Genomic DNA, 288,358 nt, shown 5'->3' with positions numbered 1-288,358 from the left:
GCTTTATCAGCCAATATTTGATCTGATGTATGACATTCAGCCAAACAGTGATCTGTAGAATATGCAGTATCATATTTCTTTCACGCCTCATCCAACAGATTAATTCTCTTATTACAATTTGCTGACTCTTTTTGAAGCATCGGCCCAGGTCCACAGTAGTTATACGTTGGGTTGTGTAGTTCTATCGGTAGTTTATCTATAACACTATCGCCACTTTTGATGTGCATACTACCACTCATGTTACGCTGTTGCACGGTTTGATGTCTGCACGCCCTGTTATACTGGGTGTCTCCGTAACAGCGTGCAAAAATGTAACAGGACATAGAGAATGCTGAACTGAACAACTTGAGGGAACCTGCAGTCGGAGAAGTCAGTTTAAGGCGACATGTAATGAACTTGTCTACCGCTTTTTCTGGCATTACAGTTTTCCAGTTTGTTTGTAACTAACATGTGTACAGGTTTACACGTACTGTGCTTTTTGTTTACATGTACATTCTTCATTTCCTGCAAGAAAACGAAGAGGACGAGCCTGATTATTAGGAATTGGAATGGAAGGGGAGGTCCTCTTCCGTGGCCTGCGAGTTCACCTGACGTGAATACCCTTGATTATTTATCATGGGGACATATAAAGTCACTTATGTGTGAGACACCAGCGGATACAGAGATGGAAGTAGTTGTCAGAATTGTAGATGCCTGTGATGTGATTCGAAAGACACCAGGGATGTTTCTCAGGGTTTCGTTTTCCAGTGTTATACTTGCGTGGATGTTGATGGCCGTCACTTTCAGAACGGTTTGTAAAATACAGTGTAAATGGTACGTTCATTCTGTCAATGATAGTATTTGCAGTTAACTGTAACTGACATAAATAAAAAAGTACACAGTACTGTGATTTTATTCCTATTCTCTCCTTAAGCTGGCTTCTCCATCCCCAGCTTCCCTGCCTCAAATTGCTCAGTGGAGCATCCTCTGTATCCTGTTAAATTTTGCACGCTCTTACGGAAACACCCTGTATAGCAAATCAGAGGCATCCAGCCAACTATCGTGTAAAGATGGCAAACCAAGCCATTTAACTAAAGCCTTAACCTTTGATGTGCTATGAAAGACTCTACGAGAAACACATTTGGTTCAGTACTTTCCTCCAATTCTTCTGTGTAAGAAGTTTAGAAATTTCTTCACCTTTGCCATCTTTTAAGACACACATCCTTGCGTTTGTTCTCTGTACTTTGAAAATGCTAAATGTCTCTGTTGACCAGTTGGGAATATACGATTTCTCAAATGGAGTCTTTTACTCTGAAATGTCGGCATGTCACTGACATTAAGTATCTGATACTGTGGATCTGCCCTTTTAATACGTTTGTATAAAGTATTTAGAGTATTATCAATATTAATCGGTTTCTTTGTACTGTATGATGTGAAGTTCAGTTAGACTGTTCTGTTCAGTTCTTTGTGGGTGAATTTCTAGCCATTTATATGATACTCAAGGATTAAAATGCTTGAAAGTTTCTTTTTTTATGATCTTGTTCAAATTTTCAAAGGTATTAGATTTCAAGTGAGAGAACAAGGAGAGTTAGTGTATTCTATACTGCTACGTTACCACTTTGAAATGCCTATTGTAAATTTCACCTCCACAGTCAGTTTGAAGGTTTCAAGGCTACAGCATCAGTTGCTCAAATATCTGTGCAACATTCTTCCTCATTTATATTTTTACAGGTAATGCCCAGGAAAATTTGGAGTACATATCAATAACTATTAAGATGTACTTGTTTCCTTATTTCACTCTTAAACACTGCATTGTATCTGCATGATCAGCTTGCCACAAGTCATCCTGCCATGCATGATAATATGCACAAGAGAGCATGTTTTGTGTACTGATTTGTGTAGTTCTCGAACTATTCTCTGCAGAATTGTTCAATGATTTGCCTTTTCCTGAACTCTGAAACGACTGATACGATTGCATTCATATGAGCTGTTCTCCTGGCGGTGGCTCATGCTGTGAGCAGCCATAGCTGGGCTATTATTTCAATAGGAGTGTGATAATATATGTATTCCACAGACTAACGTTCATCCTTTTATGCTGATCGTCAATACATTTACTGGTTCTACTGCTTAACACATGTTTCATAATGTTTCTGTGCTCCCTACCGTTAGGGCTTTTGTTTTTGTATTTGTTTGTCATACATAATATTTCACCACACGTTTTTAGATCTTTGCCAGGCTTCGAAGTTTTTAAGAATATTAGATCCATTAGATCAAGCGTTCTTTCAAATTCCTTTCAACATATACGATGTGCTTGGTTAAGCTTATAGGCTGTGCAGCCTACATTATGGTTTTTCTCCACTGACCCAATGTGTAGAGTCTATTTCGCTGTCTCCATGATGGCTAAAGCAATCAGCAACAGTATATACTTCTTCTTCTTTATCTCCATTTGACATAACAGTTGGATTACATTTTTCTTCACGAAACTGAACTCATTTTGAGTGTCCTATCCTTATAAATCGTAATTTCTGTCTAATAGCCTTCTGTTCATCAATGACTTTAGGTTTTTTCAACGTGCAGTTGCATACTAAACTGATTTCGATACAATATGCAACTTTTATGGCCTCAGTAGACTTATTTTTACTGTATTTCTTAAACTCTGTTGTTATCTTCAACCTTTACATTTAATATGACGATTACCTTCAGCGGCGTTCTGACATTTACTTCTTTTCGAGCTTTTGTCCCTTTAATATCTTCAAGTTAGTTTTTTATATCTTGCAATCTTTATTCAATTAACATGGTCCTTGCAATCTGCACATTAATTATTTTCAACTTGTTCTTGATCTTCTGCAAGTTTGCACCAGTGTGCTGATTAACCATCACGGACTTCATACCCACCATTTCAGTCGATCTTCTGCTGATGTTTTCTTTCCCATTTACTTATTATGGTGTGATAGTTAGATTGAATCTGCGCATCCACGCATGAACAAATGTTCTTTGCATGCAGACCTCTCCTCTCGGATTCAACACGTGATATACATGTCAATATAATCATAATGTAATGTATATTGATGTACTCAACACCTTCACTGCTATATGTAGAGAAACTGCTGGAAGCTTTATCTTTATTATCTGTCATTGAATATTTTGTTCTATCACTTACCAAACACCTATACTGTGTGTGATACAATCAGACTCCACCTATCTGTGTTAAAGAATTACCTACATGTACTTGATTAATGTATTTTAAATTATTATTGTCTTGCTTGAAAGCGATAATAAGGTTTGCATTATCCATTTCCAACTGCTTTGGAACCATAAAACATGTCAGACTCATGCATAAGATAACAACTCCCATACGATGGCGGACATAGAAATATTTCAGTATTTGTACCTGGTGTACCACTACAACATCATCAAATTTAAGCACTGTGTTTGCCTTCAGACTGTCTGGCAGTGGCATATTGCCTCTTTCGCTGAATGTTGTGTTTGTTACACAATCGATGCTGGGCAAATCTGCTGTAATAGTTGGCATTTAGGCTGCAATAGCGTTTTCGAAAACATACATGTAGGAAGCAGATTCCATCTGGATGTGTTAGCAATGATCGATGACATTTATCCTGCCACAGTCAGACTGGAACTACAATTATTGCTCATATATTATTCAGGGAGTAGTGTTCCATTCTTCTTGTTCTTCCAGTCTTTGGCAGTACTGCAGGACGTGTCAGTCACTATGAGGTCCTGAGAAGCTGTGAATCAAGACTTTAACCCACAGTGCCATGTTACATTCCGTAAGCGCCATTTTCGCTCAGTCTTCAATGTCTCTCCTTTCCTGACAGACTGAAGTGTGGTGATGATGTAAGAATATTTTTACTGGTGATCAGTGCAGTGTTCTATGTCAAAATAACACGAAAACAGGAAATTTAAAAAAAAGTGTGTAATTCAACGACATTTTAAGACATGTTCAAACTGTTCAGTATTTTTTGCGGAAATATCTGAAATCATTGAAATATTCAGAAAAATCAATGTCCGACGTCAAAATACTGTGAAAACCGTTCCACGACAATTTTTAGTGTAGGTCGTTGCCAAACGTAGTCCCAGTGGTACATCGAAAAAATGTAACACTACGATGTTGTCGTGAAACAAATAATAATTATTCGATAGATTTGAGAATATAACATATTACAAGACTATAAACACATTCTAGCCACAAATTACTAAAAAGAAATTTACTCATATTACAATTTTATTGCTTGAAAGCATATAGACAGAGAGATAAACAGTTTTCTTCAATCACGTATTATCATTTGGTGGGAACATCCAGAGAGGAAAACAACTGAACTACAGTAAGTACATGGATTCTGCTACAATCGAGCACAGCGAGTTCAGTCTTCTCCCTGAGAAAAAACAATGATCGTGTCATTTATGCCATGTTAGCACTCAGGTGCACAGTTGTCTGAGAACGTATTTTTTGCCAATTATTAAGTGTTCTGTGCCGATATTTTTATTTTAATTAGAGTACTTATGAAATGTGATCAAATAACGGAACCTTGTCACAGTGAATACTAGTTCCTTACTCAGCAGTGATGTCAGCAGTGTTTTTTATCCAGTCGAGATAGTAGGTCATCCTGGAGAAGGCACCAGGTAAAGGCTCATCGCAATTGTGAAAAAAACTGGCAATGCCGATCTGCTTGTAGCCATCTTTGATCTTAAGAACAAGCGCTCCGCACCAATCCCCCTGCAACATAGACAGTTATTGCCTTACAAATATCTAGTAGACTTCTGCTGTAATATCAAAATCTCATGAATAATATTACAACTTGGCCTGACCACCAGGGGCAACGGACGCCTCTTCAAAATTTCTGTGTTTACCGATGACATAAGTAAGCTGATCAAAGGCACAAACACGTCCAGGAGCAAACAGTAAGAGAATAACGTAAAGGGTCTATACCCGATTCCCAACAGACAGCTTCCCTTCCTACAAAAAGCCGTGTTGTTAGAATCGAGTAATCACAGGCAGAGATCAGTGTGACCACACTTTACACTCGATAGGGCACCACGTGAGACGTTCTTTGACATCGAGGCGCATTACAGACCGATGCTCGTACCAGCACAAGGATATGGTTGGCAAATAAGATCAGGTGAAGTTGATATTTCAACATGTTGCAGAAGTCTCTTCAATGTCCTTCGCATTATTAAACTTATGCGACAATACATATACTCTCTAATCGTACTTGCAGTTATTAGCAGGAATGTATGTACAATGAACAGTGGTAATCACAACAGTGACGGGCCTATTACACTACCATTGGAGTACTCCCGATAACGTAAGTCTTTTATGTCTGTCGATATCTGCTATAAAGTCTTGAATCCAGTCACCATTCTGGGCCGATCCTCGGAAAGCTACAACTATATTCATTCGAAAATGCAAAGCTGTATCTAATGCATTAGGAAATCCAGGAAACAAGTGTAGTTCTACGCTAATAGTATCTGAATAAAAATGAACGCGGTTATACAGCCAATATTGATGTTATTTTATCGATGAAGACTGTTGTCTAAAACTGTACAATGGTCAATAACGAAAATTGTCCACCAGAGTAAAACTGAACTGGTAAGAACGTTATGAGGTTATCACAACTTTGTGGCTGTAAAAATATAAACATAGAGCAAGTCTCATATATTATCCGACAAATTTATATTTCAGCTAGTAAAAAAAATACGTTTTTAAACGAAAAACTCGTAACTGTTATACCATTTTGTTTGTTTCAAACTTATATCGTTTCTCCACAGTTATCTTTGTCCAGATTGTTGTGGGGTTTCTGTACTTTAGCTTAATCCTACTATTTTTTTCCCGCGTAGTTGTTTGTTTGTGTTCCATCCGTGGATGCAGCATGCGAAGGCTTCTTGCACATGTCTGTGAGAACTGTTGTTTGCCTCAATTTATCTTAATATAGATGTGGTGAGCTGAAGGACATTTGTACCTTTTGCCCAGAAAGACATTTCTTGACATTTTCTTACAAGTTTCTCGCAATATGTACGGTGTCTTTCTCGGAGTGTCCTCCAGTTAATATCTTCCCACATATCTCCAGTTAGTCAAATAAGTCTGGGATCATTCACACTGTCCTTCATGACCTGCTATTCGTGGTTCGTGTTGTTCAAACTCTCCATCCAAGATTCTACAAACAAACTCACAAAGTAGTGAAAAATATCTCTCAATAGCCCATATGAACGTGCTGTCGATAGTAATATGAAGTATGTTACAGAGAAAAATAACTTTTGGATGTCAAGAAACACTGCAGCTATCAGACTGCCTCGATCCATGGCTTTCAGATATTCACGTGAGATAAGACCAAATTGGTCGTCAAATGTCGATGTTTACAGGATCCGTGACGTCTTTGAACTAAGAATATGTTCCAAGATTCTACGACAAATAGCTGTCAAAGACATTGGTCGGTAAGCTTCTGGTTTAGTTCTGATGTCCGTCGTGGAGACAGGTATGACCTGTGCTTTCTTCAGACGAAACGGCATAGAGTTTCATTCAAGTGATTTCGATATATGACGGTTAAATGAGGTTCTAACTCAGTCGCAAATCTGGTATAGAATCTTCCGCAGGCTCCATCACGCCATGGAGCTTTGTTGAAATGTAACGACTTCAGCTGTTCATCAAATCCACTGACACTAATATCTGTTTCAGTCGTCTTCGCAGTGGTACGAGAATAAAATTGGGACAGTATGTGTGAATTTGTCGTTGTAAAGGAACATTTGAAACCTTGAGTTTCAGTTCCTATCTTGTCCATGTGTGTCTGAACACTAACTTTGATGCCACTAACAGCCTTTACATACAATCAGTATTTCTTCGTGTTGGGTGAAAGACCTTTCGATAACATTTTTCTGTGGTACACACTGAAGGCGTAATGTATCACCTACTTTAAAGCCAAATGGGCATCTCTCTGTCTACCTCGGTAGTCTGTGTTTTGGACCTATGATGCGGTTGTCTCTATTTCCTTAGAAATTTCTTTGTTGTGATCATATACCATTGAGTATCCCATCCATCATGAATTGTCCTGCTAGGTAAGTATCCGTCCAAACCATGGTCAACCATTCTTTTGAATCTGAGCCATAGTTGCTCTACACCCTACTGTCCTGAGCAGAAAGAAACAATTTCTTCTTCTTACTCTAGTTTACTGAATATATAAATCTATCTACATGTTGTAGTTGCCGGTTTTACACTGGTAATTGTTGTTGCTACAACTACCTCATTGTCATTGATACCAGTTTCACTTTAGACACCCTCAGATAGATTAGATATATTTGTCTCCATTAGATCCAATATACAGTATTTCCATCACGACTGGATATCCGAACTACATGATGTTGACAGTGATCAGAGAAGGGATTTAGTAACGTTTTGCAGGATGTCTTGTCACACCTACCACTAACGAAATTGTAATTATCCCAGTTGGTTGTTGAATGATTAAAGACTCCTCCATCGATTACAGTAAATTTTGAGGAACTTACCTGCTAGCGATCTAACAGTTCCCTCTCAAGTTTTCAGTAACATCACATGGTGAGTTTGGTAGTCAATACAAGAATACAATTGTACATACATGTGCATGAGTCTTATTGAGTCTTCCCAAAACAATCTTGGATGCAGCTGCAATTTCTTCTTCAAGGTCTACTACACAAAACACACAACAGTTTCTATGAGAAAATTAATTTTATTATCCTTATATTTAATAAAATTATTGTCATTAATTTGAAATGTTTGTGAAAAGTATTTCATATTGCAAAGTTATTTAGTTAGAAAATTCTGATTGTGAATATATTGTAGGCACTGGCAACTTGTTCAGTCCACATAGAACAAACTTCCATTATGTAATAAAATTTTGAGAGACAGAGTATACAGACAGAGGAAGGATAAGTAGAGGGATAGGGCAGGCACGAGAGCATTTTGTAAGTGTAGGTTGCCTTTATCAGGGGCAGATATGCACTCAGGGGCAAACCTATTGTTCAACTTTGATTGACAGTTACTTAACCTACAGTTCTCCTTTGATAGACAGGTACTTAACCATTTGTTCTGCTAAAAGGATACTTCCTTTTGATTGACAGGTCCTTAACCTATTGTTCCTCCCCTCCCATCCCCCCACCAGGAAACAGCCAACACAGCCCCCTCCCCTGTACTGCTACATGTACACTTTTGATACCAATTAGATTAAATATTTAATTAAATTGATCAATTAATTAACCTCTCCCCCTCTGCCAAACCCCCTCCCCTCCCCCAGAAAATGGTGGTAAGTTGAAATTCCAACAGGTCAATGCAGCACACGATGGCTACTTACACTAACTGTAGAAAATTGCGGGAAAATAGGTCACTTGGACAACTTCCAGTAACGTAACTCATACGACTGCCACCTCTACCAAGGAATTCGTGGGGAAAGGACTCAGCCTCTGCTGGGCTGCTGGATAGGATGGATGTAACCCTTTATTTTACATTCTGTGTTAAAACAATTTGAAACAGTGGCTCCATCCAGTAGGTTCACCACGAAATCTGGAGTCCAGCTGACATAGTACACAGTACTGTCACCAGAGGGTGCAGTCGTCCCTTCCATGATATAATCCAAGATGAGTGTCTGAAGGGGTGTTGTTTACATAGTTCCGTGTAGTCAGCACATACACAACTTTCCCACTAGAGCGCACCCCACTCAGCACAACAGTGCAGGCGCAGCGCTCGTCCGTCTCCGAACCATAAGATGGCGCTGTCATGGAGACGGACCAAATTCTGCTTCCGCCGATCTGCGTATTAATATGTAACGCAGCCAATGAGATTGCTGCTAACGTAGAACCTTTTCTCCTCCCGGATCACACTCGCGTAGTGATACCTGATTGCTCGAGGTATTATAACGAGTTTACAGACCTCTGATTCGTCAGTCTGCATTAGTCAGCATTTGTCTGTACCAGTCTATAGTCAAGTTTCAGTCTGCACCTCATAAGATTATCGTATACCTGTTCATAGCCATAAAGATAAATGTATAGACACTTTGTCAAGTATCAGAGACATGTGAGAATAAGATTAACGTATCAAGACCAAAGGAACTTCAGATTGTCAGTTGTAAACAGCATCCAAAATCAAGTTACGTAATGTCTATATTTTTTATTACTTTAATAAATGTGTGTGAAAATTAATCAAGTTCTGTTTAAAGTTGGTCACCGTCAATCTGCTACTCTAAGCATGCAAGTGGCATTTCTATCATCTGACCTAACGGCAGAAGATAAACACGCCACGATAAGACCACGAGACATATTGCTGACACTCGCCTACTTTGTTAGAGCGACAAGTCAAATAATCTGATAGTGTGTGTACCGAAGGTCTTACAGTACGCACACATTGGCGACGAGGTACTAAGGAAACAGACGATTTCAGCACACTTATGGATGACCACGTGTGAGCCAGAAATAAAATAGAATTACAGTGGACTTCAGGAAGCTACATACTTGACTGTTAACCCGCTCTCTTGCAGCTAAAATATCATTATTGCAGTAATCTAGTCGCACTTGGAATTTTCAAAAAAATGGTTCAAATGGCTCTGAGCACTATGGGACTAAACTTCTCAGGTCATCAGTCCCCTAGAACTTAGAACTACTTAAACCTAACTAACCTAAGAACATCACACACATCCATGCCCGAGGCAGGATTCGAACCTGCGACCGTAGCGGTCGTGCGGTTCCAGACTGTAGCGCCTAGAAACGCTCGGTCACCTCGGCCAGCTGGAATTTTCAGATAACCATGGACCTCACGGGGCAGATCGTACATCTCACGGCACAAACACAACAGACGCAACAGGAGTTGCTTACAAGGGTGGAACGTTTGGAGTCGCAGCCTGCCGTAGCGTCTCCGCTACAAATTAAACTTCGGCCACCACCTTTCGCTGTTTACAACAGCAAGGAAGAAGCGTGGGAGGACTATGCAGCACACCTGGAACAGCACTTCCTCACACACTAGATATGAGGTGATGTAGAAAAAAGATCTTATTTATTGGCAAATTGCGGCGCAGCTATCTAAAACTTTCTCTAAAACTGAGTCCGACTTGTGAACCGACAAATTTGTCAATCCCACCGTTAAAGACTTGCTCGAAAAATACTTCGACAACAAAACTCATGTCGCTGCTGCAGGGCATAATTTTTACTTATGCAAGAAAAAGGAACAGCAGACACACACGGAATGGATTACACAGTTGCAAGGATTAACAAGGAACTGCAAGTTTATTTGTGAAAACGAGAAGTGTAAGAAGTTCTATATAGATTCTTTAATACGTGATATGCTCATCATGCATTCACCAGAAGAGAAAATAAGGAAAGAGCTCCTTAGTTTAATCAATGCGTCCTTGCAAGATTGTTTACCAATCATTCGAGCACACGAACAAAGCCAAGCTTCTGTGAGTGTGACACTAGACGACGGCTGTGACGTGTTCGCGACACAGGCACGCGAAACGGGGTGACGCGGCCCGCGTACCCAAGGCCGTACGCTAGGTTCACGCGATCTAAGAACGGATCACACACCCGAACTAAAAGACTAAAGTTGAAATCATGTGTCAAATGTGAAATCAATCATCACAGAGACAATTGTTACTATCGCAACGCACATTGTGACTTTTGTAAACGAAAAGGGCACAAATCAGAAGTGTGTAATAAGAAAAGTGTACAGTCTAGAAATAAGTTTAGCAATAAGGAAATGCTTAGTTTTAAGAAGTATACCGCCAATGCGTGTGACGATGTGAATAGGCAAGACTATATTCAATTTTCAAAAGTTAAACATAAAGTTAATGCTATTGTACAAAACAGAAACCAGTCTTTGTATGTCACATTGCTGGTGAACAAAATACCTATCAAATTCCAGACTGACACAGGATCGTCGATCTCTATCATAAATCTGCACACGCTTAAACGACTAGGTTCTCCTAAATTGCAGCACGCCCGACCGCTACGGTCGCAGGTTCGAATACTGCCTCGGGCATGGATGTGTGTGATGTCCTTAGGTTAGTTAGGTTTAAGTAGTTCTAAGTTCTATTGGACTGATGACCTCAGATGGTAAGTCCCATAGCACTCAGAGCCATTTGAACCAAATTGCAGCATTTTGACAGCTCACTGTACAGCTACAGTAATGAACAAATTCCAGTCAAAGAGGCACTGACGACGGAAGTAACTTACAGACAGTTTACCAAGACAGCTACTTTAGCAGTAGTTAACACCCATAAGGCATCAAACTTGCTGGGTCTGGATCTCTTTAACGAATTAGGCTTCACTATCCATGAAGCGAAACAGGTGACACATGAAGTTCCGACAGGAAAATTACAAACAGTGTTGCAGAAGTACGATGATATTTTTTCCTCCGCGACAGGCAGTGTAACGGATTACCAGGCACACATTACGCTGACACCGAATGCAGTGCCGAAGTTTTGCAAAGCTATAACTGTCCCTTACGCAATGAAAGAACGCGTAAAACAAGAACTCGACCTTTGGAAGGCAATGGAATTATCGAACCAGTCACATGTAGCGCCTGGGCAACACCAATCGTTGTCATAGAAAAGCCAAATGGATCATTACGTATCTGTGGAGATTTCAAGAATACTGTCAATTCACAGTGCATTACATTATAGATACATACCCGATTCCGAAACCGGAAGAACTGGTGTATAAATTAGCAGGGGGTGTGTATTTCGCCAAACTGGATTTAAAGGAAGCATATCTGCAGATCCCTTTAGACAAAGATACACAAAAGTTTACGGTCATAAATACTCCATTTGGACTGTACAGATACAAGCGCTTACCATTTGGTATCGCAAGTGCACCAAGCATCTTTCAACGTTACTTGGAACAATTAATTAGAAACTGTCCTAACGCAGTTAACTATCTCGGGAGAAACTCCACAAGATTTACTAGATCACCTGGAAGAACTGTTCAAGGTTCTCAGAAAGGCCAATCTCAGGTGCAACAAGGACAAATGTATATTTTTTGCAAAGAAAATTCAGTATTTAGGACCTATATTGTCAAATATCGGAATCAGTCCGACACCACAGCATATAGAAGTAATACAGAAATTGCCAGCTCCGAAAGACTTAAAGCAACTAAGAGCTTTATTAGAACAAATTAATTATTACCGGAAATTCGTACCTAAAGCAGCTGAAATTTCCGAACCGTTGCACGGATTGCTTCGCAAAGGAGTTGCGTGGAATTGGTCCAAAGAATGCCAGCACGCATTCGACAAACTGAAACAAAGTTTAGTTGACGCAAAATGTCTTACGACATATGACCCGCAAAAGTTGATCAATATTGCAGCGGACTCGTCAGATTACGGGATCGGTGCAGTTATGTCCCATAAACATCAAGGAATTGAACGACCGATTGCATACGCGTCGAAAACTTAAAACTCAAGTTAACGAAACTATAGCCAAGTAAAAAAACAGGCACTAGCAATTATCTTTGCAGTGAATAAGTTTCATGACTACATACACGGACGAAAATTTATTCTGCTCACAGGCCATAAGGCATTGGTGACAATATTCGGACCACATAATGGTGTATCCACTAAGACAGCACAGCGTTTACGACGTTGGGCATTGCTGCTGTCTAATTACAACTACGAGATCTTATATAGATCGACGGCGAAACATGCCAACGCCGATGTACTTTCACGTCTACCGGCGGGTCAAGATGAACATTTTGACAAATCAGAGGACGTATGTTTTCAGATAGACGTAATCAGTGAGGACGTAGTGGAAAATTTCCCCGTTAGTGCCACCTTAGTAGCTAAGTTAGTACCCACAGATCCAGTGTTATCAAAGACAAAGCAGTATATTCTTACGGAATGGCCAACTGATAAGAACATGTTAGCTCAGCCAGAAGTGAAATGTTACTGGAACATGAGACATGCGCTCACAGTGCACAGAGGCGTCATATTAGTTCACAGTTGAAACGGGAAAAGCAAGAGTAGTTATACACAAAGCTCTCAGGAATAAAGTGTTAAAAATGTTACACCAATGTCATTGGGGCATAGTACGCATGAAACGCATGGCCAGAGGACATTGCTACTGGAAGAACATTGATAAAGATATTGAAACAATGCTTTCTAACTGTAAATTATGTCAGACGCATCAATCAGCTCCACCAAGACAATATTTTCCGTGGCCAGAGGCAACAGAACCTTGATCAAGATTGCATATCGACTGTGCAGGTCCTTTTCTTGGAACTTCTTGGTTAATTGTCATTGATGCATTTTCAAAATTCCCTTTTGTACTACAAATGCGTACAACTTCTTCAGCGACAACAATTCAAGCGTTGTCAAAGATCGTTTCCATTGAAGGATTGCCTAAAACCATAGTGACCGATAACGGCACACAATTTACGTCGCAAGAATTCCAGTCATTCTGTCAGATGAACGGAATTGCACATTACAGGACGGCACCATTTCACCCTGAGGCTAATAAACTCGCCGAACGATTCGTACGAACGTTCAAGCCACGCATGACAAAGTTGGTGCAACAGTACAGCAAAGAGACTTCCTTACTAATTTTTCTGTCACAATACAGAGCTACTCCGCACGAGGCACAGTTACCAGCAGAAAAACTGGATGGGTGACAACACAGGACTTTGATGTGTATCCTAAAACCCACAATGCATCCAGAAAATGATCGACGAACGTCGAATGGACGACGATTCCACGTAAACGACAAAGTCCTCGTAACTGTCTACAGTCGAAGAAAAAGTACTTGGACACAGGGAATCATTGTAGAATGCATTGGAGATGTCATGTATAGAATAAGAAGGCAAAGCGGCATAGTTATTCGCCATGCTAATCAATTACGGCAGCAAAGACAGCAGTCACATATAGGCAGAACTCCTAGGCTGTTTCATGTTGCAGACTCAGAAGCAGATGTCAACCCCGAGCAGCTCGCAGGACTCCAGGCGCCGTCACCGGCAGCCGACACCACAGCCGCCGCCATCGACGCAGCCGCCGCCGCCGACGCCGACGCAGCACCTTCAGGGGCAACCGACTACCCCAGCCGTCCACAGCCGACATCCCCAGAGAAGATGGACGTCGAAGAAGAACTAGATTTAAGCTATGACCAATGTACCGATGTTGAAATGCAATTATGTAACAAAATTTTTGCTTCTCCAGTTCCCTGTTCCGTAGGTTTTGAGTTGGTTTTCCTAGCGGACCGCAGGCGAATGCCACGGGGAGCAACATGTGTGCACCCACAGACATATGCACGCCGGAAAGCAAGGAAGCAGAAAAAAAAGCTTTTCCAGCAAACTTCAAAAGCTTTTTTTTCTTCCCCCGGAAGGGAGGGATGTTGTATACATAGTTCCGCGTAGTCAGCGCGTACACAACTTTCCCACTAGAGCGCGCCCCACTAAGCACAACAATGCAGGCGCAGCGCTCGTCTGTCTCCGTACTACGAGATGGCGCTGCCTTAGAGATGGACCAATTTCTGCTTCTGCTGATCTGCGTATTAATGTGTAACACAGCCAATGAGATTACTGCTAATGTAGAACATTTTCTCCTCGCGGATCACAGTCGCGCAGTGATACCTGAATGTGTGAGGTATTATAATGAGTGTACAGACCTCCAATTAGTCAGTCTGCATTTGTCTGCACCACTCTGTACTAGTCTGCATTAGTCTGTACCAGTCCATAGTCAAGTTTCAGTCGGTGCCTAATAAGATTATCATATTCCTGTACATAGCCATGAAGAGAAATGTATAGACACTTTGTCAAGTATCAGAGATATGTGAGAATAAGATTAACGTACCAAGACCAAAGGAACTTCAGATTGTCAATTGTAAACAGCATCCAGAATCAAGTTATGTAATGTCAATGCTTGTTATTATTATAATAAATGTGTGTGAAAATTAATCAAGTTCTGTTTAAAGTTGGTCACCGTCAATCTGCTACTGTAAGCATGCTAGTGGCATTTCTATCGTCTGACCTAACGGCAGAAGATAAACACGCCACGATAAGACCACGGGACATATTGCTGACACTCGCCTACTTTGTTAGAGCGACAAGTCAAATAATCTGATGGTGTGTGTGCCGAAGGTCTTACAGTACGCACACCACACCCCGGCATGTAGTGCCCAGTGTGCCTTGCAGGTAAGGAAGTGTTGATGCTGCTGTCAGCGAAATATAACATGCACAGTTGTGTCAGCTGTAATATGACACCACAGATAAAACGGCGTTGATGCTGAAATCAGCGAATTCCTAGCCACAGCCCTCATTGCACTGAGCCCTGCTACTAACTATCAATTGTTACGTTTCTCCCCGAGTAACAAGATGCTTGATTACCACCTGAAAGGCGGTTATATTGTCTGAACGAACTATCAGATTGCTTTTCCTGCGTAAACATTAAATGTGAGCAAATAGAAATTTCTATAATTACTGTAGCAACAAACTTTTATTGCAGATTTCTTTGGATTTTTAGACAAATACTGCCTACAGGAAAAACACCCCCAAAGTAAATTAGTTATTCATCAACCATCAGATATTCCGTAATGGTATATGCCACGATGTATTTGTGCCTACAAAGGACCGAATATTACAAATAGCAATCAATAGGCAGTTTCAGTCACCTCATAAACACATACACAATATATAAATATTGCGCTATACCAGTAATTGACGCAACAGTTGCACAAAATTATCAGACTGTGTTCTATTTGCCTGTAATTTTCAATGTCTTATGGTTATACTACTGGTAGCTACTGCGAAATTCAGATTTTATGCTAGATCCGTTTTACGGTTGGTTTTTGCTTATCGCATCTGATGAGTTGGTCACCCTCTACGGCTGCTTATTTCATTTGGTTTTACCGTTCACAGTGTAGTGTTTCTACGTTTGGAGCAGTATCACGATATGTGGTGCAGTAGGTTACGTAATTTATGTTGGTGCATGGCAAGTAACATTATTATAATTAGTGTTCTTTGGAAAATACTGTAATATTCTCTGTTTTTGTATTTGTTTCGTGTGGATGAAGGATCTTGTGGTGCGGTTTTAAGACTTCGAGGTGCTGGACCAGGTTAGTGCCGGTTGAACAGCATTTGCTCGCAACGAGATGGGAGTCGCTCAGTTAATATGCCACTGATCATTATTAAAATTTATAGAAGATAAGAATGGGATAAATGGTAATGTGACGATGTATCAGCTCTTTTCCAGCCTCATTTCATTACAGATGCTTGTTCGTGAATATAAGATTCTTTAATAAATGACAGAAACTAATACACAGCTAAAGCGCAATAATTTAGTATAAGATGTGTTTAAAACAAATAAGTTCGTGTATGATGAATTTAAATGGATACCTCTAACTGAAACGTTTATAATGCGCATAAAGGAGGAATTATTTTGAAAGGCACTAAAAATTTCGAGTTGGCCCAATGCGCAATACAATGATGTATTAATATAGAAGCCCGTAAGAACAGACACATTTTGATTCCACAGAGATTATGAATCAAGACACAAAGAAATGACTAATATTAGCTGCTAGTGGACATTTATTTCAATCAGCGAGGAAAGTTGAAAAATTTGCGCCTCACTGGGTTTCGAACCTGTCTCTCCTGCTTACTAGGCAGATGCACTGGGCCCAGTGATCATCGTTGCAGCGCGGCCTGCCCTAGCACACCTTCTGTCAGACCCAAATCCTCAACACACCACACACCACTGACGCAGCGCCGCTTGCTCATTATCCTCATTACTCGCGGCGTCTCGCCAATTCCCGGAAGAGTTCAACCGTGGTGTGCATCTGCACTGGAGGCATCAGTTGGTCGTTCTCGCCTTAACTGTATATGTGCTGCCTGTTCTTCCGGGCACATCTGAACTAGGAGACAACTTTTATCTGGATGTTTGTGTTCAGCACACCAAAATCCATAATAAAACCATCTACTTTGGTGTCTGTAAGAGATCCACTGTGGACCAGTGAGCTATTGAGAAATTTCAGAGAACAGGAAGTTGAAGCTGTCTGCGGAACGACTCTACTTCCACCAACGTAAATTTACCGCGAATTCTGGATGAGAGAAATTAGGAATCGTACAGAGACATATAGATACTCGTTTTACCTGCACTCCATTTGTGAGTGGAATAGCTAAGTAAATCACTTGTACACGGCAGTTCCGTCATATACCACATGGTGGGTTGTAGAATATGTATTTAGATGTAAACGAAAAGAATGTGTAAGTTGTGATCTGACCTGCAGCGTAGTTGATGACAACACATGTGTGAGAACACTTGTAAATTTTCGCATATCTTGGCTCCAGCCTAAGCGCCGACATTGGAGGACATAGTATGCTGCGGAGTCTCTGGCTTCTGTTCCTAAAATAATGCAGTGGCCACTCAATCCAATTTCTGTCGTACCATTCTCTATCTTTCAATTGTGTGTTTTTTTAATTTTTATTTATTTATTTATTTTCTTTCTGAGAACGTTGGAATTGACTGCAAATATGATTGTAATATTCCCGTGTGTGGGCACAAAGAAATATTATTTGAATACTTGTTGATTTTTATGAAGATTTTAGAACGCTACTTTTTTTAACTATTCTCCTTATCATAAGAAATATTAGATCTAACGCTGAGAAATGGCTCTCCACCATCCTAACCAACAGACCATTGCCATTAGAGTTCACGACACCAACAGCTTGTCAGGTAAATAACACTAGCAAGTGTGTCAAGAGTGACTGGGTCCGACAAGTGATTCTCGTGAGGGGTTCAGAACTAATTAACAGAGCGATACAGCACTCATTGGCACAAACACGTGAAGAGTGCATGGCTTTATGCAAGTCATTGAATGCTTTCAAGGGAAATCGACTCCGTCCGAGTAATGACGCGACGCCTGTGATGGCCCCATTCCAATGGACAGACCAGTTCCTTAAGAGTCTGGACGGGGCACCTAAGTATATAGAGAAACATTTCTCTCTTACGCCAGGGCTATTTTTATACACGAGACAAAGAGTGCTAAATCCTCCAGTTATAAAGTTTAGGAGATCCTTTACGGCATTTGTAAAGCAGAATATTACCTTTGTTATTTCTTATCCGTGTGTGCTTGTGACTGCAAGATTCCACAGTGCTATAAAAGAAACGTCCATTTAGCATCAGAATTACATATTCTTCGTATCGTGTGTACACTTTCTGAACTGATTTCATGGGCACTTTAGTGCTAGGGAATATTCACTGCTGACATGACCTCTAGAAGCTGCCGCCGGCCCGTGTGGCCGTGCGGTTAAAGGCGCTTCAGTCTGGAACGGCGTGACCGCTGCGGTCGCAGGTTCGAATCCTGCCTTGGGCATGGATGTGTGTGATGTCCTTAGGTTAGTTAGGTTTCATTAGTTCTAAGTTCTAGGCGATTGATGACCTTAGGAGTTAAGTCCCATAGTGCTCAGAGCCATTTGAACCATTTTTTTTTTAGAAGCTGCCTGTATTAGTTGGGTCGTTCAATGCAGGAGTGGCGTTGGCTCCAAAAGTTGTGGAAATCTCATGGGGCGAGATGTGGACTGCGCGGAAGATGTGCAGGGCGGCCCAGTTCAGCTGTTGCAACGTACTTGAAACAACCTTGGCAACGAGTGGAAGAGCCCGCATGGCGATCAATTTTGAAATGATACATAGTGCACATAGTTTTTTTGATCTGTCTCGTTTTCATCTGAATGCCATTCGTACATCGCATAACAGTAAAAATTTTATTTCAAAGGTTTCGAATTAAATTTTATCGTCCAATCTTGAGTACACTTCTAGGAACAAAATAAGTTTTGTTCAACCCATTTTGTTTTTATTGAAATGTCCCCTTAGGAAAATTAATGAATGACTATGCTGATAAAACTTTTACATTATTTGTTTTTCAAACAGCTGAGCAAAACTGAACGTACTCAGACATTTCGCTCTTTACCTGTTGTGATCAACACTAAACTGACACACAATATTTTTAGCGCAACATAATCTGACTTTCAATAATCCCTACAAAAGAATGGCCCTGACTAATATTAACCTATACCTTTCACAAATCACTTACCTCACAAAAATCTTCGTTACTCGAACTATTGCAATACAGCAAGCGCCACTACTGCCAGCTAAATAAAAGATTCTAACTACTGAAGGCACTAACTACTGACAGGCATAGTTAGCAAATGAAAGAATTTGATAGAGAACAAACAATGTATTTACCTTAATAGTGTTCAAAAGTCATACTATATATAGCAGTTCATGGCATCCAAATTTACTGTCTCTGATGGACACACGTCCAGATCATCTGCTCTCAAAACTCCGCCATTTCTCTCCCCACATCCACCACTGCTGGCGGCGTACCTCCAACTGACCAACGCTACGCGCTGTTAACAGCCAACTGCCCAACACTACAATAACAAATTCCAACAATGCAAACCAGCCACCGACTTCACACAGCACAGCCAGTGATTTTCATACAGAGCGCTACGTGGCGTTACCAATATAAAAACCTAAACAGCCTACTTACATAGCCCCCATGCTCCCCACAAAAAATTCACAAATTGTTTTGGGCAGTGGCCAATACAGATTCGAAGAAATTTTCCATAATTACAATAACAAAGATATCAAATGCGCACACTTATTGATACAATGTTGCTCAGAAGCTAAAATTTTCTTAGAGTCCATAACGACAGTCCTGATCAGTCGTCACAGTAAAATTGCAGTGTTAAGAAAATGCACACGGAAGTAGTGCAGTTTTGAAGAAGTAGTGTTGTCCTTCCAACGGAAAGACAGTGCTGACTTTTGACATGCAGACAGGTAATGGGCCACAACAGAGCAAACCCACAGCAGAGTCAGTCGAAGTTTTGAAGAATATTGATAGGTAGGTCATCACAGAGCAGACCCACTGTAGTCCTGGTAGAGACGGCCATCTGTTGCGACTGAGCAGGTGCACAATCACCATCTAAGAGTCTTGCGGACAATATAGCAAGTCAATAAACCACCACTTGTGCACTCACAAGGTTTTTGGAATTGTCCTTAGAACCAGTAATGCTGTTAATCAGTCCCTTGCTGAAATATTAACACACGTCCAAACACTAACAGTCCCTTTTTTTCCTCGCATATTCTGCGTGTACTATGAGCAACAGAAATGTGTGCAGTGAAATGAATGCTTACAAGTTACTTAATTTGATGAACTGGTGTCCATTACAGTTTTATAATATGAGAATACAATTACAAAGGTACAGAAAACGTCATTAAAAAACATAAAAATTCAGATAACATTTGTAGTAATACAGGCCTTACAAAAGAATCGAAATAACATATACATCAGTGTTACAGGAATTATGACATAAGTAAGTACATAAAATGACAGAATAACTTTCGAAACATCAACTTCACACATGAGCAACAAAACAGAATAAATAATGTCTAAACGTCTTTACAAAGTAAATAACACATTATTAGAAAAATTCTACAACGTAAGTCTTATCAGATAAACACATAAAGACAGGAAGAAACAAATACGCAAGGCACACAGACAAATAGTGGAATGACACAAAAGGACAGGACAGGGTTTGTTTTCATTATGACATTTGGTACTGCAGTCCAACCCAAAACTTCATTTCGTAGATGTTTCCCCTTATTTCACTTTTTTTTATACCTTGTAAATGCGTTACTTCCAATTCATCACAACTCATTCTCTTATATGGCCTACCCCTCTTAAGCTAACTGAAATCTACTGAGCTCAGATGCTAAACTAAGGGACCAGGCAATGCAGCAGCACAAAACAATTAACACAAACAGCAATGACAAAAAATGCAAATTGGCAAAGCAAGCAGCAATATATATAACTTAGCAAAGCAAATGCAACATTATCACTAATATGAGCCAATGTGCAGCAAAAAGAAAAATAAATCAGTAGTAAAACTGGCTTAACAGAGTAATACAAAGTGAAATTTAATAGCACTATGCCTGGCAAGCAGCAGCAGCAGCAAATGCTGTAACTTATACCTAAACATGGCAAAGCTCAAGCAGAAAAAATATTACAGTAAAAATGGCCGTGTTTAATACCTATGTCACATCTTAACACTAGAGATATGCATCACAATAACTTACTCTAGCAGACAAGTTACCCAGTCATTGACAAAATTATGTATGCAATTCCTGTGAAGGGAAATGACTTTTTGTGCTCCATCGTTTTTTTGGAAGTAGATCATAAAATTATTATTTACTGGATCTGTCGGCATAAAATATCTGTATTAGTACATCTATTAAATTTTATTCTAACCAATGCTGCAGTGCAGCTAGAAACTAGATATTAAAGAAATTGAGCAATCTCTCAACTAGAAAGACAATAGATGTAAAATGTTTTTCATCACTTCATTAGGCATTTTAGTAAATATCATAAATTAAGAGCTCCACAGTGTAATCATATGTTTTCAAGTTTGAGCGTGTTGTATTTGCGATGCTTTCTACAAAGAAATGTCAATAGCGAGGATAATGGCCTCTTTTTTTTTTCACCTAATGGCTGTTTCTCCACGCGCCTGGCACAGCTGGATGCCCACAACGCAATACGTCAAGGTCACTTAGCTTTCTTACCGAAATATTAACGACAGCAGTTTCCACTACAGTGTCAGTCTCATATAAAAATTTTCACAGGTCGAAAATTAACGTTACAAATGCGTAGAAACAAAATCCTATAAATATAACACTGTCCAGAAATTGGCGCCGGCATTGTGATACATTTACGCATTTACACACATTTCATAACTCTTAAAGTACGATTCTTGGTTTCCAACATCCTTTTTCACAAATCAGAGTCCCTAACCACTACTCATTATTCCTTACCTATTACACATATACACATTCGTCGACACGTCAATTTTGCGTCGACACTTCAATATTTCATCAAATAAATACGTAGCATAATCAGATTCCTCATAAAGCATCAGCTTATTGATTATAAACATACCTCAACAACATAATACACATTGTCATCGTAATAATAACATCATAAAAACTCAGCCAAATCTCAAAAACGTCGTAGATTTCTGCAATAATTTCAAAACATAAAAAAATTCTCTGCTCATTTCAATAGTGTCATCTACCTCAAATGTACTTTAAAAATCAAGATCCCATACCAAATACGTCATTCAGAGCTCTCATAGTATCAAAATGGATCCAAAAAATATGAACAGTTCACACAGTGCAGACAAAGATACAATTCATAAGTGTGAAATTATCCAACTGTGTAACTGTGTAAACATGTGTCAATGACATAGTAAAAAAAAAAGTTTGTTTCTCTGTTAAATAATCAGATAGCTGTGTAATTCTGTGTTAGAGGAATATGGTACCGATGTGTAAAGTTGTATAAGCAAATACCATATTAGCTAGGGCTCCTTGTGCTTGCCAAACACATGGTACACAAAGTAAGTGTGTACCCCCCTGAGGATTAATGTAATTATACCATCAGGTGTTACAGATTACAGCAATGGAATGAAATGTATCACAGAAACCCTTTGTAACATTGCAATTAAAAAATCTTTAAACATAAATGTTTTAAGTACAAAATCAATCACTCAAATACGTGTACTGTAGCGCTAAGCCATGAGTCTTGCTGTAAGACAATCTCTGTCATTACTTAGGGGTAAAAAATGTGCCAAGTGTCTTAATTATCGTCGTCCGTATGCAAAGTTCTATAGAAGTCAATGTACTTGTTGTTGTTGTCGTCTTCAGTCCTGAGACTGGTTTGATGCAGCTCTCCATAATACTCTATCCTGTGCAAGCTTCTTCGTTTCCCAGTACTTACTGCAGCCTACATCCTTCTGAATCTGCTTAGTGTATTCATCTCTTGGTCTCCCTCTACGATTTTTAACCTCCACACTGCCCTCCAGTACCAAATTGGTGATCCCTTGATGCCTCAGAACATGTCCTACCAACCGGCCCCTTCTTCTTGTGAAGTTGTGCCACAAACTCCTCTTCTCCCCAATTCTATTCAATACCTCCTCATTAGTTATGTGATCTACCCATCTAATCTTCAGCATTCTTCTGCAGCACCACATTTCGAAAGCTTCTATTCTCTTCTTGTCTAAGGTATTTATCGTCCATGTTTCACTTCCATACATGGCTACACTCCATACAAATACTATCAGAAACGACTTCCTGACACTTAAATCTATAGTCGATGTTAACAAATTTCTCTTCTTCAGAAACGCTTGCCTTGCCATTGCCAGTCTACATTTTATATCCTTTCTACTTCGACCATCATCAGTTATTTTGCTCCCCAAATAGTAAAACTCATTTACCACTTTAAGTGTAACATTTCCTAATATAATTCCCTCAGCATCACCCGACTTAATTCGACTACATTCCATTATCCTCATTTTGTTTTTGTTGATGTTCATCTTATATCCTCCTTTCAAGACACTGTCCATTCCGTTCAACTGCTCTTCCATGTCCTTTGCTGTCTCTGACAGCATTACAATGTCATCGGCGAACCTCAAAGTTTTTATTTCTCCTCCATAGATTTTAATATCCACTCCAAATTTTTCTTTTGTTTCCTTTACTGCTTGCTCAATGTACGGATTGACTAACATCAGGGACAGGCTACAACACTGTCTCACTCCCTTCCCAACCGCTGCTTCCCTTTCATGATCCTCAACTCTTATAACTGCCATCTCGTTTCTGTACAAATTGTAAAAAGCCTTTGGCCCCCTGTATTTTACCCCTGCCACCTTTAGAATTTGAAAGAGAGTATTCCAGTCAACATTGTCAAAAGCTTTCTCTAAGTCTACAAATGCTACAAATGTAGCTTTGCCTTTCCTCAATGTATTCTCTAAGATAAGTCATAGGCTCAGTATTGCCTCACGTGTCCCGACATTTCTGCGGAATCCAAACTGATCTGTAAAGAATTTGCGTTAGTATTTTGCAGCTCTGACTTATTAAACTGATAGTTCGGTAATTTTCACGTCTGTCAACACCTGCTTTCTTTGCGGTTGGAATTATTATATTCTTCTTGAAGTCTGGGGGTATTTCGCCTGTCTCATACATCTTGCTGACCAGATGGTAGAGTTTTGTCAGGACTGGCACTCCCAAGGCCATCAGTAGTTCCAATGGAATGTTGTCTACTCCCGGGGCCTTGTTTCGTCTCAGGTCTTTCAGGGCACTGTCAAACTCTTCACACAGTATCGTATCTCCCATTTCATCTTCATCTACATCCTCTTCCATTTCCATAATATTGTCCTCAAGTACATCGTCCTTGTATAGACCCTCTATATACTCGTTCCACCTTTCTGCTTTCCCTTCTTTGCTTAGAACTGTGTTTCGAACTGAGCTCTTAATATTCATACAAGTGGTTCTCTTTTCTCCAAAGGCGTCTTTAATTTTCCTGTAGGCAGTGTCTATCTTACCCCTAGTGAGATAAGCCTTAAATTTGTCCTCTAGCCATCCCTGCTTAGCCATTTTGCATTTCCTGTCGATCTCATTTTTGAGAACGTTTCTATTCCCTTTTGCCTGCTTCATTTACTGCGATTTTTTCTACTTTCATCAATTATATTCAATATTTCTTCTGTTACCCAAGGATTTCTAATAGCCCTCGCCTTTTTACCTACTCGATCCTCTGCTGCCTTCACTACCTCATCCCTCAGAGCTACCCATTCTTCTTCTACTGTATTTCTTTCCCCCATTCCTGTCAATTGTCCCGTAATGCTCTCCCTGAAACTCTGTACAACCTCTGGTTTAGTCAGTTTATCCAGGTCCCATCTCTTTAAATTCCCACCTTTTTGCAGTTTGTTCAGTTTTAATTTACAGTTCATAACCATAACATCTTCCCCTGGAAATGTCTTACAATTTAAAACCTGGTTCCTAAATCTCTGTCTTACTATTATATAATCTATCTGATACCTTCTAGTATCTCCAGGATTCTTCCGTGTATACAACCTTCTTTTATGATTCTTGAACCAAATGTTAGCTATGATTAAACTATGCTCTGTGCAAAATTCTACAAGACGGCTTCCTCTTTCATTTCTCTCCCCCAATCCATATTCACCCACTATGTTTCCTTCTCTCCCTTTTCCCACTCTCGAATTCCAGTCACCCATGACTATTAAATTTTCGTCTCCCCTCACTACCTGAATAATTTCTTTTATCTCATCATACATTTCATCAATTTCTTCATCATCAGCAGAGCTAGTTGGCATATAAACATGTACTACTGTAGTAGGCATGGGCTTCGTGTCTATCTTGGCCACAATAATGCGTTCACTATGCTGTTGTTAGTTGCTTACCTGCATTCCTATTTTTTATTCATTTTTAAACCTACTCCTGCATTACCCCTATTTGGTTTTGTATTTATAACCATGTATTAACCTGACCAAAAGTCTTGTTCCTCTGGCCACCGAACTTCACTAATTCCCACTATATCTGACTTCAACCTATCCATTTCCCTTTTTAAATTTTCTAACCTACCTGCGCCAGTTTTCTTTCTCCTGATAACGACGTCCTCTTGAGTAGTCCCCGCCCGGAGATCCGAATGGGGGACTATTTTACCTACGGAATATTTTACCCAAGAGGATGCCATCATCATTCAACCATACAGAAAAGCTGCATGCCCTCGGGAAAAATTACGGCTGTAGTTTCCCCTTGCTTTCAGCTGCTCGCAGTACCAGCACAGCAAAGCCGTTTTGGTTAGTGTTACAAGGCCAGATCAGTCAATCATCCAGACTGTTGCCCCTGCAACTACTGAAACAGTAGAGAGATGTTGGACATGCAGTGGAATGGGGAAGGTGTACTCATCATCAAAGCTCTGGTCTACAACAGCTGAGCACCACAAGTGAAGATCGCCGTTTGGTACACTAACCAATTCGTTACTTCAGATCTGTGCCTGTCATCCAGTGACAACATTCTGTGCATCCGGCCCCTTTGATGTTAGACTGCCATCACCTGGACTAGTGTCTTACTGTCCCACGTATAAGCCACCAACAACACCAAAAAGCTACAAAGGACTTATGAAGAAATACATCTCAACAATATGCTCTGTGATGAACCACGGATTTGCACCCTCTAGATAATTACCATCGGGAAGTATGGCCCTGCCTGGGAAGAAGTCCCACATTTCCAACGTTTTGGAGAAGCTCATCGGGCTACTCCTGGTGTCTTGCCATGAGCAGCCATCAGATGTAAGGTGGCAAGATTTTGGCACCATACATTTAATATTCTTCTACATTCATTTTTACGTTATATCACTGTTTACTAGGCATTTTAGTGGCTCATACTGGCTAGCCACCACGTACAAACAATATCTGTAGCACTGCATGTCACTGTCAGAGAATTAATTAAGGCTGAGCACTGACAGGAAATCGCAGGGAACCACATCTTCCTCAGAAGCCACTACTGGCTGAAGAAGGGCTGGGAAGAGACTTGCAGTACCCAGCAGAGGTGCGACATTTTTGCCCTCAGAGAGACCACAGCACGGCCATTTTACGACGTACAGAATGGATGGGTGGTTGCTCTCTGGTGGAATGTAAAAAAGGTCACAATAGCACACCAGGAGAAAGAGTGTTGGGGGTGGAAGAATGCGAAAGGACATCCTTTCAGTGTGAAGGAATGCTTAGGGTCACAACCGTTGGTGGTGACCTGACTTAAGAGGAATCTTCTCACAGGAAGAACTGGAACACACTTCCTGCCGAAAAGAAGAGACACGTTTTTGATTGGCGGAGTGCTAAGGATGTAGAAGAGGAAATGCAAACTTCCAGAAAACCTTTTGTGAGGTAATGTTTAGTAACGGCCAGAGGGATTCGTCGCCTGAGCGCGATGTAGACGCCACATGTCCAAGAGGGTGTCCGTACGGCAAGAGTGAGGGCTTCCCTGTGGGGACTGATCAGAGACATTCCCTGCGGGATCGATCAAAGACATTTCCCTCCACGGACTGAGCCATAGTGGAGAATCTGGTGGTTGTACTTAAAGAAGCGTCGCTTTCGACACAGTGAGCGCGTGGAATCTTTTCTCCAAGACGGAGTTGTTATTCTGTTTACTCGAGTGATGATTCTGTAACTCTGTGTGGAGTCTGACACGGTGAACTGCTCCTGTGTGGGAGAATACCTGAGTCGGATTTCTGTACCTGACGAGTGAGCAAACAGAAACCTTGACTCGTGTTCTGTCTGCTACCGAGATAACTTCATCCCTATAAGTTAGCAGACGCCGTACTGCGTCCTCTGGGTAGGCAGAGGACTGCAGCTGCGCCACGTTAGTCACGCGCACATCGGCCAACGCCCCAGTGAACCGATCATTGCTGCAGTACTGTAACAGGTGATATGTGCTCTCTGGTTTGGCGGACAGGGAAACACTCAGGGTAAATTGTCTGCGTTCCGTTTGCTTGTCTACTAAACGTTTCCTGAAAGAGCCAGTCAGGATGGAGGTGTGCTGCTTCCCACCGCTCAGAAGTATCAGCCGGTATCAACTAAAAATTTGGGGACATCGGGTGGTCTAAAGAAAGTCTATTTTAACTTCTGCCAATCTGGAAATTATATGCAAGGTAGAATCTGATATTGTGTGCTTCCTATTTGTATAATTTTTTTTCACTCTGTATGGTTTTAGAGAAATGTTTACGGTGTCCACACTGTGGTTCGTTCTAGTAGCATCTCGATAAGAATTATTGGTTTCCTGTGCTAAACTGAAGTAAAATCACAGCACAAGACATCGTTTAATGGAAATCCCTAGGTATACGCTGTCAATTGCAGCGTCATCTGAATCATTTGTGATCGTGTGAATCCCACTGCGGGGACAACGTTAGACGACCACACATCCTGCACGCCACATGTTACCTGCTCCACGGTGCTTTACACGGGTAATACTTCAGGTCACGAGTGGCAGTAATTGCGGAATGGAAACTATGATGACATAACTTTTACACCACGCTTATCCTGCGTCCTCCTGTGTTGCCTCTCTGCAAGTGTATGGTGGTAGCATTTTTTAGTAGGACAATGCTCCTACACGATTTAAACATGTTTCTATACAATGTGTGAATTATGTTGAGGTACTACTATGGGCAGCAAGACCTCCAGATCTGTCACCAACAGAACATGTGTGGGACCAGCTAGGTTGTCAACTCTGTCACATTGTCAGTACAGAGGATATCAACAACCAACTAAAACAGCTGTGGTCAGCTTGTCACTGGAGAGGACACAACAGCTTCCTAACCAAACTACTGTTTGCATCCAGGCCATAGGGGTGCAGCGTCATACAGGTAAGTGGGCTCACACTGCCACACTCTTCATACATTTGACTCAATTTTGTAATCACTGAAATATCATCCCATACCAGCAACTGTGGGCACACACAGTCCCCATCCCCACACAGCTGTCTCCACAGCACATCTTGTGTTTACCATTGCCCCAGCCCTCGCAGTGGGCAGCGTCTCTGCACGACTCTCACACCATTGCGACAGCACAGTCCGTCGTTAATTACAAGGGGAGACAGGCTGGTGCAGACGTGTTACAGCAGCTAGCAGCTTGCTAATGAATTCCTGGTGGCGCTTCGAGCACTTAACCTTGACTCAGCTAGCACCCTCGCGAAAACATATAGGTTGAACACACAGAAACTTATCGCTCCAGTGCCAACGATGGAGTGTGGATGGCTCCTGCCCCTGCCTGGCGCTAACTGGACCTTTCTGATTCACACACCTGCCGTCCATTCCCTAAACGTGCTGCAGTGCTACTAATGTTGTAAGAACAGCATTCCTTAAAATCGCACAGTAGTTACCTGTACTGCCTCTCCCACATACGGAACCTACAGTCTCCTGTCCAAACATATTAGGACCTGTCAGATCCGGTACAGACACAACAGGAAGCCAGACAAAGAACTCCCTTATCTATATATTCTCAGTGCTACAGATTTGAATACCTACGATACTCCATTCTTTTAATCCTCAGGTGTGCTTCCAATACTGTTACCCCCAACTGGACATTCCAGTCCTTATAATATTTCAGAGCACAGCAAACGAGAAAAACGTTTATTCTGACTGTGACATAATTTTCTTGACATTTCACAGCACTTGAGGTCCCATGATAAATTTACTGTGCAGGTGAGCTTCCTTTTATGTGACTGGTCAATGCACACCCCCACCACAACATTCATATACTACCAGATGCCCACACCTGTGAGCGATACTGTATATAAATATCGCAATCCTGTTACTTGAAAATCATTCCAGTTTCAGATGGTTAATTATCTGTCATTGTTGCAGTAATCATCCCTCAGATACTGGATGAGCTTGAAAAATAACTTAAAGTTTAACAGCATACAATCAATGTATGTTTCATTCCAGTGTGGTGTTAGTTTCAGTATACTGAGTCAGATGGCTGGCAGCTACAAATATTTTTTCATATTTTGCCAGTGAAGATGTGAGTACATTGATGTCTTCCCCAAAGGGCAACGATACTGAGGAATATCTTAAATAGCAAATACTCAGTCAAGGAACAGGGGGCTGGGCTGACGTGCTGGAGCCAACACCTAAGCAGACTGCTCCAAAATTTTAAAAGATGAAGCTGGTCCACAGGATACTGTTGTACACTCCCGGGATGATAGGGAGTAATATGTCTATACATTTACATGTTTCACTTTTGTGTGTATCTGCTTGGGACTGCAGTAATGATGATGATGATGATGATGATGATGATGATGATGATGATGTACCAAACTCACAACTGACATGCGACTCTGATATGCATATCTGGATAGTGGATGTGCCTGATGATCTCAAGATAATGATGTCAGACTGGCGTAATACAGACATCGATTTTGCTTTAGGTAAGAACACAACAATTCAGTATTTGCACATGTACTATAAACACCTAGTATTATAAAATGGCTCTGAGCACTATGGGACTTAACATCTGTGGTCATCAGTCCCCTAGAACATAAAACTTCTTAAACCCAACTAACCTAAGGACATCACACACATCCATGCCCGAGGCAGGATGCCAACCTGCGACCATAGCGGTCACGCAGTTCCAGACTGAAGCACCTAGAACTGCATGGCCACACTGGCCGGCTCTAGTATTATAAATATCCAATACTAATGTATCTCATTATTTGCTTCTACAGGAGCATTTAAACCATCCAGAGATGGACTTAGGATGCAATCACCATGACATGGTCTGACATCACATTTAACACCTGCAAGTCCTCCAAAACCTGTTCTGGTCCACCTTGTTCCTCACAGCCTGCCACGTCAACTTCACACTCACCACAGAATCTGTCATGATGACAGCACTGTGGGCTGTAAGGGGTGAACCGCCCCTTATGCATTGTGAACAACATATCTTTGCCTCACACAGATCACAGTATGTCAGACAAAGGGAGTAACTGCCCTGTTCGTGCTATTTAGACAAAAGATATAGATCATTAACAACAAAGTATGTACCGATTATTGATACCTGTTATTCCAGTTAGCTTTGTTGGATTTGATACGAAACAACTCCCATAGAAATACTAACTGATCAGCCTTTATCAGGTGCACATGGTCAAACTGTTTTAAACTGTTTGGGTATAATCCATTAGTCAATAACGGTGGGTTGAATTGGGAGTGTTTCAGGCCCTACCCCCTTGCATCCTGGGCCATTCCTTTTGGCACAGACTTCAACCTCCACTGCCAACAGTTGTGGTAGTACTCTGACTAGCTGCAGACCTCTGGCCTGTTCTACTAATAATATAGGCACACGCCTGGTTAGCAGCTTGCCATATTTAAATAACTCAGTGATGGCAATTCCATTTGAAGACTAGATATCATTTTCCCACATGGATATTGTGCTACTGGGTACAGAGGCACCATATGTATACTTCACTTTTGTCTATGCGTTCAAGAAAGAGAGTTTTCCAGAGTCGCTCACCATTAAGTGTAGCACACTATTATGCTGTAAACTGACACATACAAAAAACCAACTTTTCCAAGAAGCAGGAAAGAGGATCTGGTAAGGCACTAAGCCTAGAACTCCACATTGATGTCCAATCTCATGTTAAATGGCTTCCACAAGACATCACTAACAAGAATGCTATTACTAATGTCGAAAATCTGGATCAAACTCCTTTTGTATGGTCAATCCTGGCAAGTGAAGGAAATTATTGTGTCATTCAAGTAGATTCCATGTTAATAACATTGTCTGTGTGACTAGTAACTTTGATAGTACTTAAATATCAGGACACACAAAAAGTTGAGGGGCAGAATACCAATGTAATGGTTCATCTTTATGACTTGAAGAAAAGCAAGCCAGATGATAATTTTAAAGTCACAAACTAGATTCTTGGACCCCTTCATTCATCCAGTTTTGGGAGTTAGCATAAGGTGGATGTGGATTTGTTATATTCTCAGAGGGAGGAAATCAATATTACACTCTAGACTGTCCTTCAGAGAAACTGTGACATGTTGATATGCCCATTGAGGAAAATAAATTCTCAAAATTTAAGAACTCTCATCACCTAAAGGGGTTTCCCTTCGTTATGTATGCTGACTTTGCGTGACTTCTTGCACCTGCTGAAATCAGTCTGGTGTCTCATGATGATAAGCTAGTCCTTTGTGGGGATGGGCTACAAATTCTTCTGTACTCACACTATTCATTTGCGTTAATGTATTTATTTCGAAATTCTGTGTGTGCGTGTGTGTGTGTGTGTGTGTGTGTGTGACAGAGAGAGAGAGAGAGAGAGAGAGAGAGAGAGAGAGAATTTATTGCTTACAATCCGTGCTATGATGAAATGTATGCTGAGTACATCAGTGTGTCGGAGTTTATTAAGTGATTGTGCTTACGTCCGTCGTCCAAGCCTCACGTCCCTGTAGTGTGTTTACATTTTGTGGCGTGCAGTTGCAGCTGTAACGGCTATAGAGCTAAGTACTGACAAAGTTATTTGTGTACAGTTATACAGTTATTAAATTTAATAGTTTTCAGTGGTGTTTCGAGCTGTTTGTGGCGAAATAACGCTTTAATAAACTTTTGGAAACGTTCGCTCGCTGTGTTTTCAGAGTTTTCTGTTCGTTGAAGTGTTGACCAAATTTCGTGCTTTAGTTTTCAGCAGTCGTTTTTTATTGTTTCTAATGATATATTTCAGTAAAATTTTCATTCTGTGTTTTAACTTCGTTGAGTGTACAGTGGCCGCTTAAATTTTTGGCTTTAGCTAATAATTTGTGAAGTTTTGTTGGTATTGGTATTAGCTGTGGTGTAGTAGTCTTAATACAAGTCGTTGCTTTCTTAATAGACAGAAAATTTCGAGACCGCATTTGTCAGTTCTGTAATTAGTTCTACTGGTGTAACTGAACTGAGGTAACTTAGACGTATAGTTTTTTCAGTAACTGTAAAATTTTACCATGAGTGAGAAGTGTGGGCTCTGTCTGGGATATGTGAGTACTGGGTTATGGCGTGGGATTTATTCAAAGCATTTTCATTGGGGAGAATGCAGTGGGGAAGCCAGTGGGCATTCTAGCGAAATACTCTCCTGGGAATGCAGAATCCGTGGTAGAAATAATTTGATCAAGGAGCAGAAGCGTATGATCTGCGCCCTTCAGGTGCAGTTACAACGCGCAAAGGAGGAACTAGACAGGTTGAGGAGGGTGAAGGGTGGTGGGGAATGGGAACTGGCAGTTGGCAAGAAGGCAGCTAGGAGGAGGAGGTATTGAGACAGTTATACTTTGCGTATATGCAGTAGATTTGACCAACTGTCAGAGCTGAGTGGAGAGGAGACTCTTGTAGCTGTAGATCTGGGAAACATGCGGCAGTCCTCAGCATTTAGGAGGCCTAGGTTTGTTGCAAAGCCTAACAGAAAGAAGAAGGTTCTGCTGCTAGGTAGTTCACATGGTAGAGGTGTGGGCCAGTAGTTGCAAGAAGTGTAGGAGAGTGACCTCCAAGTCACCAGCGTTGTTAAGTCTAGCGCAGGGTTGGTTGGCTCAGGTGACTGACAGCATAGTGTAGTTATGTAGGAATTTTACGAAGGAGGAGCAGGTAGTGACAGTGGGTGGAGCAGGTAACAGTCTTGATAGGGACAGGGAATATGATGTAGATGGTGACCTGGTAAAGATAGCTACTCAAACTGGTGACACTAATGTGCATTTCGTGCAACTGCTTCAGTATCATGAAAGGCCACCTACTGGTGCGGTTGTTAGGCGTGTTAACATGGGGCTGAAGAGGGTGCTGATAGCAGAGGGCATCGGTCACATTTCAGCGGTGCCAGTTGGGTCTATCAGTAGACTGGGTCACTAGACGTGTCCTGTATCTCAATAGGTATGGGAAGGGGAGGCTGGCAAAGCTTATAGGTGATAGTGTAGTGAAAAAATTACTGTAGTAGTTGGTATTAGAGATGCACCTTTTTTAGACTGAAGTCAGGGGATCACCTTCAGAGGACATATTGTTTTCAAGTAGAGATGGAATTAGAATATTTCATCAAAGTATAAGAGGTATTAGAGATAAAGTTAGTGAACTGCTTATATCAGAACAGGTATATTGGAGACCTCTTAAATAATTTGACAGTTCAGAGGTTTCTTTTGTAGGATACAGACTAGCTGGCTGTTTTTCAAGGAGCTCCTTGTGGAGTGGGGGTATAGCTATGTACATAAAAACAGTATTCCATTTGAGTCCGTAGACATATCACAGCACAGCACTGAGGAGATATTTGGATGTTGTACAGGGTAGTTGCATTTAGTGTAACTAAACTTTTAACTATCGTTGTTTATAGGTCCCCCAACTCTGACTTCAGAGCATTTCTACTCAAGCTACAGAGGGTTTTTGATTCACTTTGTAGGAAGTACCAGAAATGCAGTGACTTCAATATAAATTTTTTATATGATGGTGCAAGGAAAAGAATGTTGGTAGATCTCCTGAATTCATATGATCTGATGCAGACGGTGTTTTTTCCAACTAGGGTGCAGGGGAACAGTAGCACAGCCACAGACAATATTTTTATTCATTCTTCGTTGCTAGATGGACATTCTGTTAGTAAATGGTCTTTCAGACCATATGCACAAATTTTAACACTAAAAGGATTTTGTAGTCAAACAAATGTCACATATAATTACAAACTATGTAGGAAAGGTAATCCAACAGCAATAGAAAGGTTTCTAAACCTTGTGAAGGAACAAGAGTGGCAGGATGTTTGTAATGCTGATAATATAGATGATAAATATAATGATTTCCTTAACACATTTCTCATGCTCTTTGAGAGTTGCTTTCCACTAGAAAGTTCTAAACAGGATACTGTCAGTAATAGGCAACCCAGGTGGCTGACTATTGGGATAAGGATATCATGTAGAACAAAGTGGGAGTTATATAAAAATGTTAGAAGTAGTCACAATCAAGCTACAGTAGCCCATTACAAGTGGTACTGTAAGGTGCTTAAAATATTAGGATGGCAAAGAGTATGTGGTATGCAAATAGAATAGCAAATTCACAGAATAAAATTAAAACCACATGGTCAGTTGTGAAGGATATGTCCGGTCACCAGCACAAGGTCAACAATATAAAATCAGTTTCTAGTAAAAATATTTCTGTAACTGATAAATCAGATGTATGTACAGTATTTAACAATCTTTTCTGGGCATTACTGACAAATTAAATAAAAATTTAATTTGTACAGGGAATCATATAACATTCTTGGAAAATGCCTTTTCGAGATTGATGTCTGAATACTCCTCTGTGATACAGACAAGGGGGAGTTTGCGTCAATAATTAAAGCACTGAAGGCTAAGGACGCTTATGGATATGATGGAGTCCCTCGCAGAATATTAAAGTACTGTGCTGCACATGTTAGCCCTCTATTTAACCAAATTTGTAATTTTTACTTCAGAACTGGTCAGTTTCCTGAACTATTAAAGTACTCAGTAGTAAAGCCGCTTTATAAAAAGAGAGAAAAGCATAAGGCAGACAATTTTAGAGCTATTAATGTGCCATCAGTGTTTGCTAAAGTTAGCAAAAAGGCTGTGTATATAAGGATAATTGATCATTTTATATCACACGATTTGTTTTCAAATGTACAGTTCGGCTTTAGAAGTCGTTTAATAACTAAAAATGCTATATTCTCCTTTCTCTGTGAGGTACTGGATGGGTTATATAAATGGTTTCGAACGTTAGCCATATTTTTTGTTTAACTAAGGCACGTGATTGTGTTGATCACAAAATATTGCTCAAGAAATTGGCCCATTATGGAATACAGTGAGTAGCTCACAATTGGTTCACCTCTTACTTCAGAAACAGACAGCAAAGTTCATTATTCACAATGTTGAGAATGACTGTGATGTGGGGTCTGACTGGGGTACAGTCAAGTGGGGGGTGCCCCAGGGATCAGTGTTGGGGCCACTCCTGTTCCTTATTTATATAAATGATATTCCTTGCAATGTAATAGATAACTGTAAATATTTCTTTTTGCTGATGACCTAGCTTGATAGTAAAGGATGTTGTGTGCAACGTTGACCAGGTTTAAATAATGCCATTCATGACCGAAGTTCATGGCTTGCAGAAAATAAACTAATGGTAAATCACAGCAAGACTCAGTTTTTACAGTTTCTAACACACATTTAAACTAAACCTGACATTTAATTTCACAGAATGGGCATATGGTTAGTGAAACTGAACAGTTCAAGTTTCTAGGTGTTCAGAGAGATAGTAAACTGTTGTGGAAAGTCCATGTTCAGGATCTTGTTCAAAGACTTAGTGCTGCTATTTTTACTAGTCGAACGGTATCTCAAGTGAGTGATCATTCGACACCAAAATTAGTCTAATTAGTATATTTTCATTCACTTATGTCGTACGTTATATTTTGAGGTAAGTCTTCCCATTCTAACAGGATATTCTTGGCTCAGAAATGTGTGGTTTGGGCAATAAGTGGTGTAAGTTCACGAACCTCTTGCCGACCCTTGCTCATGAGTCTGGGTATTTTGACATTGGTCTCTCAATATACATATTCCTTACTGTCATTTCTTGTTAACAATATTAGCTTATTCACAAGAATAAGCAGCTTTCACTCAGTTAATATTCAGCAGAAAGCAAAACTGCATTTGGATAGGACTTCATTAACTCTTGTGCAGAAAGGTGTGCAATATACTGCTGTATCCATTTTGAATAAGCTACCACTCGAATTAAAAAATCTTAGCAGTAATCCATGCACTTTCAAATCGAAACTGAAGAGTTTCTTCATGGGCCACTCCTTCTATTCTGTCGATGAGTTCCTTGAAAAATTAAGCTGATTTTTGTTGTATTGTTGATTGCATTTACTTAAAATTATGGATTGACTTTTTTCGGGTTCATAAATATTTTATTGTTATCTGTTATTACTTTTATGCTCTAATTCATGTACTCACATGTTCCATGACCTTGGAGATTTGCTCCTCAATTTGGTTCTATGGAACTTGACACATAAATAAATAAATAAACGAAACCATGTCTGTGCTGTCATGAAATGTGTCTGTACATTTCTACACTAGTCTTACACCTGCTGCCACCTGCCAGAGTCTCTACTTTTTAGTGTAATTTGCTTGCCATGTTAATTCAGTCTGGATTGAAGAAGTATATCAAACGATATTGCAAATTTCTCCATTGCATCAAATGACACTGGGAATGAAAAATTTTTCCATTCTGTGTCAGATGACATTGCAATAATTAAATTTTTATTTTTCTGCTATAGTAATGACTGATTTCACAGAAAAAATTGCAAAAAGTAACTTTTTACAGAGAAGTATTAACTTTTATCAGAATTCATTATCATTACTGATGCAAATTAATGGAACATATGAATGTCTGTTTTACAGTTTATTAAGCAACCAAAGAAAATACAGTATAAAATTAAATGAATAAATGATGAAGAAATTTGTTACCCTACATCTTTGTTATTACTTTCAAAAGCCTAAATCAGAATTTTGACAATGTGATTTAGATATAAAGCGTGCAAGACACTTGCTTTAGTTTTCATTTTTTAAAAAGGTGAGTGTTATTTAGAAGGTGTGGTTTACAGATGAGTACAACAGGGTTCATATACTGATCAATTGGGGTTTTACATGATGATATGCACTTGTAGGTTTTTTGGGAATAAGTAACGCCTGCTTAGAAGCTATGTGTAAATTTATATCACTTGTGCCTGAAGGAGACCATAGACATTGTATCTGGATGAAGTTGTGAGCTGAACAAAAATATATCCTCATAACATTAATTTTGTCAGCTGATGGTAGGTGAAAACAAAGTAAAATCAGGGTGAAGTCATTATTAAACAGTGAATTTGTTTTAGCTTCATTTATTTATTACCCAACTTGAAAGCAATCCAGGATTTTCTGAAGCAGATATATTATTTTGTCCATTTCCATACTTCCTCTTGAGCTGCTGAATGGATTGGCGCCGGCCACGGTGGTCTCGCGGTTCTAGGCGTGCAGTCCGGAGCCGTGCGACTGCTACGGTCGCAGGTTCGAATCCTGCCTCGGGCATGGATGTGTGTGATGTCCTTAGGTTAGTTAGGTTTAAGTAGTTCTAAGTTCTAGGGGACTGATAACCACAGCAGTTGAGTCCCATAGTGCTCAGAGCCATTTGAATGGATTGGCACCTTTATCATTCGAGGTCTCAAATAACTGCATATGTTTAGATACCATGTATCCAGATAGCCTTCTTGGAGCAATTGACATAGACGATAGTGTCTGTGAAATCGAAGATTAGAAACAGTGTCACCACAGCCTTGTAAGATATGTCTGGATCATTACAGTGAATTGCATAGAAAATGTATTTAACCGTAATCCTATCTTATATGTTTTGCCACACTTTATACTCCACATCCCTGAGAGTCTTCAGCGATGCTGTATTAGCTGAGAACGTCATTATTACACATTCACAGTTTTTGTAAAAGCAGTGAAGGCAATATGCTTAACTACAAACTGTCTGCATTCATTGGAAGAGCCTTTAACATTTACAGTGATGTTCACACTTCAAGCTGCCATCGTGAAATGGTTTGGATGTGACACAACACTTATTCATCTATATGGCTTGTTGTGCAATTCCTGTGAAAGGTGAATAGTTAATCAACCAGTCATGCAGAAGTACCTGCTGGGGGAGAAATTTAACTGTATTGTTCTCTTTTGAACAATGTATAACGATAAGTGATGCCAGCAGCTTAAATGTCTGCAGGGTTAGCAGACATCCTTCTACTTTAACGTCCTCATAGTAAAAACGGCGAAACCTTGCATACATATAAAATCTTAGATTGTGGGTATAAAGTTTCCACTCCACTCATAAATTGTGATATGGACAATAAAATGAATTCAGGTTGACTTTGGCATTAGTTAAATTACAGCAGTGAAATACGATCGAATCGTTTCCCATGTTGCCATTCCTATTGGTTTGAAATGCTCTTATAATGAATCTTGGTGTTCCTTATTGAATGGACGTTTTAACAGCCTACGTGTGGTTGGCTGCCGTCGGTAAAATAGGATAGACAAAGTGCTCCCATTAATGGAAAGTTAATGACAGATTCAAATGTTACTCATCTGTTACAGTGATATGGGACATCTTACACCTTATTTTATCAACGATAATCTCATTCACATCACCATATCCTAATCGAATGTATGAGTTAAAAACCATTGCATTTCTTACCAAAACAAGTTCCTGCTTCAAACTCATAATTATATGCTTCATGTCCTTGAAATATCCCATCAACATCTTGAGAGGCATACATTCATTAAACTGACTACTATTTTACTGCTCTATTCCACAGTTCATTTTGGAAACATCTTGAGTTTTCTAAACCATTCAAATCTCAAGTTTTAAGAGTTAATGCCTAAGAGTTAATGTTACACTCACATATCGTGTGTGGTCAGTCTTGACCATGTTCTGTTCATATCTTAATTCCTGAGGCACAAATGTTAAAGCATCAGATGTAACATTTGATCCAAATGTAGCATTACCATAACTTTTGCGAAATTTCCCATTGAAATATAGAAACTATTACTATCCTTATCCAGCACATTAAAATTATCAGAATGATACTAAACCTGAATCCTTGAGAAAGCTAGTAGTGGTCCTATTGGGAAGTCTTGGATGAAATCTATTGTCTTTTGGATTGCCCTTATTTTTGAGATAAGCTTATTCATGTTTTTCTGTAACACTCCCTTTTTCAGACCATTTAAAAACATCATTTTAAAATAAATATCATATGTACCAGGTTGTATTTCCATAACTATTCATTTCAACATACGCCACCCAGTGAGTTTCAGGTACCACAGCTACATCTAAATTCACAATCATGCATAAATTAGTTTTTCATATAGCCTTAGGCAATGTGTTCCATGCAAATTCTCTGTGACATCGAACTTTTGGGCAAATTGAAGAAGATCAGTATTTGTAAGTGGTCAGTTGTGTGGTATATCTAGGAGCTTTTCCTGTTACAGACAGCCAAAACCTTTCCTATGTTGTTTTGAATACAATCATTTCCTAATAGCCATAGATCCCACCATCCTATTAAGTCTTTTCACCTGAACAAGCTGTGCCTGGAGACTTTTAGAATTTTTAATTTTCCAGGCGATGACTGCCACATCTCTAGCTAATGAGCCAGTTGCTGAAACGTCTGCCAGTGTTGGAATTAGAAATGGAAAAATTTAACCTATGGTCTGATGTATTGGTGAGATTATAAGCAATTTTAATTCCTTCTTCTTCATCTTCATGTTCTTTACACTTCAGTGTGCTTTTTACTGCTGACACGACAAAATGGAAACAGTTTTATGAACACCCTTGGGTTGTCTTTTTATTTTTTAGTGTATGAAGAGCTGTGCTCGTAACTTATTGGAAACTTACTTCCAAACCCTGTTTATGCTAGGTGCTCATCGTTTTGTAAGCTACAAATGTCGTTATGGATTGTTTGGTAAATATATCTCTTTTTCGCACCTATTGTCTCCGCTTTATCAGCCAATATTTGATATGATGCATGACATTCTGTCAAACACTGATTTGTAGCATATGCAACATCATGATTCTCGTCCACGTCATCCAATAGATTAATTCCCATATCATCATTTTCTAACTCTTTTTGAAGTGTTACTCCAGGTATATGTTTGGCATTTGTAGTGTTCCAGCGCAATGACAAGCGCCGGCACGAAGACAAAGAAACGAAGAGCAGAGAAGGCTGTGAAATAACGTCACTCAATAGCCCACTGACAAGGACCACACCACGACAGAAGCGGCCTCTCCTCGAAGAGAATATAAGCGCAGCTCCTGCCGGCCACAGCTGCACAGCTCTAGACCAGCACTCGCAGAACTGTCATTAATGATCCACAAATTGTGTGACAAACTTCATGAACATTGTATACAGCAGAAGACTTTGAGGATTTGTGTGTCACCCATCGCTTGCGACTATTCAGTGTAATTATAATGTTAAGTATTGTATCTTCTTTAATGTAATAAGAACTATTAATGTGATTTGCTTGAATTGCTGTACAGCATTCCGAGAACGCACCCTATACGAGACGAGTGGGCAGGACCCACATTGGCAATGAGGGCTAACAAACAAACCCCCCGCCTGATGCTCACGGAATATCCCTTTTTTTTACTTGCACCTTTATTCTCTCTTGTCTTTAGTTTTTGGGGGCGTTTATTTGCTTTAATAGTTTATTGTTGTTTTTGCTAATCAGTGTTTTCCATGTGGGCGTTGCAGAGATTTTCTTGGTTCTTGTCCTTCTTTTGCTTGCTTGCTTTGTCTGTTTGCTGCACTTATCCCATCCACTGCTCAGGCGCAGCAGCCGCAAACGCCAGATGCCACGCTGTTACTGCAGATGTTTCAGTTCCAGACGCAACAGACATCTACTCCACTCAACACGGCGCAGCAGCTGCTGGCCAATGCTGCACACTCGACGGAACGAGCACCACCTACAGCAACACCTGCTGCTATAACGCCTCTTCGACAGTTTTGTGAAGAAAAAGAGGAATGGCTCGAGTGGTTGTCCTAGTTCGAGTCAAACTTACTAGCTCACAGCTTACCAGGTACTGTGAAACTTTCCTACCTGCTATCAATGGTAGAAAGTGCAGTGACTTATTCAGAAGTTGTATCCTAACGCCACTCCAAATGAACTGTCTTATGCCCAGGTAATCGCTACGCTAACTAATTATTACGACCAACGAGTGATTGTGGTCGCAGTTAGGTATGAATTCTTTCACTGCAAGAAAAGGCCAGAACAAATACATCGCATTTGCAAGGTATGACAAGGAAAAGCAAATTCGCATATGCTTGCGGTGCTTTATACTGAGACTTTATGTTACATGATGTGATCACATACAATGCGCCTGATGTCCAACGCAGAGAACAGATTCTGAAACAGCCCTATACATCATTTCAGCAGGTAGTGCAAATACTCGATCAGTACGACTCTGGCGCCCTGTCAAATGTTACCCTTGCTCGCGAGCGGCCCATTCGGTGGCGGCAGCAGCTCACCTCTCCGAATAAATAACCTTCCACACTGCGTAAGCAGTTCGCTAAACATGCTACACAGACGAACAGAATTATGTCTTGCCCTTGGTGTTATATACAGCACAAACGCCAAGATTGCCCCTCCCAACAGGCTCAGTGTTACGCTTGTAGTAGGAAAGGACATATACAAGCCATATGTTTGTGACGGAACAAACATAAGAATTCGGCCCACTCACAAAAACCTCGTCACTGGAACCATGTCATTAATGCAGTTATATTCAAAGTCTGCAGAAGGCATATCCAAACCTAACAAGTGTGCAGTTTCTTCAGTGATACGCCAGTCAAACAAATTTTTTGTTCATTTAGTTATTTGTGGGATACGTGTGAAATTTCAGTTGGACATTTGTCCCTCTATCACATTCTCAATCGTCACACATATCAACTGTTAGGCTCCATCTTGTTGTTGCCCATAAGCCTGTCTAAAACTAGCATGCAACTGACTGCTTATAATGGACAAGACCTTCCCATTCTCGGAACATATACTTTGCCTGCCATGTATTGCTAGCATAAGTGAGCAGTGAGTTTTACAGCGCTACACTCACGTGATGGTGAGAATATATTTGATCTTGATTCTTTTGATTTGTTTGACTTTACCATTCAGGACAATGTGTTATCGATGTCTGCATTCAATGCGAAAGACAGTGTACCTAGCTAGCTTACTAAAAGAATTCCCAGAACTCTCTTCTGAAGGGTTAGGCATAGCTAACAATTTTGTTGCGCATATTACTCTGAAACACAACGCTCAGCCGAAATTTTGCCGGAACAGAACTGTTGTCATTACATTACGGGACAACGTTGTTGCTGAACTTCAAGAATTACAAGATAGCGGAGTTATTGCGCCCATATCAGCTGGTCAATGGGCAATGGGCAAATCCAATGATTTTGCTCCCCAAAGCATCACATCGCATTCGCATGTGTTTACTTTAAGTCTACAGTCAAACCACAAACTGTCATTGATACTAATCCATTGCCATGGCCAGACGATCTCATGGACAGATTAACGATGGATGCTACTATTCAAAAATTGACTTGTGTGACAAGTATTTTCAAATACCGCTTGGTGAAGAATCTCAAAAAGTCTGTGTAGCAAATACCAGTAGTTGAACTAAGTTCGTTGTGGTCCATTTTGTTAGTGTGGGTTGCCTACATCAGGAGCAGATATGCACTCAGGGGCAAACTTATTGTTCTCCTTTGATTGATAGGTACTTAACCTATTGTTCTTCTTTGACTGACAGCTACTTAACCTATTGCTCTGTTAAGTAGTTTTCCATGTCACCTCCATCATTTCCTTTTAATTGACAGGCACTTATCCTATTCCAGAATGAGAACTGCAGCGGAGTGCAGCGGAGTGTATGCTGTTATGAAACTTTCTGGCAGATTAAAACTGTGTCCCAGACCGAGACTCGAACTCTGGACCTTTGCCTTACGCGGGCAAGTACTCTACCAACTGAGCTACCCAAGCACAACTCACACCCTGTACTCACAGCTTTACTTCTGCCAGTACCTCGTCTCCTACCTTCCAAACTTTACAGAAGCTCTCCTGCAAACCTGTGCTAACCCATGCCTCCACAATATCCTTTCTTTCAGGAGTGTTAGTTCTGCAAGGTTTGCAGGAGAACTTTTGTAAAATTATGGTACACTCACACCGTCTATACGTATGGGCCTAGGAAATTATCTGTGAAAGTCATCGAATCAGTGCTACATCCTGCCAGGATTCTCTCAAACAAGTGTGATGAAGGACAAGCATCCGGCACTATGTGTGATAATGAATATTGCACTGACGGACGTAATGCTTGGAAAGACATCACTGACGTCGGTTGGTGTACTGTCATCATTACTATGACAAGGAAAATACAAAGGTACGCTTAGGGGTGCTGGTAACAATCAAAAATGGTTCAAATGGATCTGAGCACTATGGGATTTAACATCTTAGGTCATCAGTCCCCTAGAACTACTTAAACCTAACTAACCTAAGGACATCACACACATCCATGCCCGAGGCAGGATTCGAACCTGCGACCGTAGCAGTTCTGCGGTTCCGGACTGCAGTGCCTAGAACTGCACGGCCACCGCAGCCGGCTCTGATAACATTCTCTCTGCTACGTAGAGACTCCCATATCCCAGCACAAATGGTGGGATATGATTATGATTGGCTCTTATAGCATTTAATCCACTGAATTACTGATGCCACCTGTGTGGAAGCACTGTCCATCTTTTTTGTTCTGCACACGAGACTTTCAGCAGCAAAAAACCGTATTACGCAGATCGCTATATTGCACCAACAATTTAACCTTGCAATGTGCCCTACATATCGTCAAACACAGAAAGACTCTCACTCAATAACACTGACCTCTCACTGAGGAAAGGAGCTTGAATAGTAGAACGTGAAAGAGATCTCCAACCGAGCAATATATCACCGCATTCTGTGTTGATGTAGTAAACATGCAATTCGTATCATGTGCCATAGACAATCACCCCTTTTATAACATTCGTACATATACCACGAAGACAGACAGCATAAAAACATGCACCATAGCTATACTCACAGCACTAGACATTTCTCGCGAGGTTGGGTGTTCATCAACTCCCAACAAATGACCAGTGTGCCTCCACAGGGTCGAAGTCACTCTCAGAACTTTTGTGCAAAGATGGGCTCATTTCCCCCATGGCACAAACGCATTACTGTCTTTGGTAAAGACCTGCTTGCTTGCTTGCATTTCGACACATATCTCGAGACTCTGGATTACAAGAACATATGTAATTTCGCATGGTTGGCTAGAATATCACACCTTTTCATGGTACTTCTCGATATCAAGCACATGTCAATATTGCTTTCATAGCAATATCACTTTCATGACAGCAGGGTGTATTTCTGATACTTCGCTCATTCTCGAATGTCGTTCAGTTGAGACTCTATGGTTTACAGTATGCTCCTCCTAGACATTTCCAGTCTATGTATTCGGAATTATGTCGTGTGCATAACCACCCAACCTTGCGGGAAATTTCTAGTGCTGTGAGTATAGCTATGGTGCATCTCTTGGTGGTAGACCTGCAACTCTACTATGAGTCATCACACCAGCAATGGAGCCTAGGTGAACATGTATTTCGACAGGAATTTCTCATGTGTCAAGTATGAAATGGATGCCGCTGCCTCAGGCTTGCGGGTCCTGAACTAACACCTGTGCATCACTGGGCACCTGAGGGCCGCATCGCCAATTTGTGAGACCCACTGAAGCATCCAGACTCCAGCATCGGGCGTCAGATAGCCAGATATGTTTTGGTGGATGCAATCGACGGAATATAGTTTAAACAAAACATAACTATATTCCATCAATTTCACCAACCAATAATATGCTGTGAATTAAGAAAAACTACCCCATACATGCGAAGAATACCGATTTAATTAATTTGCATAAATATTTTATATCAATGTGGTGTTAATGGTACAATAGTTAAGGGGAGGGGTGTGTGAGTGGGTGACATGGAGCAGAACAGCAGGTTAAATGCAGAACAATAGGTTAATTTGCATAATTTTTAATGTAAAATGCAGTGCAATAAATTAAGGGGGTGGGTTACACATAAGAATGCGCCCGTAATGGCGTTGAAAGGAATGTGAAATTCGAGAAGTGCACCAGAAAATGGTGGGAGGACATAACTAATTACTTAATTCGGTATGAAAGTTGGTACAATAGTTTAAGGAAATGGGGTGACATGGAAAACCACTTAACAGAATAATAGGTTAAATGCTGACAAAGGTCTAAACATTAGGTTAAGAGACTCAGAGTACAGTGCCGATCATTAAGATATGTAACATGTTTGCCCCATGTAATTGCTTATTACAAGACCTGATGTTTCCAAACAGCAGAGATGATGAGCAAGAGAAAACCAACCCCACGAATTGAATTTTGTATAAATAAATAATAAACTATTGAATTTCCTTTTATGAAATCCTTCCTCTCCACCACCACCAGACCACCATATTGGATTACGTCACAGAATGGACAACAGCGTGCTCTGGTGGCAGTACTGTGTACTAGATCAATTGGACTCTGGACCTTGGGGTGAACACACTTGATGGGGATACTGCCTCTAATCGATTAAATAAAGACTGAAAATAAAGACTTATGTCCAACACAGACCGAGTCATTTTCCCGCCATTCCGTAGGAGGAGGTGGCAGTTGGATGACGTAGGTTAGTGGAAGTAACCGTGCACTTTCCTTCCCGCCAGTTTTTTAGGTTAGAGGAGGTAGCCGTGGTGTGTTGCATTGTCCTGATAGAATAAAACTTACCACCACTTTTTTGGGGGGAGGGGGTTTACTAGTGGGTGAAAGGTTAATTAATTGATCTATTTAATTTAGTAGTCAGTCAAACTGATGAGAGTGAGAGGAGCTATTCCAATAACTCAGATATGAAACTGTACCTGCAGCAATGAGGGGGGAGGGGGTTGGTTGAGGGGGAGGGGTTTGATTGAGACGGGAGGGTGGGACTATAGGACAATAGTATAAGTGCCTGTCAATCAAAAGGAAATGGGGATGACATGGAAAACCACTTAACAGAACAATAGGTTAATTACCTATAAATCAAAGGAGAGTAATAAGTAAAGTACCTGTCAATCAAAGGAGAACTATAGGTTTGCCCTGAGTGCATACCTGCCCCTGATAAAGGCAACCCACACTAACAAAATGGACCACAACAAACTTAGTTCTACTACTAATACTGATGTGGGCTTGTTCCAATTTTTGCATTTGCCTTTTTGCAGTGCTTCCCCACCTGCCATTTTCCAATAGTATTTGGAGCAGCTTACTGAACAAGTGCCAAACTGTTCAAACTGTATGGATGAAATTGTCGTAGCAGGTCGTACATCTGAAGAACATGTTGCAAATTTATGTGATTTGTTTCGTGTGTTATCTGATGAAGGACTAAAGTGTGGACAGGACAAGTGTGATTTTGTAAACCTGAGTTGCAGAATCTTGGTCATGGCATAAACAGTCAGTAGACATGCTCTTCAGTCGCATTTGTTAGCTACACAAGACTTGTCAATTTCTCGCAATGTCACAGAATTGGAGTCAGTCTTAGGGAAAATGAACTTTTACATTCGGTTCATACCGAATACTGCACAAATCACCGCTCCATTGCATTGCTTGCGTCGCAAGAATGTCCCCTTTGTTTGGACAGATGAGTTGCATTTGTTAGTGATCGATGCTTAGTTCACTTTGATTCTGACAAACCAGTCGTACTACAAGTTGATACTTCCTCTTCCAACCCGCGATGCGCCCACACTCCAGGTTCCCCCACAGGGGAGGAATATTCCGGCGTAACCACAACCTCCGGCACGACGATGAAGAAAGCATGAGCAGAGGAGGCTGTGAGACGATGCCAGCCGATAGCTTGCTGACACGGACTGCACAACGACAGGAGCGGCCTCTACCTGAAGAGAATATAAGCGCTGTTCCTGCCAGTCTCGGCCGCACCCTACTTGACCGTCACTCGCGCAACAGTTAATAGTGATCCACGAACTGTGTGACAAACTCGCATGAGCACTGTATACAGCAGAGGTCTTTGAGTTTTTACGTGTTACCCATCGCTTGCGATTACTCGTTGTAATTATAAAGTTATGTATTGTCGATCTTCTTCATTGTAATAAAAACTATTAATGTGATTTGCTTGAGTTGTTGTATAGCATTCCCAGAACACAGCATCCTTTAGGCACCCTATACGAGACGAGTGGGCAGGACCCCACATGTAGTTCGATCAGTAGCTTATCTATAACGCTACCACCACCTCTGATGCACTTCCTAACACACCAGGGATATTTCTCAGGTTATGTCAAAATCTTGATCACCGAGGTTGCCCTTGCATTTAGGTTGATTGGCCGTTGGAGTGTTTTACAAGATACAGTGCAAATGGTACGTTTGTTTTGTCAGTGATGGTATTTGCAGTTAACTATAACTAATGTAAATAAAAAAAGTACATCACACTGTGATTTTTTTCCTATTATCTCCTTAAGCTGGCTTCTCCAGCCCCAGATTCCCTACCTCAAATTGTTCAATGGAGCATCCACTATCACTATGTCCTATTGGATTTTTGCATGCTCTTGCAGAAACGCACTGTATAGCAAATCACAGGCATCCAGTCAACTGTCATCTAATGATGGGAAACCAACCTACTTAACTACTGACCAAATTCTGGATATGTTATGAACCACTCCACGAGAAACACATGTGGTTCAGAGCTCTCCTCCAATTCTTCTGTGTAAAAAGCCCAGAAATTTCTTCACCTTTGCCATCTTTTAAGATATACATCCTTGTGTTTCATCTCTGCAGTTTGAAAATGGTAAATATTTCTGATGTTCAGTTCAGTACATATGATTTCTCAAATTCAGTCTTCTACTCTGAAAGACCAAATCACCTCCATTAAATGTCTGATACTATGGATCTTCCATTTTAATATGATTGAGTTAGAGTCTCATAACTGTGAATATTAAGCCGTTTCATTCATATTGTATGACATGCAGTTCAGTTAGGCTGTTCAGTTCTTTGTGGGAGAGTGTGGGAGTGTGTCTAGCCATTAGTATGATACTCAAAGATTAAAATGTATCGAAATTTGTTTTTTTTCATGCTATTCAAACGTTTCAAGGGAGAGGAGCAGAGTATTAGTATATTCTATACAACTGCATTAACGCCTTGAAATGCCTATTGTAAATTTCATCTCCATAGTCAGTTTGAAGGTTTCCAGGATACGGCATCAGTTGTTCAAACATCCACCCAACTTCACCTTATCACTGGCAATGTCGAGGAAAAATTGGAATACATATCAATAACCATTAAGATGTAATCGAATCCTCAATTATGTCTTGAATATTGCATTGTATGTACAAGTCATGCAGTCCATGTGCAATAACATGCCTATGACAAAATCTTTCATGTGCTGATTTGTGTGGTTTTCAGACTACTCTCGCCATATTTGTTTAATGATTTGCCTTTCCCTAAACTGTCGAATGACTGATGTGATTTTATTCATATGAGCTGTAATTCCAGCAGTGGCTGATGCTGTGAGCAGTCATAGCTGCCCTTTTGTTTCAATGGAAGTAACATAATATATGTAGTCCAGAGATTGATATTTATCTTTTTATGCTGAATGTCAGTACCTTTACTGGTTCTGCCGCATAACACATGTTTAATAATGTTTGTGTGCCACCTAATGTTAGGGCTTTTTGTTCGACTATTTGTGCCATCGCAATATTTCAGCACACGTTTTTAGATCTCTGGGTTCATGGATGCCAGGCATTGAAGGTTTTAGGAATATTAGATCCATTACACCAAGAATTCTTTCAGAACCCTTACTCTAAACAAATAGGGCATGCTTGGTGAAGCTTACAGGTTGCGGAGCCTACATATATGGTACTTCCCCACTACCCCAGTATGTAGAGTCTGTTTAACTGTCTCTGTGACAGCTAAAGAAATCAGGAGCAGCACATCCTAATCCTTCTTCTTTGGCCCCATGTACCTTAGCAGGAGTGTGTGTGAGTCGCTCTACAGATACAGTTGGATTAAACTTTTCTGTGAGAGAGTTAACTCATTCTGAGTGTCCTAACCTCAGGAATCGTAATTTCTGTCGAATGGCCTTTCGTGCATCAATAACTTTACGTTTTGTCAACATGCTGTTGCATACTAAACTGATTTCGACACAATATGCAACTTGTGTGGTCTCTGTAGATTTATTTTTACTGTATTTCTAAAATTCGTTCATCGTCATCATCCTTTACATTTAATATAACAAATAACTTCACTAGGGCAATGACATTTACTTCTTGTTGAACTTGTGTCCCCTTAATATCTTCAAGTTATTTTGTTCATATCTTGTAGTGTTTATTCAGTTAACATGGCCCTTGCAGTATGCAAGTTTGTGCATACACATGGACAAATGTTCTGTGTATTTATACGCCTATTCTCAGACTGGATACATGACCTACATGTGAATATAATCATAATGTATTGTATACTGAAATATTCAACTCCTTCATTGCTATACGTAGACAAGTTGCTGGAAATTCCACTTTTATTGGGTGTCATTCAATTTTCCTGTTTAATCATTACTTTGTGTAATACCAACAGACTCCACATACCTTCATAAATTCATTCCTATTTCCTACATGTACTTGATAAATGTGTTTTAAATTCATATTGTCTTGTTTGAAAGCGATAATAAGATTTGAATTATCCCTTACCAAGTACCCTAGAATATGTCAGACTCGTGTAAAAGATATCAACTCATATATGGTGATGGATATAGAAACATTCCAGTAGTTGAACCTCGTTTTCCAGTGCAACATCATTGCCTCCACTCTTTCTGTTGGTGGGATGTTGTGTAAGTTACTCCATTGATGCTGGCAAATCTACTGTACTGTTATTTAGGCTGCAATTGCGTTTTGAAAACTATATACACATGTTCGAATAGGTTCCATCTGGATGTGTTAGGAATGACATGACAATATTCATGTTGCCACGGTCAGATAGACCGACAATGCATTATCAGGAAGTAGTGTTCCTTCTTCTTCTTCATCTTCTTCTTCCTCCAGTCTTTGCAGTACTGCAGGATGTATCAGTAACTGAGTGATCCTGAAGAGCTGTGAAACAAGACTTTAGCCCTCAGTGTCACGTAACATACAGTGTCACTGTCGACCACTAAACACTCAGTCTTCAATGTCTGTCCTTTGCTGACAGACCAAAGTGTGGTGATGTAAGCTAAATACGAGTCCTGACTTAGATTTTGTGAATGAAGAATTTATACTGGTGAACGATGCAAGGTTCTACAGCAAAATAACGCGAAAACAGGAAACTTAAAAAAATAAATGACTGAAGTTCTAGGGCATGTTCAAACTGTTTAGTATTTTTGTTCGAAAATAACTGAAATCTTTGAAATATTCTGAAAAATTAATATCCAATGCAAAAAAATGTGAAAACATTTCCACTGAAATTTTTAATACAGGCCGTTACCAAATGTAGACCCAGCGGTACATGGAAAAAATATAGCACTACATTGCTGTCATGAAACAAATAACAATTATTAGATAGGTTTGACTACATTAAAATATTAAAACACTCTCTAAATACATTCTACCCGTAAATTACTAAAAAGAAACATAGTTACATATTAATTTTATTCCTTGAATCCATGTTGACACAGAGATAAACAGTTTTCTTCAGTCACATATTGTCACTTGCTGGGAACATCCAGAGAGGAAAACAACTGATCCACAGAAAGCACATGGTGTATGCTGCAATCAAGCGCAGTTCAATCTACTCCGTCACTCAGGGGGACAGTGGTCTGAGAACATCTTTTTTGGCTTATTATTAAGTGTCATGTGCTGATTTTTTTTTTAGTTTCATTGAAATACATATTGAATGTGTTCTAGTAATGGAACACTGTAACTATCAATGCCAGCTTCTCACTCAACAGTAATTGCAACAGTTTTTGTGATCCAGTCGAGGAAGTGGGTTATCCTGGAGAAGCCACCAGGTATAGGTACGTCGCACTTGTCATAGATAAAGCTGGCAACCCCGATCTGCTTGTAGCCTTCTTTGGATTTGAGAACAAGGGCTCCGCCATGGTCATTCTGCAATGTAGAAAATTATTACCTTACAATATCTAGTAGACTTCTGCTGCTGATATTAAAAGTTTATGAACGATATTACACCTTGACCTATACTAAGGATGAACCACAGGTATGAAGGCCTCTTCAGAATCTGTTTGTTTACCGATGACACAAGTAAGCTGATGGAGGGCATAAACAAACCAGTACCAGGAAGAGTCTGGGTAATAAGTAAAAGCTTTATCACTGATTCCCAACAAACAACTTCCCTTCTTACAAAAAAGCTGTATTGTTAGAATTCAAGTTTCGCACGTAGATATCAATGGGGTCCACACTGGATGGGATTCTATATGAGACGTCTTTTACATCGAGGTGCACAACAGACTGATGTTGTACCAGCATGTGGATATGTTTGGCAAGAAAGATTAAGTGAAGTTGCTATTGCAGCAAGTTGCAAAAATCTCTTCAATGACCTTGGCATTATTAAACTTAAGTAGCATTACTTATAGTCATAAGCTATTAGCAGGAAAGTATGTACAATGGACAGTGGAAATCACAACAGTGACACTGTCATTGGAGTACTCCTGAAAATATATCTGTCCATATCTGCTTTTAAGTCCTAAATCCAGTCTCGAATCTGGGCCAATACTCAGAAAGCTCGGACTATATTCTTCATTCGAAAATGTGAAACTGTATCGAATGCCTTAAGGAATCCAGGAAACAAGTACTGTTCTACACTAAAAGTATCTGAATAAAAAAGGACGCGGTTATACAGTCAATATGAATTATATTTTACCGATAGCGATTTTCATGTAAAATTGTACAATGGACAAAAACGAAATTTGTCAACCAGAGTAAAATTGCACTGGTACGAAAATTATGAGAGTAATCACAACTTTGTGGCTTTAAAAATATAAACGTACAGAAAGTCTTATATGTTAGCCAGCAAATTTATATTTCTGCTAGTAAATAATCAGGTACCTATGTCTCTAAATTAAAATCCCGTAATTCTCAGGCCATTTTGTTTGCTTCAAATTGTTACTGACTCTCCACAGTTATCTTTGTCAGCAATTTTGTGCGGTTTCTGTACTTAAGCTTAATCCTATCATTTTCTCCACGTAGAGGTTTGTTTGTGTTCCATCCATGGGTGCAGCATGCGAAGGCTTCTGGGACATGTCTGTGAGAACTGTCCTTTGCCTCAACTTATCTTTACTATAGATGTGACGATCTGAAGAATATTTTTAGCTTTTGCCCAGAAAGACAGTTCTTGACATTTTCTTACATGTTTCTCGCAATAAGTACGACGACCTCTTTCTCGGAGTGTCCCCAGTTAATATTTTCCCACATATCTCCAGGCAGTCAAATAAGCCTGTGATCATTTGTACTGCCCTTCATGGTATGCTCTTGGTGATTCGTGTAGTTCAAATTCTCCATCCAAGATTCTACGGATTTCTCTGTGTGCGTCCTACCAACAAATTCTCAATGTAAACAAAAACATGTCTTGACAGCCCATATGAACGTGCTGTCGATGATAATATTATGTATGTTGTTGAATCAAATAACTCTTGGAAGTCAAGAAACACTGCACATATCTGAGTGCCTTGATCCATGGCTTTCAGAGATTCATGTGGAAAAAGAGCGAGTTGGACGTCAGACGTCGATGTTTACAGAATCCGTGATGGCTGGCATGGAGGAGGTCTCTGAACTCAGAGTATGTTCTGAGATTCTACAACAAATAGCTGCCAATGTGGATCAGTTCTGATGTCCTTCGTGGACACCCGTATGACCCGTGCATTCTTCCCACCAAACGGCATAGAGTTCTATTCGAGTGATTTTCGATGTATAACGGTTAAAAGTGGTTCTAAATGAGCCGCAAATCTGGTATAGAAACCGACAGGGATTCCACAAAGCCTTGGAGCTTTGTTCAGTGTAACGACTTCAGCTGTTCCTCAATGCCACTGACGCTAATGTCTATATCAGTCGTCTTTGCACTGGCACGAGAATAAAACTGGGGCAGTACTTGTGAGTTTGCCTTTGTAAAGGAACACTTGAAACCCAAAGTTTCAGTTCCTGTCTTGTCCATGTGTTTCTGAGCACTAACTCGGTTGCCACTAACAGCCTTTACATACGACCTATATTTCTTCGTGTTATGTGAAACATCTTTGGATAATATTCTACTATGGTACTCACCGAAGGCGTCACGCATTGTGTACTTTAAAGCCAAATGAGCAACCCTCTATGTACATCGGTATTCCATGTTTTAGATCTAATATGCGGTTGTCTCTGTTTCCTTAGAAACTTCTTCACAGTGACCATATGCCAAGGAACGTCCCATCGACCACGAACTGTTCTGCCAGGTACATACTTATCCAGGGTATGGTCAACTATTCCCTTGAATTTGAGCCATAGTTGCTCTAAATTCTCCTGTCCTGAGCAGAAAAAAACAATTTCTTCATCTTAATCTACTTTAGTGAACTTATAAATCCATAGAATTGTTTTTGTTGCCCTTTTTACAGTGGTAATCGTTGTTGTTACAGCTACCTCATAGGTATTGATACAAGTTTCACTCTAGACATTCTCAGACAGATCAGGTGTATTTGTTTCATTAGATCCAATATACACTACTTCCGTCTTGACTGGAATTCTGAACTATATGTTGTTGGTAGTTATCAGAGAACGCATTTATTGATGTTTCGCAGGATGCCTTGTCACGTCTGCCACTAACAAAATTGTAATTATACCCACCAGTTGTTGAATTAAAGTCCCATCCAGTGATTACAATATGATTGAGAAACTTACATAATAATCATCTAATGGTTCTCTCTCAAGTTTTCAGTAACATTACAAAGTGAGTTTGGTTACCAATACAAGAATCCAATTATAATTTATGACCAGTCCTGCTATTGAGTCTTGCCCAAACAATCTTGGATGCAGCTGCAATTACTTCCTCAATGGATTTGAGTTTCTTGTGTACTACACAGAATACACAACAGTTTCTATAACCAAATTAATCATTTTGTTGTCCTCGCTTTCAATAAAATAATTGTCCTTAATTTTACACATTTGTCTAAAGTATTTCACAATGAAAAGTTATTCAGTTAGTAAAGTCTGATTGTGAATATATTGTAGCCGCTGATAAATTGATAAGTTTTGGTAGAACAAACTTGCATTATATAATTAAATTGTGAGAGACAGAGTAGGCAGACAGAGGTAGCATAGACCGCAGGGGAAGTTGGCAAGCCGTGGTGGGCATGCAGGGTGCCTACAGCTAGGAGTCAGGCAGTGGTCTGTAACTGAAGAGGATGTGTGTGGGGCTCCCAGTGCACCAAAGTACTTGCAACGAAAGTTGTGGAGTGGATCAATATTGTAACCGAACAGACCACCAGTGGGTGGAACGATGTTGCTATTATAACATGTTGGCTTTGCCAACTGTATCTGTGTGTGTGTGTGTGTATGTGTGTGTGTGTGTGTGTGCGTGCGTGCGTGAATGGCAGACGCTACAAATACATCTCGGCGTCGGAGGACACGTAGGACAGCCTGCGGCACATCACCATAGCCAACAGTACTGCGGCTTCCTTAGTTTTGTAAAAGAGCAGGAGCAGTGAACGTTATTCTGTGAGAATGTAATAATGAATTTTAATCTGTGGTAATGTAACAATTAACGGTACCTCTTCAAATCAATTTTTAACCAGAGTGGTATTACCTGTATGAGTTTTTTCTATTTGGTCCTTTAATGAACTGGCAAACTATCAAGGTGTAATGTTGTAACTACAATCGAGACAAAAACCTCAAAGCAAAGCCATCAGTCTACCACAGCACTTACAATCGAAAGCGTGTTTGTTACAACCACGAACATACAGAATCAAGACAAGTGATTCCTGAATCGATAATGCTGCCGTTTTTACAGCATCGAAAAATCCATATTATATGAACATTTCAAATTTCAGAAACTTTCCAGAAATGAAAACCACTAAATGACAAATAGATGCTGGTGGTTTGGTTTGAATGGGCGATCGGCAGTCTACATCTACATCTACATCTACATGATTACTCTGCAATTCACATTTAAGTGCTTGGCAGAGGGTTCATCAAACCACAATCATACTATCTACCATTCCACTCCCGAACAGCGCACGGGAAAAACGAACACCTAAACCTTTCTGTTCGAGCTCTGCTTTCTCTTATTTTATTTCATTCCTACCTATATAGGTTGGGTTCAACAAAATATTTTAGCATTCGGAAGAGAAAGTTGGAGACTGAAATTTCGTAAATAGATCTCGCCGCGACGAAAAACGTCTTTGCTTTAATGACTTCCATCCCAACTCGCGTATCATATCTGCCACAATCTCTCCCCTATTACGTGATAATACAAAACGAACTGCCCTTTTTTGCACCCTTTCGATGTCCTCCGTCAATCCCACCTGGTAAGGCTCCCACACCACGCAGCAGTATTCTAACAGAGGACGAAGGAGTGTAGTGTAAGCTGTCTCTTTAATGGACTTGTTGCTTCTTCTAAGTGTCCTGACAATGAAATGCAACCTTTTGCTCGCCTTCCCCACAATATTATCTATGTGGTCTTTCCAACTGAAGTTGTTCGTAATTTTGACACCCAGGTACTTAGTTGAATTGACAGCCTTGAGAATTGTACTATTTATCGAGTAATCGAACTCCAACGGATTTCTTTTGGAACTCATGTGGATCACCTCACACTTTTCGTTATTTAGCGTCAACTGCCACCTGCCACACCATACAGCAATCTTTTCTAAATCGCTTTGCAACTGATACTAGTCTTCGGATGACCTTACTAGACGGTAAATTACAGTATCATGTGCGAACAACCTAAGAGAACTGCTCAGATTGTCACCCAGGTCATTTATATAGATCAGGAACAGCAGAGGTCCCAGGACGCTTCCCTGGGAAACACCTGATATCACTTCAATTTTACTCGATGATTTGCCGTCTATTACTACGAACTGCGACCTTCCTGATAGGAAATCACGAATCCAGTCGCACAACTGAGACGATACCCCATAGGCCCGCAGCTTGATTAGAAGTCGCTTGTGAGGAACGGTGTCAAAAGCTTTCCGGAAATCTAGAAATACGGAATCAACTTGAGATTCCCTGCCGATAGCGGCCATTACTTCGTGCGAATAAAGAGCTAGTTGCGTTGCACAAGAACGATGTTTTCTGAAACCATGCTGATTACGTATCAATAGACCGTTCCCTTCGAGGTAATTAATAATGTTTGAATACAGTATATGCTCCAAAACCCTACTGCAAACCGACGTCAATGATATAGGTCTGTAGTTCGATGGATTACTCCTACTACGCTTCTTAAACACTGGTGCGACCTGCGCAATTTTTGAATCTGTAGGTACAGATCTATCGGTGAGCGAACGGTTGTACATGACTGCTAAGTGGGGAGCTATTGTATCAGCGTAATCTGAAAGGAACCTAATCGGTATAAAATCTGGACTTGAAGACTTGCCCGTATCAAGCGATTTGAGTTGCTTCGCAACTCCTAAGGTATCTACTTCTAAGAAACTCATGCTAGCAGCTGTTCGTGTTTCAAATTCTTGAATATTCCATTCGTCTTCCCTGGTGAAGGAATTTCGGAGAACTGCGTTCAATAACTCCGCTTTAGCGGCACAGTCGTCGGTAACAGTACCATCGGCACTGCGCAGCGAAGGTATTGACTGCGTCTTGCCGCTTGTGTACTGTACATACGACCAGAATTTCTTCGGATTTTCTACCAAATTTCGAGACAATGTTTCATTGTGGAACCTATTAAAAATATCTCGCATTGAAGTCCGTGCCAAATTTCGCGCGTCTGTAAATTTTAGACAATCTTCGGGATTTCGCGTTCTTCTGAACTTCGCATGCTTTTTCCGTTGCCTCTGCAACAGCGTTCGGACCTGTTTTGTGTACCATGGGGGATCAGTTCCATCTCTTACCAATTTATGAGGTATGAATCTCTCAATTGCTGTTGCTACTATATCTTTGAATTTGAGCCACATCTCGTCTACATTTGCATAGTCAGTTCGGAAGGAATGGAGTTTGTCTCTTAGGAAAGGCTTCTAGTGACACTCTATCCACTTTTTTAAACAAAATTATTTTGCCTTTGTTTCTGGTGGATTTGGAAGAAACGGTATTGAGCCTAGCTACAACGACCTTGTGATCACTAATCCCTGTATCAATCATGATACTCTCTATTAGCTCGGGATTGTTTGTGGCTAAGAGGTCAAGTGTGTTTTCGCAACCATTTACAATTCGCGTGAGTTCGTGGACTAACTGCTCGAAATAATTTTCGGAGAAAGCACCTAGAACAATCTCGGAAGATGTTTTCTGCCTACCACCGGTTTTGAACAAGTATTTTTGCCAACATATCGAGGGAAGGTTGAAGCCCCCACCAACTATAACCGTATGAGTGGGGTATTTATTTGTTACGAGACTCAAATTTTCTCTGAACTTAACTTATGCATTTCAGAACCTGTAAGAGACTTCCTCCCAGCATATGTCTAACATATGAACGCATACAGATAGAAGCGGTTGACATTGTTACATTTCTGGGATTACAACTCGATAATGAGTTCACTTGGGAAGGGCATATCACAGAATTGATAAAGCGCCTAAGCAAGTCTATATTTGCAAAGCTAATGACGTCAGATGTAGGAGATACAAATGTAAAAAAAAAAAAAAAAAAAAAAAAAAAAAAAAAAAAAAAAAAAAAAAAAAAAATGCGTACTTTGCTTACTTTCATTCTGTAATCTCATGTGTGAACATATTTTGGTATAACTCGTCAAATCGAGAAAAAGTTTTTACAGTTCAAAAGAGTATAATAAGAATCATTTGTGGAGTAAATTCAGGAACATCACGTAGAAACCTGTTCATCGAACTGGGTATCGTAAACATTGCTTCTTAGTACATTCATTTCTTAATGAAATTTGTTGCTAATAGTATGCCTCTTTTTCAACCAATAGCTCAATACGCAGTGTCAGTACTAGGAAGAGAACAATGTACATAAAGACCTAAAATGGCTCAACTAGGTGCAAAATTGATCCAATAGCCATGAACACACATTTTCAGTAAATTTCCAGCACCATTAAAAACTTTCTGATAAAACACAATTAAAGCAGAGTTTGAAACACGTTTTTTGGTAGAGAATTCCTTCTACTCTACAGATGAGTATGTTATAAGGAACTGTTAGAACAGCTTAAGTAGAAACGTTAGATTCTGTTAAGACATCACTTGGTCACAACAGTCAAGATTAGGTATTTTGTGTATGATAAATTTATTAAACGTAGTTAACTATGTCACCTTTGGACAGTGTATGAATTCTCCAAATATTATCAGTTCCAATTTACTGAGATGTAATCATATATTTTGACAAAATGATATGATCGTTTGGTATTGATGGTCAGGAGGCCCAGTTCTGGGAAGTTCGGCCACCGGGTTTCAAGTCTTATTTCAGGTGACTTCACATTGGGCAACCTGCGTGTCAATTATGACGAAATGATGATGAGGACAACACAATCCCTAGGACACGAACGGAGAAAACATCCAACTCAGCCGGGAATCAAACCCAGGCCAGCTGCATGATAAGAAAGCATGTTATCCCTCACCTAAGCAGGAAGGCACATGTTTTGACCATCTCTTGACAAATGATAGGGGAAGTGAGTTTTATATTGAAATCTTCTATGCTTTCTATGTTATAGTTTCTAACGTGTTACATACCCACGAGAATCATCTCATCCTTGGGTCTATGGAACGAAACTGGAATCTAATCTAATATAATCGGCATGCCTGTCAATGACGGCTGACCGTTACACCACATTGCATACAGTGCAGTCCACGGCATTTCTCCCTCTCCTGGAGAAACAGCGACTTGCTGTTTCTGATGTTCTCACTGGAGCCGACTGCAGCACCCTGGATCTAAACCCTGTCAGTGAAGCTCGGCATGACAATACTGGGATTCTCACGTTCCAGTCGTGTTGTCACATCCACTGCAAGATGGCAAACATTGAAGGTAGTCGCTCTGACAAAGCTTCACAGTCGTCGAGGGGGTCTTCAGTTTCCTTTAATGTGGAGCTTCCAGAGCTGATCTGCTCCTCAGGACTCTAGTACGTCGTCACATGAAGTACATGGACGACATCTCTACATATTGGTCCTCTTGATGAGGGGGTCACAATCCTCGACTTTGTAAGTGGCATCTAAGAGCCGACAAAGGATACGATACAGCACAAAGTAGATCTGCTTTAGTATCTTTTCCTGGAGACCACCTTCCCACACAGCTATAAATGTCCATACGGAATCCACCTGGCTGTATCGCACGGGATGGCCTTAGACATTGTAGTGCTCTCGCTCTTTTTCGTGGCTGTGTTTAAGGTCTGTACATGAGTCAGCTATCTTGCTTCTTTCGTCCTGATGATGTGTTTCATGCAGCTGTACTGAGTATTGTCGCGATGAAACGGGCGCTGTGAATCTGTTTTCATTTCTGTCTCACGACTGTCGTGAAGTCCCTTTTTCTGCTATGTTCAAGAATGTTACACGGGGCATTTTGTATTCCACTCCTGTTTGACATCAGTCTGCATCTCCAATAGATCTGCCAAGGTCTCATTAAAGTGTTCTGTGAGGCCAATCGTGTGTGCCTGGAGAGGAGTCGTCATCATGTGGGTGATATCGCAACATGAAATCACCTCACATTCTAACCTCAACAACGAAACCTTTCTATGACCAGTGTTGGAGCACTATACTTCAAAATGATGTATAGTACATGGATCATAGCAACATCCGAAGCTTTGAGAAGTGACACTGCCTTGGTGAAACCATAAAATGTGAGGTATTCAGCCAAAATAATTATATGTCAACTTAGGGCAGCTCCTCTAGATGTCGGTACCAGTACGGTACAGTGGTGCTGCTGCGGGCAGAATTGGTGCCAGATGTCCCGGAGGTAGCCGTGGCAGGTGCTTCCATCGCTGGCATTCCTCACAGTAGCTCAGATAGTGTCTAACAGATCGGTAGAGTCCTGCCCAAAGATAACTGAGACTAAGGCAGTATTTACGAATTCCAGGCGATGAGATTTTGGAGTTCATGGAAAAGTAGAAAAATTGCTGACTGTATATGTGTTGGGATGATAACCAAACATTTCTGCCCTATCAGGTTACAGTAATTCTAATACGATGTTCCCTTTTTTAATTGTAATCCTCCTTTGATCAGTACCTTCTTCTTCACTGTTGTTATGGTCCATCGCACTGGTGAATGGTTAGCCAAATAAATACGCCAAGAACATTTTAATGATTCAGCTAACTGAAAGACACACTTTCTCAGGTGCAGGTAGTTTATCTCGAATGTGGAGAGTACGGCGGAAGCACCTTCCTGAATATTAGAACTGAACCCACTCCACAAACGCTAGCGTCAGGGAAACGTTCTGTCTCGGCTTTCTCGTTATGAAACGTGCAGAAGTGTCAGAGACAACCTAAGGGCAAGCAAACATGTTTGTGGCTCTCGTTACAGGAAGATTTTAAGGCTCCTAGAAATACGCGCAAATGAAGTGGATTGGTACACAAAACAGGAGTTCCTTATAAATGGCAAGTAGTATGAGCACATTGTGAGAGAACTTCTCCACCGAGCGAGGTGGCGCACTGGTTAGCACACTGGACTCGCATTCAGGAGGACGACGGTTCAATCCTGCGTCCGGCCATCCTGATTTAGGTCCGCCGTGATTTTCCAAAATCGCTCCAGCCAAATGTCGGGATGGTTCCTGTGAAAGGGCACGGCCGGCTTCCTTCCCCGTCCTTCCCCAATCCGATTATACCGACGACCTCGCTGTATGATCTCGTCCCCAAAAAACAACAACCAGAACTTTTCACATCATGAATGTGTCGAGGATCGTTACGGCTATTATTTCCACTGGATCAGGAAGGACTCCTTTGGTACGAACTAAATGCTCAAAGCTTCTTGTTTTCTACGTGGTGAAGGTGCACCTTTTCGGAATCGGAAATCAGTCTGAACAGATCCCATAAAGGTTGTAGGCAGTTTAGATGTTATTCAGATGTCTTCCAAAAGCGACAGTGTCATCCCGATAGCAATAAGGCTTCGTTCATTAATGGTGACTAAGCATGTTACCCACCATACGCCAAAGGTCCGGTCATGCTCCTCAACCTCATTTTGCTAGGAGTCTGTTTGCAAATCATTACTAGAGATACACTTTGCCACTTTCATGCACTTTAGGATGTCATCACTACGTGGCAATGTGTAGACATGTTATTCAAGATTTTGTTCAGTCGATGCAAGAACTCCATATTCTGCACTTCTTCACAATTGGCCCAGGAGAGGACCAAGGACTGTCTGAAATTTGAATGACCATGCAGGATCTCCAACCAGAATTATGTGTCTTCCGACTGGCGACTGCCTAGACTCATAGAAGAGCTAGCTAATTGGTGGACGATGTCCAGTGTTGATACGGTGCTTTACTATCGACCACTTAGTCTGCTTTTCACCTCAGATACGAAAGCATCCAAATACTGTCCCAGAACGGCTAACACTCACAGCCCTCGATCCGCAGTCAGCCAGATGCGGTCAGCATTTCGCAAAAAGCTTCCTCCATTGCAGTTTCCTTAGTGGTAGTGGGGTACAATTTGTCGTTGTTGGTACTGAGCTGCCAATGCTCCACTGGTTGGGCTCTTTCTGTGCACATACCTTCAGGGATGCGTTGGTGCTGCTCGTCGTAATTAGTCAGCAAAAGATCTCTTTGTCAGCCTCTAATCCTTATGATCGTCACTAATACGTAGATTTCATTTATGAGCCCGTGTAGCGTTTGGCAATCTAAACAAACCTTCACAGTTTAATCAGCATCTAGACTGACGAATAATACTAATGGCAGGATAACAATGTTTCAACGGCGAACAACAATCCAGAGCAATATTCGTTACTCACGCATTTTTCTCAGTAGGTACTGTAAGGTTTGACACCAATGATTCGCGAAATAAAAGTCCGCAAGGTTCTGAATTGAGTCACCATGAGGAATTTCTTCTCTGCTATTTGCAGCGTGGTTGCAAGCAGAGCACCGAACATACCTGTAATAAAATTCTTTGTTCTCCCCCACAGGTACATCTTAAATTGAGAGTATTCAATGGACATTTGCTGTTTTCGATTTAAAATTTTTTAGAAACATTTCTCATTGATTTAACCATCAAACTGACGTGGAAATTCTGTGTTGTCAAAATTTTCATCACACCAACGCAGATCTATGGCCCCTGGACCTAGACCGGTGGCGGAGACCGCACTTGCAGCGGCCGGTGTAGGCGTGTAAGGAAAGGTAAGTAGAAGTGCATCATGTCGCGATGTATCGATGTATTTGTTGATATGTGCAACTTTCTCTCTCCTGCCCTGCTAGCATGACAAAGCCGTCAAACGGGCTGTGCTCGCAGACTCGAAGCCCGGTCTCCTCCAGTTGATGCCACAGCACGGCGCCAGCCAGGGAAATAAGTCAGGGCGGCGGGAGACTGTCACCCTCCCGGTGCCTCAGCGTACAGCCTGGACTTTACCTCAGAGGGAGGCGGCACAGAGATGGGAGGGGCTCTGTGACGTAGCTTATGTTACTGTCGTCCATTCCATGCAAAAGTTGCTGGTCTATTTTGCAAGCCTAGTGCCTCAACCTCCCTTTCACTTCATACTCAGAATCACTGAGCTCTAAGGCCAATCTTGTCAGCCTACTGGATAGCGGCTTCAAACCTAGTTACCATTTAAAAGCAGCATGATCTGTCACCACACTGATCTTCTTTCCAGACAGGTAACACAGGCTGTACGTTACACCATACAGTAGACCACTCATCTCTCTCTCTGCCATTGCATAATTTCTCTCCGTTACATTAAGGGGAGCAGGAACGATGAAAATGTCAAAATTAACGTTTTTTGGGGTTCTTCTTTGTAACACTATTTAGACTTTTCTGATTAAAACAAGTCAGGCTTCACTTGGCGTGTTTTCTACCATTTCAAAGTTGATGCACCGCGTCGCGCCACGTAAATGGCCATAGCGAGTTAGCATTTTATCTCTGACGTCACTGCTCGCTGTCTTTAGGCAGAGTTTAGTGGTGGCAACCGCCAGTGTTTTGTTTTCCAACGTTGTAGGCCTTTATCTCTGTGACACGTAATTGTTCATATCCGCAAACATAAATGGCAAGCCGTGTTTGTGGACTTGTGATGTTTGCTATGTGTTTGTTGTTACGTTCAGGAATTTTGAGTATTTTACGAATGTTCCTCGTATATGTTTTACATATTTTGTTTGTGGATATAAATATGTCCCATTTCAGCAATCGAATGTATAAGTAAAGACGCAATGAGTGCAACAACAAATCCTTTGTTGTTTCTAAGGGAGATGCTGCTTCACCATCCACTCTCAATCTGTGTGAGAAAACTTCTTCCAGCAAGAAACCTTTTAATAGCAGACAAAAATTTGAAAGTTACAGTAATGATGTGAATGAAATATTAACATTTCCTTGCTGTCAAATACTTTGAAACATAATGTATTATTCCAAGTTTGCAAAGAAAGAGGACGCGAATTGAAAATAATTTCACACATTGGTTTTACATGTAAAATCTTAATGAAGAGTGACAAATCTGGTGGAGAAGTTTTGTTTTATAGTTCTAATAGTATTACTAGTAGTGTTAACAAAGGAAAGAAGGTGTATGACATAAATGTTAGGCTAGTGTATGGCATGCACAGCATAGGAAAGGGCAGTGCTAGAGGAACAATGTTATGTGGAATTATGAACTTGTCAAAAGCGCCAACCAAGTTCGAATTTTATAATGAATTGGTAGGGTCTTCTGCTGAAGATGTTGCACAAACAACGATGGAGAAAGCAGCTAAAGAGGCTGTGACTGATAATGGAAATTGTGGAGAACGACTATTTCTTTGGATGGATCATGGCAAGGTAGAGGTCGTAAATGTCTAAATGGAATCGTGACAGCTACCAGTGCAGACAGTTGCAAAATTATTGATGTTGCTACTCTCTCCAAACATTGTAGATGTAAGGCCAATACCAAGGAGGAATATAAAGAACGTTCTGAGGGAAATTTTCATGGCACAGTTGAACAATGGAAGTAGAGGGCGTGAAAAGAATTTTTTTCAGATTGCACTTTGGAGTGTATGATGCAGTTGCAACATACAGTGCCGGAAACGTTATGTGCTGAAATGCTTAGGTTTCCAACCAAGCACAATAGCATTTTCGCAATGCGCCTAACGGATGAAGAAAGACTAAGAAATGCAGCAAGAAGAGACAGAAGTCTGCAACACGTAGCAAAACGGAAGCAGAGACCTGTGAAAAGAAAACTAGCACTAGAAAGAGAAGAGGATGCTGATGACCCATCATATGGAGTGTATTAAAAGACTTTGTAGCCATTTGCTGCAAGTTTCTAATTTTCTAATTTTCATATTTAGGGAACATTTTCTTAAAAACTACTAACTACAATACCATTTATTTAATTTCCTTAATTGTTATAACAAATTGTAAAAAAATTGTATAATTAAGGAGCTACAGAAGTAAAGATGCAAAACTTTAGAGAAAAAATTGGCAACATTTAAAAAAACTGCAAATCAGAAACCAATAAGTATTACTTAACATGGCGTTATAACTTTGTACTCATTGAAAATATTCTCCAAATTTTGGAGCTGTAAGTTTAATGCTTCAGCTAAAAATGTTCCTTGTATTTGCTGAAATTAACATGGAGAAGATAGAACGTTCTGGTTCCCCTTACGTTGTCTTAATACACATGTGATACGGTGTTCATCTCCATCAGCCTCAGGCACAAACTGCACACGAGGGCATGGTCTGATGCATCACATAATAATATAAATTCCTTATGAAATCTGGAAACATCAACACTGGATTCAACGTTAGTATCTCCATTAATTCGACGAACGACCTTGACAGTCTTAAAATCACAAAAACTTGATATATTTCTATAATAACTGCATAAGCAGTCGTGACATATCCACAAACCCACTTGAGAACTTTCTACAAAAATTTCTGGGTCCCAGAAAAGATTGTAGCTCCTTTCTCATTCCTGGTCTGGAAAATCTTGCAGCGCCTATATAAGACTCTGATCAGTCCTCACACCAACCTTAGTAATTATTTCACCCAAATAATCTTGCAACACAAAGTGGCATTTCTCCCTACACAATGTTAGGCATGCAGCTCGTAATCTCTTGAATATTTCTGTTACTGAACACCCAATGCAAAAACAAATATGTCATCCAGATACACTTGGCATCGACAAAACTTCAGTATTTTTAACACCTCATCTACAAACTTTGGAATGTCGCTGCTGCATTCTTGAAACCAAACAAATAATTTCTCCAAGGAAATAGCGATAATTTCCCCAAGGTGCTGAAGACAAAGTCTTCGTTCTATCCTCTGGAGCCACTTCTAACTGATGATACCCACTCTTCAATGCCACTGATGAGAAGTCCCAACACTGCCAAAGATTATCAATAGTCTCTGTGACGTTTGGAGTTGGGTAGGCATCTGTCGTAGTCTTCCTATTTAAATGGCGATAATCCCAACAGAATCGATATTGTCTCAAACCATCCATAGACTTTTTTGGTACAGTTGCAATTCCCACCTCTCTCAGGAACCGCTAATTTTTCTAATATGCTGTCAGCCAACTGCTGATGAATAACCTGTTGTAAAATCAGCTGCAGAGACTGACATATTCCATATGACCTCCAGTACGCCAGTAGTTGGTTCCCAGTCTTAGCAGCATCCTATGCCCTCTCACCCCTCATATCCTACACCTCCTATGCAGCTGACTCGTTCCCCACCAACAAAGTTCTCTTTAACAACATAACCTTCTAAGCACAAAAATTACCCACATTGATGACTTTTACTCTACCACCGTCCTTCTTCTGTGTGCTTATGATGTTTCACTTTACTAATCAAGAAGCTGCATCTAATATGTCACTATTTTTCAGTGGGTCCACTACACGAAATGTACCTGTCGGTAACTCGGGCCTAACATTCGCCCATAGCGACTTCCCGGTTCCACTCAGCACCCAATCATGTGAATTAAGGCCTAATGTCGTTGTTCACAGTTTAACTGGGTTATCTTGTACAACAGACTCCATTTGCGATGGATCGGAACTGACGACAGCTTTCCCTAGCCGTAATGTTTTCCCACGAAGCTCCACCACATGTCATCGAAGGTCAACTATGGCGTGACGCTGATACAGAAACTCTTACCCTTGGATCATGCTATAGCCATCGCTTACATCAAAGTCTACTTGCACACGCTGCCTGAACTTGGTTGCCTGCAACTGAAATTTCTTCAGCATCTACCGCAGCGTCGAACATCACTGTCCCCTACCCAACTCAGCCTAGAATGCATTGGTTCCATTGCCTCTTATCGACCTCAGTGACTGAGCTTCACTGTCCCCCACCCAACTCGACCTATAGTGCAGTTGTTTCCATTGCCTCTCACCGACTAACTCTCTCGAGGGTACCGATACATATGCCCATGTTTCGGTACCCTTCACCAGCTGTTGTACCCACTATTGCACATTCCACTACTGCATTCGTTTTTCCTGTGTTTATCTTTACCGGGAACAGCATCCGACAGATCTGGGGTTCCTTCTTACCTTCAGCGTGTGCTTGTCTAACAAAAACGTGTACCCTTTACCAGCTATTACACCCACTATTGCACACTGCGTTTCTGCATTCGTTTTTCGTTTGTTTATTTTTACTGAGGACAGCCTTCGGCGGTTCTGGGGTTCCTTCTAGTCTTTAGCAGGTGGTTATTTGTACCCATCCAACCCTACCATTACTCTTAAACTGCACGATAAAATTAAGTCATGGCTTCTTCGACAATCCGTGACTGTCTCCCATTGCGACTCGGCGACTTGGACTCGACGGCGCTTCAGGCAGCAAGATGTCGACACATGCGGGAAAAAGCCACAGCTGAGAAGTCCAAATGAGTTGCGGGGTGGATTAATGACGTCACAATGGCAGAAAATTTCACCGCAGTGTTGCCCAGTGTCACCCCGGACGTGTCACACGATAGGAACGTCGCATGTCATCCCTTCTTTTCACGCCTTTTTGATGGAGGCTAGACTACAATACCCACCATTGAAATTTCTAATGGGTTTGCAAGGAAACCATTTGACACACATCGCCGCTTACAATCGATACGAAAATTTCTCAGGGGATGGCAGAAAGGGCGTCAGTGAAACCAGCCCTTTCCTTGGGGAGTTGTTTCACACACGTTTCGTACTACTGCCGCCCCCTGGTCATTTCAATCCTACTTAGCACCTACATCTACATCTACATGATTACTCTGGAAGACACAATTACGTTTCTGACAGAGGAACATCCTTAGGCTGCAGCAACACAGAACGTGATCTCACTCCTTTTGAGTGTACTGTGATTGCAATTTTTGCTCTGGCATACAGAGTGGAACAGATAGGGACTCTGAAAACCACTTGACGAAATTTCTACGTGATCCGTAGCAGCCAAGGGGGTTTCTGCTTTTTCAGCCCTCCTTTTTTGCGCCCTCCTGTGGCATGATCATTTAGGGGTACAACGTTAACGTGTGCGTGAATGAAACAGGAAGGTACGCCCTCCCACTCCATTTCGGCAACGGTGCCACATTTGTTGAGCATTCTACAAATGTACCTGGCAGAAATCTGGAAATTTCGACACTAATTCACCATTGCAGCTACTCTAGCACCTGAGGGTTAGGAAAACCCTTCGACATATTTTAAGAGTGGTTTACTTGCCTTCAGTGTTTAGAGGACCGCCATTGGTATAGAAGTTTCTGGCAGTTACATTGGTAAAGTCCTCAACAAAGGTGTGTGGATGGCACCGAAGGTGTTGCCCAACAAGAGGAATATTAGTTTGCCTCAGCAGTTTTATTTACGCACATATTAATGATGCACCCTCCCTCCCCTGCCCTGTGACGATAACGCCGCAGGAGGGCTGAGAAATCAGTGACACCATCTGTTGCTTCGTATCAGGTTCAGATTTTGTCCACTGAGTTTCAGCGGTCCCTAGTGGTTCCACCCTGTGTACCATAGCAAAAATAGCTGTTCCAGCCCCACGATGTCCTTAGAGTAGGGCTGAAACGCCCAGAGGGTGCCTCCAGAGTCGAACGTTGTCACGCAAGTCGTCCTATTGCTCATCTCACTGCCAACTGTCGTTTTCGACTGTGGAAAATCTGTGTGTGTCAATCGACGCTCTGGGGAAAGGTTTGGTTTCATTGACGCCATTTATACCACCCCATGAGTCCTCTTGGTCCCGATTCGGAGCGGTGGTGTGTCTAAAATGTTTTCCTCGACGATCCATAAAAAAGGCTCAGTGTAGCGGTTTTAACTTCTATCGCAGAGGCGTCAATAGGAGGGCTGAAATGCGAGTTGGAGACGTGCGACGACCTCCCCGTCGAGTGACATGTCCGTGGTAGCGTTGAGCAGAGTTCTGGTGAAATTTGGCGGGTGCCAATGTGACATCATTAACCCACCTTATAACTCACATGAACTTCTGATCTGTGGCCTATGTTCCACATGTGTCTACACCTTGCTGTTTGAAGCGCCGTCGACACCGAGGGTGACGTCACAGGATGCCACGCTTTTGCTCCGTTACAGAGGAAGGTTGTAGACAGTTTTGAGTTGAATTTAAAACCTACACGTCTCAATAGTAGGCAATTAGATGGTTTCGAAAAAGTGAATTTTTAATTGTGTTGCGCAGTGTGTGACACTGTTGGTGGTCTATACCGTCTCTACAGCAACTCCCAACAAACCACTGATAGTCCATACCTCTCCTGTTATTATGTGACTAGCAGCACTACATCTGCACCTGCTCTGTATGTCCACAGTTAAAACTACGTACACTTGCTGTGAATAAACTTGGACGATCTCGTATCTCTGTCACAACATGCTCCAATGGTAACGTAACTGCTGGACAACACTACGCACTCTCCTAGAGATCTCTGGCACCAAACCCCTCAGGGAAGCAGAAAGTGCCCTTTTCTCGGCTTGCGGCAGTAACACCTTGCTTATGTCTTCATGGGTATGTACATTAAGCTTTCTAGTTTTATTTCCAAAACCCTGCACTGCTTCGTTAGGCCTCTATGGCATACCACTCAACTTTTCACGAAGTACCCACGCGCAATTTTGATTGCTATACCTCAGCACCAGTCCCTGCATTAGCTGCTCAAAAGCTTCTGCTCTGTCCAATGCCTCCGTGCAATGTACAAATGTCTTTCCTTGCTCTGGTATGTGTAATCGTGCTATCTGTAATAAATGTTTGTCAGGCCAATCTCCTATATCACCTGATGACAGGAGAGCCACTACAAATTCTAACACGTCCTCATAAGACTTAGCGAGAAAGGGAGTAACAGGATTCACTACAACTTTATCCAGCTGTAGACTCTGTGCCTTCAACAACAGCAGCTCTTCTTCCTATTCCGTTAGGTTATCAGTGATGCACTTTTCTTTGCCTTCAACTGCACCCCCTGATTAACCAATTATTGTAGAGCTTTCCCAGAAGTGACACCTTGTGTCCCTCATTTCGCCACTGCATCACCGTTACTCATTTTTACGGACTCAGCCATAACAACATTACAATAAAACAGAGGGCTCCTTAGCTAATCCCATTACCACACTTATTACTTGTGTCTAATCGTGAGCCCCTTGGACTCCCTACTTTGCCTAGGGTTCCGCAACTGTTAAGTCATATGCGTAGCCAAGTAAAATAAAGCAGATTCACCACAAGGGGCAGAATGCCCAAGTAAATTACACTACTGTTACTGCCCAGCAGTAACCTGACATATGGGTACTCTTCGGCTCCTTACACAGTATTCAAGTTCTACTAAAATTAGGTAGTGACACTAAAGTTTGTATGCCATATCTACAGACCTCCATTCATCATCAAAGATTTGTGAACTGCAATGTTCACACAGGCTCCAGCCTTCCATCCCTAGAATTACGTTTAAACTGAGATATTCCCACTGCTTCTTCAATCCTTACAAAAACAGCTCTACAGTTACTACTACATTTAATTCGTGACCCATGATCGTTACCGCTTACAAAAACAACAGTCTCGCCAACCCCAGAGCGAAGACATCATAGGCTGTGGTTTGGACAATGCCCTGTGCAGGGTAGTACACCATCCACTGTTCGATGCAGTCGCACCAACTCTCTGGAGACCACTTACAACTTCGACAAGCACTGTAGGGTGAGTGTTGCGGTCATAGACTGGCTGGGATCAGCAGACATACTGGCGACTGAGACACAATACTTTATTAGTTTCAGATACACATCACATCATTAGCAACGTGACACAGACATAGCTCACTACAGCGACCTAGGTCAGCAAAGGCTTACATTTGTTGGCTTCCACCCTGATGAAAAGGAACAGCCTAACAATGGGCCTCGGCCTTGACGTCAGTGGCGCTCCAAGTTGTGCTGTGACAGCATTCTGTAGTGGCATGGTGGCATCCACCACGATGGCGAATGACACCTGCCATGCATGGGACACGACCCACTGCCCTGTGGCAGGTGTTGACGGCAGGTTGGTGTTGCTGTGGCACTAAGTCCAACAAGGAGACTCAAGTGTTGGAGGCAGCAGGGCTGACCCAGTCTCGAGTCTGCAGCTGCGGCTGGTGATGTCCAGTCGTCTCGCCGTATAGGTTGGCACTGATGTCATGTTGGTACTGCTGGACTCCAACAGTGTCTGTTCTGAGATGCATTCTTTACACTATAACACCTCACCAAGCACGCAGATCATAACAATAGTCTTGCCCTGGTGCATTTGTGTGGCTAGGCCAGGAGCCCCACCTGCAGGCAGCATAATAGCCTGGTGCAAGTCTTGTTTGTTGAGGCCCCTTTGGTGACTAGCATGTCGATGGGGATTAAATGATGATGAGGAAAACACAACACCCAAACCCCAGGTGAAGAAAAATCTCCAACCAGGCTGGGAATCAAACCCAGGCCCTTTGCATCACAACCTGCTGCACTGGCTGCTCAGCTATATTGGTGGACGCCCTGATATGATGACACCGTGCCACCTGCTCCTACTATTACCACTGGAGGGTCCAGCCCCATTTGATGCCACATTATATACACTACCCAGCTGTAGCTTGACACCGTGGCACACTGCAGCTCCTTACAAATTATTCACATTCTACCAAAACTAGCTAGTGACGCCACAATATGTATATCTGTCCAGTTTCTATGACTACCATATCTACAGACCTCTGTCTTCAACTGGTCTGCATATTGTGTTATTCGTTAACAAGGACCCTTCATCCTTAACGTTTCAAATGCTTCTCATCATACTTCAGCATACCACTTCTTTCCACATTTTATGTTTGTACATAGTGATCAGAGCCATTTGAATTTGAGCAGGCCAGGGCTGTGTTGTCGGTGCTGCAGTACTGGCTATTCTTCTTGTTTTACTAATCTTGTTGACACATATCGATCAAACGAGTATCACACTAGACTCATTTGCAACTGGTCTGTCGAAAGTTCCACTTTAAATACAATTATTTTTTGTAATGAAAAAGAAACCGACGCTTTCCGTCAACGCTGGGCGTCTCATGAAAGACGTGATGTGCACTATTTGTGTGGACTGACTCCAGCTACAAGTTTCAAAAACTAAATTGCAAATACCTGTCGACACACCAGAGAAAAAACGCCTGACGGCTCTTAGGAGAGACACCATGTGTATACAGTGTGGCGCCTCTTTATGAACCACTTAGTATTTTAAGAAAGAGTTCGGTTTTTTAAGTAATTATATGTGCATACCATGCAAATGGATCCAGATACGATTTATGTACAGTGTCAATAACACCATAAGGGGCAGCACTATCATTTTGCTTCATTTTTCATGTTTCATATAACTAGTTATGTTGTTGCTTTTGTTCTGGTTGAGATTACATATGATGTTCTAATTGGATTACATATGACATTCTAATTGGAAAAAATTATTGTCGAAAGAGAATCATTTAAGTTTCTTTATGGAATTTCCTACCCTTTTAGTAATTTAAAGAATTAAAGTTAAATGTGGCCACTGTAATTGTTTTAGTGAAGGACACCCAAGACATCGGCTCACAGGCCGTGCCTGGGCCCGAGTGCCAAAGCGGTCAGCCTCATTTCGCAGTTCCCCCACCGCCACGCCGCGCGGTCTGAGTTGTGACGATGGTGAAGAGGTGAAAACAGCGAACACACCATATACTAATGTCAGTACATTCGTACTGCACACGACATACAGATATATTTTACATTTCTCAACAACGTAGATCACAAACAAAACAAATTTTCAGTACTAAATAATTATATTTGGTACAATCTCCGGTACAAACTGTTGGCATACGGAGAAAACTTCACCGAGTTTCACACTCAACTTGCCATGTAATCGTGACTTGTTCTTTCTTTAACACTAGTGAGCTTACGGAACTAAATTGCCTTTGTCAGAATGTGACCCTTCTACAACGCGAAATTCTTTTTAAATGTAACCTGTCATATCAGAGTGAAGTTAACTCGCAAAGTCGTACTGTTGGCAGCGTGCAGTCAAGTGCACTTAAAATGTGCAGCCTACAATCCGTCGCAAATGCTCTATCTTTCTTTCCCACACTCCTTTTCCTTCACAAATTCAACAAGAGTGAGACTTAAATCGAAAAACCGTTCCAGGCTTGCATCCTAACTGAATAAACTAACTTTGCAGTAATGTAAGACGTCCCCACACTCTCTGTTCATTTCCACTGAAAACTGTTGCAGTGACAATGGAATAATGGGAGGAACCACCAAAATTTCGCTATTCATATCACCAGTTTCAAGTGCCCCACACTTGTAAATTTAACGCAAAGTGTTTCTTGATGTATAAAATAATGAATACAGTGTGTTGATCGTTGTAATTTTTCGCTGTTTCATTGTTATCTACAAGTTTAAATTCTTTCTGCATGGCACTATAATGTAGTTTCACAGCGAGTAAACAATGCCCGTCGCTTATCCAAATTGAGAATTCTCATCCTTCTCTTTTCCCATTCACATTCATTTTAAAGGACTGTGACGATAGATCTGTAGACTGCCTCTTTCTGTGCGAACAGCCACTGTATCTGTGAACGTCCTTCACACCGCAAACAAACAGTGAAGGGGAAACAGCACTGACACCACAGTTTTGCTGAGCTCAGAGAGTTGTGCCGACCACAAAATGGCGCACCTTCCGAGAAGGACCGAACAAAGCCGAGTGACAAGCTGGGCCTTGACTCACACGCGGCCCACACACGCTGCACATATAAAGTTTGGCACACCTTGGCTCTCTCTGTGCTACTGGAAGCTAGAGTGGATTTGCGTGTTACAGTGAAATTATTTCCATTCTTAATGTCAATTTCTTGTATCTACCATTTACCAGAACCTGCACATAGTTTTGTCGGTTTGTAGTATGACGCTTTCCTTAGGTCACATGGCCTACATTGAGTTTTAATAAATATATGCAACCACTTAAGCCAAAGCTACTTAGTAACTTTGGGTTGAGCTGAAAATCAGTGCCTGTTAAGACAGAGAGAGATTAAATCGATACAAGCGAAAAAGAGTTTCTTACAAGAAATCTTTTCTCATAATTCAGTCGTTAAGTCAGAGATATCACTTAATTCAGATAATCATTTTCTCGCGTGCGACGAATTTTTAAGTGATCTTTAGTAAATATTACGGCAACAAAATAAAACATAGATTCCAGTAGCTTCTTGTATTAAGACTCAATAGAGGTCAGTTGTAATACATAAAACTGAACGTGCTATGCACAAGGCTACAAAGGCAGTAGATTGAAAACTTTCAGCCTTGACATTGCAAATGTATGTCACGTCACATTAGTATCCACACAGTGCACTGGGTGGTAGCCATTATGCCTGAGCCATTTTATAGAGAAGTTGAAATGCCGTACCACTCTTGCAAACAATTTGAATCGACCATTGATAAACTCTCGTCATTTTCTACAATAAACAAACATCGTTTTTCTGTGTGGGCTTCTATCAAGCAAACCGAAGTTGTTAGGCAGTGAAATAACTATAACAGCTAACGTTACGAGGAAACAAAGAAAATGTTATTGAATAGGTACTAAGGTAGCAGTTGCATTATACAGATGCACCCTCAATTGTTTCGGATACCCTGTACAGTCAGCAGCGTCATGAACAGTACACTCCCGGAATGTAACCGTCGTATTCAAGCACTGCATGCCCTAGGAGAAGACGACGTAGCACGTTGTAAAAAATCTCACTCCGAAAATTCTCTGATCGTTTCGTGCTGAAATAGATTATTCATGACAGAAGAAGTGGAATATCAGAACCAGATTTTTCAAGTTACTGAACTTCCTGGAAGGAGGAGTTCATGGTGCTCTTACTGCACAAAAATTCGTTCAGAATATCTTGTCATCTAACTTCACATACACTGCAGTGATACTTCACATAGATTCAAAGGAAGCTAAAAACTCGCTAAAACCTAATCGAAAAGTACGACTATATCGTGTATTTTGTTAGTTACTTCACATAGATTCAAGGCAAGCTAAAAACTCGCTAAAACCTAATCGAAAAGTACGACTATATCGTGTATTTTGTTAGTTCTGACTCATTTGGCGCAAGACTGCAAGTTAGTGAATGACAGCCAACAAAATTAAATAAATTAAATCTACATAACCATTTTTTTATGTGTCTAAACCCGTGTTATAATGCTATAAACAGCAGTAAAACAGCAAATTCTCGTGCTGTGGGTGTAGTGAACACCATCACAAAGCTGTCTCTACTGACACCTTTTCAGCTACTTCTGTGGGGAAAATCGACGTAAGTTCAGCAGATTTTACTTGTCTCTAGACAGCTCGAGTTTGAATCAGTGAGCCCAGAAGATTAAGCAGATTTACTCACTGCGTTCTGGGTAGTGGTAGTGAGCCAAGATTCATTTCCAAGTTTCTCATTGATAAGCTGTGTTTAAGAACTACAGAACATATTGAAATATGTATCAACACCTCTGACGCGATAGCTGCTACTTCAAAGAGTTGCAGGACTCTCCCTGAAGGGGATCTGGAGAAATTCCATGAAGTCTGTGATGCATTTGGAAGCACATACTCATTTTCCAGGGTCCCGATTGTATCTTCCAATATTGAGAGTACAGTTAGTGGTCCCAAGGGAAGCTCGAGACCCTTGTCGGAGGAAATTATTATCGGAAATTAAAATTTCTCTCCCCATCCCTCTCTCCCGATTGGACTAACATTGTTCTGGTACCTTCAACTATAGGCTAGATTCTTAGCTAGAGCAAATGAAGCACTATGCGAAACCTTGTGATGCCAAACGACGGCGAGAAGTAATGGGGATCGCAGGGCAACAAACAAGAAATTCGAATCCGGAATCTGAAGGACTTGGCCTCAGACTTTTGAAAACCCTACTGCGTCGAAGACAAAAGAAAAATGGTTTCTTTCTCCAGAAAACCCAGGATCATGGTGCCTAGTATTATTCAGGAAGCAGGGAAAACATTTATTTCACTGGAGGAAAAATTTACAAAGGACATTAACCAAAAAGAGATTTTTGAGGCGGAAACAATACACTGCGACAAAGTGGCGTGTGTGGAAGTTTCCCATTCGGGACAGATTACGTGATACACCTTATATGCCACATCATGAAGTAAAAAAAGAAAATCTGTGTGTCATCAAATGGAGAATTGTATTCGGCAGTTTGTCATACAAGAAGAACTATTCATTGAATTACCCTTTAGAAATGCGCCCTACTACTCCTTGGAATCCATTCATTATTACTGAGATTCTATGTCCTGCAGCCTTAATTACCAATATCAAACAAGCATTTCTACAGTCAGTTCTTCATAGGAAGGACAGAGATCACATGAGGTTTGTCCGGTTCAGAGTAATTATAGATCAATGAGGAAACTACTGGGTGATCAAAAAGTCAGTATAAATTTGAAAACTGAATAAATCACGGAGTAATGTAGATAGAGAGGTACAAATTGACACACATGCTTAGAATGACGTGGGGTTTTATTAGAAGAAAAAAAAATAGAAAAGTTCAAAAAATGTCCGACAGATGGCTCTTCATCTGATCAGAATAGCAATAATTAGCATAACAAAGTAAGACAAAGCAAAGATGATGTTCTCTACAGGAAATGCTCAATATGTCCACCATCATTCCTCAACAATAGCTGTAGTCGAGGAATAATGTTGTGAACAGCACTGTAAAGCATGTCCGGAGTTATGGTGAGGCATTGGCGTCGGATGTTGTCTTGCAGCATCCCTAGGGATGTGGGTCGATCACGATACATTTGCGACTTCAGGTAACCCCAAAGCCAATAATCGCACGGACTGAGGTCTGGGGACCTGGGAGGCCAAGCATGACGAAAGTGGCGGCTGAGAACACGATCATCGCCAAACGAAGCGCGCAAGAGATCTTTCAAGCGTCTAGCAATATGGGGTGGAGCGCCATCCTGCATAAACATCGTACATTACAGCATATGTCTATCAGCCAGGCTGGGGATGATGCGATCACAGAAAAAATGCCCGATAACGGTAGATGTGGTAAATCCAACCCATACCATCACTTTCCCGTCGTACAATGGAGTTTCCACGACAGTTCTATGAGTTTTGGTAGCCCAAATTCTGCAGTTGTGGGCGTAGACAGACCCTCGGAGCGTGAAATGAACTTCTCGATCCACAACACGTTACTCAACCAATCGTCATCTTCCGCCATCTTTTGAAACGCCCACACCGCAAATGCCCTCCGTGTGGTGTCACCGCCAGACACCACACTTGCTAGGTGGTAGCCTTTAAATCGGCTGCGGTCCGTTAGTATATGTCGGACCCGCGTGTCACCACTATCGGTGATTGCAGACCGAGCGCCGCCACACGGCAGGTCTAGAGAGACTTCCTAGCACTCGCGCCAGTTGTTCAACCGACTTTGCTAGCGATGGTTCACTGACAAAATACGCTCTCATTTGCCGAGACGATAGTTAGTATAGCCTTCAGCTACGTCATTCGCTACGACCTAGCAAGGCGCCATTACCAGTTACTATTGAGATTATGAATAATGTACCATCAAGAGCGATGTTCACCATTTATGGATCAAAGTTAAGTGTTCCACAGCTACGTCCTTTTTTGCTAGTCTAATTTCCATGACCTGTTCCAGACCTGACGCCAGCCTGCGTGAGCTAAATCGCGTGCCTTTCGGCTTCCTCTCAAAACCGGGTTGGCTCTCTTGCCAATCCACAACACTCCGCTTCACTAAGTCGCCAGGTGTTCATGACGCCGATGGATTTTGTACGGATAGCATCGGAGGATATGCCTAAGTGCCAACCAAACAGCAGTGTAATGAAATGCCGGTGCGACGTGCGACAGCACGAGCGCTGACTTCCCCGCGCATAGACGAACCTGCTACAGTCTCCATTTCTTCCTGGACTGTCTCAGTAGCATTACGCCTTGTGCTCGGTCGGCCCGTTCGAATCCCCTTCCTAAGGCGATAGGATCGTAACACTAAAATAGCACATTCCCCATTCTGATAATACAGCTTCACTAAAAGCGCCTTTTCAGGTAACATCAACATGCTGCGACTGCTGGCGCATCTGATTCTCTCTCTCATTACAGTTCCTTTTAAACACGATTGTCATGCGCAGTTACTGACGTTTTGCTGTCCAGCGCCATCTGTCGGACATTTTGTGAACTTTGTTCATTCCAAGAATGTGTGTCAATTTTTAGGTCTCTGTCTACATTATTCCGTGGTTTATTAAGTTTTCAAATTTATACTGACTTTTTGATCACCCGGTGTATTACATGTGGCGAAATAGTTACATATCGCTTCATCCAGCTACCTTTGGTAATTAGCTGTAGCCCATTTCTTCTAGCAGCCACCTGTAAGAACTTGCTAAGACGCACAAAACGAATTTTTGTCGAGCTGCTTCACATATTGAAGTTAAAGTATATATAGATGATTTTTAGGCAGACGCTGAACATGACAACGTTGTGATTAACATAAACGCATCAAGAAAAGGTTTGCATCACCCCAGTTCCTACAAGTCCTGAAGATAGACATTGACTGGATGTTGTACCACACATGCAGTCCCTTTGACTGTTCAGAGATGTCATTAACCCGTCCAAAGATGTAAACAACCACGCATGACCAGTGCCTACTAGACGGAGGGGATCAGTTCCAGTCATTCCACCAGAAAGGAGGTACATGGCTCGTGTTATCTGTAGGTCAACCATGCCTAGACTGTCAATACAGCGGTTCGATCGCGACCGCATTGTTACTTTGTGCCAGGAAAGCCTCTCAAAAAGGGAAGTGTCCAGGTGTCTCGGAGTGAACCAAAACAATGTTGATTGGGCATGGAGGAGATACAGAGAGACATGAACTGTCGATGACATGCCTCACTCAGGCAGTCCAAGGGTTACTACTGCAGTGGATGACCGCTACCTACGGATTATGGCTCGGAGGAACCCTGACAGCAACGCCACCATGTTGAACGATCCTTTTTGTGGAGCCACAGGACGTCGTGTTACGACTCAAATTGTGCACAGTAGGCTGCATGATGCACAACTTCACTCCCGACGTCCATGGCGAGGCTCAACTTTATAACCACGACACCACGCAGCGTGGTACAGATGGGCCCAACAACATGCCGAATGGACCGCTCAAGATTGGCATCACGTTCTCTTCACTGATGTGGGTCGCGTATGTCTTAACCAGACAATACTCGGACACGTGTTTGCAACCCGATCGGGCTGAACGCCTTAGACACACAGTCCAGCGAGTGCAGCAAGGTGGAGATTCCCTGATGTTTTGCAGTTGCATTATGTGGGGCTGTCGTACACCACTGGTGTTCATGAAAGGCGCTGTGACGGCTTCACTATACGTGAATGCGATTCTCGAACTGATAGTGCAACCATATCGGCAGCATACTGGTGAGGCATTCGTCTTCATGGATGACAATTCGCACCCCCTCGTGCACATCTTGTGGATCACTTCCTTCAGGATAACGACATCGCTCGACTAGAGTGGCCAGCATGTTCTCCAGACATAAACACTATCGAACATACGTGGGATAAATTGAAAACAGCTGTTTATGGACGACGTGACCCACCAAAAGCTCTAAGGGATGTACGCCGAATCGCAGTTGAGGAGTGAGACAATCTGGACCAACAGTGCCTTGATGAAATTGAGGATAGTATGCCACGACGAATACAGGCATGCATCAGTGGAGGAGGACGTGCTACTGGGTATTAGATGTACCGGTGTGTACAGCAATCTGGACCACCGCCTCTGAAGGTCTCACTTTTTCTAATGTGTGTGTATTACGAGCTTACAGCACCCATGTGGCAGATCAGCCTACTACTGGTGATGTGGACCATAAATGGAAGCCAATGGACAGAAATATGGCAGGAAGAAGATGTCGTAAACAGCTCAGATGTTGAGGTACTAGCGGTCAACTGGAACATGTGGTATCATGTATCAATACCATCCTAATGGCGCAATTAAATTGGCAATGGAAGTGTATAGGCAACAGATAAATCAGCAAGCTAGCGAAGACTAGTTTGCACCAGAAATAGAGCAAGACACTGAAGTGGATAACCTAAGTGGACATACTGAAGACGATATTCGTCAAGGAACCCGAATAATTCGCGAACTGGGTGCACCTTGTTTTACAGAAAACACTATGATGGAAGGTACAGGTGGTGAGACACCGGAAAGACAAGATGTGGAAAGTGATATCGATGGGTTACAGAATAGGCCTATCTGTTTGCCTATAACAGACCCATTCGCTTTACTTCTACGTGAGTTAGAAAATTGTGACAGAGAACACGATCACATATAAGGAGAATGTGGGAAGGAAAGCGACGGCTTGCAAGCAGAATGCGAGAGAGAACGTAATAGGAAATAGTCGCTGAAGCGAAATAAAGGATGGAACTCCAGAATTGAACAGGTCATGGAAAAGTTCACCGGAACTGGATACAGTCATTGTCCATGCCACTAGAAACTTTAGAAGCTGGGTGCTTGGCTGTAAAGGAAGATGTAGCGTCACTAACTGAATGCTTTGATAATCTTGCAGTAGAAACAAATAAAAATGTAGAGCAAAACTTTATTGAAAAAGCAGAAAACAGAGAATCTGAATTCAGTAAATGGTTAGATAGCGAAGATAATGATATTGCCGACTGGGTAGTGTATAGGTACACAAAGAAAAGCCCCAACAAGCTAGAACAAAAATTTAAAACCGATGCTAATAATCACTAGCGCGACCGCTGTAAGCGTTGGAAAAGATGTATTTTGCTACGCCGGAAGGCGAATGACAAATGATGGACACTCCATTCAATTTTTATGTCAGTAATTTAGAAGACTGTGTCTTTAGTTCTCATAGGGAGAAGACGTATTCTTGTGAGAAGCGTGTAGTATACATTGTGTTACCTGAATAATATTTTTTATGAAAGTATGAAGTGTGAGAGTTCTTTTTAGTGCAAAACCACGAAAGTTTTCTTTTCTTCCGCGCACTATGCTAATGTCATGTCACTGTAGTTGCCTGCATCTGAAGAGGAAGTCCGATAAAAATCAGTATTTTATTCATGGTCAGAAATGAGAAACAGTCATGGTGGAAGAAATTCCGTAAATCTCTATGGCGTAAAGCAAGCAAAATCGACGTAAGTTTACGCCACCACTGACCGACAACTAACAAGATCTTAAGGCTTCGTAATTAATTCGATTAATATTAATAATAAGAACATTTACTGTGTTAATAATTATATATTTGCACAGCAGAAACTCAAGTAAGGTGTCCAATACAGTGCCTCACGAGGGAAATACACAGCAACAAAGTTAGCACGAGTGTTTTTAATGTACAATATCTTTTGACGAATTAATAAAGAAATTGAGGGTAGCTACTGTTAACTTGTTTACTAATTCGTCAAAAAGGTTGTGCATTAAAAACACGCCTAGTGCACTCAACATACCCAATTGTTACTTAAATCTCTTTTGTCTGGGTACATTTTACTTGTAGCCAACTAATCTGCATTGCTAATGTTGTTGAGCTTCTTCAGAAAGGCTTCCATTTACACAGAATAAAAATTTATTAATAATTTTAAGAACTGTATGGTATTGTATCATAACTTCCTAGAAAAGTTCTCTTGTGATACTGAAATTAAAATCTTTTTTACGTTATTTGTTGACTAAGTTTTTAGTATTTACATCACTACTCATTTGATTGTACTCCAGTTGTATTTTATTCTTTACTTGATAATCAATTAATCCTATCATAGATTCGCCATTCAATTTTTTAATATTTATATAGTTTAAAGTGAACCCCACTGCCTTACAATGTGTTTTCCCATCATTATCCACAAAATAATAACTTTTTGGTCCAACTGAAGTCAGTTTGTAATCATTTTATTTCTTCCTAATTAATCGGCCCACTTACCTAACATGCAGCCTATTCCACAGTATTTTCGCGATTATCAATATATACTGTACTGTCCATAGCAAAATATACAACAGCATCTCCTAGTTTATCTAACAAATACTGTACTGTCCATAATAAAATATACAAAGCATGTCCTAGTTTGTCTTACATATCATATAACCTGAGTCTTGCATTTGATTTAGTGAATGCTGCTACAAAAGTATTGTTTTCCACAGAATTATCTTTGAAATGCTAGATCATCTGCACAATATTTTAATTAATAACATTTATATCTATCTTATCTAATCAATCATCCAGTAGTATTTCATAAAATCTTGTACATCTGTGACATACTCTGTTTTACTCATATTTTGACATTGTCCAAATTATCCACATAATGAATTTAGACATTTTAGCAACAACATGTTTTCCAGCATTTTCTACATTATTAGAATCCTAATCAATATCCAACTTTCCATTGAGTGCTACTATATATAATTTTTAAATCACAGTTCCTGGTTTTTAATTTTATTTTTATAAAATCTTTTATGTAATTTTTAAACATCATGTTGCTTTTTTCCTCAAAATTCCACATTTCTTATACATCTAAAATTTCATATTCTATTTCAATGGGTTTATTTACTTTATCAATTATCCAAGTTTCAATAAAGCTTCTTTCATTATTGTTATGATTAGGTTTTTATTTCTCTTATGCACATTTGACACAAAAAGGAAGCATCAGTTTTTAATTTTTATGAATCTTTATTCATTCTGGTCAACAATTCCTGGTAATTGTTTTAAATTTTTAAGTATCTCACATATTGTTGAGTTAATCCAATTACATTCCCACATTTCTACTAATCACATTCAGCTTTCCATATTCTGTATTTCTCATTTATGTTTTCTCATATAAATCACCCATCAATCCATTATTGTTATTGTTAATCGTTTCAGTTTTAAAACATTTTATACAACCGTGCCACAAACAGTCATAGCATTCATAAAAGCTATTTGTCGCTTTTTGAAATATGTCAACTTTTGCTCCTGCTATTTTTAATTTACTAATATAATCACCATTAAAATTTATTTTATAGTCAACAGATCAACCTTTAAATTTTTGGTTAAATTTAAATCTTATGTCTTTAATCTCAAATAAATCATTTTTCAATGGCATGTTCTCTTTTTCTTCTTCAAAATATTTATTACTGAATGGATAAAGCTGATCAAGTCTCACTGTTTTTTCCTCTTTCCATAGCTGAGTTTTTTCAATAATGTCATCATTATATATGTAAAAATAATTTATATCGAGTACAGGGTTTGATCTTGGAGTAGCCCTTTGGATTAATTCTGGATGATATGGAAAATATTGCAAAACAGTCGAATTAGTTAAATCTGATTTCTTTAATTTACTGTAGCCACAAATACCAAGATTCTTAGCTCTAGGTCTGAGTTCAGCTACTCTCATATTACTGAGAATCCTTGGAGGGATAGACAGATTTTTTGATATAACTAATTAATTAATTATTTCATCTTTTAATTTGTTGAAATTACTTATATTATTCCTTTACAATACTCACAAAGTCGGGCAATTGTGAATTGCTCAATTTGATAGAAATAAAATTTAATAGTTTTTCCAAAAACTAAATTTGGCCAATGCTCAGATTACTTACTTTTGGCAAGCAGTTTTCCGATCAACTCATAAACATGGTAAATATGAGATTAAAGATTAAGTGAAAGAAATATATAAAGGTCAAATAACTAACTTTGAAAATTTAAATGAAATTCTAGAAGATCACATTTGAAACTTAAATGGATTACTCGATAATGCTTTAGAAAAAATACAAGCAAGTAACACAGAAATAGATAAATTATTACTGCACATCCAACCTCAGGCAGTTAATAAGAATTTAAGGCCTGCTTTGATTCCTTTGAAATTATTTCATGAAAACTGTGAATATAATTATTATGTCATTAGAGAAGAATGAAAAAATTTACAAAAGCAATTATACAGATAGAAAATAGACATCTAAATTGTGAAGAAATGTTGACTTAATTACAAACATAAGTCAGTGCATTTATACCAAAGAATGGATCAGACTTCAAGAATTGTTCGATGCCACAGTCATTTTAATGTTTTGGATGACTATACACAAGTGAAATTGGTTAGTCATATATTCGATCTGAGTCAGTAAATTTTTAATTACATTCCAGAATGAGATTTTCACTCTGCAGCGGAGTGTGTGCCAATATGAAACTTCCTGGCAGATTAAAACTGTGTGCCCGACCGAGACTCGAACTCAGGACCTTTGCCTTTCGTGGGCAAGTGCTCTACCATCTGAGCTACCGGAGCACGACTCACGCCCAGTACTCACAGCTTTACTTCTGCCAGTAACTCGTCTCCTACCTTCCAAATTTTACAGAAAGGCAAAGGTCCCGAGTTTGAGTCTCGGTCGGGCACACAGTTTTAATCTGCCAGGAAGTTTAATATCAGTGCACACTCTGCTGCAGAGTGAAGATCTCATTCTGGAAACATCCCCCAGGCTGTGGCTAAGCCATGTCTCCGCAATATCCTTTCTTTCAGGAGTGCTAGTTCTGCAAGGTTCGCAGGAGAGCTTCTGTAAAGTTTGGAAGGTAGGAGACGAGGTACTGGCAGAAGTAAAGCTGTGAGTACCGGGCGTGAGTCGTGCTCCAGTGGCTCAGATGGTAGAGCACTTGCCTGCAAAAGGCAAAGGTCCCGAGTTTGAGTCTCGGTCAGGCACACAGTTTTAATTACATTGTTTTAGTAACTTTTCTACACACTGGACAAGGTACATGACCTGCTAACTATTTATCAACACATCCTTTGTGAAAAATATGATTACATTTAGCTTTCACAAATTGATAATTATGCTCTCTTAAACATAAGGAACAGGCATATGCTTCAGCAGCTTGCTAGCTGTGTCATTCACTACATTCTGAAGAATCTGTTGCTTCTTAAGGTTTTATCTTTTTTGTGTTAATGATTCAGATAATATTTGAGAGCTTAAAATATTTTCCCTGTTATCTTTAAATCCTATTACAAAACTTGCACATTTGATATACTATCCAAATCTATTTTGTCTTGAAATTCTTGTTCAATGAACAGTTAATGAGGCCTGAGCAACAGACAACACATGCAGTGATCAAAAATGATAGTGCATTGAAAATGGCTAGTTTCTAACTGAAATCTACATCTGCCTATAAAATTTAAAAAGGACGACTGAGGGCTGAAATCTATTATTAACAAGTCGATATAACAGTTGCTGCATGCAACAGCCTTCTGAATGGAAGGTAACCCAACAAAAGATAAATGTTCTGAAATTAATTTATCTTGAGATTCTCGCATAAAATCTTCACATAATTATTCATATGTTGATATGTTACACCTATCTACTTTATTCTGATATCGTCTTATAATTTTTACCGATAATTTTGGCTGTGCTGATATATATCTCTTATTTTATCTCAGAATTCTCCAATAAAGTCTTCTCATCTACATGGTATACTATCCCAGTCAATTTTACTGTGAAATTCTCTTATGAAATTTTAACTCAGGTTCAAAATACTGATGTATTTTCCCAATTTGTTTTAATTTTAGATTTTTCTAATAACATATTTAGATAATTTTTGATACAGTGATATATTATCCCTATCTTCTTTATCTTGAAATACTCTAATAAAACATCAGATAAATTTTATGTTCTTAGTATACAATCAAAATCTAATTTTCTTTAAATTCTCATATGATGTTCCGAGAAATGTTACAATATTTTGTTATACTTTGCCAATTTAATTTACACTAAAATTCTCTAATAGGATCTTCAGATAGTTCTGACTAATATGATAGATAATTAAATTCAGATTCATTGTGTGGGTATTCCTTTTTAATCTAATCAATAATTATATCATCATATGTATCATTTGTAAATAACTCATAATATAATTGTCTCAGATTTAAATTTTGAAACATAGGGCGAATAATTTGAATATTTTGTAGTCCTTTTAGCTCACTGGTCTCATTATTATTGTTAATACTATTCCTAATTAGATCAACATAATCCTGTTTCTGCACTTTGAATATGGCTTTATTTCTAGTTGTTTTGCTCTATCTTTTTATTTGTTGGGTTTCAGGCCTTGCAGGGTAATCATTTATAATAATTACTTTTTATAAGAAAAATAAAAACTGACTATTTCCAGATGCCTATAATAAGAAACATCTTATGCTTTATTCATTATGGAACTTATGGGTTTTGTGAAATTAAAAGATGCAGGGTTACTGAATGTCAAACCTGGAAAACTAAGCAGAATAAATAGTTTATGTCGAATTTCTTAAAGACAATAACTATAAAAAATTAATTTTTTGATAAAAATTATTTTCATTAAATGTCAGCTCTCGCATGTAGATATAATGCTGTTTACAATTCAGAATTACCTACGATGAATGCTTTAGAATTTATGCAGAAAAACGATTATCAACTATGTTTAGGAAATTAATTTAAGGATATTTCGTTTCCATTATTTGAAAAGAAAGAAGTACTGATCACAAATGGTATTTTGTGTTTTTTATATGATATACCCGAATCCCAGAATTTTGATGCAACAGCTTTAAGGACAGGTAAAGGTCATTATCTCGAAATCCCCAAACATAATTAAATTTCTTTCAAAGGAATACTTTATGATAACCCAGTAGCTTTAGGACATGAACATATTCGAAATGAAATGAAAAATTTAAAACCTACTAATGTAGTTCAAAAGAAATGATGTCTAATAAAAGCTGAGAGACTGCAGGGCACTCTCACTTTTAATTTGGTGATAGCTGTATCATGTTTTTAGTAAATCTGATCTTTATTGCGATTTTAACTTCATACATCATGATGAAATGGTAGGCACTAGTTAATGCTCCTGCTTGCATGCTCTAGGGAAGGAATGACAGTAAGCTCTACCTGTATTCAAAGGAATAGGGTGCCGATTTAAACGACTGCAGTAAAAGAATACGGCGACTGTGGGCCGAGGGAAGCACGTTTATCCTGCGGAACCAGGGGGAGACATTTCCGGAAAGCCGAGTTCCGCAGTCTCACTGTGCAGGCACGTTGATTGGTGGGGAGGCTTGCGTGCCTCGGCGATGGAGATAGCCGTACCGTAGGTGCAACCACAATGGAGGGGTATCAGTGGAGAGGAAAGACAAACGTGTGGTTCCTGAATAGGGGCAGCAGCCTTTTCAGTAGTTGCAGGGACAACAGTCTGGATGATTGACTCATCTGGCCTTGTAACGCTAATCAAAACGGCCTTGCTGTGCTGGTACTGCAAATGGCTGAAAGCAAGGGGAAACTACGGCCGTAATTTTCCCCGAGGGCATGCAGCTTTCCTGTATGGTTAAATGATGATGGCATCTTCTTCATTCCGGAGGTAAAATAGTCCCCCCTTCGGATCTCCGGGTGGGGACTACTCAGGAGGATGTTATCAGGAGAAAGAAAACTGGCGTTCTACGGATAGGAGTGTGGACTGTCAGATCCCTTAATCGGGCAGGTCGGTTAGAAAATTTAAAAAGGGAAATGGATAGGTTAAAGTTAGATATAGTGGGAATTAGTGAAGTTTGGTGGCAGAAGGAACTAGACTTTGGTTAGGTGACTACAGGGTTATAAACATAAAATGAAATAGGGGTAATGCAGGAGTAGGTTTAATAATGAATAGGAAAATAGGAATGTGGGTAAGCTACTACAAACAGCATAGTGAACGCATTATTGTGGGCAAGATAGATACGAAGTCCACGCCTACCACAGTAGTACAAGTTTATATGCCTACTAGCTCCGCAGATGACGAAGAAATTGAAAAAATATATGATGAAATAAAAGAAATTATTCAGATAGTGAAGGGAGACAAAAATTTAATAGTCATGGGTGACTGGAATTCGACAGTAGGAAAAAGGACAGAAGGAAACGTAGTACATGAATACGGATTGGGGGTAAGAAACGAAAGAGGAAGCCGCCTGGTAGAATTTTGCACAGAGCACAACCTAATCATAGTTAACACTTGGTTCAAGAATCATAAAAGAAGATTGTACACATGGAAGAAGCCTGGAGATACTGACAGGTGTAAGATAGATTATATGATGGTAAGACAGAGATTTAGGAACCCGGTTTTAAATTGTAAGACATTTCCAGGGGCAGATGTGGACTCTGATCACAATCTATTGGTTATGAACTGCAGATTAAAACTGAAGAAACTGCAAAAAGCTGGGAATTTAAGGAGATGGACCTGATAAAGTGACTAAACCAGAGGTTGTACAGAGGTTCAGGGAGAGCATAAGGGAATAATTGACAGGAATGGGAGAAAGAAATACAGTAGAAGAAGAATGGGTAGCTCTGAGGGACGAATTAGTGAAGGCAGCAGAGGATCAAGTAGGTAAAAAGGCGAGGGCTAGTAGAAATCCTTGGGTAACAGAAGATATATTGGATTTAATTGATGGTAGAAGAAAATATAAAAACACAGTAAATGAAGGAGGCAAAAAGGAATACAAACGTCTCAGAAATGAGATCCACAGGAAGTGAAAAATGGCTAAACAGGGATGGCTATTGGACAAATGTAAGGATGTAGAGGCTTATCTCACTAGGGGTAAGATAGGTACTGCCTACAGGAAAATTAAAGAGACTTTTGGAGAAAAGAGAGCCACTTGTATGAATATCAAGAGCTCAGATGGAAACCCAGTTCTAAGCAAAGGAGGGAAAGCAGAAAGGTGGAAGGAGTATATAGAGGGTCTATACAAGGGTGATGTACATGAGGACGATATTATGGAAATGGAAGAGGATGTAGATGAAGATAAAATGGAAGATATGATACTGCGTGAAGAGTTTGACAGAGCACTGAGAGGCCTGAGTCGAAACAAAGCCCCAGGAGTAGACAACATTCCATTAGAACTACTGACAGCCTTGGGAGAGCCAGTCCTGACAAAACTCTACCATCTGGTGAGCAAGCTGTATGAGACAGGCGAAATACCCTCAGACTTCAAGAAGAATATAATAATTCCAGTACCAAAGAAAGCAGGTGATGGCAGATGTGAAAATTACCGAACTATCAGTTTAATAAGTCGCAGCTACAAAATACTAACGCGAATTCTTTACAGACGAATGGAAAAACTAGTAGAAGGCGACCTCGGGGAAGATCAGTTTGGATTCCGTAGAAACATTGGAACACGTGAGGCAATACTGACCCTTGTAACACCTCCGACTTTATCCTGACCTGGTCTCTGGTCGAATAGCAGTCCAATATTTATTATTAAGATGACCGTGAACCTAATGGGGCTGGTAATCGGAATTGACTGCTACAGAAGTTGTTACTTTCCAGTTCGTTCTGCTCAATACTATAATACTGAATGTCTGGTAATGAGGAACACCAACACAGTTTTACTAATTATGAACTTATGTTCTTCTCAAAATACAAAAAAGGAGATAGCCACTGCCTTCGTCATACATATCTAATTACGGCTAATCTCAGCACAGGCTTTCTTCATTTTCCATTATTGTCACACGCTAATCCATCACTGCATCCAACACTGCAATCCAAGGTTACGCCGGCGCGGTAGACACGAAACCAAATATCGGCACTATTAACGTCACTGATCACTTTCACAATGATACTTCTTCACTTTCCCGGTATTAATCTATTACTTAGGGGTCTAACCACGGCGAAGGCGACACCTTTCTCGGCTAAAGACCCTGTATTTCAACAATGGCCTTCACACACACACCATTTCTGCCAACCACACTGGCGCAACTCGACACTCGATCTCGCAACACGTCACAATCGATTGTTCGCCCTATCGACCTGTGTCGAGTGCAAAGTTATAGTAAGGGCTTACGGACCCCTTACATCCATGCCTTAGAAAACTTCTTTGGAGCCTCTGGCGTAAAAGAATCGGCAAAGAAACTGGGTATTATTACATCTGAACAAAACACACAGTGTAAATAATTAATGAAATTACAATTTACCAAATTATCCCTCGACTCCAGTAGTGGGCTGCCTCCATAATAATATTCTACAAAAGATTATTACATCTCACAAACATGGCTTTGTCCAAATCACAATTTTCCATCAAGCAGCAATAATCCACTACAGTTCATATTGAATGTAACACACAACACACAATCAAAATTATTATGTGAACACATGACATACGAGTTATTATGTTACAATTTAGTTGTTACAGGTTTTACAGCCATTCTTAAGTAACTGTCGATATGAAAAATGTAGCTCTATTTATAATACATCAGAAAATACAATGCAAATAAACATTCCCCTTTTTCAAATGTCCGATTAACAACTAAATGTTCCAAACATGTCTTACTCAACTACATCATGGAGCTTGAACACCCCATTTCAGACATTCGCCCTAATCGAATTATACTTCCTCATCTGGGTTATCCCTGTTCTCGTCTGAGTAGTACCTTTTTATATTTTCCACTTGCTCCTTACCGTGCACTCTCTTTGTCCGTGCATATTCCAACTCCACCGTGTTAAGATGACAAAGTTTTATAATCCTGTATGGTCCCTTACAAACGTGGTTGAATTTGTATACTTCAGAGTTTATTTTCTTTGATTTTGCATGAAGCTTTACTAGTACTAAGTCTCCCACTCGGTAAGTTATCGGTTTCACTAGCTTGTTGTGTCTTTCCTGTCTTTTTCTAGCCTTTTCCTTCATACTTCATTCCACTAGTTCCAATTTCCTTTCCCAGGTCAATGAACGTCCTGGTGGGTAGACTAGCAACTCACGAAAAATACTATTGGGTTCTTGATTGAGCAATACTTCACATGGTGCAAACCCTGTAGAATCATGCGGGAGGTGATTCCTGACCTGCTCAAATTCTTCCAAATATTCTTTCCATAAACCATGCTTCCTATGACAGTATGTTCGGCATAAACAGTTAAATTCCTTCATTGTTCGTTCTGCAGGGTTAGAAGCTGGCCCATATCTAGAAATGGCAATTTGATCTATTTTATGTTCATTTAGCATCTCTGTCCACTCCTTTGACCTAAATTGTGACCCATTATCACTCAAGATTCGCTTAGGAATACACACCTTTTGAAAATAGTCTTTCTCAAACTGATTAATGATGGCTCTACTAGTGGCTTTCTTTAACGGGTAAAATTTTATGTACTTGGTAACCAGTTCTTCCACTACTAACATTTGTGTGTAATTCCCTCATTAGGCAGGAAGTAACCCAAAAAGATCCACTGCTACTATGTCCTTAATCGCTGTTGGTACAACTGGGTGCATATATCCTTTGTGCTGTACTGTAGTCGCTTTAGATTTTTGATAAGTGTCACATGTACTCAGTATCTTACATATACGCCTTCCCATGTTGTTGAATGCACAATCTGACTTCAACTTTTCCAGACACTTCTTCATTCCACAATGCGCATTACTATAGTGCGCATACCAAATTAATTTCTCTACCACATGCTCAGGCACACAGAGTTTGCAGTTCTCCTCACTCTCCTTGTTTCTTTTATAAAGTATCCCATTGTGAATATAATAAAATGTGCGAATTCTTTCTTCTCCTGCACACCTGTATTTGTTTTTAATTGTCTTCAATTTCTTGCCCTCGTTCTGTTCCCTGCGCACGTTCTTTAGGAACTTCCTTATGAATTCTTCCTACTGTACTCCTTTCATCAGGTTAACTTCTTCTCCTTCCGGCCTGTCCACCAACATTCCTCTCGAGTCAGCTGGTAATCTTGACAAGGCATCAGGTATTATATGGGTTGCTCCTGGCCCATAAATTATCTCGAAGTCATAGTCCTGTAATGTCAGGTCCCATCGCGTTAGTCTGCTATGCCTCAATTTACTTGTGGTCAGAAATGTAAGGGCCTTATGGTCAGTCACTACTTTCACATGCCTCCCAACCAAATAATAACGGAATCACTTAAACCCCCATATGATTGCCAATGCCTCCCTCTCAGTAATCGAATATTTCCTCTCCCAAGCATTTAAACTCCTGCTACCGAACGCTATTGGTCTTACTCTCTCACCATTTCTGCTCCTCTCCATTTGGTACAAATGTATCCCCAGTCCATAGACAAAGCTGTCCACTCCCAAATAAAAGTCCTTGGAAAAATCTGGGTGGTACAATATGTCTGCACTACATAGTGCTTCCTTGATATTCTCAAACTCGGTTTGGCACTCTGCACTCCAATGCCACGTAACTCTTGCCTTGGTCAATTCCCTCATTGTTGTTGTTGTTGTGGTCTTCAGTCCTGAGACTGGTTTGATGCAGCTCTCCATGCTACTCTATCCTGTGCAAGCTTCTTCATCTCCCAGTACCTACTGCAACCTACATCCTTCTGAATCTGCTTAGTGTATTCATCTCTTGGTCTCCCTCTACGATTCTTACCCTCCATGCTGCCCTCCAATGCTAAATTTGTGATCCCTTGATGCCTCAAAACATGTCCTACCAACCGATCCCTTCTTCTAGTCAAGTTGTGCCACAAACTTCTCTTCTCCCCAATCCTATTCAATACCTCCTCATTAGTTATGTGATCTACCCACTTTATCTTCAGCATTCTTCTGTAGCACCACATTTCGGAAGTTTCTATTCTCTTCTTGTCCATACTAGTTATCGTCCATGTCTAACTTCCATACATGGCTACCCTCCATACAAATACTTTCAGAAACGACTTCCTGACACTTAAATCTATACTCGATGTTAACAAATTTCTCTTCTTCAGAAACGATTTCCTTGCCATTGCCAGTCTACATTTTATATCCTATCTACTTCGACCATCATCAGTTATTTTACTCCCTAAATAGCAAAACTCCTTTACTACTTTAAGTGTCTCATTTCCTAATCAAATTTCATCAGCATCACCCGATTTAATTTGACTACATTCCATTATCCTCGTTTTGCTTTTGTTGATGTTCATCTTATATCCTCTTTTCAAGACACTGTCCATTCCGTTCAACTGCTCTTCCAAGTCCTTTGCTGTCTCTGACAGAATTACAATGTCATCGGCGAACCTCAAAGTTTTTACTTCTTCTCCATGAATTTTAATACCTACTCCGAATTTTTCTTTTGTTTCCTTTACTGCTTGCTCAATATACAGATTGAATAAGATTGGGGAGAGGCTACAACCCTGTCTCACTCCTTTCCCAACCACTGCTTCCCTTTCATGCCCCTCGACTCTTATAACTGCCATCTGGTTTCTGTACAAATTGTAAATAGCTTTTTGCTACCTGTATTTTACCCCTGCCACCTTTAGAATGTGAAAGAGAGTATTCCAGTCAACATTGTCAAAAGCTTTCTCTAAGTCTACAAATGCTAGAAACGTAGGTTTGCCTTTTCTTAATCTTTCTTCTAAGATAAGTTGTAAGGTCAGTATTGCCTCACGTGTTCCAACATTTCTATGGAATCCAAACTGATCTTCCTCGAGGTCCGCTTCTACAAGTTTTTCCGTTCGTCTGTAAAGAATTCGTGTTAGTATTTTGCAGCTGTGACTTATTAAACTGATAGTTCCATAATTTTCACATCTGTCAACACCTGCTTTCTTTGGGATTGGAATTATTATATTCTTCTTGAAGTCTGAGGGTATTTCACCTGTCTTATACATCTTGCTCACCAGATGGTAGAGTTTATATTCGGGGCATTAAGTACGGATCCCTTGACAAATTTTCTATAAAACTCGCAAACCCCAAAGAACGCTCGCAACTGCTTCTTACTATGGGAGGTCGGAAAATTTCTAATAGCCTCCATTTTACTAGGATCAGGAGAGATACCCTCCTCTGATATTATATGGCCCAGAAATATTATCTTTGATTTGCCAAATTCTGACTTGTCCAGGTTTACAGTTGCCCTTGCAGTTTCAAAAGCTTCCAAGACTGCATCCAATCTATCCAAATCTTCTTCCCATGATTCACTTGCTATCAAGATGTCATCCATATAAACGGTGACTTTTTTAAGTAACTCCTCGCCCAGTATCTTATCCATCGCTCTTATGAATTCAGACACTGACACATTAAGCCCAAACAGCAACACTCTAAATTGATAGCACCTCCCTCCATAAGTAAATGCTGTATACTGGCGGGATTCTGTGGCCAATAGTACTTGCCAGTAACCGGCAGTTAAGTCAATACTACAAAGTACCTTCGCTCCTCAGAATTTTTGAATCAGTTCTTCTATGGTCTCAGGCTTGTCGCCTCTGGCTCAATGATCTTGCTCACTGTCCGTGCATCTAAAACTATCCTCACCTTTCCATCCTTCTTATCAACAACAAATAGGAGGTTGTTATATTGACTGTTGGCTCTTTCTGTAACACCAAGGTCCATCATCCTCTGTATCTCCTCATCTACTGCTCTTCTTTTCGCCTGGGGAATGGAATACTGTTTTATAATGAATGGTTTATGGTTCTTTATCTTCAGCTAACACTCCACCCCTTTCATGATACCTGGCCATTGAGAAAATACCTTACAACGCCTGTATAATACTGTGGCTAATTTCCTCTTAATGTCCTCATCTAGGTGTGTCATTTCCTCCAACTTTTTACTGATCTTATCCTATTCACGTCGATCCTCTCGTTCTAATCCCTCAAAGTACACCAACACTTCTTCTTCTAGTTCCTCTTTCCCATATTCTACTGTGGGTTCCTCTTCGTAACACAAACTTATCCTTTTAAATTCTTCCTCTTCTTTTATTGCACCATCCGCAGCAAACTTTAACCTCTTCTCTTCTCCCTTTCTTCCTTTGACCTTGATAGTACCTTCATCAAAACTCACTAGCACTTCAACTTCATTCAACCAATCTATTCCTAAAACAATTGATGTGTTCAGTCCAGCCACCACCAAAAATGTTGCTTCGTATTCTTCTCCCTCTATCTCGAAGGTAATCAACACTCGTTCTTTAACAGGTTTACTCATTGCACCCAACGCATTCACAATTCTCACTCCACTCACTGGGAAACTAGGCAAGCTAATGTTTGCTTTCAGTACCTGTCCGTATAATATCTTGGATATTGCACATGCTTCACTTCCTGTGTCAACTAATGCCTCAATATTCAGTCCACATAGCTTGATCCCTATCATGGGTTGTATGGGTTCTTTGGGAATCCTACTTCTTTCCTCCAGCAGATCTCCTCATAGATCTCCACCACTGTCGTGTCTTAGTAGGTTTATTCTGGTCCTTGTAGCTCTCACTCCTGACCGGACGTCATCTGGAGTGTCATTCAGTTTTCCGGTCTCTCCGCCTCTTCTATATGCACTGTGTCATTCATTCGCCTATCTCTTCCTCTCTCATGATCTTTCGGTTCTTCACTCCTTCTCCAATCATTCCTCCATTTCCGTTCACCACCATGGTTCCTATACCTATGGCCACCACCTCTTCCTCTATAATTAGACGAACTATTAAAATGATTCCTTTGGTCACTACTTCCCTCTTGGTTTTGATCATTAGCTTGGTTGTGTTCCTGTGATCGAACAGATTACAACTGTTCCAGTATCTCCATCAATGTCTCCCTATCTTTAATTACGCTCCCGGATACAGTTTCTTGCATTCCCCGGCACAATCTTCTTTTTATCGCCGATATCGTTATGTCATCACTCAGGGGTTGTTCCAAGGTCTCATTTAATTCCCACAAATGTTCGGCAAACTCAATGTTCCTCTCCATGTATTAAGTGACTTGCGGTGTAGTAGGTCCTCAAGTGCTGCACACTGATGACTTTTGGACCAGTATTTCTTCAAGAATTCCCCTTCAAACTGATCATAATTAGTAATCCCTTCCTTCTTCTTGACTCCCCAAGTGAAGGTCTCACCTTCCATCCCATCTAGTGCAAATTGAATCTTATCTGCATCTTTGAAATGTGCTTGGAAAACTCCTTTTAACCATTTCATAAATATCATTGGGTGCAACCATCCTTTTGCTTTATACTTCTGCCCTGTATTGTTTTGGATGTACCGACTATCACCGCTCATCAAGGTAACGTCTCCATCTTCCCCAATGGTTAAAGTTGCATTGCTAATTCGTTTATCAATTTCTTCTGTCTTGCTCTCCAATTGTTGCAGTCCATGTTGTAGTTCCCTGACCTCCATTGCGACTCTCTTGTTATCGTCTTCTCATTGCACGGCTATACCATTTTTCAGATTGACAGCCAGTTGTTTTGCCTATCTCCTATCCCCTTAATCGCATCATCCCACTGTTTCTGCATCTGCATCACCTCGGCGATTTGATGATTGCAATTTGTTTCCACTTTGGTGATCCTTTCTTCCAATTCGGCTTTAGTTTATTTAGTTTCGTCTTCAATCTTTTTTGGCACCTTCTCCGCATCTCCCTGGACTTGGTCTATGCTCTTCTGTAGCTTACTCTCTCTCTCGTTGATGTCCATCTTCAGTCGTTCTTGTAACTCCTGCATTTCCTTCTTCAGATTATATTCTATCTTCATTTGCGATGTTTTGATCCCTTGTGGTAGAGTTTCCTTAAATGATTTTTCTATGCTTTCTTTGGTTTCTTGTAAATCTCCCTTTAACGATTTGAGGAACATTTCTTCCCTTTCTTTAGTTTCTTGTAAACCTTCCTGTAATGATTTGCGGAATATTTCTTCCCTTTCTCTAGTTTCTTGTAAACCTTCCTCTAATAATTTGTGGAATATTTCTTCCCTTTCTCTAGTTTCTTGTAAACCTTCCTTTAATGATTTGTGGAATATTTCTTCCATTTCTCTAGTTTCGTCTAATTTCTCTTTTGTTGCCTTGGTTTCCTTTAGCAAGTCTGCTAACATCGACCGTATATCCCCACCCTCTGAAACTGGCTTATCTCTCGTCGTTTGTCCCGGTGTCTTGGGGTAACTGGTTGAATGTGCTAATGGGCTTTCTAATGACAATCCATAATCACTGATTCCTGAATCATATCTGTCTTCCTGTCCTATCCCTTTCCTTTCAGCTACTGCCTCACAAACCTGCTTATCTTCAGTAGACATGTTTGGTTGATTTTTAATGCACAGGCTAGTAATATAAAATAACCTCTTGTAACCCAAAACACTCCTAATTACCGCTAAACTAATCAAACAGTAACTGCAGTATCTTCAGTTAATCCCAAAATTGATACAATACGTATGAGTACTGAACATAACGACTCTCAAAACCTGATAAATTCAAATATCAATTTTCACATACACAGTTAATGTAAAATGTTTTAAATAAGATAAATCACACCATTCATATATATGTATAAATGTAAAATGTAAAATGTAAAATGTAAATGTAAAATCTCCAAAAACAATAAGCATATCTGTATAATCACCGCTTAGACAGCGCAGTATGCATAAATAAGCATGCTATATTTAAGAGTATGTTTCGTAAAACTCTCTGAAATTACTGTAATTGGGCACTTGTCCTAAGGCAAAACACAGCTTGAAACTGTTAATGTGAAGATAGTATACTGCAATTTAATGTTGTGCTAACCAGTTGTATTCACTCACCAACTGACATTACCACGAGTCGCGATGTTTTGACGTTTGAAGTGGGCGTGGCGCTTTTGTGATGCGCTGCTGTACTGCCGCTGGAGCCGCCTGAAGATCTGTGGTGAGTCGTTGAAGTCCTCAGTCGGCCGCTCCGTGGCGTTGCAGGCGGCGTAGTTTGTAGTTCGGCCGCTAGATGCCAGGTTGGCGCTCGCTGTCTCGAAGTCGCTGTCCACTGTAGTGCGTCTGCGTCTTCTGACCTACTCCTTGCACAGGTAGTTGGGATGATGTGTGAAATCACCTCACGAAACGAAGCTCTTTGGCGTAGCTGCTGCACGGGTCTGTGTGACGTCATTCCACAATTCCGTCGCCACATAAGTTGTCGCCTGCATAACAGTTTATGGGTCCACATGAAGTTGCTCGATTTTCATCATTCAAAAAGCAATTTCGGTCATAACATTACTATTAAACACTTCTTTAAAAGCCTTCGTGACGAATTCTTGGCTCGTTTTGTTGTGGAAACGTTCACACGTGTTTTTCTTTGGTGTTCACTTTTCACAGTTTTTCGCGCGGATTTACGCATTTGCACATTATAACACAGTTTATCGACACTACTACTCATATCTAATATGGTGAAAAAACAGTTTATTCACAATCGTAAGATGCTATTATTTCGTATTGTTCAAGATGCACTGTTTCTTGAGGCGATTTTTAATTTTTCACCGTCCAACATTCGTTATGGTTACGCAGTTTTAACTCATTTATAAGGTCCTACACATCGAAACACTGATTTAAAGTTTCAATTTTGCATCTACCTATGCATATGTAACCGAATGAATTTATTGCCACAAGTATAAAGTGTACATACTGTCTTCATCCGAAATTGGAAAATATTTTCTCGCGTTGAGCAAGCTAAAATTACCTACTGTTTTTTACTATTCGTCCGAAGATTGCACTTGTCCTTTCACAGTAAGCCAAGGTGTAATACCTCCGATTTTATCCCGACCTGATCTGATCGAATAGCAGTCCAATATTTATTATTAACATGACCGTGAACCTAAAGGGGCTGGTAATCGGAATTGACAACTACAGAAGTTGTTACTTTCCAGTTCGTTCTGCTCAGTACTATAATACTGAATGTCTCGTAATGAGGAACACCAACACAGTTTTGCTAATTACGAACTTATATTCTTCTCAAAACACAAGAAAGGAGACAGTCACTGCCTTCGTCATACATATCTAATTACGGCTAATCTCGGCACAGGCTTTCTTCATTTTCCATTATCGTCACACGCTAATCCATCACTGCATCGAACACTGCAATCCAACGTTAGGCCGGCGCGGTAGACGTGAAACCAAATATCGGCACTATTAACGTCACTGATCACTTTCACAATGATACTTCTTCACTTTCCCGGTATTAATCTATTATTTAGGAGTCTAACCACGGCGATGGCGACACCCTTCTCGGTTAAAGACCCCGTATTTCAACAATGGCATTCACACACACACCATTCCCACCAACCACTCTGGCGCAACACGTCACAATCGATTGTTCGCCCTATCGACCTGTGTCGAGTGCAAAGGTATAGTGCCTACAGACCCATTACACCCTATGACTTATCTTAGAAGCTAGATTAAGGAAAGGCAATCCTACGTTCCTAGCATTTGTAGACTTAGAGAAAGCTTTTGACAATGTTGATTGGAATACTGTCTTTCAAGTTCTGAAGGTGGCAGGGTTAAAATACAGGGAGCGAAAAGCTATTTACGAGTTGTCAGAAACCAGATGGCAGTTATAAGAGTCAAGGGACATGAAAGGGAAGCAGTGGTTGGGAAGGGAGTGAGACAGGGTTGTAGCCTCTCCCCGATGTTATTCAATCTCTATATTGAGCAAGCAGTAAAGGAAACAAAAGAAAAGTTTGGAGTAGGTATTAAAATCCATGGAAAAGAAATAAACACTTTGAGGTTCGCCGATGACATTGTAATTCTGTCAGAGACAGCAAAGGACTTGGAAGAGCAGTGGAACGAAATGGATAGTGTGTCTTGAAAGGAGGATATAAGATGAACATCAACAAAGGCAAAACAAGGATAATGGAATGTAGTCGAATTAAGTCGGGTGATGCTGAGGGAATTAGATTAGGAAATGAGACACTTAAAGTAGTAAAGGAGTTTTTTTTTTTTTGGAGCAAAATAACTGAAGGTGGTCGATGTAGAGAGGATATAAAATGTAGACTGGCAAGGCAAGGAAAGCATTTCTGAAGAAGAGAAATTTGTTATCATCGAGTATAGATTTAAGTGTCACGAAGTTGTTTCTGAAAGTATTTGTATGGAATGTAGCATGTATGGAAGTCAAACATGGACGATAAATAGTTAGGACAGGAAGAGAATAGAAGCTTTCGAAATGTGGTGCTACAGAAGAATGCTGAAGATTAGATGTGTAGATCACATACCTAATGAGGAGGTATTGAATAGGATTGGGGAGAAGAGGAGTTACAACTTGACTAGAAAAAGGGATCGGTTGGTAGGATATGTTCTGAGGCATCAAGGGAGCACCAGTTTAGTATTGGAGGGCAGTGTGGAGGGTAAAAATCGTAGAAGGAGACCAAGAGACGAATACACTAAGCAGATTCAGAAGGATGTAGGTTGCAGTAGGTACTGGGAGATGAAGAAGCTTGCACAGGATAGAGTAGCATGGAGAGCTGCATCAAACCAGTCTCAGGACTGAAGACCACAACAACAACAATGGTCGTTCTTTGGAAATGTTGAAATGGACGCAACAGGGGAGATAACAAGCTTTTTATGGAGGGCTGTGGTTCGACCCTGGTCATGTTGTAAGCAAAAGACATGGTGTAACGACATGGGAAAGAGGCCGAGAAGCTGACTCTTTTTTTCTTTTCTGCCCATCTCTGATTGGTCAAATCAGTACATGGAGAACAAGTGGCGCTCTCCGAGCTTCGAATCATGTGCTCCAACTCGTGGCTGGCTTGTGCTAAAGTACGGGAAGTCTAAGAGGTAAAATGTGCTTTCCTAGAGATCTGGGCAGGAAAGCAGGCATGAGAGAAGAGAACACTCTTGTACTGGCATTTCGCTAGTAAGGAACTGCAGGTCTCTACCTAGAAGGTGAAACTTGTGTCGTTTGCTAACGTGCCACTTAGAGTCTACGCCAGGCACCTTCTCAACTGTCAGAGGTACTGCTTCTAGTATAACGCAGACAACGAGTGATGCTTGAGTCAACTGCCTAAACATTTGACACATTCAATCATACATAGTCGTGGCACGGAGTCAAATTTGTTTGGCAGACTAATAAATGGGTCTGCTGCATTCCGAATTAACCAAATGTGAAGCTGTGTACTTGCATCTTGTGGAAGCTCGCTATTAACAACAGATTGCGGCCATAAATGACCTGAGTCGCCGAATCCATTGTGGTGTGTCGCCCTGACCAGCAGGAGGGGGGAAGGTATTCGCTGCTATGGCGTAGGGCTCCAATATATGTTTCTCAGCACCCTGGTCTTTCGACCTATATTTTTCTCTTATGAATGGTAAAATATAGATGCTTGATGCTGCCATAGTTTTTGTGCCATATCCCGGATTGACGTGTATGAAGTCAATAAAGCGATTAGTGTTCCTGTTAATGTCCTGTGTCGATCCCCAATTGTTCACTTTGTCCACCATAGAGCCCATGTTAGTGGAAGCGTTTGTCAAATAAAAGTGTTTGACATCATTTTTTTCTTGTTATGTTAAGATAGAATAAATCCATTGTCATTTCGATCACAACTTATCTCTGAGTTCTGAGTAACAGTACCTTCCCATTTTATTATTGAAGTCTCGATTTGAAACGTGAGTAGAAGGCTTTCAAAGTAGCAAACAAATGAGAAAATATTAAATCACTTTAGAAAATGAACAATTCATTTATATTAAATAGATATCAGAACAAGAAAAAGAACAGCTTGTCATTGACATAGAAGAAGAACAAAAACCACAATTTACAATAAAATTAGAAGAGGACAATCTGAAATTAAAAAACTAAGGCAGGTAAACTACAAAATACCTAAAATAGAGCTGAATGATATCATCTGCATCATCACAACTTATGATCTGCAAAGAGATCATTTCTTTGACATTGCTGGAACAATAATCAACTTAATCAAATCTTGGTTATCTGTAAACAATACTGGAGAGCACCCAGAGCAGCCAGACAAAAAAATATATTATGTCTGTTGTGGAGTATGTATCAATTATAAAGTGCTTGACTAAAGGTTTAAATCTGCTTTCAAGTGCTTCATGTTTGAAGAAGCTAGAATATGAAATTTGGTGATGTAAACTACTATATGGATAGTTTTGTTGACTAAGAAATTAATTCATTTGCGCAGAATCTTGATCTCAGTAATGAAGAAATTAAAAATATATGATAATATTGTGCAGAATATATCCAACCTGATAAGTACCATAGTAAGTAACTTACATCTGTTACTTAAACTATTAATGAACAAAACCAATTTCTTCACCACTTAGTTTGAATAAATAAATCACATCCTTATCAGTTAATTGATTTATGAATTTAGTGACTACATCTTCTTCATTATCAGGATAACATACAAATAAAATATATGAAAGTGTAAATTTTTTCATTTATATTGCATGATACATTTTTTTAAATATTTTTAGTAATGAAAAATGAAAATTAACATTGTCCAAGTCAAGCAGCCTAACATATAGTGAAAAACAAGACCCTGTAATAGGGCTCTTTCATAAACTATAAATATTTTTATCTACTCAACTATTATGTGAATTATCAAATACAAACCATTTAACATATACTTATCTCCTTTCTTTCTCAATACTTTCTGAACACATATTCATAAAAATTTGCTTTTACTTCTTCACCATTTAAATCCCCTATTTTGTTTGTGAATGAATAACACTTTGAATTTCGAAAATTTCTGTTGTCCAATTAGCTGTGGAATCTTTTTCAGAAATTCGTTTAAATCTAGTAATTCTAGCTTTGTTGCCTGTTTCAAATTTAGCATCATCATTAGGTACAACAACAGCTGCCTTATAATTTTTTCATTAACTTATATTGGTATCATTTTTATTGTTTTGTGTTATTGGGTTCATCAATTAATTTAGAACCTGAATCGACTCACCTATAATTGCCTTCAAGACTAAATATTTTCTGCATCTTTTATTTGACCATACTATGAAATCTTTGTACTTTTAGTTCAGAGAACACTGAATAGTGATTAATGCTATATATTTTCATAAGTTTTATTTTTATTGTAAAATTCTTTGCCATTATCTGTTTGTAAATTTCTATGTTTTCTCCCTCTATATCTATATACTAAAGCTTCAACTACAGGCTTACCTGTGTTATCTTTAACAGGAGCTTCCCCAACTGTGTTTCGAAAAAGATCAATGACAGTTAATAACTGTTTATGTTCTTTATTTATTTTTATATTCCTTTTTAGTTGGCATAGGCCCTTTCTACTAGATCAGCTTGCCACAAGTCATCTATACTAAGAGAAATGGCATTTTCTTCTTTTAAATTTTTTTCTCATTGGTTTATGAAATTCATCAATAATTTCTTCTTGAATATGTGGCAGTAAAGCTTCACCAAAATTTTTTTTGACGAATTTACTATTTTTAGTGTTATGTACTGTGCAAGGAACTGCAGCTCCTGTTTTCATTGTTTAGTTGTTACTCGGTAAGGACTATGTGTCCCAGTCAATTTTTTACCATTCAAACAATAGATATGATCATTTTATATTGAAAAATTAAATTGTTTTTATTATTGTTCCACTCTGATGATCGTCATTTGATTCTAAAATCAGTTCACCAGACATAAGTCATTCACCACAAAGAGGTCCACTTTTAACAGATTGATTTAGAGATATAAATATTTTATCTTCCATTTTCATTTCAAGGGATGGATTACTGAACTGTGGTAGAAACAAAATTTGTAGTTCATCAAAATTATATCTTTTGCTTTCTGTTTCTAAATTCATAGGTACCACATCGCCATTTACGTTGGTTGTATATAAAATAATCCTCTTGATGTGTAAATGATACACAAATATGTAATTTAATATTCCATCACAGCTAACAAATTTAAATATGAGTTTACATTTGATACAAATTCTTTTTTCAAGAGCACTTAATTAACATAGTGATGGTGTTAAACCTTTCTTTGAGAGATATTTTGTAAAAGCTTTTCCTACTTCCTTTTTTGTAAAGTAATCTGTAAAAGTGTTATAGTTACCACTATGAAGTTGATTAAACTGTTTATTAAAGTATGTTTTAGCGAAATAGTTATTAAATTGTATTAGAATAGTTGCACATTCATTTTTTGTAACAAGATTAGTTGTTAGAATACTTGCACATTCAGGCTTTGTAATAAGATTAGCTAAGCCATTTTCTGAATATTGTTTGGTAACTACATCATAAACGCTTATTAGATCTTTTAAACCTAGTAACCTTCTACTTTCAAAATGAATATATAATTCAGTTACTTTAAAAATGCCTCATCATACTTAAAGAAACTGTATAATTAAATCTTCTATTTTTGTGTCTAATTTTGCTTCTGATTCATGTATATTTTCCTTTCATTGCAGTCTGTGCCTGTAACTTATCCCAAAAATGTTCATATATTAAACTCAATACATTATTAAATTTCTTACTATCAGATAATAGTTTTAAGACAAATGTGCACAAATGGACACAAATTACTTCATTAAAATTTTGTATTCATTGCCAATTAAATTACTGTTCATTTGAGACAAGATATTTAACCACTACTTTAGGAATATTTCCTCCAAATGAATCAAAAAGAACTTGTTATCTCTGTTCTTATAGTAACAGACCCAATGCGAAGCAGCAGCATCAGATGTACCTTAATTTATTATTTCAGATTCATATTCTGTATCATGACTAGCGACAGCTGAAGCAGTCTTAGGATTGGCGACCTGGGTACACCAGTCTTATTATGACAATGTATATATTTCGGCAGCACTGAAATGGAGCTATTTCACTTTTATAATCGCCAACCATTATCATCAAAGCCAGTGTAAAGCCTCTGTGCAGCCCTAAGGCTGCTTCAGGTACTCCTGTTCAAGTCCCACACCTAGTTTTCATTTTCCATACGTTATTCCTCTAACTGCAGTCGCAGCTAATCTTTTTCCTATAGATGCATCAGAAGCAGGTCATTGAAGTTCCTTATCTGCTTCACATCTTTTTTCTAAATCTTTATTACCTTTATAGGTAGTATTACGTATTTTTACAAGCCTCATGTAATGGATTTATTCCCTGGTCTCCTATAGGTAATCTTTCATCTAGTTTGGTCCCCAGACAGTAAAATCGGGAGTCTTGGAAATTTTGTACATTGATTTTGAATGGAAGTTTGATAATCAAACTGTTTACTAAACCTTTTCCACAATTTTTTGTTTTCTGCAGAGATTGACGAAGATTATTCAAGTATCTAATCAAATACAGAATTCCTGTTGGATTGCTGATTATGAAATCACTAACTTTATTTGTTAACATTTGCATTATTTTTATTTTTTCCTTATAATAATTTTTATTTCCACCTAATTCTTCTCCACGAATTACTGCTAATCTGTCGATTAAATCTCTAACATCATTCATGCAAACACATCCAATGTGTTTCTCTGTATAATTTGTATTAGACCTTCATCAAATTTTCTGGGACTTACAGATTCTCTTATTTTCTGCCTTATCAGATTTATTAATGTGTAGTATTTAAAACATTTACTTGATTTAGGTTTATTAGTATTAGGATCGATACTTTAAAATCTAATATTTGTTGATATTAACATGTCTTCATAGTAATATATAGTATCATCATTACATTAATCATCAATATTTTTTAGCTAAGAGTTTCCTTAAATTATCAGTATCTTTATTAGGTTTTTCATTGATTAAGATGTCATCATTGTTAAATCTTAGTTCAGAATCCCAGACATAGTGTTTAAGATTCATGATATGCAAGTGAAAAACTATCATTAAGGTCATCAAGATACTTTGTTGCTGTTGATTAAGGGCATCAATATACTTTATTGCTGTTGTACTAATATAAGTGGTCAGAGGTAAAACCTTTTTAGGTTCATTTTTTGTACCTCATTTTCTTCCATATTTTTCATAATTTCTTCAAGTTGTTTCAATCTTCGGGAAGGTGGAATTTCATTATTGTAATGTAATAAGCTTTTCTAACATGATGCTTCTGACAGTGCTGATGGAGTAGGAAATATGCCATCATACGTATCATTCGAAAGATGGTAATAAGCAACAATAGCTTTCATAGCATTGTCACCTAAACCTTCAATTCCTTGTCTAACCTGTTCCTATGCATAAATAACTAGTAGATCTTCTTTCAAATTTGTCTCATTCTGTTCTTGGTTGTTTTTTCAAATCTTGAATTGTTCTATAACTTCTACTTTTTTCTATTTCCTTAAGCTTTCCTTTTTACCAACCTCTGGGTCATACTTCCAAAACATTTAATATAATATAAAAAACATTAAATATAATTATTTCTAATGTTCAATGTTTATGTTTATGGATTCAGGAAGAACACTTTGTTCCCCTTTACATTGTCAGAAATTTTTGTATTTTATCCCTGAACTGACTTTCAGTTGGGCTTCTAGTCATATGTATAGAAAAAATACAAAGTGACCACTGCAATATTTACTGCACATTTCTTTAAAATAATCACATTTTCAATCACCACCAAAAACGTTGTAGTGAGTGTGATTTTAATTTGTGTCATCCTGTATGAAAATATTTGAAAGGTTGAGATTATTGTGGAGTAATTGTTTGGGAATTTCTATAAGTTTTAGCTAAATAAAAAGAATATGTTACTCAATGTCGACTTCTAGTAAAACATTCTCTAATGATATCTTGATTATCAAGAATTAAGTGAATTATCTTGATATTGATCCAGTGGTATAATTTCATCATGATTTTCAAAAAAGTTGTGTCTTCAATTTTTTCCACATTTTGTAAATTCTTGATATTTCGGTTCAAACGTTTAGGATAAACATAGAAATGATTGATTTTATTTCAGTCAACCATCCTGGTGCTAGAATGTAACTGTCATTTATTAATGCAGTTTTTCCACATCTGCTTGGTCCTATTATTACACATTCAATAGAATTCACCAAATCTTACCATGTTTATATGTTGACTTCTTCAATGTAGTTCTTATTTTTGGTTCCCAATCAGTTTTCATTTAATCAAGATAATTTTTATTAATTAAATGATTAGATTATTTCAGTTGAGTGGTAAATCATCTGTTCTCAAAAAAGGTCATCTGTGATATTTGAGACAACTATACTAATGTAACACCAGTTGGTTTTCATACAACATTTGTAAATCAAATATTATATAAAAAATAATAAACTTTACTTGTAAGGAGAAACAATCGAAATTCATATTTGCCAGTACATTTTAAAAGCTTAGAAAAATTTATATATACAAAAACCAAATGTTTACTTTAAAAGAGATTAAATTTTAAATGGAAATATTATTGACAGCAATATTAAATTAGGTATATGTATAAAGGATTGTAAGTGTGCTTGGATTTAGTGATCAGAGAGTTAAACCTAATAAAAAACTGTTGCTAATGATGTTCCTAAAGTTACTCCACTCGAATTAAATAATACAAATTTTAAATTAGCTGATGGAATACTTATAAAGTATACTGATAGTTTTGACTGAGAAACTACGTTATTGCTTCTTTCAAGCCAAATGCAGAATTTGGTGTACTGATAATTTATGAACGAAATTGCCCTGTAATTACTCCAATTTTTAATCCTATTCAAGATTTAGAAATAACTATATTTGATGAAAACAATTATGGATTGATTTCAGTGGTGCTTGTGTAACAGTTCTTTATTCTTTAATAAATAATGAACAAAATAAATGGTCATCAATTTTACTTATTCTCTGTAAATCAGAAATCTAAAAATAAAGTGAATGTACCTAATGAGGATACAAAGAGTAATATAAATAATAGCGACAGCTAGGTAAATTGGAGCCATGCTAAATTATACAGGAGCTTCAGTACAGATTATCCAACAGATGATGGGAAATTCCATAAAAATTAATTGTTTATTATGTAGTAAAGCTATTTGATTTTGTAGCCATAAAGAAAGAAAATAATATTTCATCGAGAACTGAGCACCCTTTTATTTCAACATCAGTTCTGCTGTATTTGACTTCATCTGTTTCGATAAAATAAGTATGGATGGACAATTACTTAATAACGGAGAAATAGAGAGGAAGAGAAATGAAGTACTTTATCCACTGAATATGCTTGGTGGTTTCTTTGGGTACTACAAAGAAATTTTATGGGAAGGTGATCTTACTGTAATTTTTACTTGGAGTTCCAGTGGTGATCATGCTCATCTTATGTGACCTGATAAAAGGATGCTGGAGTGAAAATAAAAGACACACTTCCAAAAGGAGGAAAATTGGTGTAGATCGATGGAAATTCTAGTACCAGTCGTTAAATATCAACCAAATTACTAGTTAGGACAATGAGAAAATCTATTGAAAGATCCTAAAATTCCGATGTCTTTTTATGAACTGGGAACTGCAGAAATTGCTGTACTGACTGGTAAGAAAAATTTTAGTCAGGTATTAGGAATTTCTATAGCTCTCTAAATATGCCATATTTCGCACTTCCTGCATTTCAAACAAATTGTAAAAATAATCGGTCGCTGGACTCTTCATTATTCAACCAAGTGAGGCTACGGAATATACAGGGTGGTCCATTGATAGTGGCTAGACCAAATATCTCACGAAATAAGCGTCAAACGAAAAAACTACAAAGAACGAAACTCATCTAGCTTGAAGGGAGAAACCAGATGGCACTATGGTTGGCCCGCTAGATGGCGCTGCCATAGGTCAATCGGAAAACAACTGCGTTTTTTTAAATGGGAACCCCTATTTTTTATTACATATTCGTGTAGTACGTAAAGATATGCCAATGCTTTAGTTGGATCACTTTTTTCGCTTTGTGATAGATATCGCAGTAATAGTCACAAATGTAGAAGTACGTGGTATCATGTAACATTTTGACAGTGCAGACGGTGTTTGCTTCGTGATACATTACCCGTGTTAAAATGGACCATTTACCAATTGCGGAAAAGGTCGATATCGTGTTGATGTATGGCTATTGTGATCAAAATGCCCAACGGGCGTGTGCTATGTGTGCTGCTCGGTATCCTGGATGACATCATCCAAGTGTCTGGATAGTTACGTTATTTAAGGAAACAGGAAGTGTTCAGCCACAAGTGAAACGTCAACCACGACTTGCAACAAATGATGATGCCCAAGTAGCTGTTTTAGCCGCTGTTGCGGCTAATCCGCATATCAGTAGCAGACAAATTGCGCGAGAATCGGGAATCTCAAAAACAACGGTCCTGAGAATGCTACATGAACATAGATTGCACCTGTACCATATTTCTATGCACCAGGAATTGCATGGTGACGACTTTGAACGTCGTGTACAGTTCTGGCACTGGGCACAAGAGAAATTATAGGACGATTTTTTGCACGCATTCTATTTAGCAACCAAGCGACGTTCACCAACAGCGGTAACGTAAACCGGCATAATATGCACTATTGGGCAACGCAAAATCCGCGGCTGGCTGCGACAAGTGGAACATCAGCGACCTTGGCGGGTTAATGTATGGAGCGGCATTTTGGGAGGAAGGATACTTGGCCCCCATTTTATCGATGGCAATCTAAATGGTGCAATATATGCTGATTTCCAATGTAATGTTCTACCGATGTTCCTACAAGATGTTTCACTGTGTGACAGAATGACGATGTACTTCCAACATGATGGATGTCCGGCACATAGCTAGCGTGCGGTTGAAGCAGTATTGAATAGCATATTTCATGACAGGTGGATTGGTCGTCGAAGCACATTCACCGGATCTGACGTCCCCGGATTTCTTTCTGTTGAAGGATATTTGCTATTGTCATCCACCGACAACACCTGACAACATTCATCAGCCCATTGTCAATGCATGTGCAAACATTATGGAAGGCGAACTACTCTCTGTTGAGAGGAATGTTGTTATACGTATCGCCAAATGCATTGAGGTTGACGGACACCATTTTGAGCATTTATTGCGTTAATGTGGTATTTACAGGTAATCGCGCTGTAACAGCATGCGTTCTCAGAAATGACAAGTTTACAAAGGTACGTATATCACGTTGGAACAACCGAAATAAAATGTTCAAACGTACCTACGTCCTGTATTTTAATTTCAAAAATCTACTTGTTATCTATCAACTGTTCATCTAAAATTGTGAGCCATATGTTAGTGACTATTACAGCGCCATCTACCACAAAGCGAAAAAATGACCAACTAAAACATTCATATTTCTTTACATACTACACGAATATGTAATAAAAGTGAGGGTTCCTAATTTTAAAAAAACGCAGTTGATATCCATTTGGCCTATGGCAGCGCCATCTAGAGGGGCCAACCATAGCGCCATTCGGTTTCCCCCTTCAAGCTAGACAAGTTCCGTTCTTTGCAGTTTTTCCATTTGACACATATTTCGTGAGATATTTGGCCCGGTCACGATCAATGGACCACCCTGTATACCTGAAAAATGGAACAAACGATGTCTTCCTTCAAGAGATGTGGAATATTAACCCTCCTAATAATATTCTCAAAGCATATGATGCATCTCTCGATTTTGAATGAGTTACACGATTGAAATAGGGTACTGACATAAGTCAATTTAAGTTCGTAATAGCTATCCTATCCATGTGGTTAACATGATATTGTAGCAACTTAGGAGACAACAATGAAATAAGTTGCAACTTTTAATGAAAAAATCCTGCAGTTACTTTGGATATGTAATTATGTATGGTAAAAAGGACCTCACAATGTGTAACAGAATCTTAGCTGAGAATTTTTAAAATGAAGAGCTGCATATCTAATTATATCTGATTTTATTCATTATAATTTTTTTGAATATCCCTTTTCATATTGGCTACATTAGCATTTTGAATTTTTTTTGTTCTGTGAATTAGTACTTTCCTGAGTGTGAGAGGTAGTGGAAGATAAGAACCAGTTGGCGATTCAAGGCAGGTTTCACTCACACATATCTCTGAACATAGCCACAAGAAAGGAGTCTATGTATTGACCAACAGTTGGCGCGGTTGGCAGCATCTATTTTCATTAATATGGGAGCATGATTCATCTTATTCACATATTATTCTTTCTTAATGCTGGTTTGAGTGCTGTCATTGACATTTACATTTTGCTGACTATTCATTTCTTCAAGTAAATATAATGTTGTGAAGAAAATAATTTATTTGTACCCAAATTTGACTGATAAAAATGACTTAATTTGAATCAGTTTGTCACTCAAATATCAACTCCATACAGATTTGAGACTTCTTTACTTCATCAAACCTCTATGCAAATACGTATGTTGACTGAAGGATGTGACATTATCTGATGAAGTCTTAAATACATTATGCTGGGGGAGAGAACACCATTTGACAAAATATTCTATATCCTCTCTTCTGTATGACTCATCGCCATTCCTGGATGTGTTTGAGACCTGTCCTAAAGAAGCAGTGCTCTGTTAAGTCGGATATTGACTCCATGCTGCACTGATGCACAAAAGGTCGCAGGCCAGAAGCTTGGTGAGAGCGTGGGTGATCATCAAATGGAAGGCGTTCAATAGGACATGTTTTGTACTTTTTGAGAGCGAATTATTTTTTTTAATTAATTGTACTGTACTCAATCAGGAAATTTATGTAATTAGTAAGCGGATAAGTTGAGCAAACTGGCAGTGTTTTTAATGCAAACTGCTTTTGACACATTAATAAAAAAATATCAAGGGAAGTAATAGCAATTGCTGCAACCAACTCTGACGGTAAGTTATTGAACCCTTAAGTCTATCTGAATTGGGTGGACTAAGAGGTCAAAGATTTGACTTTCAAAAGTGTTCCCAGCAATTGCTGTTGCCACCCTTCGTTTCTTTATTAATTCGTCAAAAACGGTTGTGCATTAAACTACTCCTAGTGCGCTCAACGCATCCACTTACTACTGTCGGCAACATGGATTCCACTATATCTGAGTCAAATGACACAGGGCACAAAAACAACCAAGCAACACGCTCTGACAGTGAACATTTACATTAACAGACTTTAGGGCCCAGAATCATATAACTCAAGACAGTGTTCTCTGTGTAATTTCGAAAACTACACAAATAAAACGCGTTACTGTGTTGCACCGATCTCTAATGACATCATCTGCTTATTGAAGGCTAGGTTACCTCACAATATCAAAGAAAACTTGATCAATGTACCTGAAAATGATCTTGAGCAATTTATGTTGTCCTACTGACCTCACACAGGATATCATAAGGCATAGTAGTGAGCATGGCAACAGTAACACATCTCCAGAGATGCAAGTATTTGCTGCATAGAAAAGGCAATAGAGGTGGCAGGAAGAATAAGTACAATCACAAAAACAATAGACAACAAAACGATCAAGGAAATCAGTCATTTAACAGAAAAAAGTGTCACAACGATAAAAAGCACTGAATCCCTAAAAATAATGCCAAATTGAGAAATAATAGGCAAGGAGGACATTCTGGAACCTGTAACACAAATCAGGGACCACCGCATAGTAATTTGAAATGCAAAGTAACATCATTCAGCCGATTGTACAAGGGCTAAATCCGCATGTGCTTCAATGGCAGAATTCTAATCAAAACCTGTGTATAGTGGACATAATGGACAGAGACCTAGTTGGTCTCTCTGTTCCATTGAACTAGATTTGGCCGCAATGCGCACTCCACTGCTGGCTATACGGTTGAGTCAGAGCAACATGGCTCACACTAATGGCAATGACATTGAAAGTTAACCCTGTGGGCACTGTAGGAATGATCCAGAATGTATGCAAAATTCAGTTTACTAACTGCTGAGGAGGGGCAGCAGCCTTTTCAGTAGTTGAAGGGGCAACGATCTGGATGACTGACTGATCTGGCCTTGTAACACTAACCAAAACGGCCTTGCTGTGCTGCGAATGGCTGAAAGCATGGGGAAACTACAGCCGTAATTTTTCCCGATGGCATGCAGCTTTACTGTATGGTTAAATGATGATGGGGTCCTCTTGGGTAAAATATTCCTGATCTAAAATAGTCCACCATTCGGATCTCTGGGCGGCGCCTACTCAAGAGGACGTCGTTATCAGAAGAAAAAAAACAGGCGTTCTACGGATTGGAGTGTGGAATCTCAGATCCCTTAATCAGGCAGGTAGCTTAGAAAATTTAAAGAGGGAAATGGAATACAGCGTTATAAATACATAATCAAATAGGGGAATGCAGGAGTAGGTTTAATAATGAATAAAAAACTAGAAGTGCCGGTAAACTACTACAAACAGCATAGTGAATGCATTATTGTGGCCAAGATAGGCACGAAGCCCACGCCTACCACAGTAGTACAAGTTTATATGCCAATTAGCACCGCAGATGATGAAGAATTTGATGAAATGTATGATGAGATAAAAGAAGTAGTAAAGGGAGACGAAAATTTAATAGTATTGGGTGACTGGAATTCGAGAGTAGGAAAAGGGAGGGAAGGAGACATAGTAGGTGAATATGGATTGGGGGAAAGAAATGAAAGAGGAAGCCGTCTGGTGGAATTTTGCACACAGCATAACTTAATCATAGCTAACACTTGGTTCGAGAATCATAAAAGAAGGTTGTATACATGGAAGAAACCTGGAGATACTAGAAGGTATCAGATAGGTTATATAATGGTAAGACAGAGATTTAGCAACCAGGTTTTAAATTGTAAGACATATCCAGGGGCAGATCTGGACTCTGACCACAATCTACTGGTTATGAACTGTAGATTAAAACTGAAGAATCTGCAAAATGGTGGGAATTTAAGAAGATGGGACCTGGATAACCTGGCTAAATCAGACATTGTACAGAGTTTCAGGGAGAGCATAAGGGAACAATTGACAGAATTGGGGGAAAGAAATACAGTAGAAGGAGAATGGGTAGCTCTGAGGGATGAATTAGTGAAGGCAGCAGAGGATCAAGTAGGTAAAAAGAAGAGGGCTAGTAGAAATCCTTGGGTATCTGAAGAAATATTGAAATTAATTATGAGAGGACAAAATATAAATATGCAGTAAATGAAGCAGGCAAAAAGGAAAACAAACGTCTCAAAAATGAGATCGACAGGAAGTGCAAAATGGCTAAGCAGTGATGGCTAGAGGAAAAATGTAAGGATGTAGAGGCATATTTCACTAGGGGTAAGATAGATACTGCCTACAGGAAAATTAATGAGACCTTTGGAGAAATTGTTCACCCTTTTGGTTGTTCAGGGTTGCTCTTTTATGAAGCTCTTTCGTTTGAACTCCCGCCCTTAGTGTACCCACTATCGATTGCGAGTTCTGTCTTTGGTGTACTCAGGAACTGTAGGTTGGTAACACGACCGACTCACGTGTTTACTGCAGCAGACTCTTTGGCCTGTACTATTTATAGGCGAGTGCGGTCACGCTGGAGGATCCTCTCCTTCCCCCCCTTTTTTATTTCTCCATCATCTGTCCAGTTTCCCCCCCACCTGCTCTCGGCTGTGGTATGTCATATTTGTGCCAACTTTTTAGTGCCGTGTTTAAGTGAGTGTTCAGTGTTGTGCGTCTTTCCACAGTGTTGCGAACAGAAATCATGCTGTCGCTGGGTGTGCATTTTATATCTTGCAAACAGAAACCAGACTGTCGCCGTGTTTTTTTTTTAACTGTCTGTCTGTTATTTTTCTGCTTCTTGTGTATTTTCTTAGCATCATCAACCCTGTGTTTTATGTTTTAAGTTCTAGAATTTTCTGCCATTTTACCTTTAAGTCACCGATTTTATCGCCAACTGTTATTTTTTATTATCTTCATCTTTTTAACACAAATTCTGTAGGCTGAAGAGCGGCGCAATAAGCTGCTGCCAGCCCGTCCCCTTCGGGGGGAATTGAAATTCAATAAAGAAAAAAAAAAAAAAATAACGCTGGAGGAGGTTGTTGCGCAGTGGCCTTCGTGCCTGCTCTGGTGGCGTCGACATCCTGACTTCCGTGTACGGGTGTTGTTATCGAACCCGCAACTTCTACCCGTGGAGGATGGCAGTCTAATTATCGCCTGCGTCGACGAAGGCAAACAGTAACCATCATGGGGCGGTGGAGCCGCCGTTCGGCGAGGGTTTGAGTCCAGGAGCAGTTCGGCTGGGTCGGTGTCTGCCGGACGACTGGGTACGGCTCAGAATTGTGCACAGCAGTCCCAGGCAAACGACTAAGTGCGCCGAAGGAAAGGAGAAAAGAAGTGTGAATGTTTCAAGTTGATGGTCCTTTGGGATTGAGTTCATCCAGTCGTTTTTCCCGCCTTGTGGCCACTGCTGTGGCAATTCTCTGTTCTGTTCACTGGTGCAATTCTGACAGTGCAGATTCCTCCACGCATCGTTGCTAACCAGTGTAGTGGTGTATTTTGGTAGTTATTCGTGTACGTTTGCACTTCTATGTTTTGGTAATTCGTCCTCCCGCCCTGTGGCTGCAGAATTTTGGGTGGAGAGTTAGTTCCTTGTCTCCCAAGATGTAGTGCTGTATTATTAAGGTTAATTCTAGTTCAGTCTAGTGTTCTGTTAATCCCTGGGTATATGTGTCTGCCATACTATTTGCTCTGTATTTATTGTAAGTGAGTTCCACTGACAGTAGTTGGGGGTTCGAGTCCTGTCACAGAGCTGATAAGGGGTCACATTGGTTTCAGCATGTCAGTTGGAGGGAACTTAGAGGTTTGTTCACATTGGCATGTCAGCGTTGTCTAGCGCTACCGGGACCTGAAGAACAGCATTGTGCTGATTAGGGAATGTTATTACACGTTCTTGTTTTCATTTAGATACCTGTATTTGTGAAGGCAACCACATGAAGTAAGATCTGTTCTGAAGCTATGCTGGATCTTTCGCTCTTGGGATTTTTGGTTTTGTTCTGATCCCAACTATTTGGGTGTCAGGAATATGGAACTGTGTTGTTAATGTTTGTCTTGAACAGCGGATACGCAGCTAGTTTAGTACGTGTTTAGTGGAATGGCGTCCTCGTGAAGGCGTGCTCGCTAGATTGCTATTGCGTCTCCTCAAAGTGTAATTTCCACCTTACTAAAACCCCCTTGTTATAAGGAAAAAAACTTTAGAAATGCCTTCTATTTGCATGAAGTATCTTACCTGTCGCTTAAGTAAATATCTGCTCAGTGATTAAGCTAGTGGGAGCACCCATCCTAAAAGCCACTAGCGCACTTCTGTTATGGTGGCCCTCGTGCCTATTTTGGTCCACAACATTGTATAAACAGGCTTACATGCTCTGTATCGAACTTCTGATGTTGTTTTTTGAGTGATTGTGGATTATTAAAATTGATTATAGTGCAAACGTTGTATTTTACCAACCGTGCTTATAAGTTATTAATATGATTGGCTGGAATGTAGTATGAAAGTTTTAGGACCATAGGTTGTCCAGGAAGAAATTTTGAACCCATGCTGTATTGTGAATTCATGTATTTATGTTTTATATTATTGTGACTAATAATTAAAGATTTAAGACTGCATTCACTTAGTGCTTACTTGTGCGTTGTGTTATTATTATTTTTAAAAATTATAATAGGCGTTTTGGTTTCTTAAATTAAAGCCTTTCCAATTCGAAAGTGGTGGCCCTCCCATTTTGGCAATTGTAAGCATCGAAGCAGGATTTATGTAGTTGGTGTTATATATTGTATGCTATGAATAAACTATTTATGTGTTAAATCACGTCTGATATGTCAATTCCTTGGCCCCATCCACACCTTGGTCATAGTCTTTTAATATTAAATGAACAGATCACCATTTCAACATATAGTTTCGCTACTCATCAGAACTTTATGAACCTATAGAGACTGAAGTGGGGATATTCCACGATGTCCCACGACAAATTCCACATTTTCTCAATCGAGACTGGCCTACAAAAAGGCCATTGCATTATTTATTGGACTTCACTCGTGCGTCACAGCGTGCAGCCAGATTAGCAATATCAGTGGCACAAGGGGGAGGCAGAGCTACTGCAGCGTCGATGGCATGCTTCCTTCATATCTGAGCCACAGGCATGTTGTGACTCGCGCGATCAGAACTGATGCACTGTCAACACAAGTAGGCACCAAGCCAGTTTACATAATGCGCCTTTTTTAAATGAAAGGTATCGCAGTTAGCCAATTGCCACTCTTGAGAAGCGACCCATGCTGGCCACCAAGTTTACAAGTTTACAAATCAATATCAGTGTACACGGCTCAATCAGTCACCGGCTGTTATGTTGTTAGCTGTGGCACTGCTGTTGGTGCCAAGTCCAGTGATGTGTACTTAATACTTTTCAATCAGTGGGCCACGTGAAGGGTCTGTTATCTGCTTCTGCCTCTGGTTTCCGTCCAGTCCACCATCTCCTGTGTGTGCGAACTTCTTGCTGCTTACCTTTTCTCTGGGCAGACTCTGCTGTTGTGAGCTGCCTCTTCTGCATGGGCATCAGCGTGACCATCCACGCCTCGACTGCCCCTTCTGGGCTGTAATGGCATCAGGTCGGTGGGATCAATGTGATGTTCCTGTCCCTCTGGGTCAGCGCTTTCGCACTGCCACTGCCTTCGCCACTACGCCACCGGCTCGTGGCCGTGCACCACGTGCTGGCTTTGGAGTCTTCTCTGGCTGCGTGTGCACTGCTTATGTCCCATGGGCGTTGGTGTCATGGGGCATCGTCACGACGAATGCCTTCTGAGTAATAAATGAATGACTTTTCACTGTTTCTCTGCTGTACCCTCCAGAATCTAACAAGCACCCACTCACCACTCTACTGCAACTTGTGATTTTCTGGCAGCCTAGCCACGTTATACCTGGTTCCGCTGTCCACCGTAGAGGCATTCAACATAGTCGTTAAAATACAAATCTTCCTCTTTCACCATAATCAACCCCATCTTACAGACTGACCAACGGTACAACCTCCTGGCACAGAGCGACTCACATGCCAGGTGTTTACATACTGAAACAATGCCACAGCGACTTGACAATGCCCCCACTGCCAAGAAGTGTGCGTGGCGTACTGAGTGTTCTAAAATGTCAGACTCGCTGGCTAGCGTGTGTTAACAAAAGATTATGAGTTTAGAAAGCATGGTACCTCTTACGTGTTGTCGATCACTTTCTGTGGGTTTGTCGATGTTTGGGGGGGGGGGTGTAGGTGTGGGAGGGGGGGCTCATGAAATTGATTGAGTATGTAAGTGGTCGCTGGTTGTCAGTCAGGGTCATCACTGGCGGACTTAAAGGCCACATTGTTGCCTTTGCAACTGCTGCTGAGAAGTTCTGCTGCCTCAGGCGCTCCACATACGAGTATCACAGCGACGATTCATCACTGCTGCAGACCCTAACAATGAAATGAGCAACAGCACAGCATTCTGGTGAAAGGTCTGTAATGACTAATATCCAGAAAAGTGGTCCTGAGGTTGTGGTTAATGCAACGCGAAAATTACTGTGGTCTTTCTTTACTGTACTGTATGATCGAAAAATATTCTATGAGGATAAGCCTTGTAAGTGTTCACTCCAGTAAATCTATACGTGAGCCAAGCTGGTGTACCTACACCATTTATCTGTTACTGACTGTAAATGCCATATTCAAGTACAAATGTATGTAAAATTAGTAACGTGTATTAGTTTAACGGCGTCTGACTACAGACATTTCCACCGTCATCAATGATATATCATGGAGAAAAGATGCAGCAAACTCTTGCACATACCTCTAGTTTCAGTCACACTGACATCTGCTGACAATAACAAATTAATAATAGAAAAACGTAGGAGATAAGCTGACGTTCGTAGTTACATCAGAAAATACACCGATTTTTTTATCAATGTTTACAAGCAGGCAGCACTACTTAGTTGTGAAAAGCAAATTCTGTGAAGTCGATGGAATAAATTGCTACAATATTAGTTACTTACAAATTAGCATTGTAGAAAGCATTTATGGAAAGTCACAGAATAAGATGTTGATAGTAAGTTGTCGTGGTAGACCACAATTTTTACTCACGAGGCAGATGCCTTTGAACTTGTTTCCGGCACACAGCGTACTTTCAAGAACGACACCTGGTCCGTAGCCCTCCTCGCATACTGAATTGGGAACAACCGTCAACTCAGCATACTGAAGAATGTCAGGAATGTATCCGCCTGTAACGAAAAAACTCAGTCATATCGTACTGGTACATGAGCATCCTGTTACTGTACCTTTCAGTATCAACATTAAATTTGTTAGTAATATCCATCCCAGATACTCGCAGTTAAGGATCATTGCAATATTTTTTTGCAATAATTTGTTAAAGCTGTTCAATAGTTTACCAAACTCAATTTGGCCAGTTTCTTTTATTACAGCAGAGACTGAATCAGTTTGCATATCATGAAAAAGTCACATGTTTTGTACATAGCTACATACTGGTTACTCACTAATGTAGGGACACCACAGATGATGATGAGGTTTGGTTGTGGGGCACTTAACTGCACGGTCGTCAGCACCCGTACAAAGTCCTGATTTTTACTCAGTCCAGTTTTTTTCGCAGTCCAATCTAGCCACTGCCACGAATGCTGATAATGATGACGAAATGATGAGGACAATACAAACAGCCAGTCCCTAAGCAGAGGAAATCCCCATTCCGTCCAGGAATCGAACCCAGGACCCTGTGATCCAGAGGCAGCAACGCTAGCCACTAGACCACGAGCTGCGGACGACACCGCAGTGAAACATACTACATTTTATTATAATGTATATACATATTAGTTCGCAGCAAGTTACATGACATTTGCAACACTTACCTTAAAGGAACTGAAGAACTAAGATGTTATTCTTCTTGACACTTTAAGTAATTTACGTCTGATCAAAAGTACAACAGTGAAAGAAAAGGAGTGTTCCAAAACAAGCAGCTTCAGATAAAATGGAAGTTGTCTTTGCTAACCCTAGGCGTTTTCTGTTATTAGAGATGGATTATTGTGACAGTGTGCTGTGCTGCTTGCACGAGTAGGTCGAACTTTTTTGAGGAACAATAAAATAAATATTTTTGAATATTAAGTTTCTTATTACAGTTTAATAAATGCACGATAAATTAGTTATTTATAACCCTTTTTGTTAGTAGTTATATATGCTAGTAAAGGTGCAGCTACGTTTCTGTAACAGAGAAGTCATTAAAATCATAATGAACGAACACTAATGTTTACCACCGCTATCCATTTCTACCACACTTTTGTTCATAGATGTGAACTACATAAAAGCCATTTACAAAAGGCCAGAAAAAATGCAGTATGGATTGGTCAGAACATTATGACCACCTACCTAGTAAACAGTATGTCCACCTTTGTCAGGGATAACGGCGGCGACGTGTCGTGGCCTGGAAGATACGAGGCCTAGGTAGGTCGCTGCACGGAGCTGCCACCACACTTGCACACACAAGTCTCCTAATTCCTGTAAATTCTGAGGAGGGGGCGATGAGTTCTTCATCACGTTGAGTCACATCCCAGATGTGTTCGATCGGGTTCAGATCTGACAAGCCACTGTGTTCCTCGAAGCACTCCATCACTCTCCTGGCCTCGTGGCATGGCGCATTATATTGTTGAAAAATGCCTTCGTCGTGTAGTGATGCACACGGTCTGCAACCAATGGACGACACTCCTTGGCCGTCAAGGTGCCTCGCACGAGCTCCACTGCACCCGTTAGTACCAACGTGAATGTTCCCCAGAGCATAATGGAGCCTGCTTGCCTCCATCCCGCAGTACAGGGGTCAAGGAGGAGTTGCCCAGGAAGACGACCGATTCGCGCCCTCCAATCGGAATAACGCAGAAGTATCGGGATTCATCAGGCCAAGCGACGCTCTACCACTACGTCAACGTCCAGTGCCGATGGTCACATGCCCATTTCAGTCGTAGTTGCCAATGTCGGGGTGTTAACATTGACACATTCATGGATCGACAGCTATGGAGGCCCTTCGTCAGGAGTGTGTGGTGCACTGAGCAGCGTTAAAGTCTCATGTTAGTTCCACTGGAAGCCTGTCCTGTTTTACCAGTCTACCCTGCCTACGACATCCGACATCTATAACGAGGAGTGGCCACCAACCCCACCATGTCTGGAACTGGTTTTTCCTTGGTTTCGCCTGTTGGTGAAGACACAACAGCACTCCTCGAACACTCGAAATTCCTGCAGTTTCCGAGATGTTCGTGCTGACAGCCCAAGCAATTACTATCTGTCCTCAGTCAAACTCAGATAGATTGTGTACTTTCTGCATTCTACAGACAGACAGCATGCTCACTGATACTACATGTACGGTGCATGTGTCTGACTAGCAGTTATTCCCTGCCAGGTGACGCTACTATCGCCTGGATAGGTTCATATTGGCAGAAGGTCGGTGGTCGCAATGTTCTGGCCGATCATTGTATAGTGATACAATGGTTTCTATCCTGGATGAACAATGATTTACCGGGTGAAAATTGCTGTAGCAATCACTTAAAGAAGATAAGCAGTATTTATGGAACGTTAGATAACAAAAATCAGATCGATGTGTATTTTTTTAAAGCCTACCATTTTGCCTTTGTCACATTTCTTTATCTTCTACTGTAATATTTGATATTAATAATTATGTACATACAATGTGCAGAAAGGCAAATCAGGTCTTGGTGGAAATACAGGATTTTTATAGTTTCTGTTGTATATGCGCTCTGTCTTCAGCTCACGAGTGGCCTACCAGGATCATCAGACAGGCCACGAGTGGCTTGACGGGACCATCCGATCGCCGTGTCATCCTCGGTGGAGGATGCGGATAGGAGGGGCAGGGGGTCAGCACACCGCTCTCCCGGTCATAAGATGGTATTCTTGAGCGAAGCCGCTACTATTCGGTCGAGTAGCTCCTCAATTGGCGTCACGAGGCTGAGTGCACCCCGAAAAATGGCCACAGTGCATGGGGGCCTGGATGGTCACCCGTCCAAGTGCCGACCACGACCGACAGCGCTTAGCTTCGGTGATCTCACTGGAACTGGTGTATCCACTGCGACAAGGCCGTTGTTGTTGTATAAGACAAATAAAAATGTAATGTACAGGAAAATTAAAGAAACCTGTGGACAAAAGAGAAGCAACTGTGTGAACATCAAGAGCTCAGGTAGCAAGCCAGCGATAAGCAAAAAAGTGAAGCTTGAAGGCAGTAGAGGAGAGTAGGGGGGCTGGGAGAGGATCAGTGAATTTTTTTAGTGCAGGTTGCCTACATCAGCGGCAGGTATGCACTCGGGCAACCTAATGTTCTCCTTTGATTGACAGGTACTAAACCTATTGTCCTCCTTTGATTGACAGGCAGTTATCCTGTTGTTCCCCCACTCACTCCTCATCCCCCAACTCCCCTCCCCCCTTCGCCCTCGCTGCTACAGGTACACTTTTAGGTCTGAGTCATTGGAATAGGTTCCCCTCTCACTCTTATCAATTTGATTTGTTGTTGTTGTGGTCGTCAGTCCTGAGACTGGTTTGATGCAGCTCTCCATGCTACTCTATCCTGTGCAAGCTTCTTCATCTCCCAGTACCTACTACAACCTACATCTTTCTTAATCTGCTTAGTATATTTGTCTCTTGGTCTCCCTCTACGATTTTTACCCTCCACACTGCCCTCTAATACTAAACTGGTGATCCCTTGATGCCTCAGAACGTGTCCTACCAACTGATCCCTTCTTCTAGTCAAGTTGTGCCACAAACTTCTCTTCTGCCCAATCCTACTCAACACTTCCTCATTCGATATGTGATCTACGCATCTAATTTTCATCATTCTTCTGTAGTACCACATTTCGAAAGATTCTATTCTCTTCTCGTCCAAAATATTTATCGCCCATGTTTCACTTCCATACATGGCTACACTTCATACAAATACTTTTAGAAACGATTTCCTAGCACTTAAATCTACACTCGATATTAACAAATTTCTTTTCTTCAGAAATGCTTTCCTTGCCATTGCCAGTCTACATTTTATATCCTCTCTACTTCGACCATCATCAGCTATTTTGCTCCCCAAATAGCAAAACTCCTATACTACTTTAAGTGTCTCATTTCCTAATCAAATTTCATCAGCATCACCCAACTTAATTCGACTACATTCCATTATCCTCGTTTTGCTTTTGTTGATGTTCATCTTATATCCTCCTTTCAAGACACTGTCCAATCCATTCAACTGCTCTTCCAAGTCCTTTGCTGTCTCTGACAGAATTACAATATCATCGGCGAATCTCAAAGTTTTTATTACTTCTCCATGGATTTTAATACCTACTCCGAATTTTTCTTTTGTTTCCTTCACTGCTTGCTCAATATACAGATTGAATAACATTAGGGAGAGGCTACAACCCTGTCTCACTCCCTTCCCAACCACTACTTCCCTTTCATGGCCTTCAACTCTTATAACTGCCATCTAGTTTCTGTACAAATTATAAATAGCTTTTCGCTCCCTGTATATTACCCCTGCCACCTTCAGAATTTGAAAGAGAGTTTTCCAGTGAACATTGTCAAAAGCTTTCTCTAAGTATACAAATGCTACAAACGTAGGTTTGCCTTTCCTTAATCTAGCTTCTAAGATAAGTCGTAGGGTCAGTATTGCCTCACGTGTTCCGATATTTCTACAGAATCCAAACTACTAGTTTTTCCATTCGTCTGTAAAGAATTCTAGTTGGCATTTTGCAGCCATGACTTATTAAACTGATAGTTCTTGAAGTCTGAGCGTATTTCGCCTGTCTCATACTTCTTGCTCACCAGATGGTAGAGTTTTGTCAGACTGGCTCTCCCAAGGCTATCAGTAGTTTTAATGGAATGTTGTCTACTCCCGGGGGTTTGTTTCGACTCAGGTCTTTCAGTGCTCTGTAGAACTCTTCACGCAGTATCATATCTCTCATTTCATCTTCATCTACATCCTCTTCCATTTCCAAAATATTGTCTTCAAGTACATCGCCCTTGTATAGACCCTCTATATACTCCTTCCACCTTTCTGGTTCCCCTTCTTTGCTTAGATCTGGGTTTCCATCTGAGCTTGATATTCATATAAGTGGTTCTCTTTTCTCGAAAGATCTCTTTAATTTTCCTGTAGGCAATATCTATCTCACCCCTAGTGATATGCACCTCTACATCCTTACATTTGTCCTCTAGCCAATCCTTCCGGGCCATTTTGCACTTCCTTTCGATCTCATTTTTGAGACGTTTGTTTTCCTTTTTGCCTGCTTCATTTACTGCATTTTTATATTTTCTCCTTTCATCAATTAAATTCAATATTTCTTCTGTTACCCAAGGGTTTATATTAGCCATCGTCTTTTTACTTATTTGATCCTCTGCTGCCTTCACTACTTCATCCCTCAGAGCTACCCATTCTTCTTCTACTGTATTTCTTTCCCCCATTCTTGTCAATTGTTCCCTTATGCTCTCCCTGAAACTCTCTACAACCTCTGGTTTAGACATTTTATCCAGGTACCATCTCCTTAAATTCTCACCTTTTTGCAGTTTTTTCTGTTTTAATCTACAGTTCATAAACAATAGATTGTGGTCAGAGTCCACAACTGCCCCTGGAAATGTCTTACAATTTAAAACCTGGTTCCTAAATCTCTGCCTTACCATTATACAACCTATCTGGTACCTTCTAGTATCTCCAGGGTTCTTCCATGTATACAATCTTCTTTTATGATTCTTGAACCAAGTGTTAGCTATGATTAAGTTGTGCTCTGCGCAAAATTCTACCCGGTGGCTTCCTCTTTCGTCTCTTACACCCAATCCATATTCACCTACTACATATCCTTCTCTCCATTTTCCTACTGACGAATTCCAGTCACCCATGACTATTAAATTTTCGTCTCCATTCACTATCTGAATAATTTCTTTTATTTCATCATACATTTCTTCAATTTCTTAGTCATCTGCAGAGCTAGTTGGCATATAAACTTGTACTACTGTGGTAGGTGTGGGCTTCGTATCTATCTTGGCCACAATGATGCGTTTACTATGCTGTTTGTAGTAGCTTAACCGCATTCCTATTTTCCTATTCATTATTAACCCTACTCCTGCATTACCCCTTTTTTATTTTGTGTTTATAACCCTGTAGTCACCTGACCAGAAGTCTTGCTCCTCCTGCCACCGAACTTCACTGATTCCTACTATACGTAACTTTAACCTATCCATTTCACTCTTTAAATTTTTTGACCTTCCTGCCCAATTAAGGGATCTGACACTCCACCCTCTGATCCGTAGAACGGCAGATTTCTTTCTCCTGATAACAACATCCTCTTGAGTAGTCTCTGCCCGGAGATCCGAATTGGGGACTATTTTACCTCTGGAATATTTTCCCCAAGAGGATGTCATCATCATTTAACCATACAGAAAAGCTGTATCCCCTCGGGAAAATTACAGCTGTACTTTCACCTTGCTTTCAGCCGTTTGCTGTACCAGCACAGCAAGGCTGCTTTGGTTAGTGTTAGAAGGCCAGATCAGTCAATCATCCAGACTGTTGCCCCTGCAACTACTGAAAAGGCTGCTGCCCCTCTTCAGGAACCGCACGTTTGTCAGGCCTCTCAACAGATACCCCTCCATTGTGGTTTCACCTACAGTACGGCTATCTGTATCGCTGAGTCACGCAAGGCTCCCCACCAATGGAAAGGTCCATGGTTCATGGGGGGGGGGGAGGGCAATTTGATTTATTCTTTATTAAATTGATCGATTAATTAACCTCTATGGCAACAAAGTTCCACAACCCCCTGCCACATTCGGCGGGAACTTAAAATTCCATAAGGACAATGCTACCTCTACTAACCTAAGAAAATGGAGGGAAAATAGGTCATTTTGTCTACCTCCACTAACCTAAGTCATCCGACAGCCATATCTTCCTAGGGATTGGATGGAAATTTGAATTTTAGTGGGAGAAGAAGGCCACTTGGGCTATCTCTACTAACCAAAGAAAAGGCAGGAAAATGAGGGTACTTGAGCTACCTCCCCTAACCTAACTCATCCAACCACCACCGCTTCCTAGGAAATGGTGGGAGGAGAACTCGACTGTGCTGGATTTTTCAGTCTTCATTTAAACAGTCAGAGGCAGCACTTCCATGCAGTGTGTTAATCACAAGGCCTGGAATCCAGCTGAACTAGTACACAACACTGACGCCAGAGTGTGCTCATTTATTCCATGATGTAATCCAAGATGGTGGTCTGGGGTGGGGGAAAATGGCTGGAAACAGTGTGTTCGCCACAAGATCTGGGCCTAGTACACCGTACTACCACCAGAGGGCCCTGTCGTCCCTTCATGATGTAATGCAAGATGGCAGTCTGATGGTGGAGAGGAAGGGTCTCACAACAGGAAATTGAAGGGTATATCGTTCACTTTTGAAAAAAATTGTTTGTGGGGGTTGGATTTCTCTTGCTCATCATTCTCTCCTGTTTGGAAACATGTAGGTCTTGTAAGAAGTAATTACATGGAGCAAGCATGTTGCATAACCTAATGTTCAGCACAATATTCTGGGTATCTTAACCTAATGTTTGGCCCTTTGTCAGCACTTAACCAATTGTTGTGTTAAGCTGTTTTACATGTCACCATCATTTCCTTAAACAAATGTACCGCCTTTGGACCAAATTAAGTAATCAGTTATGTCCTTCCACCATTTTCTGCTACACATTTCGAATTTCACATGCTTTTGAAGGCCATTTTTGGCGCATTCTTCTTTGTCATCCACCCCCTGCAACTGTTGTACTGCATTTTACATAAAAATTATGCAAATTAGCCTAGTGTTCTGCACTTATGCTCTTCAGTATTATGTCACCAGCTCACACGCACCCTCCCTTGACTATGGTACCGCTAACACCACGTTGATATAAAAAAATTATGCAAATTAAATAAATCGATATTTTTCAAATTTATAGGGTAGTTTTTTTTAATTAGCAGCATCCTATTGGTCGGTGAAATCGATGGAATACAGTTTAAACAAAAGATCGGTAATAAAAAAGATATGCCGCCACTCGCCGCCCAACGCCGTCACCGGCGCTGTCCCTCCTACTGCTGCTGCTGTCGCCTCCGCCATTGCCCCCGGCCCCAACCGTACCCCAGCTGCGGCTGCCACAGCATCGCTCTGGCGTCTGTGGGTCGCCCTCCCTCAGGCTAGCAGATTAGGGCTGCCGCAACCAGGCTGCTGACAGTGGTCCAATTCTGCAGCGGTTCCCCCTCTGCCGTCACATCCTCGCCCATCACATGAGGTACAGCACACACCCCTGTCCACCTCGCCACAAAACTCCAAGACCTACTCACACTGATCCCATACTCAAAACACCTTTGGGCAGCATGTGTGTGTACCATTGCTGATGCTATATCTGTGGATACTGATGTCACAGATCGCGCTACAGAAATCTGTTCCACTATAGCACAGGCTGCTTTCTCCCTACCAATCCTAGAGGAACATGTGAGCTGCGTCCAGCCATGCTTATCTGCCCCAGCGTGACTGACACCTCACCATGAAATGTCCACATGGTGACTCACCATCTGAAGGGTTCTCAATGTTATACTGATGCCACCTGCTATGAAGATAAGAGATAAGTCAACCTCTCGGAAATTTTATAGTGTCCCTGAAATAGTTAATGGTCGCTTGTTAGCAGATTTTACGATGTCTCAGCTTTTCCGTCCTGTCCTAACAGATCCTGTTTACGAAAATAGCGCAGAATAACGACGAATGCATTTCTCCTGATGGTCCTAACATGGCACACCAAACGTCACGTCTTACCCCTCCTGCTTTCAACAAACACAGACGTTCTCACCGCTACGAGAGCACAAAGGATGTCTTGAAAGGGGATTTTTGATTGGCTTTTATCGAATTTACCCACCGAATTACTGACGCCACCGATGTGGAAGCACCATCCGCTCTTTTTTTTCCTGCAGATTAGACTTTCAGAGGCAAAAGCTATTTTATACATATATCCATACTGCAATTATACCTTGCAAAGTGCCCTACATATCGTCTAATAAGAAAAGACTCAATTACACTACTATCCAACTAAGGACAGGAGCTTCAATATTAGAGTGTGAAACCGATCTCCAACCCAGCAATATATCACTGCGTACCATGTCGATCTAGTAAACATACAGTTTGTATCCTGTGTCATACAAAGTCATCCCTCTTACATCATTCATACTGCAAAGTCAGACAGCATAAGCACATGCACTGTAGGTACACTCGCAGCACTAGATATTTACCACGAGGTTGGGTGGGCATCCACCACCAACGTGTGACAAGAGCATCCTCAGTGGATCAAAACCATTCTCAGAACTGTTCTACGAATTCGGCCTCATATCCCCCCTCGGCAAAAACTCATTAGTGTTTCTGGTCTGGACCTGCTCGCTTGCTTGGTCGATTTTCTTCCACCAGATGCTCATACATATACCGAGAAAAATGTCGTACAAAGGCTGAGTCATTACCCCTCAGCACAAAGGCGTCACTGTTCCTGGCCCTAACATATTTGCATGCCTGCTTGCTATCTACACCCATCTCCAGACTCTGGGATTACAAGAACATACGTAATTTCGTATGGCTTGCTGGAATATCAAACTATTTTCACAGTATTTCTCGATATCAAGCACACCATAGTAACCTATCGATCGCTCACACGATATAATTCCGAAGATATAGACCGGAAATTATTTCCCTACAAACCCAGAACTTTAGCTAGGTGCAGCATGCAGTAAACCATAGACTAACTAGAAATTTATCCCATCTGTGAAGACCTTTACATGAAAAAACTCCACAAAATAAAAATGGAGTAAATTGATATTTCCACTCGCTAATACCAATGTCGGTGATCTAACAGATTCCAAGTCATCCCTATAATTTACAAAGTCAAATAACGTGCTCCTCATGTCTAGTGAACCAGCAAATGTGTCTTCCACCTGCTAGTTGCATACACCACAATCGATGTTCTCTCAACTAAATAAAGACGCAAAATGTGAAGAACCAGTCAAATGAACAATTTACATGTGTGTTAATAATGGGCCAGTGCAAACACATTTTCATATTGACTCTTCTCAAAATTCCATGAGATCACGAAAGCTGTCCAAAACATACAAAGTATTAGTTCGCTATTCAGCCGTCTAGAGGACTACCTGGTTAAGTCATCTAGATTCCTACACTCCAACAGGCCCTTCAATTTGGGCAGTTCATACCGTTAATGGAAAACGTGAATCATTCCCGTCACTGGCACTTCATGCCAAGCATGCATAGGCCTATCCTAGAAAACCAGTCACATATATGTTTTATCATTGTACTTTCAGTTAAATGTTACCATTGAGGTATCAGTTGAATGACATTCGACAATGAGCGAAGTACCGAAAATACGCCCTGCTGACGGTGGTGGCTCTGGAAACAGAAATATTGGCACCATTCTTATGATTAGCTGTCACAGTACTCCACGTCAAATCCATACTTTCATTACAACTGGACATAGTCATTTCCTTTGCACATGTTGTAACACAAACACACACTTTATACTTGATGCTCAAGGCGAACCTATCATGCACCCCCTACTACTAAGTATAATACAATAACCAATTGATGGTGATAGGAAATAATACTGACCTGAAATCAACGATGGGTGGACATGTCTCATACATTTTTCTTGCAAGTGCTACCACCATGTCTTAGAAAGAGAGGCGTAATCGTCTTACAAACAGCTATATGTTAAAAAAAAAGACAGAAACATATTACCATCACAAGCGGTCTTGGTTCTACAGGTGCACACAAGTATCCATGTTAAAACCTATACCAACTTTATAAATCCACATATGGCATTACCTACTAATGACATGGTTTTTCCAGACAAAACCGTGACACTGAATATAGATGGTGACCGCCGCAGTGTATATTATCACACCAGCAGTGTGGTTACACACCGCCAATGGCCCCCTCCTAATAAAATTACCGAATTTCGAAAATGATTCAGCTAAGGAGCATGGTAAGAAATGGTATCTGCTACCCCCTCACGCCGCCAATGCTAGATATTTCTCCAGTATTTGTACCGCATCCTGTCTCGATGCCATGTCATAGGGTCGGTGAGATATCCACTGGGCTATAGGCAATCTTTGATTGAGAAGGATCACAAACAGTAGATGGTGTGATGATTGGGGTCATAAGAAATGTGCCCTAGCTTTTCAGATCTCTAGTGCTACGCTATCAGCTAGAAATGCCGTCTGGGATCAGGAATCAAGTCCCTCCCATTCAAGCAAATACCTACATTGGATCCCATGGAGAAGTCTTTTAATGGTTACAGCCACTAGTGATCCATATTTCTGGCACTCTCATATTTCGAAATGAGTCACCATTCTCGAACCTACCTGCTACAGTAAAAGTCCTTCCTCGTTTAAGATAGCCCCTATGCATCCTGCAACTGCCCCCTCAGACTCTGCGCTACCATTCCTGCAGCTTTGGGCACATGATCATTCCAATGTAAGTTGGAACTGAGTAGGGGTTAGAGGAAATTATATATACCCTCTCCTGCAACCCGTGTAGAAACAGGCGAAGCTGAGTTACTGCTACAGAACTGAGTTTTGTCCATTCGACGGAATTGAAGCTTGCTCCTGCAACACTAGGTAGTTTAAAAGACAGAACGGGAACTGGGGAAGGACGCGGATTATGCTACTGCATTCTCCAAAGCACAAGCAGGTTCTGTAGATCCACGTCCCTCAGGGCCCATTCACGTCTATCACCCCAACATCTATCATCATTATTCTATTCCATACACCAGAGAAAAATTACGAACTATAAAAGCTCCACTAACTTTATCTGTTATAGAATTCGTTAAGGTTTTTACCGCATCTCTCTCCTCCCATATATCGAAAACGAATACCACATGCGTGCTGGCATCGAGCACACGTGACGATCCTATTAAATACACAGCTATTGCTCCACTGGACAGACCAGTTTAAAGTTTCATCACCTGTGCTCTAGGACGATGACTGTATCCCACAGACCATACCGCAAGTCACAAGAGATGCTCGCTGTGGCACTGTGGGGTTGTTTGAAACATTTCTTTTTTTTCCTGTTGTAACATGCTTCGTACACTGCCATATATTTTGTTTTTCCGTCACGACGTCGAGATCACTGTCAGGTTCTAAACGGACATTAGCACTTTCTGATCCATTGCCTCTCGCAGAAAACTAGATGTCGCATTGTGAAAATCATCTTGTTAATCTGGCTACCATAACACACTACACACACTGGATGATTTTAAATAATAGACAGTTTCAACATAAGGAAACTGGAAGAGTTAGGCGGCGTTGTGGGGAATTTCCAGACTGAGGTCCGAAAGTGACTGACAATCTCTACATTTAAACTCATCTGTCGCAGTGACAGAATAGCTGAATGTTCTGAATTCCGTTTCGACTGATTCCACACATTGCAGTCATGTACGCGATCGCTGTTTCGGTGCTATTCATCCACCAAAACTCTATCTCCAACTCAAACAAGCGATGTCAGTCAATCATTATGTGGTAACCAACAGTGTACCAGTGGACTGATGGGGTGAAAAAGACATCATCAATGTACTCTAATAATAAGCATTCCAGTTGATTTAGCAATTTTACAGTAATTTCAACACCAGGCAATGCTGCGACACACATTCGGGATAACGTTCACGTGTGGATCTGCCGCGCACTACATATATCCGGACCGATGTATGGAGGCAGATCCACCATGCGTCACATCTACGATAGGGCTCACAGATGGACCAATCACGCGTAACGTCCGAACACGTGCTCTATGTTAGAAGTTTGGTCCACGCCGAATTCGTGCCAGGCTTCACCGACCGACATTTATACCTCTCTTCAGTGCAACACTCCGTGAAGAATGGGCTGCCATTCCCCAAGAAACCCTCCAGTACCTGACTGAACGAATACATGCGAGAGTGGAGGCTGTCATCAAGGCTAAGAGTGGGCGAACAATATATTGAGTTCCGGCGTTATCAAGCGTATAAAAGATTGCACTCTAACGTCTTACTCATGCACAACTCATATGGGAAAAGGAGGAGTTGTTACATATATTAAGGCAAAACACAAGTTCAAAAACGCTGTGCCAATCAGATTTTGTAGTGAATTAATATTGAAAAATACACTCCTGGAAATGGAAAGAAGAACACATTGACACCGGTGTGTCAGACCCACCATACTTGCTCCGGACACTGCGAGAGGGCTGTACAAGCAATGATCACACGCACGGCACAGCGGACACACCAGGAACCGCGGTGTTGGCCGTCGAATGGCGCTAGCTGCGCAGCATTTGTGCACCGCCGCCGTCAGTGTCAGCCAGTTTGCCGTGGCATACGGAGCTCCATCACAGTCTTTAACACTGGTAGCATGCCGCGACAGCGTGGACGTGCACCGTATGTGCAGTTGACGGACTTTGAGCGAGGGCGTATAGTGGGCATGCGGGAGGCCGGGTGGACGTACCGCCGAATTGCTCAACACGTGGGGCGTGAGGTCTCCACAGTACATCGATGTTGTCGCCAGTGGTCGGCGGAAGGTGCACGCGCCCGTCGACCTGGGACCGGACTGCAGCGACGCACGGATGCACGCCAAGACCGTAGGATCCTACGCAGTGCCGTAGGGGACCGCACCGCCACTTCCCAGCAAATTAGGGACACTGTTGCTCCTGGGGTATCGGCGAGGACCATTCGCAACCGTCTCCATGAAGCTGGGCTACGGTCCCGCACACCGTTAGGCCGTCTTCCGCTCACGCCCCAACATCGTGCAGCCCGCCTCCAGTGGTGTCGCGACAGGCGTGAATGGAGGGACGAATGGAGACGTGTCGTCTTCAGCGATGAGAGTCGCTTCTGCCTTGGTGCCAGTGATGGTCGTATGCGTGTTTGGCGCCGTGCAGGTGAGCGCCACAATCAGGACTGCATACGACCGAGGCACACAGGGCCAACACCCGGCATCATGGTGTGGGGAGCGATCTCCTACACTGGCCGTACACCACTGGTGATCGTCGAGGGGACACTGAATAGTGCACGGTACATCCAAACCGTCATCGAACCCATCGTTCTACCATTCCTAGACCGGCAAGGGAACTTGCTGTTCCAACAGGACAATGCACGTCCGCATGTATCCAGTGCCACCCAACGTGCTCTAGAAGGTGTAAGTCACCTACCCTGGCCAGCAAGATCTCCGGATCTGTCCCCCATTGAGCATGTTTGGGACTGGATGAAGCGTCGTCTCACGCGGTCTGCACGTCCAGCACGAACGCTGGTCCAACTGAGGCGCCAGGTGGAAATGGCATGGCAAGCCGTTCCACAGGACTACATCCAGCATCTCTACGATCGTCTCCATGGGAGAATAGCAGCCTGCATTGCTGCGAAAGGTGGATGTACACTGTACTAGTGCCGACATTGTGCATGCTCTGTTGCCTGTGTCTATGTGCCTGTGGTTCTGTCAGTGTGATCATGTGATGTATCTGACCCCAGGAATGTGTCAATAAAGTTTCCCCTTCCTGGGACAATGAATTCACGGTGTTCTTATTTCAATTTCCGGGAATGTAGCTCACTTTTAATTGTAACTATATATAGGTACCAACTGGGCGATTTTGAAACGTTTTTGAGGTCCTCCTAAAGGTTTGGCACCTATATCACCCCTTAGCTAAAGCCTTCATTACTTCCACTTACGTGTGTGAGGGCTCTTCTGTTTTCCTTTCCATCGGCCTCCCTTGGCCAACTCTTGTCTTTCGCCCCCAAAGGTATTTGGCTTCGAGGCATGAAGGTGTCTTTGCTTTCCTTTTCTGTTTCAAACGTCGGATAAGATGGTACGGCGTCGTAGACAGAAGAAGGAAATTTTAGCGTCTGTTCTCAGAGAGGCGGTTACAAGCAAGGTAGCGTTCATATTAAGTGGCTGAACATGGCTGCACAATCACATGCAATCATATGGCTATGTTGTAACGAATGGGACACTACCATATTATTGTCTTTGGGAAACATAGTGTAGCTTTAGTTGTCTATGAATTCAGAGGCAAAACTTCCCCTTAATCGGTTCTCCAGGAGTGGCTTACACTGAGATAAATACAGAAGTGTAGGAGGAGGATGAAGAAAGAAAGAAAAGACGGAGTAGGAACATGGAAGGGACGTTGAGGATTGGAACATGGAATATACTCACACAATTTTAGGCTGGCAAGCTGGAAAATGCCTAGCAGGAAATAATGAAGATGGGATGTATTAGGTACATCTCAAATGACATAGGGGAGTAACGAAGAACTGGCGAGTGGAGAGTACAAAATATTTTACTCAGGCAGCTTCAAGACTGGAAACTGTGGAGTGGCAAATATCATAGGAAAACAACTGATGAAAAACCTGTTGAAAGTGGACTACATAGATGAAAGACTGATTATGATGGGATTAAAAGGGGACAAGAGGGATGTCGTATTAACACAAATACACGTACCACTGAGTGAAAACGACAGTGGAATATTAAAGGACTATTGTGAAAGACTGAAGAAGTACCGTATAAAGAAGAAAAAATGCCACATCATTGTAATGTGGATTTGAATTCAGTGACAGCAGAGGGAAAAGTAGAAGGAGTGCTTGGAAGATTTGGATTCAGAAATAAGAATGACAGGGGTGAAGGGCTGGTTAACCTCTCAAAAAAAAATTCTCTTATGATTGGAAACACATTGTTTGAACAATACAAAAAACGAAATATACATCAATAGCTAGGTCAAATGAAGAAAGATAGCAAATTAATTATATCATGTATGTAGATGTAGTAAATGTTCTAGTCCTGTCTAAAGGCCGGTTACAACACTCATGGTTTCTACTCCAGCAATTATGTTTAGTACTTAAGATGTTATTCTAGCTTCGGTAATTCAAGAACTTAAACACAACTACGTCCTTAACAATTGCTAGTGGCCTGAGATGCCACAGAATGGATAAAGCTCGGTCAAATGTGAAGTTATCGTATAGCCTTGGTTGCAGCTTTTCTTTTTCGTCAAACTACAAGTTTATATGCCAACTAGCTCTGCAAATGATGAAGAAATTGATGAAATGTATGATGAGATAAAATAAATTATTCAGGTAGTGAAGGGAGACGAAAATTTAATAGTCATGGGTGACTGGAATTCGAGAGTAGGAAAAGGGAGAGAAGGAAAAATAGTAGGTGAATATGGATTGGGGGAAAGAAATGAAAGAGGAAGCCGTCTGGTAGAATTTTGCAACAGAGCATATCTTAATCATAGCTAACACTTCGTTCAAGAATCATAAAAGAAGGTTGTACACATGGAAGAATCCTGGAAATACTAGAAAGTATCAGATAGATTATATAATGGTAAGAAAGAGATTTAGGAACCAGGTATTAAATTGTAAGACATTTCCAGGGGCAGATGTGGACTCTGACCACAATCTATTGGTTATGAGCTGTAGATTAAAACTGAAGAAACTGCAAAAAGATGGGAATTTAATGAGGTGGGATCTGGAGGTGGTGGTGGTTAGTGTTTAACGTCACGTCGACAACGAGGTCATTAGAGACGGAGCGCAAGCTCGGGTTAGGGAAGGATTAGGAAGGAAATCGGCCGTGCCCTTTCAAAGGAACCATCCCGCCATTTGCCTGAAACGATTTAGGGAAATCTCGGAAAACCTAAATCAGGATGGCTGGAGACGGGATTGAACCGTCGTCCTCCCGAATGCGAGTCCAGTGTGCTAACCACTGCGCCACCTCGCTCGGTAGACGGGATCTGGACAAACTGATTAAACCAGAGACTGTACAGAGTTTCAGGGAGACCATAAGGGAACAATTTTCACGAATGGGGGAAAGAAATACAGTAGAAGAAGAATGGGTAGCTCTGAGGGATGAAGTAGTGAAGGCAGCAGAGGATCAAGTAGGTAAAAATGCGAGGGCTAGTAGAAATCCTTGGGTAACAGATGAAATATTGAATTTAATTGATGAAAGGAGAAAATATAAAAATGCAGTAAATGAAGCAGGCAAAAAGGAATACAAATGTCTCAAAAATGAGATCGACAGGACGTGTAAAATGGCTAAGCAGGGATGGCTAGAGGACAAATGTAAGGATGTAGAGGCTTATCTCACTAGGGGTAAGATACATACTGCCTACAGGAAATTAAAGAGACCTTTGGAGAAAAGAGAACCACTTCTATGAATATCAAGAGCTCAGGTGGAAACCCAGTTCTAAGCAAAGAAGGGAAAGCAGTGGAAGGAGTATATAGAGGGTCTATACAAGGGCGACGTACTTGAGGACAATATTCTGGAAATGGAAGAGAACGTAGATGAAGACGAAATGGGAGATACAATACTGCGTGAAAGAGTTTGAAAGAACACTGAAAGACCTGAGTCGAAACAAGGCCCTGGGAGTAGACAACATCACATTAGAACTACTGACAGCCTTGGGAGAGCCAGTCCTGACAAAACTCTACCATCTGGTGAGCAAGATGTATGAGACAGGCGAAATACGCTCAGACTTCAAGAAGAATATAATAATTCCAGTCCCAAAGAAAGCAGGTGTTGACAGATGTGAAAATTACCAAACTATCAGTTTAATAAGTCACGGCTGCGAAATACTAACGCGAATTCTTTACAGACGAATGGAAAAGCTAGTAGAAGCCGACCTTGGGCAAGATCAGTTTGGATTCCGTAGAAATATTGGAACACGTGAGGCAATACCGACCTTACGACTTATCTTAGAAGATAGATTAAGGAAAGGCAAACCTACGTTTCTAGCATTTGTATACTTAGAGAAAGCTTTTGACAATGTTGACTGGAATACTCTCTTTCAAATTCTAAAGGTGGCAGGGGTAAAATACAGAGAGCGAAAGGCTATCTACAATTTGTACAGAAACCAGATGGCAGTTATAAGAGTTGAGGGGCATGAAAGGGAAGCAGTGGTTGGGAAGGGAGTGAGACAGGGTTGTAGCCTACCCCCAATGTTATTCAAGCAAGCAGTAAAGGAAATAAAAGAAAAATTCGGAGTAGGTATTAAAATCCATGGAGAAGAAATAAAAACTTTGAGGTTCGCCGATGACATTGTAATTCTGTCAGAGATAGCAAAGGGCTTGCAAGAGCAGTTGAATGGAATGGACAGTGTCTTGAAAGGAGGATATAAGATGAACATCAACAAAAGCAAAACGAGGATAATGGAATGTAGTCGAATTAAATCGGGTGATGCTGAGGGTATTAGATTAGGAAATGAGACACTTAAAGTAGTAAAGGAGTTTTGCTATTTGGGGAGCAAAATAACTGATGATGGTCGAAGTAGAGAGGATATAAAATGTAGACTGGCAATGGCAAGAAAAGCGTTTCTGAAGAAGAAAAATTTGTTAACATCGAGTATAGATTTAAGTGTCAGGAAGTCGTTTTTGAAAGTATTTGTATGGAGTGTAGACATGTATGAAAGTGAAACATGGACGATAAATAGTTTGGACAAGAAGAGAATAGAAGCTTTCGAAATGTGGTGCTACAGAAGAATGCTGAAGATTAGATGGGTAGATCACATACCTAATGAGGAGGTATTGAATAGGATTGGGGAGAAGAGGAGTTTGTGGCACAACTTCACTAGAAGAAGGGATCGGTTGGTAGGACATGTTCTGAGGCATCAAGGGACCACAAATTTAGCACTTGAGGGCAGTGTGGATGGTAAAAATCATAGAGGGAGACCAAGAGATGAATACGCTAAGCAGATTCAGAAGGACGTAGGTTGCAGTAAGTACTGGGAGATGAAGGAGCTTGCACAGGATAGAGTAGCATGGAGAGCTGCATCAAATCAGTCTCAGGAATGAAGACCACAACAACAACAACATCTTACGAATGCTAATAATACTGAAAAACAGGGTCGCCAGCCAATATTACGAATCGATTGACGGTATTCAACAAATTTACCAAATTTGGTCTATACTTTCTTTTGATTCTTATTAAAACTTCTTCTCTTTTAATTATTTCTATCACTAGCTGAATAATGACTGCTTTCAGAATTACTCACACACACACACACACACACGCACACACTTAGAAAGTTTTGGTCCATGATAACAACGCCTGAACGACAATAATGCCAACTTACGTTTCAGAATGTAAGATCAGCAACACTACTTCTGAAAACATGTATTACACACAAGAAATATTTTTACGATACCTTTGTTAGTATCGAAATCGAAATGATTGTAAAAGGTTTTTTATACTTGGTTTTTCTCAGTTGTATTGAAATAGTTACTTTACGTAGTTTCTTGGACAGAAGGTCCCAATAACACTAGTTAGAATTGTTATTTACTTTACTTACTTTTAAGGCAATCTGCAATTCTTTACATTTACAGTGCAAGTAAACACTCAACTGCGCAATAATGTTTCTCACCAATGGATTCTCGGTTTCATTCTCTTTTCTATAGTAAAGATCGTAAGAGATGGAAAAGAATTACCGTGGTACAACAACCGAGTTAGCAAACTGCTGCGGTAGCAAAGTGAACTTCACAGCAGACATAAGCATAGCCAAAGCCTTGCAGACAAACAAAAATTACGCGAAGCGAAATGTGGTGTGAGGAGGGCTATGCGAGAGACGTTCAATGAATTCGAAAGTAAAGTTCTTTGTACTAACTTGGCAGAAAATCCTAAGAAATTTTGGTCTTATGTCAAACCGATAGGTCGATCAAAACAAATTGTCCAGACACTCTGTGACCAAAATGGTACTGAAACAGAGGATGACAGACTAAATGTCTTTTTCCAAAGCTGTTTAATAGAGGAAGACTGCACTATAGTTCCTTCTCTAGATTGTCGCACAGATGACAAAATGGTAGACATCGAAATAGACGACAGAGGGATACAGAAACAATTAAAATCGCTCAAAAGAGGTAAGGCCGCTGGACCTGATGTGATACCAGTTCGATTTTACACAGAGTACGCGAAGGAACTTGCCCCTCTTCTTGCAGCGGTGTACCGTGGGTCTGTAGAAGAGCGTAGCGTTCCAAAGGATTGGAAAAGGGCACAGGTCATCCCTGTTTTCAAGAAGGGACGTCGAACAGATGTGCGGAACTATAGACCTATATCTCTAACGTCGATCAGTTGTAGAATTTTGGAACACGTATTATGTTCGAGTATAATGACTTTTCTGGAAACTAGAAATCTACTCTGTAGGAATCAGCATGGGTTTCGAAAAAGACGGTCGTGTGAAACCCAGCTCGCGCTATTCGTCCACGAGACTCCAGAGGGCCATAGACACGGGTTCACAGGTAGATGCCATGTTTCTTGACTTCCGCAAGGCGTTCGATACATTTCCCCACAGTCGTTTAACGAACAAAGTAAGAGCATATGGACTATCAGACGCTGCATGTCATTCTCAATGGAGAGAAGTCTTCCGAAGTAAGAGTGATTTCAGGTGTGCCGCAGGGGAGTGTCATAGGACCGTTGCTATTCGCAATATACATAAATGACCTTGTGGATGACATCGGAAGTTCACTGAGGCTTTTTGCGGATGATGCTGTGGTATATCGAAAGGTTGTAACATTGGAAAATTGTACTGAAATGCAGGAGCATCTGCAGCGAATTGACGCATGGTGCAGGAAATGGCAATTGAATCTCAATGTAGACAAGTGTAATGTGCTGCGAATACATAGAAAGAAAGATCCCTAATCATTTAGCTACAATATAGCAGGTCATCAACTGGAAGCAGTTACTTCCATAAATTATCTGGGAGTACGCGTTAGGAGTGATTTAAAATGGAATGATCATATAAAGTTGATCGTTGGTAAAGCAGATGCCAGACTGAGATTCATTGGAAGAATCCTAAGGAAATGCAATCCGAAAACAAAGGAAGTAGGTTACAGTACGCTTGTTCGCCCACTGCTTGAATACTGCTCAGCTGTGTGGGATCCGTACCAGATAGGGTTGATAGAAGAGATAGAGAAGATCCAACGGAGAGCAGCGAGCTTCGTTACAAGATCATTTAGTAATCGCGAAAGCGTTACGGAGATGATAGATAAACTCCAGTGGAAGACTCTGCAGGAGAGACGCTCAGTAGCTCGGTACGGGCTTTTGTTGAAGTTTTGAGAACATACCTTCACCGAGGAGTCAAGCAGTATATTGCTCCCTCCTACGTATATCTCGCGAAGAGACCATGAGGATAAAATCAGAGAGATTAGAGCCCACACAGAAGCATACCGACAGTCCTTCTTCCCACGAACAATACGAGACTGGAATAGAAGGGAGAACCGATAGAGGTACTCAAGGTACCCTCCGCCACACACCGTCATGTGGCTTGCGGAGTAGGGATGTAGATGCGGATGTAGATAGGATCCCTACTTGGAACACTTTATCTTAAATGTGTAGTTTAGTGTAAAAAAACACTTAAACGATTATTGAACACGCAAAAACTTGTCAACACAGCTCGTATACAGAACTATGGACGGTTAATTTCAATAGTGTCGTTGTGAGCACAGTTGCTGGAGATTTAGGTGCTTTGAAGGCACGTACCATTTGCAACGATGGAGATTATTACTTGTCTTCATGGCGTCGAATAATGCGACTTATACCATCGCAAATATGAGTTTGACTTTCCTGGGGATCTGTGTCAGTCTAAGTAATGGATGCCTTAGACCATTTCACATCGGGGAACGAACACTCGCTGCAGACGTAATTTTATATCAGCTCTAAAGCGTTGCAAATTTTGTACCTTAAAACATCCCCTTCACTCACAACTATTAAGCAGCTAAACTTTAGCTTTGTTTAAACAATACTGCGGTGTACAGCGCGCCATCAGCTTTCGCCACCTGCCTCCAAAGGGTCTTGTCCCTGTCTGACTCCCTCCACTTCTACCCTCTCCTAACTGCTTCAGTTAGCAGGAAAAAATCTCCACCTATTCCGACCTTCCAGAACGTCGGTAGATCACTACTGGTTTTCAACTATATTTAACCTGAGCCCTGTGCTGGTGTTGACTTCACTTTACAAACAATAATACATAGTTAAATAAAAGATACTTATTGTTACTTACATAACATTATAAACATTTGTTAATTACATATAAACATTAAACTTCACACAGTCAAAGATTATTGTCTTCTGCAGACCCTCTTATACACTGCATACTGTACAAGTCTCATTTTTTGCTTCCTTTGCGCAAAGTCTCTCAACTCTCAAAAGGTCGATAGTATTACAACTTGACATTTGATTTCGTGTTCCCTCGTGCAGTTACCGAAATATTTTTTCTATCTAAGTCAATTCGTAATTTTTGTTCTCATGTTATACCGTTTTTATACTCACTGAATTACTCAGCTTCCTTGACTCTTACTTCATGTGTTACACAATGTTCATCACAATATTCGTCTGTCTATATTTTGAATGTTGAGTAGCCTGTATACATTTGCGGCTGCTAGGTGGCAGTTTTGATATAATGTTCACCTGCTCACAATTGCTAATGCGAGAACCTCAGCCTGATGCTACTGCAGCTCGATGTGTGTCAGCAGCCCATAGCAGCTTGCCGTCTATGTTTTCTATTTTAAAATTTTGTGACTAAAGCTTTATCGCTTGATATTTATTTTACACTCGACATGTAAGTACTTCCTGTTCCTTTTATACCGCTAGTCAGTACTTACACTTAAAAACCATGTTTCCTAAAACTTTTGTTATAGGTCAGTTTAAATGTTTTATTTATGATGAAGGCACTCTTAGCAGTGGCTGAATCCTAGGTTTTATTTTTGCGACTGAGGGCTGTTATTGCTTTAATTTTATTTGTACGGATTGCAAGTAGAAGGCCACTTGAAGCCAATATTGCATAAAAAAGGCCACTGACAGACAGCATTCTAAGTTTCACGACATTTTATGAGGAGTTGGTGTAAGCATTTTTCTCAAATGGCTATTGAGAGCACTCTGTCATAGGTACGATGTAAGACTCAAAGCTAGTGGCTAGCTGGGAATATTTAGTTGTTGGTGTAAGGATGCAGCATAATACAGTTTTTATAAAATGAAGTAATGAATGGCTATAAAATTACAAAGAATGGAAGTAATACTGATTCTTAGCAATACTGACCACAATCCGTGGCAGTTAGAGAAGAGTAATGAATTGATAATATAACTCAATGTGAAAGCAACTAGAACGAACTTGCAAGTTAATGAAAATTTGTATATTTAGTTCTAAGTATGCAGCAACACAGTGTGGATTTAGTTGAATTTTACAATACTGACCCTTGAATGTAGGAACGATGTATTTTCCATCATGTGTAATGTATAGGTTGATTATATATACCCGATTTGTAAAATTTTGTGTGTTTAGTAATCCTGATACAAAGAAGTTAAATTTTGGAATCTTTTTTGTCAAACAACGTCAGACTTTTTGTCATGTAACAATCCAAGTGCTTTTAATTACGACAGTAATTGCGAATTGTAGAACAGCTGAGAAGTTAACTGATTTTGAAGTTAATGTGAAATGTTTCATTTCAGATTTTGTGAAGGAGAAACTTTATTTTGAATACAGTTTTCAAAATGAAGAATTTGGTCTTAGGATATCTCTTTATCAGTACCTCTTCCTCTCCCATGTTCCGTTTATTTGAACCCAATGAATTTTTTTTAAGAGATCATTTTTCAATCAGAGTCAGAAAATATTAAAAGTGGTAATGTTTGTACCAGCTTCAATGTGGGCAGCATTGCACTCTGCTGAGCCAATATACAGTATTTTGACTGAACATTGGCAAGGTTATTAATTTATCAACTAATCTACAGATGTTGTTTGTATGAAGCTATTTTACGGCCAGCATTGCACTTTACTGTGCCAAAATTGAATGTTTTCTATGCCTACTGTGGTGAGAACAGTATATCAAGATTACATCGGTTGTGACTCTATACACGAGGAAAATTTATTTCATAGTTTATTAGCACTCCACAATCTCTTCAAATGAAGAGATTAGGAACGAGAAATGGAAGAGGGTGACCTAAAAGCTTAAGGTAACTCCTGAAGAAGCTGTACAGGTGAGAGAGTCAGAGAGAATAATGTTAAGAGTGGGTAGCAAAGTGCTGGACGAGACTGAACAGAGAACTAAATAGATGATAATATTAATTCAATAAGGGGAAAGAATGAACAGAAATCTCAACAATGAATTAAGAAGAGAAACGGAACAGCCAAGAAAGACATCGATGAAAGTGAGATCTAAAGAAATAGAGAAACTAGAATAATAAGGAAGATATGGAACAGTGTATAGATTAGCTGCTGGTATAGTCTCTGAATCAAAGTAAAGTAGGACAAGTACGGAAGTAGAAAGAAGTGATGGTACAATGGTACATAAACCGGATGAAGTGCTGAGAAGATGACAAGCAAATGTAGAGTGCATAAATGAGACTGATCAAAAACCAAACGATACTGAATTAGAAGTGGAGATGAGAGTTGTAGATGAGGACAAAGAATACTGCATCTTGGAAGGAGAAGTAAAACAGGCTTTGGACAAGAATCAAAACAAGTGGAACTGATGGATTACCAGCAGAGTTGTTTAACAGCCTTGGGAGTAGGGGTGTGTAATAAGATATAGGAAAAGTGTGAATGGCTAAATAACTTTCTCTTGACAATAATGAGACCGACTGAGGGAAAACACATTGCCAAGAAATGTGGTTAGTTTAGAATCATAAGTTCGATTTTTCATGCAGTTCTACTAAGGGTGATAAATAGAAGACTCTATGGGAGACTGGAATAAAGTATCACAGAGAAAGAGTATTGATTTAGAAGAGGGAAAAGTACAATAGATGCAAATGGACTGTTGAGAATTATACATGAAAAATACGCTGAAAGTAGAAAGAAGTTTATACTGTTTTCGCTGACTTGGAGGAATCCTTTGACAGAGTATGGTGGAATAAATTAATGGACATTCCATGGAAGAATGAAGTCAGCTGGAGGGATTAATGGCTGATAATTTATATATAATACAGAAAATATGAGCATAGATTGGGGATGAGGTGACAGAGGAAAGCACAGTTGGAAGGGGAGGGTTGCACAGGTCCTGTCTATCCTCCATATTGTTTAAAATATATTTGGAGCATGTTATTCATAAATGTTTGAAATGAAAAAAGATGATTGCATGTTGGTGGTAGAAGGATAATTTGTATTCAATTTGCAGGTGATATGGTGTTATTGGCAGAGATAGACAGAACTATGACAGGAATGATAAAAGATTTAAATAAGACCTGTGAGGAATTCAGAATAAGAATTAATGCATGATGATATAAGCAAGAAATTATTTTCCTGCTCATTTTACAATGGTAGCCTCAGCAACAACATCATTGGGGAGATACAGAAGCCAACAGTGCTTTCAAATATCTGGGAGAAGGCATAATTACAGAAGATATACGATGCAATAAAGGTGGGGTAGGATGATGATGGCGTCCTCTTGGCTAAAATATTCCAGAGATAAAATAGTCCCCCATTCGGATCTCCGGGCAGGGACTACTCAAGAGGACGTCGTTATCAGGAGAAAGAAAACTGGCGTTCTACAGATCGGAGCGTGGAATGTCAGATCCCTTAATCGGGCAGGTACTTTAGAAAATTTAAAAAGGGACATGGATAGGTTAAAGTTAGATATAGCGTGAATTAGTGAAGTTCGGTGGCAGGAGGAACAAGACTTTTGCTCAAGTGAATACAGGGTTATAAATACATAATCAAATAGGGGAAATGCAGGAGTAGGTTTAATAATGAATAAAAAACTAGGAGTGTGGGTAAACTACTTCAAACAGCATAGTGAATACATTATTGTGGCCAAGATAGGTACCAAGCCTACCCCTACTACAGTGGTACAAGTTTATATGCCAACTAGCACTGCAGATGATGAAGAAATTGATGAAATGTATGATGAGATAGAAGAAATTATTCAGGTAGTGAAGGGAGGCGAAAATTTAATAGTCATGGGTGACTGTAATTCGAGAGTAGGAAAAGGGAGAGAAGGAAACATAGTAGGTGAATATGGACTGGGGGTAAGAAATGAAAGAGAAAGGCGTCTGGTAGTATTTTGCACAGAGCACAACTTAATCATAGTTAGCACTTGGTTTAAGAATCATCAAAGAAGGTGGTATACATGGAAGAATCCTGCAGATACTAGAAGGTATCAGATAGATAATATAATGGCAAGACAGAGATTTAGGAACCAGGTTTAAAATTGTAAGATATTTCCAGGGGCAGATGTGGACTCTGACCACAAGCTATTGATTATGAATTGTAGATTAAAACTGAAGAAACAGCACAAAGGTGGGAATTTAAGGAGATGGGACCTAGATAAATTGACTAAACCAGAGGTTGTACAAAGTTTCAGGGACAGTGTAAGGGAACATTTGACAGGAATGGGGGAAAGAAATACAGTAGAAGAAGAATGGGTAGCTTCGAGGGATGAAGTAGTGAAGGCAGCAGAGGATCAAGTAGGTAAAAATGCGAGGGCTAGTAGAAATCCTTGGGTAACAGAAGAAATATTGAATTTAATTGATGAAAGGAGAAAACATAAAAATGCAGTAAATGAAGCAGGCAAAAAGGAATACAAATGTCTCAAAAATGAGATCGACAGGAAGTGCAAAATGGCTAAGCAGTGATGGCTAGAGGACAAATGTAAGGATGTAGAGGCACATATCACTAGTGGTGAGATAGATACTGCCTACAGGAAAATTAAAGATATCTTTGGAGAAAAGAGAACCACTTGTATGAATATCAAGAGCTCAGATGGAAACCCAGATCTAAGCAAAGAAGGGAAACCAGAAAGGTGGAAGGAGTATATAGAGGGTCTATACAGGGGCGATGTTCTTGAGGACAATATGATGGAAATGGAAGAGGATGTAGATGAACATGAAAAGGGAAATACGATACTGCGTGAAGAGTTTGACAGAGCAGTGAAAGACCTGAGTCGAAACAAGGCCCCGGGAGTAGACAACATTCCATTAGAACTATTGACAGCCTTGGGAGAGCCAGTCCTGACAAAACTCTACCATCTGGTGAGCAATATGTATGACACAGGCGAAATACCCTCAGACTTCAAGAAGAATACAATAATTCCAATCCCAAAGAAAGCAGGTGTTGTTAGATGTGAAAATTACCGAACTATCAGTTTAATAAGTCACAGCCGCAAAATACTAACACGAATTCTTTGCAGATGACTGGAAAAACTGATAGAAGCCGACCTCGGGGAAGATCAGTTTGCATTCCATAGAAATACTGGAACATGTGAGGCAATACTGAGCTTACGACTTATCTTAGAAAAAGATTAAGGAAAGGCAAACCTACGTTTCTAGCATTTGTAGACTTAGAGAAAGCTTTTGACAATGTTGACCGGAACACTCTCTTTCAAATTCTAAAGGTGGCAGTGATAAAATGCAGGGAGCGAAAGGATACTTACAATTTGTACTGAAACCAGATGGTAGTTAGAAGAGTTGAGGAGCATGAAAGGGAAGCAGTGGTTGGGAAGGGAGTAAGACAGGGTTGTAGCCTCTCCCCGATGTTATTCAATCTGTATATTGAGCAAGCAGTAAACAAAACAAAAGAAAAATTTGGAATAGGTATTAAAATCTATGGAGGTTCGCCGATGACACTGTAATTGTATTAGAGACAGCAAAGGACTTGGAAGAGCGGTTGAACGGAATGGACAGTGTCTTGAAGGGAGGATATGAGATGAACATCAACAAAAGAAAACGAGGATAATGAAATCTAGTCGAATTAAGTCGGGTGATGCTGAGGGAATTAGATTAGGAAATGAGACACTTAAAGTAGTAAAGGAGTTTACCTATTTGGGGAGCAAAATAACTGATAATGGTCGAAGTAGAGATGATATAAAATGTAGACTGGCAGTGGCAAAAATGAGTTTCTGAAGAAGAGAAATTTGTTAATATCGAGTATAGATTTACGTGTCAGGAAGTCATTTCTGAAAGTATTTGTATGGAGTGTAACCATGTATGGAAGTGAAACATGGACGATAATTAGTTTGGACAAGATAAGAATAGAAGCTTTCGCAATGTGGTGCGACAGGAGAATGCTGAAGATTAGATGGCTAGATAACATAACTAATGAGGAGGTATTGAATATAACTGGGGAGAAGAGGAGTTTGTGGCACAACTTCACAAGAAGAAGGGACCGGTTGGTAGGACATGTTCTGAGGCATCGAGGGATCACAAATTTAGCATTGGAGGGCAGCGTGGAGGGAAAAAATCGTAGAGTGAGACCAGTAGATGAATACACTAAGCAGATTCAGCAGGAAGTAGGGTGCAGTAAGTACTGGGAGATGAAGAAGCTTGCACAGGATAGAGTAGCGTGGAGAGGTGCATCAAACCAGTTTCAGGACTGAAGACCACAACAACAACAACAATATATATAGTAGTTGCCAAGGAGACATTTGATAGGAAGAAGAGGCTTCTAGGTGACTGCATGGACACAGAGCTGAGGAAGATACTAGTGAAGTGTTTGATGCGAGTGTGTCATTATATTGAGCTGAGACATGGACACTGAGGAATAAGGATGAAAGAAGATTAGAAGCATTTGAAACGAAAATTTGGAGGATGATGGAAGAGATAAAATGGATAGAAAAAGTGAGAAATGAGGATGTGTTGAGATGAGTGGGGGAGGAGAGAGAAATTTTAAAGTAAACAGGAGGAGAAAACACAATTGGTTGGGACAGTGGAAAACAAGCGATTGTTTAGTGATGGATCCTGTGGAACCAACGGTGGATCTAAGAAGAAGAAGAAGAAGAAGGCACACAAGATATCAGAGTATATGAGGGTAGCATATGACACAACCACAAAGAGACCTGCGCTAGGCCAGAACACTGATGATGATGATGATGATGAGGACTCTGGATTCTTTACTATGCTATCTGTCAGACAGAATGAAGTAGTTACTAAACTGTGGTGACTTCAGTATTGATTTTCTAAAGCATTCTGTGATGCTAATTGACAATGTTTACTTTCATGAAACTCAAATCAAGACAATAACTGTTTACCTAAGAACAAATCCTCTCTCTGATCATGGTACACACTTAGTTAGGCTAAATAAGAGAGCACTTTAGTGTTATGTCTGAGTCGAAATTAGTTACAAAAATTAATGACTACGAGACAAATGTTTTTAAGAATAGCTTACAAGAAAAATCCCATGACGAAATTTATGATTAAATAATTGTTAACATAAAATTCGTTCTGTTCCATGATAAAATAAATAACTCAATACAGGAAATTACCCATGTTGAAATTTATGGTGAAATAATAGTTATTCCCTGATAAAATAAATAGCTGAAAATAGCTGTCCACATAAGCTAATCAGAAAGGATGTTAAACAGCCATACAAAAAAAAAAACACATTTCACTAAATGGGTTAAAGTACCTTGTGAAAGGAAGAAGTAAATATACTCATCTGTGGGCAGGAACAAAGAAAGATGCTGCAGCAGTTGTAAACTGCTAAATACTCAAAATTACTAAGAAAAGATATTAAAAAGTCAGGGAACATGTACATAATTTCAGAAACCTTTAACTGTGACAACAGACTGAATACTACATGTAATGTGATGAAATGAGGGACAGCACAACCAGCCATAGATAGGGTAACATCACAACTGAACTGAATGGAAGGGCTGTAAGTGATGAGTCACAGGTAACAAATATCTCTCTAATAATCATGTCTTAAATATAGTAGAGAAAATAGAGAAAAACAGTTGAAGTGTAAAATCACAGCAGTCTGTTGAAAAATAAATCATCACAAAATTCAGTCATATGAATGTATCACCAGCTTCTCATTCCAAGATTCATGAAATTATATATTGCCTCTAAAACTAAATCTCATCTGATTTTGAAGGTGTTTCCAATACAGTGGTAAAGATTTGTTCAAATATAATATGTCCTGTCTTACCTGAAATCTGTAATGGATCACAAATTCAAGGCATTTTTCCAGAGAGACTGAAATATGATGTTGTTAAACCAATCTTTAAGGAAGGTGATGGGAGAGACGTCAATAACTACCAACCTGTTTCACTGCTGACAGCATGTCCCAAATTTTTTGAGAAGGCGGTGTATATTACAATAGTACCTCACCTGGACAACAATAATATCCTCAGCAAAGTTGCTCAACTCAGTATACCACCTACACATTCATTCAAATTTACCAAATTTCACAAGAATGAAATAAGGCCTTTGACTGTGAATCACAATATTCTCCTAGATAAACTGAAGTTTTATGGGATCCATGATATAGCCAACAAATGGACAACGTCATGTCACACCAAACGAATGCAGAAAGTTGTATTTCGTAATTTAAGCAATATTGTCTGGGGACATTATTCTGATGGTTGAGAAATCATGTATGGGACTCAGTCTTTGATCCCCTAGTCTTCATCATATACGAAAATATTCTTCCATCTAATATACAACGAGCCAAATTTTAATTCCTTCTGTGATGACAATAGTATTATAATCAATCCAAACATACATACAGCAACAGAAGAAATGGCAAACGGTGTTCTTAAATGTACCATAGACTGGTTTTCTGCAAATGGTCTCAGTTTCAAAGAGGCAATGTATTTAGTTGTGCATGTCTAGTGGTTGAATATCAATGATAAGCGTAATACATGATGAGGAAATAATAAACATGATGGAAACTTCAAAATTCTTTGGTGTCCAATTGATGAGGATCTAAAATGGATGAAGGACATTTTTAAACTCTTAAAACAACTTAGCAGCCACGTTTGCATTTATAATTGTTGGAATTTCAGTCAATAATCACATGTGGAGTAATGTTTTAGGGTCACTCATCATTTATGGAGCAAGTGATCATTATTCAGAAATATGCTGTAAACATTCTAAGTGGTGCCCACCCATGATCATTTTGTTGCAAACTATTACCAGGACATATCTAAATCTACACTTACATGGTGGGGGTCCCAAACACTAGAGGAGTATTCTACAATAGGTCACTCTGTGTTCTCTTTGTAGCCTCCCTTATACTCTTTAATACACTTCCAGCAACCTGAAGTGAACCATTCACCTTCCCTATCAAACTTATGAGGGCGTCCCATGCTACATTGGTTTGCACAGTTATTCCCAAACATTTAATCGAAATGACTGTGTCAAGTAGGACACAACTAACAGTGCATTCCAGCTTTACAGGATAGTTTTCCCCACTTATCTGTATTACCCTATATTTTTCTAAATTTAGAGCAAGTTGCTCATCACACAATTAGAAAGTCATCCTATATCCTCCAACTATTATTCGATGACACTTTCCCATATAGTACAACATCATCAGCGAAAAGTCGCTTCTGACCAACCTATCGGTCGTCGTTTATGCATACAAAGTACCTTGGAACATGTTTTCACATTTGGAGAAACGTTAGTTTTCTGGAGTAATTTTTGTAATTTTTGTAAAGGCCTGCAGCACCTAATGAATGGCAACATGTAAAAATACATGACAATTATAGATCTTATAGATTTTTACTGTCATCCATGGACAATTTCTTCATTATTTTCTTACTATGCACAGAGGGGCAAGACAGTACCGCATCGGTTACTGTTCAAAATAAGTTCTCTCATGCGTTATAATCCTAATTATTTCTAATTTGTTGCCCATCACCAGTGCAATGCAAAATGATGCTAAGTGACTGTTCCTTGTATACTCGGTGGTGAAATCATAATTTACTTAACATATCAGTTATCTTTCATTGCACACAAAATACTTAGAACAACATTTTAATTTTGCTCATAAATTTCTGATCTATTTGGTAGCAAATGTGTTAAATACATTTAATTGTATATGTATGAATCTCATGTACACAGTCAGTTCTCAGATTTGCTTAAGCACCAAACGACTCCATCGTTAACTGGAATATGGAAAGATAAACAGTTCATATTGACATAAGAGACATGGGAAATGACATCTCACTAATCCCTCATACTTGAAATATGATAAATCTAATTCTATTGATTACAGCACATATCAGAGCGATTCTTCTAGTGAAAACATCGCAGACTATATAACTACCAGAACATAGGTAACTAAATGCACAGGAAGAACTGTTTTTAATTAATATGGAAGTAATTAAAAGCCACACTGTATCATTAAATATCGGAGATACCATAAGGAAGATTTTTAAGAGATATTGTAACCCGTATGCACAAAACTAATGTGATTGTATCAGTAAACTGCTTTTACACCTTCATATTCCATGCAGTAATTAGTCATTTTCGTATATTAATGTGCATCATGTTGTAATCTTATTTAAAATCAGTTAGGGACAACAAAAGACTTGGAACATAAACTGAATAGAATGGATAGTTTCTTGGAAAAAGGTAACAGAATTAACTGAATTAAATCTGTTTATAATGAGGACTGCTGCCAATCTGAAAATAGCAGCAACAGCATTTCTGAAAATAAGAATTTTATTAACATTGAGTGTGAAATTCAGTGTAAGGAGGTCTTTCTTGAAGACATTAGTCAAGAATGTTGCCCTCTGTGGAAGTGAAATATCGAAGATAAATATCTGTGACAAGAATACAATGCAAGTGTAAGGATGAAGTCCATTTTTTACCACCTTCCATGGGCAACTGAGAAGGTGACAGTCCATTTTACTACCTTTCATGGGGTTTTCCTCCACGAGACGATTCGAATAATATGTCACACGCCATGCTTTTGGAGTAGCAGACTTAATTTGCGTATCACACGATAATGAAAGTGTACATGGCTGCTTGGAATACGATACTAAATAATCCCTTGCCCCATTCGCATGTATATATATTTTGGTAGCAATTCAGACATGGAACCAAGAGGAGGTGATGAGCTGTGATGCAGCTATTTCTTTAAAAGCCTTTTTTTTCAGATACTGTGTCACAGGATAGGGATGGGTCATACATATAACGCCCGTGAGGGACGCACCAAGGGCCTCGACAGAGCTGCAAAGCTTGTTTCGCCACAGGGAGTCTACAGTGTGGTTACTGCTTCAGGTGTCCAAAGGGAGAGGAAACTGCGCAGTTCCGACTAATTGGATGGGCTGCAATTTCGGATGTAAAGAACGGAATACGTAATTAAAACGGCAAGTGGCACTCACGTGAGCAGTACATGATCTCTAAACATACAAATGAATCTCGTAGAACGCTCTATAATTGGCGGAAGAGTCTAAAACTTTCGAGTGGAGGGAGATCGCCCTATTTTCGTCATTTCTTTATGGAAGTGGAGTTACCAGGTATGACAATTGACAGTTTTTTTAGTTAATCATAGAGGTAGGGCCCCCTCCATCGGGCAGGCCGTTTGCTGGATGCCGGTCTTTCAATTTGACGCCACTTTGGCAACCTGCAGTCAATGAGGATGATAGGATGATGATGAGGACAGCATAGCACCCAGTCCCTGAGTGGAGAAAATTCCCCGACCCAGCCAGGAATCGAACCCGGGCACAGAGGATTAACAATCTGTCACGCTGACCATTCAGCTACTGGGGGCAGACAGCACAATTGACAGTAATGTTTTGAGCGTGGCAGAAATAATTCCTGTACATAGCAGTTTGGTCGGCAGACTCCAATTTTGGAGCGTGGCATTACTGTCCACAGCCAGCAGAGAGGTGGCTCAATACATGCAATTTGCAGACAGGAAAGTACTCTCTCTCTGTCTCTCCAGAATGTTGTGTTGATACACAGAGTGCTTTATTCCGTGCTCACTTTGATCACAATGGACTCTAAATGGATCAGCAATAAATAAGCTGAGAGTCTCGAATGTTCTCAAAGTGGAGACAGATGGAAGAGTCATGTCAGTTAATATGTTCTTGCGAGGCAAGGGCGTCACTGTGCGCATCGCCTCACCAACCTGGCTATTGTACGCGGCCATTGTAGACAGACTGGGGACGAATAGTGTTCTGCTTCACTGAAAAACCCGGTAAGAATATGTGACTGACACTTCAGTCAAGAGTATGCAGTTTAATAGGTTGACAGGCAGTGCAGAGTACATATAGTTATCTGGCCTCCCACACGCTCAATGACACACTGGGAGGCAAAGGTAAATTATGTGTTGCTATCGCACAGGATGCACATTACATATGATGTTGTCACAAGGGTGCCTCTTCATCCAGTTCCATGTTTGGACTACTACACTAAGCCCTCCTTGATGGTGCATTCAGCCAGGCAACAAAGTAATGCTGAATTTCATTTAGGAATGATTTAGGAATGGTTGACTGGCTGTGTTAACTAATTTCTTTAAGCATAATATATTTCAGAATACATTTCTGGAGAGTTTTCCCCTTTTCTTACTTGTTTGCTTTATCTAAAACTATCTGACGCTCGTATCAAGACTGACATGTCCTTTTTTAAATTTATTTACCAGTAAACGTTTTCTATGCTGTATCATTTTCTAAACAACATGATAATAAAAACAATATAACAATACATGGCAATGGATTGTTTTCCTAGAAATAGGCTTCCTACTCTCATTATATTAAAGAACTAGATAGATAAACTCTTTCAGGAATCCACAGATTACCATTCTTCTGATGTCTACCTAATTCCACAATTCGTGCTCCCCACCTGGCAGAGCCCGAACACAAACACTTCTAGACACACTTATTGCTGTTCTTACTATTTTTGCGTGGCTAGTGGTGGGGAGCAGACTGTAAGAATCGCTGAAATAGTGAAGAAGATTTTGAAATGTGGTGCTACAGAAAAATTCTGGAGATTAGGTGGGCAGATTCGATTAAAGAGGAGTCATGGAATCGACTAGGGAAGAAAAGGCATTTGTGAAATAACTTGATTAAGAGGAGGGGTCAGTGATAGCAAACGTTTTGATGCAGTGAGGAATTGTGATTCTGTTAATGAAAGATAGGTTTAGGAGTCACAAGTGCATAAAAGTTGTAGTGAAATACCGTAACTTGGTTACTGTAAGCAGTTTCAAATAGGCATGGGTTGCAGTAATTATGCAGTGATTGGTAGGCTTACACAGGATACAGTGGCTTGGAGGGCTCTATGAAACCAGTATTCGGAACAGAGATCACCACAAAGCTGTCTTGTAAATTCAAGTCAGTTAAATTTCTGTAAACAGTGGTAGAAACGAATAAAAGTGTTATTGTTTAATATTTTCCTCTGTTGCGCCTAATTTGCGTTTCAATCTGCTTCTCAGACTAAGATAATGTTATCCTAACTGGCTTGTCAGTCGTGACTGATGTTTGTAGACACTGCTAACACGAAATAATTGGAAGTGGTAGTTACTGCCAAGCTCTCAAAGGAACTAGATGTGTGTGCCTGTAGATACTTGTTCTTCAATATTTTCAGACTGATAATGTGTCAGGCATGTCGGGTTGTTATGAAAAGGTGATTATTTTATTTCCATCAAACAGGCTCTTTGGACATTTCGTTATAAAAGTTTGGACGTGTAGAGGGGAGTGAGATCATAATATTTTGAATGGGATCCCACGTCTGGAAACGTACCTTTTCTGTTCTACGTTTCAGAGTTACTTGTCCTGGTTGCAGTGGGGTACAAAAGATGAAATGTAGTCTACTACATCAGACAGTCACCTGATGTGGAGTTGTACGCAAAGCTTAATTTATAAAATTCTTGTAGAGACAGAGGAAGATCTCCTAGCACAAGTTCTGGCCTCTGCACTAGAATCTGAAGAGACACCGGGTGGGATGCTGAGTGTGTACAGGTATGTGCTTCAGAGGTAGAATGTCTGTAACAACGTTGGTGGTCGCCACATCAGTCTGTAGTTGTAATGAGTGAGTGGTGTTCTGTACATACAGATGCTGGATTCCTTTTTGTTCTGGAATGTGATGTGTGTTAATACAAATAAAAGTGTTTAAGTGATAAATGAATATTTCGTTTATGTTTCCTTTCAAATAATGATACTGCGTTAGGCCCAATTCAGTTCTTCAAGATGAAGTGAATAGTTAAATATCTGAGTTGAAACCATCGTAGAATGGAAACGGTATGTTTCCAGACATGGGTTCCTATTCAAAACACGATGTACTCACTCCCCTATACAAGTCATAGAAGGCTGTAACGGGAATTTCCAAACACCCTGCATATGAAAGTGAAACGAGCAATATTTCCTTTCACTAGTTATGTAATATTTGCTAAACTATCAATTCCATAAAAAGTGTACTTGAGAGTAGTCAACACTGGATTACGCTACTGATTGAAATGTGAATGTCTTTCTTAATATACAGATGGTCATTACTGAATTACAGCTATATTTCGTGTGTAAATAATAATAAATGCCCAACAATGCCATACTTTCCACTAAATGGCAAGATATGCGATAGGTCCTAAATGACAGAAACAAACTTAATTCAGTACTCCATCACAAATGAAACTAAGTCGGCAACTTACCGTCACCCGTTTTTCCCCAGCCGCTGAGCAAGGCAGTTTTTCCTACGAAGGTTTCATTGACCTCGCTGAAGGAAGGTAACGTCATCAGCGCAATGAAACCTTCAGGACAAAATGTTAAATTATTTATACTGACAACATTTATGTTTGGATTCTCTAAATCTAGAAAGCAATACTACCTAACAAAGGACATAGACTGAAATAACACACCTTTGCAATCCTCATGTTAGCTTGACATTAAGTCCTGACCAGCATAATATGAGGTGGTAACAAAGGCGGTTACCAGTACAATAGTGGCACGCCTTGAAAGCAGTCACCAACTCTTCCGCGAAAGTGTCCATTATTACTAAGTGATGAATATTGGACTATGCTACATCCACCTATGTACCGTCTCCTGTCAGGTCACACTTTCATCTGACGTGTGGTTATGTATTCCTTTTTCTCTTCCCTTTCATCGCCTTAGTGGTATAGGAAGATGAATTAAGTCGAAGATAACAATCTATTGATACATAGTCAACTCGGATTTAGGAGACGTCGTTATCGAGAAATAGAGTTAGCTCTATACACAGACGAAGTGTTGAGTGCTATCGACAAGGGATTTCAAATTAATGCGTATTTCTAGACATACAGGCGGCCTTTGACACCATGCTTCACAAGCGGCTTGTAATCAAACTGCGTGCTTATGAAATGTCTCAGTTATGCAACTGAATTAGTGATTTCTTGCGAGAGAGGTCACAGTTCGTAGTAACTGAAGGAAAGTCATCGAGATATCACAAGGTGATTTCTGGCATTTCCCAAGGTCGTGGAGGGGCTGTCTAAGTTTGTTTCCAGATAATATTGTTGTTCATCGTCTAGTAAAATCAAAAGATCGAAACAAATTGCAAAACGATTACAGATGATAGCTGTTGTATGTTGTTCCTGTCTTCAGTCCAACGACTGATTTGACGCAGCTCTCCATGCTATTTTATCCTCTGCAAACTTCTTCACCTCCAAGTACCTACTGCGACCTACATACTTCGGAATCTGCTTAGTTTATTCATCTCTTGGCCTCCCTCTACGATTTTTACCCTCCACGCTGCCTTCCAATACGAAATTGGTGATCCATTGATGCCTCAGAACATGTCCTACCAACCGATCCCTTCTTCTAGTCAAGTTGTACCACAAATTCCTCTTCTTCCCAGTTCTATTCAATACCTCTTCATTAGTTATGTGAGCTACCCTTTAATATTTAGCATTCTTTCAAAAGCTTCTATTCTCTTCTTGTCTAAACTATTTACCGTCCATGTCTCAATTCCATACATGGCTACATTCAATACAAATACTTTCAGAAAGGACTTCCTGACACTTAAATCTACTGTCGATGTTAACAAATTTCTCCTCTTCAGAAACCCTTTCCTTGCCATTGCCAGTCTACATTTTATATCCTCTCTACTTCGACCATCATCAGTTACTTTCCACCTCAAATAGCAAAACTCATGTACTACCTTACGTGTCTCATTTCCTAATCTAAATCCTTCAGCATCATCTGATTTAATTCGACTACATTCCATTATTCCCGTTTTCCTTTTGTTGGTGTTCATCTTATATCCTCCTTCCAAGGCACTGTAAATTCCATTCAACTGCGCTTCCCGGTCCTTTACTGTCTCTGAGAGAATTACAATGTCATTGGCATCCCTCAAAGTTTTTATTTCTTCTCCGTGGCTGGCCGCTGTGGCCGAGCGGTTCTAGGCGCTTCAAGTCCGGAACAGCGCTGCTGCTACAGTCGCAGGTTCGAATCCTGCCTCGGACATGGATGTGTGTCTAGGGGACTGATGACCTCAGAGCCATTTGAACCAATTTCTTCTCTGTGGATTTTAATTAATATTCCAAATTTTTCTTTTGTTTTCTTTACTGCTTGCTCAATATATGGATTAAATAACACCGGGATAGGCTACAACCCTGTCTCACTCCCTTCCTAACCACTGCTTCCCTTTCATGCCCCTCGACTCTTACAACTGCCATCTGGTTTCTGTACAAATTGTTAGTAGCCTTTCGCTCCCTGTATTTCACCCCTGCCGCCTTCAGAATTTGAAAAAGAGTATTCTATTCAAGATTGTCAAAGCTTTCTTTAAGTCTACAAATGCTAGAAACGTAGGTTTCCCTTTCCATAATCTATCCTCTAAGGTACGTAGTAGGTTCAGTGTTGCCTCACGCGTTCCAGCATTTCTATGGAATCCAAACTGAGCTTCCCTGAGTTCGGCTTCTACCAGTTTCTCTCTTTGTGTGTAAAGAACTAGCGTTAGTATTTTGCAGCCGTGACTTATTAAACTGATAGTTTTCACACCTGTTACCACCTGCTTTCTATGGGATTTGAATTATTATATTCTTCTTGAAGTCTGAGAGTATTTCACCTGTCTCATACATCTTTCTCAGCCGATGGTAGAATTGTGTCATGGCTGATTCTCACAAGGCTATCTGTAGTTCTAATGGAATGTTGTCTACTCCTGGGGCTACAATAATGCCTTCACTCTGCTGTTCATAGTAGCTTGTGTGTGTGTATTTATAAACAATCCATGACCTTCAGCAGTTTAAATGATATGACACGATTTATTTCTTCCTAAAATCGAGGACCTCATTCCTTCCTTCCCTAAAATAAATCGTATTAAGTGTGTGTTTGGTCGTACTTTTATTAGATGCTGATGTACTTGATTTTACGTTTTTTAAAGAGCTATAGGTTCTTAGTAAGACTTCTCATCGATTGCATTTTAGTCTTATGGTCCATTTTCTTCTGGAAACGGAAAAAACGACATTACTTGATGACAATACACACATTATCAGGTTGAATACATTTTACATACTTATAATGTGCATCTAGACATTACGTTACCCTAGTGTTTTAAAACAAAGACAACATAGTTACATGAAAAACTTTATTGACAACAGCCATAGCAAATGTTTGAGCTACTTTTCGACACAGTCAGCAAAAGAACTGAGACATTCGTCATATTGTGAGATCAAATTTTGTGTTCCTGTGTTGTAGATGTCTGCTGCCTGTTAATGGAACCAGCATGCGATAGTCGTCTTCAGCTCTTAGTCGTCGTCAAAACGCTGGCCAAAGTACAGGAATTTCCTGAGGTTCAAGAAAAGATAGAAGTTGCTGGAAGCACGATCAGAACTGTATACTGGATGACCAGACAGCTCCCAGCCGAACTTCTGCACAACAGTTGCTGTGCGCCGAGCCTTACGGGGCTGAGCACAACACCCGCAGTAAGCATTCCAGTCCTTTTGTTCTGAATGGCACGTCGCAGTTTCCGCATTTTTCTTTCAGTAATGGTCAGCGTTCAGTGTGTCGATTCTGGGCAGAGAGTCATTGAGCCGAATGCCCTTACTGTCCCAGAAAACCGTGAACATTAGTTTCTGCACTAACAGTTGGAATCTCCTCCTGACTGGGAATCTGCAGAGATGCCAATGCATTGACTGTTGGTTGGTTTCCAGGGGCAAGTGACATACCCACATTTCATCGCTTGTGACGAACCTATTGAGGAACTTGTAGCCGTCATCATGATAGCACTACAGAAAGCTCAGTGCTGCTCCAAAGTGATTCATTTTGTAAGTAGTAAGTGGGTACATTCAGTGCACCAGGGGATTATTTAATGGTCAAACCCGCCCCATCCAACAAAAATAAATACAAAAATAAAATCAGTAAATCATATTTGAAATTGAAAAGGTGAACAAGTTGCTCAAACTTAGTTTTCGATAAATATTATGATGTTTTTCTTTAGTATACTCAGTAGTAGTAAGTGGGTAAGGTAAGTGCACTAAGGGATTATTTAATGGTCAGACCTACTCCACCCACAAAAATAAATGGAAAACTTAAATCAATAACAACTAACTCACATAATGAACTCCAAATTGTGAAATTCAATATTATTTTTTAGTTCTTTCCATTCCTTTATATTTTAGTTTAATATTACCATCTTCAGAAATCTAATGTCACAGCTAGTTATTATTTTATTAAACCTGTCTGGCAAAATAATTTTAAATTTATTATCAAGCTCAGTACAAGTTTTCTCCCTGTATCTAGTTTTTAAATATTTACAGTCTGTAATGTGATACAATATATTTACTTCTAGCTCACTAATCTTTTTAAACAAATTAGAATACTTGCATTATTAAGCGTCTTAAGTAGAGCATCCATTTATATGGAATAATTCTATGCTTATAATCGACTTTATTTATCTTAACATACATGGTAATGTAGGCAATTGTACCTTTCGGAATTTTATAATTAAAATGGCAACTAATTTCATTTTAGCATTCTGTATGGCTAACATATTCATTCTCCCACATAATTTTCAAAAAAACTGAAGGGATTTACAGTAACGTTATCATTCAGTCAAGTAACGCTCTTCAAATTTAGGGAACCATCACATGCTTTTAATAAGCATTTAGTGGTTATAGATTCCACATTTCTTGACAAAAAACAGCGTTTCATCCATTCCTTATTTAGATGTTTGGTAATTTAACTTGACTGAATAAAGAAGAATCAATTAACTGATTATTTTCTGTGTTATTCTGAAATATAACAAAACTACAATGAGGCATATCATAGTCTGAGGAATTACAATAATTATTAATTTCATGTTCAAAATTTCTTTTTCCTTCTACTCTGGCTATTTCAACTGTTTGTGACTCAAAGACAGAAACTGGAATTTTTGGAATTTTTAGTCTTCCTTCTTCTAGCTCTAGTGAATATTCTGGTTCATATTTTGCGACATGAGCACGGATTTTCATAGATTCTACTATGATTTTACCTTATTTTTGAAGTGAACTTTCAATATTTCAATTCCAGCATCGTTTCAGCCCATCTTTGAATAGCATTCTATGAATAGCATCTCAAGCACTTGAACTCCAAGTAAAAATTACTGTTAACTCCCTTCTCAAGTTACTTCTAAATAATCACTGAAAAATCTGCCAAACTAATCTAGTGGAAAAAGTACTTCATTGTTTATACTTTTTGTCTTATGAATGATATGACCCTCCCTAGCTAATTCAAGAGCTACAGTCGAAGTCAATCACATGAGCACAGACGAAGAAATGAATGGATGCTACATTCTAGACCAAATATTGTTTCATTTCTTTATGGTGATGTACTTTAACAGCTTTGACACATTGTTATCAATACATTTTTTATTCGATTTTGTATCATATGATGGAAAATTAGTATCATCAGCTGCAATAATACTAAAGCTCATGTAAACTGATAATTCCAATATTTTTATTAATCTCTGTGTTCTTGTTGTGGGGATTGAGATTATTTTTAGTCTTCTCATTCATTGGGAATGGGTAAAACTGATAAGTCTCGATTTTGTACATGATTTAATAAGGATCAAATTTATTAAGACATTTCTAAAATTACTGTTACATAAGCACCATTAAAGTCAATAAAATTAACACTTTCATCAATTACAGTAATATGTAAATCTTTAATAAGCTAAAAAAATGGAACATGTAGAGAATAATTTGGTATACCAAACGCTGTATATGGTTGATTGAAGAAATGATGCCGGCCGGAGTCGCCAAGTGGTTAAAGGCGCTACAGTCTGGAACTGCGCGACCGCTACGGTCGCAGGTTCGAATCCTGCCTTGGGCATGGATGTGTGTGATGCCCTTAGGTTGGTTAGGTTTAAGTAGTTCTAAGTTCTAGGGGACTTATGACCACAGCAGTTGAGTCCCATAGTGCTCAGAGCCATTTTGAAGAAATGATATTTGTTTCTATGAGTAAGTGTGCAGGTTGAGTGCACTAGGAGATAATTTAATAAGGAAACCCAATGCACCCAGAAAATAAATCTAAAAATTAAAAGAATGAAAACGAAAATAAAAAATTATTCAAACAATCAGCTGTAGATCGTGGAATTCGATATCATGATTTTAATTATCCCAGTGGCTTTATACTTTAGTTTAATATTACTTGCCTCAAAAAATTGAAAGTCCCAGTTAATTTTTATTTTATTAAACCTGTCTGGTAAAATAATTTTAAATTTACTACCAAGCCCCATACAAATTTTCTCTTCTTTTTAAACATTCACACCTTGTAATCTAATACAATTTACTTCTAGATCACAAATATTCTTAAAGAAATTAGAGTTCCTTGTATTATTTAGCTTCTTCAGTAGTGTACCCATAGAACAAAAAATATTAATATTGAAAATTGTCACTCAAATTTCTACACTGTCTATCATATGTTAAATTTCTCTTGCCATGCATGACTGTGTTAACAACTATATATTTCGGAATTTTATCATTAAAAGTAGCAACTAATTTCATTACAGTTTTTTGTATGGCTAGCATATTCATTCTTCTAGACATATTTATAAAAAAAGAGGGCAATTTTCAATAAAACTGAAGGAATTTACATTGACATCGTCATTCAATTGAGTGACACTCTTAAAATCGAGGAAAGCATCATATGCTCTCAGATAATTATTTGGTGGATCAAGATTCCATAATTCTTGAGGATTCACTTTATTTCTTCCCTTTTTTACATAAATATTTTGTAATTTAGCATGACTGAAACTGTTAGGTGATTACTTTTTCGATCAGTTTGGAAAACAACGAAAATAAGGCATATCATATACTGCAGAATTATAATAATTAGTAAAATCTAGTTCAAAATTTCTTTTTCCCTCTAATCTGGCTATGTCAACTGTTTGTGATTTAAAGAAATGTGAATATTCTGGTTCATACCTTACAACAGGAACACGAATTTCCATAAATTTCACTACATTTTACCTTCTTTTGGTTAGTATATCTTTTATTGCAATTCTAGTGTCATTTTTATAAGCCCATCTAAAAATAACATCTCCAGCACATGAACTCTAAGTAAAAATTACTGTTAACTCTCCTTCCCATCCACCTTCTTTATAATCTTTTAAAAATTACTGTTAAATCTCCTTCCCATGCAACTTGTTTCTAATATAATTCCAGCCAACAAATCTAGTGGACAAAGTGCTTAATTTTTCTTTCTTTTAATCTTGCATTATTAAGGATATGACATTCCAAAATTAAATCACTGGCTATAGTCACAGTTAATCTCATAAAGACAGATAAAGAAACGAATGGGTGTTCCATTCTAGACAAAATATTGTTTCCTTTCTTTATACTGGTGACCTCAAACAACATTGGCACATAGTAATCAACAAATGTTTATTGGGTTTTGCAACATATGAGGGGTAACCTATATCATAAACTGCAATAACACTAACACTCATATAGAATTATGCATGGTTGGTATGAACCAATCCATTTCCAACGTAAATATTAATTTCTTTGTTTTTGTTGGGGAGATTCAGATTATTTGTAGTCTTCTAATTGACTGGGAATGAGTAAAACAGATAACTCTCGATTTTGTTAATGATTCATCAAGGAAAAAATTTATTAAGACATTTCTAAAATTACTGTTACAAAATTATCATTAAAGTCAATCAGATTAGCATTGTCATCAGTTATGACAATTTGTAAATTCTGAATAGGTTCAAAAATTAGAATGTATACTGGATAATGTGACTCATGAATTAATGATCCACCAAATGCTGCATTAGAATTAGAAGTGGGACGCTATCCTCAGCCTGCCTCAGCTGGCACTGGCTCAGGCAAGGATAACAAGCGTTGGGGAGTGTAAAAATATTAATCATTATAAATTTATTATCTATATATACGAACAACTTTAAAATTGATAATATATGGCTACCAAATGGCAAAACTCAAAACTCAAAAATCAATTAAAATTAAATTAAACAATGAAAGACTGTAGTATTGAACCATTTTTAACTGTTCAAAAAAAAAAGATAGAGAAAAACAGATGTAGATTTACTCACTAGATTAAGTATTCCTGTAGTGAAAAAGATTATTGAATATGTAACAAAAAAGAAAGAAAGAAAAATGCTAATACAACACAATGCTAGATTTCTTCCATTGGGATTAGCAGCGTTACCTTATTTTGCAATAGTTGGTTCCCTTGCTGGTGGTTCTGCAGCAATTTCAAATGCAGTAATAAACAAGAGAAAAGGTGATACAGAGTTGGAAGGACAGAAAAGACATAATGAAGTAAAGGAAGAGAAATACACCGGTGCTAGAAAAAAATTTCAAAGACCAGTTGATTTCTGTGCTAATGCATAAGTAATTTCAATATAGAAAAATTAGTTAAACATTTAAAAAATAAATATTTTTGTGACACTTTTATGATTGATGAATTACCAAGTCTGCCAGATAAATACAAGTTTAACAATATTTTGAATTTAATAAATAGACATTTTTACAAATAAGATCAATAACGATTTATATTTTAAATCATTAGATACAAAACTTAATAATGAATTAATTTCAAATTTTAAAGATTTTCAATCAAAAATCAATAGATCCACAAATAAATAATGTAATTCAACAATTTAAGAAAAAAATTAATGCTACTTTCGAAATTACTAGACATTATATTGGGTTTAAAGGCAGAAGAATTGTGTATGTTAATGAGCCAATTGATGTAAAGGATGTAATGAAAAAACATTATTTACAGAATGAGTTATGAAATGATACAAATCCTAAATATACAAGTATTCTAACACAGTTGAATAATTATATCAGTAAAACTAATCTAACTAAATACTTTACAAAAAAACAGAAAAATTCTTTGTAGATTCTTTCTCAAAAACAAGTTTAACTCCTACAACTCAGTCAATAATAACAAATAGATCAAGCCTTCTCATTACAAGAGTAAAAGATTCTGTTAAAACTGTTCCAGTTGATGCAAAGTTAATTATATTTGGCGAAATAATTTAAATCTTATTACATTTTTATTCTATATAAATCAATAATCATATTCAGTTGTACTGTTTGGAGTATAATTAAAGCACATACTCCTCATAGATTAACAACAAAAAATGAATGACAAGGAACTGAAGTTCTTTGTAAGTAAGTACAACTAAAAAAAGTAACTTCATTAAATAATTTTGTACGTGAAGGGGGTCACCAGAACCGATTAATGTTGACGATCAATTTATTAATGAATTACATGAACCAATAAGAAAAATGTTTAAAAGAAGAAGTGTTGTTTCATGTGGTATATGTGATTTATGGGAAGCAGATTTAGCTTAATTCGACTCTCTAAAACTAAAATGAATTTCGAAATAAATAAATATTGAAAAAAATTCATCAACTGTTATAGATGGCTTTTTTCAAAATTTTTCTTGGGCAATTCTAGTTACAGATAAAACAGAAAAAAAGCTGATTCTATAAAAAAATATATTAATTCCTAGAAAACCTAGAAATTTACAAACAAAGAATGGCAAAGAATTTAATAAACAGAATTTCATGAAGTAATGAAAAAATGTAACATTAATCGTAATTCAGCTTTTAGTGTATTAAAAGAATCTGTTGTTGAACGATTTAACAGAGCATTAAAAGAAAATATGTGGAAAAATGTTCTCTTGAAGGAAATTATAAATGGGTGGAACTAGTTTCGATATTAGTTGACGAATATAACAACACAAATCATACAGCTATAAAAATGAAACCAACAGAAGTGAAGGAAAAGAATTATATACCCACTAATATTTCGTCTAATGAAAAAGCGAAATTTAAAATAGGAGATAATGTCAGAATTAGTAAACTTAAAGAACTTTTGGAAAATGGCTCTGCAGCTAACTGTCAACAGAAATTTTCAGAATTGAGATGTTATTCATTCTAATCCAGTCACATACAAATTGAAAGATATCGAATGATATTTTTATGATCAAGAATTATAGAAAACAAAATATCCAGATCATACCTTGTTGAAAAAGTTTTGGGGAAAGAAAGGAGGTAACGTTTATTGTAAATGGTTGTGTTTTGATAATTCACATAATAGTTGGGTACATAAAACAAAAGTAATTTTATAAAATATTAATAAAAACTCTTCTCTATAAATTCCTACACTAAGAATGAAAATATTTTCACTTTTATTCTTTCTAGCTGTATGATATCTGATTTAAGAGCCTCCCTCTATATTCATATACCATTTAACTGGTGAAAGTCTGAATTACGTGTAAATTCTCAAGGAGACGAAATTTGTATTGTTAATGAATACTTTAATAAACAGACTTATATTAATCCAGTCTGATCAACATTCACTAAATCATTAATAAATTCTTCTTGTGTATAGTCATTGGAAATATTAAAATAATTGTTTTGACAAACAATCATTAAATTTTCTTTCGTTCTTTGGTATAAATTTATTAACTTATGATCATATTCTAGTCTCAATGTTTCTTCACAGTCTGAAGGTGTATCTATAATTGCATATAACTCTTTCACAAATTTCTTCATTGTGTTTGAATGAACTAATTAGTATATTCATATTCATCATCAAATAATTTTAAAGAAGAAACACATGTCTCAAATTAAAATCTTGAGTTGGTGCAACTACATGCAGCTGTATTCCTCTAATTATTTCATTTTCCTCACTGATTTGTTCTCATAAGTTTTGAATTGCTTTTCTCCTTTTCTTCAGAACACAGGTAGCCATTTATTTATCAGTAAGACACTGCCAGTTACACTGTAATTCTCTGTATCTTTTAATAACTTTCCCTTAACATTGTTATCTAAAGCTTTTCTAGAGATAGAATACACCAATATATCACACACATCTTTAGCTTTAAACCATGGATTATTCCCTTTATCAATTATTAGACAAACTTCTTTAGTGTCATAAAAATCTTCTTGTTATAAATTCAAATAAATTTTTCATAGATGTGCTTGAGACTGGACTAAGCCTGCTTCAACTGGCGCTGCTTCACCTGTCGCGGTTTATTGCAAATAATTTTTATTACCTTTTTCACTTACAGTGGACGATTTTTTCCAGTGGCTGACTTTCTTTAAGATGAATTTTGGTGAAGAAGATTCTTTATATCTTTAATCAATTTTGATTGAGGATGATTATCCAAAGTATTGAAATAATATCGATGGCAATTATTTCTTAATGTGTCTTTCATTCATTGATACAAATTTACTAAATTTGGTACAGAACTAGTTCCAAAAAAATAATTCACAGTTTAGGTGTCGATTTCTGATAATATGTTTTTCTTTTGCACATTTTTAAATTGTGCTTCGATCATACAATATTCATAATTAAAAGCATATAACCATGAAATAACAAATTTTCAGGAACAATATGTGGTAAAAATGTATTTATTTCTTCTGTTTATTACATCGAAAGCCATATCAACACTTTCTCTCAAATTCTCTACTCGTTTTTCATCCAATTTATCTATGTTCTCTAGTCGTTATGTACCTTAATTTTTGTATCTATTTGATTTCTATAGGCATCTATCATTTCATTTGAAATCTCGTATTCGCCATGTTCGCGAATTGCTGGTAAAACGTCTTGTGTAACCTAGTTTCAGAATGCTTTGCTTCTTGGTTTTGTGATTTAAAAATTTAAAAAATGTAAGCCCCATTCATTGATTAATATAGATGATTTTTCATTACCTCTTAATCCCGAGGTGGCCTATGTGTATAAATTTTTAAATATAATTTTATCTTATATATCCACATGTGGCCTAACTGCGTGGTCAGTGTCCTTATATTCTAATATTTCACCAACAAGTTTTGTTTAAGACACAGGGTATTATTTTCACAAATAATCACAAATGCTTACTTACCATTATAAGCAAGCTTCTTATTAACAAGTTCTATGATTGACTCCATTTATATAGAATAAAATATATTACACACATTAAAATTCTTTAGTGGTCCATTCAAAATTTCGTAATACATATTTTTTCTCTTCTCATTTATTTCATCAACAATATCATTGGACTGGTCACATTATTTCTAAATAAAATAAGACTGTTGAAGTGAATGTTGTACATTTCTTTACTTTTATCTGCTCTGTGTATGACAAAATAAATATTAAGCATATGATATACTAATTTATAATCTATACATTTATATATTCTACCATAAAGTATTTTACCTTCTTTAGGTCTTCCCCTTTTATAACTGGAATACCTTCCTGAAAGATGATTTTTGTACAATAAAGCACCAAAATAATTTTTCTTGGCATATTTCTTTGATGTGGCAATGTAAATAAATTGTTCTTTCTTCACCTCTACTACATCACAAACTGTATTTCTCAGTTGTAGATATTCTTAGTCTTTTGCATGTATTTCTATTACGTGTTGTTCAATAATGTTTTCTGATTTATCTTTTTCAACAATTGCTTTATACTTCAGATAAGCGAGTAATTTTTTTCTAAGGGAATGTAGTATTTTATTACTTTTTTATACTGTTTTGTAATGTGTGTCATTACCAAATTTTTAAAATTTTCAATAGTTTGTAAAATATATTTCGTCTGAACAAGATTATTTGGTCTTAATGTTTTAATTTCATTTTGAATGTATTCACATTCTAATGCTAAATTGCTGTTGTAATTAATTTGTATGGTATTTCATTATCTTTAAGAGATTTAAGATAACTTCTTTCTGCAGGTGGGAAATTTTTTCCATCAGGAATTCCGTATAGAAAAGTTAAAATATCATTTGTAGTTAATACATTTCTCCCTTAACACAATGGATCCCGAATATCTTTAAACCATGTATCTAAATTTAATTTATAATTTTTCTTCTGAATAAATTCTAATATATTTATTGTATTGCAAATAACATTAAATGTGCTTGAAACCACTTCATCTGCCACTGGAAGGGGCACCCTTTATATAGAATAATAAAATATTAGATAAAAGTATTAACTGTAATTTCCTTAAGTGTGTGAGCGATTTATTTTTCATGAAATGTGTATTGTACTGCAAAACAATAAATAAAGTATAAAATACACAGTAGAAATGTTATTGAATGTAAAATTAAGAGTGTAAATATTTTATGTATACAATTATCTAGGCCACAGCAACAAGAAAGTGGGTTCATTTATTAAGGATTAATTTTTATGAAAAGTAGTCTGTCTTAATAAATGGAAGTCAAGAAATGTAAAGACTGTGAAGTGGAGAAATCAGTTGATAACTTTCACTTATATAAACATGCAAAGGATAAACATTCACATATTTGTAAAGAATGTATTAGACACTATAAAAACAGTAGATGTAGTAAAGTATTTTGTGTGTGTGGAAAAGCTACTACATCTGATTAATAGTCACAGCTTGCCAGACATCGCTCTCCTCCCTACATGCAATTCAAAAATTTAGAAAAATATTTTCAACCCATGTTAAACAAAAATTAGTCCAAACACTAGCCATGCCTAATCTTTACTACTGTGACACAGTTCAACACGGCACAAATAGTGAAAATTCGAGATGCCTTGAGCTAGTGATGAATGCTTGCATTAGATACGTGTGCAGTATACGGTTGTATGATCATATCTATCCTCCATACTCCCAGCTAGGTTGGATACGCCCACATCTCCACACGATGTGCTTACTTCATCGATTTCTTAACCACTGGTGCCCCCAATACTTATATTCTCACATTAAACACCTAGCATCATTCCACAACCGCAATACCAGATCGGATCCATCTAGCATATTGGCTGTACCGTTACATAACACAATATCTTTCTCTGTGTCATTCTCCATCTCAGCTATACAACTATGGAACGTGCTCCCCTGTGATCTGCGTCTTATCCAGAACCACTAAACATTCAAGAGGGAACTCAAAACTTACATATTAGGGATGGTATAGCCACCATTTTCGTGCCCCTCTCATCTCTCTCTTTCTCCTCTCCATCATAGCTTCGAATTTTACCACTCTATTTCTCTTCCTCTAACCTATCTACCTCTTCTATATCTCTTTCAACCCATTCTATCGTCTTATGACTCTGCTTGATGAGAATAACTCACAAGCTGCAAGAACATAACGAGAAAATTCCCAACTAAAATAGGACTGACATTCATAAAAGAAAAATATCTTTACTTTCATATACATAGTCATTACTATTATTATTATTATTATTCTTGATTGTTATAATTATTTTTTGATTGTTATAATTATCATTGTACTACTGTTATAATTCCTATTTCCATTCTTTAACATTAATACTGTATAACACGTTATATGTCCTTAATGTTCTGTCAAAACTGGAATTCGTTTAATCTGAGTATGCCTCATTAGGTGTAAGAGAGGGCCTGAAGGCCCTAATCTTGCCAGGTAAAATAAATGCATAAATAAAATAAATAAATAAATAATATAAGAAATATATCAAACAAATTTCATGTGAGGAGCATTTAAAAATATTGTTATCCATAGAGAATGATGATTGTGATGAGTTACCAAAAAATATGTTGGTTGTCAATAAATTAAAGAGTTCAGTTATTTTTACGTAATTCCTACATCTAGGGAAAAACATTCAAGTAAATGTAAGATTTTCCAAATGAAAGATAAGGGAAAAAGAAAAATGGCGTGTAAATGTGGAAAAGAAATAGATACAGGTCATCTCAAAAAAGATGTACAGTCAGTGAACCATATAAAATTGATGGAAGGTAAAATTTAATTAAGACATCATTCTTTCATCCTTAATAAATGAATTAATTAAGTTAATTATTTCATATAATTTATCTCCACATACAAGGACTCTGGAAAATTTGAAAGCAAAAAGCAAAAAATCTTAGTATTAGAGGATACAGCAAATTAAAGAAATCAGAGATAATGAATACTATTGGGTTACTAGAGTTTCAACTTCATCCAGAATCTAGTCGAAATAGACTAGATCAAGGCCACAACAAGTACCTAATATAAATTTCTTTTTTCAAATTTGATGATGATATTGAAAAGCTCGACAACTTAGAGAAGAAAAAACAGTGAGACTACATCAAATTTATCCATTCAGTACCAAACTATATGACCAAGAAAAAGATGCTGAGCCATCTGAAACGCACTTATTTGAGATTAAAGAAATAAGACTGACATTTAATGAAAAATTTCAAGCTTTCTTCTGAGTATAAAATTATTTTTAATGATGCTTATATTACTAAACTTGGTACTGTTCGTCAGAAAACTGATTATATAACATGGCTCTCAATTCTATGGTTGAAGTGGTAAAAAAGAACTAATCATAGAAAATGAAATAAGTTGAATATAACCTCCAAAAATGTTTTATCCAGTGCCTGCTGGATGTAAAGCATCTGAGAATACTCGATAATCTGTTCAACTTTTCTGCAATAAAATCAGAGATATATTAATGTCTGATGAGAGTAATTACATAGCAGGTGCCTCATCTAATACGCAAACGATTGTGATTCCTAGAGGATGAAAAAGTAAAAAAAATAATAATAAATTTAGCTGATGCTAAAGATGTGTTACTTGAATTAATATTAACGACGATCAGTGTTGTCCTTGATCAATAATAGTGACGTTAACATACCATACAAAAACAAGATTAGAGAAGGAGATAAACAGAGCTTACAAAAAGGGTTGGTTGAATGTAACGAAGAAGGCTTTACTTTAGATGAGATTAAAAATGTTGAAGATTTATTGGGCATTGAAATAAATGTTGTGTGTGTTAAGAATTTCAAGTCAGTCATCTATAATGGTCCTGAGAAAAAATAAAGATATATCTGAATAAAGATCAAACCATTCATATGTAATTAGCAGTGTGAATGCTTTCTGAGGATAATCATATTTATGTGATAAATGTGACAAACCAAATAAATACAAAGATAAATACAAATGTAAAATAGACAATAAAATCTGTATACTACGCAAGGGTTCAGAAACTGTGGAAAACTAGAAATATTCTAAAACTGCAATATGAACTGTTATAATGAAGATTGCTTAAAAAATCACAGTAAGTTTGTGAAACACCTTAAAAATGTGAAGGATTTAAAAAGATCTGTTTGAGATTAAACCACACAACTGAAGCTTTGAACGTTTCAGAAACTGTAATTAAGTAGTGAAAATTGAAAATCATAAATCTTACATGTAATCTGTATTGCAAAAGTGTATTTCTGAAAGAAAATTTGATGACGGTTTTATAGTCTGAGGTTGTCCAATGATGATGAAGTTTGGTATGTGGGGTGCTCAACTGCATGGTTATCAGCGGTAATAGAAAGGCCCAATTTGTTCACAGTCCAATTTTCTTCACAGTCCAATCTAGCTACTGTCACAAATGATGAGGATGATGATGAAATGAGGAGGACAAAACTAACACCCAGTCCCCAGGCAGAGAAAATCTCCAACCCAGCTGGGAATCGAACCTGGGACCCTGTGATCCAGAGGTAGCAACGCTAGCCTCTAAACCATGAGCTGCGGGCAAGGTTGTCCAAATTGCAATAAAAATAGTTGTTATATTAATGGAGTATTCAATGATTTTTATGTTTACCACTGCTGTGAATGTGGAAAGATAGTTGCTGATACACAGTTTGAGTGATATGAAGATGGATCCCTTAAGAGAGTGAATTGCACCAACACAGAAAGATATGTCTGTGTTTGATTTTAAAGCTCAATAAGAAACTGGTATACATGTTGTGAATCTCATAATAGTTCTCATATTTTCAAAGAGACAGTGTTCATAAATTTGACACAAATGATGAGTTATGTTGTTGGATGGTATGTGAAAACAGAAGAAGCATTACACATTCGTAGCTCACTATGTTAAAGGATGCAATTCACTATTCATTTTTATGTACAGTATTAAAAAGACAATAAAACAATATATTGTCTACACAGGAAGTAAATTAATGTTATTGGGGATCAAACGGTTAGGTCTACAAATTATAGATACCACTAATGTTATACAAGGTCCACTTAGTAGTTTTCAAACATTTGATTTCAAAGAATTGAAGAAAAGATATTTTCCACATCTATTCGACAGACAAGAAAATGAATATTGCGTTGGACCAGTTCAAGACCCTCGATATGATTATGTTGACACTATGAAACTGAAAGATAGAGAAGCATCTCTCAAGTGGCTTAGCTCCAGAGTTAAAGGAAATTATATGTACAACATGAAGAAAGAAATTAATGAGTACATTAATTCTGATGTCGATATATTAAGAAGAGGTTGTTTGTAATGAAGAAAACAATTTCTAGAGATAACTAATATCAATTCTTTCTGTTATTTAACGATATCATATGTTTGTATGGCTATTTAGAGATTTAAGTATTAACCTAAAAATACTAATGCTGTATAAGATACAGACACAAAAAGAAAACTATAGTAAAGAATCCATAGGAAGGTTGAACAGTTTAAACAATAATAATATCTATCATACTCTTAGTGGTGGAGAAGTAAAAATAGCTGGAGCAAAAGTAGATGGATCTGATAGAGAAAGTATTACTGTTTATCCATATCATGGTTTTTTGGCATGATTGTAAACATTTTTTAAAAGTAAGATGATTAACAATAAATATAAAGAAAAATGGATGACCTTTAGCAGAAGTCTTTAACAAGAAGTGCAGAAACACGAAATGCAGGATATAACTAGTGGAGATGCGGGAATATGATTGGCTTAACTCAGCAGAGTATAACAGTTACCAGAAGTTGTCAAACCATTGAATCCAAGAGAAGCTTCTTATGGTGGTCAAACAAATGCAAAAAATTAAGAGCTAAAGCAAATGGTGTTAGTATAAAAATAAAATACATGGTAATATGTAGTCTTTTTCCTACTGTGGAATTTCATAATTTATGTTCTGAACAACATCTGAGAAAAATATGTGGATGAAGATATTATTCTTATAACTGATATGGTTTAATAAAATGTAAAGTATGCCACCTAAAGGATTGTATCATCCTGTTCTATCAGTAAGAATAAATGAAAAACAGGTGTTTCTTTTGTGTGTCAAATGAACTCAAGAAAAAAGAAATAAATGCAATGACAATGATGATGAAAGTAGTTGTACTGGTATTTGTACGACTGATGAAGTGAAAATATCTGTAGAAAAAGGATATAAAATTTTATATGTCTATGAAGATTGGGATTTTAGAAATAAAGGCATAATCTTGTTAAAAAATTATGTGAAATATTTTATGAAAACAAAATTAGAATCCAGTCCATATGATTTTGAAACTGATAGACTGTGTCAAAAAAGTTTAAGATAATTTAGATACTGTTGTAGATCCTGGAAAATCCAGGAAAACGAGCTGTTGCTAAGATATGTCTTAATTCATTATGGGGGAAATTTGGGCAAAGGCAAAAATGAGTCAGTCTACGTATGTAACAAATTTATAGCTATTTTACGAGATATTATTGGATGATTGAGTGGATAATAGAGATATAAATTTTATTAATGTCAATATGGTTCAGATGAAGTTCAATTTCAAGGATTATTATGTGTAAAAAACTACACCTAAAGACATTTTTATAGCTGCCTTCACTACATCAAATGCTTTGCTTAGATTACATAAACTATGAGCATCTGTTACATATTTTGATACAGATAGTGTAGCATATATTGATTTGGTGAAAGTTCTGTGGAAGCATGTTGTATGTTAGGCGAATGAACTGATGGATTAGAAAATCTCTGGATTACAGACTGGGTTTCAACTGGCCCAAAAAGTTATTATTACGGGAAAATGATGAAAAAACAGAGATGAAGGTAAAGGGATTCACATTAAATTATAAGAGTATTCAAAATATGAATGGAAAATCTGTGATCAGATTATTTGAGAGAAAGGTGAAGAAAAAGATAAAACTACAATATAGTCAGATCATTGGAGATGTTTATACTACAACTTTAGTCAATGTACAGGCTAAGAAAGGATTCTCATTTCAGTATGTTAAAAGAGTTGTTCTAGAAAATTATGATACAGTGCAATATGCAAATTAAAATATGTTTATTTTATTGATAGATATTAATAATATTAAAATAATTTTTCTATTACATGAGTAGCTTCCTATAAATTTTTAAACTTATTTTTATTGATTTACTTTTTGTATTTAGTTTTATGAGTGGGTTGTGTTTGCTTATTGAATTATAAGGGTGAGTCAAATGAAAACCATAAATTTTTTTAAAAATATTATTTATTGTGCAGAGGTGGTACAAAGCAGTATCGCTTTTCAACATACTCACCCTTCGCTCCATGCAAGTCCTCCAGCGCTTACAAAGTGCGTAAATTCCCTTAGAGAAAAATTTCATTTGGTAGTCTGTGCAACCACTCATGCACCACGTGGTATACCTCTTCCTCCCATCACGTCTGTGAGTGGTCTAGACATATGGAAATCACTTGGGGAAAGGTCTGGTGAGTATGGTGGATGAGGAAGACTCTCAAAATGCAGGTCTGTGGTTGTTGCAACTGTTGTACAGGCAGTGTGGGGCCTTGCATTGTCATGCTGCAAAAGGGCACCTGCTGACAGCAATCCACGTCGCTTTGATTTGACTGCAGGTTGCAGATGATTTTTTAGGAGATCTGTGTACGATGCACTGGTGACAGTGGTCCATCTAGGCATGTAATGCTCCAAAATGACGCTTTTTCGGCCAAAACGAGAGTCAGCATAACCTTCCCTGCTGATGGTTCTGTTCCAAACTTCTTTGGTTTTGGTGATCAGAACTGGCGCCATTCCTTGCTCGCTCTCTTCGTTTCTGGTTGGTGGAAGTGAACCCAGGTTTCGTCCCCAGTAACGATTCCTGCAAGGAAGCCATCACCTTCTCGGTCAAAGCGCCGAAGAAGTTCTTCACAAGCATGAACACATCGTTGTCTCATTTCAGGAGTCAGCTGCCGTGGCACCCATCTTGCAGCCACTTTGTGAAACTGGAGCACATCATGCACAATGTTGTGTGCTGACCCATAACAAATCTGTAAACATGCTGCAATGTCATTCAGTGTCACTCGGCGGTTTTCCTTCACTATGGCTTCAACTGGTGCAATGTTCTGTGGAGTCACAACTCGTTGTGCCTGACCTGGACAAGGAGCATCTTCCACCGAAGTCACACCATTCGCGAACTTCCTATTCCATCTGTAGACTTGCTGTAGGTTTCACGCCTTCACTACGCAGAAACCGAATAACAGAACGCTGTTCTTCCCTGGTGCAAGCCGCAAGTGGGGCAGCTATCTTTATACTGATACTGCGACGGTGTGTGTGCATCTCCACTACGCTGTCACTTACAGGCCATTCTGCACGCTGTTTGTAGCATGCTTACCAACTTACAGGATAACGGCGGGAAATTTCGATATGTTATTACAAATTAAGATTTTCATTTGACTCACCTTCGTATCTCCTAGTTCACTCAAGTGACCCATTTACTACTACTGAGCATACTAGAGAAAAACATCATAATATTTATGAAAAACTAAGGTTCAGTGATTTGCTCACCCCTTCAATTTCAAATATCATTTTATTGACTTAATTTTTTTATCTATTTTGGCGGGTGGGGTGGGTTTGATCATTAAACAACACCCTAGCGCACTGAATGTACCCACACACTACTTTTTTACTCATGTGCCAGGTTTTTTGGCACCTACCTATCACACAATTTATTCAACAGCAAGTACATAGTAACAGTATTGTGCATCAAGGATTGCGGTATCTGTGGAAACTGGCTGTTGAGCTCTGTAATCGTGAAGCAACGGTTCTCCAGGATATTCTGCCACACCACTTGAACCAGGTGATCACTGATGAAGAACTGTTACCCACTGTGCTCTTCATCATGGATATTTTGACTACGGTACCTTTCATAAAAAAAACCCTACACCAGTGATGCATCATCTGCTCATTCTGTTCTGCCCATAGAGCTGACAAAGCTGACAATGAATTTCGATGGGCGCTAAGTTTTGTGCGTTAAACAACAAGGAACGGTATCACTGACCGAACCTCGAGGATGCCTGGAGAGCGAACAGGAATGGCATTTCGGGGCACTGCTGCCACGGGACTGGCAACAGGCCGGACCTCTCCAGCCATCATTTGTTTGGCACATGATAGATCTCTGGCGAATGCGCAATTTTCCCAGCTACATACATCTACACTGAAGGAAACATCATGGGTAAATTTACTTTCTGGAGTCGGCTTACAGATAGCGTTGCAACAGCATATTGCTAACACATTTTACAATATTGTGGCATCATAGCTGAGGTGAAGTAAATAATTTGACACCTACAACGATTTCCTTGTACTTAACCTCAAATAGATCCCAATAATTTTGGGCAACAGTTGTTAACGATTGTTTTTTTTAGCAATACTTTATCTTCTTTCTCCCCTTCCTCCACCTGACTCATACTTAAGATATCACAATCATGATGAGAAATGTTTGGAAAGTAATTTTGATGTAAACATAACACATTGCACTATTTGTACAGACTGAATACCATTTAGGCATCTACATATCGCTGCAACATACTGAAAGCAGTTTAGGCGTTTAGATACTGCTGCAAAATACTCATTATATTTTCTGATGCATTTAAAAATATTGTGAAATCATAGACGAGGTAAGGTAATTAATTTGAGATCCATCTACTTCCAAAGAAAACTCATGCAAAAATTCCACTTTTGCTTATCGGCGAGTTTTGCAGACTTTTGTAATATTGTGGTGTCATAGAAGTGCTGAATAATTAACATAGGACTCTGTTGCATCCTAAAAGATGTGTGATCCATAGATATGACTACTCTGCACAGATTACAGCTGTTAACAGTAAGAACACCTCATGGTACAGACAGCGAACTTTTGTCGCTTTTTAACACTGGACCATCTGTTCGTGACAGGAAGGAACTGGGACGTGAAACAAGAGTTGATTTCATTTCGCAATTTCAGTGTATATAGAATACTATTTGAGATAAAACTGTTCGACCACCACATATTCCCAAATCATTAGATCTGTGTTACAGGCATACATCGGTTTTTAATGATTTGCAGAGAATATGTTACATATCGGTTCCAATATTGCATGGTGAATGATGTATGATATACAGCTTCGAACAGAAATTGCCAACATGATAGATGGGCCAGTCTGTAGACTTATTTTTGGATGCCAATAATGTAAACATAGTTAACAAAATTTTCGATATTTCAAGCAATTTAAATACTTAAACGTATTTATCACATTATAGTTGAGATACTTCTGAGAACAGGCTTGATGGAGTTACCTTGTAATGGTAATTTTACACTCTGACTGGAGGAGGTGAGAGACATGTATGATGCAGTTTTTCATAAATAACTCTGTTTGTTTGGCTAGTTTCAACCACAGGTCAGGTGGGATACTACTGTGTAGTTTGCTCTTTTCATTTTAATGGGGACTAAAATTCTGGGCTATGACAGAAGGAGACTAGAGAGATATGGTATGTTATGCAAGCCTGTCATCAAACAATTCAATGTAAATTTTATGGACATGGTGTGACTTCTGTGCATTATTTTAATATTCTACTTTAATTGTTTGGAAGAAAGAAAGTGACAGGTATAAAGTACACAATTGGCCTGTAGATAAATTATGTCAGATGGGCACCAGATTAAAACCATAACTAATGAATATCTTTGAATTTCAAGTGGAGGTTTGGTTTGGTTTGGTTGTTTGGGGGAGGGGACAAAACCGTGAGGTCATCGGTCCCATAGGGTTACAGGACGATGAGAAAGGAAATCGGCCGTGTTCTTTCAAAGGAACCATCCCAGCATTTGCCTGGAGTGATTAAGAGAAATCACGATGGTGAGGAACTGAACCATCACCCTCCCAAATGCGAGACCAGTGGAAGTGGAGGTTATGCAATTTTTAATACATGGTTGGCACCATATTTGCACATCATTTTAATACTACATTCCGATTTGTTGGGAAAAAGAGGGGAATGCGTAAAAAGCACACAATTCATTTGTTCCCACCACCTTGTATATTTAATACTGTACTGTGATTTGTTAGAGATATGGGGGGGGGGGGGGAGACACTGTTAATTCCTAACCAACACAATTCGCCTATTATTTCCTTACTGAACTTCTGTTCCATTTTTCAGTACTGCAAGAGGCTTGACTGGAGATAAGAAGGAGGGACTTTTAATTTTCCATTAACACAATTCAGGTATTTCCACTATCTTGGAATTTTAATATTGTGCTGTGTCTGTGTAGAGATAAGGAGTACTGCACTGTGATTCGTGCCGAAAGGGGGAGGATTTTTAATACTGCATTATAACTGGGTGGAGTAAGAGGTCCTGCATTGTGAGTGATTGGAGATATGGTGTGGAGGACATGGTTTTTAATTTCCCACTAACATAATTGCGCTATTTCTGCAACCTTGTGTTTTTGTTTTCCTCCTGCATTTTTAATACTGCACTATAACTACATCTATATCTATACTCCACAGTGAGGCGCATGGTAGAGAGTATGCCTATCCGGTAAAACATTCCAGTTATTACGGTTTGTCCCTGTTCCACATATGGAGAGCAGGAAGAATGATTGTTTGATTGCAACTGTGTGGGCATTAATTATTCTAGTACTGTCCTTACAATTCCTATGTGAGCGATACGTAAGGGGGTAGTAGTATGTACCCAGAGTAATCATTTAAAGCCAGTTTTTGAATCTTTGTTAATAGACATTCTCAGGACAGTCTATCTCCAAGAGTATTCCAGTTCATTTCCTTCGTGACTCTCCAACAGGTTAAACAAACCTGTGACCATTTCTGCTGCCCTTGTTAATCATATACGGTACTGGTTCTACATTCTTGAGCAATATTCTAGGACCAGTCGCACGAGTGATTGCTTGTACTTCCCCCATATTGTACCAATAAACCGAAATCTACCACTTGCTTTATCCACAACCGAACCTACGTTATCATTCCATTCCATATCCCTGTAAAGAGTTACATCCAGGTATTTATTTGAGTTGGCCTATTCTAATAGTGACTCATTGATGTTATAGTCGTTGGCTACTACATTTTTCGTTTTATGAAGTGAACACTTTACGTTTCTAAACATTTAAAGCACATTGCTAATCTGTACCACTTTGACACCTTATCAAGATCTCACTGAATATTTACACAGCTCCTTTTAACCATTATTTCATGATACACTGAAGCACCTAGGAAACTGGTATAAGCATGCGTATTCAAATACAGAGATATACAAACTGGCAGAATACGGCTCTGCCGTCGGAAATGCCTATATAAGACAACAAGTACCTGGCGCAGATTATCAATTGAGTTTGAAACTGGTGTTATAGTCAGCGCACGAGCGATGGGACACAGCATCTTCAAGGTAGAGATGAAGTGGGAATTTTCCAGTAAGAACATTTCACGAGTTATCCGTGAATATCAGGAATCCGGTGAAACATCATATCTCCGACATCGTTACGGCCGGAAAAAAATCCTGCAAGAACGGTAACAACTACGTCTCAAGAGAATCGTTCAACGTGACAGAAGTGCAACCCTTGCGCAAATTGCTGCAAATTTCAATGCTTCAACAAGTGTCAGCGTGCACAACATTCAACGACACCTCATCGATGTGGGCTTTTGGAGCCAAAGGCCCACTTGTGTACCCTGGATGACTACATGACACGAAGCTTTACACCTTGCCTGGATCTGTCAACACCAGCATTGGACTGTTGATGACTGGAAACGCGTTGCCTGGTAGGACGACTCTAGTTTCAAATTGTATCGAGTGGATTGATGCGTACGGGTATGCAGACAACCTCACGAATCCCTGGACCCTGCATGTCAACTGGGGACTGTTCAAGCTGGTGGAGGCTCTGTAATGGTGTGGGGTGTGTGCAGTTGGAGTGATATGGGACCCCAGATACGTCTAGATACAACTCTGACACTCTGATGGATGACATGTACATAAGCATCCAGTCTGATCACCTGCATCCGTTCATGTCCATTGTGCATTCCGGCAGACTTGGGCAATTCCAGCAGGACAATGCGACACCACACACGTCCAGAATTGCTACAGCGTGGCTCCAAGAACACGGTTCTGAGTTTAAACACTTCCGCTGGCCACCAAACTCCCCAGACATGATCATTATTGAGCATATCAGAGATGCCTTGCAACGTGCTGTTCAGAAGATATGTCCAACCCCTCGTAATCTTAAGGATTTTTTACAGGCCTGCAGGTTTCATGTGTCAGTGCCCTCAAGCACTACTTCAGACAGTATTCGAGTCCCTGTCATGTCATGTTGTGGCACTTCTGCGTGATCACAGGGGCACTACACGATCTTAGGCAGGTGTACCAGTTTCTTTGGGTCTTCAGTGTAGATAACTGCATCAACTTAAAAAAAAATTGATTTTACTATTGATATAGTCTGCGAGGTCATTAGTGTACAATATGAAAGGTAAGGGTTCCAACGCACTTCCCTTGGCACTCCCAAAGTTGCTTCTGCATCTGACAGTGAGTCTCCTTCCAAGACAACAAGTTGTGTCCTCCCCACCACAAAGTCTCAATGCAGTCATAAATTTCACTTGATGCCGTACACGATCTTTCTTTTGACAATAGGCATAGGTGTGGTACTAAATCCCGGAAATCAAGAAATACAGTATCTACCAGACTGCCTTCATCCAAAGCCTTAAGTATGTCATGCGAGGAAAGTTCGAGTTGGCTTTTACATAATCGATGTTTCCGAAGTCCATGCTGGTTGGCAATGAGGTGGTTATTCTGTTCAAGATATCTCCTTTAAGTTCAGAATATGTTCTAGGATTCTACAACAAATCTATGTCAATGACACTGGACGTAGTTTTGTCGATCACTTCTACTACCCTCCTTTTAGACAACTGCGACCCATGCCTCTTTTAATGAATGGGGCATGGATTTTTGTTCAACGGATCTGTGATAGGTTATAGTCAGATTAGGGGCCGACTTAGGCGCAAATTCAGTGTAGAATCTGACAGGGATTTCATCCAGCCCTGGAGATTTGTTCAGTTTTAACCTTTTCAGCAGTTTCTCAACACCACTGACACTAATACTTACTTCATTCATCTTCTCAGTGGTACAAGGACTAAACTGGGGAAACCCTCCTGGGTTTTCCTTGTAGAAGTACACTTTAAAACGAAGTTAAACATTTCGGCTTTTGATTGGCTACCTTCAATTTCAGTTCCTTCTCATTCGCTAGGGATTTGACACTAACTTTGGTGTCATGGACAGTCTTTACATATGACCAGAATTTCCTTGCGTTCTATGAAAGATGACTTGACAATATTCTGCTAGCGTAGCCACTGTAGGTATCACACATTGCTCTCTTGAGAGCCAAATGTATTTCACTGAGCATCTCTCGATCTATAGCCCTACGCTTTGTTTTACACCAATTACGCAGTAATTTCTATTTTTTTAGAACTTCCTTTACAGTGACTGTATACCACGGAAGGTTATTACCAATATGAACTGTTCTACTGTTTACATGTATATCCAGTGCATGTTCCACTATCCGTTTCAACTTTAGCCAGAGTTCCTCTGCGGTGTTCATGCCTTGTGGTGAAAGTTTGAAGTTTCTGATTGAGATATGACATTATTGATTTTTTATGTAGTTTACGGAGCGTGTATATCTTACTACATGTTTTAGTTGTCCTTTGTACTTTGGTAATTACTGTTGGCACAACTGTGTCATGGTTACTGATACCAGTTCCGATGTATACATCCTCAAAGCGGTCATGTCTATTTGTTGCCATTAGATCCAATATATTTCCATCATGAGTGGGGTTACTAACTATCTGTTCTAGGCAGATTTCAAAGAAGGCATTTGGTACTCACGCCCACAACTAACAAAACTGTCATTTTCCAAATTAATTGTTGGATGATTAAAGTCTCTGTGGCTGATGACAGTATGATTGGTGAACGTATGTGCAAGTGAACTGAGGTTCTCTTTAAAGTTTTTGGTCATATCAGGAGATGAATCTGGTGGGCGATAGAAGAATACAATTATCACTTTATGACCACACTTGACACTGAGTCTTCTCCAAACAATGTCACATGCAGCTCCAATTTTTATCTCAGTGGATATGAGTTTCTTGTCTACTACAACCAATACACCGCTTGTTTCCCATTTACCTATCCTTACACATTTAAATTTTCCCCAAAAGTCTCACTGTTATAAATTTCAAGTTTCAAACAGCTTTCTGTACCTAGTATTATGAGAGCTTTACTGCTTTTCATGGGCACTTGAAGCTCTGGTACTTTGTTGCGAATGCTTCAGCAGTTGATCATTAGTATTTTAATACTTGGGTGGCATTGCTTTGGATCGTACACTGATATTTATCTGTTTCCTACAGCTGTCGTCATCTGAATTGGATGTAGCCTAATCTAGAAAGCCTTGTCTGCAGGTCATACATAGTCAGCTACCTGAGGAGCAGACTCTGATGTGTAGTGCACACCATACCCGTTTAGGGGGACCCTACAGTTCTGAACCCTATGGTGCAAGTCCAGAAAATCTCAGCCTAGCTTCTCACAGAACTGTCGAAGTCTCTGATTCAGTCCTTCCACTCTACTCGCTACCAAAGTGCCACGATCAGTTCTGCAGACAATGGTGCAAATTGTGAGCTTTGTTGAAACTCCAGGCACAAGGTTGGTCTTCTCAACCTTCTCTGTCAATCGCTGGAACGACCCAAGAATGGCCTCAGAGCCCAGGCAACAGGCATCATTTATTGTAATGTGCGCCAAAGTCTGCATTTGGTTGTACCCTGCTCCCTCACTAGCTGCTGGAATTCTTTTTTCAACATGTTGAAAGAGGCCAAGTGGCATACAGACTGAGTGCATCTGGCGTCCTTTCCTATCCCTTGCTGCCGTCATTCGCTGTATGTTCGAGCTGCCGACGATTAAAAGACCCTGCCCTTAAGTGTTTGCCCTTTCCTGACTCTGAACCAAAACAAATTTCCCCAAAGCAGTTGAAGTGAGTCCCACTGACTACGATTCGTTGGAGATTAGGAAGGGTCATGAGTTCCCAGATAAGGGTGATGTCATTGTTGATGTCAGTAGTTCAAGATCATCAATAACGAAATAAGGCCCACAACCGATTTCCACGTCAAGTAGGACGTCTGTGGAGGTTCTACCCGTGTCAAAATGCCTATACTTACACTACCCCTGTAGCTGATTGGCTAGTTAGTTGGTTTAAGGGGCCAGAGGGACAAAACTGCTTGGTTATCAGTCCCCCTGCAGCTGGAACGTTGGTGGCCCTTGCACAAGTTGTCAGTGTGACAGCTGAGTGGAAGATGGGCAAACAACGAGAAATCAACGCATTTGGTTCAGGGCTATTTCCAGGAGCAGCTCAAGTCAAAGTACACTTTGACTCTATAATTGAAACACTGGAATTATGTCATGCCACTTTGTCTGGTGCATGCTGTGAGAACCTATGTATGAGGGAAAATGGCACCATTATGATCAACAATTGTAGCCATTAACTCACTGACGACACTGCTTGGCGTCAACCATTGCAAACTGTAACAGCGAAAAGATGCGACGCAGTTCAGCAAGTCACTCATGAAAAGAGCTGCAAATAGTGAACAACTTTACAATTCAGCGCTACAAGTAGTGAACAACTTTGCAATTCATATCACTTCCTTGCTGTGGTGTAGAAAGTATCTTCCCAATCCTTGAAAACGCATCTAGTTCATAAGAATCTTCTCATAGATTGGGAGAGGGGAGTGAGGGTAAAGAATACTATTAGTGGATCTCAAAGGCACAGTGACAGGTCACCTGGACTGGTGGTACACTCCAGTGGCCTCAAAACCATGGGAACGATATTAGGTGCTGTCTGTTAACTGAACGCTATATAGGTTGGAAGGGGAGGTATTATTGTTTGGTAGTTTTTACTTTGGATGAAGTACCGATATTTATTTGATTTATTTGGTTTCACATCATCTGTCATCAGTGAAATACTATAAAACCTATTGCATCCTCATGGGAGTTCACTACTTGTGGAATGGTCTGAGATATCTGCTGACATACACCCAATCAAGAATGTTTAGGGTTACAAGAAACTTGCAGTGCAATATCGCAGATCAGATGGTCTCAGGTGAGCCCACATCAAGGAGTGATACAAGTTTCAAAGCAACTCCTTGTTACCTTGTGGACAGCCCTAGCATGTTACAATGGACAACACAGAGCAACATATTATTGAATGTAGCCCAGCAGCGACCATGATTTCACGGATAGAAATAAAATGTGCATACCTGTCGATTCTTCCATGATTTACAGCCTTCAGATATGCACCCATGTCAGGTGTTACATTTATTCTGATGTCATCCAGTCCTCAGTCATTGTTGAACAATCAGATAATTTCCACAAAATAGCATAGAAATAACATGAGTAAACAAAGAACTGAAAAAAAACGTAACTATGTAGTCACTTTGACGTGAACACCTGACAGGATACTGCTGCTCTTTGAATCATGAACACACATTTTGAGCTGTGTGCCATGCTGCATTGCCCTGCTGGTAGGTGCCATAGGTCGAGGAAAAAGGAACTGCATTTAGGGGTGGACGTGGCTCCCAAGGATAGAAGTATGATTGTGTTGATCCATTGTGTCTTCCAGAATGACGAGGTCACCCGCGTTATGCCGCAAAACCTCTTCTGAGACTGCAACACTCTGTTCTCTGGCGCAGACCCTTCTGCCGATTGTTGCAGGGCGTTTACTTTCAGACGTTCCACGCTGTACAGCCCAACTGCCTGATGGAATATAAGGCGAGCTTCATCTGGAAAGGCCGCCCGTCGCCACTCACTGGATGTCCAGTTTCGGTATTGGCGAACAAATTCCAGCCTCTGTCACCAATGAAGAGCAGGCAGCATGGCTGCATGAACCAGTCGTCTGCTGCAGAGACCCATATATATAGCAACATTCGTTGAACGGTTATTGAGGAGATACTGTTGCTAGCCCCTTGGTTTATCTGGGTGACCAGTTGCTCAACACATGCACATCTATTTGCCGCAGTCATCGTTCATATATGGTCCATGGTGCACAGCAGATGCCTTACCACCAGTTATGGATAGCGCCATTAAGCGATGTATGTTGTACTTTAACAATAGCGGCATGTGGACAGTTAACAAAACTAGCCGTTTGGCAATCACTTCCACTCTTGTCCCAAAAAGCAATGATCCCGCCCTTTTGGATGTCAGGCAAATCGCTCCATTTCCCCATTATGACACCTGAATTTTTTTCAATACCTCTCCCCCACCCAACAACTTTTATATGCCCTCCACTGCTAATGTTGCCACCTGCCATCTGTGACTTGTTATTGTACTGACGTTGAACATAGGTGATGATTTTCGTTAATTACCACTGTCTCTCTCGCTCTCTCTCTCTCTGTCTGTCAATTTATCTATGTATCTATCAGTATGTATGTCGCTCTCTCTATGAAGTAAGAGCGCTGCTCTACTACTTACTGCTGAGAGGAGCTTCCTTGGGCAGGAATATTACAGCCACGTCATGACTCGAATACGCCTCCGTGTCGAAGTCCGGGTGGGCTACAGCCCAGTGGGCGGCAATGATCCAGGCTGTGGTCTCGTTCTTAGTCCGATGAACGGATCCCAGGCGAATGATGAACTTATCAAATCTGCAAGAATTAATCTATTTTCAATTGCAAAGCAGACAGGAGATGTAAATAATTTTTACTGATAGCTCATGGTAATCAGTGCCACAGACATTACAGAACAGAAGAAAACACAACTACTCTCTAGTATAACTATATCAGGAGCCTTTTCGTGTATCTAAAGACATCCACAAACACAATACAATATCAACAACGTTAACTTAACAATGTTCTTCTGAGTTTAGTAACACAATATGTTATTTGTGTAATGAGTGATTCATCTGTGGAATATTTCAGAAATGGTTTAAATATGCTGAAAGTAAGCCATTACGTAAGGAAATGGAGAATAGCACTCAAATTCCTGCACAAAATCACTGTCGTTAGCATTTTCGAAAATTGTGGAAAAGTTAGTATAGCAGCTGTATCTTATCTACCTGACTACAAATAATATATTGCCTATGACTCAGTTAGGATTACAAAATGATTACAAAATAGATTATGGATATTTACACATTGTATTTGAAAGAAAATGACAAAGGTTTTTGGGCAAGGGTAGGAAGAAACAGGTTAGAAGAGACTGAAGAATGAAGAAATATACGATAAGATTAACACGTTTAATGTAGTACAGAGAGTAAAAGTTGAGCTACTACAATAGGCTGAAGATATTGTGAGGATGGTTAATGGTTCTGTTTCAGAATAATGGTGGTAGCAAGGCCAGAGAGAAAGAGACCTTTGCAGAGATTAGGAACAATACGTGACGATATGCTGCACAGAGACCCACAGTAGATTAGATTCTCAGGAAACTGGATGGAAGGTGCACATGACAGGATCTGCTGGCCGGGGGGAATTTGTTAGATAGGCGCATGATCTTGAAGGTCCTGGTCCTTCTCGCTCGCTAAACAAGAAAATGAGTACCAGAGGGTTATAATTAAAATGTAGCTACTCATGGAGGTGTAGTGTGGTCTGTAATTATCGTGTGGCAACGAGACTTGCTAACTCGTAAATGCGGAACCGATTTACGCTGGAAAACAATGTTCCAGTTTCGACAACCACATGCAGATCTCGCACTGTACACGGTTTTTCTGACGATATGACACCCACGGTCTCATCTGACAAGCCATGGTCGGTGAGTGGACAGTACGACTATCGAGGAGAGAATCCATGTCCTTTAAGTGAAATTGTTTTATGTGAACAACAGCAATTACTGTGCTACATTGAGAGTGTATCACTGACTGAAAGATCTGAGGACTCACAATGTCATTAAATGGTTTAATGACGACGATAGCGAAATTCGAAAACACAGGTGAACTTGGTATGGCATCTGAAAAATGAAGGTATCCTTTCCTGGTGGAAGGTATTGACGAGGTTGCTGTTGCTGTAACTGAACGTACAGCATGTACTCTGGTCAACAGTATGGAAAATTTTGCGATACAGACTGGTTAGTAACTGGAACCGTATGATCTGCAGCAACATTCTAAATTGGCTCTTTGGTTTCTGGCATGGAAAGAAGTTCATGACATGTTGACAAGAAATACTCTATGGAATGACGAGGCAGATTTTACACTGCAGGATACAGTGAATACATAGGACTGTCCATTTGGGGTACCGTTAAATTTGGTGTTTCGCATGAGTAGACATTGCACTAGCCGTATGTGACTGTATGGCATGGGTTCACAAGCAACTTTATCCTCGGCCCATTCTTATTTGAAGACGGTACACCGAGAGGGTCTGTCAGATGAACAACGACATCTGCAAGTTTTGGAAACCTTCTTGTACAGTATGTCATTGTTGCTTTGAAAGAGCACAACTGTGTGGATACCCTGTTTTCTTGCAAAACCACGGAGCGACGTGGCACAGTGTTAGCACACTGGACTCGCATTTGGGAGGACAATGGTTGAAACCTGCGTCTGGCCATCCTGATATAGGTCTTCCATAATTTCCCTACTTCGCTTCAGGCAAATGCTGGGATGGTTGCTTTGAAAGGGCACAGCCGACTTCCTTCCCCATTCTTCCTTAATCTAATGGGACCGACGACCTCGCTATTTAGTCCCCCTCTCCTGCCCCCACCCAATTCACCAAGCAGCCATACAAGATGGGGCAACACCTCATTCCGCTCGCCAGTGAAATATCTGCTCAATGTGTTATCTCCAGAAGTTTCCCAGATACGTGGCCTGCAAAATCACCTGATATTAATCCATGAGATTTTTAACTCTGAGGATATCTAAAAGATCGTTATTTCTAGGGACACATTCAGTCTCTGCCTGTCCTGAAGGCCAGTACACAGGATCATGTTGTTTTATGGATGCAGCATCTCGTTGTCGTTTCTGGTGCTCGTATTGAACAAATTTTGTAAGTGGTGCTTAAAAATAATATCAACATTTGGCCTTTCTCACTTGTTTGACCTTTCCAGTCCACGTTCCATTCCATTCTGGTGCTCGTATTGAACAAATTTTGTAAGTGGTGCTTAAAAATAATATCAACATTTGGCCTTTCTCACTTGTTTGACCTTTCCAGTCCACATTCAGTTCCTAATACATTACACATGGAAACATTTCTATAAGTTTTTCTTGCATTCACAGCGCCTGATTTTCACTTGCTACTCGAAACTGGAACTAACTATTATCCAGGATAAATGGGTTCTCCATTAATGCATTATAGTATCTACCATGTTTCACTGCCATGTGATAATTACAGCCCACACTGGACCTCTGTGAGTAGCTGTAGTTAATTTAACCACTTAGTGTGTGGGCATTTATCGAGACCTTACTGAATTCAGTGGTCAATAAAGTATTGGCTACTGGTAAATTTTATGGTCTTTCAAGGGCATTTGGCAAAGGAAATTACAATAAGCTTGTAAGTAAATTAAAATATTTTTGAGTGACAGGAATTATTGGAAAATGGTTGGTATCGTATCTCTCTGACATGAAACGCAGTTTGTCATTAGGAATGAGTCTTGTATTAAGCTATCAGGCATTACAGAACTGAGAATTAATGATACCATTACTTTTTCTTGTGTGTATCAATGAACTGTCATCACTGACATTCCTATATGTCAAATTTGTTTTGTTTCCAGTTCATACAAACATATCAATAAATTGCCAATCGGTTAATGAAATGTTCTCAGTTATTAATAAATAGCTTCTAGCCAATTCCTTGTTAAGAAACTCTGAAAAAAAAACTGCACGCTGCTCAGATATTGTACACTTTCCCTGTAAACTCCTAAAATATGAGGACATGAAAATAGTAGAGATCTACTGTGTTAAATTATTGGGACAGAAGCTTAATAATACGTTTAACTGTGAGGAACATAACATGAAACTCTTGAAACACATTTACAATTTTTTTTTCGATGCAGACGTTGCCACATATAAATGATATAAAAATAAAAAAAAGGTTCCACGATTTGTTTAATTTCATTGCATAATGTAATCCAGGATCTTCTTTGGGTAACTTAACACACCAGGCATAATTTTTCTGTGTCCAAAAACATGTGAGACGAATTATTAATTCTGTCAGCTAAGAATTTCCTACACAGACCTGTCCAACCAAATGCGGATACTAACTACTGCTTCAAAATCTGTATATTTGTTAACAAAATTAGTCATAAATAACATACACTTTTTCATATCAAGTGATCAGTTCATGCAATTCGTACGAGAAAAAAGAATACTCTTCTAAAGATTTAACATCAGTAGTTTTATACAGAAAAATGAACATTATTAAGGCACACATAATATTCGAGAAATTACACATAAGAGTCGGCTGCAGAGATGATCTCAAATGCCCATAGTATGTTATGAAATGAAATTTCAAACGAAGAAGAAATGACAAATAATAATAATTATGATAAATGAGATATAGATAACTCAATTATTATTGAGAAAGCAAGAGTGAAACGTAATCTTGCTACTTCTGATGTTGTAACTAATGGGTTTGATGATCATATACAGGGGGTAAAGACATTTAACTGTTCAATTGTAACAAGACTGATGATGAAATTGATAGTTAAGATAAATACAATGTTAATTGTGATGAATAAATTGATAGAATGGTTAATACCGAAATTACAGATGAAGCAGTGAAAGTTAAAATAATGTAGACAGTCAGGTTGCTGATATAGAGCTCCATTTGTATCAAATTTTTTGGCACTCAATAGGTCTTTAATCAGTAATGGAAATAATAAAGAGTGTGTGGAAAATATAGATAACGGGATTTGGGGTTTTTCTTTAGAAAAGTTTGTAGTGACAATAACAGAAACCGAAAAATCAAGACTAATAAAAAAACGAGTTTGTGAAATGATGCATCCAAATGGGTGAGAAGAAAATAATAGATTGGATAATAAGGGGAATCTGTATCTGGTAAATATTCTTCCAATAAAAACTGTTGAATGAGGGGGAAAATTATATGACAATTAGCACATTACAAGCAGAAAAGAAGTATCATGAAAAAGGTAGGTCACAAAATGGGTTTCAGTGAAACTCAAGATAATCTGTTTCATAATGGGAACTCCTTATTAATATTCAGACAGAAAACTGGGAAACTAATAGTTTGAAACATCCTGGCTGAAGAGTCTGTAGAACTTCATAAAAATTATGTGATCAAATGAAACATGACCATGACTACAATGGCGGTTAAAATAAATGCAGTGCTGGGAGATATGGTAAAGTAGTGAAAGAACAGAATGTTACTATTGTTGACTGGTGTTGCAAACATAAAATTTTTGCAACAATGTCCAGTTATAGCGAATTTCAGTTAAAAAACCATATTACATATAGACAAAATTGTAAGAACTGGAGTGAAATTTGACTGACCAATAAAGAACTAATATTGACTGACCCCCCAAAAAAATTACTGAAAAAAAATTAATTAGTCTGACTTATGTAAACAGAATATCCGGATTAGGGAACTTAGTCTGACTTATGTAAACAGATCATCCAGATTAGGGAACAGGCAACTTATGACACAAATCAACACTAGAACAATTAATAGAATACCAATTTTGGTCTAAGACCTACATCCAGTTCTCATAGCAATGTTAAAAAACAAAAGTAGCTACAGAAGATTGAAATACAAAGCATCGTTTGGACAATGATAATATAAAATCGTTATCTATGGAAAATTAAAAATTACATACCACTCACGCAGAAACGTAAAATCATATTAATTACGAAGCTCTTGAACGAAAGCAAAGCATGTAAGGATTGCCCTGCATCTACAGTTATCGTCAAGCACAACAACAAGTAACTGAACATTTTATTAGGGCATAACTTCAGTAATCAAAGTATTGTAATCTCAAAGATAATACCACAAAGATGTCTGATCGACATGGGCAATATCACACTAGGATAATTTTAAAAAAATCATTTTATTTTGTATCGCATCAAGAATACATTACTGTGACTGAACAGCATGGTGTTCATGGGAATAACATCCACTTAACGTAGACATAAAATAAATTACGTTCGTTCCTGATTAGGAAAGCCAATATGACAATATTATCCATGAGGTTAGAAAAAATTAAAAAAATCACTTGTATGAATTATTTATTAAAGAAAAAAGCTAATTTTAATGCAAAGAATACATATTTCACGTTTAAGATAAGAAAAGACAGGACAGTTTTTTTAAAATATTTGATATCAATTTGTTGTAGGTGGATATCTAAAGTTGCCATCCACGAGGCTGCATCATCAGGTACCGCATGTATTCTGGACTGAGTTTCAGCATATTTCCATAGAGTGCATTCCATGACTATGAAGTGTATCGTTTGTCACTGCTGTCCACAGGCACACTCGGTACTTTCAGCTGTTCCTTACTGGTACTTCAAGTCCTGCCATCTTCTGCACTTGGTGCATAATGCGATTTAGGATGGTCCACAAGCTCCTAGGTCTGTTGGGACCCTGGAGGAGCTCGTGTATGTTCCACACTAAGACATTCAGAGCTACGATTGGTTGCAAACCGCTACTTCCACCATGCTGTTTCTGGATGGAATCCTTCAGAAGTGAACCTCTTTCCGAGTCTACAGTGGGTTTCCTAGATCTAAGTTGTTGCCTTTGAGTGACATCACAGTCTTGATGTAGTGGCAGCTCGGAATTTCTGCATCATGTCTCCCATTCCTTTTCCAATGGAGATTGACTTTGTGTCTTCCATGGTTCGACCAGATAGCCATTCCGGGGTGTGGATTTTATTGTGCCACATATTCTTCTTTTGCCACATTCAGCTTTGTATCAATAATATCTGCATGAGCACTATTTAGCTGTACTGGGCATCAATAGTCACCAACAGAATAAATAAGTGAGAGGGCAGCTGTCTTCAAAAGTGTTGCCTTAGCTCCCCAACTTCTTCAACATAATTTGTGTTGTGCACTGCTTTTTTGTTCTCATTTTTGAGACTGTTGATGTTAGGTGTGTTCTATATGAATTCAGGGTTACATCAAGATATTTTAGGGATGGATAATTTGACAGCAACTGATTTCAGAATACAATTTGTGGTTTATGGCCCATATGCCTGGTACTTAGATGGAAGGTGGACTTTCCACTTTCATTTTCATTTACTTTGAGTCGCTGTACATAAAAAACCTCATCATCCTAAGTGAGAGTCGATTCTGAAGCTGTAAAATTATTAGATGTCATCAGCATAAATAAATATTCTCGTTTTCATTTTTGGCCAGTTGGCAATATATAATTTGAAATGTAGTGGGGCCAATACAGATCCATGCGGTAGTCTGTCAGTTAAATTGTACACTTTTGTTACTTGACCATTTACATGAATTTGTAATTTCCTGTTGGACAGAACGTTATTGAATATCTGTGCAATTCTTTTACATGGAATTCTTCTTAAGAACTTTAGAAGCATTCCTTTCCACTATGCTGTATCATATGCTGATGTTAAGTCAATAAACAGGGCTGTCGTTTTCTCCTGATGCTTGAAGCCCTTCCCTATGTATGTTGACAATGTTAGCACTTGATTGCTGCAGCTGTGGCCTGGTCTTAAGTCAGCCTGTTCTAAAGGAATGTTTTTGAAGATAGTTGGTGCTATTTTATTGTAGAGTGCCATCTCCAACAGTTTATGGCATATGTGTAAGTGTAATAAGTCTGTAACCTTCAGGCTTGTTACCAGATTTAGACGGTTTCAGGATGGCAATTATCTTCGTGCTCTTAAAAAGATTGGACAGTCTGCTTGTTATGAGGATTTCACCGAACAGTGCAGTCAGCAACAGCACTACACCTTGACGAACATATTTAAGGAATGCACAGTATATGTCGTAAGAACCAGTTACTTTACTAGGTTTCAAGGTGCCTTAGGGTCTAAGAACTTTGGGTACAGAGATGTTTTTAGCGCAAATCCGAAAGGCTGTGCTTGAAACAGTTTAGACTTGAGCTCATGTGTCTTTCCATTGATTTCCGGTTTGTTGTTGTTCTTTACCATTGTTGTTAGAATGACGATCCTATGTGCTATATTGTTATGATTTGTGTTGTGTGGTAAGGAATTTTAACATAAACAACCTTAATGATAATTGTTAAAATAATGTTGTAACATATGACCAAAGCAGAATAATACATGGGATCTAGCAGCACTTCTAAAGACTCGCAAATACTGTCTCGGTAATATAAATGATCAGATGGTACTGTTACACAAATCTAGAGAAAACTAGGCACGAATTTATTACAAGAGACTGAAATATGTTTTACATGATGAGACATTCTGATGGGATCTAAAATGAACAGACTGATTTGATAAATAAGAAGTATTTAAATAATTGTGTAAAAGTTTTAGATATGCAGTGACATTTATGATTCTTGTGGTGGTTTCTGGTGTACAATATTCTGTATTTTATGGATGATTAGGCCCTGATAGGGAGTAATTTGGTACTACAGTAGTTTCAAAAGAGTTTAAAAGTTATAAAACTTTCCCTAGTTTTAAATTTTGATGTTAGCAAGTTTGATTTTTCTTCGTATTTAGGATATCAGTTACGTAGCAGTCTGTTACCCATTAATTACCTCCCCCTTTCGCTTCCGCTTTCTGGCCCATTTCCAACGCTTCCACCCCTATTCCATCTTGGGCACCATTGCCCCCACCTCCTACAATAGGTTTGGTTATGTCTCAACCTTCAAATTTTAATGTGTTTACAAAGTTGGATATTACATTTTAAGCCAATTTTAAACTTTCCGTGTTAACTTTTGTCATTATGTGATTCACTCTTTTGTTCTTTCTGTTAAGATATTTTGATTTCATATTATTATGACAGAACACTACTCTGCATTCTTGTATGTTGTTATCCGAAGTAGTTATTATCAGATACATCTTCAGATTAAAAAACCTATAATCTTAACATATTAAATTATCTATTTTTATAGTAATTGATAATGCCCCCCTAAATGATATATTAAACTTCATGCCACTGCACACCCAGCTGCAGGGTGAAATTTTATTCTGGAAACATCCCCCAGGCAGTGGCTAAACCACATTTCTGCAGTGGTCTTTCTTGTAAAGTGCTAGTCTTGCAAATTTTCTCAGGAGCGCTCTGTGAAGTCTGGAAGGTAGGAGATAAGGTACTGGTGGAATTAGAACTGTGAGGACCGATTGTAACTGGTGATTGGGTAGCTCAGTTGGCAGAGCACTTGTTTGGCAAACGCAGAGGTCCCGAGTTAGTCTTGGTCATGTCGTAATTAAGAAAATTCTCCTTACTTGGTTTCGTTTCACTTGAGCAAAACGTACCTAATACTCCTACCAATGTTCTTCTTATTTCGAAACATGTACGATACACCACACTTGTAGCCTGTCATATTTCCAAACAGCACTTCTTAACAGAATTCTACATACAGGAGAGTGAGAAACAAAATCATGTACAAAAAATGAATGACGTTTTTTTCATTTGTCTGCACCTTACCGCACATTCATAACTATCGTCTTTGCCAACACTCACGGTCGATCGGTGTTTTAGTTTTTGATTTTAAGAAAACTTTACGATATCCTGGGGTCTTCCATCATGCACCTACACAATTGCCCCCACACTGTACATTGACATGGTATGGAGACGTATAATGTTTCCTGCTTGTACATATTTATATTTGCCAATAGGGGTCGATGCCCTTTGTTTGCCAACTTCTCTTTTATTTAATGGAATGGATATGTCAGCTTATCCTATGTATGTTACAGTTCTACAAAAATTGAAAGGCTATATACATAATATGATAGTCGATTACATATTTCAATTTAATGCACTGACAATAATGTTCAGTTTGCTTCGGTCTTGCTGCCGGTTTTCGCGCTTGCTCACTGGCAGATTTGGTGCCTAAGAACTAGTCACTAACGGTCATCATGTCAGCTGCTACCGTCACACGTCCGTGCACTCATTTTCTTAATGTTCATTTCACATTCAGTGTCACACTTTCATCTGAGTATCACATATTAGAGAATTGCCGTGACGTTTGTCTTCATTCTGGGTGCAGTGGGTGTGCGCTTATTGTTCAAAATCCGACGCTGTGGCAGAAGATCTCAATTTTTGAGGCCCGGGCGTCATTATTCATTCTCAGCAGAGAGAACCGCGACCAAATCATCTCTCGATGAGGTAAGTACAGGTTCGAACAACTATAGTTCACTTGTTAATGTGAGCAACGACACTCAGGAATTATTTGGTTGCATACACATGTTCATGTCACTCCTCTTGACCATCCACTTGTTGAAAGAAACATGTAGCTATCCAAAACATAGTATAAATTGCTTATCTCCATAGTTCATTTATTCCTATGGAGTTTGGTTTCCAATGAAAAATCATAACAGTATTGAGTTACAGGAATATACATAACATGATAACTTATTTCTATGGCTGACACTCCACCAATTTCTTATACTCTGAACATAAGTTTCTCAAGTTTTAAAACGTCATAAGATTTTCATTAACTGGGTTCTGTTACTACAGTTTTTTTTGTTAGTTTCACTTCTCTTTGTTCATATCACATATGTAAATTATTTACATACACACTATCTTGATACAATATAAGCATATGATTCATTTATACTTCATTTTACAGATAGGCTTTTATCAGTTATGGAAGTTCATTCCTCCCTTAGATGAAGGAGGGAAAAAGCATTGGAAATGGCACTAAAACTTTGCGCATTGCTGACCTAACTATGCTTGGCGCCACCTCTTTCGTTTGGGAGGAAAGAAAGGAAATACTCATGTACTGGTTCAAGAATTTATGAGGAAATGTTACTCATCAGTCATGAACTAGTTTCGAAGAAACTTTTGTTTCATGGAAATAATGTGTACCGACTAATCATTCACATTATGTCATGTGTTTTCATCATATGCTACTGTTATTTACTTCAATTCACGTTTAGTTAAGTGTTAAATTCCTGGAAATGTCATTATTCAAGTTTTCATGTGACACAATAAAAATTAATTGGTTTTTGTAAAATCTCATACTTAAATGTTTATTTGTACTCTGCAGTGAATAGGTACTGATAATTCTCACGGAGATATACTGCGAGGATGCATACTTCATTTGCCATTTGCCTTATGACCTTTGTATAAATATTCTTATAACTAAACTGTTTACTCGAGGTGCGGCCTGTTTCTTCATTTGGTACCAGCTACTCTCTCTTCTTCTGCGCTGTGACGATGCACTGGTCGCTGAAAGAGGAAAAACCTTAAAACTAATTGCATTATGTAGCTCCGTGGCAACTGATATATTTGGTCATTACATCCGTCCGCAGATATTTCCATACTTTGTTTAAATTCATAGCCATCGTTTATTCTGTTACCCTTAATGATTTACTCTGCAAAGAAAATTATTTGACATTTCTTACGGTATTTTGTCGTTTGTCCTTAGCTTACACGTCTCGTATAATTTTTCATAATGCTCCCTTTTGCTTATAAATATGTTATACGGAGCTTGGTATTTAATTAAATTTCTATGTACATACACTACCGGCCATTAAAATTGCTACACCACGAAGATCACGTCCTATAGACGCGAAATTTAACCGACAGGAAGAAGATGCTGTGATATGCAAATGATTAGCTTTTCAGACCATTCACACAAGGTTGGCGCCGGTGGCGACACCTACAACTTGCTGACATGACGAAAGTTTCCAACCGATTTCTCATACACAAACAGCAGTTGACCGGCGTTGCCTGGTGAAACGTTGTTGTGATGCCTCGTGTAAGGAGAAATGCGTACCATCACGTTTCCGACTTGGATAAAGGTCGGATTGTAGCCTATCGCGATTGCGGTTTATCGAATCACGACATTTCTGCTCGCGTTGGTCGATATCCAATGACTGTTAGCAGAATATGGTATCGGTGGGTTCAGGAGGGTAATACGGAACGCCGTGCAGGATCCGAACGGCCTCGTATCGCTAGCAGTCGAGATGACAGGCATCTTATCCGCCTGGCTGTAACGGATCGTGCAGCCACGTCTCGATCCCTGAATAAGAGATGGGGACGTTTGCAAGACAACAACCATCTGCACGAACAGTTCGACGACGTTTGCAGCAGCATGGGCTATCAGCTCGGAGACCGTGGGTGCGGTTACCCTTGACGCTGCATTACAGACAGGAGCGCCTGAGATCGTGTACTCAACGACGAACCTGGGTGCGCGAATGGCAAAACGTCAATTTTTCGGATGAATCCAGGTTCTGTTTACAGCATCATGATGGTCGCATCCGTGTTTGGCGACATCGCGGTGAACGCACATTGGAAAGCGTGTATTCGTCATTGCTATGCTGGCGTATCACCCCAGGTGATGGTATGGGGTGCCATTGATTACACGTCTCTGTCACCTTTTGTTCGCATTGACGGCATTTTGAACAGTGGACGTTACATTTCAGATGTGCTACGACCTGTGGCTCTACCCTTCTTTCGATCCCTGCGAAACCCTACATTTCAGCAGGATAATGTGGTGTCACCGCCAGACACCACACTTGGTAGGTGGTAGCCTTTAAATCGGCCGCGGTCCGTTAGTATACGTCGGACCCGCGTGTCGCCACTGTCAGTAAGTGGGGACCGAGCGTCGCCACACGGCAGGTCTAGTCTAGTGAGCCTTCCTAGCACTCCAGTTGTACAGCCGACTTTGCTAGCTATGGTTCACTGACTACATACGCTCTCATTTGCAGAGACGACAGCTTAGCATAGCCTTCAGCTAAGTCATTTGCTACGAGCTAGCAAGGCGCCATATTCTTCAAGAATGTATTCTGAACTGATAATATTGTGAATCACGTACCGTCAAGAGCGACGTTCATCATTAATGGATTAAAGTTAAGTATCAAACTAATTACGTTCGCTTTCTGAATTTTCATTCCTTGTCATGTTCCAGACCTCACGTCAGTATAGTCCTTCCCTCCTCACGCCAGCCTGCGTGAGCTAAAATGCGTGCATCTCGGCCTCCACTAGGAACACGATGTTGGTTCTACTGCCAACACAACATAATGCACGACTGCATGTTGCAGGTCCTGTACGGGCCTTTCTGGATACTGAAAATGTTCGACTGCTGCCCTGGCCAGCACATTCTCCAGATCTCTCACCAATTGATAACCTCTGGTCAATGGTGGCCGAGCAACTGGCTCATCACAATACACCAGTCACTACTCTTGAACTGTGGTATCGTGTTGAAGCTGCATGGGCAGCTGTACCTGTACACGCCATTCAAGCTCTGTTTGGCTCAATGCCCAGGCGTATCAAGGCCGTTATTACGGCCAGAGGTGGTTGTTCTGGGTACTCATTTCTCAGGATCTATGCACCCAAATTGCGTGAAAATGTAATCACATGTCAGTTGTAGTATAATACATATGTCTAATGAATACCCGTTTTATCATCTGCATTTCTTCATGGTGTAGCAATTTTAATGGCCAGTTGTGTACATCTGCAGGCCCCTAAATGAGACATTACATCATTAAGCAGCGTTGCTTGTTGCGCTCGCTAGACAAGCGCTGTCCTCGCCCAGCTGCCGCTGCCGCCACCACTCACTTGACGGTGCAGCTGGCGGCGGTGAGGACCGTAGTTTTGGAGATGAGCGACCCGCCGCATATGTGGGTCCCGTCGCCGAGGACGAGAGCCTGGTGTGGAAACTGGCCGAGCCTAGCGGCTTTGCCGTCGGTGATGCGCGCACTCCCCTCTCCGTGTGGCGACTGTGTGCCTGAAACAGGACAGCAAGGTGCGGTACAGTTCTGCTGAACTCTCTGGGCGTTTTGCTAATCTGAGATCCAATACCAACACACAACCTACATCTGATTGATAGGTACACACGGAAGGCTCTTTGTTCACTACAAGATAAAAAATTCACAAATAAAAATTACTTGTGGTGTAGCACTACTCAGACTTTTGGTTACAACACAGAGTTGTTTGAAATTGTTTCTACCTTTTTATACCATCCAGTGTGCTTATATTTACTCTGAAAGTTCATATACTCCTATCCCTCTTTTCGCTTTCTCCCTTCGGTTTTAGAAATTATGTCTAAAATTACTAACATTTGTTAAAAGACAAAAATCTTCTGTTATTAGCACGTCACATTACGGAATTAGTGGGAGACAGCCTCCATGAAATGATCTGAACAAGCCCATTATGAGAGCATTGCTCAACGTATTTTGTGGCTCAGGGTTTTTTTTAAACTTTTTTTGCTTGTTATGTTTGGAATGTAACTGACAGTCGCTCAACTGGCCTCCTACCACAATTCCTACGAGTTGTTCTGTCCTGCGGGTTTAGCAGGATGTCTCAACTGCTGTCTCAATAAACAGTTTGAATAACATCAGGGATAGGCTACAGCTCTCTCTTACTCCCTTCTCAACCACTGCTTCTCTTTCATACCCATCGACTCTTATAACTGTCATCTGGTTTCTGTACAAATTGTAAATAGCCTTTCGTTCCCTGTATTTTACCCCTGCCAACTTCAGAATTTGAAAGAGTATTCCAGTCAGCATTGTCAAAAGCGTCCTCTCTGACTACAAATGATAGAAACGCAGGTTCGCCTTTTCTTAATCTATCTTCTAAGATAAGTGGTAGTGTCAGTATTGCCTCGCGTGTTCCAACATTTCTACAGAATCCAAACCGATCTTCCCCGAGGTCGGCTTCTAGCAGTTTTTCCACTAGTCTACAAAGAATTCCTGTTAATATTTGCCAACCATGACTTGTTGTTGTTGTCGTGGTCTTCAGTCCTGAGGCTGGTTTGATGCAGCTCTCCATGTTACTCTACCCTGTGCGAGCTTCTTCATCTCCCAGTACCGACAGCAGCCTACATCCTTCTGAACCTGCTTAGTGTATTCATCTGTTGGTTTCCCTTTACGATTCTTACCCTCCACGCTGCAATCCAGTACTAAATTGGTGATCCCTTGATGCCTCAGAGATGACTTATGCATAAATGCTATGCCAGTAATTTCTGTAAATAATATATTGCTATACTCTATAAATGCTATGCCAATGATTACTGTAACGAGACGACTTATGCATAAATGCTATGCCAATAATTAACTCTTGTAATGAGATGACTTATGCATAAATGCTATGCCAATAATTAACTCTTGTTTTGAATGATGACTTCTGAATATTGCATAAAAATGCTTTTAACTGGCCAATGAGTGCCAATAATTACTGTAATGAGACGACTTATGATGCCAACGATTACTGTAATAAGATGACACGCCAAATGCTATGCCAACGATTACTGTAATAAGATGACATGCATAAATGCTATGCCAATGATTGCTGTAATGAGAGGACTTATGCATAAATGCTTTGCCAATAATTACTGTAATGAGATGACTTATGCATAAAAACTATGCCAATAATTACTGTAATGAGATGACTGTACTTTACTGTACTGTACTGTAATGTAATGTACTGTACTGTACTGTACTGTAATGAGATGACATGATGCCAATAATTACTGTAATGAGATGAGTTATGAATGATGTTTTGTAATACTGCATAAATGGTATGCCAATGATTATTATAATGAGATGAATTGTGCATAAATGCTATGCCAATAATTACTGTAATGAAATGACTTATGTATAAATGCTATGCCAATAATTACTGTAATTAGATGACTTATGTATAAATGCTATGCCAATAATTACTGTAATAAGATGACTTATGAATAATGTTGTGTAATACTACATATATATATACTACTTAAATACGGTGTAAATAGCCAATGAATGCCAATAATTATTCAGAAGGGTTGATACACTAGTGTAATTCTGAATGATGACTAGCATAAAACTTAATGTATCCTTCACCTTCTGACCTAATTACCAGGAATTACTGCAATGTCCGTATGTCCTGTCCATCCTCATGATCATGGAGCCCTATATTTGGTTTTTGCACTAATTCTACGTTGATGTAAGAGTGTGGATTCTACAAGAATGTGGTGTTGACATATCAAGCTCTCCACCACCTTCAACGATGGAGGTGTTATTATGGTCCTACTGTTTGGTGTACCTAATGTATAACCAAAATGATAACATACAATACTAATGCAACATTTCAGTGTCTTGGCTACACTGATAAATACTTCAGGAAGAGAACTTCGGATTGTCTCACTTGTGTTGTGCTTCTGTAGAAAGATATGAACTTTAGCAGAGCTACGTGCAACTCACTGTGCTACAACCATGGTGCTATCCTTCCCATTCCCTTCCTAGTTCTTGTAAAATGTTAGAGACTTATACAGTGGGTATGCACTTTATTTCATTTCTTAATGTATTCAGTTCTTGTAATTATGCTAAAGACTTATATAGTGTGTGTGCACTTCACTTCATTTGTTAATATGATCAATTCTCCTAAATATGCTAAAGACTTATATTTCTTAATGTATTCAGTTCTTGTGAAAAAATTCTAAAGACTTATACAGTGTGTATGCACTTTATGTCATTTGTTAATATATTTTGTACTCATTGCGTATACACTTTGTCATTCCTTAAAATGTTCTGAACTCAGTGCGTGTCCAGTCTATTTCATTTCTTAATATGTTCTGCACTTATCAATAATGTATATCCTCTGAGAATGTAGACTTAGTAACTAAATAGATTATAGAAAAATTTGTTGCTCATGGCAAGTCCAATTGATTCACCATCGCCGCCAAATTTTTGCCCCCCCCCCCCCCCCTCCACCAGGTGGAGGGTTATGTAAGAGGTCCATGGTTGAGGAATTTGTTGCTAGCGCACTCAAGCAGACGTAATTTCGATGGATTGCGCAAGCGCTGCCTGCGATATGTAAGCTATAAGAGAATCTCAGACCAGAGAGCAGTGTTGTCAGCAGTAGGAACTGTGTAGCAGTAGGAGTAAGTAGCAGTTTGGTGTATGGAGTTGGCTGGGCCGCTCGTGTGGAGCGATGGCGGTGCCTGAGTATTGTAGTATAAGGTAAAAGCAGCCTCGCGCATATGTAGTATTGTTATATCAAGTCCCATGTAATTCCATTTTTTATTCAGAATGATCTTTTAGGGCCATGATGAAGCGTTGCTTACGCCCAAAATTTACCAGTTTAAATTCACAGTCAGTTATTGAAAGGTGACAAGGGCGCCACAATTTTATTGAGAGATTAGTCACATTGTATTATTGCTAGGTTACGGAATTCATTTATTGGGAGGTTACGCTGAATGTGAATGATATAAATAATTATATATATTTTTACTGTTGGGAGGTTTCGGAATATTACTGTGGGGAGGTTACACCTGTCTTACTCCCTTCCCAACCACTGCTTCCCTTTCATGTCCCTCGGCACTTATAACTGCCATCTGGTTTCGGTACAAATTGTAAATAGCCTTTCGCTCCCTGTATTTTACCCCTGCCACCTTCAGCATTTGAAAGACAGTATTCCAGTCGACATTGTCAAAAGCTTTCTCCAAGTCTACAAATGCTGGAAACGTAGGTTTACCATTCCTCAGTCTAGCTTCTAAGATAAGTCGTAGGGTCAGTATTGCCTCACATGTTCCAATATTTCTAAGGAATCCAAACTGATCTTCCCCGAGGTCGGCTTTTACCAGTTTTTCCATTCGTCTGTAAAGCATTCGTGTTAATATTTTGCAGCTGTGACTTATTAAACTGATAGTTCGGTAATTTTCACACCTGTCAACGCCTGCTTTGTTTGGGACTGGAATTATTATATTCCTCTTCAAGTCTTAGAGTATTTCGCCTCTCTCATACATCTTTCTCAGCAGATGACAGAGTTTGTCAGGGCTTGCTCTCCCAAGGCTATCAGTAGTTCTAATGGAATGTACTCTATGCCTGGGGCCTTTTTCTGACAGGTCTTTCAGTGCTCTGTTAAATACTTCACGTAGTATCATGTGTCCCATTTCATCTTCATCTACATCCTCTTCCATTTTCATGTTATTGCTCTCAAGTATATTGCCCTTGTATAGACCCTCTATATGCTCCTTCTACCTTCCTGCTTTCCCTTCTTTGCTTACCACTGGTTTCTGATCTGAGCTCTTGATATTCATACTGGTGGTTTCCTTTCTCCAAAGGTCTCTTTCATTTTCCTATAGGCAGTATCTACCTTACCCCTAGTGATATATGCCTGTACCTCCTTACATCTGTCCTCTAGACATACTTGCTTAGCCATTTTGCACTTACTGTCGACCTCATTTTTTACATGTTTGTATTCCTTCTCGCGTACTTCATTTACTGCAATCTCATATTTCCTCCTTTCATCAATTAAATTCAATATTTCTTCTGTTACCCAAGGATATCTACTAGCCCTCCTCTTTTTACCTATTTGATCCTCTGCTGTCGTCGCTATTTCACCTCTCAAAGCTACCCACTCCCCTTCTACTGTATTTTATTCCCAATTCTTGTCAATCGTTCCCGAAAATCTGGTTCTTTAAGTTCATCCAGGCCCCATCTCCTTATATTCCCGCTTTTTTGCAGTTTCTTCAGTTTTAATCTACAGTTCATAACCAACAAATTGTGGTCAGAGTGAACATTTGCTCGTAGAAATGTATTATAGTTTCAAACTTGGTTCCTAAATCTCTGTATTACCATTATATAATCTGTCTGAAACCTTCCACTGTCTCCAGGCCTCTTCCACATATACAATCTTCTTGCACGATTCTTAAAGCAAGTGGTAGCTGTGATTTTCTGCTCTGCGCAAAATTGTACAAGGCGGCTTCCTCTTTCATTCCTTACGTCCAGTCCACATTCACCTACTGCTTTTCCTTCTCTTCCTTTCCATTGTACTGATTTCCAGTCCCCCATGAGAGTTAAATTTTCGTCTCCCTTAACTATCTGAATAATTTCTTTTTCGCATCATACATTTCTTCAACCTCTTCATCATCTGCAGAGCTAGTTGGCACATCAACTTATACTACTGGGGTAGGTATGTATTCACTATGCTGTTTATAGTAACTTATCTATGCTCTTATTTTTTTTATTCGGTATTAAACCTACTCCTACATTACGCCTAACTGATTTTGTATTTATAACCCTGTATTCAGCTGACCAGAAGCTTTGTTCTTCCTGACAGCGAATTTCACTAATTCCCACTGTATCTAACATAAACCTATCCATTTCCTTTTTTAAATTTTCTAACCTACCTGCCGAATCAAGGGATCTGACATTCCACACTCCGATCAGTAGAATGCCAGTTTTATAGCTTCTGATAGAGACATCATCCTCAGTAGTCTCCTCCCGGATAACAGAATGGAAGACAATTTTACCTCTGGAATATTTTACCCAAGAGGATGCCATATTTGTTTAACCATACAGTAAAGCTGCAAGCCCTCAGGAAAAATTACGGTTGTAGTCTCCCCTTGCTTTCAGCTGTTCGCAGCATGAGATTTTAAAAACCCCTGAAAACACCATACACATGCATACCTCTTGTAAAATAAATATGTGTCACTTATTGTGAAACTCAGTTGTAATTTTACAATTTTAATATAATGTCCTTGTATTCCCTAACTTGGCAAGGAACGTTAGTGTAGTAACCTTCTACGGACACAGGCAGGTAAAGGCAAAAAAAAAAAAAAAAAAAAAAAAAAAAAAAAAAAAAAAAAAAAAAAAAAAATGAATCAGGTTTTGAAGCAGGACGCAAAACGTGAGAAGCTGTGTGATAGCTACTGTGCCAGCAGTTGGGCTGAGATTATAGCACGTAAAGGGGCGCTTAAGTCACGTGGAAAAAACTGACTGTCGTTTTCACAGAAAGTGTCCAGTATCGACAAATAGGTCGAGACACATTTTCGCTTATTATGGCTCCTATTCCACACAGCGAAGTTTGTGGGAAATCTAGTTATGGCACTTGCTGTGTTCTCCTCATCAGTCCACCTATCTACAAAGTGTAGCAACCCTGTAGGCAGCTGCAGTTCCTGAAGGACGTCTGATCCCCTGTGGTATTCTACACCGACGCACGTGATCTAGCAGCAGATAGCACCTCGTCTGCCTTCGCTTGCGACAGATATCTTGGCAGTCGAGGGGCATGCCAGGAACGATTTATCGACTGGAAACTCGCTATTGTAGAATTAATGGAGGAAAAAGAAATGCAAGAACGAAAATCAGAATATCCAGAATGTATTTCAGACCTCGCGTTTTAAGTGATCTTGATTGCACTCTGCCCACAGTGAGGCGCTACAAGGTGAAAAACTATTTCTGTTTGATTTGTTGGGGATCCAGTGAAAAATAATCCCACAATAGAAGGGAAACATTCTGACAAACACAATCCAGTTCCCTAGACTCACTGCTGTTAAAGCAACCCCAAGGTCTGAAGAATTCATTGTGGGTTGAAAAAATTCCAAGTATAGCTTCCTAAACGTTTTGAGGAACTGTTAATCTTACCCCTCTTTCAGGGATCGCTTGACATTTCAGTTGAAAGTGGATCTGCACATGGGAATATGTAACTGGTGGGCTGCAAGATAGTTCCTGTTTTAATCACAAATCCTTTCACGTTAAAACTGTCTAGGCCATCTACATTACTTTTCTCAGGTAGCGTTCTCACACGTCCATAATGATGTTGCAAAAGTGCTACAATATTTCGATCAATGCATTTAGGTGAAAGATATTTCTCAATTAAGAAGCTAAATAAGACAAAATTATGTGGCAGGCTCAACGCAAGAATCTGTGAAATTTCCTGCACAGATCTACATGTCGACAGCTTGTACTAGATAAAAATTGTATTACGTCTTCAGTGAGCCAAAATAAATAACACTGAAAATTTATTATGGTTTTCGTCTATAATGTTCCAAATTTTAAATATAAAACCAATTCGTATACATTGCGACTGCAGTACCATTTAGTGGAGACACGTTCACAGTTTCCCCCTCTTTCCCTTCCTCGTGGTCAGACAGTGTGGAGTGGTGGTGGGGGAAGTGTGCAGCAGTGCTGACCACTGTGGCATTCATGGCAGGGCGCGGCTCTTGAACTGAACTCCAGGCCACCCCTGCTTTACACTAATGTTCAAGACATGGGTGCGACTCAAAACCAGTTTCATGGTTTGTGATCCAATCAGAATATTTACTTGTTTAAAGTAATTGTTAATAAGTTGAAAATTTTTAGAAGAAATTTCTTAACAGAATCTGAAAAATCCTTTAAACGTTAAGTCTTTCAACAAGGTCGAAACATTAAGCTGTGTTAATGCTCACAGGTGTCTGTTTTCGTGCAATTATTTCGCCGGGAACTGGTATGTTTCCGTCAAGCACTGTGATGTAATGAGTTTCACTGTCATTGTTTGATTTCTTATGGAAAATATATGCGATAAACTGTGTGAATACATCAGAGTGTATGCTCATAGCAAAGTAGGCACACTGTACATTTTGAGGTCAATGTACGGATTGGTGGAGAACTTAAAGCTGATCGACAGTACTATTTAAGATAATGAATTAGAATTAAAGGAACAAAATTTCCCGTTTTGTAAGTTACCAAGACTAACTGGTGCACCTAACGTCTACAGGAGTGACTAATTGATATTACACAGACTCAGTGGAAATGGAAATGAGCGTTTGGCGTCATTGGCCGGGAGGCCCCTCGCGGGGCAGGTCCGGCCGCCATATCGCAGGTCTTATTACATTCGGCGCCACATTGGGCGACCTGCACGCCGGATGGGGATGAAATGATGATGAACACAACACAACACCCAGTCCCTGAGCGGAGAAAATCTCCGACCCAGCCGGGAATCGAACCCGGGCCCAGAGGACGGCAATCCGTCACGCTGACCACTCAGCTACTGGGGCGGACACAGACTCAGTGTAGAGGAACGATATTCGCTACATAACTATTCCCCTGACATATGGCTCCTATATGATGAAATAGTCTGATTCGCATCGTTGACACTAGTGCTGAAGTTCTTCAGAGACCTTTGTACAGTGAAGAAACTTGGTTGGTTGGTTCGTTTGGGGAAGACCAGACAGCGTGGTCATCGGTCTCATCGGATTAGGGAAGGATGGGGAAGGAAGTCGGCCGTGCCCTTTCAGAGGAACCATCCCGGCATTTGTCTGGAGTGATTTAGGGAAATCACGAAAAACCTAAATCAAGATGGCCGGACGCGGGATTGAACCGTCGTCCTTCCGAATGCGAGTCCAGTGTCTAACCACTGCGCCACCTCGCTCGGTGAAGAAACTTGGTATTCACAAAACAGACACCTGTGAGCATTAACACAGCTTAATGTTTCGACTTTGTTGAAAGACTTAACGTTTAAAGGATTTTTCAGATTCTGTTAAGGAATTTCTTCTAAAAATTTTCAACTTATTAAATAAAACAGACAATAGAAAGCTACAGTGCACTGGTCTGCACTGTGGTTAGAACTGAGAGCTCACTCCACTCTTGGCTCAAAAGTCATATCTGTAACCAGCTGTTTTCCTCAAAGACGTTACCCTTTTCTATTTTTTTCCTCCTTCAGTTTCCTGATTATAAAGGAATGTAAAAAAAAAGCTCTGTTTGCCATGGCCTCTCGGAAGCTAAAAACAAGAATATCTGCACCACTTCAAGCACTGTCCACAAACTACGTCTATTCCAACAGTTCTGCCTACCACTGAGCTAATGGGACGCTGCTGGGAGGTGCTCTCTCTCATCGCAGTATCAGTTGCTGAGCCACATAACACAACGTGAAAGATAGAAAGATTTGTTACTTGTGTTAAGTACAGCATTCCTGGAGTCCAAAAAAAAATTTCCATCTCAGTGCCTCGTCTTACACGAGACTCACAGAGATGTACAGGGGTGCCTCATACAGAGATCATCCCAGAGTACAATTACAGCTACAACACCAAGAATTGTTTCTCAACTTTTGGCAACACCAATATGTAGTTTTTTTGGGGAATCTGGATTCTTTATTTATGTTAATACACACTCAAATCACCAACAAGTCTTACATTTTCACATACACCAGATCCTTTACACTATACATAAATAGCTTCATCTTGATTTGAAATTACTACTGGGACCAAGGAGAAAAATAAATTGAAGGTGACCGGTATTGGTTATCACGGAGTCCCTGATGGTCCTTGTGTTTTTGTAGGTGGTATTTTGAATATTGAACTTTTTAATAACGATAAATTTGCTGCAGAATCGTTGAAGAGTGAAATTGCTACTGAGACCAAGTGGAAAAATAAGGTGAAGTTGAAATGCAACGGTTCCCATGCTGTCCTCGATGTCCATGTGTATTTTGAATTTTGAACTTTTTAATGACCATAAATTTGTTGTAGAATCCTTCACGATTAGCTAAAAAAGTTTCTTGAGACAGAGAAGGTTATGTCGATGAATCAGCACAGTTTTAGAAAGCATTGCTCATACGAAATTCAGTTCACCCTTTTCTCACAGGACAGAGCGCGAAGTATGGATGAAGGGCAACAGACAAATTCCACATTTCTAGATTTCTGGGAAGTTTTTGACACGGTGCCCCACTGAAGATTGTTAAAGAAGCTCTAAACGTAGGAAAATGTAAGTTAATGCGTAGGACTGGGAAAAACAAACCCATAATGTTCAGATACAGCATTATTGGTGTCCTGCTTGATACTGTCACATCGAAAAAATGGTTCAAATGGCTCTGAGCACTATGGGACTCAACTGCTGTGGTCATAAGTCCCCTAGAACTTAGAACTACTTAAACCTAACTAACCTAAGGACAGCACATAACACCCAGCCATCACGAGGCAGAGAAAATCCCTGACCCCGCCGGGAATCGAACCCGGGAACCCGGGCGTGGGAAGCGAGAACGCTACCGCACGACCACGAGATGCGGGCACTGTCACATCGTTTAAATATCTGGGGGTAACGATGGAGAGCGACATGAAATGGTAACAGCATGTGAGGATTGTGGTACGAAAGGCGAGTGGTCGACTTAGGTTTATTGGGAGAATTATAGGGTTGATTGGTTGGTTGGTTTTGGGGAGGAAACCAAACAGCGAGGTCATAAGTCCCATCGAATTAGGAAAAGACGGGGAGGGAAATTGGCTGTGCCCTTTCAAAGGAACCATCCCGGTATTTGCCTGAAATTATTTAGGGAAATCACAGAAAACCTAAATCAGGATGCTCGGATCCGGGTTTGAACCTTCGTCCTCCCGAATGCGAGTCCAGTGTGCTAACTACCGCGCCACCTCGCTCGGTGACAATTGTAGGAAAGTACTATTCATCTGGAAAGGAGGCCGCTTATAGAACGCCAGTGCGACCTATACTTGAGTACTGCTCTAGCGTTTGGGATCCACACCAAGTCGGATTAAAGAAAGACATCCAAGCAATTCAGAGGCAGAGTGCTAGATTTGTTAAGATAGGTCTGAACAACACACAAGTGTTACAGAGTTGGTTTGGGAACTCAAATGGGAATCTCTGAAGGGAAGGCGTCGATCTTTTCGATGAAAACTATTGACAGAATTTCCATAACCAACATTTGAAGCTGACTGCAGAACTATTCTGTTGTCTATAAGATGCATTGCACGTAAGGACTATGTATTGCGCGTAATAGGAGAAATTAGGGTTCATTCAGAGGCATATAGACAGTCGCTTTTCCCTCGATCTGTTTCCTAGTGGAACAGGAAAGCAAATGACCAGTTGTGCTTCAGGGTACCCTCCATCACGTGCCCAAAGGTGGATTGCCGAATATTGATGAAGGTAGATAGCTAGGAACAATTCAGGACGACATACGTTGTCACAGGATTGCCAAATACTTGCAACCATGTCGCGAGGTCCTAGCTCTGCGAGCGGCAGCTACGTAGCAAAATGCTTGTCTTGGTCACCTTATAAAGAAAGGCTCTCATTGTCAGACGGGAGGCGCCAGCGCGTTTGGCTTTTATGCAGCGTCATCTCTTGACACTTTGTAACGTCACGTTTTAGACTACCTGTATTTAAGACTTTGAGTTAGATTTAGTCCAGAATTTCTCATTTATTAAGCTTTCAAGCGTGGAATGGAATGAAGTGTTAAGGCTGCTGTTATATAATTTCAGCGCATGCATGGAAAAACTCGTCACGTTAGTTTCCTCTCATCTGGCATATGTCGTGTGAAATATTGAGGCATATAATTTCCCATCACGATTACAATTCCCCCAAAATAAAAACGAATAAAATGTTTACTTCGATAGTTTGCAACGAAACCTTATTTCAAGGGAATTTAATGTAACTGGAAATCAACCTTCCCCCACATGTGACGAAATAGTAAGTTAGCAAACATTTTGCACCTCAAAATCGACTGCCTCTACGTGCTGTCTTGTGGCACACACAGATATAATTCCACGATTACCACGAGCATCTAGAAATATTTTGGTGGAGACAGAGACATGAAAAACCACACTTAACGAACTATTTGATGTACGTAGCAGTTTGTCATTTGAGTATTCGGAAGAGAAAAACGAAAACTTTTAATTAACACCGAAACATTCACAGCGAAAGAATTACATGAAGAAACGCTTCTAAAAGGAAAAACTACTTTAAAAATGTAGAGATGTATTTTGCTTGGATTGAAAACTATAAAGTTAATTTTGAGTCATACTCATGCCATGCATACTGGCGTAATACAGTACTCATCATATAAAACCGGATCGTCTGCCTCTCAATAACAATAAAGCATTTCATGCTCTCCAAAGCGGCTGAGTGTACGTAGATATTCTGCGTACCACTGCATGGTGGGTGGCGGACAGTAGCCTGTTCCACTACTTGTCATTCCCTTTCCTGGTCCATTCGCAAATAGAGGGAGGGAAAAAGACTATCTATATGCCACCTCTTCAGGGACTGCCATTTGATTCCCAAAGCATTTCTGTAACGCTTATGTGTTGTTCGAACCTACGGGTAAAAATCTAGCAGCCGATCTCTGAATTGCTTTGATGTCTTCCTTCAATCTGGCCTGGTATGATCCCAGGTTGTACACGTAGCCGGACTCGACGTGTTATCAGTGTGGCCAGGTTATTTGTCGGCGCAGACTTCGACGTTGCTGTAGCTGGCCTCCAACCATTTTTACTTCAAAGAGTGTACATAATAACATTCTGTTCAACTTTTATTTCGCAGTTATATACTAAGTTTTTGTGCGTTTTTATCCCTTTTGATATGAAGTAAACCACATTAAAACAATATGTTAAAAACCTGATTCTCAGACAAACTGAATTTTCAATCTCTCAGGGACTCCAATTTTTAGTTTGATTCCATAAATCTTCCCAAAATTTACTTTCCATGTAGTTCAAAAATGGTTCAAATGGCTCTGAGCACTATGGGACTCAACTGCTGTGGTCATAAGTCCCCTAGAACTTAGAACTACTTAAACCTAACTAACCTAAGGACATCACACACATCCATGCCCGAGGCAGGATTCGAACCTGCGACCGTAGCGGTCGTGCGGTTCCAGACTGTACCGCCTTTAACCGCTCGGCCACTGCGGCCGGCTTTTCCATGTAGTTTTACATTATTTAAAAATAGCTTTGTCAGAGAGCACGTTTGTCACTTTCTATCCACTGGTTTTTCATTTTGAATAATGATACGCTGATCAATTCCCGAATAAGACTGTCACTCTGCAGCTGATATCAAACTTCCTGGCAGATTAAAACGGTACAATGGTATTTTACGCCTCCCGATCAGTGCATTTGGGCTAGGTGTAGGCAGCTGTACTACATTACAAGCAATTTTAGAACACAGAACGAGACGTTATGTCATGATCGCATGGACAGAACTGACATAAAATCGATAGAATTGCGAAAAATGAGGGGAGAATAGGTATAAATAGACTGAATATACACCGAAATGTGGGGAAATTGAGCAAGTACTTGCGTATCTTCTGGTTGGCGAAGAACAATTCGTACATGGGAACAAGTATGCGGCAATAAGAGGAATTAGAGAAAACGTCGAGATGGAAGCGAAGGGAATCAGGGAAGCAGTAATTTTTTTTTCCGTCGTGGCAGCATTATACTGCATGTCTATTGAGGTAGCAGTGATTCACGCGAGTTGACTACCGCATTTGACGCTTTTCAGGAAGACAGAGAACCATCCGCCTCTAAATTACCATGCATCTGCGTTAAAGGACAACAGAGAGTGGACGGGGTGATCGACTGAGATGGAGCTGTAACGAGGTACGACTTAATGGTAGACTGATGATGCAGTCTAGAGAGGGAGAAGTTACTTTAAGTCGTTTTTTCCACTCTTCTATCAGGATGCATCAGTCGCATGACATAGCCTGCGTTCGACTCATAAATAGCCACGTGTTCTGTATGTGATTTAAAGCACTGTTTGTCGGTCATCAGAGGACTTCCATCTCATGTGTGATGAAACGGGACACATTCCTCTAAACGGAATATGATTTACGCTATATACTCCATCCCCGGGAGTAGACAACATTCCATTAGAACTACTGATGGCCTAGGGAGAGCCAGTCATGACAAAACTCTACCATCTGGTGAGCAAGATGTATGAGACAGGCGAAATACCCTCAGACTTCAAGAAGAATATAATAATTCCAATCCCACAGAAAGCAGGTGTTGACAGATGTGAAAATTACCGAACTATCAGTTTAATAAGTCACAGCTGCAAAATACTAACGCGAATTCTTTACAGACGAATGGAAAAACTGGTAGAAGCGGACCTCGGGGAAGATCAGTTTGGATTCCGTAGAAATGTTGGAACACGTCAGGCAATACTAACCTTACGACTTATCTTAGAAGAAAGATTAAGAAAAGGCAAACCTACGTTTCTAGCATTTGTAGACTTAGAGAAAGCTTTTGACAATGTTAACTGGAATACTCTCTTTCAAATTCTGAAGGTGGCAAGGGTAAAATAGAGGGAGCGAAAGGCTATTTACAATTTGTACAGAAACCAGATGGCAGTTATAAGAGTGGAGGGGCATGAAAGGGAAGCAGTGGTTGGGAAAGCAGTGAGACAGAGTTGTAGCCTCTCCCCGATGTTAGTCAATCTGTATATTGAGCAAGCAGTAAAGGAAACAAAAGAAAAATTCGGACTAGGTATTAAAATTCATGGAGAAGAAGTAAAAACTTTGAGCTTCGCCGATGACATTGTAATTCTGTCAGAGACATTGAAGGACTTGGAAGAGCAGTTGAACGGAATGGACAGTGTCTTGAAAGGAGGATATAAGATGAACATCAACAAAAGCAAAACGAGGATAATGGAATGTAGTCAAATTAAATCGGGTGATGCTGAGGGAATTAGATTAGGAAATGAGACACTTAAAGTAGTAAAGGAGTTTTGCTATTTAGGCAGTAAAATAACTGATGATGGTCGAAGTAGAGAGGATATAAAATGTAGACTGGCAATGGCAAGGAAATCGTTTCTGAAGAAGAGAAATTTGTTAACATCGAGTATAGATTTAAGTGTCAGGAAGTCGTTTCTGAAAGTATTTGTATGGAGTGTAGCCATGTATGGAAGTGAACCATGGACGATAACTAGTTTGGACAAGAAGAGAATAGAAGCTTTCGAAATGTGGTGCTACAGAAGAATGCTGAAGATAAGGTGGGTAGATCACGTAAATAATGAGGAGGTATTGAATAGGATTGGGGAGAAGAGAAGTTTGTGGCACAACTTGACTAGAAGAAGGGATCGGTTGGTAGGACACGTTTTGAGGCATCAAGGGATCACAAATTTAGCATTGGAGGGCAGCGTGGAGGGTAAAAATCGTAGAGGGAGACCAAGAGATGAATACACTAAGCAAATTCAGAAGGATCTAGGTTGCAGTAGGTACTGGGAGATGAAGAAGCTTGCACAGGATAGAGTAGCATGGAGAGCTGCATCAAACCAGTCTCAGGACTGAAGACGACAACAACAACAACTCCATCCCCCTGTCGCATCTTGGGTGTAAAATCGAGACTTCAGCTTCATAACTAAGTTAGCGATAAGTGCTTTTGGGGCACTGCAAACCCCGGGTACACATTTGCCTGACAGATGTGCTGTTTATAGTGTTAGTGGCGCAATGACTTGTAATTTTCGCATGTCAGACGCAGCTACTATGCGTTTATCTGTTTCCTTGTTAAGAGGTATTGTCCGTCGCTAACGATCATTTCATATAGGACTGATGCAAGCATAGTATAATTTCTGAACCGTAATCGGGTATGGACAGTGGACGCTATACATCTATGAAAAGCTATATTGCGCTTGTATCACACAGAGCCCATCTTTTAAGGAAGTAGTTTTTTCTTTTTGCGGTTCGATGACGTAGTTCATCGTGGAAAAACTGGAAAGAAGAACGTATGTCGTGTGCTTGAAATATATTTCTCACATTGGAATATTAACAGCGCTACATTCCATACGACTGATAGGTCGAAAACTCAAGCGATCTAACATTACAGCCCGTTTTAAGTGCGGAACGCTGCAGGCTTAGAGTGCGTATGTTTATGTTCTCTCTAACCAATACCTTCCAGGTACTGATCCTAGACTAGAACAATACTTTAGGATTAATAGCTTGGTTCATTTGCGTAAAAATACTTCGAACTCCATCCATTGGAGCTACATTGAGCACAAAGATCATTCGTTTCTTCTTCTTTACCGTCTGCTGTTACACCACGACACTTTCAAATCTGTCACTATACATCGGTAAGGAGTGCTAACCTCCTCGACATGGGCGCATCTCAAGAAATCTTGCGCACTTGGATGGGTGAGGACTTGGAAAGCTCCATTCATTCACAAGATCTGGAATGTAGCGGTCTACTTCTGGTCGGTTGGAGATTAAATCGGTAACGGTGCTGCAGGGCAGGTTGGTCAATGACAGTGTGATGGGGGTCTTTCAATCTCTAGTTTTACTCTAAGACTGTGAGAATGCTCTGTGACTCCCATCACCACAGAGATAGATCGTAAATTAAGCACTTTGCTCGAGGTGTTATAAATATGTAGAATGCTGTAATTTGATAATATATGTGTTCGAGAATTGACAATGAATGGACGTACTGCACAGTCATCTACCCACATGATACAAAGTGGAGAAGGGGTGATATAGCTACGATACTGACATTGCGAAACATGCTGACACATCATTGGTCGGTGTTAAAATTACTGTAAAATTTCTAAAATTGTTCACACTCTCAACTGTGATGCTTATTATTTCAGTACATCGACGGTGTCTTTTCCATCCCATCCGTCCACTGACACACTGTTGGTTACCACATAATGACTGACTGACAAAAGCTTGTTTGAGTTGGAGTTTTGTGGAGGGGTGACACCTTCTGGGGATGGCTAGCACCGAAACAGTGGTAACATACATGTCTGTAGTATGAGGAATCAGTCGCAATGGAACGCCGAGCCATCAGCTATTCCATCGTTGTGACAGATGAGTTCAAGCGTAGAGCTCGTGAATCACCCCCACAACGCCGAAAAACTCTTCCAATTTCTTTACGTTGTAACCGACTTTTATTTAAAGTCATCCAGTGTGTGTCGGTGTTATGGTAGCAGCAGTAACATGGTATTTTACACCGTGCGATGTCTAGTTTTTCTACGAGAGGCCATGTATCAGAATGTGTTAATGCCAGTTTAGAACCTGACACAGACCTCGAATTCGTGGCGGGAAAACAAAATGTTTGGGACTGTACAAAGCATGTTAGAGCATAAAAAAGACAATGTTTCAAACAACGAGACAGGGTCACAAGACGCACCTCTTGCGACTTACAGTACGGTCCGCGGGATAAGATCATTATCCTACAGGTGATGAAACTTTAAACTGGTCTGTTCAGTGGACCAATACCTGTAGATTTAATATGATCCTCACATGTGCTCGATGCCTGCACATATGCGGTATTTGTTTTCGATATATGACAGGAGAGAGATGCGGTAAACGTCCTATCGAGTTCTCTATCGCATGAAGTTAGCGGAGCTTTTATAGTTAGTAATATTTCTCTGTTGGGTCGTACGGAATAAGGAAGATAGCAAGCTGGAGAGATTGAATGGACGCAGATCTGTAGCACTTGTATGTAGTTTGGGGATGCACGACAGTGCAGTAGCAAAAATCCCTGACCTTCTCCCAGTTCCCGTTTCCATCGAATGGTCAAAACACAGTCCTGTCACAGTAATCCAGCTTAGCCTGTTTCTACACAGGTTGCAGAAGGTGGTAGATATAGTTGCCTCCGACTTCTACTCAGTTCCAATTTACATTGGAACGATCACATGCGCAAAGCTGCAGGGATGGTAGCACAGAGTCTTAGGGGGCAGTTGCAAGTGCATGGGGACTACCTTTATCGAGCCTGGAATTTTACTGTAGCAGATAGATTCGAGAGAGGTGACTTGTTTCGAAATATGAGAGTGCCATAAATATGATTCACTAGTGGCTTCTCCATTGGATCCAACGCAAGTATATGCTTGAATGGGAAGACTTGATTCCAAATCCCAGACAGCATTTCTAGCGGATAGCATAGCATTAGAGATCTGAGAAGTTAGTGTACATTTCTTACAACCTCAATCAACACACCAACTACTGTTTGTGATCCTTTTCAATCAACCATCGTCTATAGCACAGTGGATATATCATCGAACCTCTGATGTGGCATCGAGACAGAATGCGTTACAAATACTGGAGAAATATCTAGCGGTGGTGGTGTGAGGGAGTGGGAAATAGTGGTTTCATACCACGTCCCTTAGCCGAATCACTTTCTAACTTTGGTAATTTCATTACAAGGTTGCACCGTCGGCGACATGTAATCGCACTCCTGGTCTGATACTATATACTCCAGTGATCACCGTACATATTTAGTGTCACGGTATTTGCCTGGACAAAAAATGACCTCATACAGATGAAATGTCATGCTTCGATTTATAAAGCCAGTATAGCGTTTAACATGGATGTTTGTATGCACCTGTAGAACCAAGACCGCTTGTGATGGTAATATGGTTGTTTCTTAACATCTGACGTTTTTTTAGACGATTACGCCTCTATTTCTAAGACACAGTGGTACCACTCACAAGAAAACCTTATGCGACATGCCCATGAATTGTTGATTGTTTTGGTCAGTATCATTTCGTATTGTCAGCAATCTGTTATTGACGACATATTATACTTAGTAGTAGGGGATGTGTGATACGTTTATGAAGTATGTGTTTGTGTTCCGAGATGTGCAAAGGAGATGACTATGTCCAGTCGTAAGGAAGGTATGGATTTGACGTGGAATACTGTGATAGCAAACGGAAGAGTATGTCAAGTCATGAGAATGGTACAGATATTTCTCTTTCCAGAGCTGTCAGCAGGGTGTATATCCAATACTTCGCTCACTGTCGAACGTCATTCAACAGTTATCGTAACATTTAATTCCAAGTATAGCAGTAAAATATATATGTGACTGATTTCGTAGGATGATTCTGTCTATGTGTGGCCTGTGGTGGGATGATTCACGTTCCCTGTTAACGGTAGGAGCTGTTCGAATGGAGAGGTATTTTGGGAGTGTAGGAATGTAGCTGAATTAATCATATCATCCTCTAGACGTCCGAATAGTGAACTAATACTTTGTATGTGTTGGGTAGCTCTCATGATCACGTGGAAATTTGAGAAGATTCTGTATGGACATGTGTTTGCACTGGGCCATTATTCCTACCCATGTAAATTATTTGGTTGACTGCTTCTTCATAATTTGTGTCTTTGTTTAGTTGAGAGAACATCGATTGTGGTGTGTGCATCCAGCAGGTGGAAGACACGTTTGCTGGGTCTCTAGAAATGAGAAACACCTTAGTTGACTTAGTAAATTATGGGGGTGATTTGGAATTTGTTACATCACTGACATCGGTATTCGCGAGTGGAAATAAGAGTTTGCTCTTCTTTTTTTTTAGTTTTTTCACGTAAACCTCTTTGCAGACGTGGTAAGTTTCTAGTTGCTCTGTGGTTTACAGCATGCTTCACCTCGCTAAAGTTTCGGGTTCCTACAGAAATAATTTCCAGTCTATACCTTCAGAATTATGTCATGCGAGCGATAGTGCTATGCAAGCGATATTGATATCGAGAATTACCGCGAGAATGGTATGATATTCTAGCAAAAAATGCGAAATTACATATGTTCTTGTAATACCAGAGTCTCGAGATATGTGTATAAAAGCAAGCAAGTAGGCCCAGATCAGAAACTGTAATACGTTTGTGCCGAGGGGGAGACGAGCCAGTCTTTGCACAACAGTTCTGAGAGAGACTCCGATCCACTGAGGGCGCTCTGGTCACGTGTTGGGAGTGGATGACCACACGACCCCGCTGGTAAATATTTAGTGCCACGAGTATACCTATGCTGTCTGTAAGCTTATGCTGATGTAAAAGGGGTGATGGCACAAAATACGAATTGTATGCTTACTACATCGGCAATATATTGCTGGGTCGGAGAACGGTTTCACGCTCTAATATTAAATCCCCTGTTCTCAGTGGGAGAGCAGTGTAATTGATTAAGAGTCTTTCCGTATTTGATGATATATAGGCTGTTTGCAGGGTTTAATTGTCGGCGCAATATAGCGACCTGCGTAAAATAGTTTTTGTCGCTGAAAGTCACGTCTGCAGGAAAAAAAGGGGGGCGGTGCTTCCACACCGGTGGCATCAGTAATTCGGCGGGTAAATTCGATAAGAGCCAATCATAATGCCCCATTTATTCATAAGACATCTTTTGTGCTGGGGTGTAGGAGTCTCTACATAGTGGTGAGAGCGTTTGTGTATGTTGAAGGGTAACACATGATGGATGGGGTGCCACGTTAGGACCGCGAGGAAGAGTGCATTCGTCGTCATTCTGCGCTATTTTCGTGAAGAGGTTCTGTTAGGGCAAGTGTTTCCATGCATACAAGCTGAGACATCACGAAAGGTCCTACAAAAGCGAGTGTTAACTATTTCTGGGACACTATACAATTTCCGAGAGGTCGACTTGGTTCTTATTTTACATAGCCATGTGACATCAGTATAACACAGAGAATCTTTTTAGATGCACTTACGATGGTGTGTAGCTACTCGCACGCATTTTGCGGCAATGCGTCGGTCACATTGGGCAGGTAAGCACAGCTGGACACAGCTTGAATATCCCGTTAGGACCGCAAGGAGGAGAAAGCAGCCTGTGCTACTCTGGGAAGCAATGCGGATTTCTGTAGTATCTGCAAGGGTAAGTCGCTCTGCAAATAGGTCTTCGTTCTCGTCCGGTCTTGGCTCCCGTACTCAGTGGCAGAGCAGTGTGATTGGATAAGAGCCTTTTGGACTGGTATTGCGATTTTTTTTTTCCAAGCAGGATCTTCGTCATCATCACAAGACCAGTCACCAATAACAAAGTCCTTGTGACGAGGGTGCATGACCCAGCCTGCCATGATACCTACTGTGTTAGGTACTGACATGCAATAGGGTTTTATGTAGGATCATTTTGTCAGAAAATGCGAGCATAAACGTGTGCAAACTTGCATTTACGTTCATTTACGGGCGTAAACGTGCATTTACGTCCGTAAACGTGCATGACATTTCTATGTAAGCTCATTTTGTCCAGAGAAATAACACAAACACAAATTTGAGATTAGGAATAATTTTTTTTATTCACAGTCTACAGTTATACATGCCAGTATCAACTTCGAAAAATCACTTGCTTCTTTTTCATTTAGTGTAACAGCAGTACAGTATTTGGAAAATAGCTGAGTCTTATATCCCTCAAATTCTGCACTTATATCTCGCAATGTTATCCGCACATTGCAATAGTCTGGTATTCCATCAGTGAGTTTGAGTTCAACATTTTCCACACCTATTCGGCGAAAAGCACAAGACTTCGGCACTGCACTGATACGTGTACTAAAACAATGATCTATATCTTCTATGTGAATGCTGCATGTGTGAAGCCAGTTAATAATATCACTGTATACGGTTTGAACATATGGGAGCCATCTATTTAGTCTCTTCATCATGGTAGTTATCGCCTAGTCTAGATTGAAAAAGTTATCAACAGTCGAAAGCTGCATGTAAATAGCATGACCCTCGGCACTTTTAACTCTTAGTGTAGCATCATCATACACTGATATTACACTCACTGTTAGACTGCCCCAGTAGATGTCCTGGTAAGAGTGGGATGGAGCATATTATGCAGTCATATGCTTCTTGATTTACGTTTTTGCGCGGCAGAGTTCATCCCACCCATAGTCTGAAAACTGCACTTTAATATTTTTCGGCACATTATCGAGCACTACCACAGTTGAGACGCTACCATCTCGTGAAACTTCAATTCCTACATGAAGACGTTTAGAATCGCTAACCGTTAACACATGGCATAAGGCGAATAGTAAAGGGGGTGGTGCACTGAACGTTGGTACCTTCTCATCCACAACATCCACACCAGTACGATTAGCCATCTCTTCTTGCACTGGCGCTGGAATGTCTCCCGTGCGTTGCTCAATGAAAGTGCGTATAATGGACCGTGCGTTGCTCAATGAAAGTGCGTATAATGGAGGCCAGTACGATGCGGGACCCTCTAGAGCAGCTTCTCAGCATGCTGGATCAGAGGCAGTTGTCTCTTGTGGGGCGGGAGCTGTGACAGACGTTTCCATGCATTGTGTGAAGCATTTATTTGCAGGACCTTACACTTCCTCTTCATATATTCAAGCATTAATGCTCGTTTACATTCCTCAGCTGAATGAGTTCATGTAATACAGCTATTAGAACACTCCCTGTCCGGAATCATGCTCGTTCCCCAACGACAACTGATATCTCAGCCTCTTGTAGCGGTAACACGACACTAATTCTGTACATAGATAATAAATTTAAACAAATTTCAAGAAATTTAAACAAATTTATACAAATTTCAAGAAATTTAAACAAATTATATTCGAATTGAATGACATCATGAGCAGCCTCTACTGGGGGCAACACCATACAAACTCCCCTCAGCTGCAGGAGTAAGCTCTTAGAGCAAAATACGGAATTCCCTCCCATTTTCCAAGGGGATGTTGCGCCAGGACACCATGGCTAACATTCTTGATTGTGGTACTGCCTCTAATTGTTTAAATAAAGACTGAAAATGAAGAGTTATGTCACAGGCCGAGTCCTTTTCCCCTCCAGTTCCTAGGAAAAGGTGGCGGTCGGGTGACTTAGGCTAGTGGAAGAAGCCCAAGTGCCCTTTTTTCCCGCCATTTTCTTTGGTTAGTAGAGGTAGCCCATTTGACATACCTTCCCTCCGAAATTCCCGCCCAGGGGGGGGGGGGGGGGGGGGGGCTCTTTCCCTCCAAAATTCAAACTTCCCACCAGGCGGGCGTGGCACTTTTCCGCCATCTTGTGTAACGCTACTCGCGTCTTCAGCTGACGTCACGGCAACCATCTTGAATGACAACAATCGCGTCATCAACTGACATCACAGCCGCCATCTTGGATGACGTAATTCCCCCTTAAGGGTAGGCAAACCACACACTGCCCCTAAAGGGACGGCAACCCGCACGTTTGGTGTGGCTCCTCTCTCCCCTATGGCTGCAAGACAATCTTTGTGGGTCCTTGACAAGCCTCTGACTTTTCTTGAGGACAGCTTCAGAGTTTTCAAATTGAATGCCACAAGGCTTTGCTGTTAGTAAAGGGAGTAAAAAAGAAAACTGAGCCAGGAACTGCATAACTTGATTTGCAATGTGAGGCCATGCACTGTCGTGATGAAGTCGTTACCTAGTCCCAGAAAGTTCTGGTCGTTTCCTTGAATTGTGCTTCCTCAGTTTAGTCAATACTGAACACTTCACTGATATTAAGTTAACTGATGATCATCAAGGACAATCACAGCTGATATTAATTTCAGTCACAGTAGGTCCAACTTGCTTAACAAGGAAAACGTTGCCTTCTTTGAAGCCCTTAAATTAGCTAAACATTGTTGCACAAAGTAATGCTTGCTGCACCTTTAAGTAAGTTTCAGTGACCGTATGGTTTACATAAACGAAGAAATTTATTGCGTCAGGCTGTTGCTTTCGCGTCTACAAAGTAAGTCATTACTATCAAATTACCGATACGAGAGTGCTGCCGCCTATGGACAGTACACATGAAGACCTGCTCTTCTCAGATATTCATGATACAGACAGGAAACTACCACGGAAGTTACAAGAAAAACTCAATCTCAGTCTTTGTTCATCAGCTCTCGAGGCACCAAAAGCAATGAATCCTGCGTTTAAATCGCTGAATATGCTACAAAAAATAAATATTACACTTCAAATAATTAACATCAGAAGTGTGCGTAGGATTTCTAAAAGGTAGCAGGTGTCATGCATGAAACTAGTCACTGAATTTTTATGTCTACTTGAACGAAGGGAAAATAGGAGCCAAACGTCACAAATCTACTAGAATCGTATAGAGGTACCGTATCTAGTGTTCAGTCCGACACAAATAGATTATAGGTTTCCGGAAGGTGTATCATTCCTATAACATTTGTATGATGTTAGTGATGGGGCTACAGGCACAGGCTAATGCGCCCACAGATAAAATTCCAGGGAAGTATGAGAAGGCAAGCATCCCACTTTTGCTTCAAACTATATTTCAAAAAAGGCATCAAGTTCGATATAATATACAGCCCTCACTGTTGAAATTTTAAAAATCAGAGACATAAGCGCACCATCTCAGATCATTTGGAAAGAGATCGAAACAGTTTCTGGGGCATGTGAGCAGGAGTTTCTTCACGAGATGTTGTTGAGGACAACAAGTAGAGCTGCCTCACTCTTACCACGACTGCAAATTGACCAATAACATCGACGCAGGAAGCAGAAACACGGCGCAACATAAACCTCCTATGCTCGTGCAGCACATATCCAGGCCAAATCACCCAACTCCGTGCTTAAATTAATGAAAATGGTACGAAAGAAATGAATTTCGTTTCGTAACGTTATACTTTAGTCTGGACTATATATAATTGTTATGAACCCAACAGAATGTCTATTAATTCGTTCGATATCTATTTCTCATGCAATATAAAACTGATCGTACTAGCGGCTTCCATTGTAGATACGCCATTACCGATGTGTGTGCGCGTGTGTTTCTTTGTTGAACAGAATAGGGGAGGATCAGAATTCAGCTCAGATAATGGCGATGTTCAGCTCTCAGACGCTGACATTGTTACTGGATTCCAATGTGTCAGATTCCAGTGTGTCAGGACAGCGAAAATATACATCAACAACGAGAGTATCAAACAGTAAACGATTCACATCTCGCGTAAGAACCTCGCTAAACATATCTGAACCACTGTCTACCTCGCTCATTCTCGCTAAACTTCTAACTCTTGCCCTGGTAAACTTCGGCAAGTCATAATGCAATCGCTGGAATTTCAACACACCTAATGTGTGAATTGTTCGGCATACGTAGTAGGCAGAAAATAAATAAACCCTACTCAAAAGTCCAAAGATGATTCTTCAGCTTGACAGTGGACACGTACAACCTCACTTCCGTGAAAGGAATACGTAAATGGTTATGTGCAAACAACTTACAAATTAGTTATTACTTTAGTGAGTTTAATGATTCTTTAGATACCAAATGCAATTTCTCCTCTAAATTAGAACTGTCACGGAACTGACTGCAGTGCCACAAGATAGCAACTCAACGAATTATTCATAGTAGTCGCCAAAATTCAAGGGTACGTGGGATGTGTTTGACTAGAAGAATGGGACGTGGCCCTGTTGATCCGGCCTAACTAGTTGCTGCCCACTAAAATAATCAATAAGGTATTCGTTATCTATTAAATTAAATAAGAACCACAATTAATTCCGTTTGTCATATTCAAACCTTACAATAAAACATGTGACAAACTGACAAGTCAAAATTAACACGTTTGCAAGGATGTTTGTGGGATCTGTGGTCTAATTGTAATAAATTTGTATCAGTACAATGCAATTATAATTGTGATGGTGTGGCGTCATTGCCAGAGTGTTAGTATGAAAAGGCAGATAGCTCTACAGAAGAATATAGGCTTGCAGTTGTGGCCAGAAAGTCTTCTAAATGAAGCTTGAAGTCATCAGAACTCAGTAAACATGATTTGGCTGTCCCTATGGCTCATGCTTGGTGTCCCTAGAACTCGCCATCTTAATCTGAAGGTGCAGGCTGGAATGGCAGCGACTTCAGGCATTTCTCATGCCTGCGACCAACAAGGAGAGATCCCGAGTGGTCGCAACAACGTCTTGTAACCATCTATACAGTGATGTTGGTTAAGGTCCCAGGTATCACACCCCACAGCCATTCACCCTGGTGGGCCCTCTTTTGCGACTAATTGGCGAAAAAAGAGATCCAAGATTTTGCCTGACCCTCAGTAACATTGAAACATATGTAATGTGTAGTTTTGTTGTGTAGTGCAATGAGAAAGGCTTCAAATGTAAAAAACGTCGTGCGTTTGGTGCTCATCAGGGGCTTTGAATTTCATTATTTTTAAACCTTCATTAAGATGACTCTGCTTCTCATTTATAATCAATTGACTGGTTTAAATGTAATTTATTTACATTTATTTGTTACGTCACTTTAACCACAACTTTTTCAGTTTCTCTGATTTTTTATTTACGTCGTTCTTTTACCATTCGGAATTTTTGTGAATGTAAGTGTATTTATATATTATTATTTTTAAATATTTAAAAATGCCGATCTATCAGTTAGAAAACAAAAATATATTTGTATTGACTGTGAAATGCTAGCAAAAATGTATATTTTGTTACAAGCTGTGCATTTTTTTGGTTGGTAATCGTTATACAAACATTTAAAACATATCGTGCATTATGGACAAAATAACGCAGACGAAGATTTAAGGAAAAGAAGACATTATAAGTAAAACGAAATTCAAGCAAATTGAGGAATAGAAATAATGAAAGCAATAACACAGACAAAAGATAGGATTATTGAGCGAAAGAAATTAATACATAAAGTTAATTAAAATCACATGAACAAAGATTTCAAGCAGAAAAAGAATAATGTGAAGAAATATGAGAGCAAATGAAGAAGTTGATAGGATGATTAAAACGTAACAAAGTAACAGAAATAAAAAAATACATTTAAATAAATAAACAGAATAAAATTAATGATCAAATTCATTTCGATATAGATCTAGAAATAAGTTTCGAGTCAACGACCTACTGTACGCAAAGTCCTCACCCTATCTATTACACTAGACAACTAGTCCGTTCCATATCAGTTATTCAACGCCGTTAATTGTTCCTTAAAATAACAAATGTTTTCTTCGATTACTCGCAAACGAAGACCAACCATGGGGAATCACCGTAGGTTGTGATACCTGGGATCTCATCCTACATCACCACATAGATATTTCAGAAAGTCTATTGCACTGCTGGGGACCTCTCCTTGTAAGTTCAGCTCATTCGAAAAGTTGTTCAGGTTCCCAGTCCATATGCTCAGAGACACCTCACTGCTCAGTGGATGACGTGCAGAGAAGGACCCCAGTGGAGAAGCGTGGCAGAGAAGAGCCCGGCAGTGAAGAAGTCTGCCAGAGAAGTGATTTTGTTTCGTCTGCTCCCAAAAACGAAGACTAGTATTTTTACGTTTTCTTGCACCATGTCATTTCAGTTGTGACTAGTGTTCTGAGAGCTAACCAGCAAAAAGATGCCTTGAATGAACCTGGTTCCCTCATAGATTCTGATTTCAGGCGGTTAACCTGTAATGTGCTCCCTAACATTTGGTGCTGAAGAACTGTCTCTAGAACATTCTGTCTTTCCTGTGACCAACGAGGCAAGTCCTCATAGCACAGTCGAGTTTCTGTCTATTAACTTCTAATTCACTTACGTTTGCCAGTCCTGGCTCTCCTTCCACTGTGTTAAACGCTTGGTTTTGGGCCTGAGCCACCAGCATCCCACGCTCCCGAAGACGGCTGACTGCTGGTTCTCACTCCTCGTTACTGACGTTCTCTACCGCCGGTGGTGCATTTCGAACAAAACATTGTTTTCTATCTTCTGTTTACAAAAGGATAAAAAATGGCAGTTTGCGCCCTTCCACATTCAAGATGTAAAACGATCCTGTTGGTGGCCCTAGAGTATGGGAGATTGTATCTGCACTGTAATTATCTGGCGAATGACGTGCAGGGGCGCTCTTTCAAAGCAAGCGGAACTGATCTGTGGAGATGTTCGCTTATGCCTTTCGAGAATTCGCCTGGGGCGGGCTTCCCCGTAGACTAACATGATCTGCTCAATGTCTGTGTGTTCACAGCACTACTCAATATATTTCTACTGTACTCTCATACATAGGTGAACTACGCAATCCTAAAAAATGTAAACAATGTTAAATAAGTGTTTGTAGTCACTGGCATTTATACACATCTCATTTATTACTGAGGATTAATTATTCCAATTTGATTAGTTTTTTGACATTAGTTTCATATCAGTTAGCTGATACTTTTGGAAAGAATAGTCATATAACAGTAGCATTTGCAGATGTGTTTTTCACCATAAAACCGTACACCTTCACTTAAGAAGAACCTATGTATAAGCTCTAAAATAAAACTAAGAGACGAACCAATAAGAAGACGTGAAATGAGATGATATCCAGAAGCATTCCACGATGAATATTGTAAGTTTCCACACCACATGCATCACAAGAAGTAGCAAGTAGAAAGAGTACAAGAATATCACTCAAAATTTATAAATTTCACAGATAGACTATTTTCTCTTCCATTAAGGGCGCACAGGGTACAATTACAATCTATATTAATGTCGGTTGCAATGTACAGTGTGGGTACATAGCCCAATAGAGCACAATTTGTAAAGTCAACTTCCCCATGTTACTTACTTTAAGAGACTCTAATGTTATGACTGAACAATGCATTCTTGGTAACCCTGGGAACATACCTATTGGCCCTGAAAATCGGGGAAAAAATGGTTCAAATGGCTCTGAGCACTATGGGACTCAACTTCTGAGGTCATCAGTCCCCTAGAACTACTTAAACCTAACTAACCTAAGGACATCACACACATCCATGCCCGAGGCAGGATTCGAACCTGCGACCGTAGCGGTCGCGCGGTTCCAGACTGTAGCGCCTAGAACCGCTCGGCCACCCCGGCCGGCGAAAATCGGGAATATTGAGCGCAATATTCGTTAAGGCAAGACAATCAAATGGTAGCAGACAGGAAACTTTGGACCTTGACCAATACGAGGAAATGAATACAACAAATTTTAAAGCTGAAGCAAAGATAATGTATCACTTCCAACATAGCCAGATAGAATGTCAATTTCTCTGTTGCATCAAGGAAAGAGTGAGATTTCTCAACCTGTCAAACTGCCTGACACTTGATGTGCCCAGTCACTGCCCATGTGCCACGTATCTGTATAACATCAAGTGGCAGATGGATGACAATACCGAGTGTAGGCACTCCAGAACCGCTGGTTGCTGTGTCATGTTGTGATACTGCAAACTGCGCCGCTACCTTGGGTTGCAGAGATGGTTGTCTCGAATCACTACAACCCAAGACGCTGTCGCAATACTGTAATCCAAACCGCAACAGATTTCCCTTTCACATACCCTCTGTAGGCGATGAAGCATTCCTGTTAGTCTTCCCGCACGTAGCTCTGTTGTTCACATGACAATAGATGACCACAATGTTATACTTTCTCAAACAAATGTGTCAAGATCTGTGGTACATGACTGACATGCAGTAGATGTAGCACATGACTCTCCTGAACTCAGAATCTCATTCAACTGGGAAGGAAACACCAGCCACTGTCGGTAGTGTGTTGAACAGTGCAGAGCAAAGCTATGTTGTATATTACTCGTTATCGGGTGGAAAATGAGTGTGGTCAAAGGAACATTGTGTAACTGGGACCACCTAGATGAGGAAGTCAATTGTTAAGACACTGACCTCGTATACGGGAAAGTGGAATCTCCTCTGTCGGGGATCTAATTAAGTTTTATAGATAATTTCAGGCAAATCAGAGAATGGTTTCCTCATCATCAGAGCCATTGCAGACCATCTGCAGTGATGGTTGTCTCGAATCACTACAACCCAAGACGTTGTCGAAGTACTGTAATCCAAACCGCAACAGATTTCCCTTTCACATACCCTCTGTAGGCGATGAAGCACTCCTGTTAGTCTTCCCGCACGTAGCTCTGTTGTTCACAGTTATTCTTCATTATTGAGTTTCTTCAAGAAAAAGCAGTCGTTCCCTGCATCGCAGGTGCAAACCAACTGCAGTGACTTTTCAGTTTACGTTTGGATTAAATATTGTGGCTATCACACTGTCATACTCGAGTTCGGGAGCTGTATACTGTTTATAGAAACTCCCCATCGCACACCCTCAGATGTAGTAAGAAAATGGCACAGTGGGTACCCCGTTATAAACTGAACATAGATAGAGCATGAAAACAGTAAGAAGGTGTAAGGAACTATGAAAAAATAAGTTGAATAGAAACAGTGAACGGTTGAAGCTCAACATGTGCAATGTGGAGTGAATTGCATGAATGGCGGCGTCGCAGTTGTGTCATCACTGGCTGCGCAGCGTGGAATCCCTGATCAAATCTCATTCGTGCTCTATTTTTTTTTTTTTTTTTTTTTTTACAGAATTAAGTACTTTCCACCTGGTCACTGACGTGTCTGCTCCCCTTCTGTAGTTATGGCAATTGTCACACTACACATTCGTTGTAGAATATGAGTCATGTGGTCGGAATACATTACTGTCGCAAGTAAATGTGATGAATAGTGAGAGCAGGCGAGATGCCGCATACACCTCTCACAGAAATGAACACAACAAATAAACTGGTGTGAAATATGTTAAAGAACGGAATTCAAGAACCAAAACGGAATGCAGGAATCATAACAGGTGGTACTTGTGTGGAACAAGTGGGAGGTACGTACGTCTGGAGGTCCCTTCCTTACACCTGGCTGTTGCAAACGGACGTTACACCACGACACAGACGCAAATTTCAATATAGAGAAAATACTCGTCAATGACTGGACCTACAGTTCGTAATTTTGTGGGAGAAACATGTGGCACGAGGGAGACTTGAACAGATGTCTGCCGCTGCGCAGTCCAACATCGTGACCTCATAACCACGACGCCGTGGCTATTCAGATGCACTCCGTGTCTCACATCTTGCTGCTGGACCGTCCACTGTTTCGATTTTTCTTCTTTTTTTACAGAGCCGTAAACCTTCTTCCTGTTTTCATGATTGATCCCTGCTCAGTTTTTGACGGGCTACCCACTTACCACTAAATTTGAGATGGGTGCCATGGGGAGTTTCCCCTGACAGAACACGCTTCCTTAACCTTTTCCTATAAGAAGATTCCTAATATTTGAAAAATTCGGTTGGAAAGGCGAAAATGTCACTTTGAAGCTCAGGTAGAAGTAGGTTCTCCTGTTGCTTCAAATGGAATAATTAACTACCGAATCCAATAAATTGCGCTAGAGCTGGCAATGAACACATGATTTGGTTCTAGGCCGATGTCACTGGATTCACAGTGCAACAGTTTTGTTATTTGCATGATTTTTTAATTAATATAACCATATTTTAATACAACCATATTGTACTGATAGCACCATGAAGGTGTATTTAGTATTATTACTAATGTTGTTCCATGAATTTGTACATTTATGGTCCTGTAGTTAATTCATTTAGCGAGAGGTCTACTTAACACTGACATATGATGCAGTTAACCCAGTAACTGAGGTTAAATGGGCCAAAAGTAGTGTCGATCTGCGTGAAATGCAGCGAAAATAAAAGCGCCTGTAGTCATCTTATACGTTTTCCTCCGTATTCATGAATAACAACTGAAAAGATAACTTTTCTTTAAGTAAAATCTCAAGGAAAGAAAAAGTAAGACCAATTAACCCGAACTTCCCTACTCCTTACAAACTTGGGAACTTCGCCTATTGCGGGCATATGCTGTGCAGAGGTATCCAAGCATGATGCAGGATCCGCCCTTACAACTTAGGTTCCACCTCGTCTCCGACCTTAAAGAACTTGTCTCCTGGAAACTTGCGACTCTAGTGTTCGAGGAAGAAACAATATTCTACATCTACGTGTTTCCTCTGCTATTCATAATAAAGTACCTGGCAGAGGGTTCAATAAACCACCTTCAAGCTGTCTCTCTACTATTCCACTCTAGAACGGCATGCGGGAAAAACGACCACTTAAATTTTTCTGTGCGAGCCCCGATTTCTCTTATTTTATCGTGATGATCATTTCTCCCTGTGTAAGTGGGTGCCAACAGAATGTTTTCGCAATCGGAGGAGAAAACTGATGATTGAAATTTCATGAGAAGATCCTGTCGCAACGAAAAACGTCTTTGTTTTAATGATTGCCACTCCAATGCACGTATCATGTCTGTGACACTATCGCCCCTATTTCGCGATGATACAAAACGAGCTGCCCTTCTTTGTACTTTTCCGATGTCATCTGTCAGTCCTACCTGATACGGATCCCAGACCGCACAGCAATACTCCAGAATAGGGCGGACAAGCGTGATGTAAGCAGTCTCTTTAGTAGACCTGTTGCACCTTCTAAGTGTTCTGCCAACGAATCACAGTCTTTGATTTGCTCTACCCACAATATTATCTATGTGATCGTTCCAATTTACGTTATTTGTAATTGTGATCCCTAAGTATTTAGTTGAATTTACAGCCTTCAGATTTGTGTGACTTACCGCGTAATCAAAATTTAGCTGATTTCTTTTAGTACTCATGTGAATAAATTCACGCTTTTCCTTATTCAAGGTCAATTGCCACTTTTCGCACCATACAGATATCTTATCTAAATCATTTTGCTAGTCGTTTTCATCATGTGATGACTTTACAAGACGGTAAATGACAGTATAATCGCCGGCCGTCGTGACCGAGCGGTTCTAGGCGCTTCAGTCTGGAGCCGCGCGACCGCTACGGTCGCATGTTCGAATCCGGCCTCGGGCATGACTGTGTATGATGTCCTTAGGTTAGTTAGGTTTAAGTAGTTCTAAGTTCTAGGGGACTGATGACCTCAGATGTTAAGTCCCATAGTGCTCAGAGCCATTTGAATCATTTGACAGCATCGTCTGCAAACAATCTAAGACGGCTACCCAGATTGTCACCTGTGTCGTTAATATAAATCAGGAACAACAAAGGGCCTATAACACTTCCTTTGGGAACGCCGGATATTACTTCTGTTTTACTCGATGACTTTCTGTCTATTACTACGAACTGTGACATTTCTGACAGGAAATCACGAATCCAGTCGCACAACTGAGGCGATACTCCGTAGGCACGCAGTTTGGTTAGAAGACGCTTGTGAGGAACGGTGTCGGAAGCCTTCTCTCTCCGTCTTCAGGCCACGAGCGGCCTACCGGGACCATCCGACCGCCGTGTCATCCTCAGTGGAGGATGCGGATTGGAGGGGCGTGGGGTCAGCACACCGCTCTCCCGGTCGTTATGATGGTATTCTTGACCGAAGCCGCCACTCTTCGGTCGAGTAGCTCCTCAATTGGCATCACAAGGCTGAGTGCAACCCGAAAAGTGGCAACGGCGCATGGCGGCCTGGGTGGTCACCCATCCAAATACCGATCACGACCGACAGCGCTTAACTTCGGTGATCTCACGGGAACCGGTGTATCCACTCCGGCAAGGCCGTTGCACGTCGGAAGCCTGCTGGAAATCTAAAAAGATGGAATCAATTTGACATCCCCTGTCGATAGCACTTTGGGTGTTGGTGTGACGTTAGCAATTTTCCAGTCTTTAGGTGCGGATCTTTCTGTGAGCGAGTGGTTGTATATAATTGCTAAATATGGAGCTATTTTATCTGCATACTCTGAGAGGAACCTGACTGGTATACAATTTGGGCCGGAGGCATTGGCTTTATTAATTGATTTAAGTTGCTTCGTTACTTCGACGATATTTACTTCTATGTTTCTCATCTTGGCAGTTGTTCTTGATTGGAATTCAGGAATATTTACTTCGTCTTCTTTGGTGGAGGAGTTTCGGAAAACCGTGTTTAATAACTCTGCTTTAGTGGCACTGTCATCAGTGACTTCACCGTTGTTATCCCGCAGTGATGGTGTTGAGTGCGTCTTGGCACTGGTGTGCTCTATGCATCACCAGAATCTCTTTGGGTTTTCTGCCAGATTTCGAGACAGAATTTCGTTGTGGAAATTATGAACAGCATCTCGCATTGAAGTACGCGCCATATTTCGAACTTCTGTAAAACTTTGCCAATCTTGGGGATTTTGCGTTCTTTTAAATTTGGCGTTCTTTTTTCGTTACTTCTGCAACAACGATCTGACCCGTTTTGTGTACCATGGGGGATCAGTACCATCACTTATTAATTTATGTGGTATATAACTCTCAGTTGCCGTCGATACTATCTCTTTGAAAACATTCTACAACTTTTCTAAACTTACATGATCAGATCGGAAGTAGTGAAGACTATATCTCAAAAAGGCGTTAAAAGCATCCTTATCAGCTTTTTTTAAATAGATACTCTTTGCCTAGCACAACTGCTTTGTGGTCGCTAATCCCTGTATTCGTCACAACACTCACTATTTGACCAGGATTATTTGTTGCTAAAAGGTTAGGTATGCTTTCACAACCATTTAAGCTTCGAGTGTGGTCATGAACTAATTGTTCAAAATAATTTTCTGAGAAAGCATTCAGTACAATTGCGGATGATGTTTTATGTGTGTCGCCAGCTTTAAACACATAATTTTTCCAGCGAATGGAGGGTACATTAAAGTCACCACCAACTATAATTGTATGAGCGGGGTACTTATTTGGAATGAGACTCGAGTTTTCTTTGAACTGTTCAGTAACTATATCTTCTGAGTCGGGCGGGGGGCGGGGGGCGGGGGGGGGGGGGGGGGGGTCGGTAAAACGATCCAATTAATAGTTTAATCCGATTGTCAGGTGTAACCTCTACCCATACTATTTCACACGAACTATCTGCTTCAATTTCGCTACAATGCAAACTACCTCTGACAGGAATAAATACTCCACCACCAACTGTATTTGTTCTATCCTTTCTGAACACTGTTAAATCGTTTGCAAAAATTTCGGCTGAACTTATTTCCGGCTTTAGGGCTATTGGGGCTTGGAGCTCTGGTTCTTTCCCAACACAGCTACGACAATTTACAAATACAATGCCAATTGTTTCTACAACTACCTTACTATGTCTTACCTGCCCACTTTCAGACGGACGCCCCGTCTGTGGTTCCCTGAGGCCCTCTAACCTAAAAAAACGCCCAGTCCCTTCCACACAGCCCCCGCAACCCGTGTAGCCGCCTCCTGCGTGTAGTGGACTCCTGACCTATTAAGCGGAACCCGGAAACCCACCACCCGATGGCGCAAGTCTAGGAATCTTCAGCCTACACGGTCACAGAACAGCCTGAGCCTCTGATTCAGACCCTTCAATCGGCTCTGCACCACAGTCGGTTATATCGACGATGCTGCAATACTACGGAGACGTGGCTTACCCACAGCCTGGCTGGTAGAATCAAAGTTCATCCTGGGAAGGTGACTGCACTGATCTGAAACTTACTGGCAGATCAAAACGACTCAATCGGTAGAGTAAATGCCCACGAAAGGCAAATGTTCCAATTTTGAATGCCAGTTTGGAACACAGCTTTACTTTTACCTATCTTGGAACACAGCTGGAACAGACAGAAAGTCGCTTATGTTGATCTATATTAGTGTATGTGTACCGTGGCTCGTGCAGTATCCATGGATTGGATAAAAAGTACTGACAACGCTGCTATAAAGTGAGGGATGTGCATCACATGAGGTGCTCACTCTCTGCAGCTGATAGGAGGTCAGTTGAAGTCGTGCAGTGAGTGTCTACAGCTGTGTTTGAGTCAGTTGCTGTGTGTACTGTCTGAAAGTGTGGGAGGCCAGTGCGAGCGCCCTAACCATATTTAAGAAACACTAAGAGTGTGCTCGAATCAAGACTGAAGTGGCATGTGGTTGGAGTGCACAATAATGTTTCCTTCTGGTAATGCATCCAGTCATACTTCACGACGGCGAACCCCAATCCAAGAGTTCCTGAATATGTTGGGGTGGTAGATACTTGAACATCCATCCTACTCATCCAATATGAGACCATGCGATTATGACCTGCTCGCCAAAATGAAGGAATCTCCTCGTGGTACACTCAACAACACATTAAAAAAAATGGTTCAAATGGCTCTGAGCACTATGGGACTTAACTGCTGAGGTCATCAGTCCCCTAGAACTTAGAACTACTTAAACCTAACTAACCTAAGGACATCACACACACCCATGCCTGAGGCAGGATTCGAACCTGCGACCGTAGCGGTCGCGCGGCTCCAGACTGTAGCGTCTAGAGCCGCTCGGCCAGTCCGGCCGGCAACACATTAAAAGACATCGTCTGTGTCATAGGCGGCTGTTACAAGACATGGACGGAGAAGGATGCACTGACTGGGTATGGCGCCTTCCATCTCTGTAGGAGAAGGCAATCGAGATATGGGGGCCATTATACTGAGGGCATTAAATATGGTGGTATGAGTTACAACCATGCTACCCATATATATTTTTATACGGATTTGTAACTATAACGTACCAATTAGATGTAAACGCGAACAACAAATTTCAAATTTCAGTTTGTGAACAGTGACAATGAAGTATTGATTTTAAATATTGACGGCATTGTATGATAATTTGGAAGCTTGCATGGTACATCGTAAATCATTCCGTTGAAATTTAATGGAGCTTTCAAACAACTTCATTAGCTGACAGTTTCACTAAAGCCCAGATATAGATTTGGAAACAATTTTGCGTTGAAGACTAAGCTAATCGTGTTCATAGATATAATGCTCTTACGCTCTCTGACTCACTCTCTCTTTATCTAACTCACATAACTTTGTCTTGAACATCATCTCTTGCTTCCCTACTCATTCTCTCTCTCTCTCTCTCTCTCTCTCTCTCTCTCTCTCTCTGAGTGTGTGTGCCTGTCTGTCTGTCTCACTCTATCTATCTACATTAATTTCTTAGTTTCTTCCTCTCTTTCACACACAGAGACGGACACACACACACACACACACACACACACACACACACACACTCATATACTCACACATACAAACAAGTTCCTGTTATGATGACAGTCACCAAACATCACATAGATGTGCAACTGATACTTATTCCTAACATGTCTAACAACAATATATGTATTTGGCTGTCAGTATATACAGTCATAGTCCTCAGAGCAAACATTTATAATGTTCATTGCATATTGTTACAAAGTAGTTCAAAGATCAATGAGCGACGCAAATTCTAAACAACAGAACAAATTTATTTAACTGAGAATCTATAATTATTCTGCAGTTAGATTCAGGCATAGAAGCATAATTCGTTTGATTACCAAGTCCAACAAATGAAAGTGCTGATCACCTGCTGGCTAAGTGGGGTGGCTGATGACTGAATGTGGGTTGTGGGCCAACGAAGGCCCAGAAGAAGCAGCTATAAAAAGCCACAGTTTATTTCTTATTCGTACATCATCACCGCTCTAATGCTGGGAGATGACCACGACTGTGACCCAAGGAAAAGGGCCAGCAGCTAGCCAGGCAGGTGCTAGCAAATGGCTGCAGCACGTGCTCGTGCCCTGCTCTGCTGATGCCTGCCACCTGACCCTGCTGTTTGGCCTCCAGCACCGGCGTCAGCAGCACTTGGAAGTGGACAGGAATCATGCAGAGGTGGCCTGCTCTGTGATGGGTGACCACACGCTAGTGGTGAAACCATGCAGCAAGAAGGCAGGCTCCCTGCTGTGCCCGGCATGCGATCCGTTTCCACCAGGCAGGAGTCTGGCTGCGGTTGGACTGAGCTGGGAAGCCCGCAGTCCAGAGGACAGACTCTGTACAGGAAGCAGGTGCCGCGATGGAGTCCTAGACCTGTGGCTAATGTTGCTGGCTCCACGTCGCTTCCTTGGGTGGACTAGTCCCTTCCTCCTGGTAGACTGCTGGGCTGGGAATGATTCTAGTACAAAATCTACAGCACCTGTCACACAAATGAGCCGCTTCAGGTCACCACCAGAACACCGTTCGCGCAGGAATCCTCTTTCCTATGCCATGTGTTATCAGTGTGCTGACAGGTTAGTGAGCCTAGCCCTCCTCGCTATGAACCAACATTGTTGTTGTCTCCGCCCAAATGACGTCATCTAATGCAGTATTTCACCGCACTTTCTCACAGATTTTGCCGTTACAACGGAAGTGGCGCTGCACTACCCTGCTCCATGGAAAATGCCTGGCTCCTTAGGTCTCACTTAATACCAGTATACACAGCATGTTACGTATTTACATCTACGTCTACATCCATACTCTACAAACCACCGCGACATACAATTCAAGGATGGAGCGTGGGAAGGACGATTGTTTGAATGCCTCTGCGGGTGCCGTAATTATTCCAATCTTGTCCTCACGATCACATGAGCGACATGGAGGATGTTGTTGTCAGTCTTCAAGAGTCTACCGGTTGTTTCTTCAGCGGCTCTGTAACACTGCCCCACGGGTCAAAGAAACCTATAACCACTCGTGCTGCCCTTCTCTGTATACCTTCAATATCCCTGCTAGTCCTGTTTGGCATGGTGTCAAACACTTGAGCAATATTCTGGAACGCGCCGCACTAGTGATTTGTAACAAATTCCTTTTTAGTCTGACTGCACTTCCCCAGTCTTCTACCAATAAACAGAGGTCTATCACTCGCTCTACCCACAACTGAGCCTACAAGGTGTCACGCCCATGTATTTGTATGAGTTGACCGATTCCACTTGCGGCTCATTGATATTATAGTCATACGATACTACGTTTTTACGTTTTATAAAGTGCTCAGATTTACATTTATAAACATTTGAAGTAAGTTGTCAGTCTTTGCACCTCTCTGCAATCTTTTCAAGATCTGACCTAATATTTATACAGCTTATTTCAGACTGAACCTCATTATAGATAACTGCATCATCTGCAAAAAGCCTGACTTTACTATTAATATTGTCTGCAGCGTCATTAATATACAGCATCGACAGCATGGGTCGCAACACACTTTCCCTGGCACACCCGACGTTACTTGTGCATCTGACGATGACAGTGCAACCTAGATAACATGCTGCCTCCTCCCTACCAAAAAGGCCTCAATCCAGTCACAAATGTCATTTGATACGCCATATGGTCGTACTTTTGACAATAAGCGTAGGTGTGGCACTGAGTCAAATGCTTTTCGGAAAGCAAGGAATACTGCATCTACCTCGTTGCCTTGATTAAAGCTTTCAGTTTGTCATGTAAGAAAAGTGCGAGTTGGGTTTCATATGATCGATGTTTTCTAAATCCATGCTGGCTGGCATGGATAAGGTCATTCTCTTTAAAAGCTTCATTATATTTGAGCTCAGGATATGTTCTAACATTCTACAACAAATTGATGCCAAAGATATTGGACGGTAGTTTTGTGAATACTTCTTCTATCCTTCTTACAGATAAGTGTTACCTGTGCTTTCTTCCAATTACTGGACACGGTTTCTCGTTCAGTTGATCTAAGATGGATTATAGTTAGAAGACGGGCTAACTCAGTCGCAAATTCGATACAGAATCTGGTAGGGATTCTATCAGGCCCTGGGGCTTTGTTCAGTTTCAATGATTTCTGCTCTTTCTCAACACTACTGGCACTAACACTTATTTCATTCATCTTTTCAGTGGTACAAGGATTAAATTGGGGCAATTCTCCTGAGTTTTCCTTTGTAAAGAAACATTTGGAAACAGCATGCAAGCATGTAAGCTTTTGCTTTGCTACCCTCAGTTTCAGTTCCTGTCTGATTCGCTAGGAACTTTGGTGCCACTAACAGCCTTTACATAGGACCAGAATTACTTTGGGTTTTGTGAAAGATCGTTTGACAATATTCTGCTATGGTATCACTGTAGGCATCATACAGTGACTTATTCATAACCAGACGTGATTCATTCTGTATCTTCCTATCTATAATTCTATCGTCGCTAGGCAATGAAAACCTCGTAACTCCATCTGACAATGAAATCCACGTAACTCCATTACCAAATGTAGACAATTATGCAACATAGCCTGTTGAAACCTTCCTTCTTCGAGATGTACGGTGTCGCCATCTATATCCGGCAATAATGAAAAACTCACATCTCCAGCGATATGTAGTTTGTGCTGTAAACCTCGCATCTCCGGTAATCGCCATTGTTAACGTGCAGGACGAACACATGCTCCGAGATTTAAACCTATTTTGATGTGATAGTAACCTTTTTGACTGACAGACCCAACACTGCTTTATTGCTACAGGTATGTCTTAGTATTTCTAGGTATTTATATATTGTATTTTACTTTACAGAATTAATAATGACCTCGTTAAAAACAATGTTAATTTACGAGTTATTCATCGCGCGTAAAGCATACTGCACTCTGTACATACGAGATTTTAATTTTAGAACTTAACAGAATCCTATACATTCTACAGCAACTACTTTATTTTCAGCTATCGGTAAAAAGAGAAAATTCACTCTTTAACTTGTGAAACAAGCCGACAAGGGGTCATATCGTATAAAATCACCGGAAGAAGATTCTAGTCCGGTTCCTCCTTGTCTTGCACCAAAAGAAAGAGTAGACCTACAAAATGAAGGTAAACCGTAGTTTATATTGTTGTAACTTCAAGTAAGATCCTTGTTTGAAAGTTGAGGTGATCAAATTATTTAAATATTATTGATGAAATTATTGTTTCCACTACAGATAATGCGAAAAAGAAGCCAATATAGAGGCGAATTCCACTTCTGAGTTTGAAAGTCTTTTCGAACACAGCAGCGAGGATGGTATCTCCAGTGGCAGTAGTGATGTGTATGATCCAGATAAAAACAAAAATGACCATAGCAGTAACAACAGCACGGAAGACGACGATGACGAAATTGATGTGGGAGAAAAAACCACTAAGCAGCGCCGTAAAAGGAAAAGCAATCAATCACTTCAAAGTTTGCAGAAAGAAAAACGTATGGAGGGACAGGATTATTTAAGAAGGAAAAAGATGAGTTTGGCAAAAAGAGACCAACAATAAGCAGAAGTAGGAGGGAAATGAAACCACGATGTATTTGTAAACATTCTTCCTTAAATCGGAACAGGAATTGCAAGGATATTACAGAAGAGCAGAGACAGCTAATATTTAATCAATTCTGGCAGGCTATTTCTTGGGGTGAAATAAAAATTTTTGTTAGAAGCCATGTCTACTACGTTCCAGTTAAAAGACGCAGAAATAATTCAGAATCTCACCGTTCTAACACACTATATTACAATTTTGTTACAGAAGGACAGGGAAAAACTGTCTGCAAGACTATGTTTCTGAATACTTTGTGCTTAGGCAAATGGAGTGTCAGAACATGGACATCTAGTGCATCAGGAAGAAAAAAAACTCTACTTGGAACCTAACTGGCAGAGTAAATCAGAACTACATAGGGAACATACAGAATTTTGCAAGAAAAGAGAACAAATCCCAGCTGCTTACAAAGAGTTCTGTGAGGTATTCGATGGAAATAATCTTAACTTATTTTCGCCTAAAAAGGATCAGTGCGATCTTTGTTGTTCCCGCCAGACAGGCAATCTCTCAGACAATGAATACTCTTTGCATATGGCCCGAAAAACTGAGCAAGGGAAGTGAAAAATAGTGATAAATTACGACCAACTAGAGTGTTTACTATGAACCTTCAAGCACTTCTGCTCTCTCCCACACTAAAAGCATCTGCACTGTACTATAAAAGCAAACTAAAGGTCCACAACTTTACCATCTATGGTTTAAAAAGTAACCAAGTCCCATAGTGCTCAGAGCCATTTGAGCCATTAACTCTCGGTGTATTCAACTATTCGTCCAGGATCCAAAATTGGGGATCCAGCAGTGACTGATATCCGGTGTCTCAAGTATGATCCCTCCGCAAAAATGGAATATGAATTGAAATTGAGCGATACATGGTAACCACTTCCAAGAAGGATGTCGAACATACCCAGCTCATTTACACTGCCCCCTCTCTACAATTCACAATTAATGATCAGTGCAGAAAGTTTACGCATGTACAGTAATAAAAGTTTAATTAAAGCTAGCAACATTGTTTCTATGTTTTTAAACACTGTAATTTATTAACATCCAGATTCCAATATTTTGATCAATGTGAAGTTATTCATTTCACTTTATATCTGTAACAATGTATCCTTAAAGATGTTTCAAAATGCACAAATAATGCAAAGTTTATGTAAATATTTTTTAAAACAAATTAAACATTCATTTAGTTCAATTCTTAACTGTGCACTCGTTACATGCCTCTTATCTCCGTCACTACCAAACAAATACCTGTGGAAACCTCGTAACTCCAAAAACCGGCAGACAATTTGAAATGCATAGTAAAGTCTTATGTACCAGTGACCGGATCCATATTGTGTAGCAGAAACCACTACATTTGACTAATCAGGTCCCCACGTGATTTCTATAATTAGTTTTTTGTTTCTCCTGTAAAATTTGACCAATTTGAGTTACGAGGTTTTCATTGCCTAGCGACGCTATGCTTTGTTTCACAACAATTATGCACTAGTCTCTAGAAGTTTTTGTAGAGTGACTGTATATCATGGAGGGCCCTCCCATTATGAAGTGTTATACTGGGTACTTATTATCCAGTGCATGGGAAACTATTCTTTTAAACTTGAGCCATAGCTTCTCTACATGCTCCTGGCCTGTGCTGAAAGTTTCAAGTTCTTCATTAAGATATGACATTACTGATATTTTTATCTAGTTCACTGAAGATACACATCTTTCTGCATATTTTGGTTGCTCTTTGTACTTTGGTAATCATTGTTGCCACAATCACGTCATAATCCCCGATGCCATCTTCGATGTCATGTTCCTCAAAGAGGTCAGGCGTATTTCTTGCTATTACATCCTATACGAATGAGGTTCCGAACCAGCTGTTCAAGGTAGTTTTCAGAGAAGGCATCTAAAAATGTTCCACAGGATGTCTTATCACACCCACCACTAAGGAAACTGTAATTTTCCCAATTGATTGTTGGGTGAGTAAGTCTCTATGGATGATTATAATATGGTTGGAGAACTTACATACTAGTGAACTCATGTTTTCTCTAAATTTTTTGGTTACATCAGGAGAGGAATCTCGTGGGCGATAGAAGGATCCAGTTATCATTTTGTGTCCACTCCTGAGTCTTGCCAAAAACAGTCTGACATACAAAATCAATTTCTAGCTTGGTGGATTTGAGTTTGTCTACTGCGATATCTCTAATTAGCCTGTCATTTCGATATACACTTAAATTTTCCCCCAAAAACCTCACTGCTATCAATTTCAGGTTCAACCAACTTTCTGTACCTAGTATTATGTGGGCTTCACTATTGTTCAAGATCTCTTTGAGCTCTAGCACTCTGTTCTAAATTCTTTAGGAGTTAACCACTGGTATTTTAATTCTCTCACCTTTCTCTCACCTGAGGGAGAGATTTCTTTCTATCTTACGCTGATACTTATGGGATTTCTACAACTGTCGTTGTCTGGATTTGAGGTGTAGTCGCCAAATCAAAAAAGACTCTAGTGTACAGTTCACACTCAGTCAGGTACCTGGGTAACAGCTTCTAATGTGTAGTGCACACCTGACCCGTTTTGGGGGCACCCTAAATTTCTCAACCTTGTGTCACAGCCTAGTTTGTCGAAGTCTATAGGTTCAGTACGTCCACTCAGAACGAAGGGACCATGATCAGTTCTAGGGACAGTGCTGCGAATTGTAAGCTTTGTTGAAACTACATGTGCATCGCTGGTCTTCTCAGCCTGTGGCTGGAATGATCAAAGTATGACCCCAGAGCACAAACAAGAGGCATCATTTTTGCCAACATGTGCTACAATCTGCAGCTGCATTCATCCTGTTCCGTCAATGGCTACTGGACTAGACTCTTCTACATGTTGACTGAGGCCCATAGGCATACGCACTGAGTACACCTGGTGTAGACTCCTACCCTTTTGCGTTTGCCTCCGCTTGACAATGGACAAAACGGATTTCCCCAACACAGGTGAAGTGAGTCTCACTGGCTCAGTTTCAGTTTCAGTCTTTAGGGTTTGTGTTACCAGTGGATTGGTCTGTGCGGTATTGGCTGTTATTTGGTCCGCCGTACTTCCAAATACGCCTGCCGCCGCGTTTCCTACACCCGCCACCGTGGCATGAGGACCCCGCCTCCCATCAACGATTCCCAATATCTGTCTGAGTTTATGGTCGTCCCAGGTTGCATGAAATCGATGAGGAGTACCTCCTTCCAATCCCAAAACACAGTCGCCATAACCTTTCCTGCCGACTGCGTTTGTTTGAATTTCTCTGGTGGCAGTGAACCGGAGTGACGCCGCTGATGAGATGGGTGTTTTGTTCTGGGGATGTAATGAAACACCCACATTTCATCTCCTGTGAGGATAGAATCCAACGACTTCTCCTTGTTGGCTCCCCCCTCACATTTTTGCAGGAACTTGTGAGCACAGTCAAGGCATAGCTCCCTGTGTCCGTCAGTCAATCTGGGGACCCAACGAACTCACACCTTGCGATAACACAACGAGTCTGTTAAAGTTCATTCATTTATGCCGTGGGAAGCTTCAGGAATGCGTTAACAAGTTCACAGCAGTGACCATCTGACCTTTGAGCTGTTTATTGTTGATCTTCTGGACAATCGCATCCGAAACCAACTGTCTTCCACTCCGTTCTTCATCGTGAACTTCCGTGCGATCCTCAGTGGAAGCTCTGCACCATTTGCGGATGTGCTGAATGGACATGCATTCTTCCCCATAAACCTCAGTCAGTTTGTGATGAATCTCTACGGGCGGTAACTTTCTTGCGTGGAGAAATCGGATTACTGCTCGAACCTTGCACTTGGCGGGAGCGGTGATCAACACTTCCATCTCTGAAGGCTGCCAAGCCAATACTGAGCGACGTATCGAACCGCGGACTCGCGGATGGGCGGGCTCGAGAGTGGGGAAAGCACTGCGCACGGCACTGTTGTCGGATTTAGCCTAGCACCTTCCCTCGAGGCTGTAGCTCATTGGGAACCTTACTTTTCGTACAACCCTCGTAAGTATCCTCTCTCTGCAGCTCCATTGGTAGGTTTACTCAAGTTCGAACATTCATGCGCTGACCCCTTTTTGTATGTCTGCCAGTAGAATAAGATTTATGGACTTTCATACGGGACAGGTCTCTACATTTTATGAATAGAGGTTGTGTTGAAGAGTGACAGATTTATAAATCTTTTGTACCTGTGTACAATTCTACATTGAAATCTACTGTTACCAGATGCTCCAACCTCAGAAAGAAAAGTTATGTATTATTTTTACAGTTTGACGTTAGATGTGAAATAATCTAATATCTGAATTCCCTGTCGACGAATGGCATCTGTTTCTCGCTTCTGTACTTACCGACCGTGCGAAGGATGTCACAAGAGTCTGGTGGGATGACCAAACAGATGAAAGCTATCCAAAGTAGAGTTAGAGCCACTATGGCACTAAGCATCGTGACACTCGAGGTCACAGTCACTCGTTGTTGGCCTTCCCAGTATTGTTCAACACGGTACATCAACCATTCTGCAGAACGGCTCTTAACTGGTGTGGCTCTTACCTGGTTCAGGAAATGTATCAAGATTGGTTTCGACGTTTGGTTCAGGAAGGTTAGATTCTGGTTTGAGGTGGTTCGTGTCACTAGTACAGCTGTGTCTCTTCAAGTGAGTAACTCCTATCACTGTGGCTGTTAGACAGAAGTTTGGCCCTGTTAAGTGGCATACTGTGCCGTTAAACAACAACCCACTACCTCTCAGTTCCAACTGCCTCACTCCAGTGAGCATTCCTCACTACCACCATACAGAATAAATCCAGGGCAGTTCTGGTTTCTGGGGAGGACGTGTAAGTTCCACAAAATCCTTTGGACAAACTGTCCTCCTGTTCTGCCAGTGAATAGCTGCAGCATACATGCGTCTGCGCCAGTTTGAAACACTCGAGCTGGACACACTGCATTCCTATCGGTCTGACAACTGTTACAGCTTCTCTCTGTCATAACCACATGTGTGTACCCCTCTTAAAAAGTCAGTGGCACCCCTCTTATCCCCACTTGCCATTTCACTGCGCAGGGGTGAATGGTATAACAAGTAAATTGTGTATGTCTTCCCGTCACTAGGATATTAACAAGTACGTACAACTGTGCCTAGTCCACCCTCAGATCTACCGACGTCATACGATAATAAAAAGGCAAACTCTGCCGATTGAGCTCCCATACCAACCCCAGTTCTGACGTCAGTTCTCCCTGCACTTTCCTCAACCCAGGCAGAAGCTATTCTGGCGACAACACGAGGGAACGTCACAGTCTGTGGGAAATGTGATGAATAGCCTCATGAAAGCTAGTCAGATCCACTCCCAAGTCACAAACACTGTTCGCTAGTGCAGCAGTCTTATCGTTGTTACTGTTGCATTCAACATATTTATTCATGCCTGAAAGGACCCTAGGTCTCGATTCGCAGTGTCGTCCAATGCCTTTGTGTACTCCATCATCTCACTTCTCAGCTTGCAAAGAGTTGCAAAGCATACGCGATTTAATATTCCGCTCTCCAAGATTGCTGTCTACTTCGTGTGACACTTCACCACTGAATTATTACCCTCTGTCAACCCCCTCCTCTACCTCCATCGTCCCATTTAGTTCTCTTACATCATTGGCATCCGCTGTCCCGAACACAGTCTTCAAAACCCTCCCCACAGCGTGTATCCTACTTATCTTCTCTCTCTGTAGCCAACATGATACAATTTCCACTGCTTACTACATCTGTTCTCATTATTGCTCACACTCCCCAAAATTTCCCCAAGTACTCTTCTGTTCTTAACTTTCCGTCGACAACCAGAAAACACCTCCTACAGCGTCCTTACTTAATTTTGTCATTCCTATGCATTAAAAACTAGACTCATCGTCCATTGATGGCTAGTAATCACCAGATCTTCCTGCCTGACATAGAGAACTCCTCTTTCCAGGCGTAGGTTCCACAGCACTTCCACTCTGCCCAAGGAAAATAGGTACAACACTGCCATAACTAGGATCCTTCCCATCCTCGACCTCAGTGTACACCAACCTTATGACACGGACTATCATCATCCTCCTTTCCCCCTTCAGAGAGCTCATGTCACTGGGCTCCAAACAGAAACCATTACTTTAACAAAATTTCTTTGTCTTCCCCTTCTGTATGCAAGGATTGGATAACATCATCCACTGTCCTATTCTACAATGCGGTAAGATCCCTGTGAATTTCACACTGCCGGCAGGGGTGGCCGAGCGGTTCTAGGCACTACAGTCCGGAACCCCGCTGCTGCTATGGTAGCAGGTTCGAATTCTGCCTTGGGCATGGATGTGTGTGATGTCCTTAGGTTAGTTAGGTTTAAGTAGTTCTAAGTTCTAGGCGACTGATGACCTCAGAAGTTAAGTCCCATAGTGCTCAGAGCCATTTCACAGTTTCCTCCTGTTTCACTAGTGCCTTTGGGTTCGCCTGCTGGAGCCACTTCCAGACTTCTTGCACTGTTCTTGTGAACCCGCGTACTGACTCTCCACCCTTGCCTTTTTCACCTTAATCTTATCAAAGTGTGATTGCATTTTTTTTCCATACACCACCGCCAACAGAGACAATATTGTACTGTTTTGGAGCTTCAACTTTACACAGCCAAGGCAAAAGAAATATTTGTGTCCCAATCATTGTTGTGTGAGTTCACACAGTAACTTAGCATTCTCCTGATTATCCTATGTCTCCATTCAGCATTACAGTTTTACTGCAAGTGAAGCCTATTCTTCATCTAATCTAACTTAAAATTCGTCCATTGGTCAGTAATCATCATCTCCGGTTCCTGTAACTCATTTAGTCACTTGTTGACCATTGCTTGTGAGATTATAACTGCATCCTGGTTCGGTATAGGTGTCAGCTCTGAATGCTGAGAGAAGTGATCTTTATTGTTAGCACAAAAAAATTTCCTGGTTAAGTCCAGCTAAACCATCAAAAACCATTCACCCATCATTTCATACGACTTTGACACTTTTGGTAGTCTTTCAGTTTAAAACTCGATTCTGTAGACTGTGAACACTGCACAAAATTTTTTATATACTGATCCACGCTTCCCTTTCTTCCCTTCCTATAGTATTTCTCAGCCACCCCTGGATTCGTTGCTCTGAATCCTCCACGAAGAGACAGCACATGGTAACGCAACTCTCTCAGAACTTCCTCTTTCAACTTAAGTGATACTTGGAACGAGGGCACATGAAATAGATATTTCAGTGCGCCATCTACTCACGTGTTACCACCTCGCTTGGCTTCTCGCTCTAGTGGACTCTCCAATGTGTAGCCCTTTTGGTGCACAGATCACAGTAAGCCACCTTTTACTAGAATGAATACTATTTTCAGATGAAAGGGCGGCAACTCATTGCAGACAGATTGGACTCTCTATTTTAATTGACGATCAAGCGAAAGTCACACGACTCTTAGGGTTTTGTGAACATTCGATGCGTTCCCCAAAACTTTAGGGTGACATTTTTGACGTGTTATCAGGGTTGCGGTCTGATTCGCGCTTTCCGTAAATTATCAGCCAGCTACATACTCTACTGAATCTGTTTTAGTTTTCCTGTTGTTTTACTTAACTTTACTTAATAGTTGTAGAACATCTGAAACATTTTAACGCTATCTTCCATTGAGCTAGTGTGATATCTGCTAAGTATGTGAGGTTTTTCCAAAAAGTATCGGTAATTTTCATTTTCTAGAAATACTTTCATTAATCGTCTACATTAATGTTATTTTCTTCAAAGTAGTCCTCATTACTTGACATACACGTATGCCACCGCTATTTCATATTCCCTGAACATTTCCGGAACTATATCTTTGCGACAGCACGTAGATCTCTTAGCGATGCACTTTTAAACTCATCTAAGCTTGTAAAACGACGGCGCTTTAAAGTCCGCTTCATTTAGAAACAGAAGAAAGTCACACAGGGCGATATATAGCGAATGTAGAGGCTGGGCATCAATAGAATGTTGTTTTCTGCCAAAAACTGATGAGCAAGCAATGAAGTATGAACAAGTGAATTATTGTGGTCCAAAAGCCACGAATTATTTCGCAACAAATTCTGGAGTTTTTTTCGGATTGCTTCTAGAGAACGGCACTGATGTTGTGGGTAGTAGTCTAACTGAATTTGACGTTTTGCCAAAAACTCGAGAGCCAATACACGGTTAAAATTGAAGAAAACACTGAGCAAAACGTTCTCAAATAATCATGTCTTTCGATTTTTCCACGCTTCCGTCGGTTGTTGATGTTGTGGGGTGGCCATGAAGTTTGTCATCCTGAAATTTTTCACCCCCATCTCCAAAACGCTTATAGCTCTCGAAACCTTTGTTCCACACATAAGAGACTGACCAAAAGCAATATTCAACGTTTATAACACTTGAAACTTCCTGGCAGATTAAAACTGTGCGCCGGACCGAGACTCGAACTCGGGACCTTTGCCTTTCGCGGGCAAGTGCTCTATAAAACTTGGTTACATTTTATTCCATTTTGATAGCAAAATATAATGCTAATTCTCTGACGCATTTTGAAGACAAATCAGTATTCGCTACTCATAGGCAAACACAACTAACTTACGTGACAATTGACGCCCCACTAAACGTCCAATACAGCGATTAGTGAACACACAGTTTGACATGTTGTCCGCCACAACAACGAAAAATCGAGAGAATTGGACTAATACAATACTAGAAATTAAAAGTTCCCGACACTCTTTGAACACACCTGTATACAGCAAATAACAAAGGATGGAAATCATAGTAGGCCATTATAAACTAGTCAGGAGAAAAGAACACAAATCAAATGATGCATTGGTTAACGCTTGATAACGAAGACAAAATCTGTAAAAACATTGTGTTAAACCAGTTGACTGACTCACTCGTCGCCGCCATCGCCACCAGCAGGGCAGCCGCGAGCGCACAGTGGGAGCGCGTGGCCATGGCCGCCGCCGTCGCCGCCTGCTCTGCTGCCGCTGCTGCCACCGCCTGGCAACGCGAGCCTCACGGACAGGCGAGCCACCTGGCGGCGTCGTGCCGTAACAGGCGTGTGTGAGCAGAACACGAGGGCGGGGGCACCCGGGCGAAGGCAGAGGGCAGGTTACTATAAGGCAGGGCCTGGGAACGAGTATCTCGAAAACGGCGAAGCTTGTCGAATGCTCACGTGCTACTGTCGTAAGCATCTACAGAGAGAAGCAGCCCAGTGAAAATACCGCTAGTCGCTAAATGGTTGGACGCCCATGACACTTCATACAAAGTACTGTTTGGAGGCTTGTCTGCCCTGTCCATTTTCTTTGCCGTTCTGTGTCCATTGGCGTAATCCCTGTACACGGCGAAAATATTTGTGGATATCTCCACTGCTGTCACTCTCTACTGAACTCAAACAGAAGAATGTTCCGATTTCCCCAGTTGGAACTCCATTTTCTAGCATCCAGAGCTCCACTCAGTACCTCCAGCTGACAAAATGACAAAATGTAAACTCAAACAGCAACAATGAACCACAAATGGAAAATGACTATCAGTACATAAACCCATAGCAACACGCTAAACAAGAACGCTACGAATTTATGCGCCATTCTTATACTTCGTTGTAAAACATCGAGTAGGTCTCAAAATTATTTTAAATTCAGCTCTGTCTTAGATTTGACTTGGAATGCATCAAAATGACGATAGACTAGGAGAACGTGCAGTATGTAATTTGGTATGCAGAATTCAATACTGTGACAATGGTATCACATAATTATAGACGTCATTTTGGCAGAACACGACCTCAAGAATTAGCACAATGAGATGGATCAAAAACCTTAAAAGGCAGACCTTTCTCTAAACACAGCCCACACCCTACAACACACACACTAATCCAGTGCCTCAAGCATGTGTTGTCATCTTGAAAGCTGCCAGAGTGCTGGTGGGCTGTGACTTCACACGGCAGATGGAACGTGAACGACGCGCTGATGTTGGTAATACTGTACATAAAGACGATGATTTAAGCCTCACTGTAATGTCTGTAGTACTGATGTACTCAACCCTACGGTGTGTTCCACTTTATATAACGAGCGCTGATGCGGAAGTAAATTTAATGCAAAATGTTGAATATGTAGGATACACCAAAGCTCAGCTCGTAGAAACTGAAGCATGTGATTCTATGTTTCGTAACACTGATGAGCATCAAGTCTTGGCAGGAAAACACGGGGAAGAAATTTCTCTTCAGAAAAAATCTGTTATGGGAGAAAATGTACTATTATCACCCATTTGTAGTACTGACAATTTGATAATGACAAACGAAAACGGTAACTCTGATACTGTAGTTGTAATGTGGTACATTTATATCGACACTACGTATGTTTACTGAAATAAGGAAGTTGGTTCCATTCCGTGCGTTTATTGTATAAAGATAGATGTAAATTATATTTGCCTTGTCGTTAACGAATATTCTTAACGCGGTAGCAGTTTACTGTTGTTGAGTAAAAAGAAGTTTGTTATTTGAAAAAGCAGTGCTCAGTTGTGTACTAAAATGAAGACAACCACCCAACAAGTGTGCTTTATGAAATTGGACATGGCTGACATTAAGATACGAGAGTATGGTGGAGAAGGCTACTGGAACTGAAAACGGCGAATGGAATGTTTCTGAAAATGAAGAAAAGCTATACAGTGGCTTCGAGGGCAAACCCAAGCAAGGACAAATCGAATACTTTCGAAGAAAAATATCTGACTACAATGAACTACAAATGTGGAACGATTTCGAAGAATCAACTGGAATTCATGAGTAATAAGAAAATTACATTTGAAATAATGAAAAAATGTATGTATTATACTCCAAGGAATCGATAGCATTGCAAAGGGTGTGCAAAAACGAATTAGGGAAACTGATGTTAAAAGTGACAGCGACAGAGCGACAAATTTTATACCTGGTGTTGGTATACTTCTTGATCAGTCCAAGGCATTTGACGTGGTCGACCACGAGCTGCTTCTTATGTAACTTGAGAAATGTGGGATTACAGGTGTAGACCACAATTGGTTCCATAAATACCTTAGTGATAGAAAGCAATGCATAGAAATAAGAAAATCAAAGACATCCAGGCACTGCAGGTGAGATACACTACATACAACAAATGGCGTCCCTCAGGGATCCGCTCTTGGCCCTGTTATTTTCATATTGTTCATAAATGGTCTCCCAGAACCTGTAATATTAGTAATTTTCGCCTCACAAATATTAATATACGCTCAATATTTAAACACCCTATGGCCTAAAGTTATCGAACAATTGTAAAGTAAAAGAAATGAACCATCGCATAGCAGCGACAGAGTCTATTACTCTTTATCTTTGCCGATCTTGCGCGGTGCCTGGTAATCTCTCTGTATATGTATCAATTAATGGTATAAAAAAGAATTCTGTTGTTTCAAGACAAATGAGGCATTTGGCGCGTCACCTTGTACTGTTTGTAGTCTATGAAAGGCGGACGCGGACTTGCTGCGTTCCACAACTGTATTTTATATTTCATGTGAAAATATTGAGTGAATATGCTAAATGTTATTTTTTCAATCAGAAAACATGTAGTTTCTGGTAACTGATTACGAACAGACAGCATCAAGAGGACATTTTGAATTTTATGTATAAAGTATTTAACCACAATGGTCATCTATTGTAATTTAATATGAAAAGGTACGTAACATTAAAAAAGTGTGTTAAAGATAAGTGTACTTATTTCAGTAAATTAACCTTGATTATTTCCATCTCCTATTTACCTGAAGGATAATTATTTTGTGTTACTTCATCACCAGAAATTGCGATCACGCTGATGGGCTGAACGCAGCATGAGGCAGAAGGAACATTATCGTTTTCCTATTATTTCTGAACCAATTTTTTAAATATTGTGTAGTGTTGCATTTCTTTTAGAGGCTATAAATCTTCTGGTCCCTTGGTGTTGATCTGGGTATGACTACATCGCACCATAAAAATGCACAGAAATGATAATGTTTCTTCCGAATGATCTCAAATACATATAAATATGCTCCTCTTATTCAGGTATTTAATGCTCAACGTATGTTATTATAATAGTGTAATCAATCCCTGATTCTGTTGCCAAGTGGCCAACCAAAATATTCACTTTTTCGACATTAAAAGAAAAATAACAAGTCTTTTTATTTTCGTCCCCCAAGGGCAACGTTACACTTGGCGCCCGAATAGGGACTTGATCAAAAATCATTTCATGTATGTGTTTAACAATTTTTCAGTGCTTGTTCTAATACTTGTTTCATTTGTTCATGTGGATGCAATTCAACCGAGAAAGAGACGTGTGAAAACCTTTTAATTAATTCAGACGAACGATTGATAAAATTACAAAAAAAAAAAAACGAGTATCCAGCCGTATCACCATCAAGACAGCCATAGTAAGTGAAATTTTTATACGCAGTAGCCAAGCTTTCGTAGTGACGTTGCATATTTCGAGTTGACCAGAACGTAAACCTGTCTCTCCTTGCCTTGAAACAGCTTTATTTCAATTTGTCCATAGTCCGTTCTTATGTAGTTAAATTCAGTGAAAGTGTACCATTGTTGTCAGTGCATCAAAATTTTTTTTTACAATATGGCGATAGTTACGCTAAAAACTGGTAAAACGTGTGATATTCCATTTGTTTGTAATTAGTAGGAACCATCTTGTCTTCTTGGCGTACATGAACATCAGTTGTTACCCAGAGTTAAAATTTCATCTTAGGTCCCAGCAAGCCATAGCACTGCGTCACAGACAAACGACTGACAGCAGTGACAAACAATATCTGTAACATTTTGGCGCTTGACAAATAATTCATGAACGTGGCTGACGGTAAACAGCGGACACAAACAAAAGCAGACGACAGCAGTGATGCGAATGGACCTCACTGTCCATTACGATCACGCGCGATAGGTACACGAGCGGAGGCAGAAACAGCCTCGACCGAAGTTTCAGAAGCCGGTCCTAGTATGCAAACTATTCCCGCTTTTGAAGAAAATGACTTGGCCGCAATGATCGGAGCAATAATGGAACGTAAGTTCGAAAGCCAAAAACAGGAAGATTAGATGAAAAAGCCCGCAAAGAAAAAGAGAAGGCCGAAAGACGGCATAATAAAGATCAGGTCCTTACAAACCTGTGCAATTCAGTAAAAACAGACATAAATTCAGTAAAAACGGACGTAAATTCAGTAAAAATAGATCTGCAAACGGAGATAAATGACCTAAATACACGGTTAAATTCGGTAAAGGCCGAACTAAAGGCAGACATAACAGCTGATTTAAATACACTGTTGGGTAATGTCCAAAGCCAAATAAGTAGTCAGATCACGACCATGAGGTTAGAAATTGACACACAAGTAGAGGCAAAAATAGAGGATATTTCAAAACGTTTAGATGAAAAAATTGAAGCAGCCAAGGGAGAGAGAAATTCAAAAGTGATGGAATATCAAAAACAAGATGCGACCTTAAAAGAAGATTATACTGCAATCTCTGATGAGGTCAATGGAGTTGAAGCAGCAGTAGACACGATCGAGAATGTTTTTGATGATCTTTCCAAACAGATTGAGACTCTTAATGTAGAGGATCAAATAAAGAATACTGTTAAGGCACATGCTGAAGCATTGTCCAACCACTACCAAGAGTGGATTAAAAACAAAGACGGATTGATAGAAAACAAGGTCAAGAACGAACTCAGGGAAACTGTCAAAATGTCACCTTTGAAATATTGGCAGCCCCTGGAAAAACTGGAGAACGGTCATGTCAGAATTAGGCCAGATAAGGCGAGCGTTAGCTCAAGATTTACCTGAATGGCGTCAACAGATAGTTGATGAAGTTCGTACACTAAAATGTCAGGTTGAAAATTCCCCACCACCCGTGTCAGGAGAGTGGAATAATTCACCACGATGTAATGAACAACAGCAGGTACATTCCGTTCACCATTTGATAACGCTCAAACTCATAGTTCTATACAAGCACAATTTAACCAGAGGACCAGCCCACCCACTTTTGTCAGTTTGATGCAAGAGGAAAGCGTGATCAAACATCGTGTTTTTCCGACCTTTCACCCACAGAAAAGAGAAATTCATCCTATAGTGTTTCTCCGAAATTTTTCAGGAATTTTCACGAATAGCTGGAGTGATCGCCAGCGAATTCAATTCGTTACTGGATTTATCGTAGGCGATGCTGCCTTATGGGGAACCGAAATGGTCGACTCTTGTGAAAGTTACAAAGAGTTTGAACAGATTTTTTTGGCTAAATTCTGCAGTCTGGTGTGCAGCAGCGCCTGAGAAAAGAGGTTTACAATGCCAAAATCAAGTTCTGGGATTCGCCGATCACACCAAAGACGTTATTACGATTCTAAAAACTAAGCTACCGATTGCGTTCGGAGAAAAGTTAGTAAACGTATCTGAGGACGATACGGACACTTTCCTATCTGTGTTAGACTTATTAGATCTAATTTACGAGGACGCTAGAGTTGATGTTGGCAACGCCCACTTCAGTGCAGGCGGCCAGCACAACACAGAATACGCAGGCAACAATGGTGGCCGAGTGAAAGCGCGTCACAGCGACGGACAGTACCAACCCTACAATGGTTTCAAAAACAAACACACTACGTACTCCAACAGTAAATACAAAAATAAGTACAATAACGGCCAGAGATACAATCCAATATATAATTCGTCAGTACGGAAATGCACATTATAATACACAGCGCCAGCAATATGGAAACATCCAACCGATCAACGGTAATTATCAAAACGATCAGTCTTACGATTCAAATCGCCAGTGGAAAGGAAATTAATGGCATAATCAAAGTGGAGACCAACGTACACCTTTCAGTAACGGTTACAATCAACACAAGCCACAGCAAAATACTTTCCAGCCACAAAATACACACTTCACGCAACAAGCGAACGGACCTTCGGGAAGTCTGACGCCTAAACGCCCGCATAATACGCAAATTTATTATGCGCAAGCGAATACGCTAGGACAACAAGATCCATTTCCACCCGAGTTCGTATCACAGAACCAACACCAGTTCGAGACGGAAGAAACTTTGAGAAATATAAATCAGCAGGAAAGTAAGCGTCGAGTGGAAAATTAAAAGCAGCACCTTTGAGCCTCCTAGAGGACGCTGCAGGTTTGAATGGGGGCACCCTGTCCCTTAGTCCACACGAAATTAAAGCAATTAGGTATGACAAAGAGACAAACTTACGGGATGATCTAGTAGCAGACACTGAGACGAAAGACAATGATGACGCATGGGACGAACAAGTTCAAGTTTCCATAAGAGTATCAATTGCCAACATACCAGTAACAGCCATTGTAGATACAGGAGCTAATACAAATGTCTTATCTTTATGTTTATTTAAGCAAATATCCTCTGTATGCAAAGTTTTATCACTTCCAATTCAAGGTTGCGCCGTTTCGGGAGCAATTGGTCCACTAACACAACGTGTAAATCTTCAGACTCTGCTTCAAATCCAGATAGAGTCTATTTCAGTAACGTGCATTTTTCTTATTGTTAAAAACCTATCAGTGTCATGTATCCTGAGTATGGAATTCTTGAGGGAGACGAAAGCTAAAATTGACATCGAGTGTGGAATCTGTACTCTAGTAGCGAGTCAGCAACAAGTAACTGTAAATTTGTTAAGAAGTAAGGCGAAGACAAACTTTGGGGTGTTTCAAATAGCAGTACGGCCATGGACTAAAAGACAACACTATAGTCAGACAGAAGACATGACAGATCTTGAAAGTGTTAATGACGATGAGTATAAAGACATGATTCCCGGTCAGAGTCCACTGAATTATCCAAACAACAGAAGAATGAGCTTTACAATTTGTTAACAGATTACGTTCACGTATTTTCTAAGAAACCTGGACTAATAAAAGGCTTTGAATATCGAATGGATGTCCTGCCCCATTCAGCCTACTGTAGAACAAGCTATTCCATTCCATACGCGAGACGCGAAGCTGTCAAGTGCGAGATCACGAAAATGTTACGCTGGAATGTGATAGAAGTATCTCATTCACATTATTCGAGTCCTTTATTGTCTGTAGTAAAATCAGATGGTAGCGTAAGGCTACTCCTAGATGCAAGATTAATCAATAAAATTATAGTACCCATAAGAACGAGAGCAGAGGCTCTTGCAGAGCATCTGCGGGAGTTTCATGGAGTTAAGTATTTGAGCATCCCTGATTTGAAAAGCAGTTACTGGCAAGTAAAACTTGTGCAGGAGTCTAGGAAGTACACTGCGTTTATATTTGCAGGTAGATCTAACCGTTTCAAAGTTGTACCGTTTGGACCAAATGTGAGTGGAGGAATTTTTATTTCTGCCCTTGACTATGTACTAGGTCCTGAAATTTTAGATGAGGTAACAGTCTATGTGGATGACGATCTTGTAGCATCGAAAAACTGGAAAGATCATGTGGCCCTTCTGCAAAAGGTATTTCAACGATTCAGAGAGTATGGTGTTACAGCAAATCTTAAGAAATCCAAGTTTGGAAAAAGTGAAATTAAATTTTTAGGACACACCCCTGAAGGAATTAAACCTGACCCGGAAAAATTGTCTGCTATAAAAAACTTTCCAACCCCTGTTACAAAAAGGCAACTAAAAGGATTTATCGGTCTTACGTCATTTTTCAGACGTTTTGTTCCCAATCAGGTATTGAACAATCCCGCTCTTCACAACCTTTTAAAAAAGACTTCACATTGGAATTGGGCGCCGGAATGCCAAGACGGATTTCAGAAAATTAAAGACAGTTTGCTGAACAGTGACATCCCCGAACATCCTCAGATGGCTAAGGAATTTTGCATTACTGCAGAAGCTTCCTTTGTGGGTATCGGCGCTTGTCTTTTCCAGATTCAGTTAGTAGATGGATACGAGCAAATCCAAGTCATTAGCTTTGCGAGTCGAGTGTTATCTAAGTGTGGAAAGTTAAAGGTCTTATTCGGTTACGGAGTTGGAGGCACTCGCTGTGGTATGGGCTTTTAGGCGATTTAACTATTATATCTATGGAAGAAAAAGTCTCTTCAGACCATCAAGCCTTATCATTCCTCCTTACATGTAAGTTGCAACATCCCCGTCTTACTCGATGGTGCTTATTCCTGCAGGAATATGACTTTGACATTATATATATAAAAGGTAAAGATAATGTCATAGCAGACGCACTTTCTCGCTCACCTGAGAGCTTACCAGAAACCAGCGAACTGGTGGAACAAATGTCTAATTATAAAGTTTTGTTAATGAAAGATCCAATTCACAGAAAGTATTTTCTTCAGTTATGTAGGCAGATTCAGATTCTTCAAAATACAGATCCAAAATGGAAAAAGGTTCGACAAATTCTTCACGAAAATCCAGCCCATAAGTTTTCAAAGTTTTATAAAGTTCATAACCAAGTGCTATTTCATAAGACGTCTGAGTCATCTGAGAGGTGGTGTGTTTGCATCCCTCGAAATTTCATTGAACATCTTCTGTGGTACACTCACATTTCATGGGGTCACTACGGACCAGAAAAATGTATAAGGAAAATCTCGACGTACTGTTATGTTCCGAATCTACATCAGAGAATCCATAAATTATTGAGAAACTGTGTCATCTGTCAACAGGCAAAATCCATAAACATTTCCACTTCAATCCCACTAAACTCAATAATTGCTGAAAGGCCAAACCAGCTTCTTAGTATTGATTTGGCAGGTCCACTACCCACCGGTAGGGGAGGCACCAAATACTTAGTAGCAATCCTGGACAATTTTTCTAAGCACATAAGACTGTACGCAGTGAAATCTTCTTGTGCACATCCGATAATTCGTCGCCTTGAAAATAATTATTTCCCACGATTCGGGGTTCCAGAATCGATCTTGTCCGATAATGCTTCAAATTTCACATCACGCCCGTGGAGTGCATTTCTTGCTCGCCATGGAATCCAACACATTTTGATATCCCAGTTTCGACCGCAATCGAATCGGACAGAAAGAATCTTCAAAGAATTTCACAGATTTATAAGGACGTACATTCCGAATAAGCAATCTAAGTGGATAGACTGCCTAACACCTTTCGAACAGATTGTAAACCACCTTCCTCATCTATCGACCGGATTCACGCCACATGAGTTAATGTCAAGATCAAAAGAAAGGAATGAGTGGATAGACTCCCTTCAAAAGTTACAAGACAACGAATTGGACCTAGACGCAAAAATCAGGCAAGCTCTCATGTCATTGACAACGTATGCTAACCTCGGAAAAAAGGCATTTGATAAGAAGGTAAACAGAGTTATCGATTTCAAAGAAGGAGGAAATGTATTAGTCAGGACTCACTTTAAACCATCCCTGTTGTTAAACATTTATGAAGGTCCCTTTGTGATAATGAGGAAACCACACATTGGTAGCTATTTGTTATCTGACCCTGCCACGAATAAAATCAAACGATTGTTCCACCATCATGATTAAAGAAAATTTCATAACGCCAGGAATTAAGTTAATTTTAGCTGTAAGAAAATTTTAAGGTATTGGAGATCACGATTAACCAATGACTGACAAGAACTGAACTGAACTGACTACGAACGTTAACCGGTGCTAAAAGGAAACCCTATGTATTAAAACAATGCGTCTGGAAAATAAAATACAGAATAAGTTGTAGACAAGTATGTATATGAATAATCTTTACGTAAACGGGAGGACATGTCCTAGAGGCGATTTTCAATTTTAGTTATAAGTCAGTATGTAGGAAAAATGATGTACCCGAGTGGTATTAATTAGCCCCGAAGTACTAAAATGGGAAAGAGGAAGGAGCGAATAATGCACTTCTCTCGCTAAATAGTAATTTGAAAATGAGCAGGAAGGAGCGAATAATGCACTTCTCTCGCTAAACAGTAATATTAAAATGATGATTATATGTGCTTAGTATTAGTCAGTGAAATTTAATCTAGGTCAAATTAATGACCTGTTTTGAAAGAAAATACTTAACTTCCAGACAAAATAGGAAAGTAGTGTGAAAAGATTCGATTCCATGAGGTTATTCCGTATTTTCAAAAGTGACGTAAATAAGGCACCACCTGTTAGCGCAAAACAGTCGGTAGATTTAACTTGTAAGTTCCAGCACAGTGTTGCGCCAGCGATAAAATAACATCTCTTTGAAGTAAACAGATACCTAGGATTAAGCATGAACAGATAGTTAACGAAGTGCAATTGTTCTAAAAAGACCTGATGTTAACCATAAGTAAAAGCGTGATGGAATAAAAAGGAAGTTTATTGTATAACGCAAAGTAAGATGAGTCCAGACAATAAACAAGCTGAGTAAAAGAACATGTGAGTAACATGGTTTATTATGGCAACTTCACGGTACTATTGAGCATCAGCGATACTGCAAATTCACAAGCTAGCAGCAAATAGAATAAGAATCTCGCCCAAGCTTCACAGATCGCCACAGCAGTAAACAACAACACTCTACTGAGAGGCTTATAGATACAAATGACAAATAATACCCAAATGCGTAATACGTAAACTTGACTTAGTCTAAGAAATGAATGAAGAGTAGTAAGCCAGCTGCAGCAAGATACATATTAGATATACATACTTGAAGTGATAGATTTTAAGTGCGCACTGCAATATTTATTGTTTTCTCTGTGATTATGTGATTATTGAGTCCGTTTAGTAAGTGCAAATCCTTTAAAATCCTTGATCCTATCCACTCCCCAAGATCAACTTGCAAAGATGCAGGTGTGCTTGGGAAGTGAGGCAATACGTATAAAAATGAGTAGGTTCGCGACGCGCAAATTGCTTTTGTAATGCGTAATGTAAATTAAATTTTCGTCGTGGTTGAGGAGTAATTTAAATTCTGTCAACGATCCCGAGTAGGCCCGTTTTGCCCACTTTTCCCTTTCGACTTTGTATTTCTACACGAAATCCAGAGGCGGATTTGCTATTTTCAAATCTGTCCTCGAACTTTCTTTAAAGATAAGCACATAAGAGAGAAACTTTGACATAAATGAAGCTCCTCTCACAAGTCACTAAATAAGATGAGCATTAAGGAAATGTATTGGTCCTACAAAATTGATAAGCAAACGTGATAAAGATTACTATGAATGAAATTAATTTTTAAAGGAGATCAGAATGAATTTGGTCAAAGAAAAAGGACTTTTAATAGCTTACCTGTGACCGTAGGCAAAAATAGTAAAAAAAAAGGACTAATTAAGAAACAATTGTTCTGATTCAAAGTGGTCAATTAGATTATTTCTCGACTTAAATGAACTCTTGTAAATATTAGTATGTTAATCAACTTCTAAACACCGTGTGATGTTATGAAGCGAGAATTTCTTTTAATACACCATTCACGCAGACGCTCACCACAGCGCAAGTGAAGTTTTAAAGTTCGACGATTTTCAGTGGCAGTATTCTACTGTACCATATGTGTGAAAAATTCATTGATGTGTGCAGTGTGTCATAATCAGTGTCATTCCACACATGCAGTTGCAGCGGTAGCTACCACTTACGTGTGAATCCGTAATTAGATAGTGGACAGGGAGTGATGTGAGGCAGTTTCGGTGGCAACAGCTCCCTCCAGCAATCTAAAAAGCACAAAGTCACGATCCGCCGAACAAAAGCGACGCACGGCACCTCAAACGCGAAATCAACGCTCTGCAACTAAGCTCCGGTCACGTGTGCGCGCACAGAATTTCAAGACTGCTCGCAACAGTGGAGGCGGACAGCCACCATGTGACGAAATAATGTAAACGTTCAACCGCCAACAGCAGTTGCTGTGCGCTACATTCTGTATCAAAAACATTCACACCCAGTACCGCAAACATTTTTGTATGAATCATAAACCTTCTGAGAGACTCTAAGATAGAGAAGTTAGCGTAATTAGTATAATGACTGATTGTACACAGAGATAAGTCACAAGTTCACCTCTGAACACTGTTGAAAAGTAAACTTTAACGAGAGGTCATGATACGAATGAAATAAGCACACGAAAATACGACAAAGAATCCGATCCTTCCTATATCCCACCCCACATGTATATAAAATTACTTTTGTAAGCTATTCTAATATAAGATATTTTATCTCTTTCATATGTGAAATAATTCGGAGAGCCACACTCGAGCCCTGAAAGTGAAAGATATGGACTTCCTTGTCGAAGCCATGACCAGTGGCCGCTCTACAATCCAAGTATATCATAAGTAGTGTATGTGCGGCGAAAATAAATGTATAATTAAGTGCGATAACGGACAAGGCAATCGATTGACAAGACGATGACAATATACTGAATACAGTCAAAACAGAAAGTTGTGTGCCAGTTGTGATACTTTTGCAACGATGAAAAATGAAGTGTGACTATTTCCTTATAAATTTTGTAAATATGTGTAATTATAGCCTCAATTTTAGGAATCACCAAGAAAGGCTGAATCCATACCAACACTGATAAAACACAGAACAAATTCACAATGACCCACCGTCAATAATTACAAATTGAAACGTTAATTCTTTTATTTTGGAATGAATGTGAAATGAAACTTTTAATAACCTGTATGTTACACCCGAAAATTACAAATATTCCAATTGCCATGAGGACGAAAGTAATAACTTCGGTATTCCTTCCCTCCTCATGGGAGGCAGTGTAATATTAGTAATTTTCGCCTCACAAACATTAACATACACTCAATGGTAAACGCCCTATGGCCTAAAGTTATCGAACAATTGTAAAGTAAAAGAAATGAACCATCACATAGCAGCGACAGAGTCTATTACTCTTTATCTTTGCCGTTCTTGCGCGGTGCCTGTAAATCTCTATGTACCTGTATCAATTAATGGTATAAAAAAGAATTCTGTTGTTTCAAGACAAATGAAGCATTTGGCGCCTCACCTTGTACTGTTTGTATTCCATGAAAGGCGGACGCGGACTTGCTGCGTTCCGCAACGGTATTTTATACTTCATGTGAAAATATTGAGTGAATATGCTAATTGTTATTTTTTCAATCAGAAAACATGTAGTTTCTTGTAACTGATTACTAACAGACAGCATCAAGAGGACATTTTGAATGTTATGTATAAAGTATTTAATCACAATGGTCATCTATTGTAATTTAATATGAAAAGGTACGTAGCATTAAAAAAAGTCTGATAAAGATAAGTATGCTTATTTTAGTAAATTAACCTTGATGATTTCCATCTCCTTATTTACCTGAAGGATAATTATTTTGTGTTACTTCATAACCAGAAATTGCGATCACGCTGATGGGCCGAACGCAGCATGAGGAGAAGGAACATTATCGTTTTCCTATTATTTCTGAACCATTTTTTTTAATTGTGTAGTGTTGCATTTCTTTTAAACTCTGTAAATCTTCTGGTCCCTTAGTGTTGATCTGGGTATGACTACATCGCAACTATAAAAATGCACAGAAATGATAATGTTTCATCCGAACGATCTCAAATATATATAAATATGCTGCTCTTATTCAGATATTTAATGCTCGACGCATGTTATTATAATAGTGTAATCAGTCCCTGATTCTGTTGCCAAGTGGTCCACCAAAATATTCACTTTTTCGACATTTAAAAAAAAATAACAATTCTTTTTATTTTCGTCCACCAAGGGCAACATTACAAACCCATACCAAATGCCAGTTCCTTTCTGTATGCCGACAAAACAAATATTCTGATAACCAGTAGAGGTGACACAATGCAAGATGCAGTCAATGAAACTACTTGTCAATTACAATCTTGGTTTGAAGCAAATTGACTACTCATAAATATTAAAAAAATGTAAGCATGAACTTCCACACTAGAAAAAATCTTATACCCTTCAATGCAGTTATAGTTATTGGCAAAGATGACATTACAAACAGGCAGGACACCTAATTTCTTGTACTTGCTATCAGTAACACATTAAATTGGAAACCACATATTGAGGCACTGTCACAAAAGCTTAATAAAATCTGTTATTTATTAAGATCATTAAAAGACACAGCCAGTGTAGATACCTCAAAGCTGGTGTACCATACCCTCTTTGAGTCTGTCTTGAGCTCTGGCCTGATCTTATGGGAAAATAGCTCTGAATCTCTCAGAATTTTCAGGTTACAAAAAGAAGTGGTAAGAATAATGAAATGTAAATAAAAAGAACTGCACACTGTAAACCACTACTTCAACAGCTAAGAATCCTATCACTGCCATGCCTCTATATAATGGACCTAGCTTATTTTACACGCCGCACTTGGAATCCCTCGACAGAAATGCAGACCGCCACACACATGTGACCAGAAACAAAACCCAATTACAAATTATAGCTCACAAACCAAAATTATATGCTAATGGATTTAAGTGTATCAACGTTAAAACATACAACCACCTCCCAACAGACATAAAAACAAGCAAAAACCCAAAAATAATGAGAATTAAATTAAATCAGTTACTACTAAATCACTGTTTCTATTGTGTATATGAATTTCTTGAAACAAAATTTTAATTATTTATAATAAGGTGTTTAATCACTTGTGGATATTTCTACTTAGTAAGATAATTTAATTACTATATCTTACTAATATTCTGTCTGTATCTCACATATGTATTCTGCTATCTGAAGTATGTACCACAAAATTTTAATTACTTGTAATAAGCCGTTTTTTCAGTTGTAGATATTTCTACATAGTAAGATTAATTAATTCTTGTATATGATTTATATTGTCTGTATCTCCCCCCATGAACCATAACCTTGCCGTTGGTGGGGAGCCTGTGTGCCTCAGCGATACAGATCTCCGTATCATAGGTGCAACCACAATACAGGGGTATCTGCTGAGAGGCCAGACAAACAGGTGGTTCCTGAAGAGGGGCAGCAGCCTTTTCAGTAGTTGCAGGGGCAACAGTCTGAATGATTGATTGATCTGGCCTTGTATCTCTAACCAAAACGGCCTTGCTGTTGTGGTACTGCGAATTGCTGAAAGCAAGGGGAAACTACAGCCGTAATTTTTCTCGAGGCCATGCAGCTTCACTGTATGGTTAAATGATGATCGCGACCTCTTTGGTAAAATATTGCGGAGGTAAAATAGTCCCCCATTCGGATCTCCCGGCGGGGACTACTCAAGAGGACGTCATTATCAGGAGAAAGAAAACTGGCGTTCTACTGATCGGAGCGTGGAATGTCAGAACCTTTAATCGGGCAGGTAGGTTAAAAAATTTAAAAAGGGAAATGGACAGGTTAAAGTTAGATATAGTGGGAATTAGTGAAGTTCGGTGGCAGGAGGAACAAGACTTTTGGTCAGGTGAATACAGGGTTGTAAATACAAAAGCAAATAGGGGTAATGCAGGAGTACGTTTAATAATGAATTAAAAAAAATAGGAGCGTGGGTAAGCTACTACAAACACAAGATGTGGACTCTGACGACAATATATTGGTTATTAACTGTAGATTAAAACCGAAGAAACAGCCAAAAGGTGGGAATTTAAGGAGGTGGGACCTGGATAAGCTAAATAAACCAGAGGTTGTACAGAGCTTCAGGCAGAGCATAAGGGAACAATTGACAGGAATGCGGGACAGAAATACAGTAGAAGAAGAATGGGTCGCTCTCAGGGATGAAGTAGTGACGGCAGCAGAGGATCAAGTAGGTAAAAAGACGAGCGCTAGCAGAAATCCTTGGGTAACAGAGGAAATATTGAATTTAATTGATGAAAGGAGGAAATATAAAAATGCAGTAAATGAAGCAGGCAAAAATTAATACAAACGTCTCAAAAATGAGATCGACAGGAAGTGCAAAATGGCTAAGCAGGGATGGCTAGAGGACAAATGTAGGGATGTAGAGACTTATCTCACTAGGGGTAAGAAAGATACTGCCTACAGGAAAATTAAAGAGACCTTTGGAGAAAAGAGCACCACTTGTATGAATATCAAGAGCTCAGATGGAAACCCAGTTCTAAGCAAAGAAGGGAAAGCAGAAAGGTGGTAGGAGTATATAGAGGGTCTATACAAGGGCGATGTAATTGAAATGGAAGATGATGTAGATGAAGATGAAGATATGATACTGTGCGAAGAGTTTGACAGAGCACTGAAAGACCTGAGTCGAAATAAGGCCCTTGGAGTAGACAACATTCCATTAGAACTATTGACGGCCTTGGGAGATCCCATGTCTTGACAAAACTCTACCATCTGGTGAGCAAGATGTATGAGACAGGCGAAATACCCTCAGATTCCAAGAAGAATATAATAATTCCAATCCCAAAGAAAGCAGGTGTTGACAGATGTGAAAATTACCAAACTATCAGTTTAATAAGTCACAGCTGCAAAATACTAACGCAAATTATTTACAGACGAATGGAAAAACTGGTAGAAGCTGACCTTGGGAAAGATCAGTTTGGGTTCTGTAGAAACATGGGGACACGTGATGTAATAATGACCCTACGACTTATCTTAGAAGCTAGATTGAGAAAAGGCAAACCTACGTTTCTAGCATTTGTAGACTTAGAGAAAGCTTTTGACAATGTTGACTGGAACACTCTCTTTCAAATTCTGAAGGTGCCAGGGATAAATACAGGGAACGAAAGGCTATTTACAATTTGTACAGAAACCAGATGGCAGTTATAAGAGTCGAGAGACATAAAAGGGAAGCAGTGCTTGGGAAGGGAGTGAGACAGGGTTGAAGCCTCTCTCGATGTTATTTAATCTGTATATTGAGCAAGCAGTAAAGGAAACAAAAGAAAAATTCGGAGTATGTATTAAAATCCATGGAGAAGAAATAAAAACTTTGAGGTTCGCCGATGACATTGTAATTCTGTCAGAGACAGAAAAGGAATTGGAAGAGCAGTTGAACGGAATGTTGTGTTGAAAGGAGGATATAAGTTGAACATCAACAAAAGCAAAACGAGGGTAATGGAATGTATTCGAATTAAGTCGGGTGATGCTGAGGGAATTAGATTAGGAAATGAGACACTTAAAGTAGTAAAGGAATTTTGCTATTTGGGGAGAAAAATAACTGATGATGGTCGAAGTAGAGAGGATATAAAATATAGACTGGGAATAGCAAGGAAAGCATTTGTGAAGAAGAAAAATTTTTTAATATCAAGTATAGATTTAAGAGTCAGGAAGTCGTTTCTGAAAGTATTTGTATGTAGTGTAGCCATGTATGGAAGTGAAACATGGACGATAAATACCTTAGACAAGAAGAGAATAGAAGCTTTCGAAATGTGGTGCTACAGAAGAATGCTGGAGATTGGATGGGTAGATCACATAACTAACGAGGAGGTATCGAATAGAATTGGGAGGAAGAGGAGTTTGTGGCACAACTTGACAAGAAGAAGGGACCGGTTGGTAGGACACGTTCTGAGGCATCAAGGGATCACAAATTTAGCATTGGAGGGCGGCGTGGAGAGTAAAAATCGTAGAGGGAGACCAAGAGATGAATACACCAAGAAGGATGTAGGTTGCAATAAGTACTGGAAGAAGCTTGCACAGGATAGAGTAGCATGGAAAGCTGCATCAAACCAGTCTCAGGACTGAAGACCACAACAACAACAACTGTATCTCTCATATGTACCCTGCTATGTGAAGTATGTATCACCACTATCATCTCTCATCACACAACACACTTTTTATATATTGTCTGTATATCCCATACATACATATTCTGCTATGTGAGCTATGCACCACTACTCTAATCATACACCCTCTTAACATAATTTTCAAATTGACATGTCCTGTATCATGATGTGCTTTACTGTACAAAATGTATGATCTAGAGGACTAATAATAAATAAATAAATAAATTGTTCAGTCTTTTCTTCCGATTAAATTTCTCCCTGAGGCATTTAAGTCTCGTCTTACTTCTGCTTCCATCATTAAAGCTAATTTTTCAGTTTCTTTGAAAAAAAAAAAGCGAACAAATTAAAATTTGGGGGCGCGAAAGTGACGGAAAAGAAACAGCTCAAGTACATGTTGAAAACGTTCCCCGGAATATTTCAGCTATGTAGGGCCCTTGATCATGCTCAGAAAGAAGAAGATAAGATAGTCAAATTCGTTAAAAGCAAAATTCAGATTATTGATTTAAAAGGCAAGGATGGAACTGAAGCTGAAAAATATTGAATGTGTAGAATACACAAATCATCAGTTCAGAGAAACTGAAGCAAGTGATTCCCCATTTTGTAACATTGACGAGGCTCAAGTCATTTTGCAATAAATGCGTTTGACGCTGAGAAGAAACCGAGTGAGAGCTACAAGGAATAGTTAATTTGTGGATGAGGCAAACAAAGGTACTTTTAGAGGGAATGGCGTAAGTCGGAAAGAAGCAGAAATTAATGGACTCGTGGCGTACATCATCGGGCAGCCGTGGCGACAGTTGGGCGAAGCGAGCTGCGTAGTGTGGGTAACAACAGCTGGTCGCATGGTAGGTAGAGGTAATCAGCGTGGTTCAGGAGGCGGTCGTCATCCAGGACGCCGAGGCTATCAACGGAACAGAACCGGCGTGGCCATTGTTGCAACGGAGGTACAACCCACGAAAGCATGTAATAATGATAAGTGATGTAGCATAGTCCCGACTCCCTGGACACTGGATAGTCCTTGTACAGATACTGTTGTTAATTGTGGAAACTATGTATATGTGTACATAACTTTAATGCTTTCTGTGAATATCGAAAATGCCGACAGTAAAGTTTAGCAGTCTAAAAAAATAGGAAGTATAGTTAGATATTTTCCAGTTCATGATGACATGATTCCAACCAATATGAGAAATATAGTTTGCGTCAAAGACATGGATAGAGGTTTGATTATACACTTGTAAGTAACAGAAAAACATATTATTTGTAGGAAACATCTCTAAAAGATTTGATAAGCACAATAAGTTACTAGCGATTAGACTGAAAGAAGATAGGCTGTATAAAATGACAATTATAAATTATAAGGAAGAGATTAATGTTAATAGTGTGAACAGTTAGGATATTATCTCAATAAAGGAGGAATAGATCTGGCAGTAAATTTTTAAGGTTTGAGTATATTATGTAAGCATCAGTTAGCACATATACGTATTCCCAAAAAATTTGGAGTAAGAATTTATGAGAGGAAGCACTGAGAACCATAAGGACCTAAAGTACACTGTCGTCAGATCTTCATGACAGCGAATGCCAGAGAAACCAGTGAGGCAGCTTTTCGTGAACGTTGATCCGTACGGTTTGGACATACAGCACAGATAAACCTGGCTCACCGTAAGACAAACAGATGCCAGAAGCATGCATACATGCTACAGTCACATCGACGATGGTGTGAACTGAAAGTTTTCGTGGGGGGAACCACCCTCTCACTTTTATTGATGACAGTAGTAAAGCAGGTACAGTCTACACTGTCAAATTTTAAATTCAGGTTTATGAGTGTTTTGGGGAATACGTTAATGAAACTGGAAATTTAACTGGTAATAGTATTAAGAAATTCAGGTGCGAACAAGGGGAAGGAACGGTTAAATTCGGATGTTTATCGGTTTACAAGACAACAAGCCGATTATGAATATGTCACGATGCCTATTCTCTGAAACAAGAGTAAATAGGGCAGTTTTGCCTGAAGTAGTTTGTGCAGCTGCATACCTTAAAAACAGAATTTCAGTTAATACTGTTGAAAGAAGAATGGCTTTTTTTGGGAAGAAATCTAATGTCAGACATTTAAAGTTATATGGAACTAGTATTTCTGTACATGTACCAGAGGTACTGATAAAATCAAACTGTGTTCGTAGAGCTGCCTTGAGTACTGAAATAGGCTACAGTGAAGATGGATACAGAATATTTATTAACAGATCATAACTGTATATTGAATTTTATACAGTCGTGGGAAGTTCCGTTTCTGAGGTTTCAGTCAAACTGCTGGTCTCTCAAACAGCAAATCTGTATGACAGACATTTCATGGCTTTACAGTGTGTATCGATTTCTTGTAAAAACCTGTCGATGCACTCTAACATTGACCTTCTCTATTCCTAATGCGATATCAGCGTTTCGTCTGCAGCTATCACTCCACTTATTCACTCCACTTATGATTTTCTTATTGCTCATAGTTGTACTTTTTTCCACAGTGGTTGGCTTCACCTAAGACAAAAGCCTATAAACGTAAAAACCGCAAAAATGATAAATCAAAACATTGCAGGCACCAAAGTTTGATCATCTCCTTTGATTTCTGTAGTTTCCATAGAATCAGATAATTCTTCAGTGCCACAAATAATCTTCTTAAAGCACTGAAACAGAGGGTTGGTGTTGTAGTTAAGATACTTTCACATACGTGATGGTGTGCTCAGTACAGAGTGAAGATTAGACGGGTAGATCACGTGGGAGGATGTAGGTTGCAGTAGTTATTCGGAGCTGCTGAAGAGGGTTGCACAGGGAGAGTAGCATGGAGATCTGCATCAAACCAGTCTTTGGACTAAAGACCAGAACAACAACAACAACAACATATTTACCGGGCAAGAAACAGATAGTTGCGTGCTGTCGCAGTGTTCAGTGTGTAAAGATAAATGCCTTGCCTTGTCGTCAAGAAATATTTCTAAAGGTAGTAATTGTTTCCTAATTGGAAAAGAAAATTTCGAAGCAATACTCCGAGCCAGAAGCAAGAATACGAGTATATACAACCATACGTTGAAAATGATGTCAGAGTAGCTGCTGAAGTTAAAGCTGTACACAAAAATTGTTTTAAACGCAAAAATACTATTTTAGAAGTTGCTGAGAAAAAGGAAATAGGATACAATACTGTAAGGTGTCATGCCTAACTGAATAATAGTGTTTCATGGAGGTACGTTGTGCAGACAGAGCCACAGTTTTGATAGCACTGCACAGGAAACGGTTGGTGCAGTTGAAGCAGAGAGGCATGCACGCAATTCTTATGAGATAGAGCAAAAATCGTCAAAATGTTGTTGATCTGCAATTAGTAACCTGTCGACTTACAGTATCAAAACAGACTCAGCTCTCAGTAACAATTTCTCAGTTTTTGCACGTCGCGACAGCTGACGACGCAGTCGTAAGATGTAAATTCAGTCGTTTTAATTCCCAGAGAACAATATAGAATGTGCATGTATCTGTTATTTTGGTGTGTCATTCGATGGGAAAACAACACAGTGAAACCGGGAAATTTTGTTGGCATGTTTAAAAAGTATTTTTTGAGGAAATACTGATCGAATGAAATTCAGCAAAATTAGTTAATTTACATCTGAACCGGAATAAGTATCCGTGAGTAGAGTTTGGGGGTATTCCTGGACCTTCTCGGCTATTTAGACGCATGTATGGAGGCAAAACTTTCTTTCTGAACTACAATTCTCGTTTTACTTGCGTCGTAACATGATAGCAGCTAGTGGAAATAATTATGACTAACGTATAAAATTACGTTGAAGTTAACGTTTTGAAGAAAGTTTTCTTTTCCGTTTTAATAGGAAGAATCAGAATCCAGTCTGATGCATAGCTGACTGAAAAGGTAATTTACGTTGTTCACTTCTCGTGACGTTGAAAGTTAAGCGGAGCTACAGATGAAAGAGAAAGAAATGACATTCACATTTCCTGTGGGTATTAAAAGATGATTACTGGTTTTACTTCGAGAATTAATTCTGTTTTAGCGGTAATTGGGTTTACAATCTCTTTTGAAATCCCGTTATTACAGCGAAATACCTCAGTTTGTTTTTGGAGCGTTGGATTACAAAGCAAATAATGCTTCTATCTCCACAAATAATTGTACCTATACACTGGGAGATGTTGCTTCTGATGAAAGGACCTTAGCAGTATCTCCTGCACTCCACGTGACACCATTTCCATTATTGACCTTTTATGTCTAGCGTGTGCACAGTCATTTCAGCCTTATATTTCATGTAACAATAACTAATTTTTTTTTTGATACATAAGTTTAGTTATTGGTACTTTTCTTGCGCCATATTTCTGTTCCTTATTGTCTCTATTTGCTTCTTGAGGACCTCCATTTTTGCCGGCAGCGGTGGTCTCGCGGTTCTAGGCGCGCAGTCCGGAACCGTGCGACTGCTACGGTCGCGGGTTCGAATCCTGCCTCGCGCATGGATGTGTGTGATGTCCTTAGGTTAGTTAGGTTTAAGTAGTTCTAAGTTCTAGGGGACTGATGACCACAGCAGTTGAGTCCTGTAGTGCTCAGAGCCATTTGAACCATCTTTGAACCTCCATTTTTTTTTATCTGAAGCTCATGTGGATGGATTCAGACGTGATTCAGTACTAATTGACTGGTCAGCTTTTCTCTTTTCTCGATGTAATGAATGAAAACTTGCTAAGGCACTTTCTTTCAACCCATATCTCGTTTAGTCTCATATTATGACGATGTAAAGTCAAACATAAACAACCAGTATACCAAATGTTGACAAAGAAACATGCGGAATGACGAAAAGAGAAATTTTACTGAGTAAACTTTACCATAGTTAAGAAATTACTTCCTATGTAATCTCCTACAATGTTAAAATCCCTATACAGCATTCTGTGTGTTATTAACATGATATTTACGTACTTTGTATGAATGATCTGCATTTGGAGTGAATGACCTAGCCAAAGAGGGATCTACACACCTCATTACTTAAATGACATTACAAGCGACAGTTGCCAAGTAGTGAAATACTTTGATTTTCAATCATACGACGAAAAAGGAATTGCCGGCCGGTGTGGCCGTGCGGTTCTAGGCGCGTCAGTCTGGAACCGCGAGTCCGCTACGGTCGCAGGTTCGAATCCTGCCTCGGGCATGGATGTATGTGATGTTCTTAGCTTAGTTAGGTTTAAGTAGTTCTAAGTTCTAAGGGACTGATGACCTCAGCTGTTAAGTCCCATAGTGCTCAGAGCCATTTGAACGAAAAAGGGATTGCACTATCAGCAATCAACGAAGCTAACGATGGATTTAAACTATCTACATATCCATAGCACTATCGGCTATCGCTCAGCGAAGACGAATTACTTTACGGTTTTTGCCGTGCTATAGCTCGGTTATCTTTTTGCTAATCAGTCCAGTTCTCACTTGCAGCTCAATTTAATGTGTTACCGTTTTTTTTTTTTTTTTTTTTTTTTTTGCTGTTTGCTGTTCTGATATAGTTTCTAATTGTTTACAAGTCTGTATCACGAAAGAAGAGGAAAACGGATTTTGTCACCGAAGAACTCAAAAAAGTGCACTGCAAGTTGTTTCAGGAAATAAGTTGTCCTTGGTAAAGAGTCTTAAAGGCAAATTCCCAAGATCCACATTCAAACATATAAACTGCTGGAGCAGAAAATCAGCACACCTGGAGAGACGGCGTTGATTTTGATTCGATTACCAAGTACGCCACCTGGTGGATAGCAGATGCACTGATAATGGTTTCAACGTCGTCCACCAACAGTGGCATAGCTACCAGAGCGCCATCTGTGTTTACCTTTTAGTAGGGAACGCTCACAGCCAGAAGGCTCAGCGAGGTGCAACCAGGCAGCCATGCCTGGAGATGCACTCGTGCCGCCTACAGCCAACTGAGCGCGTTTCAAAGGCGTCAGATTGTGTCCCTCCGAATGGAGCGATGGTCCTGCCACACATGTTGATAATGTTGATGTCACTGGTCACGTGAACATCCCCACTGACACTGACAGGTCGAGGGCCCACAGGCACTACGGGCACGGAGACCTCTGGCCCCTCTTTCACTCACGCCACTGCATCGTCGTGCACGGCTCGACTTGTGTCGCCAGAGGATCACTTGGAAGATGGAATGGCGCTCCGGGGTCTTAAGCAATGAAAGCAGATTCTGAATCCACGCAGGTACGTCGTAGACCTGATGAGTAATATATGTACCCTTATCTAAGAAGTTATTCAATACATTACTGCAATATTTTCTCTGTTTAAATTCTTTACCTATGTATAACATAAAATTGATGCAAACGTCCTCGCATTTTACCCCATATCTCAGCTTACATTCAGGATTTCAGAATTTTCTTTTTAGACAACATTTTTTGGGTTTACAGGAATACGTCTACAGAATTTGATAATTCTTCCGTTCATAGTTACTTCTCTTTCCTTCAAAGGCCTCTTTAATTTTCCTGTAGGCGCCATCTGTCTTTCCCCTCGTGAAATATGCTTCTAAATCCTTACATTTGTCTCCAAGCCACTCCTGTTTGTCCATTTGGCGCTTCCTGTCAATTTTATTTTTTAGAAGTTTGTAGTCTGATCTGCTCCAATCGCTACATATTCATATTTTTTTCCTTTCAACAATTAAATTCAATATCTCCTTTGTTCTCGAAGGAATTCTTCTGGGCCTTGTACTTTTACCTACTTGATTTTTGCTGCCTTGACTATTTCATCTCTGAAAGCTACCTATTCGTCTTCTACTGTATTCCTTTCTCCTATTCTTGTTAACTGTTGCCTAATGCTCTCTCTGAAACTCTCAACACAGTCTGCTTCTTTCATCTTACCTAGATCCCATCTACCTGTTTGCAATGTCTTCTGTTTTAATCTACAACTTATAGCCAATAAATTGTAGGCAGAGTCTTACAAATTAAAATATCTCCCAGAGTCCATATTCACCTACTATTTTCCCTTCTCTGCCTTTTCCTACTATCGAAGTCCAGACTTCCATCACAATCAAATTTTCGTCTCCCGTAACTAACCTAGTAATTGATTTTGCCTCATCATATATATTGTCTCTCTCTTCATAATCTGTGGAGCTAGTTGGCATATAAACTTGTACTAATGTAGTATATGTTGACTTCGTGTATATCTTGGTTACAATAATGCGATCATTGTGGTGTTCATAGTAGCTTAGTCGCATTTCCATTTTCTTATTTATTATTAAATCTACTCCTATATATTTTTTTTTTTTTTTTTACAACCCTGACCAGAAGTCCTGTTTCTCGTGCCACCGAACTTCACTAATTACCACAATATCCAGCTTCAACCCATCCATTTTCCTTTTGAAATTTTCGAACCTACATGCACGACTTAGGGTTTTAGCATTCCACGCTGCGCTATGTAGAACGTTAATTTACCTCCGAAAGAGTTTAACCAAATGGACGCCATCACAATTTAACCATACAGTAGAGCTGCGTGGGCTCGGGAAATAGTACGGTTGTGTTTCCCCCTTGCTTTCTGCTGTTCACAGGACCAGCACAGCACGGCTGGTTTGGTTGATGTTACAGGGCCAAGTCAGTCAATCATGCAAACTATTGCCCCTGTAAGTATTGAAAAGGCTGCTGTCCCTCTTCTGGAACACCACATTTGTCTGGCCTCTCAACAGATACCCCTCCGTTGTGGTTCATCCTGGGGATTGGGGCGACGGGGGGAGGGGCTTGGCTGTTGGCTGGAGGGGGCTGTATGATTAACTCCATAAATTCCTGCTTGAACTCTGAATGCACACCAGTCACAGTAGGCGTAATGTCCTACTCTTGTATTCGGCACGTTGTTACAGCCAGACCACGCTGTTCAGTAACACGGAAAACAACCTCCGCTATGACAACGCATTGTTCCTAGTTTGCTGAAAATAGCCTAAAAGTGACTCTTTTACTTTTAATTCTATGTTTCCTGTGTTAACGTGACGAAAGATTTCACTGATTGATCCATGTGCGAGGTGTCCTTCTTGGTGTCAACGATGATACAAAGTTATATCGACTTTTTAATGTCACTGAAAATGTTTTCCTAAACAAGCCAACACAAAAGTGAGATGAAATCGTTTCTGTAGTGGGCGTTGAAATCTTCTAAAACTTAAGCTCGGCTGTTACAGAATGGAGTGTTCTGCCTTGCTCAAGTGCCCTCATAGTACAATATTACGATAGCAGTCTAATAAACTGATGAAAATTTCCTGTTTTCTGCCAACATGTGCTCTCTGTGGCCGCGTAATGGAAGATTACGCTTAGCCCAAAACATAGTTACGCATAACAGTCTTTCTAAAATATCTCCATTTTCGTTTTTCTGTTTCAGATGCTGCGTAACATGATCAATCGTTCTGTTTGAAATCGGACTACCTCTTAAGCTTTTCCATTTTTGAAACAATTCCGATGTTTTTCAGAGGTTTTGTTGGTTATAAGCTTTCGGACTACGTTCCCACAATGCTTGAAAACCAGAGACAAATTTAAATAAATTGTTCAAACTTGTGACTATGCTACGGAGTCTACAGCAGAACCAGTACAAACTTTGGTTTTCCGTTGAGTATGTCATCCAGTTTCTCATACGTCTGTCACTATTTGGGTGACTGGTCTAGAACCAATCAGAAGTCAAGTGTCAGTTAACGCATTTTGTTTCTTAAAAGTGCAAGTAATCCAACAGTTTTGAAATGATTCACTTCTTATTTTATTTAATATAACCCTCAGATTTGCTGGAACGGGAAAAACCTGCTGAGATACGTCAGAAAACTAACTTCCTCCCTGTTGATCCATAAGCTGTCTTTCAATCTATTTTCGTTTATATCACAGCTACCTACATGATTTTCTACATTCCTCTGAGCTCTTCATTTTCTCCGTCCATGTCTTCCCTAACTTTTACCTAATTTTTGTCACTGCTGTCAGTTTTTTCGCTATCTACTAACTCAGTCTGGGATTGAGATAATTTTACGCCTTCTTTCGTTTGATTTTAGTGAGGTGTGGTCTGAATGGTTGTTTCTGACGCGAAAGGTTTAACAAATTTCACCACTGAGCTGACCACCGACTGGTCACCAGAACTTCGGCTCTCTGGTTTTTCTTTGCTTTGCTCCATCTGGACGGTGTCATGTTTAAAAAACAATCACATATTCTTACGGGAGAGAGTAATAGATAAATTTAGAAGAAAAGTTCGTATAGAGACATGTCTGGAAGACAACACTTGTTGAGATGCGTGCGAATCTGTCCACTGAGTCACATCTGTCCGTTATGTAAAGCAGACACTACGGTTATTGTTGCATGTGGTTGTCACGCACCCTGACAGACCGTTCACCACTTGTTTGCACAGCACCTCGCTCTCTTTCAAATACATATGGCTCTACTCGGACTGCATCACATAAACTGGTCACACGCTCCTGTAACGCCTGTACTTTGCCTTAGTGACGGGCATACACCAGTGTCTTCAAACATCCCTAAAGCTAGAAATCTGACGGATTCAGGCACATAATGAGGTTAATGAAAATGGTGATAACGAGACCTCTGAAGTGTTGGAATAGATCGTAAGTGTGTGTGTGTGAGTGTGTGTGTGTGTGTGTGTGTGTGTGTGTGTGTGTGGTCGATTTAGTGTCTGTTCTTTACGTTCCGATTAGGTTTCACACTAATTTTACTTTACAACTTTAAAGCTTTAAAATGATACTATTGTCACTGCTTAAATATGAAAATTTTGTGAAATAACATTAATAATAATACATTCTTAAAGATTAATTGATATTTCATACCTTAATTTGGTACATTATTTTTTCGTAGAAAGGATAGAATATTGAGACTTAGTGAAAAGAAATTCAGACCTATGAGACTGGTAGTTTGTCTATAAATTTGATTTTCACAAAGATCTATTTTTCTCAAAACTTTGTGTCTGTACTTTGGGCCCCTATGGCTCTCAGTACCACATTTATTTTAGTCAATAAGTGGATTTGGTCTATGATAAAAACGAAATAATTGTAAAAAAATTGTAAATTCCTTAACCACAAGCAACATTTACTTATTACTGTGTAAAATAAAGAATACGTCCGTAAACAGTGTTTCAGAACTATAAAACAAAATGTTTTGTAGCATTAAGCTTCACTCCGCCTAAACATTTCGTGCATAAAGCGTTGGAAGGAATTTTGCACACTATTTCCTTTTGAACTAGGGCATATGCAGCATCTCTCCCCTTTCTTCAATGTTGGTTGTAATATTATGTGATTGCCTTATCATTTTTAATCATTCACTAATCGAGCAGTCGCTCGGCAACAGCTACAGTTAGCAGTTAATGTTGCGAGAATGTAAAAGGTGGACGCCCTGTGACGTAACTTGTTTATTGTCGAAGCGCCGTCAGAGATGCAGTGAGTTACTGACTTTGAAAACCACGGCGCGAAAAACAGACAGAAGAAGAACACTTTTACACATTCTTTTGATGTACGAGATATTCTCGATGAACAGTTACTCAGTTACTCATTTTTTTTTCTCTTGTCGCTTGTAACTTGTGTCGGACGCGCATGTCTTGCCAACGTATTATTATTGTTAAAAATGATATTATTTTAGTGTAAAGTAAAAGTTTAATACTAAAAGTGCAATACTAAAAGTGCAATACTGCATAGCAGTAGAGTTATTGTGCGACGTGTATGTGAAAACGTCAAAGGAAATATTTTCATTACGAGAAGTGCGAGTCAAAGCGGCATCCATATTAAATCCTTCATTGCAGTGTAAGTTCATGTATTAATTGCAATAAATTGAGAGTTAAATGGAACTGGTGTACGGACTGTTTATTTAGTATAGAATCTATGTCTCACTCCTTCATGAAGTTATTTGATTTTCTTTATGTTTCTGCCAAACAGAGTTCACAGTCACGAATTCTTTCGTCGAAATCGGACGGTAGTTGCATGCGGCGAAATATTTTCTCCGCGCCATATTCTACTGGTAAATGCATGATAAACTATGGTCCCTTAGGAAATTCATGTTGAGCTATCCAAAAATAATTGTATATTGAATAGGCATTTACTGTCCTCTGCAATGCAACTTCCGACTTATCAGTCGATCCAACAAGAAACAGCCGCACAGGGTCGGCATCGCAAATATATTTCCACCGCTGATTATAGCTATATGTTACAGCACAAAAGTAAACATATTGTTATAATCAGCGACTACAAACGGGGACATTTATAACTGTATGTTTATGTATATGCATTACGTAAATATATCGTTATAATTGGCGCACGAACAGGGACGCGAATTAAAAAGAAAAAAACCCTCAAAGGAATAAAAATTTATATAAGTTACTCATTGTGGAAATATTCATAAAGAATTGTAGCTAACCTTGTGCTTTTTATTTGTTACATGGCATCAAACATCATCCAAAAAAATTTACATTGAGCTAAAGAAACGAGATATTCAGAGAAAATTACGGAAGAGAGTTTTTTTTTTTTTTTTTTTTTTTTTTGGAACTGAATTTGTGCGAAAATCTAGTTTCAACGCCCAAGGCAGTCATCAGCAGCGTAAGTTAAATTTCGTTAGCCGTAGCCAAGCTTCCTTAATTTCAGCCGACAGTAATCAATTTGTGACGATCTTTAGTAGTTGCAGTAAAAATTTGCTTTGAATTCAGTAGACTGGTAATTTCCTTAAGTATTGTTTAAATTCCATTGTTGTGTATTGCATATCACTTGTTTTTAAATGTACGCTGCCTATTCACGTAGCTGACCAGCCTTAGTTTTCATTTATTTTGACCAGTGTGCAGCCATACTTTCTTTACGGTCCAGAATAGTCTCTTGCCCTCGTGACGTGCAACTCCCGACATTCGTATCTTGTGACGTAGCAGTGACAACCGACTCGCAACCGATAAATTACATCTCTGTCTACAGCTGATGGCCGTAGCGCAAACGAACTTCATTGACTTGCTGTTTGTAAATAAATGAGCTATGGCAGTCGATAAAATGTCATCACTAGATTCAAATGAACAGAATGAAACGAGTGAAGTGTCGTGTCGCTTACGGTCCCGCAGGATAATTAGTAGGGCTGAGACACCAATCGAAACAATTGTAGAAAGTGAAGTGGGAAATCTGATGGACTTTGGTGCCTCACACCATAATGTTACCGATACTGAGCTAGACAATGCCAGCATAGTTTCTGCCACTAGTACTCGTAGCCATATACCGGTTACAAGGCAGGCAGGTGAAAGCAATTCAGGGGTAGTGACAGACGATGTATTCAAACAGCTACTGAGTCAAATAAGTCATATGACGCAGGATGGAAATCGCCAAATGGTGAAATCCATTAAAATGATTTGAAAGACGAAAATCGTCAAATTAAAGAGGAAAATAGACAAATGTTAGCCTCGCTTGAAGATAAACTTTCTGCAGTGTGCGAAGAAATAAAAACTGTTAGAGAAAACGTAGCCAAAGAAGTAGCAAAGCAAGTTAAGGATGCTGTTTCTCAAATGCGAAGTGGAATAATTTTCGAACTGAATGACACTTTAGCTACCATGCAAAGCGAGACAGCTGACATCCGAAACGCAACCAAGAATCTTGACTCCACCCTAATCACGGTTACTCACAGATTAGACAGAGTAACTAAGAAGGTACAAAAACTAACCGAGGGAATGTCAAATTTGATTCTGGAAACTGAAACGAAAGTAAAGGAGAGGCTAGATAGTCATGAGAGAGAAATTAGAGAAAAGTATGAGAACTGGATTGCTGGAAGGGACAACTTTGTCGAAAATAAAATTAACAAAGACCTAGTAGAGACTGCGAAAGCAACCACTCTTGGTATCTTGTCAGCTCCTGGAAGCTCCGGAGATACCGGAATGTCTGAACTCGGTAGCATTAGGCGTACCCTTCAGCAAGAATTACCAAATTGGAAGCAAGAGGTAACGGAACAACTAAATAACCTGAAGGCACAAGTGAGTAGTAGTTCCCGAATACAGAGACCGAATTATCCTAACTCTTTAGCCTCAGAGGAAGAAGATGAATTATTTCGGCAATTCCGAATACCTGTTGAATCTAAAGAACACACTTCACCACCACATATTCCAGTTAATCACCGAAACCAAGAATCTGAGTCAGTAGTACAAATGATGAAGGAAGAAAGCACGATTAAGCATCGAGTTTTTCAAACCTTTAACCCGGAAAAACGAAATATTCACCCAATTGTTTTTCATCGTGGATTCTCTGGCATTTTTCCAAATTCTTGGATTGATAGACAGCGTATCCAATTTGTTACCGGTATATAGGTGGCGAATCGGCAATATGGGGAACCTAAACGATTTAAAGTGTCGTACGTATGAGGAGTTGAAAGTGCTTCGAAAAATATCTTGGCAAAATCAGGTATTGGGATACCCCTATTAATAGTAAAGATGTAATTATGATTCTCAAGTCTAAATTACCCATATCGATTCGTGAAAAGCTGATAGCCATACCAGATGACGACCCAGATACCTTTCTGTCGATATTAGATTCCCTAGACCTGATCTATGAGGACATGAGAGCTAACAAAAAGCTGGATTCTCCGCACAATTCTTCGCCACAACATTACGAGAGTAACGGCTATGAAAAGCCAGGGAACGGTCACAAAAATAGTAACGATAGGCAAAACGGAAATAAAGGAAATGGGTATCCGGACAAAAGGAATATACATAACCAACACAGCCGATTCAATCCCGTGTATAACACGACTGGTAACCAGTACGCCAATCAACCGTACAAGCAGAAGTTTGGAAATGGTTTCAGTCAAAAAGGTTGGCAACAGCAGAGCGGGTCGCAATGGGATGCACAGTACTCGCGCGGCCAAGACTCAAGATTACGGGCAGCAACAAACAGCTGTTAACGCCCACTCATACCAACACAACTCCGCGCCTAGTGAAGATCAAGCGCAGGAAATGTACAGAAACACAGTTTAACGGCAAGCCACAGTGTGAAGGTGGATTTCACCGTAACAATTCAGGAAATCATAATAGTAATAAAAATAATCAGACCCCGCGAAGGCAGTACAATCCCCCTGTATTTTTCGCAAACGCGGAAGACAGTAACACGTATTGGACACTAGAACAAACGCAACAACATTTTGACACAAGGTTTGTGCATAACAGTAATTTTGTTCCTCAGTGTTCTCATAGTGTCAGATTGGTCGAACTTTCTAATGATGAAGGCCAATCAAAACCACACAAACAGGAAAACAAAGTTCAGCATGTGAAAGCTCCCTAAGTTTTGCTGTGAGACAGAATGGGGGCGACCACTTCGACGGAGAGACTAACCATGACGTACTTGTACTGAGATACAATGACGGGATTGACATGAGACAAGAATTATTTCAAGAGAAAGAGACGACTGACGGTGATGAACAGATAGATGACCAAGTGCAAGCTATGACAAAACTTCCTATAATCGGAATTTTGACGACTGTAATCCTAGATACAGGTGCAAATATTAATGATATGTCCTTATGTTTCTATAAGCAAATTAGTACATTAATTAAAATTACAACATTACCCGTCCAAGGATGTTCAATAACAGGAGTCATCGGCTCCCAGACACAAAAGGTCAGTATACAAGCTTGGGTACCACTGGAGATTCAATCAATACCTATCAAATGTATTTTTCTCGTTGTCAAGAATCTGGCAGTGCCATGTCTCTTGGGAATGGATTTTCTGCGACGATATAGAGCCCGAATAGATCTTTATACAGGCATTTGCACACTGTTACTACAGCAGACAGAAGTTGCACTGGAGTTAGTGAAAGAAAGAGTAAAAAACTTTGGCACTTGTAATAGCATTAGATTACAAAGGATAGGCAGAAAACCTCCTTGTCGTAACCATTTCAAATTGTTCTATGGTAACTGTGATACATTTAATGATACAATAACAGTCAGTGACTTACCCTCTCAGCAGGAAATAACCAATACGACTGCAGAATCAATAGTGTTATTTGAACCTCAGCGACAGGAATTATTCAAGCTGTTGTCACACTATATCAACGTGTTTTCTTAACGACCTGGTATTATAAAATACTATGATTATACTATGGAAGTGGTGCAGCACCAAACTTTCTGTCACACGACATATCCCATACCGTATGCAAGAAGTGAAGCAGTTCGTAATGAAATTAAGAAAATGCTGAACTGGAAAGTCATAGAGTATTCTAATTCGCCATACAGTAGTCCCTTGTTGACGATTTTGAAACAGGATAACACCGTACGACTCATACTTGACGCACGAAACATAAATAAAATTGTTGTGCCGGTACGAACGAGACCTGAAGCGATTGAAGAACACCTGCACAGATTTTATTGAATTAAATATTTGAGTAGCATAAATTTGAAATTGTCATTTTCGCAAGTGAGACTAAATCCTAACTCACGAAGGTATACGGCATTTATCTTCGCCGGCAGATCCTATCAATTTCAGGTCATGCCTTTTGGATTGAATGTTAGTTCTGGAGTATTCATCTCTGTCCTAGATCATGTTCTTGGTCCAGATCTTATTGATGAAGTCACTCTCTACGTTGATGATCTTTTAATTGCCACCAAAACTTGGGAAGGCCACGTTGAACTAATACAGAAAGTGTTTCAGCGATTCCTGGAATACGGAGTCACTGCCATCTTGCAAAAGTCACACACTTTGGCAGAGCCGAAATCAAATTCTTAGGACACGTCATTTCATCTGACGGAATCCGTCCTGATCAGGCTAAGCTAAGTGCAATTAGAAATTTTCCTATCCCATCTTCAAAACGACAACTTAAAGGTTATCTTGCACTCGCTTCATTCTTCAGAAGATTTTTACCAAAGCAAGTAATGAACAACCCTGATCTATTGAAATTGTTAAAGAAAAATACTCAGTGGAATTGGACAGACGACTGTCAAAAGGCATTCGTCGATATCAAAGAAGCTTGGTTAAATAGCAACATTCTTTATCATCCAGATACGGAAAAGTAATTTTGTGTGTCATTTGACGCAAGTTTTCAGGGGTGAGGCGCATGTCTCTTACAGATCCATGAAGCCAATGGAAAACGAGACATAAGAGTAATTAGTATGGTAGTAGGGTTCTTAAAGAAACTGAACGATCCTATTCTGTTACTGAATTGGAAACTCTTGCAGTAGTTTGGGCTTTCAAGAGATTCAACTACTACATCAATGGCAAGAAAATCAAAGTATGTTCTGATCATCATGCTCTTAGTTTTCATCTGACGTGTAAACTCCTACATCCTCGCTTAACGAGGTGGTGTCTTTTCTTACAGGAATATAGCCGGCCGAAGTGGCCGTGCGGTTAAAGGCGCTGCAGTCTGGAACCGCAAGACCGCTACGGTCGCAGGTTCGAATCCTGCCTCGGGCATGGATGTTTGTGATGTCCTTAGGTTAGTTAGGTTTAACTAGTTCTAAGTTCTAGGGGACTAATGACCTCAGCAGTTGAGTCCCATAGTGCTCAGAGCCATTTGAACCATTTTTTTTCTTACAGGAATATGACTTCGAAATAATCTGTATAAAAGGCAAAGATAACATCATTGCGAATGCTCTATCTCGCATGCCTGAAGGCTATTCGGACAGTACTGAACTTTTGGAACAAATGTCAAATTACAGAATTCTTTTGATGAAGGATCCAATACATCGGAAAGATTTTCGTGATCTTTGTAACCGGATTGTCCAATTGCAGGAAAGTGATCCAAAATGGAGAGGTGTGAAACAGATCCTCGAAACTAATCCTACCCATCGCGTGTGCAAATATTACAAATTGCATAATCAAGTTCTTTTCCACCGAACATCATTGTCATCAGAAAATTGGCTAGTATGTATTCCGCAGGAATATGTAAAAACTTACTCTGGTATACACATATTTCGTGGGGACACTTTGGTCCAGAAAAGTGTAAGCGTAAAATAGTAAAGTACTGCTACATCGTTAACCTCCATAGCAGAATTCACAATCTCTTGAAACACTGAATCATTTGTCAAAAGGCAAAACCTTTTAAACTCTCGAATGTACTGCCTTTGAATCCTATTATCACAGGGAAACCTTGACAAATCCTAGGCATAGATTTGGCAGGACCCCTCCCACGAGGTCGTGGAGGACTAAGGTACCTTGTAGCTGTCACTGATCTGTTTACCAAACATTTGAGATTGTACGCTATGAGATCTGCAAACACTCAACTAATCATCAATCGTTTAGAACGTCACGACTTTCCAAGATTCGGAAAACCTGAATAAATTCTCTCAGACAATGGGTCTAACTCGCCTGCAAAAGATGGAGACTTTTCCTTGCTAGTCATCAAATAAGGCAAATCCTTATCTCCAAGTTTGGACCGCAGTCGAACCAGACTGAGTGGGTGTTCAAGGAGTTTAATCGTTTCATTCGTACGTATATACCAAATCAGCAGACTCGCTGGGTTGTCTTTGTGTCACCTTTCGAGGAAATTGTGAATAATCTACCACACCTGTCTATTGGTTTCACTCCGAGTGAGTTGATGTCTTCTGACCAAGAGAAAAACGAATGGGTCAATTCAATTCCTAAGTGTAACAATACAAGCGCTAGTTTAGACGCCAGAATAAGACAAACAACGTTGACCACCCAAGACAATTTACGCAAGAAGGCGTATGACAAACATATTAATAAGGTGTTAACTTATAAAGTAGGCGAAGAGGTCTTGCTAAAAACACACTTTAAACCATCGTTGCTCTTACGCAAAAATCGAAAATGGCAAAGTCTTTTTAATGGACCATACGAGATCCTTCGAATACCGCACACAGGTTGTTATCTGATTTCTGATCCCGCAAATGGAAAAATAAAAGGGTTATACCATCACTCTGATCTGACTTCGTTAAAAAAATTGCTTAGAATAAATTACACGACAGTGAGTCTATCTTGCTATACAGCAGAGAATTTAAAATATGTTATCTTGAGCCATAATTTAAGTACAGACAAGCTCACAAATGAAAAAAAATTATTGTTTAATAAAGAAAGTGATCAAATTCAAGAACTCTAGTTCTAAGCTTTAGTTTTAAGGAGATAATATTTAAGAGAGAAAAATGAAATCTAAAGCGAAGGATGTGCGTAACAAACCGGCTTCTGCGATATGAAATGGTAAAGAAGTGAAAATAAAACACAGTATGTAAGAAATTTTTTTTAAGTTCAAGGAGCAATGATCGAGAAACGAAATTCATTTTCGTTAAGGACAAGGGTCGAGTGACAATTATTGGTTCCTGATCCCACTAAAAAGGAAAACAAGTAACTAGTTTCTAAGGCAGCTATGTCTAGATTAAGTTCTAATGTACATAGAAATCTGGAACAGGTTCATCTCTGCATTAAAATAACGTAAAGTTTACGAGGCACGTGGGTTACTTGTAAGTACCAACATAACCACGAAAGCGCTATCCTTCAGCTAGATAAACAAAGTAGCATTAATTGTAATTGCAATACGCTGGTCAGATACATTCAAAGCCATAAGTGAAATAAATACCAAGTATAGGAGCGCAAGTGACAAGGGCAAAGCAATGATGACTTAAGGTCATATATAGAGGTCAATGCAGTGTAGCGTAAGCAGGCGTCAAATCAAGAATGACAATGAAACCGCCGGCAAAACAAAGCAGCTAGTTCTTAATTGCAGCGCGTACGCAGACGTACAGCGCAAAGGAAAATTAATTTCGAAGTCATAAGGAGCAAGGTGTTGTCTGCTAGATTTCTTCTTCTATGTACTATTATATCTATGTCTTTCTTCTGAATTTGTGTAAATATCCTAGCCCGCCTAAACCCGTCCCGTAGACTTGACGTCACACAGATTGAGAAGTGCGGCTGACGTGGAACGCTGGTTTGGCATACGATTTTCAAAAGGAAACGCGTGAACGAAATCGGGAAAAGCTAGTTTTGAAATGTCTTTATTTTTCCTTTTAAAGTCAATCCGAGACGCAAACCGAGATCGCGATAAGGAATTTGAATATTTTCTTGAATCGTGTTCTGTTCTCATGTGAGAGGGCGATCAAATGTGATTGATTGATCCTCACATCTAGTAAAAAGGAAATTTTTGTTGAAATGACAGTGATAGCCTAACTTTTTATGAATCAAAATAATAGAAAGAACGATTCAAATGAATTAAAATAATAATAATAATAATAATAATTGCTAACAGATCGGAGAAACTAATGTATTGTGACTGTGAACTAAAAGCATAAGTAGTCTTAGAGAAAGATGATGGAACAATGTAAAGGTAGTAACCAACAAAGCAACAGAAATTGAAATGGACATGATAATCGAAGCTCTCAATTAGCAAGCTTCAAAGTGAGACAAACTATTTGATTATAGACTGTACAAAATTTGTGTACATAGTAGTGTATAAGTGAAGGCTTAAAATGCTGTGGAAGTCTGCCACAGACACGAAGCAATGCGTCGTTGTTATAAGTAAGAGATAGTTTCATTCACGATGAAGATAAAAAGTGTAAAACGGACAGTGATAGTCCGGTTGTGTAACCGAAGGCGTTGATGTGATTAAGTGCAGTGCATCGGAAATCAAGTGTAAGTGTTAGCTGCTTTGCAAAGTGCGAGCGCTAGCCTACCTTAAAATCTTCAAAATCGGCTGGAAAATGTGGAGGCAGGGATGGTTTCAATGGAGTCTCTGTCCCTGGTAATCCTCGTACCTCCGCACCAGCTCAGCAAACCACAAAATACCACAACACCATCGACGCAACGTGTTCACTGAACCGTGCGCGGGAAAGCTGGAATACCGCGTGGAGGCTGGTGAGCGCCTCGAGTTGCGATTCAGCTCTAACAATCAGCCTGTGCCAACGTCCATCGACGCAACAAACGCGTTAAATTTAAAGTGCTGTACTAGCACAGCACTCCCGCTGCAGTTCGACGAAACGTACTTTCCATGAAAGCCGCTCCCAAAATAAAAGACTCTTACATGAGTTCACAACATATCACTTACTATGCTAATGTTATATCCCGTGAATGTAATGCGAACAGGCAAACCACACGCGAATAGTGACAAAGTCAAATTCCTATGAATCCCAAGTCCTAAAATTAGATTAAAGCTTAGTTCTTAGACTAGTGGGTACATGTAACGTGTGTACCTAACGTGAGAGCGAGACTCGCCGACCAGAGCTGATGAAAAGTTTTCTACTCGGAGAACGCAAAGCAGCGATCCGACTTCTCAAGGGATAAGCTTCACCTGGAGAAGAATCAAACTTTAACTTACCTTTCAAATACACAGTCAATGAAAGCGTAAAAATTATGACAACTAGTGAGAAATGGAGAATGGACACGTGTGAGAAATTCCATGTGTGAGAATTATGTGTGTACAGAAAGATGAATGTCTATGTGTTTTCTTTCAGGAGCAAAGAGCCTATGAGCTCTGAACAATAACTTCAGGCCACAAAGATGGTCGTTATGAATTCTGTAAATAAAAAAAAGAAAAAAGGACTGTAATGAGCATAATGTATAATCTCCATTGTAAACTTTGTAGATTTACTGTCTTAGTTTTTAAATTTTTTTTGTATCTTTACCTTAAGAATTGTCTTTGTCTATGAATGAGAGATCACCATATTTGTGTAATCCTAATAATCAAATGACAGGAATATTGTGTTTGATCAATGTAAATCTGTGAAGTACTCAATCCCATAATGTTAACGGCGACATTTGAGTCTTGGTAATCTTGATTTCCAAGATTCCCATGGAAGGAAATGTAACATTATGTGATTGCCTTATCATTTTAAATCATTCACTAATCGAGCAGTCGCTCGGCAACAGCTACAGTTAGCAGTTAATGTTGCGAGAATGTAAAAGGTGAACGACCTGTGACGTAAATTGTTTATTGTCGAAGCGCCGTCAGAGATGCAGTGAGTTACTGACTTTGAAAACCACGGCGCGAAGAACAGACAGAAGAAGAACACTTTTACACATTCTTTTGATGTACGAGATATTCTCGATGAACAGTTACTCGGTTACTCATTTTTTTTCTCTTGTCTCTTGTAACTTGTGTCGGACGCACATGTCTTGCCCCCGTATTATTATTGTTAAAAATAATATTATTTTAGTGTAAAGTACGAGTTCAGTATTAAAAGTGCAATACTAAAAGTGCAATACTGCATAGCAGTAGAGTTATTGTGCGACGTGTATGTGAAAGCGTCAAAGGAATTATTTTCATTACGAGAAGTGCGAGTCAAAACGGCATCCATATTAAATCCTTCATTGCAGTGTAAGTTCATGTATTAATTGCCATAAATTCAGTTAAATGGAACTGGTATATGGACTATTTATTTAGTATAGAATCTATGTCTCACTCCTTCATGAAGTTATTTAATTTTCTTTATGTTTCTGCCAAGCAGAGAGTTCACAGTCACGAATTCTTTCGTCGAAATCGGACGGTAGTTGCATGCGGCGAAATATTTTCTCCGCGCCATATTCTACTGGTAAATGCATGATAAACTACGGTCCCTTAGGAAATTCATGTTGAGCTATCCAAAAATAATTATATTTTGAATAGGCATATACTGTCCTCTGCAATGCAACTTCCGACTGATCAGATGATCCAACAAGAAACAGCCGCACAGGGTCGACGTTCGCAAATATATTTCCACCGCTGATTATAGCTATATGTTACAGCACAAAAGTAAACATATTGTTATAATTAGCGGCTACGAACGGGGACATTTATAACTGTATGTTTATGTATACACATTACGTAAACATATCGTTATAATTGTGGTCCATTTCTTATACCGTCGTGTCGTAGTTGGTTCTGCTATTGCTGCTTACTTGCAGGTTCTCTATCAGAAACAAGTTCTGTCTCTTATGATATTGGACACTCGTATATGACTATGCTATTACTAACTTCCTACCGATCTTTCTCACGATAAGTTAGCTTTGAGCTAATTTTTCTGTGTATTTTTTTCTGTTGCTAATTTCGTAAATTACACAGTTGTTTGAAACGCAGATGTTTAAAAATTAGAACACGGTAAGTGGTCACGTGATTGTTTAGCCATACATGCTGTAACAGCTGAGTGTGTGTTAGCATGTGTCGAATCCTCCCTTAGTGTAAATGTAAATGGGTGCCTGTATCTTCTTGTATTTTGGCATCAGTCTGCATTGCTTATACTGTATTAAAACTAAACAGTGAAACTTCTTGGGAACACAATACACATTTGTCTCGCAAAAGCAAGCAAACTTGATCTCAATAAGCTCAATAGTAAATTAACGTTAACTTTACCAAAATATTCCTACCAAAGCCAGGATTTTTGGATTTTTAGGAAAATACTCCTTAGAAGAACAATGACCCCAAAATGAAATTAGTTACTCATCAATTGTCACATATTCTTTAATGATATCTACCTTCAACGTACTTTTTCCTGTAAAGGAAAGTAACTCACCAATATTAAACAAATGGCAGATTTCTTCATCTTATAATCACGTACTTGCACTTGGTCCCCCTAGCTCGAGGTAAATGTATAGTAGCGGTATCATGTTTTTAGAAGGGCTCCTTTGGTTGAATAATTGCTTGTTTCATTTGGTTTTACCGTTCAGACTACAGTATTTTAACATTTGGAACAGTATCAAGATATATTGTGACTGAGCTACGTAATTTATGTCAGTGCATGGCAACTAATTTTGTTATATAAAGTGTTCTTTGCAAACTACCGCAAAATGTCTGTGTTTTGTGTTTATTTCACGTTCAATGACGATTCTTGGCAACAGCAAATTAATCCTCTAGTGCGGTTATAAGACTTACAGGTGGTGGGCCAGGTTAAAGCAGATTGCAACGCCGTTCCTCGCAACAATATGAGTGTCGCTGTGTTGTGATAGCGCTGATCGTGAGTAAAATTTATAAAAGATAAGAATAGGATAAATGTTCATCTAACAATGTATGACTTCTTTTCGAGCCTCATTAAATAGCACATGCTTGTTTGTCAACATAACATTTTTAATACGTAGCAATGTGTTGTAGGCCTACATAGTTAAGTCCAGTAATATTTATCAGATTTTTTAAAACGGATAAGTAGTTTATGATGGTACCGTTATAGGAAACTTTAAAATGTGCATAACGGAGGAATGATTACGAAAGGCAGGAAAAATTGATGTTGTTGTTGTTGTGTTCAGTCATGAGACTGGTTTGATGCAGCTCTCCATGCTACTCTATCATCTGCAAGCTTCTTCATCTCCCAGTAGCTACTGCAGCCTACATCCTTCTGAATCTGCTTAGTGTATTCATCTCTTGGTCTTCCTCTACGATTTTTACCCTCCACGCTGCCCTCCAGTACCAAATTGGTGATCCCTTGATGTCTCAGAATATGCCCTACCAACGGATCCCTTCTTCTAGTCAAGTTATGCGACAAACTCTTCTTCTCCCCAATTCTATTCAATGCCTCCTCGTTAGTGATCTACCCATCTAATCTTCAGCATTCTTTGTAGCACCACATTTCGAAAACTTCTATTCTCTTCCTGTCCAAACTATTTATCGTCCATGTTTCACTTCCATACATGGCTACCCTCCATACAAATACTTTCATAAATGACTTCCTGACACTTAAATCTATACTCGATGTTAACAAATTTCTCTTCAGAAACGCTTTCCTTGCCATTGCCAGTCTACATTTTGTATCCTCTCTACTTCGACCATCATCAGTTATTTTGCTCCCTAAATAGCAAAACTCCTTTACTACTTTAAGTGTCTCATTTCCTAATCTAATCCCCTCAGCATCACCCGACTTAATTCGACTACATTCCATTATCCTCGTTTTGCTTTTGTTGATGTTCATCTTATATCCTCCTTTCAAGACACTGTCCATTCCGTTCAACTGCTCTTCCAAGTCCTTTGCTGTCTCTGACAGAATTACAATGTCATCGGCGAACCTCAACGTTTTTATTTCTTCTCCATGGACTTTAATACCTACTCCGAATTTTTCTCTTGTTTCCTTTACTGCTTGCTCAATATACAGATTGAATAGCATCGCGGAGAGGCTACAACCATGTCTCAC

At 39.8% G+C, this 288,358-nt stretch overlaps 1 protein-coding gene across 2 annotated transcripts; it reads right to left on the bottom strand.

The window, feature by feature from the left end:
- Positions 1–50,372: 50,372 nt before the first annotated feature.
- On the bottom strand, positions 50,373–246,830 carry LOC124551196 (collagenase-like). 2 transcript variants are annotated; one of them, XM_047126184.1, is made up of 6 exons: positions 246,752–246,830; positions 197,562–197,730; positions 184,449–184,618; positions 154,226–154,324; positions 117,987–118,123; positions 50,373–51,029 (listed from the first exon to the last, which is right to left on the bottom strand). In XM_047126184.1, exons 1-6 carry the CDS (start codon positions 246,810–246,812, stop codon positions 50,862–50,864), a joined length of 804 nt encoding a protein of 267 aa, XP_046982140.1. In that variant the 5' UTR covers positions 246,813–246,830; the 3' UTR covers positions 50,373–50,861. The 2 variants fall into 2 exon arrangements, with proteins under 2 accessions (XP_046982140.1, XP_046982143.1); XM_047126187.1 differs by lacking the exon at positions 154,226–154,324.
- Between the last annotated feature and the right edge of the window lie 41,528 nt (positions 246,831–288,358).

Source organism: Schistocerca americana, chromosome 9 (genome assembly GCF_021461395.2).
Source record: "Schistocerca americana isolate TAMUIC-IGC-003095 chromosome 9, iqSchAmer2.1, whole genome shotgun sequence".
NCBI lineage: Eukaryota > Metazoa > Arthropoda > Insecta > Orthoptera > Acrididae > Schistocerca > Schistocerca americana.
This window is presented reverse-complemented; position numbering and strand designations above follow the sequence as displayed.

Bases quoted from the DNA above. Each gene is read 5' to 3' on its own strand.
- LOC124551196 (XM_047126184.1), bottom strand. From the start codon at position 246,812: ATGGCCACGCGCTCCCACTGTGCGCTCGCGGCTGCCCTGCTGGTGGCG. The intron at 184,619-197,561 runs GTGAGTGGTGGC...TAATTCTTGCAG, and splicing joins GCCGCCAGCTGCACCGTCAA to ATTTGATAAGTTCATCATTC. The intron at 154,325-184,448 runs GTAAGTAGTAGA...TTTGTCCTGAAG, and splicing joins CAAGGAAGCTCCTCTCAGCA to GTTTCATTGCGCTGATGACG.